Source organism: Mobula birostris, chromosome 5, assembly GCF_030028105.1.
Source record: "Mobula birostris isolate sMobBir1 chromosome 5, sMobBir1.hap1, whole genome shotgun sequence".
In the NCBI taxonomy this organism is placed as follows: Eukaryota; Metazoa; Chordata; class Chondrichthyes; order Myliobatiformes; family Myliobatidae; genus Mobula; species Mobula birostris.
Window position 1 is genome coordinate 115,703,929 of NC_092374.1, and position 288,358 is coordinate 115,992,286.

General features: G+C 41.0%; 1 protein-coding gene and 1 long non-coding RNA gene across 9 annotated transcripts; one reads left to right on the plus strand and one right to left on the minus strand.

Moving 5' to 3' along the window:
- The first annotated feature begins 41,155 nt into the window (after positions 1-41,155).
- spopla (speckle type BTB/POZ protein like a) lies at positions 41,156-225,824 on the plus strand. 7 transcript variants are annotated; one of them, XM_072258597.1, is made up of 13 exons: positions 41,156-41,270; positions 54,924-55,055; positions 158,548-158,671; positions 185,331-185,464; positions 198,356-198,477; positions 210,124-210,275; positions 214,906-215,033; positions 220,335-220,512; positions 220,602-220,657; positions 220,875-220,997; positions 221,883-222,025; positions 222,127-222,180; positions 223,780-225,824. In XM_072258597.1, exons 4-13 carry the CDS (start codon positions 185,387-185,389, stop codon positions 223,922-223,924), a joined length of 1,179 nt encoding a protein of 392 aa, XP_072114698.1. In that variant the 5' UTR covers positions 41,156-41,270; positions 54,924-55,055; positions 158,548-158,671; positions 185,331-185,386; the 3' UTR covers positions 223,925-225,824. The 7 variants fall into 7 exon arrangements, with proteins under 7 accessions (XP_072114698.1, XP_072114705.1, XP_072114704.1 ...); XM_072258599.1 differs by lacking the exon at positions 41,156-41,270 and adding an exon at positions 41,333-41,430; XM_072258604.1 differs by lacking the exon at positions 222,127-222,180.
- Positions 58,374-68,256, minus strand: LOC140197949 (uncharacterized). Of its 2 annotated transcripts, XR_011886068.1 has the most exons (4): positions 68,155-68,256; positions 67,951-68,058; positions 66,592-66,697; positions 58,374-59,896 (listed from the first exon to the last, which is right to left on the minus strand). It is a non-coding gene; the product is annotated as an uncharacterized lncRNA (long non-coding RNA). The 2 variants fall into 2 exon arrangements; XR_011886067.1 differs by having other exon boundaries at positions 67,951-68,256.
- Positions 225,825-288,358: the final 62,534 nt, after the last annotated feature.

The following is a 288,358-nucleotide window of genomic DNA, read 5'->3' on the forward strand; positions in this document are numbered from 1 at the left end:
TTACCACCCAGCAATGAATGGGTTAGCTGAAAGGTTTATCCAAACCTTCAAGAAGTCTATTGAAGCGATGGACATTTCTCTACAGTACAAGATGGCCAGTTTCCTTTTTGTGTATCAGAACTCTGAATATGCAATGACAAATCAAACACCTACAATGCTGTTCATAAGCAGGAATCTGAGATCTCGAATAGACCTTCTGAAACCAGATCTACAGAGGGAATAAACAGTTCAGCCAGCTTCCAAGTGAAGCAGCAAGGAGCTCCAAGATTGGATAGGAAGTCCTAGAGCGTGATTACCTGGTAGGATAGCGACAAGAACTGGACCACTGATGTACTCAGTGGATGTTGGAGATCAGACATGGAGATGTCACGTGGACTAGATACTGGATGCTCAAATAAAGAACACACCTGAGTTGATTGCATCCAGAAAGATGGGCACAATACAGTCGCTGGACTTACCTCACTAATGACCATGACAGCAACATGAAACTGGAAACCCAGAGCATTGTCTTAGACAAGACACCTGCCAAACCTGATGTCACTCCACAGGTCCAGAGGCAATATCCTGAAAGAAACAGAGCTCCACCCAAAAAACTGAACTTTTAGAACTGTGAAGTTGCTATGGACTGTTATTGTGAAAGCATGTTTATTTGGAATACAGGTTTGTGAAAGCAAAATTGAATGTTTAGTTCATATACAGTGTTATAGTGCATTAATCTAAAGGGCAAGTGTAATATATAGATCTATTTCTTTTAGAGCAATGACCCCCCCCCCTTAGCACTACATATTGATCTGTTGTTTGTGCATGCACAGTTGTATACGTATGCACACTGTGCTCTCTCTCTCTCTCTCTCTCTCTTCCTTCCTTCCTCCCTCCATCCAATGTGGACACACCAGTCACCAGTTAAAACCATCTTCCACCTGTGTGCTTTTATTTAATGATATGCAGTTCTGCATAGACATAACATGGTGACCCTATTTTGGGGAAGAGAGGGAGAAGAATGAAAGGAGAAGATGGTAACATTTATTTTAGCCCTTTGGAGTCTTTCAGAGCAAGATTGGATGCAAACGTGAAGAGGCCTTCCAGTTGCTGACGGAGCCTCTGACTAAAGCACCTGGGTTGGCCTTTGCAAACCCCCAATTGCTGTATGTACGACATACAGATGCCAGCTGAGAGGGTTTAGGGGGAGTTCTGTATCAGGACTAGGGCACAGGGTTGAAACCTGTCGCTTTTGTCAGCTGGAGTCTGTCACCCTCCAAGCAAAAGTAAACCATGCACAAACTGGAGATTCTGGCATTGAACTAGGCTGTGGTGGATAAGTTAAGTGACTATCTTTGTGGTGCCAAGTTCAAGGCGAGGACTGACAACAATCCACTGACTTGTATCCTGACCTCGGCAAAGCTGGATGCCGCAGGCCCTCATTGGTTGGTGGTGTTGACTGCCTATGATTTCAGTCTGAAGTATCAACCTGGGAGCCAGAATGTTGATGCAAATCCATTGCCCCAATGTTCGCACAAGGGTCTGGAAATGTACAGAGAGTAGAAGAGTGTTCCTGCCTCTGAAGGTAAAGCAATGTGCCAAGTTTCCGCCACAGAGAAATCAGAGACAGGGCTATGACAGGATTGAGCTTCTGGTTGTGCCATTCCACAAGCTTACCGCAAAGTTTTAATAAGGAATTTAGGCTACCAGGAAAGCATAAACTGTCAGACTGCTGGGTGGCTACACCTTACGTAGTGGAGAGTCAGATGCTATTGGTGCCAGTTTTCCAGTTGAAGCCAGAAGATGGGAATGGGCCTGTCAAAATTCCCCATCAGAATCACCTTGTATCTCTAGGGCAGGGGGTACATGTTGATCCAAAGCCTGGCATGGGCTCTACACCTAGTAGAAAGCTGTGCAGAAGGGAGAGAACAGAAAGGCAATCAGCAGAGAGACCTGATAGGGACCAAAACACTGAATGTTGTATGGATTCAGAGGATGCGGAAATGGGGGTGTGGTATATGTTACCTTCTGTAAACTCCCCAATAATTGATGAAGAGATTCCTGAACCTCCTCACGCTGACTCAGATGTAGCAGGGGGTACTAGCAGTGGACAGGCAGACTGGATACTAGAATAAGAAGAGAAGCTGGGCTCCAGTGTAATGGGGGATGAAGCTGAGCTCAGTCATTTGACAGAGTGTTCTGAGCTACTGGTGAGCACAACTAATGGACGGGGGTGAGGGCATCCCATGCAGAGAGGAAAGGTCCCAAGGAGGGCTTGAGGCTGAAGAAGCTGAAGATGTGATAAGGATGTCTCAGTGAGTCAGGAAACTCCCAGATAGGCTGGCATATAACACACCAGGGAAATAGATGCAACACTCCCACCAGGGAAATAGATTGGAAGTCCTGACATCACAAAGTTTCTTTGAAAACTGTGTTCTTAATGATGGGTTGATAAATTACAAAATCAGAAAAAAGAAAAATACTATTTTGGTTTGGGGGGGGAAGGGTGGAGGGAGACTGTAATGCCCTGGTTACGATTTTACTGCTAATGCTGTAGGGCATTGCATTTAATGGTTTTCTGTAGATGCAGTGTGCTCTGCTGATAGTGTTTGGGTTTCAGTTAAAGGTGAGGGGTCGTGATGTTCAACAGAGGAATGTTGGGTCAGCCAATCAGGACGGTGGAATTAGGAGAAAGTTCCAGGGAATGTGGGAGGAGAGGTTTCATGAATGACACTGGTGGGGGTTGAGGTCTTTTTTTGGTGGAAAATAGAGAGAGAAGGAGGTTGAGCGAACTGGCCATAGGATTCGATTCAACTGGAATACGTAATTCGCTGGAGTCCAAGATGGTAAGTTCTCATAGTCATAGTCATAGGCATACTTTATTGATCCCCGGGGAAAATGGTTTTCGTTACAGTTGCACCATAAATAATAAATGGTAATAGAACCATAAGTAGTTAAATAGTAATATGTAAATTATGCCAGTAAATTATGAAATAAATCCAGGACCAGCCTATTAGCTCAGGATGTCTGATCCTCCAGGGGAGGAGTTGTAAAGTTTGATGGCCACAGGCAGGAATGACTTCCTATGACGCTCTGTGCTGCATCTCGGTGGAATGAGTCTCTGGCTGAATGTACTCCTGTGCCCACCCAGTACATTATGTAGTGGATGGGAGACATTGACCAAGATGGCATGCAACTTAGACAGCATCCTCTTTTCAGACACGACCGTGAAAGAGTCCAGATCTATCCCCACAACATGACTGGCCTTACGAATGAGTTTGTTGATTCTGTTGGTGTCTGCTACCCTCAGCCTGCTGCCCCAGCACACAACAACAAACATGATAGCACTGGCCGCCACAGACTCATAGAACATCCTCAGCATCATCCGGCAGATGTTAAAGGACCTCAGTCTCCTCAGGAAATAGAGATGGCTCTGACTCTTCTTGTAGACAGCCTCAGTGTTCTTTGACCAGTCCAGTTTATTGTCAACTCGTGTCCCCAGGTATTTGTAATCCTCCACCATGTCCACACTGACCCCCTGGATGGAAACAGGGGTCACCGGTACATACGCTCTCCTCAGGTCTACCACCAGCTCTTTAGTCTTTTTCACATTAAGCTGCAGATAATTCTGCTCACACCATGTGACAAAGTTTCCTACCGTAGCCCTGTACTCAGCCTCATCTCCCTTGCTGATGCATCCAACTATGGCAGAGTCATCTGAAAACTTCTGAAGATGACAAGACTCCGTGCAGTAGTTGAAGTCCGAGGTGTAAATGGTGAAGAGAAGGGGAGACAAGACGGTCCCCTGTGGAGCCCCAGTGCTGCTGATCACTCTGTCGGAAACACAGTGTTGCAAGCACACGTACTGTGGTCTGCCAGTCAGGTAATCAAGAATCCATGACACCAGGGAAGCATCCACCTGCATCGCTGTCAGCTTCTCCCCCAGCAGAGCAGGGCGGATGGTGTTGAACGCACTGGAGAAGTCAAAAAACATGACCCTCACAGTGCTCGCCGGCTTGTCCAGGTGGGCGTAGACATGGTTCAGCAGGTAGATGTTGGCATCCTCAACTCCTAGTCGGGACTGGTAAGGAAACTGGAGGGGATCTAAGCGTGGCCTAACCATAGGCCGGAGCAGCTCCAGAACAAGTCTCTCCAGGGTCTTCATGATGTGGGAGGTCAATGCCACCGGTCTGTAGTCATTGAGGCCGCTGGGGCACGGCGTCTTCGGCACAGGGACGAGGCAGGACGTCTTCCACAGTACAGGAACCCTCCGGAGACTCAGGCTCAGGTTGAATACATGGCGAAGTACTCCATATAGCTGAGGGGCACAGGCTTTGAGCACCCTGGTACTGACACCATCCGGTCCCGCAGCCTTGCTTGGGTTGTGAACTTTCAGCTGTCTTCTTACCTGTTCAGCCGTGAAGCCCACCGTGGTGGTTTCGTGTGGGAAAGGGGTACAGTCATGAGAGCAGGGTGGGGGACTGTGAGGAGGGGTAGGAGAGTGGAATATGTGTTGGTTGGGAGCCGACAACAGATGGCTCATGTGGGGGATGGGCAGGGGCCACAATGTCAAATCTGTTAAAGAACAGATTAAGTTCATTGGCCCTGTCCACACTGCCTTCCGCTCCTCTGTTGCTAGTTTGCTGGAACACAGTGATGGTTCTCATCCCCCTCCAGACCTCTCTCATGTTGTTCTGCTGGAGTTTCCACTCAAGCTTCCTCCTGTACCTGTCTTCAGCCTCCCTGATCCTGGCTTTCAGGTCCCTCTGTATTGCCCTCAGCTCCTCCCTATTTCCATCTCTAAACACCCTCTTTTTTAGCGTTCAGGATGTCCTTAATGTCCTTTGTTAATGGCTTGTTATTTGAATAGCAAAGGACAGTTCTTGTCAGAACATTGCAGTACACACAGAAGTTGATGTAATCAGTGATGCATTCTGTGAGCCCATCAATATCCTCTCCATGTGGCTCACAGAGTGACTGCCAGTCTGTCACCTCAAAACAACCCTGCAGCACCTCATAAGCCTCCTCCGACCATTTTCTCACTGTCCTCGAGGTTACAGGTTTACTCTTCACCAGAGGCATGTAGCAGGGTTTTAGATGCACCAGGTTGTGATCTAACCTTCCCAATGGGGGGAGGGGAGAGGAGCTGTATGCATCGTTAACGTTAGCGTACATCAAATCCAGAGTCCTCTCCCCTCTGGTTGTACAGCTCACGTACTGCATGAAGTTGGGCAGTGTTCTAGCCATGGTAACCTGGTTGAAATCACCTGAGATGGTAATGAGGGCACTCGGGTGCTGGGTTTGTAATCTGGCTATGACAGTGTAAATGATGTTACACGCCGACGTCGGGTTGGCAGAGGGAGGGATGTACACAACAACCACAATTGCATGCGAGATTTCCCTTGGCAAATAATATGGCCGGAGTCCAACAGCAAAATGTTCAATATCCGGGCTACAGACACGTTCCTTGATCGTAATCTGCCCAGGATTGCACCATCTGTTATTTACCAGAACCGCCAGCCCCCCTCCTTTACGCTTACCGGTCTCAGTGCAATTCCAGTCAGCTCGAACGGTCTGGAAGCCTTCTATGGAAACGCTTTGATCGGGTATGTCCTCATGCAGCCACGTCTCAGTGAAGCACATGACACTGCTCTCCCGAAATGTTCTCTGACTCCTGACAAGCGCCGTCAGTTCGTCCATTTTATTCCCCAGCGATCTCACATTTCCTATCATGAGAGAGGGGAGACACGGCTCATAACTTCTCTTCTCCATAAGCCTCTGTTGTCTCAACCTGGTCCTCTTCCCCCACCTTTTTGATCCCCCTCTGCATCCTCTGTGTGTTTTCCTCCAGATTTCAGCTGGGATGTCCACTGCTCTGTTCGCTAAGCCGGCCGGCATGAGCACAATCAATTGGTCCCTGGAATACACAATGTGGCCATCCTACTGCCACGCTGACGAGACGTGTCCGAAAGTAACTAATTCCAGCGCTAAAAAAACAAATAAAACTCTCTCCACCAGCATGTTAGAGAGGGTGCAGCTTCAACGTGTTACCGTGAGAAAAAAAAACAACAAATAACTAAGTTAAAAAGTTTAAAAGTAAGACACTACGGAGCAACTGTAACAGGCTGCATGTACGACTGGCGCATGCACACTACCTCCTGGGGATAGGTAAGTAAAAGTGGGCACCATGAGAAAAAAGACACATCCAGCTTTTGGACGATATGATCTTCAACGTTGTACATATTTGAACATAGAACATAGAATAGTACAGCACAGTACAGGCCCTTTGGCCCACAAATGTTGCACCGATGCTTTTTGACTGGTTTAATTATAATGGGCCCTTTTATTTTTTTAATTTTTTTTTTAATTTCTTCTTTAATAACTGATTAAGCCAACATTCATAAATACACCTTCTTTATAATTGTATGCCATGTACGATCTGTTATTTAAGCTGACAGATAATTGCAAGTGGTCAGTAATTACACAATATTCACTCAGATCAAGGTTCGTGTGGTCAAAACATCCCAACCTCCTTTTTTTGGTGGGACTCAAGTCATACAAATCCTTGACATACAGAGTTCGAAAAAGGTGGTTTTCTCACCACTGAGTCCAGTGGCCATTCGTGAGGGGCTAACAAGCCAGGTCTTTAGAGACGCCCGTTTAAAATTTTATACCTAGTCCTATATCATCCAAGTAGGATGTTCCTGAATCACTGAGTGTGTGCCTTCAGGCCTCTGTACCTCCTTCCTGATGGTAACAATAAGAAGAGGGCATGCCCTGGGTGGTGGGTGGGTCCTTAATATTGGTGGTCGCCTTTCTGAGGCAGTGCTCCTTGAAGATGTCCTGGATACTACAGAGGCTAGCACCCAAGATTGGAGCTGACTAATTTTACAACTTTCTGTAGCTTACCCCTGAAGTAGCCCCCTCCCACCTGCCCCCATACCAGACAGTGATGCAGCCTGTCAGAATGCTTTCCATGGTGCATCAATGGAAGATATTGAGTGTTTTAGTTGACAAACCAAATCTCTTCAGACTCCAAATGAAAAATAGCTGTTGTCTTGCCTTCTACATAGCTGCACCAAATTGTTTGGATCAGGTTAGAACCCCGGAGATCCTGGCACCCAGGAATTTGAAATTACTTACTCTCTCCACTTCTGATGCCTCTATGAGAATTGGTTTGTGTTCCCTCACCTTACCCTTCCTGAAGTCCACAATCAGCCTCACTGACGTTGAGTACAAGGTTGTTGCTGTGGCACCACTCCACTAGTTGGTATACCTCGCTCCTGTACACTCTGTCATCTCCATCTGAGATTCTACCAACAATGGTCGTATCTTCAGCAAACTTACCATTGGTATTTGAGCTGTGCCTAGCCACACAGTCATAGGTATAGAGAGAGTAGCGCAGTGTGCTAGTGTTGAACAACAGCTAGGAGGAGATATCATCACCAATTTGCACAGATTGTGGTCTTCTGGTTAGGAAGCTGAGGATCCAATTGCAGAGGGTGGTACAGAGGCCCAGGTTCTTTAACTTATCAGTCAGGACTGTGGGAACAATGGTGTTAAATGTTGAGCTATGGTCAACAAACAGCACCCTGACATAGGTGTTTGTATTGTCCAGGTGATTTAAGACCATGTGAAGAGCCATTCAGATTGCATCCACTGTAGACCTATTGTAGCGACAGGCAAACTGCAACGAGTCCAGGTCCTTGCTGAGGCAGGAGTTCATTCTAGCCATGGCCAACCTCTCAAATTATTTCATCAACGTAGATGTGATTGCAACTGGGCAATAGTGATTAGGGCAGCTCACACTGCTCTTCTTTGGCACTGGTATAACTGTTGCATTTTTGAAACAGGTGAGAGCTTCCAACCATAGCGGTCAGAGGTTGAAAGTATCCATGAATACTCCCGTCAGTTGGTTGGCACAAGTTTTCCGAGCCTTACCAGGTATTCCAAGGTACTTGAAGGCCTCTCCTTATAAAGTAAAAGACATACAAACTCCTTTCCTACATTACAAAGGTGACTACATTTTAAAAGGTCCTATTGACACTTTTGACATCTTGAGAGTGTGATAGATGCTTTATAAATGCAAATCATTCTGGCTTCCCTCTTTCTTGAATTGAGATTGAGGTTTTGAATAGATATCAGACTTCCCCTCGGTGCATGGTGCCATTAACATCAGATATATATATGTACATTGGTTTGAATTCTGCTTGGCTGGACTGAGTCACTTCCATCATCCAAAGATGATTGCATTTCCAGACTATGTAGCTTTTGTGTAATCACAGGCCAGTGAACACTCATTATCTTGGCAACATCCATGAATCTCCTGGGTCATTTCCTCTGTTTCAATTATTTCAGTTTGACTTATTGTCATAGATTGTGGTTTCAGTTACCAAATTCCACACTCTGAAATTCACTCAAGAAACTCCATTGCCACTGCAACTTCCTCCCTCCATTAACTCTTCTTAAAAATCACCTCTCTGCTCAAACTGAAATTGGCTTTCCAAACGTCTCCTCCATCAGTTCAAAGTCAACTTTCTCCTCCTTAAAATTCTGTAAAATTCCCTGCAGCATTTTCTATTTTAAAGATAGGCTATTGTTATCTGTAATGCATCCACTTTTAAATAACATTAGTTGCGAGTGTTTGTGTTTAAAAAAGCAGTGATTTTTGTCACTGATAGTTGGCGGGAAATAAGCAATGAGACAATTCAGAATTGTTTTGCTCACTGCGGTTTCAAGCACTCAGGCTTGGACAGCTGAGACTGAAAATGAAATGGTTTCACAACTTCAACAATTTAGGATTTATGAAGAATTTGAAGGTATTGATAATCATTTTGAATGTTCCAATGAACACGAAGAATTGGAGGATGTAATCGTCAAAAGCATTGTATGAAGGCAGCCCACTATCTGCACTAGATGTCTGCACTAATTTTGTTTATTTGCTGTCAATCAAAAGAACATGGCAAGATACACTGGATGAATTCCTCTATCAATAACTATTAGGAACTAATTCACAGTTTTACAATATTGGTAGTGTTATAATTTTTTCTGTATTTCATTTAAGTACATCATTTGTCCCTCAGTTAAATGGTAGTTTGACTTTTTTAAATATCCTTTTAACTATTTCCATGAAACTTCGGATATTTGGGGCAGCTGTATATTTGGGTCATAATGTACTGTACCCAGTGTGTCCCAAACCAATTGTACCATATACCATAAAACAGTAAATTTGATTCAGTTCTTCTGTAGGTTAACAAGCTTTTGAGGTTAATGTTACAATGTCTAATCTGTTCTCCACTTCCATATTCAGAAGAAACAGTTCCACATCTGAACATCTGAATCATCAACAGATTCTTCCTCTGCTGTCTGAACAGATGTCACTGCAGGTATTGGGCTCGCTAATAACTTTTCTGTGGTTACAGTTGATGTTGTTGAAAGCTCTGATGAATGTTAATGTGTCAAGACACTGCTGTAGATTCAACTCTAGTTGATTGTAATCTTGATTTTGTCAGCAAGCTGAATGAGGGACTATTTGGAATTACGAGGAGCATCAACAACTATAATTCCCTATTTTTTTAACTTTTGTGTCACTAAAGGGATTCAAAACTGAGACTTAATCATCGATGCAAAATCTTCTTTCTTTTCTAAGAATCTTGTTTCTATTCCATTCTGTTAGTATGATTATTTTGTGTTAAGCTCAATCTTATTTACAACATTCATTTCCTGAGTACTGCAGGCATATACTTTGTAGTGTGGGTTGCAATAATCTGATATTTCAATCAATGTTGCACATAAAAAGCAGAAAATCCTTAAAGGACTTGCTTTTACCAGTGTCTTTGACAATTATTTTGTATGCCAATTAATAGTGATACTAAACAAGAAAAAATCTGCAGATACGGGAAATCCAAGCAACACACACAAAATACTGGAGGAATTCAGTGGGTCAGGCAGCATCTATGGAGAAGAGTAAATAGTCAACGTTTCGGGCTGAGACACTTCTTCCATCCTCAGTCCTGAAGAAGGGTCTCGGCCGAAACATTGACTGGTTACTCTTCTCCATTGATGCTCTCTGACCTGCTGAGTTCCTCCAGCATTTTGTGTGTGTTATTGGTAATAATGCTGATTGCAGCAACTTGCCATCTTCTTACTTTTCTTTCCTGCAGGTCTACCATTGCCACAAAAATCAATACTTTTGCAGTTTAATTGTCTCTGAACATGATGGTTTTATCACTCTGCAAAAGAAACATTGAGTGTTTTATTGGGGAGAGGGTTTTTGTTTGAGTGTTTCATATCTGTGGTCCAATTGCAACTGAAAGAATCTCTTTTTTTCTCCTACAGTTTTACCCTATTCTCCTAGCCTATTTGTCATGTCTTTTGTAGTTTATGTAATACTAACATAAATAGGTGAATACTTCCAGTAGGATGGTAACATGCTCAGATGCAGTGCAACTTGGGGTCAAATCAAAAGTGAGTTTGTTCACCTTGTAAATCCTTTTTAATAACCTCAAATCTCTGCTGGATACGAAGAATATCAAGTACTGTAGGACTATTCCACCAGCAAGTTGTTTAATAGTGATGGAACTGATTATGTATGGTTGTTGTGTTGCTGTCTGGACGTGTACCATTGTGGTGAGATGATGAGCGATGCAGCTAATGGAACAAGTGATTACTGTACCATGAGCGTTTATATTGGGATCGCAAGACTCTGTTGGACAATGATAACGTAGAATTCTGCAAATCTGGTTCTCTGTTTCATTGGTAAGACCGACGGTGGGGAAGCTGTGTTGCCTTGGTTGTGGCAAGAACTAGGCCATGGCCGTGGAGGTATCTTGAATGTAGCCACCCAGTGGAGAGATCAGGGGCCTCTGCTGGGTATGCTCAAGTCATGCTGCGTTGGGGGCTGACCCCTCCTAGTAGTGCTGACCTCCACTGTTCGCTCGGTGCTTCCCTGCAGTATTCAATGGTGCTGCCCTCCAGTGTTCAGTCAGTGGAAGAACAAGCTGGTCCAGAGTAATCTACAGCAGGGGCTCCCAACTTGTTTTATGCCATGGACCCCTAACATTAACTGAGGGGTCTGTGGACCCCAGGTTGGGAATCCTTGATCTACAGACATGTCACTCAGGGATTTGGGCTATATTCAATTTTTTTCTTTGTGAATGTATGTTTTTTTTCTGAAATCGTAACCATGTATGCTATTTGTGCTATGCGTTTTGCGCAGTGTGCTGTGTGCTGTTGGCAATGTGTTGTGCACCTTGGCCCCAGAGGAATACTGTTTCAGTTAGCTATATTCATGTATGGCTGAATGATAATTAAACTTGAATTTGACCTTGAATACAATGATGTAGAAGAACAATACTGGTTGATTAGAAATCTGAATGCTCAATACTTGAACTCCATACAGTACATTTTACTATTACAAGCTCTGAATCTATTGTTACTGTTCTGAAATAGAGGTATTACATTATTCTTTCATCCAACTAAAATACAGTAAGTTGACATGTGGAAATCCATTTTATTACTCTATATGTCTCACTACTTACTAAAAAGTAAATGTACAGAAATATCCTGGAGAAAAAAAAGTTTGGGATTTGCTTGTTTCCTCAATCTGTTTGCAGTTTGGTTGAACTGGTGTTGAAACTTATATCCATAAGATCAGTGGAGAGACAAGGGACTACAGATTCTGAAACCTGGAGCAAATGACAACCTGCTGGAGGAACTCAGTGGGCTGAGCAACATCTGTTGGGGAGTGCGGGGGGTGGGGGGGTGGTTGTGAAGAAATTGTCCACCTCTTGGATTCACCCAAAACACTGACAGCTGTATTCTCCCTATAGATGCTGCAGCATCTGCAGTCCTCTTTGTGGTTTTATTAATATGGATTGCAAAACAGTTTCTGCCACGGGGAATTCTACAACGCAGCAAGAATTGTAGGTGGGAGGCAGAGCAAAGTTAAGATGGCGCTAAATGGCGACTCCTTTGCTTGCGTCTTCGGAAACAGCTCTATTTCTATCTTTAATATTTTTATTTTCCCATTTCAGGGTACTTTTGAAGACCCTGAACTGGAGTTACATGCTGACTTCGGTTCTTTGCGGGAATGGGACCCATTCTCAATTCTCAGGACAGGCCGCTTTTCGGCATACCAAGTGTTTGGACTGAAAGTCCGGCTCGAATACGGAAACCCAAACTCTCGGGGGTCTGGAGATGGGGGGATCGAGGGTCGGTGTCACGTTAGGAGACCTGTGTGTCATCAGGGGGGTTGGGATATCTGCTACACTATGGGGCCAAAGATCGGGGATCCTTGCAATGTTCAGGCACAGAGCTCGAAAAAAAAGACATAACGGACTTCTAACATCGTAACTCAGCGAGTTGTTTGTTATGTCTCCGCGCTCGCTGGGGGAAAGAATGGAGACTCCTCCTTCTCCCTTATTAGGGAGAGAGAGAATCTGGGGCATGTCAAATGCCGGATGAAACGCGAAGTCTTTGGGGTAAATGCAAGACTGTGTCTTGACTGTTGCTTTGCTCACACTGAGAGCTCGGTGGTGGTACTGATACTTGGTTTTATTTTGTTGGGGGGGTGGGGGGGATTGTTGCTCACTGCTGCTTACGCGTGGGAGCGAGGGGAGCTGGGGGGGACTTTGGAGTTCTTATGTTTATCTGTCGTTCATTCTTTGGAGCACTTATCTGTTTTCATGGATGTTTGTGAAGAAAAAAGTATTTCAGGATGTATATTGTATACATTTCTCTGACATTAAATTGGACCTTTGGACCTTTGAACCTTTGAACCTTTGAATTTGCTAAAATACCCCAGCATCAACTTTGGCTAATCTTCTTTCCAATATCATGCCACGTTTAAAATAGTGCAGAATCTGTGAACCCATTCTTTCTAATGGAGATTGTGCTGCAGAGAAAAGTAAGATAAGACATGTCTTTTATTTTAAATTATTCTTTCTGTTTGCTATATTTTAAATTTCTAGGCTATATTTTAGACAAATAATTTCAAATGTACTTTCATTATTTCATTTTATATAGTTTTTTGTAAGGTCTTGAATCTCATTAAATACTCGTAACAACATTGGTAAACAATAAATATGGTAGTTTACCTTTGGCAAGTATGAAAGGCTTCCAGAGATGTTTCATGGATGAAGGGTATTATAGGCCATAACAGCACTGGATTACATTACATAGTGCTTTGGCATCTGCTAGGATTATGATGAGCTGGTCCATGATCATCCTGACAAGGAGACCATAAGACAAAGGAGTAGAATTAGGCCATCTGGCCCATTGAGTCTGCTCCGCCATTCAATCATGGCTGACTTTTTTTCGCTATCTCCTCCTTAACCCCAGTTCCCGGCTTCTCCCTGATGCCATATCCAATCAAGAACTTATCAATCTCTGCCTTAAATACATCCAACGACCTGGCCTCCACAGCTACACGTGGCAACAAATGCCACAAATTCACCGCTCTTTGGCTAAAGAAATTTCTCCACATCTCTGTTTTGAAAGGGCGCCCGTCTATCATGAGGCTCTTGTCCTAGACTCTCCCACCATGGGAAAATATTTTCCACATCTACCCTGTCTAGGCCTTCCAACATTCGAAAGATTTCAATGAGATTCTCCCCTCATCCTTCTGAATTTGAGCGAGTACAGACCCCAAGCCATCAAACGTTCCTCATATGATAACCCTTTCTTTCTTGAAATCTTCTGGACCTCCTCCAATGCCAGTAAAACTTTTCTAAGCTGAGGAGCCCAAAACTGTTCACAATACTCAAGGTGAGGCCTTACTAGTGCCTTATAAATTCTCAGCATCACATCCTTGCTCTTGTATTCTAGACCTCTTGAAATGAATGCTAACACGGCATTTGGTCTATAATTTCTTTAAAATTATTTGTCTATAATATAACTTCCTTTCTACTGCCTTCCTCCTTTCTTAAGGAGTGGAGTAACATTTGCAATTTTCCAGTCCTCTGCCACCATGCCAGAGTCCAATAATTTTTGAAAGATCATTTTTAATGCCACCACAATCTCTAACGTTACCACTTTCAGAACCCTAGGGTGCAGTTCACCTGGACCGGGTGACTTAAGTACCTCTGGGCCTTTCAGCTCTTTGAGCACCTTCTCTCTTGTAATAGTATCTGCACCCACTTCTCTTCCCTCACACACTACAACATCAGGCATATTGCTAATGTCTTCCACAGTGAAGACTGATGCAAAATACTCATTTAGTTCATCAGCCATTTCCTTGTCCCCCATTATTATTTTTCCTGCCTCATTTTTTAGCGGTCCTATATCCACTCTCATTTCTCTTTTATTTTTAACATACTTGAAACAACTTTTACCATTCACTTTGAGATTATTTGCCAGCTTGCTTTCATATTTCATCTTTTCCTTCTAATTTTTTTTAGTTGATTTCTGTAGGTTTTAAAAACTTCCCAATCCTCTATCTTCCCACTAATTTTTGCTTTGTTGTATGGCTGTTCTTTTGCTTTTACAATGACTTTGACTTCCCTTGTCAACCATGGTTGTACTATTTTACTATTAGAGTATTTCTTCATTTTTGGAATACACATGTCCTGCACCTTCCTCATTTTTCCTAGAAACACACATCATTGCTGCTCTGCTGACATCCCTGCCAGCAGCTCCTTCCAATTTACTTTAGCCAACTCCTCTCTCATACCACTGCAATTTCCCTTACTCCACTGAAATACTGCTGCATAAGACTTTACTTTCTCCCTATCAAATTTCAAGTTGAACACAATCATATTGTGATCACTGGCTCCTAAGGGTTCTTTTACCTTAAGCTCCCTAATCACCTCCAGTTCATTACATAGCACCCAATCCAGGATAGCTGATCCCTTAGTAGGCTGAACGACAAACAGCTCTAAAAAGCTATTTCTTAGGTATTCAACAAACTCACTCTCTTGAGATCTATTACCAATCTGATTCTCTCAATCGACCTGCATCTTAAAATCTCCCATGACCACCATAACGTTGCCCTTTTGAGTCGCCTTTTCTGTTTCCTGATGTAACCTGTGGTCCATCTCCCAGCCACTGTTAGGAGGCCTGTATATAACTGCCATCAACGTCCTCTTACCCTTGCAGTTTCTTAACTCAACCCACAAGGATTCAACATCTTCCGATCCTATGTCACATCTTTCTACTGATTTGATGCCATTCTTTACCAGTAGAACCACACCATCCCCTCTGCCTACCTTCCTATCCCTCCTATATAATATGTAACCTTGGACATTCAGCTCTCAACTACAACCATCCTTCAGCCACGATTCAGTGATGGCCACAACATGATACCTGGCAATCCCTAACATTGCAACAAGATCATCCACCTTATTTCTTATACTACATGCACCTTGAGTACCATCTATACTGTCCTTTCTTACTCTGCATCCCTAATGATTTGATACTCAGCCTGCTGGCTGCAACTAAGTCCCATCACCTGCCTGCCCTTCCTGACAATATGACTGCACGCTATCTTTACATTTTTACCATTCATTCTTTCCTGAGTACCTTCACTCTGGTTCCCAACCCCCTGCCAAATTAGTTTAAACCCTCCCCAACAGCTCTAACAAACCTGCCCGCGAGAATATTGGTCTCCCTCGTGTTCAGGTGCAACCCATCACTTTTGAACAGGTCATACCTTCCCCAGAAGAAATTCCAATTATCCAAGAATCTGAAGCCCTCCCCCTGCACCAATTTCTCAGCCATGCATTTATCACAAAATCATCCTGTTTCTACCCTCACTGGCACGTGGCACAGGCAGCAATCTAAAAATTATTACCCGGGAGGTCCTGCTTCTCAACTTTCTATCGAGCTCTCTAAATTCTCTTTTCAGGACCTCATTGCTTTTCCTTCCTATGTCATCAGTACCAATATGTACCAAGACATCTGGCTGCTCCCCGCTTCTCTCCAAAATTTTGTGGACACGATCTGAGACGTCCCTGACCCTGACACCTAGGAGGCAACATACCATCCAGGTGTCCCGTTCACGGTCACAGAATCTCTTGTCTATTCCCCTCACTATTGAATCCCCTATCACTTCCGCTTCCTTCTTCTCTCCCTTTCCTTTTTGCACCATGGACCCATGCTTGGTGCCTGTAACCCGGTCACCGTGACATTCTCCCAGGAAGTTATCACCCACAGAAGTATCCTAAGTGGTATACTTGTTTTTGAGGGAATGGTCACGGGGATGCTCTGCTCTAATGCCTATTTCCATTTCTCCTGACGGTCACCCAGCTACTCGCTTCCTGCAACTTCGGTGTGCCTGCTTCCTTTAAACTTGGATCAATTATATTCTCACTCTCCTGTACATCCTGTTGCTGCTCCAGATTCAAAGCAGTTTGGCTTTAGAGATTGGAACAGCTAATTGAGTAGTCAGTGCAGTCTCTAAGCTCCATTCTGAAAATCCTGGGCTCAATATTCCTGGCCAAAGGGTGAAACCAACTCTTGGAATTCGACTGATGCATTTCCATTGCTTTTCAGTGCCACACACTTGCAAAAATAAAAATATCAGTATTCCAAAATCAAGGTGGTTGCTAGGCTGCTGGATACAGGGAACATCATCTACTCAACAATACAATACTTCTTATCTCTAGATAGTTTTTGCATCTACTGATTATGGTTTCCCTTCAATATACACAAACCTTTTGTACGCCACATTCTCACTCAGAGGTCCTGTGAACCTACATCAAATCATGACTACATTCAGAATCAGAAGCAGAATCGGGTTTAGTATCACTGACATATGATGAGCAATGTGTTGTTTTGCAGCAGCAGTATAGTGCAATTGATAAAATCATTATAAGTTATTAGAATATATATCTATAATTAAGTAAGTAATACAAAAGGAGAACTAAAATAATGAGGTGGTGTTCATGAGTTCATTGCCTTTTCAGAAATTGCCAAACTAGATAGATGGATACATCAGGTGGATGAACAGAAATCGTTACAACAGGATTCCAGCAGTCTTGGAGAACACTGATCTCATATAAGTATAGTGGCTCTCAATTTGGAAGTTACCTTATCAATCAAACACAATTCAGGGGGCAATGATTCATATGACTATCGTTGCCCCAAGTCAATTTTTTCCAGTCAGCCCACAATCTCCATTTCAAAATCTGAAACACATTTTTTTCACAGAAACCACTCTCGATCCTGTCAAAGGGCAGAATTTAATACTCACCACATATTTTGTAAATTATCATGGAAAAAAATACACCTTAGCATTTAATTCAGCTTCATACTTCTTTGTCATACATTGTGTTGCCCTTACCCATCTTACATGACAAAATTCCCTCCCAATTCAAAAAAAACCTGAGTCAAATGAAAATACTCTTTGCTCCTAGAACCTGTCTCATGCATGAACAGCTAAAGACCTGTTGCTTTTAGATATTCATCGATGAAGTTGTAAAAGTTTCTGTTTTCATACACAAGGCACCAATCGTGCAATTGATATGTCAAAGTTCTAAAAATAGTTCCACATTACTGACATTCACTGTGGTAGTCTAGAAGGAATCAGTAAAAAATCAATGCAATTTGGTGAGTACATCGACCTTCTTCCTTTATCTATTGTGTTGCTAAGAAAGTTAAATAGTATAGGATTCCCAGAGGAATGGCCACAAAGGAAAAGGATGATTAATTTCTGACAATGGGTATCCAAATATCCCCAATATAAACCACATCTAAAAGGATCGTAAGGTAATGACAAAATTATTGTTTAGGGTCTGTTGGACTTATCTTTCTTTGAAGGTTAATGTTATACACAATCATTTGCAAAATCAGATCTTTATCAAGACATTGCAACTCTACTGAACGAAATTCTTGCCAAACTTGGACATCATTTTTCCTTTGATTGCTGCATACTAAACAAACCACTAATATATCATAATAAGATAAAAATGAACAAATCTGACTGTTCGGTAATCTTTCTGATCTTCATCTAAATCATTATAATAGTTTTATTACTCCCCATATCCTGTGGAGATACCTTGCCTTAAGCACTTTAAGGTAATACATGGCTTACCTCCTCATGTTCCCTTGAAAACTATTTTAACTTATTGTGTGCTGGTTCCACTGATTGATATTGTGATAACTTGGTAGAGCCACATTGCTGTCCCCATTGTTGTCAAGTTTCTGGATTCTTTTCTATTGGTTCAGAAAATCTGGCCTGGAACCTCTTGTCAGTGACAAGCTCTCCGTGTACTGGATCTGTATTACACTGAGGTTTCAGATATATCAGTCAGATCTGAGCACCTCTCAATACACCAAATGAACCAGACTGCTGACTTGGAGAGGGCAAAAGGTGGGGGTTAAATTCTTTGTGGTGCTTGGACACTGCAGTCTTGTCACATTCTTGTTCAACTGACCTGGAAATCTAACGATTAAGTGCCAGTCACAAAATGCTGGAGGAACTCAGCAGGCCACAAGAGTACAGTGGACATTTTGGGCTGAGACCCTTCAGCAAGACTGGAGGAAAAAAGATGAGGAGTCAGAGTTAGAATGGAGGGGAGGAAAAAACTCAAGGTAATAGGTGAAACTGGGAGGGGGAAAGGTGAAGTAAAGAGCTGGGAAGTTGATTGGTGAAAGAGATACGGCGGGGGGAGAAGGAGGAATTTAATAGGAGAGGACAGAAGGCTATGGAAGAAAGAAAATGGGGGAGGAGCACCAGAGAGAGGCATTGGGCGGGCATGGAGATAAGGTGAGAGAGGGGCAAGGGGATGACCGGAATTTCCAGAAATTGATATTCATGCCGCCATGTTGGAGGCAACCTGGATGTAATATAAGATGTTGTTCCTCCAACCTGAGTGTGGGCTCATCGTGACAGTAGAGGAGGCCGTGGATTGACATGTCAGAATGGGAAAGGGAAGTGGAATTAAAATGGGTGGTCACTGGGAGATCCCACTTCTTCTGGCGAACAGAGCATTGGTGCTCGGTGAAGTGATTTCCCAATCAGCGTCGGGTCTCACCTATAAACAAGAGGCCACACCCGGAGCACCAGATACAATATATGAACCCAAAAGCCTCATAGGTGATGTGTTGCCTCACCTGGAAGGACTGTTTGGGGCCCTGAATGATACTGAGGGAGGAGGTGTAGGGGGAGGTGCAGCACTTGTTCCACTTGTCAGGATAAGTGCCAGGAGGGAGATCAGAGGGGAGAGAGGAATGGACAAGGGAGTCACACAGGGACTGATCCCTGCGGAACGCTGAAAGTGCAGCGAAGGGGGTAGTGGGAAAGATGTGTTTGGTGGTTGGATCCCTCTGGAGATGACAGAAGTTGTGGAGGATTATGTGCTGGATGTAGAGGATGTAGGTGAGGACAAGTGGAACCCTATCCCTGGTGGGGTGGTGATAAGATGGGGTGAGAGCAGACGTATGCAAAATGGAAGAGGTGCAGTTGAGGATAGTGGAGGAAGGGTAGCTGCTTTCTTTGAAGAAGGCATTCTGAAATGAAAAGCCTCATCCTGAGAGCATATGCGACAGTAATGGAAGAACTCAGAGAAGGAGATGGCAGTTTTACAAGTAACAGAGTGGAAAGAGGTATTGTCCAGGTAGCTGTGAGAATCAGTGGGTTTGTAATAGACATCAGTGGATAAGCTGTCTCCAGAGATAGAGACAGAGAGATCGAGAAAGGGGAGGGGGTGTCAGAAATGGAGCAGGTAACTTTGAGGGCAGGGTGGAAGATGGAGACAAAGTTGATGAAGTCAATGAGCTCCACGTGCAGGAAGCAGCACCAATGCAGTTGTCCGTGTAGCATGGGAAAAGTGGGCCACTAGCTCTTGGGCCCTCAGAGTCTCCATCTTCCACTCACCCCACCTTTCCTGAATGCCCCAACACTCCCCCAACCTCTGACACCACCAACCCCCTCCCCTCCTCCAATCCCAACTCTCATCCATGCTGGGTCTTCACCATCCCCTCCGACCTTCCCCTCTCTGAGGCAGAACGTTCTGTCCTCAGTACGGGCCTCACCTTTATCTTCCAGTGCCCACACCTCAGTGAGTTCCATGCCCACCATGACGCTGAGTTCTTCTTCTGCTGCGTCTATCTCCGAGCCTATTTCTTTGGCAAGGACTCTCCAACCCGCACTGATGAACATTTTTCCTGTCTTCAACCCTCCTCCTCTTCCTGAACACCCTGTTCTGGTCTTCTGCCTGTTCTGGATCTTTTAATTGCCAAATGCCAACGGGACATCAGCCGTCTCAATTCAACGCCCCTCTCCCCAATTCCAACCTCACTCCTTCCAAACGCACTGTTTCTTCCTCCCCCTCCTTGCTAACTCTGACTCCTCTTCTTTTTTCCTCCAGTCCTGCTAAAGAGTTTCGGCCCAAAATGTTGACTGTATTCTTATCCATAGATGCTGCCTAGCCTGCTGAGTTCCTCTGGCACTTGTGTGTGTTGCTTGGATTTCCAGCATCTGCAGATTTTCTCTTGTTATTGATTAAGTGCCGACTGTCTTACTTACGAAGATGGTTTTCCTCTGTGATCCTGACTGCAGTTTAAATACCACCAAAGGCCGATGTTAAGCAAGTACTCACAGTATTGAGTTCAGCTATCAGAAAACAAGAAACAGTCTACCACGCCTTTTATGGTAGACTGTTGGGGATTATTGGGGACTTCAGTGAGACTTCTTTAAAGAAATCACTGCCCAATTATTATCAATACGTCATGAAGCTTCTAGGAAAGGACATGTGCTTGCATGCCTTCTTCAGGATTGCGTTCTGCATTTATATATCTAGACTTGATTCACTCCTACCGTACAAGCATAGAACATAGAACACAAAACAGTACATCTGAACCCGATGGTTGTAGGAAAATAGCTGTTCGCAAACCTGGTGGTGTGGGACTTCAGGCTTCTCTAACTCCTGCCTGATGATGGCATGGTGGGATCCTTGAGGTAGTGCCTCCTGTAGATGCTATCAATGCTGAGGGGGGCTGTGCCCGTGATGGTCCAGGCTGTGCTGACAGCTGATTGTGGCCGATTGTGTTCTTGCGCATTGGAATTGTTGTACCAGGCTGTGATGCAACCAAACAGGATACTTTCAACTGTGAACCTGTGGAAATTAGTGAGAATAATTGGTGACATGCCAAATCTCCTCAAGCTTCTAAGAAAGCAAATGCGCTGGTGCACCTTCTTCAGGACGGCTTTACGCATTTAAATATTCACTCCTACCCCACAAGGACAGAATATGAAGTATAGAATAGTACAGTACAGCACAGGAACAGGTCGTTTATACCACAATTCTGTGTCAAACTAATTAACCTAATCCTCCCATCTGCACATAGTCCATATCCCTCCATTGTTTGGATATTAAGAGCCCTTTATTGTATTTGCTTCCACTACTAACATGGCAGCATATTCCAGGCTTGCACCACTCTGTAAAAACATGCCCTGAAAAATTCTAAAATACTGAAAAATTCTTTGCAGATGTCTAAAATACACTACAATGTTAACTAGTTGTTCAAAACTAACAAATGGTGAGAAATTTATACATATCTTTGGATTCAGAAGAAGATTTCATAATCACACATTTGAAAAAATGCACAGGATCCTGCCACCAAGCATATCTTTCCCTCGCCCCCACTTTCTGTTTTCCACAGGGATCACTCAGTATGCAACTCCCTTGTCCATTCCTCTCTCCCCTCTGATCTCCCTCCTGGCACTTATCCTTGCAAGCGGAACAAGTGCTACCCCTGCCCCTACACCTCCTCGCTCACTACCATTCAGGGTCCTAAACGGTCCTTCAAGGTGAGGCGACGCTTCACTTGTGAGTCTGTTGGAATCATTTACTGTGTTTCGTGTTCCCGGTGTGGCCTCCTGTGTATCGGTGAGACCCGACGTAGTTTGGGAGACCGCTTTGCAGAGCGCCTACGCTCCGTCCGCCAGAAGTGGGATCTTCCAGTGGCCACCCGTTTTAACTCCACCTCCCATTCCCATTCCGATATGTCCATGCATGGCCTCCTCCACTGTCGTGATGAAGCCGCCATTAGGTTGGAGGAGCAACACTTTATATTCCGTTTGGGTAGCCTCCAACCTGACGACATGAACATTGATTTTTTGAACTCCGTTAATGTCCCCCACCCCCCACCTCTCATTCACCATTTCCCATCCCCTTTTCCCTCTTTCACCTTATCTCCTTGCCCACTCATCGCCTCACTCTGGTGCTTCCCCTCCCTTTTCTTCTGTGTCTTTCACCTATTTACATCCCAGCTCTCTTTTTCACCCACTCCCCCTTCAAGTTTCACTTATCGCCTTGTGTCTCTCTCTTCACCCCTCCCCACCATTTAAATCTACTCCTCAGCTTTTTTTTTTCCCAGTCATGCCAAAGGGTTTCAGCCCAAAACGTCGACCGTACTCTTTTCCTAGATGCTGCCTGGCCTGCTGAGTTCCTCTAGCATTTTATGTGTGTTGTAAAAATTAATTTATAAGTTTTCAAATCCAAATGAATTAAAACGCTTAAAACAAGTAATACTCAATTAGCACACACAAATTACCTCTAACTTAGCTCTCTCGTTCGCTGTCATTCTTCCCCATTGCATTGCATAGAATCATTGAATCTACCCCAGGTTTACCGCAGCATGTGTTACCCCACATAACCTGTGATTCAGGAAGTTGGAGTTCAATTGCTAGGCTCCATGAGCCCTACAAGATCTGTATTCAATCAGGAAATTGTCAGCAAGCATCTTCAGGTATTCAGAAATAAATGCACGAGTGCTCACTGGAGCATGGGTTTTCTATACTGGGTATCATCAGTACTTCCAGGCAAAACTGCTCAGATTTCGCACAAAGTTCTGAGTCATCGTCATAGTCAGATAACAACAGAATTAAAAAGTGTCATTACATATAAAATCATGCTAAGTATTAATCACTTCATTACTGTAAAATATAGAACATGTGTATAGAGATACTATTTCCATTGTGCAACCAGTTTTCAGGTAAAACTGTCACAGAAACTGGATATAATTTATAGCCTCCGGTTTCTGCAGGAATAGAATACAAAAACTATCATTGTGATCCTTGTGAAATTGTGATAATTTTTCCTGAAAAGATGCTTTAGAAGAAGATTTCTGCCTAACCATATGATATCACTCAAGACGAAGTCCAATCTATTCCACTCTACAGCGGTTCCAAGAGAGTTTTTCCAAATGCATTGTATAAATCAATCTTCCAATACTCTTACATTTCCCTTTATATTAAATTATACCATTGCCTGACAATAACCTTTTTCATTTTGTCTGTTCTTTGCAAATGTCAAGATGCTTGGAATATTTAATTCCCTTCCTTGGTCACCATGTCTCAATAATGACGAATATATCAAATGTGTTTATCTAGATTTATGCCATTTATCTATGTTGGTATGAATATTTAGGGCATTTCTTTGATTTTAAAACTTCACCACCACTTTTTGTTTAATTCAGCTTTACATTAAACTCTTAACCATGTAAAGATCCGCCCATTTTGAATGCAGATCAGGTAGCTGTTAGTTTGACTCTGGAACTGAAGACCTTCTTCACTTGCAAATTCTGAAGTCATCCCAGAACAGAATGTTTAAGAACATTCAGTTTTCATCACTGGCATAACCAGCATGTATTGTTCATTCCTTACTGGCTTTGAGAAGGAGGTGGTGGACTGCTTTCTGCTCATATGCAAATAAGGACAATATTGCCTCGATGAGACAGGCAACTCCTCCTGTGTTGTGATGTACTAAATTTTGTAAATTATTGGATGAAAGTCTGAACAACTCCAAATGACACTTTAACACCTTGTGAGCTTGCAGCATATAAGGTGTCAAGGTGTCTGTACAAGTCAAACACTGTAGGTTTAACGTTTAATGTTTGCAGATAGTGGCTAGAGTCTTCCTTGGCCTCAGGCACTAGTGGCATGAGAACAAACCAGTAAAGAGATTAACTGTCTCTGCATGTCACTCAATGTTTGTGAAACTCCTAAAGGAACCATACTATCAAATAGTTTGTCTACCTCTGTGTGTCTCGCTATCCTTATGGATTGAAACCCTGTTTATTGAGGCACCCTTCCGACGTTACGTAGACTGAGGAATCACCTAGACCTAAAATGGACCCAGGGTGATTTCATGAGTCAGAATTCAGAGCTCCCCTTACAATGGTGACAATCAAGTCCTCTGACAACAATCATGTGGGAACCAAGAATCATGAACCCTGAAATCTTTGTGGAAATCTTTGTAACTTATTACTTCGTATTTTGTGATGTGTATTTGTGCTTTCCATTTATGAGAAGAAATTAGGCTTAAGTTACTTTGTTGTTGTCAGTACCTCCAGTTGAACTCTGTCTTTTTGTGTGCTTTCCCCCTAGCTGTCAGTCTGTGGTTTTGTATTGCCATGTGCTCCTGCTCTACTCCAGCCCTTGTATTACTAAATACTCTGTCTCTCATCTGTTTCTCACTATTACCTGTATTGCTACTACTTGTGTCTCATTGTGCTCCACCTATCATCTGCCTCTCTGTTTATCGCTCAGTGTATTTCAATCCTGTGTTTTCAACTGTTTGTTGCCAGATTGTGCCAGTGAGTTTTCCTGAGCCTTTCTAGCATTCATATCTGTACTCTGTCTGTCTGAATATCGACTCTGCCTGTTTCCCGATTCTGGCTTTTGGATTTCTCTGAATGTTTTAATCCCTGCCTGAACTTTGATGCCAACTTTGTTTGCAGCTCAGGATTTGTTACTCAATTAATATCACTGTGTGCACAGTACTGGTTCTGTGATTGGTTCCCTGCTCCAGTGTCCTGACAGTACAATCTGGCCAGCATAGATCCAGCAGACCCTGATTGTCTGAGAGCTGCCCTGGAACAACAGGGAGCGATGCTGGGGAGACACCAGAACCAGCTGGACTCTATGTTCAGGGCAGTAGAGTCACTTTCTGCCAATGTAGCTGATCGTGTGGCCCAGAATCAGTCACTCCAACTGTCCCAGAGCGCCCATCAACATTCTGCAACTGCATCTTCTGCTCTGGCATGCACATTCTTGCTCACTCCTGTCCAAGAGCCCTGTCTGCCTCCTCCAGAAAGTACTCAGGTAAGCCCAGTACTTGCTGCTCTTTACTTTCCCAGTGTACCCTCATTTTTGAATTGCAACCAACATTTCTGACTGATCGAGCTAAGGCAGCCTACATCATCTCCCAACTGTCTGGTTGGGTGAGGGAATGGGGGACAGCCGTCTGGGAGGCAGGCTCCCCTTACTGCAGTAGTTTTCAGTTATTTTCTGAGGAGATGAGAAAAGTGTTTGATCGCTCCAAACATGGGAGAGAGGCTACCTGTGAAATGCTGCACATGCACCAGGGGTGCAGATCTGTGTCAGGTTACACCACAGAGTTCCAGACCCTACCCACTTCCAGCAGCTGGAACTCGGAGGCACAGTGCGACATCTTCCAGAAGACACCAAAGATGAGCTGGTCACCCAGGGCCTTCCTGCCACCTTTGAAACCCTGGTGGATTTGGCCATCCATATTGATATTCACTTCAGCAGTGCCGCAGAGGGAGGGGTTCCAGAGGGTCCCTGGGGGCACTGGGTGAGTTCCAAGCTCTTCATCAGTCTACATTGCCCTGCTGTTTGCCCCCACCTACAATTCCCGTTCCAGAGCCCGAGGCTATGCATGTTGACCGTACCCGCCTGACGCCAGCTGAAAGACAAAAGGAAATCAGCACCTGCTCCTGTCAGTACTGTGGCCAACCAGGCCACTTCATCTCCGCCTGCCCAGTAAAAGCTAAGTGCTCACCAGTAGGATGAGGAGTACTGGTGAGCATGACTCCTGTCCGGCCCTCCTCATCACCACTCACTTTTATACCTGTTTCTCTGGAGTGGGGCGTCCAACGGCGAGCAGTCTCCGTCTCAGTCGATTCTGGTGCAAAGGGGTGGTTTATTGATTCCGGCTTGGCTGCCCAGTGGGGATTACCCACATTTGCTCTCCAGTCACCATTGATGGCCAACGCCTTGAATGGTCAGAGACTGGCTAACATCACCCATGTCACGGCCCCGGTGAGTCTCAGTTTATCCAGCAACCACCATGAACAGTTAACCCTTTATGTTATTGACTATCCTCAAGCTCCCATTGGTCCCTGGTTAGTCAGACACAACCACCACATTGACTGGCTCAGTCGTAAGATTGTAGACTGGAGCCCATTCTGTCACTCCCACTGCCTCCACCATGCTCCGATCCCCTTGTCTCGAAGCCCAGATCCCCAGAGGAATTTCCAGACCTTAGTGCCATCCCTCCTGAATACATGGACCTCAAGGCTGTGTTCAGCAAGTCCCAAGCCACTTCTCTGCCACCTCATCATCGATATGATTGTGCCATTGACCTCTTGCCTGGCACATCTCCCCTAAGGGGCCGCCTATATTCCCTATCCGTACCTGAAACAGAAGCCATGAATAAGTACATTCAAGACTGTCTGGCTGCAGGCATCATCCGGCCGTCTTCCTCCCCTGCTGGGGCTGTTTTTTTTCTCTCTTTGTTGAAAAGAAGGACGGCTCCTTGCGTCCATGCATTGATTACCGGGGACTGAATGAAGTCACTGTTGAGAACCGTTACCCTCTTCTGTTCATGACCCTGGCATTTGAACTACTACAAAGAGCCTCAGTTTTCACCAAGCTACCATCTTGGCCGCATCCACGAAGAGGACGAGTGGAAGACTGCCTTCAACACCACCTCAGGCCATTATAAGTATCTGTTCATGCCATTCGGTCTCACCATGCCCCTGCCATCTTCCAAGCCCTGATAAATGATGTTCTCGGGGACATGCTGAACCAATTTGTTTTTGTGTATCTCAATGACATTTTGATTTTTTTTTTCTAAGTCCCTTGCTGAACACACAGGTCACATCTGCAGAGTTCTCCAGCACCTTCTGGAGAACCAGCTCTTTGAAGACTGAGAAATGTGAGTTTCATCGCAATACAGTCTCCTTCCTGGGGTATGTAATTTCAGGCGGGTCCATTCAGATGGACCGACAGAAGGTCAAGGCAGTGGTCGAATGGCCCAACCCTCGACTCATCGGGAGTTGCAACGATCCTTGGCCTTCGCTAACTTCTATCGCCGCTTCATCAGAAATTACAGTACACTGTTGCACCACTCACTGCTCTTGTCTCATCAGCTGTCAGATTCTCCTGGTCCCTTGCTGCTGAAAAAGCATCCTCTGACCAGAAGGAACATTTCACCTCTGCCCCCATCCGGATTCAACCCGACACCGACCGGCAGTTCATTGTGGAGGTGGATGCATCTGACATTGGTATAGCAGCTGTTCTCTCTCAGCGCTCTGCCAAGGATGAGAAGGTATGCCCCCGCGCTTTCTCTCACCGCCTCACTCCCGTGGAGTAGAATTACGATGTCAGAAACCAGGAGCTGCTGGCTGTGAAGCTAGCTCTGGATGAGTGGAGGCATTGGCTGGAGAAAGCAAATTCTTGGTCTGGACTGATCACAAGAATCTGGAATATATCCGGCCAAGTGCCTCAACTCCGAACAGGCTCGTTGGTCCCTGTTTTTCCTCAAGATTCAATTATATTCTGTCCTTCTGCCCTAGTTCCAAGAAAGGAAAACCTGATGCCCTCTCCCAAAGATTTCTTCCTCTGAGACCCCTGAGGTACCCGATGTCATCCTCCCTGCTCACTGTCTCGTGGGTGCAGCGCAATGGGACATTGAAGCCATGGTGCAAGCTGCTCAACAGAGCGAGGCAGCCCCTAGTCAATACCCCACTAACCGTGTTTATGTTCCCAGCTCTGTCTGCTCACAGTTATTGCAGTGGGGTCATTCTTCCCGGTTATCCTGTCACCCTGGAACCAAGTGTACTCAGGCCTTTATCAGTTGGCAGTTCTGATGGCCCTCCATGGGAGATGACATCTGCAACTTTGTCTCAGCCTGCTCGTTCTGTGCTCAAGGCAAGAACTCTAACCGGTCACCTGCTGGTCTGTTACAACCCTTGTCTATCCCCAAGAGACTCTGGTCCCACATTGCCCAGGATTTTGTCACTGGTCATCCCCCATCAGATGGTAACACTGCACCACCATTCTCACAATAGTTGATCATTTCTCCAAGTCTGTACACTTCATTCCTTCACCTAAACTCCCCTCGGCCAAAGAAACAGCCAAATTACTAGTACTGCATGTTTTTTAATTACATGGTTTACCTGTAGATGTTCTGTCAGACAGGGGCTCTCAATTCACATTCAACTTCTGGAGGGCATTCTGTAATCTTCTGGGTGCCTCCGTGAGTCTGTCTTCAGGATTCCGCCCACAGACCAATGACCAGACTGAGCGAGCCAACCAACAGCTAGAGACGGTATTGTGGTGTCTGGTCTTCCAGAACCCCTCTGCACGGAGTCAGCAGCTACCCTGGGCCGAGCACACCATAAACTCTCATCCATCCTCATCCACCGGTCTGTCCCCCTTCGAGTGCTGCCTTGGCTACCAACCTCCACTATTTCCTGCCAAGGAGGAGAAGGTTGGTGTTCCATCTGCCAAGGCATTCATCCGCCATTGTCAGCAGACATGGAGGCCCACTCGCTCTGCCCTTCTCCGTACCTCTGTGAGGATCAAGCGTCCAGCTGACTGCCATTGCTCCAAAGCCCCACATTACCACCAGGAACAACATGTGTGGCTTTCAACCCAGGACCTGCCCCTCAAGGTGGATTTCTGCAAGCTCGCCCCCTGCTTCATCAGCCCTTTTCCCATTGCTAAAGTCATCAGCCCTGCTGTCGTCCATCTCAAGCTCCCCTCCACTCTCTGCTGCATTCATCCCACCTTCCATGTGTCTCGCATCAAGCCTTTCATGAGCCATTTCCCACCCTTCACCCCTCCCTCCCACCACAGCTCATCAATGGGTGAGAGTCCTTCACGGTGCTTTGACTGCTGGACGTTCATCGTCGGAGCCGTGGCCTCCAGTACCTTGTGGACTGGGAGGGCTACGGTCCTGAGGAGAGGTGCTGGGTCCCTGCCTGTAACATCCTGGACCACTCTCTCATCAGGGACTTCCATTGCCAGCACCGAGCTCTACCTGCTGTGACATCAGGGGGCATCTGTAGAGGGGAGAGGTACTGTCAGTATCTCCAGTTGAACTGCCTTTTTGTGTGTTTTCCCCTAGCTGTCAGCCTGTGGTTTTGTATTGCCATGTGCTCCTGTCCCCGCTCCTGCTCTACTCTGGCCCTGAGTTACTGAATACTCTGTCTCTCATCTGTTTCTCATTGTTTCCTGTATTGCTCCACCTGTGTCTCATTGTGCTCCACCTATCATCTGCCTCTGTTTATTGCTCAGTGTATTTCAGTCCTGTGTTTTCACCTGTTTGTTGCCAGATTGTGCCAGTGAGTTTTCCTGAGCCTTTCTAGCATTCATATCTGTACTCTGTCTGTCTGAATATCGACTCTGCCTGTTTCCTGATTCTGGTTTTTGGATTTCTCTGGATGTTTTGATCTTTACCTGAACTTTGACATCGACTTTGTTTGTACCTCAAGATTTGTTACTCAATTAGTATCACTGTGTGCACAGTACTGGGTCTGCGATTGGATCCCTGCTCCAGTGTCGTGATAGTCGTGCTTGTATGCCTATTTTCACATCTCCTGACACTCGAATTAGTTTGGGTCTGATCAACCCAGCCCATTACAGCTCTCCTTTCAGGAGGTTAGCCATCCTCTCATCAATGCCCTAATGTCAAGATATCAATCCTGATGTTGAGAGTATCCACAATGTTCTGAAGCTTAACATTAAATCAATAAAAAAGCCTTTTTAAACTTGGGTAAAGTACAATATTTATATTGATTGAAATTCCATAAGAATTTACGTGTGATTAAGGTTAATGTTATGTTTATATAGAACATAAAGAAAGAAGCGCAGAAGATCGTGAACACAGCTCAGCACATCACACAAACCAGTCTTCCGTCCTTGGACTCATTTTACACCACACGCTGTTGGAGCAGTGCTGCCAGAATAATCAAGGACATGACCCACCCAGCCAGCACACTTTTCATCCCTCTTCCCTCCGGGAGAAGGCTCAGGAGCTTGAAGACTCGTACAGCCAGATTTGGGAACAGCTTCTTTCCAACTGTGATAAGACTGCTGAACGGATCCTGACCCGGATCTGGGCTGTACCCTCCAAGTGTCTGGACCTGCCTCTCGTTTCTTTTTTTTGCATTACCTTACTTTCCAGTTTTCTATTTTCTATTTATGATTTATAATTTAATATTTTTAATAATTACTAATTTTTACTATTTTTAATATTTGTAATCCAGGGAGTGGGAAGCGCAGAATCAAATATCGCTGTGATGATTGTAGGTTCTAGTATCAATTGTTTGGCGACAATAAAGTATAAAGTATTCAATAGCAATGTGGTTCTATAATGAAATTAATGGATAACTTATTAAGAAGCCTGGACAAAAGATCTGAAGACATGAACTCAGGTGCCAGAGTGGCAACTGTGAGGTATTTAAGTTAACTTAATTAAATAATCTAGAATTGAAATATCAATAATAAGGAACATGGAACTATCAGATTGTTGGAAAAACTCACATGGTAAATAATCATTTTTGGGGAAGGAAATCTGCAATACAGATGTGACTCCTTGTCCAATAAACTGCTTTGTGAAATAACTATCAGTTGGTACAAATTATTCACAACATAGACTGCAACAGTTTATATGGATTTACTGCATATTCTTGGGAGCATTTGGGATAGGTATTAATATTTTAAAAATCCATTAAGATAGTACGAAGCTTCTTATCAATCCAGAGGCAGTGCAAGTCTGCCCTTAACTCCCCAACACATATTTTCACAAGTGACCAGAATAGCTTTTAATTTGCAAAGTGGGAACTTATAATGTGTTTCAGATATTGAAAATAATTTTAAAACAGAAATGGCCACGTATATGACATCCCTTTTAGATGGCTATCAGTAGAATCAGAGGCCCAAGAAAATTAAGGTTCAAATTATTTTTTTGGGATCAAAAAGAATGGAGGCAGCCCATCATCAAACTAGATGTTCATAACTGCATCTCACAACATGCCTTCTCATGGCAAACAGCCAGTAAGGTGTCCGATGGTGCATCAGCTTCAGTCCAACAAAACGCATCAGGCTACTTTAAGGAATAGTTAGCCTGATAGTTACAGCATATTTAAATGAGGCACAGTCCTCAAAGTGGCTCCAGTTTCTTCAGTGCCACAATATGTAGGTTGATGATCGACCCAAAACATTTTTAAATTTGTTTTTGATAAATGAGTGTAGTTAGGAAGTTGAGCTAAAGAAGTGCTGGCGAGTTACTGAATTATATTCTGCTGATTGTAAGCAGGAAGGAAGATACAACAGTACAGGCCCTTCAGTACATGATGTTGTGTTGGCCTATTAACCTATTCCAATTTCAATCTGACTCTTTCCTCCCACGTAGCTCTCCTTTTTACTTTTATCCATGTGCCAACCTAAGAGCCTCTTAAATCTCCTTAATGTATCAATCTCTACCACTGTGCCTGACAGCATATTCCACGCACCTACCACTCTAAAAAAACACCTACTTCTGACTCCACGCCCCCCCTCCCCCTATACTTTCCTCTAATCAACACAAAATTATGCTCTTTGCCACACTGGCTGTCCACCCTATGCCTCTTAGCACCATGTGTCGGTTGTCCATCGTTTCTGACAATGACGTAAGCTGTGTGGGAGGCGCTTTACAGTGAAAAAGCTGTTGCACTGAGGCAGTTCCATTCCCTCTGCCTCAAAAATCTTGGTCCAATGGTATGAAAAATCGTCATGACTGGAAACTATCTTGGCTGCAGTGGACAGCTGTAATGCCTTCTGTGTCTTGTCATGCCCTTCACTCTTCATGAAGCATTGCAGCTCTGCCTTCTTGGCCATTGGATCTTGTAGTTGATCTCATCCACCCAGTCTGCCGGAACTGGCTTCACAGGCTGGGGTAGGCATGTCCCTATTTCACCAGGGTTGGAGGTTCCTGGCTACCCTCACCTGCTTTAGCCTGCCTGTTGAAGTGCTGTGCCAGGGTGTGGCTACTGTCGCATTCAAACAGTTACATGGAGCCACAGGAGAGAGCTGGGTGGCAGGGTGGATGAGCTGCCCCTGGGTGGATCACAACAAGGTCATCTCCAGAGGTACTACCCCTCCCTGGAGGCCCCATACAGCCTCATCTTGTACACCTCTATCATGTCATCTCTCACCTTTCTTTACTCCAAGGAGAAAACTCCTAGCTTGCTCAACCTTTCCTCATGACATGCTATCTAATCCAGGCAGCATCCTAATAAATCTCTTCAGCATCCTGGTGAAAGCTTCCATATCTTTCCTATAATAAGATGACCAGAAATTAATGCAATACTGCAAATGATATCTAAGCAACATCACCTTACGGCTCTTGAACTTAATCTCCTGACTAATGAAGGCCAACACACGATAAGCCTATCAGTTTGCATGGCTATTTTGAGGGATCTATAGATGTGTAACACAAGGTCCCTCTGTTCCACCACTCTGCTAGGAATCCTGCCATTAACCTTGTTCTCTGTCTTCAAGTTCCAAAGTGTATCACCTCACACTTTTCCGAATTGAACTCTGTCTGCCCAATTCTCAGGACCACTCTTGCATCCTATCAATGTCTCATTGCAACCCACGACAACCTTCTACACTATCTACAACACCACCAAATTTTGGTGTTATCTGCAAACATACAACTCTCCCTTTTACTTCTACATCTACTGCATGCCATTTTTCCCTAAAGGTTTTCTTGCAGTTTGAGTTATTGCTGAGGAAGGTAAACACAATGTTAGCATTCATTTCAACAGAACTAGAATCTAAAAGTAAGGAAGTATTATTAAGGCTTTATAAGGCATTGGTCGGACCTCACTTGGAGTACTGTGAGCAGTTTTCGAAAGTTTCCTTATCTAAGAAAAGATGTGCTAACGTTGGAGAGTGTCCAGAGGAGGTTCAGGAGAATGATCCTGGGAACAAAAGGGCTAATGTATAAGGAGCTTATGATGGCTCTGGGCTTGTACTCGCTTGTCTTTAGAAGAATGACGGAGATCTTATTGAAACCTGTCAAATACTGAAAGGTCTGAAAAGAATGGATTTAGGGAGGATATTTCCTGTAGTGAATGAGTCCAGGTCAGATGGTACAGCCTCAGACTAGTATGACATCCATCTAGAACCTAGCAGGAATTTCTTTAGCCAGAGAGTTGAGAATCTTTGCAATTCATTGTTATAGCTGGCTGTGGAGGCCAAGTCATTGAGTATCTTTAAAGCAGAGGTTAATAGGTTCTTGATTAGTCAGAGCATCAAAGGTTATGGGAAGAAGGCAGGAGAATGAGTTCAAGAGGAATAAAAAAAATCAGTCATGATGGAATGGTGGTGCAGACCCAATGACAGAATAGCCTAAACCTGCTCCTATGTCTTATGATCTTACACCACGTCTTCTCAAACTAATGATGAAATACAGCTGCTATAGTGCCATTTCAGCAGTGAAATCTAAGACGCAAGCAATGTTGGGGCATTTATAATTCTTTCAATCCTTCTAACAACTCTACTTCTGAAGACTAATGCTTCTTAGATTTGTTGAGTTTAGCATTTCCCCATACAAAGGATTTAGGTAGAACGATTTTAAAAATGCAGAGATAGGGTAATTTTACCAATGGATATTACACAACTATGGATCATTAGCGACATCAATTCCAAAGATTGTTCTGCTTTTCTTCCATTGTCATTTCCTTCAGAGCTAATTGTTTTGATGGTATAATTGGAGTTGGGTGCAGATCTCATGCTTTTATAGTATTCTCTACAGAATGTCAAGTTGCTTGTCACCTCCCCCTCATATCATTAACATACAGAATTGTAACTGTCACACACTTGTGGATCTACCATACATATCACATAGCAGCAATGAGGCACATGAATCATCAACTCAGGCAGCAGCCATACGATGTTGTGGGTGATAAAGCTTAGCATAAACAGATTAAATAAGATAAGATGTTGCTATGAAAATGAGGTGAATATCAGCAACACTGTAAGTATGGTATTTTCTAACAGAATAGAGAATCAACTTCATTTTTGAATAGAAAATAACACATTTTTGTTAAAGTTGCCTGAAATCTACAAGCCACCAACCAACCTAGCATCTGTTCCCACGTACCCCACCCCTTGAACTTTTGTTTATCCAAACAGCAAATATTTTTCAGTACAGGGGGAAATTGAAGAAAAATGAATGTTCTTTGACTTATTTCTTAGATTTTCATAATCCCAGCTCTCTGCAGAAAACTTAGAGTGGATAATTAGAAGTTTTCATTCCTGTCGTAGACAGTCTGTTCCAGGTATGACTGGTATTGGTTCAGCATATGAAGAATAGTAGTAATAGTGAAATCATTTGAATCAAGTATGATGCTCTCCCAAGGGGTTATTCCTTTAATCAAGAAAGTGTATGCGTGAATATGTTTAACATGGGGAGGCTGAGGCACGGGCGGCCACTACACAGTCCTTTGTCAATTGGGGTTAGGACCCAGTACCATAGCCTCAAGATGACTAGGACCCTTCATTGTTCTAGCCTTCCTCTGCTTTCACTGTCATTGTGATCATCTTCTGCCAGTTCTACTGTTGAGGTCTTGGTTAGATCGTTCCTTGTTTGGAACCTCCCCCTTGACCTTAGCACCACAGGTGACTCTACCAGGAGCCAACCTACAGATGGCATCACTCGCAGGATCTAAGGAACTCACAGACCTCTCCTCCATGACAAGGTGACGATCCTCAGAGAAGAGTTGAAGAATAAAAGGTCACTTCACTTTGCCCAAAACATTTCTCAGATGTTAATTTGATTTCTCATAATCACAGAATTAAAATTACTGGAGACTATGTGTTTGATCTGTCGTAACTTCTCAATTTTACTTAGAGTTTATGTTGGTTATGGAAGCAGGACCTTACCTTTCCATTATCCTGCATTCTCTCTATCTCACTATTTCTACTTCTATTTGAGGTAAGTATTTGGAAGAAACAATTAGGTTGGGAGCTGTGTTGAATGACTTCATGCTCTCATGGCATTATTTAAAATGCCAGCCCACTTATGTCTGACTGCCACCTCCCCCACACATCATCAATATGCAGAATTGCTGTCACCCACTGGACCTAAACCCAAATCCAACAATTGAAAGAGGGTTATACAATCCATCACATTGTTAATCTCTTCAAGAAAGAAACATTTGAAGTCTAGGTTTGTTTTCAATTAAGTACGTAGATGTTATTTTGGGTAAAGTCTGAAAGCAGATGCTAAGTGTCTGCAGAGCTAATGGAATGATCTCTTTGGAAGTCTGGATCTCACAAATAATGTTGCTTACCATTACTCGTCTAGAGGTGTTAAGACAACCACCTGCCAATCTAGTACTAAAGTACTGACGAGATGCAGTTTTCATGGAGCAGTAAGTATAGATGCACGTCTACAGAAAGTGACAGTGCAGGGGGGTAGTGGAGGGGCGGGGAAGAGTGGTGAAATGCTCTTGCTAAAACTTGGCAACATGCAGAAAAGCTGACCAGTGACCAAGAATGTAGTTACAAGAGACTGCAGATGCTAGAATCATGACCAAAAAGTCTCAAGCTCATGAAACTTCAGTGTTTTACCCGCCTGCAAGAAGGATGCCATCTCACACCTTTAATCAAAACCAACCCTGGGAATGTCTATGACCGTTTTTCATGAAGACTCTGAAAAACTGCTATTTGAACAATTATATGAAGATATCATTGATTTCTGCATTAAATGTTAACAAACTATACTTGAAAATCTCCTGATTGTTACGCAGAAATCCTCTGCCATATTTCAACAAAGTAAATAGAAACTGTAGATATCCCTTTATGTATCAGTATGATTCAAAATAAAGGCGGTGTATGCTTCCAAATAACTGTTTGTACTTAGGAAAGGATATTAGGTCAAGCTACTAAAGTACTGTGTAAACTTTTTAAATGGTTGCAAGCTGGCACAAGAAGAATTATTTAGGGCTTATGCACATCTTTTCCAATGATTGTCACTTTGTTGTGGTTGAGAGGCTCGTTAAGACAAACAATGTTTCAATTAGCTGTATACATGTGTATGGTCGAATGACAATAAACTTGAGAGGCTTGTTAAGACAAACAATGTTTCAATTAGCTGTATACATGTGTATGGTCGAATGACAATAAACTTGAACTTGACTGGAGTTCCTTTGATGCCAAGAGTAATGCTATCTGGAGCTTAGCTCCTGGTAGGGTCACTCATGCTGGTAGGTTCCAGTCAAAGACCTCAGCAGTGGAGTTGGTGAAAGACGATTGCATATCACAACGGCAGTGAAGGTGAAGAAAGGCTGCAGCAGTGAATGGTCTCCAATCGTTTTGTATTCAATGCTACATACAGGCATTCTCCATTAGGGGAATGCATCCCAACACCCTGGATTAAGTCCCATGGTGATCCTGGATTGGCCTGTACAGCCACCTGAAGACCCACTAATAGACATCCCTTAGGCCAACATCATACTTGACTCGAGTGATTGCACTACTACTTATGTATGGTATGACCATTATGAGACTTTAGTGGCCTTATCCAGTGTTGGCTTTGTTAGAGTGACTTTTGGGTGTAGGTCATTTACACTTAGCAAGTGGCTTTGGCTACCAGTCTTCCGTTCCTTGAAAATGTATTCTGGATTTAATTTGGAACAATGCATTCCTAAAAGCTGTGAATCCCAATCTGGCGTCTGTGGGATTGATGCGAATCAGAAGGTGTGAAGTTTGTAGGTAGCTTCAAAAGAAAGCATTGTCTGTACTTTGTAAATATGGAATTGTCCTTTGTGTCTAGCAGATAAATATTGTGCCCCATGTTGGGCCAGCAGACCTTTCCACCGAAAGCGTCTCCATATGATGCCTGCTGCATGTACCTTGTTTTTTCAAGTAAAGAAGCTGCTTTGTATCCACCAGTAATTCTCTCTGGCGATTTCATTCACGCAACAACAGGCTTCAACAGTGATACCAAGATTGCACATTTTGTTTATTGAACTATTCAGGTCAATTTGCCATCTGAATCATTGGTACTTGAATAGACTCTCTGAACACAAAATTCACCTGTAATAATAAAAAATTTTAGCATCTGATTGTAAAATTGGCAAATCACCCACCAGTTACAGAAACCCACTCAATTTATTTTAACGTTAAATCTGAAAATGACCTACAGATAGTCAATAGGCAGCAAGCTAAAAATCTACCCCCGCTGTTCCTGTTTTAATTTTTTTTCTTTAGGATGTGGGGCAACATTTATTACCCATATCGAATTATTCTTGTGGAGGTGACAAGTTGCCTTCTACAACCACTGTACTCCTCTCAGTGAGAGTACTCCCACAGTACTGCTGAATAGGAAGTAACAGAATTTAAAAACAAGCAAGGGAACAGCAGAAATACAAAATCAAATAAGTTTGTAATGTTGAATAATTGAAGGAGAATAGAGTTGAGAAGTTAAGGCTCTTGATGCTAACTGCATTTTTATGTACTGCTGTAATTTATTTTAGGTTTAGGTACAACGGCAAGATGTTCCCAATTAAGTTTGTTCCAATCCATTCAAGAAAACTCACGATCATTGACCTTTGATTTCCCGGACAGTCAAAAAGATTGGAATGATAATTTAAATACCTGTATATGTTTACGTTAAAGGCAAAATTACCTATAAGCAATATAATTTTGCAAACAGTAACAACGTAAATAATTGTACATCTTGATATTTATTGTAATGCAGAGGCTATCTTTGTAAAAAGAAACTGATCTTGATTATTAATGTATATTCATACCGCCTGAAATGCTTCAAAATTGCGAATAAGTAATGACTTGATGGTACTTTCTGTATTACTGATCTCTCAATTGTTGCCTGGAGTAAAGTATTAATGATGGAAAGGTTCAGTAACTCCCTGTAGTTTTGCATAGATTGACAGAACAGAGTCTTGAAATTCAGTGCCCTTGGGCCATTCAGTTTTCCCACATAGAGAAGTAAGTTACTTGATGCAGTTAGTTTATAACCCTGAGCATCAAGACTTTCATTGGACATGCAGTGCTGCTCTTACTACTTTAAAGCTAAGCATTAGTAAATAAAAAACAACATTTTTAACACATAAGCTGTTCTGATCATAAATTGTGTGTCGTATATATTATCCTGTGATCCACATCTGTAATTCATTCAGTTGAGGGGACTATGGTGATTTGCTCCTGCTGCCTCAATGTCTGTATCTAGCTATCGGTTTTCATGAAAGAAATTAAAATGACAGCTCAGATTCATGAAGGAGTCAAACTGGACATATTGGAGGCTATGGTAGAATAAAGAACCCTACAAGAAATTCCTGGCAATTCTGGACAATGTTTCTCACCCTTGACTGAACAGAGGAGCACTTTTAGTAATAGACTAAGACAACTGCGCTGCGCCAAAGAGTGCTACAGGAGATCATTCTTACCCTTGGCCATTAGGCTCTATAATGAGTCAATCTACAGCCAGGGAAGTGATGACCCCCTCCTGTTAGACTGTTTAGGTTAACTTATTTGTTATTCTTTCTTACTTTTCTTCTAATATTTGTATATCAGCGCACTTGTAATGTTACTGTGACACTGTAATTTCCTTTGGGATCAATAAGACATCTATCTACCTACATAGAAAAACACAGATCATGATATACTCCAAATTGGCATACTTATTAGTGTCCAGCATGTGTGACATAAGTTGGTGACTTTTAAATATTGTGCATTGATAAGTCTACCAATTTGTAAATTGCTCCATTAGTGGCCAAATAAACACATTAATATGAAATACTATTTTATTATGTTCAAAATGTACTATTATTTGTTTCAATTTGTCATGTGGAAGTGTCCACATTGATTTTCAAAAACATATCATCTTCTTGAACCTTGACAGTTTTTAACAGTAGTTGGATACAACTTGGTGGCCTGCAGGTAATGACACAAAACACACTGGGGAAATTCAGTGGGTCATGCAGCATCTACAGAGGGAAAAGGAGTTACTCCCCAGCATCTGCAGTCTGTTATGTCTCCAGCCTGCTTTTCAATTGCCTCAGGGTCCATAAAGAAGTTTAGTGCATTGGCTTGTGAGTGGACATACAGATCAGATCAGTTATAATTAGCAGGATTTCTTCTCTAAATAAGATAAATGAGCACTCAAGCGTTTCATGACATTCATTGCAACATGTTTTTGCTGAACTTTTAAAATTAATTTAAAATTGGACTTTAAATTTGCTGAAATACCAATCCATAATCAGCAATTAAAACATTTGTTTTTGTTTCCCATTTTTTTTTCTGCAAATGATGGCAGACTGTTTTAGCAGCGTGACAATTTCTTAGCTCCTGGAGTTGCTGCCACGTGATTGGTTGATTAGATATTTGCATTAACAAGCAGGTTACAGGTATGCCTAATAAAGAGGCCACTGAGTGTAGAATTCTTCTAGTATCATCTAGGAATGCAGGAACATACTGGACCCTTCAATGCAATGATGTAGTCTTTTTAGTGCTAATGTTGAAACCTAAAATGTTTCGCTTGAAAATGACCTTGGCTTGAAATGTCAGAGAATGCCTTATGTGTATTCCAATGAAATTTTCTTTTGAAATTTTTAGAAATCTACTAGGATTAAAATGGAAAGAAACATGTTTTCTTTCTCTCATCTGAAATATTAATTGTCATTTAAAATGATCCAAATAACAATTAAAATTCTCTTTTGATACCTTAATATTTTGGTACCGGCCCAATTGTTGGCAACTCATTGCTGTGCATTTTTGAAAAATGCAAATGTTTGATTGTAAAAACAAAATATTGCCAATGTAGTAACTATAATTACAATAAAGAGCAAGGCAAAGGCATATGCTAATTAGGATGTAACACACATCAAAGTTGCTGGTGAACGCAGCAGGCCAGGCAGCATCTGTAGGAAGAGGTGCAGTCGACGGTTCAGGCCAAGACCCTTCGTCAGGACTAACTGAAGGAAGAGTGAGTAAGGGATTTGAAAGTTGGAGGGGGAGGGGGAGATACAAAATGATAGGAGAAGACAGGAGGGGGAGGGATAGAGCCAAGAGCTGGACAGGTGATAGGCAAAAGGGGATACGAGAGGATCATGGGACAGGAGGTCCAGGAAGAAAGATAAGGAGGGGAGGGGACCCAGAGGATGGGCAAGAGGTATATTCAGAGGGACAGAGGGAGAAAAAGGAGAGTGAGAGAAAGAATGTGTGCATAAAAATAAGTAACAGATGGGGTACGAGGGGGAGGTGGGGCCTTAGCGGAATTTAGAGAAGTCGATGTTCATGCCATCAGGTTGGAGGCTACCCAGACGGAATATAAGGTGTTGTTCCTCCAACCTGAGTGTGGCTCCATCTTTACAGTAGAGGAGGCCGTGGATAGGCATGTCAGAATGGGAATGGGATGTGGAATTAAAATGTGTGGCCACTGGGAGATCCTGCTTTCTCTGGGGGACAGAGCGTAGATGTTCAGCAAAGCGGTCTCCCAGTCTGCGTTGGGTCTCGCCAATATATAAAAGGCCACATCCGGAGCACTGGACGCAGTTTTTTTCTCTAATTAGGATGTAACTATCTTTATTCCTTCTTCTTTTCTGCCAGCCTCTATTGGTAAATTCGTACAAGCCAGCAATACTACAACTCAAAGCCAGAGAGAAGAACTATCCTTAAGTAAAGTCCATGATTTGTACACCCAGCTGCAAAATAGTGTTCTTTGTCCAATGTTAAAAAGCCAATGACAGTGTTCCTGTTTAAGAGTTCATCAGCACATCATTACTGGATTAAAACATAAAATACCAAAATACTCTGCTGGTGAGGCAGCGTCTGTGGAAGGAGAAAGAGGATTAATATTTTAAGATGATGGCCAGATTGTTTAATGCAATCACAGGTCATGTTCTGATGGAAGGGTAATAATTCAGCATCCATAGTTTTGTAATCCTTATTTACAACATTACTATGCAGGTTAATTATAGAAAGGGCACCTGAGGCTGCAAGCTGCAGAAAAAGAACACGCAAAACATAACGCATCCTTCCTTCTGTAACAATATGAAAAAAAATCCCTTGACCGTACTTCCTGTAACGTCTGAATTTGCTTCCAGGAAGGCTGGTCTATTTGATTGACAGTTCGCTCATAAACAGAGAGGCAGCGGCTTCCGGAAAGGGCCGGAAATTACCGAGATGTGACGAAGGTAGCCGAACAGCGGCCGACCGCCCCAAACAGTTGAAAGCCTGAACTTGTGTGGCGGCCGCGGACGTTAGGAGCCCTCGGTGCCTGTGTGGCTCCGGGCCGAGGACTGTAAGTAGCCTGTTGGGCTCTTCCCTTTTTACTTTGATTGATATTGGTTGATTTTGGAAAAGCAAATGATACTTAAGTGTTTTAATTGGGCCGAAGCAGGCGCTCGCAACCCGGCGGTCCCCGAATAAATGGGAGTGGGGGAAACTTCACAAAGCAGCAGGTAATGATGGACACCGAGCTCCGGCCCTCCTGGGCTTATCTGAAACCAGCGACACACGCTTTTATTATCCTAAAATAATCCTTGCTCATTGGGAGGATGGACCTCTACTGGATTAGGGAAAAAAAATTGTAAAACATTCGAGATTATTGACTGTTATTTGACTGACAGAAAATTAATATGTGGATCCTGTGATGAGGATGTGCCAGAGCTTGTACTAGTCATTTGTGGCAGCTAAAACGCGCCGCGTATTATCGCTCCTCGGTCGCATATGAACCTTTCCGTCAGGGCTTCCTGAGGCGATTGGTTAGCGACGAACAAAGAGATTGTCCCTTTCTTCCACCACCACCCCGACTCCCACTCCCCTCCCCCTCCGTTCTCACCCTTTGGCCCAGCTGAGTTGTATAATCGAGCAAATGAAATAAGAATGTTGTCTTCGCTACCTAATTACTTCTCTCCCGCAGACACACAAAATCTTTTGGAAAGTTGCATCTCGTTAGACATATTTAAACTCTTGTTGTTTCTGACCCACGTAGGGGTTTGTAATGACAGTTTGATATAGCATGAAAAAAGGTGATAAAGCCTTTTACGTTATTTCATCATCTGTTATTTATAAACTTACCTAATGGTAATTTAGATGACTAAACTAATGTTGTACCTGATAGCTAACTTGTTGGGCTAGGTTTTAATTTACATCAGGAATTGAATAGTAAGGACAAAAGTGCAGTTGGCTAATTGGATCTTTTGAATCTTTGAAGGTGGTTCTTTATAGCAGGTAAAGCTGATGTGGGGAGCATAGCTAAGAGTGGCTGAAGAACTTGTTTTTTTGTTCTTGGTATCTCATTTGCATGTCATACAGCATACTCTAATCCATAGTAGCTGTCAGTCTTTGTATTGTGCTAATTTGTTACTTGATGTTCTAAGAAATAACAAATTGCAGCACCAAATAAACTTTCTGGGCAAACATTTTTTTGTATACAAAGTTGCTTAACATGAAAATCTGATGGACATCAAATAATCCATTACCTTTAGGAAAGAAAGCCCAGTCTAGTTTCATGTAATGCCAGTGTGAATAACTTTCAAATAACTCATTGGACTGTAGTTGTTTGTTTTCAATTGGTCTGGTTTTATAAACAACTAGATTACTTAGACATCTAAGCAACTAAAGATGGGTTCTAAGAACAGGCCATGTGTATAAATTAAAAGAAATATGAATATGATTGGTACGATAATGGTTATCATTGAATTTGCATCCTGAGGCCTAGACTATTCATGTGGAGAGTTTTTTCAACTCTACTTAATGGTTTGGGGATTTTAAATTTATCTAAATCTGAAATCAGTTATAATTATAGTTGCTAGATTGTTGTATAAGACCCATCCTTTACTAAGTTCCTCCAGGAAAGGAAATTTGCCGTTCTTATCTGGTTGGCCTATATGTACATCCAGGCATATTATGGAGGTCTCTAAACTCTTCTGAAAAATGGCAATGAGGATGAGTGTGAAATAACAATTGCCTGTTTTACTTGTGAATTTAAAAAAAAGACTTCAGTAGGAAAAGCATGGACTTGGAGTGTTTTGAAACATACAGCTGGGTTACTTAATTTCAATCCTGTATTTTAAATCAGTTTTTAAATGTGGAGAAAGGTTGATTAATTGTACAAAAGTTTATACTCAGAATATCAGAATTGATGCATATTGTAAAGATGATTTTCAGATCTGTTGCTGGGTTTACCTACTTTTCTCTCCAAAAACATTGCAGTTTGAAATGTGTTGAATTTGGTTAAATTATGTAAATATCTTAATTGTAAAACGAGCTGGTGCCAGTTAGTGAACAGTAACAGGTTACAGTTAACCCACCTCTGTAGTCTTGGGGCCTTGATGAATGTATGTATGCAAACTTTAATATATTTCACAAACTAAATTGCTTGAACACATGGTAGCATAGTGGTTAGCGTAATGTTATTACAACACCAGCGACTGGCGTTCAAATCCTGCTGCTGTCTGTAAAGTGTTTTACCTTTTCCCCTTGACTGCTTGGATTTCCTCTGAGTGCTCTGGCTTCTGTCCACATTCCAAAGATGTACAGGTTTAGTAGGTTGAGTGTCATTGGGCAGTGTGGGCTTGTTGGGCCAGAAGGGCCTTTTCCCATGCTGGATCTCTAAATAAAGTTAAAATATTTTGGTCTTGTGATTCGGATTTGGACATTCATTAGACAGTGTCAGAAATTGGTATCTAGTGATGTGACAGAATCTGAATATATTTTGAAGTTGATTTTGCTTCTGTTATGTTCTGTGAATTTCAGATTCCCAGATCAGCTTTTTGTATGTATTTAAAAATGGGTAACTTAAACCCTGCTGCATTGTTCTCTTTGTATATTATGGAACAGCTTATTTCCTTCCCTCCATCTACCAGTGAAGAGGCAAGGACACTGGGATCACCACAGGGCTTCTAAGTAGATAGGCCTCTGTTCAAGCCTGCCTAATGTCATTGAAGGAAACAGAGGAAGATGCAGAAAGATAAGGAAAGCCACCAACCATGAGAAGAATTGTTTTCTTTGATAAAGGAAAATATTTAAATCAACAAAAATTTCTGCGTGATTTTAGCAACTGATTGTTTTGATTCCTTTGGAATTGATATTGAAATCCATAAATTATGTTCCTGTAAAGGCAGCTAAATGAAAGGTATGCTGAAGTACCCAGGCAGTAGTGTAACTGCATTACTAAACGCAGTTCATTCAGTAGGGTACTTGGGATTGAAAACTATAGTACGTTGTGGTGGAATTGTCCAGTCAATCTGCTGTTTGGAGACTGCTTTGAGAAGGCATTGGGTCATCTGTTAATTATGTTTCACGTCGCCATTCAAAACAAAGTGCTACAGAAGCTGGGCCTCTGAAATGAAAGCAGAAAATGCTGGAAATGTTCAGCAGATCATAGTCTGTAAAGTGGGAGAAAAAAAGGAGGTCCATGAATGTTCATCGGGTCATCAGTGTGAATTACTAATCGTTAATATTCCTTCGCAGTTACTTGACCTGCTAAGCATTTTGTTTGCTTCCCATCAGTTATAACTTTAACATTGTACGTGTTCAACTCCAAATTTTCTGAATGTGCTTCCTCAAAAGTCCTGCAGGAATTTCTGTCTTTAGCTTTAAATTTTAAAGCATATTTCACCGGCATATTTCATAAGACATAGGAGCAGAATTAGGCCATTATCATCAATAGCATAACCTGTTCAACCACGTAGGTTTTATGGCCAAGAACTGGACTGGTGCCTCTACTTCCGCAGGAGGCTCCTATCTGAATACAACACAGCTTGTTATGGCAACTGCTGTGTCTGGGACTACAATAATCTAGAGTGTGTACATAGTTTAGCACATCATGGAAAAGAGCCTTGCCTCTGTGGTCTTAGTAAAGAGCTGCATAATCAAAGACCCCACCCACCCCAGACGTTCTTTCTTCTTCCTCCTGTCAAGACAGACAATGCAAAAATCTGAAAATATGTTCCACCAGACACCAGGGCTATTGACTGTCAATCCCACTGTTATAAGACTATTGAATGGTCCCCTTTTATTAGATAAAATATTGACCTCATAAGCTACCTCATCAGGGCCTTGCATCTTATTGTCTATCTGCACTACAGTTTCTCTGTAACCGTAACACTTTATTCTGCATTTTGTTATTGCGTTTTGTACTACCTCAGTGTACTGATGTGATAACATGATTGTATGAAAGGCATGTAAAACAGCTTTTCACTGTGGCTCAGTGCATGTGACAATAATAAACTAACTTGTCACACTTTTGGAACTGTCTGAGATGGTTTAGACTTTTTAATCATTACTGATCTGTCTTTCATGAATGTAAGTTGTGGGAGATGAGAAGGAAATAAAATGCTGAGACTGAGAGATGCAGGTCACAGCAGTTGCTGGAAATGTGAAATAAAAGCAGATGCTTAATAAATACTTGGGCAGTCAGATTGGTTCAGTGGAGAGTGGGGAGAGGAGGAGGGTGCAACATCTGACTAGCAGTTTCATGTCCTTGTGTTAGATCTGGCCAGTTCTGACACAAACAGGAAAGACTGGCCACTGACATGTTGGTTTTAATATTATGCTGGTGCTGCAACATAGTTAAACAAGATGAGGTACAATTAATGAACTTGAATTGGACTTTGTGGAAGGTAAAATGGTAATTGGGTAACTGCTTTGCGGGACATTTCTGATTCTGCCTGGGTGCCTTTGATCTTCCAGTTGCCTATCACTTAACTATTAATTTCATTCCCACTCTGAAGTCTTTTTGATTTCCAATACTGTTCTATTTAAGGCCTGAATGCATTTAGAACAGAGATTATCTTCTGCGTAGGTACATTGCAATCGTAGAACTCTAACGTTAGATAGCCTTCCTCTTCGGTTATCAAACTGCAACTCAATTTTATTTCTTTCTACAGAAACCTGCAGAATATTTCCTGGATTCTTTTTCTGATTTCTAGTACCTTCTAGGTGCTGCATCTCACAGTTCGAGTACCCCCCCCCCCCCAGCCTTTTTTGTCCGCATCCCCCTCCATTTACTACTCCACTTGACTGGTCAGCAGTGGTTAGCCTTCAACACCTTCCAGTGGCATTTCTCACATGGATTCTTTGTCTCCTCTTTCAGAGATTCTTTGCTCTCCCCGTTCCTCCCTTGCTTCATCCCCACCCCTTCCCAGTGATTTAAGATGTGCTTGTCCTCACTTTTTTTTCTTGTTTTGATGAGGGATGAGCAATCTAAAATTTGAACTGTTTTTTTCCTTCCCAAATCAAAGTTTATTGCCATATGCACAAGTATGTGTATCAACCAATGCAATGAAAAACTTGCAACAGGAATACAGGCATATAGCATCAGATAAGCAGCATTTCCAAGGAAAACATAGGTTGTACACTTTTTTTGCTTAGACAGAACCCAATTAGAATAAGGAAAAGTAAGTCCTTTATAGTGCAAAGTGGTCCAAGTGTTGTCATACTGAGGTGGTAATTGGGGTTATGCAGATTGGTTCAAGAAACAGAATGGTTGAAGATAAATAGCTTTTCTTGAATTTGCTGGTTGTGGGGACTTTAGGCTGCTCTGCCTCCTGCTTGATGGTAAATGTGAGAAAATGGTAAGGCCCACATGGGGATATTTGATAGATGTTTCCTTGAGGCATTGCCACATGTAGATCATATTAATGATGGGAAGGGATAGAATCAGAGCAAGGAAAAGGGCCTTTGGCCCAACTGGTCCATACTGACTAAGATGTCCATCCAAGCTAGTCCCATTTCCCAGTATTTGGTCCTTAACCCCATAACACTTCACGGCAGCTGATTCCTCATAGATACCATCCTTTGTGTAAAAATGAAGTTCACTTTAACAATTTTTCCTTTCCCCTTAAACCTATGCCTTGAGCAAGTTCTTGATCTAGTCCTTGGTATTCCAGCTCTGGGGATAAAAAGACTTGAGTGCATTTACCCTAGCTATGCCTCTCATGATTTTATGAACCTCAATAAGATCACGTTTGTCTCCTACAGTCTAAGGAATAAAGTCCTACCTTGTTCAACTTCTCCCTATAACTCCTCAAGTCCTGGCAGCATCTTTGTAAATCTTTGCTGTACTCTTTTCCCAGTGTAATAGATGTTTTTCTATAGCGGGGTAACCATATCTGAGCATGATACTCCAAGTGTGGTCTACGAGCATCTTGTACATCTGCACCATGACCTCCAACTTTTATGCTTAGTGCCCTGATTTATGAAGGCCAGTGTGCTAAAAATATTCTTCACCATCATGTGTACTGGTGCCTCCACTTTCAGAAAACTATGGACTTGTACTCAAAATCCCTTTGTTCCTACTTGAATATGACTTTCCAAAATACAACACCTCCCACTACTTTGTTGATAATTTACAGTGTCCACTATATGACCAATTTTAGTATCATCTGCAAATTTACAAACCATGCCTTATACAATCTTATCCAAATTTTGATATAGATAACAAACAATAATAGACCCAATACCAAGCCCTGAGGCACACCACCATTCACGGGGCTCTATTCTGAGAAAGCTGCCTTCCATCACCATCTGCTTTGTATTATTAGGCCAATTGTGTATGTAGTTAGCCAGTTCTTCCTGGATTCCATGTGATTCAACCTTCCAGAGCAGCCTTTCATGTGGAACCTTAGCAACAGCTTTACTGAAGTCCATGTAGACCACGTTTACTGCCATGCCCTCATCAGCATTCTTGGTCTCCTCAATAAAAAAAATAGGTTTGTAAGACATGATCTCACATGCACAAAACCATGTTAACTACCTAATATATATACATTTCATCCCTCAGAATAGAAAATAAGGAAGCTTGTATATTGTTTCCTTGTGCATGTGGGTTTCTTCTGGGTGCTCTGGTTTTCTCCTGCAGTCCAAAGATGCACCCGTTAATTGGCCATTATAAATTGTCCTGTGGTTAAGTTAGGATTAAATAGGTGGGTTACTGGGTGGTGCAGCTTGGTGGTCGGGAAAGGGCCTGTTCAACATTATGTCTGAATTAAAAATAATAGAATCCTCTTCAGTAACTTGCCACAGATATTAGACTTACTGGTCTATAGATCACAAGCTTTTCTCTGCCACCCTTCTTAAAAGCACAATGTTAGCTATGTTCCTCAATCTTGAGGTTAATAATGGTGCAAATATCTCAGTTGGTTGAGTGGTATCGCAACAACAACTTTATAGTCCTGTGGACTTCAGGAAGGGGAAGTCGAGGGAACACACACATCCTCATCGTGGGATCAGTAGTGGAAAGAGTGAGCTGTTTCAAATTCTTGGGTGTCAGCATCTCTGAGGATCTATTCTGGGCCCAACATATTGATGGAAATACAAAGAAGGCACGATAGTGGCTGTAATTCATTAGGAATTTGAGGAGATTTGGTAGGTCACTAAGGACACTCACAAAATTCTACAGAGGTATGTGGAGAGGATTCTAACTGGTGGCATCGTGATCTGGTATGGAGGGGCCAATGCACAGGATCAGAAAAAGCTGCAGAAAGTTGTAAACTCGGCCAACTCCATCATGGGCACAAGTCTCCTCAGTATTCAGGACACTTTCAAAATATGATATCTCATAAAAATGGCATCTATTATTAAGGACCCCCATCACCCACCACATGCCCTCTTCTCATTCCTGTAATCAAGAGGGAGCCTGAAGACACACACTTAACGTTTAAGAACAGCTTCTTCCCCTTCACCATTGGATTTCTGAATGGACAATGACCCCATGAAAACTACCTTACGACATTTTTCCCCTTTCTTTTCGCACTATATATACAATATATTTGTATTATTATTAAAATTTAGTTTTCATTGTGTATTGCTAAGTATTGCTGCCTCAAAACGATAAATTTCTCGACATGTAGTGTAAGTGGTTAGCGCGATGCTATTAAAGCTAATGGTATCGGAGTTTGTAGTTCAATTCCAGCACCCTCTGTAAGGAATCTGAACGTCATCCTTGTGGAATGTGTATGTTTTTTTTCCTGGGGCTCTGGTTTCGTCCCATATTCCCAAGATTTGCTAATTCCTAGGTTAATTGGTGATTGTAAATTGATTAGGTTAGGGTTAAATGGAGGGTTGTCTGGGTTTGTTGGGCGGTGTGGTTGGGTCTATTCCACGCTATATCTCTAAGTAAATAAATATACCAGTAATCTTAAACTTTATTCTGATTCATAGTGTGTCATGTTTACATATTCAGAGTGTCATTAGGTCTCATTGTTCTATTTGTAAACCCAATGCTGCTCATTGTCTCTGAACAATATACCCTTCTAATATTTGCATTGTTGTTACACAGACTCAGCCCCTCAGTGTCCACTTGCAGCAGGACCTTGGACTGCAGTGCTCTTGCATAATGCCATTGCATTGACTGCATAAACCTTCAGTGCATCCTTTGGCATGTATTTCTGCAGTGTGGAATGTGCCAGGTAGCATTCTTCCATTGGAAGATCAAATGTTTTGGGCAGACCAAAATGCAGTCTTTCGTCATCTTCCACTAGCATGTTTGTTCTGATAAATATTTCTGGGAACAACTTGTAGAACAGAATACTGTTACATGGCTGCTTGCATTGAAGCTTGTCAATGATTCTAGCATCCTATTTCAAACCTTTACAAATTCACAATTCAGAGTGGGTGATTATCTAATCCTCTTTGTAGTTATCTCAAGGGCAACGTGCAAGAAGGTGTACGTTGCCCTGTGAAGGAGTAGTCTGACATGGGGTGTCATTGCCTGTCTCACTGGCAGCCAAGCAAGGTTTTACCGTTTATCAGAGAATTCTGCCGATGAGGCATTCTGCCGTATGTTTTCATATTAGCTTCGGAAACTGTCCCTTGGAATTTATTATGTCATTCTGCAGGGTCTGCAGACCACTGCCTGTGGGTTTGTGGTCTTAAGTAAAGTTTTGTATTCAAAAACTTTTTTGGGAGGAAAGGTAGTGTGGCAAAGCCGAAGTAAACAGAACCTAATACGGTGACAAGCCCAGGCCCATCCTTTGCAACTATAAAATCCATTATAATTGGTTTGTATTAATTGTTTAACAAAAGCCTGTGTTTTGTTGCCAGTTTAATGGAGGCTAGTCAGGTGTAACTATTGGAATTATCACATGTTCTGAGATACAGTGAAAGCTTGTCTTGCATACCGTTCTTATAGATCAAGTCATTACAGTTCATTGATGGACAAGGAGAAACAATGCAGAATAATGTAACAGCAGTGCAGGTAAACAATAAGATCACAAAGAGGTAGATTGTGAGATTGAGACCATTTTATCATACTAGGGAAACATCTAGTAATCTTTTGAGAGGGGAGAAGCTGCTCTTGAGTCTGGAGGTATGTGCTTGCAGATTACTGTATCCCCTGGAAGACAGGACTGTCGGGAATGTCTGGGATGAGTTGGTTCTTTGATTATGCTGACTGCTTTAATGAGGTATGAGAAGTATAGTAAGAGGCCATGGAGGGGAGGCTGGTTTCAATTACGTGTTGACCCGAGTCCACAACACTTTGCAGTTTCCTGCGGTCATGTGCAGTTGCTATATCAAACCATCACGTATCCAGATGGGATACTTTCTATGGTGCAGTGATTTTTTTTTACATTGATAAAGGTCTGCAAGGACCTGCCAAATTCTTTTAACCTCTTGTGGAGATAGAGGCATTAGTGAGCTTTCTTGGTTGTGGATCACTTCGGGCTATTGGTGATATTCAGTTATAGGAACTTGAAACTCAACCTCAGCTATGTTGTCAATATCAGTTATGTGATATCATGGACTTGCAATTTTCATGCACCCCATCCCTTTGTCCAAGAAAATGGTATGACAGCAAGTATATTTTAATGTTAAAAGATAGCAACACTAATTAAAACTAGTCAGAAACTTGGAACCAAGAGAATTAATAATGCTTACAGTCCTATCTGATTTATTTAAAGTCTAAAGGATTGTCTAAAGAATTAGATTGGCATTCATAAAGATTTTGAGTACCCTATATTTGTCTTTATGATGGCCCACTTCATTGAATTTTCAGAAATCTGATTAACACAATTAATTTACACTGTATATAACAGTTCATAAATGGAATGTTGCAATATTGGAGTGATACTTAAGTTAAAATGTTAGCCAGGATGAGTTTGCACTCATTGTTTCTATCATTAGTAACAGGAGAGGTTTCACAACATTTTTGTGCCTCAAAACGTTCTACAGTTAATGAATGTACCTTTTGTCTCATCATTTATGGCAACAGCTTTCACCAGCTTGGCCTAAGAACACTACCAACAGAAGCATTGTTCAAGAAGCTCAGTGTGGAAGTCCTCAAAAGCCCACAAACATAGCTGTTTGGCAGTGCTTTACAGGTAAACTTTCTACACTGCCCTGTAGGACCCAGTTTATGGGCGACTCTGAAGTCGTTCGTAATTGGCATCTATGAATAGAAACTTAATTACCAGGAAGAGCCAAAACTGGTTTGAGAATGAACACAAAATTGAGGAGCTAATTAATCTCAAGGCTTTTCTGGGTTGGAAACTTCACCATCCCTCAAGGGGAAGGAAAAAAAAAACTGTAGTCACCTGAAAGCAGAAGACCTGTGACCTATAGAACAGGTGGTAGATGGAGAGAGAAGGGTTCTTCAGTGCTGATATGGCCATCTGCAGCCCAGGCAAGCATCAGAGGCCCATGGACTTGTTGAACTTGCCACAAAAAGTCAGTGTATGCAGAAGGGAACACATTGTGGAATTCCATGGCCGTGATCCTTGTCTTGACATGAGTACCCTTGACTTCATCGCACAACAACCAATTTGGTCCATTCCATCCCCATTGTCAAGATGTTAGAAAAGGCCTTATGCTAACTTGAAAACATTGTGAGAAGTGTTAATGTCATAACTTTGTGGTGAGGACTTTCAGTTGTAAATCTACAATCTCATTAAAAGAGTCTTGGAAGAGAAGAATATATTATTAGATGCTGTAGTTAGAACTGTCATCAATAAGGGTAACTGCAGGGGGTCCCAAGGGTCGTACATGGTTGCCTTTCCCAATGTGGCTAGAGAGCTGCTCCTCAAATTCGAATCCATGCATCCAGATGCACAGTAGATGTGATCTTCATCACATGACTGTTACAAGAAAAACATAAGGAGCCCTATTGAATATGCGTACTCAATTTAGCTGAATACAGAAATTGCCGCTATTTCATTTTTGCTTCCTGATGACAAACAAACCATGATCCTAGCCAGTGGATCTAAATCTGTCCTATATCCTTGGTGAAGATGTGTACCAAACAAAGGTGTGATGTTGCCCTAAGACTTCTGACGATCTTTCTCATTACTGTGTTGCATCAGAGCTAAAGTAACTCAAATATTTCTGGTTAAGCTGTAGTAAAAAGTTAACTTGGGTTGACTCTTGATGGAATACTGAGCTCCATGACATCTTTCACTGTATGACTGAAATGTATGAGAGGCTGGACTTAGCACTCAAAATCTGCAAGGCATATTACCTTTCCCATACTCCCATCCATATTTTAGAGCAACACTTCTTGACAAAGGTGGACATCATTGTTAAAATTCACTAGTACTTTCAATGTTTCAGCAAAGCTGCTTTAAAGAAAATATGTTTGAACATCAAGAACTCAGGCCTGGCACGAGCATGTCTGCTGGATAGTAGTAATTGCTGTCCTTCAATATTCTTATGAGACATGGGCATGAGACAGGCAACTCAGTACATTTGATACCAGCAACCCTGTCTCTGCAAAATTGTTCCAACATGTTGGATGATTAGACAAAGTAATGTTGATGTCCTCCCTGGGCTAATAGCCCCAGTGTTGAGGATATAATTGTATTTGTTTGGTCCCTTAAAGATACCAGTTGGGAAAAGAAGAATGTGCTTAATAATCCCCTGTTGTGGGGGGAAACTGCATCATCCCTAAGAATGTTTGGGAGTTGCTTGCCTATGATTGCACAGTGAAGAAATATGTTGGACATTAAGGACTTTGAATTCGGAGCACACAAAAGCTTCACATAAACAACAAAACGAGTGCATCATCTGCAACCTCAGAAAATACCTACTTGATCTCTCCTTCAAGCACCACTAGCCCTTTCTGTAGAGGAGTTTGTGTTCCCACATCAATCACCTCTTAACAATAAAACCATAGTGCAAGCAAATCATCTTTAATCCTGTAGATGTGCCGAAGGAGGACAGATGAAACGTATGAAACGGTGGCAGATAATTTGCATGCAGCACTGGGCACCTGTGTGTTTGCTTTTGGTTTGTGTGAATTGGGTTATTGAGTGAGGAGCATGAAACATCACTCTTTAATGGAGAATACAGGGCAAGTGCAAAATTATTTTTTTTCTTGTGGTGTTCTTAATTTGAAATTTACCTCCTTGGGATGGTGAGCACAAGGATTGTATGGAAGGGATATGTTGTGTTTTTAAGATACTGTTTGCACCTTCAGAACAGCACAACCATCTCAAGCTCCTAGGTTGCATACCATTTCAACTACCCTCCCCATTGCCACTCCAACCTGCCCATCTCTGCTTTCTCCACTGCCAGCCTGAGGTCTGTTGTAAACTAGAGGGATAGCCCTTGTATTTTGCTGTGGTAGGACTAGGGTAATAACTCAGTGAAATAAACTTTGAATTTTCCTGTTTTGGGTAACCCCTTCCTAGCTTTTTTTTTTCCCCTCTCTCTATATATACATGAATTCATATGCAAACACTTGCCCTTCTCTGGCTCTTTCTAAGCCACCTCTGGTTCTCCCATTTTGTCTTATCTGTCCAAACCACTCCACCCCACCCCCGATTTTCCCCCCCACAAATTCCATCAACCTATCACATCATACATTGTCCACATCTTCCCCCACCCCCTCTACCTGGTTCTATCTGTGCATTTGTCTACTTCTCCCCTGATGGTGTCTTCATTCTTGCCTTCTTCACTTAAGATTCCAGTCCTGGTGCACTTCCTATCATCCTCCCTTACCCCCACGTGACTTTTTTTTTGCCTGTCTTCACTTAAGGGGATATGGGCTGCAGGCAGGAAATAGGGACTAGCTGGGTGGACACTGGTTGGCGTTGACTATTTAGTCCAAAGAGCCTGCATCTGTGTTATAATACTCTGCTCTCCACTTCCAGCTCCACGCCTCCACCTCCCCTGCCTGGTTTCACCAGCACTTGAACCATGGTCCTCTAATCTGCTACTGGCTTCTGTCTCGCCACTCTCCCTTCTATCTTCCCTCTTCATTCTCAGTCCTGATGCGGGGTTTCAATTTAAATCCTTGACAATTGTCCCTTCCTTCCTCCCCAATAGATTTAGCATAAACTGAGTTCCTCCAGCATATCATCTGCTGCTCCGCATTTCAGCATCTGCAGTCTCTTGTCTCTTCATAATGAATGTTTTATTGGGATGTAAATGCAGGAATTTTACTTGTGTATTAATGTGGAATTAACTGTATTGAAGCAGGCCAGTTAATTTCTCTGGTCGATACTGTTTATGTATCGTTTGAGTTTCTTCACTCCCCTTCATTTGAGCCTGTCTTTATAAACGTCTGTTTCCTTCCCTGTATGTTTATCCTCATAAATTTTCTCCTTAAATATGCCTTTATTATTTACTGCAATTACTCCTGTGTCAAAGCACAAGTTCAAGATTAAATGGTAACTAGCATTGTTAATTTGGCAGATAATTAAGGAATAGGAGTGCAGAAGTTTATTATCTATTCTAAATGCAAGTTATGAAGATTGATGTTCAGAGTATGAAATTTTGACCCTTGTTGTCTTTGTTTGCACTGAAATGAAGATGTATTATTAAATATTAACTGATGTATCATTTATGATGCTAATAATTAAAGGAGGCAAATGATTGTAGAGAGAAATTGGCAATAAAATGCTGAAACTGTACACTTGATATTGGGAAGAAAAATATAGTTTATTTAAATTTATGCACAATAGCATGCCTAAGATATTATACTATATCTTAGAACCATTCTGTTTTCCAGGAAATTCTCTAGACTGGGTAATTGAATGGCTGTTGTCAACAAATTACTAGAGGCAATAAGTAAAGATAACATGACTGGACACCTTGGAAATTTGCAGCAGATCGGGAAAAGCTAGTGTGGATTTCCGTAGAGGTAGGTCAAGTTTTTAAGAAGTGACTGATTTGGAATGTTTTTTCTTGAGTAATGGGTAAGGGTTTGTTTGTGGATAATATTGATATGTATGTCTGCAACATATTTACTACACTTAAACTAAGATGAATGCTTCTGGGGTTTAACAAAAAAATAAATTTTATCAGAGTTAAGATATTTGCCGAGATAGTGGCAATAAAGCTGTGATTATAGAGTGGATGTAGGATCTGATGTTTAACATTCGACAGGTACTTAAAAATACTGAAAATGCTAAATATACTCAGCAGGGCAGGCATGTATGTGTGTGAGTGTGGCAGACAGACTCAGTGACCTTTCGTCAGGAAAGGATCTGGCAGACAGACTCAATAACCTTTTCATCAGGATGGAATCTGGCACACAGACTCAATGATTTTTCATCAGGATGGGATCTGTGTGATATTATTTAGTGTTTTTAACAACACAGAGAAAGAAAGCAGAAGGAGGAGCCACGTAACAAGTTTATCACTCTCATAAAATTGTTAAAAATGTAGATGGATGAATAAAATTCCAATTTACTGAACTAACAATCTGGAGCCTGAGTTCAGATCACACCCTGACAGTTGAGAATTTAAGTAAAATCATTTAAATTCTGTTATAAAAAGCTATTACCAGGACACAACCTCTCCCTATAACTCAAGTCCTCGAGTCCCGACAGCATCCTCCTTTCCCCACGGATCTCCCACCCAGCACTTATCCCTGTAAGTGTAAGTGCTACACCTGTCACTACACCTCCTCTCTTGCCATCATTCAGGGCCCCAAACAGTCCTTCCAGGTGAGGCAACACTTCACTTGTGAGTCTGTTGGGGTCATCTATTGCATCCGGTGCTCCCGGTGCGGCCTCCTCTACATCAGTGAAACCCGACGCAGATTGGGGGACCGCTTTGTCGAGCACCTCCGCTCCTTCTGCCACAACAGACAGGATCTCCTGGTTGCCACCCACTTCAACTCTGCTTTACATTCCCATTCGGTTATGTCCATACATGGTCTCCTCTACTGCCACGATGAGGCTAAACTCAGGTTGGCGGAGCAACACCTCATATACTGTCTAGGTAGTTCCAGGCATTTGGTATGAACACAGAATTCTCCAATTTCCGGTAATTCCCCCCCACCCTTCCCCTGTCCCTATTTCACTCTGCCCCCCTCCCCCAGCTGCCTATCACCTCCCTCATGGTTCCGCCTCCTCCTACTACCCATTGTGTTTTCCCCTATTCCTTCTTCACCTTTCCTGCCTATCACCTCCCTGCTTCCCCTCCCCCACCCCTTTATCTTTCCCCTTACTGGTTTTTCATCTGGCACCTACCAGCCTTCTCCTTCCCACCCTCCTCTCACCTTCTTTATAGGGCCTCTGCCCCTTCCCCCTTCAGTCCTGATGAAGGGTTCCGCCCGAAACGTTGACTGATCGTTTCCACAGATGCTGCCCGACCTGCTGAGTTCTTCCAGCGTGTTGTGAGTCCAGCATCCTCCTCCTCTTGTGTGATTGTGGGAGTTGCAACACCTGTTTATTTACTTGCACTCATTGCTATTTCGAACCCCAGATATTCTGGAGATTTGTAAGGTAAGGAGAAAATGCTCAAGGTGGAGCAGAATCTATGGAAAAATCAATAAAATTTGCATTGACTTTGACAAAGCTGTGGAAGAATATTTTTCCTTTTCCAGTTCTGATGAGGTGTCTTTCACTTGGAACATTAATTCTGTTTCTCTTCACACACATGCTGCCTGACCTGCTGTCCATTTCCACTGTTTTTCTAATTTAACCCAAAACATTCTTGTTGAATGAAAGCAAGTTAATTTATCTCAGGCTGGGATATTGAATTTAAATCTTACTTTCTAAACTTTTTGACAGCACAGGATTTGTTCTATGTATGTACAAATGTCATCTAGGGCGACTGTGTTATGGCTTATGCTTGTTCACCATAATCTTGATGGCCATGGCCTCGTGGTGAATCTAAACTTGAACAGCGGCAGGCTATTTTTCTCTAAGGACTTTACAGTGCTGTGGCATTGATATTGATTTTAAATAACTTACTTTCCATGGAAGTCATTGATGTTGCAGTAGAATGCATTGGTGTTTCATGTTGTTGTATATGGAAGGGAAAGGATGTGAGAGCAATGCATTTGGGTCCTCTGAATGCTGCTGCACTTTAGTAGTTTTTGCTCATCTTATCTCCTTTCATTTTTCAGCTCCTCACAGTCTCATGTTTGTCCATTATTACTTGTAAGGTTTCAATCTCTACATTAAAATTGAACTATCTTTTTTCCATTGAAGCACATTGCAAGTTGTTTGTCATAGTACATGGTAACTTTTTGTTTCTCCTTTATTCTCTATTCTATATAAATGCTTTTATTGCTTTGTTATTTTTTCCTTTTTGAGGGATCTGAAGGGAACTCCTTGTTCCCCTACTGGTGGAAAAGCCAAGTGCTTCCAGTAATTTCTTCTGACCTTTTTCTCTTTTAAATATGAATACATTAAAAATAAATGAAATATAATGCAGTTAAACTCTGCAAATTTTTCACTCTTCCATTACACATACTTTGTTTCATTGTGACAGACCATATACTTAATTTCATGAAATTATCTTTTACGGTTGTGAGGCCATTGAGCATTTGTATCATTGTATATAGACCACTGAAAGTTAATGTGCATACATACTGAGCAATTAGGAGCATTAACATATATTGCAAAAACATTGATCTACAAAAGTAGAGGTGTATTTTGTCAGTTACACGGAACCCTGTTAAGACATCTGAAATACTGCGTATGGGTCTAAGTTCCTTGCACATGGAAGGGCATCCTTGTGATAAAAGAAGCACGGTAAAGATTCACCAGAGTGTGTTGTATGAGCGGTTAAGTTGACTGGGTTTGCACTTAGGAGAATGAGAGATGATCTTACCGCAGTGACAACATTCTTACACGTGTCTTGCATGAGGGAAGTGAGTCTCATTGTAGAATCAGAGGTAAACCATTTAGGATGGAAGTAAGAAGTTTGTTCACTTAAAATTCGGTTGTAGAGAGTATGCATGAGGGGTTGATGAAGTTCTAGGTATTAGAGGAATTCAAGGGATATAGGATTAGTGCAGGTGGTGGTGCTAGAGTAGAAGCCCACAGCACTATCAGTTTTACATTTCTCTTATCTCTCTTTCTACCCCGCTCCCCCCACCAGGTTCTACATCATCCCTCTTCATACTGCCAGCTCCCCCTCCCTTCGCCATGAAACCTCTACCTCCATTACCCAACCCTACCCTCGCCCTTCCCTCCACACCCCCACAAGTTGGTGCACGACCCCCAAATCATATCATTCATTCCTGTTTTATAAACGCTCTAACACTAAGCATGAGTAATAACACCACAACCTTAACGTACTGGTAACTTAAACTTTAAAATGGTTTTAACGAGGAGAAAGGTCCCACGAAAGGCAAGAGGGGGTCCTGGATATTAAGTGGCAGGTTGAAGTGATGCTACATCTCCAGTATGATATCTACAAACTCTCGAGGAATATTTTCCCACTGCCCGCATGATCGTATCAACCATAGTATTGAATGGTAGAAGAGTCCCAAATGGCTGCCTCCTATTTATATTTGTGTTCTATCAGTGCTTTGGTTATACGTCACATTTCTGCTATTTTAGTATTAGCCATTGTTTCTCCATTCTTATTGTTTTAAACCTGTTTTGTGGTAGTCCAGCACTGCATAGTTTCTAAATTAAGTGGTGCTATGGTGTTTTTTAAGATGTCCCTTAAAGTAGTCTTGTATGGATCATCCCTTTTTGTTTCTTTGGTACTCTGATTTTGTTTTATCATGCACACTTGGAGACCTTGAAGTTTTACTGTGTAGAAGATATTATGCAGGTGTTACTATTGGTACTTTTCATCTGTGCCAGTGATAGATTGAGACTCTACCACTATGTGTAGCGTTTAAAAATGTCAAAGATTTTGCACTTATGAATTTAATGTTTTATGTGAACGGTATTAACGGTAAATTGAAAGGAGTACCATTTAATGCTGGATTTCTGTTTTGCTTGGCTAATCAGATTGTGCTTCACATACTTATTAAAATCAAATCAATACTTTTTGTAGCATTTCATTATAATTTTAAAGTGACTTAAAAGTTTTTATTTCCATGTGAGAAAACAAAATGGTTATTATGAATACTTTTTGAGCTGCAAGGGAAATCTAGGTTAGATTAAGCCTTGTAGTGGAATAACACTTTAAAATCAAAATTAGGCCATGTTGAACATTTAATTTGTTTGATTGTAAAATGCCCCTTATGTTTCAAACTACGATCTTCATCCCAAATTATTTCATCTATTTGAATTGAGTTCTGAAAGGTTAAGCCCTTGGAAATCTTAGTTTTACTTAAGGTTCATTTAAGTCATATATGAATTTGTACTTATTATGAGGGCATAGGGTTAGGTGCCAAGTCAGTAGAAATCTATAATTGTTTTTTTGTTCACTACTTGAATATTTTGATTTTTCACAGGGCTTTCCTGTTTTGCATTTTTTTTTTAACAAAGTATTTGAAGAGGGAGACTGCTAGGAGAAATACTAATGTATCTAACAATCTATCCGTTAATTGGAATAATCTGCAAAATGCCCCTGTCAAACTTTGCTGCTTGCACAAATTCCTCCTTGCATTTGCTTCATGATAGTTTGCAAATACATGGAACCAATGAGAGGAGAGCACCATTACACAATTATCATCCCATCATGATATGCCTGTTCCATGTATCATCAAGTCTATAGATTCTTCATTTGTTCTGCAGACTCTGAGGTAACAGAAGGCAGAGTCGAAGCAAATTATTTCCAAACCTGAGAAATAAAAGAAGACTGCATTTATCGGAATCAGGTTCTTAAGGTGCTTTTATGATGTGAAATTCGTATTGTGACAGTAGTACAGTGCAAAGGCATAAAATTACTATAAATAATAAAAAAAAAAGGAATAATGCGGTGATGTTCATGGTCCATTGAGGATCTGTGGGACAATAACCTGGTTTTCCTTATGGGGTAAGACCATAGGACATAGGAGCAAAATTAGGCCCATCAAATCTGCTCCACCATTATATCATGGCTGATCCAATTTTCCTCTCGGCTCCAATCTCCTGCCTTTTCCATTCTTGCCGTGACCAATCAAGAATCTATTTATCTCTGCCTTAAATATATTTAAGACTTGGCCTCCACAACTGTCTGTGGCAAAGAATTCCACCAATTCACCATTCTCTGGCTAAAGAAATTTCTCCTCATCTCCATTCTAAATGGACGCCCCTCTATTCTGAGGCTGTCCACTGGTCTTAGACTCTCCCACTATAGGAAACATCCTCCCCATATACACTCTGTCAAGGCCTTTCACCATTCCATAGGTTTCAATGAGGTTATTCCTCATTCTTCTGAATTCTAGTGAATACAGGCCCAGAGCCATCAAATACTCTTCATATGAAAATCCATTCAATCCTGGAATCATTTTTGTGAACCTTCTTCGAACAGTCTCCAGTTTCAGTGCATCCTCCCTATAATAAAGGGCCCAAAACTCCTCTTAGTACTTGAAGTGAGGCCTCAGTGCTTTTTAAAGACTTGACATTACATTCTTGCTTTTATATTCTAGTCCTTTTGAAAGGAATGCTAATGTTGCATTTGCCTTCCTCTCCAGAGACTCAACCTACAAATTCACCTTTAGGGAATCGTGCACAGGGACTCCTAAGTCTACCATAAACGCTGCCTGGGCAGGGCAAAAAGCGTTATCAAGGATGCATCTCACCCTAACCATGGACTTTTTACTCTCCTTCCATCCAGTTGGCGCTACAGGAGCCTCCGCTCCCGCACCAGCAGGCACAGGAAGAGCTTCTTCCCTGAGGCTGTGACCCTGCTGAACCTCACATCACAGCGCTAAGCAGTATTGCATCCGTATTGTACTGTCTCAGTACTTCTATTTTTGTGTGCTGTAGCACTTACTTTCTATTCGCAGTTATTTTGTAAATAACACTATTCTTTGCATTTCTGGTCAGATGCTAACTGCAATTCATTGGCTTTGTATCTGTACTTGGCACAATGACAATAAAGTTGAATCTAATCTAATCTTTGTACTTTTTTTTGTGTTTTCTCTCTGATTATAAAATAGTCGACCCTTTCATTTCTCCTACCAAAGTACATGATCATACACTTACTGACGCTGTATTCCATCTGCCATTTCTTTGCCCTCTCTCCTAATCTGTCTAAGACATTCTGTAAGGAGAGAAAAGATGAAATATGAATGCAAGATAAATCTCAGGGTTGTGTGCGGTATACATACCTTGATTTTCAACTTTGTTAGCCAATAGCATGAAAGGATACCAAAAGGTTTTTAAATATATAAAGAGTAAACGAGAGGTAAGAATGGACTTTGGACCACTGGAGAGGTAGTAATGGGGAACAGATAACTGGCAGACGAAGTATTTTGTGTCAGTTTTCACTGTGGAAGATGTCAGCAGAATGCCAGAAATTCAAGAGTGTCAAGGGGTGGAAGTGAATGTAGTCACTATTACTAAAGATATGTTTGGGAAGCTGAAAGGTTTCAAGGTAGATGGGCCAGGTGGACTGCACCTTGGGTTTTTGAAAATAGTTGAAGAGATTGTGGAGGTCATCTTCGAATTAATCATTTGTGGAATGGTTCTAAAGTATTGGAAAATTGCAAATATTACTCTACTCTTTAAGAAGAGAGAGATGGGCAAAAGAAAATAAACTATAGGCCAGTTAGCCTGACTTCTGTAGTTAGCAAGATGTTCGTCCATTAAAGACCAGGTTTCAGGGTACTTTCTGGTACACATAATAAAATAAGAGGAGTTCATCATGGTTTTCTTAAGGGGAAATCTTGCTTAACAAATCTCTTGGAATTATATAAGGAAATAACAGACAATGTTAACTATTTTGTTCCACGGGGTTTGGTGTTTGGTCTGCTATTTTTACATTATATGTTAATGATCTGTATGACAGAATTGTTTGCTTTTTGACTAAGTTTGTGGGTGGTACAAAGATAGTTGGTATTGAGGAAGCAAGGACTCTGCAGAAGGCCTTGGACAGATTAGGAGAATGAGCCAAGTAAGGGCAGATGAAATACAGCATAGGTAAGTGCAGGGCAGTCACTACAGTAGAAAGAATAAAGGTGTAGACAATTTTCTAAATGGTAAGCAAATTCAGAAATTAGAGTTGCAAAGGGACTTTGGAGTCCTCGTGCAAGATTCCTTAAAGGTTAACTTGCAGGTTGAGTCAGTTTTAAGGATGGCTAATGCAATGTTGGCATTCATTTGAAAGCGACTAGTATATAAAGGCAAAGATGTAATTCTGATGCTTCATAAGGCATTGGTCAGACCACATTTGGAATATTGTGTGCAGTTTTGGGCCCCTTATCTAGAAAAGGATGTGCTGGCATTGGAGAGAGTCCAGAGGAAATTTACGAGAATGATCCTGGAAATAAAAACGTAAACGTATCAGGAGTGTTTGATACTTCTGGGCTTCTACTCACTATGGTTTAGAAGAATGTGGCGGGATCTCATTTAAACTGTAGAATATGCAGAATCTTGAGGGTTATTGACTGTATACATCCATAGAGGGTGCTGAAGAAATATGTCATTAGCAAGGCATATAGAGGTCATGGTATGAATTTAAACCTTTAGTTAGGCCACAGCTGGATGTGTGCTGCTTTAGCTAACGCACTATGGGAAGACTGTGAATGCATTGGAGAAGATGCAGAGGATATTACCAGGATGGAATGTTTTGTCTATAGGGAAAGAGTATAGGATATTGAGATGGATTCTGATAAAACTGTACGAAATTGAGGGGCATAGATAGTGTGGATGGCGAGGTTTTTCCCCACAGTGGTCATATCTAAAACATAAGAGCATTGGGAAATTATTGTTTTGTGTACTAAGTTAAGGTGGAAAAACTTGTGTTTCATCCATCAATATCATTGCACTGATGTAATGAGGCACTGAGGTATGTTACAGTTGCAGAGAAAGTGGAGTGCAGGCAAACAATAGGATTATGATTGTTAGAAAGACGTTTTTTCCCCCCACCAGGGAATGGTGGTAATTTAAAATACTGAATGGAAAAGGGGTGAATGCTGATATTTTGTATAATTTAAGTATATAGATTAATATTTGAATTACCAAGGCTCAGTAAGCTTTGGACTAAGTGTTGGTAAATTGAATTGGTGTGGATGGGCTCTTGATGCCTACCGGGCCTATTTTTGTGCTACATGAGTTTGGTTTTAGCGTGGGCTGTTCTGTAGGTATAGTAAAAAGATAAAGCGTGCTAGTCTTTGAAGGAGAATGTTATTTATTCACTTATTTAGCATATTCAAATAGCAGATTTTGTAGATGTCTCCCTCCCCCCTGACAGTCGGGGGTTGGTTAATAAATTTTTTTTAGGGAGAAGTAATTAATATTTAAACCACTGAAATGCGATCTTTTTTATATACGCTATAGTTAAATATACTGAAGATTGCAGCTGCATTTTCAATTCTGTTGGAAGGATCTGAAACATAAATGGGAAAGCCTATTCACCTTATTTTGCTCATGCCATGGAGGAAAATAACAATACTTAATACTGATTTTACTATAATGTTCAATAATTAATTTATTGCATTACTTGAATGCTATTATTCAGATGTCTCTGGAATCTGCTGAGTGAAGAAACGTTTCTATTTTTACATGGATTTGCGTGTGGGATGGCTTGATGGTAGGGATATATAACTTGAGTAGGCCTCTATTTCAGAGAACTTGACCACAAGGAGACTGATCTGTGTGAGGAGTCCAAAGCTGGAAGAAAACAATGGGTCTTCTAAAGTTCAGCAGTTTTACCCCCCTGGGGTCTGTCTGCCTGGCTGGCTGTAGGATTTAAGGATTTTTTTTTGATTAGTGATTCAATTAGATGTACAGGTATGTATGCTGGTGAATTTTAGGGGTGGGCGGGAGGGGATAAGATTTATCTTGGAATTCACCAGTAGCCATTGGCATGAATAAGCTGCTGAGGCTGAGTGGTACAAGGATTAAATTGCAATACGTTGTATGGACCTGAATTGTTTATCTTGTGTTTTTTGTTAATTGTTATTTCATTTGTCTGCTTGATTGTGAAATAGTTTTATCTGTATACATGTTGATTTTGTGATTCTCTGATCTTAAGGATGATTGTAATGTACCATGGTGAAGTTTCTGATTTTCTGTAATTGAAGATTTGGAAAGATGACGGTGGAATTTGAACCAGCAGAGATGAATGATGTGAGCTTGTGCTGAAAATTAGCAAACCCCAAAAGCTGTTGACACTGAAATCGTTATAACACTACATTTTTTTTTACTGCAGAATTAATTTTGTTATCATGTTGGTGTTTTGTGTGTGTAGATGGGCTCACAAAGGGCATCCATTAAGCATGGGAAATTATTTGTGTATAAGGCCTAGTCAGCTCCAAGAAAGTTTTTGAGAAGCACTGCAGTGAAAATTTGTTTTAAAAATGCATGGTGAGTCATCATAATTCAAAAAAAGTTAGTTTAGAACTGAAAGATTGGCAAACATTTTCAACTGAGTATATCTTATTCAGATTCAAATTTAGCAGTAATGATTTAATGTGTCTTTGTTTTCATGATCCAGGGTCATTCTTGAATAATCTGATTTGGTGCCAGAATAGTTACTACACAGGAGGTGGCCATTCAGCCCATCTTCACTGTGCTAACTACCTAGTTTTACCAATTGGTCCTTTCTTAGCGATCTTGCAAATTTTTCTCTTCACTATGTAGGTTCCATAGTAAATTGTACTGCATCTGTATGGTGTTAACCAGAATCCAGCTACACACTGGATAAAAGAGAAGAGGTTTTACTTTCTGTTGTTTGTTAATTTTCTTTTGTAGTTTATACCTGTGACTTCTAGTGTCTGACTTCAGCACCGAAGTGAGTTATCCACTCTAACCAGTCCTCCCTTCATTTAATGTACTAAATTTTGCCTTCAGTCTCCTCTTCAAAGAAAATAATTCTGAATCAGTCCTTACTGTAGTCCTCCATTCTAGAAAATGTTATTTTGAGTTTTTCCTTTTTTGTGTCCTCACTAAAGTATTGATATGGAGATTAGAATATACCGACACAAACACCAACATAAAAATCAAGTTTTGACAGAATTGAAAGGGTACATATTTTGTAAAGGGTTGGCATCATTTATCTGCTTTTACACTGTACCTCTGCCTGTATTGACAATGCCCGAAATTGTACATGCATTATTGCCTGTAAAACTCTGATTATTTGTTATCTAGCTCTTCCGAAATGCCAGTGATTCAGCATCTAACTAACCAGTTCTGGCACTTTCTACCTGCTCACTGATTCAACTTCTGTGTATAACATCTTAAAATGAAAGTCCCAAATGTGCTTGCTCACTTAACAGTTTTATTATAATTTTCTTGGCCTGATGTGTGCTCCCATCGCCCCATCTATGTTCCTGCTGTCTCATTCTATAATGGCCTTCCTTGTTCTTCTTGCCAAAATGCATCATCTACCTTTTCTGTGCATTAAATTTTGTCTGCCATCCATCTGCCCATTTATCAGTCGGGTTGAGATCATGCTAAAATTGTAACAATCCTTGCTGTTCATTGTAGTGCCATATTTTGCCTTTATAGCTATATTCTCATCTATGCTATCAATATCTCTCTTGTATAATCTCTTATAGCTTTACTTTTAAAACTTGTTATAGTACCTTTGTCAAAAACCATCTGGAAGACTTGTATGTCACATCGACCCCAACACCCTCTGCAACTTTTTTTTGTTATTTTACTAAACAATTCTATCATATTGGTTGAACACTATTTTCCCCTAATAAAACTCTGCTAGCTTGCCTTTATTGATTTTTATCCAGTTAATGCTTTTATCCTGTCCTCGATCAATGGTGCTACTGCTAATTAAACTGGCTCTTGCTGGTCTTCCTCTTCATTACCTTGTTTGAACATTTGCCTCTCTACGTTTGTGGGGCATCATCCACATTTTCCAGAAACAGTGGAGGATGATGGTCTGTGTCCCGTGATTTCCTTGTACTTCCCTCAAAAATCATATCTGGTCTAGGTGACTTACCTACCTTTAAGCTCAATCAAGTTTCTTAAACTCTCTCCAATACTATCAATTTTTAATGTGTCTAGTACCTCATCTTCCTTCGTTTTTTAACATTTGGAAGCAGCCTCTGCTTTGTTGATGGAATGTTTGAAGTACTCATTTAGTACATTTATAATACCTTGTGCATTACTGTGAAAGTTTCACATACTTCCAGTTACTACCTCTTTAATATTTTAATGGTGATCGATTACTCCTGAATTCCATTTGTACTGACAGCATTTTTGCTTTCTTTCCATGTTAATATTTCAACCAGGAAGTTCTGGATTTTGTTCCTTTTGACCCTCCATAAGAATGTACCTCATCCATACCCAAACGTCTCAGAAAGACAGTCCATTGTGCTGTTGCACCTCTTGTCCGTTTGTAGTTAGTATATACCTAGTTCAGAGTCTCACCTCATTGTATTGAATTTAATCCTAGTGAACTTTTAACTCTGCTCCTCTTCCTTCCCAATGAAGTTACGATCACCATCTCCCACATATTTCCCTACTGCGTCATTTCCTAAAATGAGATCCAGTAAAGTTTCGTCCTTGAACCAGAAGCATACAGGTATAGAAATTTACTCTGGATATATTTCTACAAAATTTCATACTCTGCACTTAAAATATCTCAGTCTAAACAAGGATAATGATAGTCTTCTGTCCTCCATTAGAGCTACCTTGTATTTTTTTTGTACCTATTTATAATTTCTCTCCATATTTACTTATTGATGACCTATGCACTCAGTAGTGTGATGGCTACTCTTTTTAACCTTTGTGACATCCCCTTCACTTCTACATTTTTGACATCCCTTTTCTCCTGTACTGTAATAATTATTTATCATCAATATCACCCTCCATTCTTTCCTTGCTAATCTCTCTCTTCTGAACACTTTGGCTTTATCCCTTTTTTGAGACATGTTTATTTTATCATATTCCATCATGGCTGTTACTGTAGGTCACTGTCCTTATATGGCATACATTTTGCATTTACATTCAGCTTCGGTCATTTGTTTGTTCCAAATGAAGAAGTGTACAAAATTTAATCCTTTCTGCTGGGACTTTTGACATTAATCAATTTGTATCTTGTATTATTTTGAAGAGGCCAAAGTTAAATAAATAACCTTTTTGTGGCATGATGAAACCACCACTTCAGTCCTGATTCCAAGTGGGATTAGTGGGATCCGCTACCTTTCAGAGTTGAGTGTTATTTCTTCAACTTCATCTGTTAAGTTATTCTCCAAAGAAACAAATGGGATATATAATAGTTGGAAGGTTTGTATTCTCTGCTTGGTCTATGATCTAGTGAGATTGCACAGTTAAAAATTCTGTTGCTGTCCACTGTTAACGATTTTTCTATCCTTAAACCTTCAGAATCAGGTTTATTGTCATTGCCATATATTGTGAAATTAGTTTTGTGGGAGGAGTACAGTGTGATACAAAAAGAATCTTGCTGTAAAGGTTACAATAAGAAATATAAAAACTAATACTTGAATAGTTCAACAAGAGAGTAAAATAGTGAGATATGTTCATGCACCGTTCAGAAAGCACATAGTGGAGGGGAAGAAGCTGTTCTGAAAATGTGTGCATATTTGTCACGGCCTGGTTTAATCAGACGCCAATCTATTCTAGTGTCCAGGAGATGTGGTAATAAGTGTACAAGCACAACAAAGAAACTTAAGCTTAATTTATTATATAAAATAGAAAGCCCAAATAAGCCATACGAAATACTACATAGCAATTCATAAAGACTTGCACAAAGATTGGAAGACTCACTGTTCTTGGTCACTGCTTGATTGTTGCTGTTGTCACAGGATCTCTGAATTCTGAATTGCTTGTGGAGCTGCCCTTTTGGTCACAGGCACCGATCCTGTTCCGGTTCCACTTGAAGTCCAAAAAAACAGGGAAAGGCAGCCCAATAAATACGAGTTTCACAAGCGCGCAAAGCAACCATAAGACAGACAAACTCTTTGTTCTTACATTAGCTCAGACTGGTTGCTTTCATCCAAGCAACATGTGTCCATCAACAGTGTTGAGCATACCCTCATAAATCAATCAGACACTTTAATGGTCACTCCTCATTATTTCACAGCACACAACATTCCTTTGGACTTGAAAACGAACATTAATGTTTATACATAAGCATTAAGCTTGAATGCAGACGCTAAGAAGAATCCATCAGCCTACCTCAGTGACCAACAGACATTTAGTCATTAACAGATATTAACAGACCTACAGTGTTTACCTTGTACAGATACTTCACAAACATTGCCCCCTAACTGACCCCACATGCTGGAGATCAGGAAGAGCTAAATAGTCATTTTACTCTCTCTCTCCCCCCCCGCCCCCCAAGTCATTCATCCAATGTCTTACAAATTTAATATAATACAATATTCAAGCTCCTGTACCTCCTCCCTTATGGTAGTAATGAGAAGAGGGCATGTTCTGGATGGTGAGGATTTCTTAATGATTGAAGCACTGCTCTTTGAAAGTGTTCTTTAAGGTAGAGAGGCTAGTGCCCATTTTGTAACTGTCTGAGTCGACAACCCTTTGTAGCTTTTTTTCGATTCTGTGCATCGGAACTTCCATACCAGGCGTAGATCATTGTTTGAGACAAAGTAATTAAACCAACAAAAACAAGTAAGTCAATTATGTAAAAGCTCAAAAGTTTTGGCCATTAACAGAATATACTGAAAATAGAAACGAAGTTTGTCAACTGTAACAGAGTTCTGAATGTAACCTTCATTAGAATTGAATATATGCTTCTTTGTATTAGACATGCATGAGTTGCTAGCTAAGAATTGAGAGAAAAATAATGAAGGAAATAGATTCAACTGAGCTTTGGACGAATGGTGGGCTTTGGTGCCTTTGCATTTTGAAGTTGTGAATATTTTTCTCATCATTAATACCCTGGTATGAATGGTTTTGCTTCAAAAACTCCATCTGGAGGAAGCCATTTTCTAATGGTAGGATTATCAGAAGTTATACATAACCTAATAACTGCATAATATGGTTTCAAACTCTTGTAGGTCTGGAATTTATTACAGTTGTTTTGAGCACAAAATTATTTGATTTGCTTTATGATTAAATACCAGTTAGATAAGCTTACCTGCTTTTGTGAAGTGCCTTTGCTCTGTCTGCAACAGGCAGGAATTCCTGGTGGACAACCATTTAATTCCATTCCCCATTCCCATTCTGATATGTCAGTCGATGGTCTGCTCTGCTGCCATGATGAGGTCATTCTCAGGTTGGAGGAGCATTTTGTCTGACATGATGGCATGAACATCGATTTCTTTAACTTCCGGTAATTTCTTGTCCCCTTTCCTTCTCATCTCCTTTCCCCTTCTCTCTTTTTCCATTCCCTATTCTTACACTTGCCCCTTCTCACTTGGCTGTCACCTTCTGGTGCTCCTCCTCCTCCTCCTCTCTCTCTCATGGTCTACTCTTCTCCATTATATTTCTCCTTCAGCCCTTTACCTTTTCCACCTATCACCTCCCAGCTTCTCACTTCATCCCCCTTCCCTCTCACCTGGCTTCACCTGTTACCCTCCAGCCTGTATTTCTTTCCCTCCCCCACCCACCTTATTCTGGCTTCTTTGCCTTTCCTTTCCAGTGCTGATGAAGAGTCTCAACCTGAATTGCCAACTTTTTATTCCTCTCCATTGATGCTGCCTGACCTGCTGAGTTCCTTCAGCATTTTGTGTCTGTTAATAAGACAACGCAACAAATGTCTTGCTCTGTGTGACTAAAGGAAGTGAATATATTTAGGATCACACAAAATGCTGGATGCAGGCAGCATCAGTGGGAAGTAGTATAGTCGATGTTACGGGCTGATGAGCTTCAGCAGGACTGCAGAAAAAAAGATGAGTGGTTTTAAAAGGTGGGGAGAGGGGAGAGAGAAACACAAACTGATGCGTGAAACCGGGAGGGGGAGGGATGATGTTAAGGAGCTAGGATATTGATTAGTGAAAGAAATACAGGGCTGGAGAAGGGCGAATCTAATAGACAGAAGGCCATGGAAGAAAGAAAAGGGTGGGGGGAGGGGGAGGAGCACCAGAGAGACCCCTCCAAAGTGCTGATTATGCAATCTCCAACTCCGACTCCAGTCTTGACCTCCAGGCTGGGTCTTCACGCACTGCTGCTGGAACCCCTGTTTCCCCTTCCCCCACAACCACTCTGCAATCCTGTCTCTTCAGGTCCCACTGCCAGCTCTTGGGTCATGGGAGGCTCCATCTTCTTCTCACTGCACCATCCTTGAACACCAAAAACCTTGCTTTTCTTCCCCCTTCTGATCCCAGCTCTCATCTGTGCCGGGTCTTCACCGTTCCCTTTGACCTTCCCCTCTTTGAGGCAGAACATTTTGTCCCTAGTAAGGATCTCACTTTTGTCCCCCTGCATCCACACCTCAGTGATTTCCATGCCCGCCATGACACTGAGCTTTTCTTCCTCCGCCTCTGAGCCTACTTCTTTCATAAGTACTCTCCACCCTGCACCAGTGAGCCATTTTCAACCCTCCACCTCTTCCTGCACTCCCCTACCTGGTTTTCTGTCTGCTCTGGACCTTTCATTGCCAACTGCCGATGTCCTGTCAACCATCTTGACTTCAACACTCCAAACTCCAATTCCATCCTCATGCCTTCCAAATGCTCTGCCCTCCACTCCCTCCGCACTAATCCTGACCTCATCAGCGAACCTACAGATAAGGGAGGTGCAGTAGTAGTCTGGCGGACTGACTTCTACCGTGTTGAGGCCCAGTGACAACTCTCAGGCACCTCTTCTTACTTGCTCCTTGAACAGGACCTCTCTGAGGAGCACTAGTTCATTGTCTCCCACGCCATCACCGACCTTATTAAGTCTGGGGATCTTCCATCTACTGCCACCAACCTCATAGTTCCCTCACCTTGCACATTCTGTTTCCCCAAGATCTACAAACCCACTTGTCCAGGTAGACCCAGTATTTTAGCTTGTTCCTGCCCCACTGAACTCATACCTGCGTACTTTGACTCTGTTTTATCCCGCCTAGTTCAGTCCCTTCCTACCTACGTTTGAGACACTTCACATGTTCTGAATCTTTTCAATGATTTCAAAGTCCTTGGCCCGCATCATCTTATTTTCTCTGGATGTCCAGTCCCTACACACCTCCATCTCCCACCAGGAAGGCCTCCAAGCTCTGTTTCTTTCTGGACACCAGATCCAACCAGTTCCCCTCCACCACCACTCCCCTCTGTCTAGTGGAACGTGTCCTCACTCTAAATAATTTCTGCTTTGGCTCCTCCCACTTCCTTCAGACAGAAGATGTAGCCATGGGCACTCGCATGGATCCCAGCTATTCCTGCCTTTTGTCGGCTACATGCAGCAGTCTGTGCTGCAAGCCTACACCCGTGTCTGTTCCTCACTTTTCTTCCACTGCATTGATGATGCTGAGCTCGTCGAATTCATCAACTTTGCCTCCAACTTCCATCCTGCCCTCAAATTTACCTGGTTCATTTCTGACACATCCCTCCTCTTTCTCGATCTGTCTGTGAAGACAGCGTATCTACTGATGTCTAAACCCATGGATTGTCACAACTACTGGACTACACCTCTTCCCACCCTGTTACATGTAAAAACTCCATCCTCTTCTCTCAATTCCTCTGTCTCCACCACATCTGCTCTCACGATAAGGCTTTTCATGTGGACATATCCTCCTTTTTCAAAGAAAGGGGCTTCCCTTCCTCTACCATTAATGCTGCAGTCAACCACATCTCTTCCATTTCACGCATGTCTGCTCTTACCCCATCCTCTCACCACCCTACCAGGGATAGGGTTCCTGTTGTCCTCACTTAACACCCCACCAGCCTCCGCGTCCAGCACGTAATTCTCCAGAACTTCTGCCATCTCCAACAGGATCTCACCACCAAGAGCATCGTTCCCTTCCTCCCACTTTCTGCTTTCCACATGGATTGCTCCATTCTTGTCCATTCGTCCCTCGCCATTGTCTCCCTGCTGGCACTTATACTTGCAAGTGGAGCGAGTGCTATACCTGCCCCTACACCACCTCCCTCACTACCATTCAGGGTCCCAAACAGACCTTCCAGGTGAGGTGACACTTCACCTGTGGATCATATTTACTGTGGGTAGCTTCCATTATATCAGTGAGACCCAACACAGATTGGGAGACCTCTTCGCCTAGTACCTATGCTTCTTCCATCAGAAAAAATGGGATTTCCCAGTGGACACCAGATTTAATTCCACTTCCCATTCCTATTCTGATATGTCAATCCGTGGTGTCCTCTACTGCCATGATGAGACCACACTAGGTTGGGGAACAGCACCATCCAGGTAGCCTCCAACCTGATGGCACGAACATCAATTTCTCGAAATTTTGATAAATCACCACTTTCCTTACCGTTCCCCATCCTCCTTTTCCCCTCTCACCTTGACTCCTTGCCTGCCTATCACCTCCCACTGGTGCACCTCAGGGGTGTGTGCTTAGCCCACTGCTCTACTGTCCCTATACCCATGACTGTGTGGCTAGGCATAGCTCAAGTACCATCTGTAAATTTGCTGTTAGTAGAATCTCAGATGGTGACGAGTGGGCGTACAGGAGTAAGATATGCCAGCTAGTGGAGTGGTGTCACAGCAACAACCTGGCACTTAATGTCAGTAAGACAAAAGAGCTGATTGTGGACTTCAGGAACGGTAAGACAAAGGAACACATACCAATCCTCATAGAGGGATCAGAAGTGGAGAAAATGAACAGTTTCAAGCTCCTGGGTATCAAGGTCTCTGAGGATCTAACCTGGTCCCAACGTATTGATGTAGTTATAAAGAAGGCAAGACAGCGACTGTACTTCATTAGGAGTTTGAAGAGATTTAGTATGTCAACAAATACACTCAAAAACTTCTATAGATGTACCGTGGAGAGCATTCTGACAGGTTGCATCACTGTCTGGTATGGAGGGGGTGCGGTTACTGTACAGGACCGAAAGAAGCTGCCGAGAATTGTAAATTATCCAGTTCCATTCTTGGGTACCAGCCTACAAAGTACCCAAGACATCTACAAGGAACGGTGTCTCAGAAAGACGGCGTCCATTAGCAAGGACCTGTAGCACCCAGGGCATGCTCTTTTCTCACTGTTACCTTTTAAGTCAGAGGTATAGAAGCCTGAAGGCACACATATATTTGGGATATTGTGTTTACATATCAATAGTTAAATTTCTGCATTCAGTTGTGTATCTGTTTGTTGCCATTTTTTTCAGTTAATGTCAGAGAATATAACAATTTTTTTCACTTATGGATTGGTCCAATGTGATTGCTTTTTATTTTTGTTCCCTTTTATCTCCATAATGTTATCAATATGAAATGTTTGCTGGCTAACTTGTGTATGGCTTTCAGAAAACCATCTGTATTTTATGTTATTTTGGCTTTTAGTGATTTGACAAAATACAAATGGATAATTTTACACACCACCTTCAATTTATTTGCATGGCTAGTGTCAGAATATTATCAATCTTATTGCTATAGATTTAATGTTTTAGCAGTGGTCCTTTTTTCTTCTCTATTTACTCACCACTTCCAACCAGCAACACTTCAAACACTGTTTATTATCTAGTTTGCTTTTTCCTTGTTTTCCTGCACTGATTTAACATGAAGATTGGCTCAAGTAACAGGCTTTCACCTCTTGACTTAGATGTTTAATAGTTTTAAGATCATTAGTACTTGCAGTATATTCTGGTTAATACTACTTGCAATCTTAATTTTCACATAAGAATGTTAGAAACTAGAGCAAGACTCAGCTGTTTAGCTTCTTTTAGAGCTTTCTTTGTACTCAATGAGACCATCTGAATTGAATCTTTAATTCCACATTCTTGGGCTGTTTCGATACTTCTAGGTTGTATTAATGCTCAAAGCTCTCTGCTTGCTGAAATCTATGTAATAACAGAGAACCTGCTTTATCACCATCAGAACACATTTCACCTCGTCTCTACAAGAAATGAGTAACCTTATTGTAATTCTTTCCAGTCATTGGAAATTTCCCTGCAGCTGTCTCTTTTAAGCTTCCTATAAATTTTAACATTTCTGGAGATTTCATTCTTCGGAACATGAGGGAATATTGACCTATTTAACAATATCTCTTGACGGAAAATCCCTTTTCATTGGCGTTAGTCCAACCTACAACTGTAGCAAGAATAAAACTATAGCTATGCAGATCCCTGCAGCACCCGGTGACTCTGTGATCTCTGTCTCAGAGGCTGACATCAGCTTTCTTTCAAGAGGGTAAACCCTTGCAAGGTGATGGGCCCTGATGGAGTAGCTGGTAGGGCTCTGGAAACCTGTGCCAACCATCTGGTGGGGTGTTCAAAGACACTCTCAATCAATCAGTGCTGCAGTCGGAAGTTCCCACCTGCATCAAAAGGACAACAATTATACCAGTACCCAAGAAGCAGGGTGAGCTGTCTCAGTGACTATCGTCCAGTAGCTCTTACAGCTATGGTGATGAAGTGCTTTGACAGGTTGATAATGACTGGAATTAACATGTCTCAGCAAAGATCTGGACTGACTGCAATTTGCCTATTGCCACAGTAGGTCTACGACAGATGCAATCTCATTGGCACTTCGTGCGGCTTTGGATCACCTGGACAATACAAGTACCTATGTCAGGATGCTGTTTGTTGATTACAGCTTGGGGTTTAACACAGTCATTCCTATAGTTCTGATTGAAAAGCTTCAGTATCTGGGCCTCTGTAACTCCCTCTGCAACTAGACCCTTGACTTCCTTACTAGTAGACTACAATCTGTGTGGATTGGAAATAACATCTCCACCTCGCGGACAGTCAGCACTGGTGCAGCTCAGGGATGTGTGCTTAGCCCACTCTCTCTGCATCATGACCATGTGGCTAGGCACAGCTCAAATGCCAACTATAAATTTGCTGATGATACAACCATTATTGGCAGTATTCCAGATAGTGAGGAGAGCGCATACAGGAGCAAGATGTATCAGCTGGTGGAGTGGTGTCGCAGCAACAACCTTGAACTCAACATCAGTAAGACCAGAGAACTTGTTGACTTCAGAAAGGGTAAGATGAGGGAGCACTCACCAGTCCTCATAGAAGGATCAAAAGTGGAAAGACTGAGCAACTTCAAGTTCCTGGGTGTCAATATCTGAAGATTTAACTTGGACCCAACATATCAATGCAGCTACAAAGAAGACATGGCGGCAGCTGTATTTCATTAGGAGTTTGAAGATTTGGTATGCCACCAAAAATGCTTGCACTTTTCTACAGATGTGTGGTGAAGAGCATTCTAACTGGCTACTTCACTGTCTGGTGGGGGTGGTGGGAGGTGGTGGTGGGGTGACTGCACAGGATCGAAGCAAACTGCAGAGTTATAACTTAGTCAGCTCCATCATGAGAGCTAGCCTTCCAAGACATCTTCAATGAGCAATGCCTCAAAAAGGCAGATTTCATCGTTAAGGACCCCTATCACCTTGGTCATGCCTCGTTCATATTGCTACCATCAGGAAGAAGGTATAGAAGCATGAAGGCACACACTCAATGATTCAGGAACAGCTTCTTCCTCTCTACTGTCTGATTTCTGAATGGACATTGAACCCATGAACACTGCCTCACTACTTTTTTATTTCTATTTTTGCATCACTTATTTAACTTAACTATTTATATATGTATGTATACGTATGTACACGTGTGTGTGTGTGTGTGTGTGTGTGTGTGTATATACACACACACACATATATATATATATCTGACTATATGTGTATGTATATATTATATTCTCTTTGGGGAAAGAATTATTTGAATATGAAGCCCCAATTGTCGTTTCATTAAGACTTAATCATTAAACTCACGTGCATAAATATTTGGTGATCTGTATACAAGTGCATATTCCTTCCAAGCCATCTGCTGGAGGAACTCAACAGATTGAGGAACATTTTTAAGGTGGGCTGGTGTGAGGAGGAAGCATTGTTGACATTGTTTAAGGTTGAAAACTGAAGTAAGACCATCCATCTTATTGACAAAGCTATGGAAGATGTAGATAAGGTGGATGCTAAGTCATTTCCCTCAGCTAGAAAAGACTAAATCTAAGGGGCATAGCTATAGAGAAAGATTTAAAAAGAAACCTTGGGGCCAATTTTTCATATAGAGCGTGATGAATATATGCAATTTTGCTGCCATAGGAAGTCAATGAGGTAGGTACAATAATATTTAAGAAGCACTTGGACAGGTATTATAGAGGAGCAAGGCTCAGAGAGATAGTCTGAATGCAGAAACTTAGGACTATCTTGGTGGGAGCCGTCATCTGCATGGACTAGTTTAGGCCAAAGGGCCTGTATCATGCTGTTTTGCTGTACAACTATGGTTAATGTGCTGATGCAAAGATTTTGACCAAAATGTCAACAGTTCCTTCTCTCCCTATGTGTACTGTTTGTGCCACTGAGTTCCTAAAGCTGATGTTTTTCCCCAGGTTCCAGTCTCTGCAATCCCTTGTTTACATAATGGCTCCATCTGATTAATGATTCTCATTGTATTGTTATTTCAAATAGTATAATTCTGCATTTCTGTATTCTTTCAAATGGGGAAGCTTCACATTTCCCAGTATATCAAAAACATTGCTTTGCCCATCAGCTGAACCTGCCTATTTTCTTCTGCGGTACTTTACATGGTCTTTCATTTTGCAACCTAGTCATAGGTTGTGTGAGTGTAAGCTCTAATAGTGTGGTTTCCTGTTGGTACATTCTGCTGATGAAAATGACCCATCTTTTGTTCATTAAAATAGATTTGTAATTGGATAATATATAATACTTCTAATGTTATGTGTTTGATGAATTTGTTGCCACAATACTCGAATGTCAGAGGACATGAAGGCTAGAAAACCAATAGGATCTAAGGGACTGGCTTCAAAGAACCAGTGGCAGTTAGAATGGTCAATCTAAGCAGGCAATTAGTGCTTGAAGAGCTTCCATAGCAATATCCTTGAGCTTTAATTTTGTCCATTAACAGTCAGTGTGAAGCCTTGTTCGATTTTCTTGAAAATCCAATATATACTAAATTCATTCACTGGCACCCTTTTATCTAGTCTGGCAAAAAATATTTATGATTTGCTTCTGACATTATAAAATAGATTGCAAAATAATTTTTCCACTGCTGATGTTTAATACCCCTACCTAATCATTCTCATTTTTCTTGTGTTTTCTTTCCTTTTGTATGAATTATATTTGAAGCCTAATACATAGGGAATATTTCTAAAGCCTTGACAGTTTAGAAAATTTAAATGCAATCGATTTATGTGCATCTATTTTTGTTTTAAGCGTTATTATGCATATCTTCCCATAGAATGTTGGCATCTCCCTTTAATTTATCCAGTATTATTTCTTTACCAATTTCTTCAGGTTTTTGTTTCACCTCTGGTTACTCTCCTCTTCCTTTTAATATGTTTTGTTAGATACAAAACATTCATTCTCTCTCTGGCATTCACTTTTCCTTGATTCCTCATATGGGAGAATTAATAACTTTTGAATTTTGTATAATTGTGTTGCAATTTATTGATCAGATTTTTGTCCACATAGCTGAATTCTAAAGTGCTGCTTGTCTATTTGTTTATGTTGTCTACCATCTTCATGTATTCGGCCAGTTTGCTCTTCCATTTCTTGAAGAATGAAGGCATTAACAGAGGAAGGAGAGTAGCTGTTTGAAGAGTTCGCTAAAATTCAAAGAGTTTCACTACTTAGTGGAGTTCTTAGAAATTAACACCTGCCTAACTTCTAAAACTTGAGCAGAGTTTGCGCGTATACATGAACAGTTATTTGCCACACTTTGGAATTGACTCATTGTCGCTGAAAAGTACTTTCAGAAGTTTCATTTGAGTCAAGGTGCCATACAAGAATAAATTAACTAAACATTTCAAACTATGTAAATATAACTGAATTAGAAACAGCTTTTAATTTTGCTTTTAACTATTGAAGAGTCTGAAATATTAGGTATTTTGAGATTGCTGTCTACTTGGGACTTATTTAAAGCAAGTGTATATCTGAAATTTGTATATTAAAGTATGAAATGAACAAAATGTGAACAAATTCTGTTTCAGTTGCAATCTACCAAGCAAAGTGCTAATTCAATTTATTAATAGTTTCTATCAATGATGGATTACATAGTTTTAATGGAGGACAATTAAATATGTAGTGGGAAGAGACTCCAAAGTCATCCCAAAACTCGGATCGAGCATTTAAGTGTTAAAATAATGTTTGGCCAGAAATTCCAAATGAATGCTATATTTTCGTTTCTCGGAGATCCTTGTAGAAGGCAGACTTCGATCACAATGCTTTATTCCATGATTTCAAGGAACAGATTATTGGATATCTTAAAGGCAGTGAGGCCAGAGTCTCATCTGTAGTATTGAAGAATTGTCTTAAAAACTGTTCTTCTAGCCGTAGGAATCCAGTACAGTTACAAAACTAGCGCATGCCTCACTGTATAGAAAACTGCTCAGTTCAAAAATGGGACAAATCGAATTTGATTTATGCCTGAACAATCTACATTCATTCATGAGCAAATTGATAGGTATTATTGGCAGTGCTGTCAAGTATGACTTAGTTAACAATAATCTGTTTCTTAGTAGTTCACTAAGGTTATCCTGGGACCAGTCTGCCTCAAGCTTGTGTGTAATTGCCTTGGTCCACACATTGACCTAAGAGTTAAATCCAGGAGGTGAGTTGAGAATGACTGGCTTTGACATCAAGTCTGAGCTCTTTCTTTTTTAAAAAAAAACAACTTTTAATGTTTCAGTGTGATTTCTTGGTGTTCTAAACTAAATGATCTGGGTGCTCTGTTGTACAAAAACTGGAATATTGCATCAAAATCGCACAGCGTCAAAGGAAGCTATATGGCTTTAAGTTCACGCTGAATGTCGAATGTCCAGTTGCATAAATTCTATTTATTCTTCCCTTGTTGTATAATTCTTTTTATTATTCCCTCATTTCATTTGACTCTCCCAGATTGTATTCCTTTCTTATATATTAGAGACAATTTACACTTACTTACCTGCAGTTGCTTGAGACATTAGAGGAAACTAGAAGAAACACATACAGTAACGGAGAATCTGCAAACTCATTACAGACTGCACTCTAGGTCAAGATTGAATCCAATTCACCAGAGCTCTGAGGCAGCAGTGTTTCTAGCTATACTACTGTTATCTAGGAAGTATGTGAAGGTCATAGGGAGGTTGTACAAAAGACTTGGTAGAATAGTTCCAGGATAAATCATACCGGCTTAATTAAAGAGGCTGAGTTTATTCTAATTGGAGCAAAGATTTGTTAGTGGGTCATGACTAATTTAAATAGTATAAATTTTGACAAGATATGCGGGAGAAAATGTAAGAAAACAGTTTATCTAAATAACGTGCTATAATCAAAAGCTTGTTGCTTAAAAGGGTAGCGGAAAAATTCAGAATATTGAGGGAAAAAGTTTGAGGCTGTGGGGAAAGAAACTGGGCCAATAACATAATGAAGGATCCCTCCCACCCTGCTCATGGACTGTTTGTCCTATTCCCATTGTGATAGTTTTGGGTTTGCTGACCACAAAGTTTTGAACTCAAAGATCTTAAACCCTAGCTGATATAAATAGCCATGGACACTCTTATTAAAGAGAGATTATACTGTAACTACCCAGTCTTCAAAGACTAGTTTACAACTCTTTTTATTTTCCATAGTGAGTTTAGCTGCCAATACCCACTAGTTAAGCAGTGGTTCCCTCTCCATACCAATTCGAAGATGCTTACAGATGACAAAGTAGTTTAAAACACAGTTTATTTTCAGTGATAAACTTTTAACTCCATCCAACACTCTTAAAGCATACTTAAAGCTCAGAGGATTTCTACCTCAAACATTTCCAAATTACAAACCATTTCTAATAGACAATCATTAAGCACAAAGAATGAACCATTTCTAAAACACAAAGGATTTCTCATACAAAGGTTTTCTAAAAAATAGAGCATATCTAAAACTCGAAGGATTTCCAAAGCGCAGGTACAATTCCTATAAACTAAAATGATGTAACAATGAGTGTAGACAAATGAATCATCTGTTGCAGAAACTGAAGCTGGAGGTATGGATTCTCTTCCCTCCCTCCATCCCTCCCTTCCTTCATGTTTCCCGATGTTCTTTACCCTAATAAGCCTGAACTGCTTTCTACATTTATACTCTACTCTCATCTGGTGACTTCACAAGCATATGAAGCTGTAAGTCATTATGGATAAAGTAGATCGCCAGCCCTCTCTTCTGCACAGATACTGTTGCTGCCCAGGTAGGACCCAGCCGGATTTAAACTTGGCACCATCCGCCTTGAAGTCCAGTGCTGATGCTATAACACCACCGGCCGGCACAAGCATATGATTCTTCCCCAGGTATCCCTTACCACGAAGAGTCCAAAAGCAATTTTTTGAGATGTAGACCAGTTCACAACTAATGCTATAAAGCTTACATAAAACTCCCAACTGTAAATGTTTGTTATTGATCTGCTGAATGATGATATCTGTCGTTCTGCAAGCTTCCCTGAACTAGGCAACTTAGAGTCAGTTTGTCTGTTTGAAACGACACGAATTGAATAACCCTTTGTCTTATACTGTACTCATCAACAGAAAGTCAGGATGTTGTGAGCTGTCATCTGCTTTTAGTGTCTGCAAAATACAGAGTTTGTTTGCAAAGTTGTGTTTTAACTTGAAGTTGATTATTGCTTCCCATTTACTTATTAAGAACTGAAGACTGACTTCCTTTTATGACCAGAAGTTAAATAAACTGTTAGTTGGAAGTTTGCTACAATTGTTTGTGATCTTTTGAATGTAGTTGCGATTTAGAAAGCAAGTTTGGCAAAAAACATCAAGAAAGAAAGTGAAAACCTATCACATTATCAGGGAGGAAGCTATATAGCATTCATGCTAAGACGACCATTCTCAAAAGCAGTTACTTTCCGCAAACAAGAAGGCTGATCAACACCTCCACCCAATAACTCCACCACTACTTTATTATTTCCCATCAGTCACCTTGTATACAGCCTAGTGTCGCTCTATGGACATACAATCAATCTATGTATGTAAGCTATCTTGTGTATTTATATTTATTGTTTAAAATTATTATTGTGTTCTTTATCTTTTGTTATTTTTATGCTGCATAGCATCTGAAGTAACAATTATTTTGTTGTCTGTTACACTTGTGTACAGGAAATGGTATTAAACACTCTTGAGCCTGAAGCCAGCACAAATGGTCTTTGCTGTAGCCATTCCGTGACTCAGTGATTTATCACAATGCTTGAATGATGTCTATTACTAGATGAACAAAAATTGCCTCTAAAATAATGGGAAGCCTGAAGCGAGTACATTTGGTCAATATTGCAAAAATCCTTTCTCTGTCTACTGACTCCATCCCTCTCCCTGGCAGCTAGCTGTGAAGCTGAACCAGATAATTTATGACAGTGGCATCATACTGGCTGAACTTCTGACCCCAGAAGTTCAGCAGCACAACTGCTTATATTTGTCATTCATTTTGTGTCAAGTTGGAGGCTTTTGAAAGTAAGATGGGAAGAACTTTGGGTCTGCACTGGAAAGATTAAGGACCTTGGTTGATGACACATATTGAGGGTCTGGTCAGAAAAGGGGCATATGTCTCTTGAGTCCCTTGAGTATAAGGGATGTAGGAATACACTGAAGGGAATTCAAAGGGCAGAGATGGACCAGGAGATATCTCCAACAGAAAAGATGAAAGTAAATACGAACATATTAAGTGTGTGTGAGAGAGAGAGAGAAGGTCCCCTAAGGGTCACTGAGGTAATCTACAGTAGAGTAGGTGCAGAGCTGTGGAAATAGAGGTCTTAAATTAATACTTCTGGCTGTATTTACTGTATTGACGGACATGGAAGAGAGTGAGTTTAGGTGAAAGAACAGTAATTTCCTGCAACACACATCAAAGTTGCTGGTGAACGCAGCAGGCCAAGCAGCATCTGTAGGAAGAGGTGCAGTCGACGTTTCAGGCCGAGACCCTTTGTCAGGACTAACTGAAGGAAGAGTGAGTAAGGGATTTGAAAGTGTGGGGGGGGGGGGGAGATCCAAAATGATAGGAGAAGACAGGAGGGGGAGGGATGGAGCCAAGAGCTGGACAGGTGATTGGCAAAGGGGATATGAGAGGATCATGGGACAGGAGGTCCGGGGAGAAAGACGGGGGGGGGGGGACCCAGAGGATGGGCAAGAGGTATATTCAGAGGGACAGAGGGAGAAAAAGGAGAGTGAGAGAAAGAATGTGTGCATAAAAAGATGGGGTACGAGGGGGAGGTGGGGCCTTAGTGGAAGTTAGAGAAGTCGATGTTCATGCCATCAGGTTGGAGGCTACCCAGACGGAATATAAGGTGTTGTTCCTCCAACCTCAGTGTGGCTTCATCTTTACGGTAGAGGAGGCCGTGGATAGACATGTCAGAATGGGAATGGGATGTGGAATTAAAATGTGTGCCCACTGGAAGATCCTGCTTTCTCTGGCGGACAGAGCGTAGATGTTCAGCAAAACGGTCTCCCAGTCTGCGTCAGGTCTCGCCAATATATAAAAGGCCACATTGGGAGCACCGGACGCAGTATATCACCCCAGTCGACTCACAGGTGAAGTGTTGCCTCACCTGAAAGGACTGTTTGGGGCCCTGAATGGTGGTAAGGGAGGAAGTGTTAGGGCATGTGTAGCACTTGTTCCGCTTACAGGGATAAGTGCCAGGAGGGAGATCAGTGGGGAGGGATGGGGGGGACAAATGGACAAGGGAGTTGTGTAGGGAGCGATCCCTGCGGAATGCAGGGGGGGGGGGAGGGAAAGATGTGCTTAGTGGTGGGATCCCGTTGGAGGTGGCGGAAGTTACGGAGAATAATATGTTGGACCCGGAGGTCCGTTGGAGGTGGTGGAAGTTACGGAGAATAATATGTTGGACCCGGAGTAATTTCCTGGATTATTTCAAAGGATGTGGTCTAGGAAGTCTTGAAACAAAGGTACAGGTGTCCCCCGCTTTTTGAACGTTCGCTTTATGACACCTCGCTGTTAGGAAAAACCTACATTAGTTACCTGTTTTCGCTAACAGAAGGTGTTTTCACCGTTACGAAAAAAGGCAGTGTGCGCCCCAAGCAGCCAAGCTCCTGCCCTGGAACTGCATTCTAGCCGGCATTGCTTAAACATGTGCCTGTGAGCATCTGTGCTTTATGTCGTTTTATTTTGAGCAAGATGAGTTCTAAGGTATTGGAAAAACCTAAAAGAGCTCGTAAGGGTGTTACACTTAGCGTAGAACTAGACATAATTAAGCGTTTTGATCATGAACGAAGTAAGGAAGAAGTGAATTTGGCTTATGGAAGTTGATGAAGATGATGTTGAAGAGGTTTTGGCATCCCATGACCAAGAACTGATAGATGAAGAGCTGATGCAATTGGAAGAGGAAAGGATGACAGTCAAAACCAAATGCAGTAGCGAACGGACCGAAAGTGAAGTCGTCCAGGAACTGAAGGTGAAGCAGCTGCGTGAGATTTTCACTGCAATGATAGAAAAAGCTTTTTCTATCCACTTTTATATTGATTGTTGTCTGCTTTCATATTTCATCTTTCTCCTCCTAAAGATTCTTTTCATTTTTTTTCCTATAGGTTTTCAAAAGCTTCCCAATCTTTTCTCTTCCTGCTAATTTTTGTTCTGTTGTCTGCCCTCTCTTTTGCTTTTTACATTAGCTTTGACTTCCTTTGTCAGCCACAGTTGTGCTAATTTGTCATTTGAATTTTTTTTTCTGGAATACATCTAACCTGCACCTTCCTCATTTCTCCCAGACACTCAAGGCATTGTTGCTTTACTGTCATCCCTGCCAGTATCTCCTTCCAATTTACTTCTGCCAACTCCTCACTCATACCACTGTAATTTCCTTTACCCCACTGAAATATGGCTACTTCAGATTTTAGTTTCTTCCTATCAAATTTCAAGTTGAACCCAATCATATTGTGAGGATTCCTTTATTTTAAGCTCCCTAACGACCGGATTATTACATAACACCCAATCCAGTATACCTGATCCCCTAGTAGGCTCACGACAAACTGCTCTAAAAAGCCATCTTATAGGCATTCAACAAATTCACTCTCTTGAGGTCCATTACCAACTTGTATGTTAAAATCTCTCATGACTATCATAACATTGCCCTTTTGACATGCCTTTTCTAATTCCTGTTGTAATCTGTAGTCTACATCCCAGCAACTGTTTGGAGTCCTGTTTCTTAACTCGACCCACAAGTGTTCGACATCTTTTGATCCTATGTCACATCTTTCTAATGATTTGATGCCATTCTTTACCACGTCACCCTTCTGCCTACCTTGCTGTTCCTCCTATACAATGTGTAAATTTAGACGTTCAGCTTCCAACGACAACCTATCCTTCGGCCACGATTCAGTGATTCAAGAGGGTTGATTTTTTTGTGAAAATCTTAGCAATCAGGGAAAAGGAGCCTTCTGTGTCTTTTATTTATGTGACCAATGTGTCCTTTCGTATATTGAAGATGAATATGATAGCAAGGCTAAGGTCAGGTTTGCAGAATGTTGTAGAAATTGAAGCTGGGAATTTGTGCAGGGAAGTTGGTGGCTTGAAAATTTGCCTGCCTACTGTCTTTTTATTTTATAGAATGCCAGCAGTTATTTGGGATGTCCCAGTTATTTGGGATGTTTCTTTTTAAATATTTACCCCATTTTAAATTTGCAAGCAGAAGTCATTGTGAATTGCAGTTCCTCATAAGGTGTCACCTTGTGATTGTAATGATATTTTTCTTTGGAAGAGTTAGTCTTCTAATCACTGAAGTAGATAGATGATTATGTTGTGAAAATGGAGAGACAACCATGATGACATCTGTTTTCAAAAAATAACAAGTTGTTGGAGGAACTCAGCAGAATCTGTGAAGGCAAAGGGATAATCAACATTTAGGGTTGAGATCCTGCATCAGGATTATGTTAATTGTCCAATTCCTAATTCTCCATTTATATTTGTTTTGCATGCTGTTGATTGTATTGTGGGTTATGTCTATGGAATATGTCTGAAATCTTTGTTATCTGTCCAGAATGGGCAGATTTTGTGTGGGTACCATCTAGAAGTTAATACTAAGGTTTTGTCCTTTACAATCATTAGATGCCCAAATAATTGTGCCTTAAAATGTTTTCAAGCATTAATACACTTTAATAAAATAATTGAAATGTTTGAATACCTGCAAAGAAATGATGTTAACAAGCTTGTTTCATTGAAACCTTCAGGCAGTAATTGATTTTGAAATGAAAGTAAAACTGTTTAAACAAAACCCCTACCTTATTAGAAATGTGCATGGAAATAAACCTCTTGCTATAAGTGGTCTGGACACAGATGACTGTAGTTATACAGATAGATTCGTTCGGAAACACTTACATAGAAAATAGGTGCAGGAGTAGGCCATTCGGCCCTTCGAGCCTGCACCACCATTTATTATGATCATGGCTGATCATCTAACTCAGAACCCCACCCCAGCCTTCCCTCCATACCCCCTGATCCCCGTAGCCACAAGGGCCATATCTAACTCCCTCTTAAATATAGCCAATGAACTGGCCTCAACTGCTTCCTGTGGCAGAGAATTCCACAGATTCACCACTCTCTGTGTGAAGAAGTTTTTCCTAATCTTGGTCCAAAAAGGCTCCACCTTTATCCTCAAACTGTGACCCCTTGTTCTGGGCTTCCCCAACATCGGGAACAATCTTCCTGCATCTAGCCTGTCCAATCCCTTTAGGATTTTATACGTTTCAATCAGATCCCCCCTCAATCTTCTAAATTCCGACGAATACAAGCCCAGTTCATCCATTCTTTCTGCATATGAGAGGCCTGCCATCCCAGGAATCAATCTGGTGAACCTTCTTTGTACCCCCTCTGTGGCAAGGATGTCTTTCCTTAGATTAGGGGACCAAAACTGCACACAATACTCCAGGTGTGGTCTCACCAAGGCCTTGTACAACTGCAGTAGTACCTCCCTGCTCCTGTACTCGAATTTTCTCGCTATAAATGCCAGCATACCATTCGCCATTTTCACCGCCTGCTGTACCTGCATGCCCACTTTCAATGACTGGTGTATAATGACAGCCAGGTCTCGTTGCACCTCCCCTTTTCCTAATCGGCCACCATTCAGATAATAATCTGTTTTCCTATTTTTGCCACCAAAGTGGATAACTTCACATTTATCCACATTAAATTGCATCTGCCATGAATTTGCCCACTCACCCAACCTATCCAAGTCACTCTGCATCCTCTTAGCATCCTCCTCACAGCTAACACTGCCACCCAGCTTCGTGTCATCCGCAAACTTAGAGATGCTGCATTTAATTCCCTCATCCAAGTCATTAATATATATTGTAAACAACTGGGGTCCCAGCACTGAGCCTTGCGGTACCCCACTAGTCACTGCCTGCCATTCTGAAAAGGTCCCGTTTATTCCCACTCTTTGCTTCCTGTCTGCTAACCAATTCTCCATCCACATCAATACTTTACCCCCAATACCGTGTGCTTTAAGTTTGCACACTAATCTCCTGTGTGGGACCTTGTCAAAAGCCTTTTGAAAATCCAAATATACCACATCCACTGGTTCTCCCCTATCCACTCTACTAGTTACATCCTCAAAAAATTCTATGAGATTCGTCAGACATGATTTTCCTTTCACAAATCCATGCTGACTTTGTCCGATGATTTCCCCGCTTTCCAAATGTGCTGTTATCACATCTTTGATAACTGACTCCAGCAGTTTCCCCAGCACCGACGTTAGGCTAACCGATCTATAATTCCCCGGTTTCTTTCTCCCTCCTTTTTTAAAAAGTGGGGTTACATTAGCCACCCTCCAATCCTCAGGAACTACTCCAGAATCTAAAGAGTTTTGAAAAATTATCACTAATGCATCCACTATTTCTTGGGCTACTTCCTTAAGCACTCTAGGATGCAGACCATCTGGCCCTGGGGATTTATCTGCTTCAATCCCTTCAATTTACCTAACACCACTTCCCTACTAACATGTATTTCGCTCAGTTCCTCCATCTCACTGGACCCTCTGTCCCCTACTATTTCTGGAAGATTATTTATGTCCTCCTTAGTGAAGACAGAACCAAAGTAATTATTCAATTGGTCTGCCATGTCCTTGCTCCCCATAATCAATTCACCTGTTTCTGTCTGTAGGGGACCTACATTTGTCTTTACCAGGCTTTTCCTTTTTACATATCTATAAAAGCTTTTACAGTCAGTTTTTATGTTCCCTGCCAGTTTTTTCTCATAATCTTTTTTCCCCTTCCTAATTAAGCCCTTTGTCCTCCTCTGCTGAACTTTGATTGGGTCTTGGGCAATGTTCCCTCTAATTTTTAGTAGTCATTGTGTGCAAAAATCTATAGCCTGATTTATACTTCTGTGTTAACTCGACGCCGTAACCTACGCAAGTGACTTGAGCGCGTTGAGAGCATTTATACTTGTGTGTTGGTGTGTCTGCATCGCTCTGCAATTCACGCACGTCACATACGCACACATTTGCCTGTGCAAGACTTCATGGTCATGATAGTCTTTCTCGGGGTAAACAAGTTTAAAGTGAACATCTTTTTTTGTGAAAGCGGAATGTGTCCTCCATAACTTCGGAGGTCTGTAAAGCTGAGTTCCTTCCCTGCCCGTCAGTTGCCCAATGGGAAGCTATTGCAGTGTAGGTTGAAATGCGATGCTACCAAATGGACCAATCACGGCTGTTGCGTTCTGCGTTGCCGCGACGCGCAGTTACATTTTGGGAGAGGTGCACGTCGCAGCAATGCAGGCTCTGGCGTAGGGATCCGCACTGGCTTTGCATAGGGTTTGTGGCGACGCAGTAATTATGGCGTTGCGTTGACACAGAAGTATAAATCAGTCTTTATGTTGTGCAAATGTTTTTCCTGAGACAAAAGTATGTGCGCACTGAATGCACACATGGCATAGTTTATGTGGGTTTACAAAATATTTGACATAAAACTGCACAGAATAACAACAAAATAACATACATATTTAAATCACTGTTTATTTTTTCTCTCCCCTGTCTTTGGCACTGACCCATTCTTTGTAAACTATATCTAGATTAATTGATAGTGTTTGATTCTCATTAACATATCCAAATGACATTCACCTAAGCGGTTTCTCAGCTTGTTCTTGAGTTGATTTATTAGGCTAAAACCTCGCTCATAGTCCACACTAGACGCAAGAAAGGTTCCCCCACTGTCCATCAACTGTGCAAGGTCGCAAAATGTTCATTTTGAAGTACAAATGCCACCATATGAGTTAAGTTTGAAATCAGTTTGGATTTAATTTTTTCTTGCATGGAAAATTTGAAATCATTAAACTGTCTAACTATTGCAGTATTTTCAGCCAGAAAATCATGATATTTTAGACTTAAGGCATTAACTTGTTCATCGCCAAATGTGAAGTCACAATCTGCAATTGTGGAGAAATCAAAAGCTGACCATTCTTGTACCTCATCTTCAGGAAACCTTTCTTCTAAATGAACACAAAGACTATTTATAAAAGTCAACAGCGAACTTGTATCCACTGTGACGTTTTCTTCACGTTGTTGGCTTAGCAAAACTTTACCTTTGTCACTCCACGAAACATTGTCTCCCAGATACTGCTTTCTTGTTAATTTTGCCTCGCGCAAAATGAAGTAAATCAATCGGTGTCAGGCCACTCTTTTGCAGAATCTTGCACAGTGCAGCCAGTTCATCAAAGACATCACTTAAAACCTGTAAAGCTACTTTGTATGTGATGTTCATCAATTTCTTGTGACAGTATGTAACCACAGGGTAACTTGACTGATCTTTTTCAATAAAAACTTAGTAAGCTATATACAGGATTTGAAACAGATCTTTGTAAACTTTACGATATGAACACTGTCTGCCAAAGATGGCTGCTGCTGTGATGCGGCTGTACAAACTGGAACAGGAAAGGTGAGGTGACGTAAATTAGTGACATGCATTGCGGTATTTGAAAACCCGACTAACTAGTTAACAGAAACATTTAGCTGAAAGATTATTTTCAGTAAGTATAATTATTAATTACTACATTATTTTAAGTAACTAGCCTTTTGTGTGCACATTAATTTCCTTTGTGCGCTGGTTGAAAAACATTTGTGCGTGCACACACGCGCACAGCTTAGAGGGAACATAGGTATTGGGCCATCCTCTCAAATACACAGATCCATGGATAGCAAATTGGTGGATATGAAGGACCGAGCATTTTTTTTTCTAAGAGATGTGTTCCCTTTCTCTCATTGGATTGAAAACATTTCTGGGCATGACAGGAGCTGCAGTGGAAACTGCTGGAAGAATATACCTGCAGACTTAGCAAAAGTGCAATGTGTTTGCTGTTTAAAGAGTTCCATTTTTGTTGCTTAGTTCTGTCTCCCTGGAGTGAAAGCTTTTTGTTGTGGAGTGAGGAGAACACAATAGAGTCGTTTACAGCGTCTTTTTGTTATGTAAGCATAGGAAACAAGTCATTCCGCCCACCAAATCCATGTTGATCATAAAGCACTTATTCAGATTTTCACACTTCCACATTAAAAACAATTTACAATGGCCAATTAAGTTATCATCTTGCACATCTTTTGAATTTGCGAGGAAACAGGTGCACTCAGAGCAAACGAAGGGTATGGTAACTGTGGGTATTGCTGGAACTCTCTGGTTCCGTCAGCGTACTACCCTTTTAGTGAGTGTTTTTTTTATATATGCTACCTTTGAAGAGTTGCACCTGTATGGCTCAGCACGGCTCCAATGCCATATTCAAGTTGGCTGATGACACCACTGTCGTAGGCTGAATCAAAGGTGGTGATGAATCAGCATATAGGAGGGAGATTGAAAGTATGGAGGAGTTGTGCCGTAAAAACAACCTCTTGTTCAATGTCACCAAGACCAAGGAGCAGATTATAAATTTCAGGAGAACCATGGAACCATAGAAACTACAGGACAGAAACAGGCCTTTTGGCCCTTCTTGGCTGTTCCGAACTATTTTCTGCCGAGTTCCACTGACCTGCACACGGACCATATCCCTCCATACACCTCCAATCCATGTATCTGTCCAATTCGTTCTAAGATGTTAAAAAAGAACCCGCATTTACCACCTCATCTGGCAGCTCATTCTATACTCCCACCACTCTCTGTGTGAAGAAGCCCCCCCTAATGTTCCCTTTAAACTTTTCCCCCCTCACCCTTAACCCATGTCCTCTGGTTTTTTTCTCCCCTTGCCTCAGTGGAAAAAGCCTGCTTGCATTCACTCTATCTATACCCATCATAATTTTACATACCTCTATCAAATCTCCCCTCATTCTTCTACGCTCCAGGGAATAAAGTCCTAACCTATTCAACCTTTCTCTGTAACTAAGTTTCTCAAGTCCCGGCAACATCCTTGTAAACCTTCTGTGCACTCTTTCAACCTTATTTATATCCTTCCTGTAATTTGGTGACCAAAACTGAACACAATACTCCAGATTCGGCCTCACCAATGCCTTATACAACCTCATCATAACATTCCAGCTCTTATACTCAATACTTTGATTAATAAAGGCCAATGTACCAAAAACTCTCTTTACAACCCTATCTACTTGTGACACCACTTTTAGGGAATTTTGTATCTGTATTCCCAGATCCCTCTGTTCTACTGCACTCCTCAGTGCCTTACCATTAACCCTGTATGTTCTACCTTGGTTTGTCCTTCCAACATGCAATACCTCACACTTGTCTGTATTAAACTCCACCTGCCATTTTTCAGCCCATTTTTCCAACTAGTCCAAGTTCCTCTGCAGGCTCTGAAAACCTTCCTCACTGTCTACTACACCTCCAATCTTTGTATCATCAGCAAATTTGCTGATCCAATTTACCACATTATCATCCAGATCATTGATATAGATGACAAATAACAATGGACCCAACACTGATCCCTGTGGCACACCACTAGTCACAGGCCTCCACTCAGAGAAGCAATTCTCTACCACCACTCTTTGGCTTCTTCCATTGAGCCAATATCTAATCCAATTTACCACCTCTCCATGTATACCTAGCGACTGAATTTTCCGAACTAACCTCCCATGCGGGACCTTGTCAAAGGCCTTACTGAAATCCATGTAGACAATATCCAGTGCCTTCCCTTCATCCACTTTCCTAGTAACCTCGAAAAACTCCAATAGGTTGGTCAAACATGACCTACCATGCACAAAGCCATGTTGACTCTCCCTAATAAGTCCCTGTCTATCCAAATGCTTGTAGATTCTGTCTCTTAGTACTCCCTCCAATAACTTACCTACTACCGACGTTAAACTCACCGGCCTATAATTTCCCGGATTACTTTTTGATCCTTTTTTAAACAACGGAACAATATGAGCCACTCTACAATCCTCCGGCACCTCACCTGTAGACAGCGACATTTTAAATATTTCTGCCAGGGCCCCTGCAATTTCAACACTAGTCTCCAAGGTCCGAGGGAACACTCTGTCAGGTCCCGGGGATTTATCCACTTTAATTTTCCTCAAGACAGCAAGCACCTCCTCCTTTTCAATCTGTACAGTTTCCATGATCTCACTACTTGATTCCCTCAATTCCATAGACTTCATGCCAGTTTCCTTAGTAAATACAGATGCAAAAAACCTATTTAAGATCTGCCCCATTTCCTTTGGTTCCGCACATAGCCGACCACTCTGATCTTCAAGAGGACCAATTTTATCCCTTACAATCCTTTTGCTCTTAATATACCTGTAAAAGCTCTTTGGATTATCCTTCACTTTGACTGCCAAGGCAACCTCATGTCTTCTTTTAGCCCTCCTGATTACTTTAAGTATTTTCTTGCACTTCTTATACTCCTCAAGCACCTGATTTACTCCCTGTTTCCTATACATTTCATACAACTCCCTCTTCTTCTTTATCAGAGTTGCAATATCCCTTGAGAACCAAGATTCCTTACTCCTATTCAATTTGCCTTTAATCCTGACAGGAACATACAAACTCTGCACTCAAAATTTCCCCTTTGAGGGCTCCCCACCTACCAATCACATCTTTGCCGGAGAACAACCTGTCCCAATCCACGCTTTTTAGATCCTTTCTCATTTCTTCAAATTTGGCCGCCTTCCAGTTCAGAACCTCAACCCTAGGACCAGATCTATTCTTGTCCATGATCAAATTGAAACTAATGGTGTTATGATCACTGGAACCAAAGTGCTCCCCTACACAGACTTCTGTCACTTGTCCTAACTCATTTCCTAACAGGAGATCCAATATTGCATCCCCTCTAGTTGGTCCCTCTATATATTGATTTAGAAAACTTTCCTGAACACATTTTACAAACTCTAAACCATCTACACCCCTAACAGTATGGGAGTCCCAATCAATGTATGGAAAATTGAAATCCCTTACCACCACAACTTTATGTTTCCTGCAGTTGCCTGCTATCTGTCTGCAGATTTGCTCTTCCAAGTCTTGTTGTCTATTGGGTGGTCTGTAATACAATCCCACTAATGTGGCCATACCTTTCCTGTTTCTCAGCTCCACCCATAAGGACTCAGTAGACAAGCCCTCTAATCTGTCCTGCCTGAGCACTGCTGTAATATTTTCCCTAACAAGCAATGCTACTCCCCCACCTTTCATTCCTCTGCCTCGATCACATCTGAAACATCGGAACCCTGGAATATTAAGCTGCCAGTCCTGCCCCTCCTGTAGCCAAGTTTCACTAATTGCTATAACGTCATAATTCCACGTGTCAATCCACGCCCTGAACTCATCCGCCTTCCCCGCAATACTCCTAGCATTGAAATACATACACCTCAGAAGATTTTTACCACCACTCACAACCTTTCTATCAGCAGATTTGCTTGAACTTTCAACATCATTTATTTTCACCCCAGCCACACTGTCAGCTCTGGCACTCTGGTTCCCATCCCCCTGCAAATCTAGTTTAAAGCCTGCCCAATAGCACTAACAAGCACTAACAAACCAAAGAATCAGAGGTGGAGAGGGTTAGCAAATTTAAATTCCTAGTTGTTATTATTTTGGAGGACCTGTCCTGGGCCCAGCATGTAAGTGCAATTATGAAGAAAGCACAACAGTACCTCCACTTCCTTCGGAGGGTGCACAGATTCAGCATGACATTTAAAACTTGGAGAGACTTCTATAGATGTGTAGTGGAGGGTGTAATGAATAGCCGCATCACAGCCTGGTATGGAAACACCTATGCTTTGAGTGGAAAATGCTACAAAAAGTAGTGGATATGGCCCAGTCCATCATGGGTACAGCCCTCCCAACAATTGAGCACATCTCCATGAAGTGCTGTTGCAGGAAAGCAGCATCCATCATTTGGGACCCCACCACCTAGGACATGCTCTCTTCTCACTGCTGCTATCAGGAAGAAGGTGCAGGAGCCTCAGGACTCTCACCACCAGGTTCAGAAACAGTTTCTGCCCCTCAACCATCAGGCTCCTGAACCAGAGAATAATTTCACTCAACTTCATTTGCCCCATCGTTGAAATGTTCCCATAACCAATGGACTCACTTTCAAGGGCTCTTCATCTCGTGTTCTCGACATTTATTGCTTATTATGTCTTGTATTTGCAGTTTATTGTCTTCTGCACTCTATTCTATAGATATATTGCATATGCGTGCAAAAAAGTTAATTGAAGTTGTATATGGTGACATATATGTACTTTGATAATAAATTTACTTTGAATTTTGAACTTCAAAATGAGTTAGTCTTACAGCATTGAAACATGCCCTTTTCATCCATGCCAAACATGCTGTTTTCCTGGACTAGTCCTGTTTGCCCCAAATCCCTCAATCTTTCCTCTCTATGGACCTGTGCAAATGTCTTAAACGTTGTAATTGTACCTGCTTTTCCACTTTCTCTGGCAGATCATTATGTATACCTGCCATCCTCTGGAGGGGAAAAACTTGGTTTTCAGATGCCCCTTAAATTTTCCTCCTCTTACTTTAAAATTATGCATTGTAGTTTTAGACTGCTCTTCCCTGGCGTAAAAAAAGATTGCAGCAGTGCATCTTGTATATGTTCCACATGTTTTCATAATCTTCTATCTGAGGTCATCCTTCCGACTCCTTTGTTCTGTTAAAAATAGTCCCAATCTAGTGAGTCTTCCTAATATTCAAACTCTCTTTTCCCATTGTTATCCTTGTGAATTTTATCTCTGTACCTTCTAAAGCTGTTACATCCATCCTTTAGTATGGTACCAGATCTGCATTAACTGGTAGATGGTTGTAGAAAGCTAACTAGTTCTGTTTTTGTATCTGCTTTGGGTTGATATACAAGGGCAGCAGACTGGATATTCTTACTCCAAAGTAGCTTCATTAAAGCTGTTTTTTTATTACTAAATTAAACTAGGTAAAATTAATTTTGAAGTGAGAATTTTCAAAGAATTCAAGTTCAGATTTACACTTGCATCAAAACATACAGTGAAATGTCTCATTTGTCTGCAAGTGTCGCCACATATTGCTTCTGAGTTGGGATTTAGTCACAAAATGTACTGATTGATTTTTGTGTAGTTGGTACTGAAAATTCTTGTTATTAAATCTTTTCTGTTTTCAGGGAGAACTGGCATAAGTTGAATATTTATTATTTTCAACCATGATACTTTCCATATCTATTGATGTTCTTAATTGCTAGCCTTAGCATCTGAATATGCAAGTGCAATATTGGCTCACTTTCAAGGATTCTTCATCTCATGTTCGCCATATTTATTGCTTGTTTATTTATTATTTGATTTTTATTACTTTTGTATTTGCACGGTTTGTTTTTGCACATGGGTTGTTTGTCTTCTGTGCAGTTTTTCATTGATTATATTGTACTTTATATTTACTGTGAATGCCTGCAAGATAATAAATCTCAGGGTAGTATAAGGTGAAATATATGTACCTTATAATTTACTGTGAGTACTGGAAATACTTTTGAAGGGAGTTTGATTTTTTTTTGTCAGCAGTGTACATTATGTTAAATTGATAGATGGAAATGTACTTAAATATTCAGTCTTTATTAGAAATATTGGACTTTTTAATATCCTTGCCTGCCAATTGCTTGTATTTTGAGAATAAGAAAAAATATTTTTTAAATGGTAAACGCATTTGTTTAGTGTTGAAGAGTGTAAAGTACGGGGGGGGGGAGGGGTAGTGTTTCAACATTTTAACCTCAGAACACCAAGGTACTTCACAATTATCTGAAGCATTTGAAGGTGAGGATTGTGAAAAATGTGGCTGGCAATTTGATACTGTCAGTTGGAGCATGACAGTTTGTGTACAGCAACATGGTAATGAGCATGCGCCAGATTTCAATGATATTGGTTGGAAAAATAAATATTTGCAAGGACACATGATGAGTTTTATTGGTCTCTCTTGAATTGTGTTCAGAGTCAGTTTGTTGAAGATGATGAGCATTAATGAAAAGATCACAAGGATTTGGCAGATGGTTAGAGAGAAATGAAGTGGGATTATTGATAAGATGAAAAGGATGACTCAGTATGGAGTGAGAACTGATATGGGAGTGAGTCCTGGAGGAAAACTATAACAATGGGAAAAGTAGAGAAAGCGTAGCATTTGGTTTCCTTGAGGGGTAACTCGGATTGGTTTATTACTGTCACATGTGCCAGGATACAATGAAACACCATCCAGACAGATTATTCCGAACATGCATGTTGAAGTAGTACAGGGGAAAAACAATAGCAATTCAGAATAGTGGTACAGTTCCAGAGAAAGTGCGGGCAGGTTGATACGTATGGTGCAAAAAAGCATTCATTTTTATTGTACAAGAGTTCCATTCAAGAGTCTTATAACAGTGAAATGGAAGCTGTTTTTGAGCTGATGGTTGAATTTCAAGCTTTTCCATCTGCTGCCTTATTGAGGGAGAATGGAAGATGACTAGAGTGGGAAGGATCTTTTATTATAGCCAGGTTTGGCAGGAGAGTGAATAGTTGCCAGGCCTTGGTGAAAGGGAAGTAGATGAGCTGTGGGAACTTGAGGAGAGCTGCTGGCCAGGGAGGTCGAAGACAGTTCAGTAACAGAGGCGGGGAGATAGAGGACTGAAAGGAATAAACATGAAGGCATAATCTTGCGTTTGGCCAGAAAGTGTGTGTGAAAATGTCGCAAAACTTGGTTCAAATTTGTTTGAGATTTAGAGATTATGATTAAAAATGTTTATGCACAACATCTTTCAATTCTTAAAGCTGGAGAGGTGAAAGAATGTTATCCGTAATCCTTTGAGATTGGAATCCAAGCAGCACACACAAAATGCTGGAAGAATTTAGCAGGCCAGGCAGCATCTATGGAAAAAAGTACAGTTGACATTTCGTGCCCCCTTTGACAGGATTCACCCAAAACATTGACTGTACTTTTTTCTATAGATGCTGCCTGACCTGCTGAGTCCTTCCAGCATTTTGTGTGTGTTGCTTGGACTTCCAGCATCTGCAGATTTTCTCTTGAGATTGGAACCTATCTAGGGCAATTTGAAGTACATCTGGGAACATTGGTATACATTTTGGACACCACGGAAGCGTAGCATTTGGCATGGCTCTATTACAGTTCGGGGCATTGGAGTTTGGAGTTCAATCTCGGCGTCCTCTGTAAGGAGTTTGTTTGTCCATCCCATGGAATGCATGGGTTTCTCTGGTTTCCTGCCACAGTCTGAAGATGTACAGGTTAATAAGTTAATTGTTCATTGTAAACTGCCCTGTGATTAGGCTAGGGTTTAAATCAGGTGTTGCTGGGTGGCAAGTCTCGTGTCTCGGCGTGCTGTATCTGTAAACAAAATAAGTAAGTTTTAATCTGTTCATGACATTTTAATATGCCAATTGGCTATCTCTCAAATTAGATGTGGGTTCAGACAAATTTTTGATATCTCTGTTAGGAGGAAAGACAGTGCCCTCCTCTTTCCACTCTCAGAGGTCATCCACAAAGTCTAAGTTGACCTAGATCTTGCCAAAGAGACTCTAGAGTTCACTCCAGCTATTGTGCTGTGCAACTATCAATATTCACACCCATGGACAAGTTTACATGGTGTTCATGTTGGCAGAGTTACCCCACATCTCATTTATCTCACATGTCCTGTACCCTTTGGCAGCTCTCAAGAAAGGTTGGTATGCCAGGTTTGAAGTCCCACAGACCAGTGCTCATAAGCAGCACAAATATTACTTTACAATAGTTACTCCTATAATAATGCATTTAGCCCATTGTTTTTTAGCTAATTCTGAATCAATAAAATTGTTTCTTATGAACAACCTAGTCAAAGGCATAACTGCTCCATGTTCAAGATAGTCTTTTGTAAAGACTGCAACATTTGAGTGTTTTACATTTTTAATATTTTGTAGTACATCAGATTAGGTGGTTGCATGTACAAACCCCATTTCCAGAAAAGTTGGGATATTTTCCAAAATGCAATAAAAACTAAAATCTGTGATATATTAATTCACATGAACCTTTATTTAACTGACAAAAGTACAAAGAAAAGATTTTCAATAGTTTTATTGACCAACTTAATTGTATTTTGTAAATATACACAAATTTAGAATTTGATGGCTGCAACACACTCAACGAAAGTTGGGATAGAGGTGAAATCAGATTGAAAAGTGCACAGAATACTGTGGCAATTATAGCCACCTGGGCTCAGGAGTGCTTCGGAAAACCATTGTCACTCAACACAGTCCATCGCTGCATCCAGAAATGCAACTTGAAACTGTATTACGCAAGGAGGAAGCCATACATCAACTCTATGCAGAAACGCCGGCAAGTTCTCTGGGCCCGAGCTCATCTCAGATGGACCGAAAGACTGTAGAACCGTGTGCCGTGGTCAGATGAGTCCACATTTCAGCAAGTTTTCGGGAAAAACGGGCGGCGAGTTCTCCATGCCAAAGATGAAAACGACCATCCAGATTGTTATCGGCAAAAGGTGCAAAAGCCAGCATCTGTGATGGTATGGGGGTGCATCGGTGCCCACGGCATGGGTGAGTTGCATGTATGTGAAGGTACCATTGACTCTGAGGCGTATATTAGGATTTTAGAGAGACATATGTTGCCATCAAGGCGACGTCTCTTCCCGGGACATCCATGCTTATTTCAGCAGGACAATGCCAGACCACATTCTGCACGGGCTACAACAGCGTGGCTTTGTAGACACAGAGTGTGTGTGCTTGACTGGCCTGCTGCCAGTCCAGATCTATCTCCTATTGAAAATGTTTCGCGCATTATGAAGAAGAGAATCAGACAACGGAGACCACGGACTGTTGAGCAGCTGAAGTCTTATATCAAGCAAGAATGGACAAAATTTCCAATTGCAAATCTACTACAGTTAGTTTCCTCAGTTCCAAAACGATTAAAAAGTGTTATTAAAAGGAAAGGTGATGTAACACAATGGTAAACACGCCTCTGTCCCAACTTTTGTTGAGTGTGTTGCAGCCATCAAATTCTAAATTTGTGTATATTTACAAAATACAATTAAGTTGGTCAGTAAAACTATTGAAAGTCTTTGTACTTTTGTCAGTTAAATAAAGGTTCACTTGAATTAACATATCACAGCTTTTTGTTTTTATTGCGTTTTGGAAAATATCCCAACTTTTCTGGAAATGGGGTTTGTGTATCCACTAATTAGATGTTTATAATTTGTCCTGTCACTCAAAGCTCAATTTCAATCTTTTGTGGGTATTTTGCTGCTGACAATCATGATATTGTGTCTAGCCCTTAAACTCACATATAAGCATTACATAATTTGTTAAATACTTGGCAACTTGTAGCTTGATGTAGAGAACAAAAAGTCCTAGGAAATAAATTGTAATGGTCTGTGATTTTTGGTTTGGGACGTCTTGTCCGTATTTAGGGCCGATGTACTGATAAGCTCAGCTGCTAAACAGTATGAATGCCAGTTGATAAAAGATTACTCTAAAACACACCAAGGTTATAACAACAGTTTATAAGCACAGGTAGTTCCTCATTTTGAAGTTAAAGTTTAATTATCATTCAGACATACATAAATACAGCTCAATGAAACAGCGTTCCTCCATTTTGAACTGATGTGACATAAATTTTTTTGAAATGCCTATAAATGTTGATGGTCAAACATATAATTAAGAGTAATACCAACTTGGACACTTACTAAAGTGGTTTGTGCTTTGTTACTTGTTTTAAAAAAAATCATGCTGGGATTATTACCTTTCACCATTATGGGGTATATTTGACAATAACTTCTGGCATCTGTATCTGCAGTTAAATGTGCAAATCTGAAAGTTGCTGCTTGAACTGATCTTGGCTGCTTAAATTTTATTGCATTGTTCCAGAGAGACTCCATTATTACATTAGTGGGGTGGAGTTAATCTATGTTCCTGCTATGTGTCTGTGCGCTGTAGAAATTGTTATTTTTTCCTTGAATGTGAGTAAATTTTTAATTTGGTCTGACCTTTAATGGTGCTGGGAAGTTGTATACATACTGTCTCATTTCAGATATTACTTACTGTTGGTGAATTATTTTTCTAAATTTCTTTTTCATGTCTCCTGTGTAAAACTATAATGCTAAGGGGTCTTCTGTCAAGGAAACAGGATTCCTTAGTGTTGCACTGTCAGGGATTATGAACATATTTCTTAATTAGTGCTTAATTTGTAACTTTTGAATTGCAACACTTGCATCTGTTTGCACCTAACTGATGTTGCCTACTACAGCTTCTGTCTCAGCCAGTCTTTTGAAGTGTTTATCAGTCTCATTATTACTTCTAGACTTGCCTTTTAATACATTCTAGGCCGGCCTTTTCTGATCCAAGATACCTCCAACTTGGGATCCATTCAATAGTGCTGTAGTAACAGAATAGAAGCTGCCCTTGAGCCTGGTAGTACGTGCTCTCAGGGTTTGTACCTGCTGTCTGATATGAGGAGGAGGAAAGAATATCCAGGGTGGAAGGGGTTTTTGATTATGCTGGCTATTTTCCTGAGGCGGTGAGAAATGTAAACAGTATACGAGGGACAAACAACAGCAAACAACAGGAACGAGGGAGGTTGGTTTCTGTGATGTAATGTGCTGAGCTTAAGTTCACAACTGCAGCTTTTTGCAGTCATAGGCAGAACAGTTGCTATACCAAGCCATGATGCATCCACGTGGGATGCTTTCAAGGGTCAAAGGGGACATTTGCCAAACCTTTGCAGCCTCCTGAGGAAGTGAAAATGCCAGTGTGCATTCTTGGCCATAGTGTCAACTTGGTTGAGCTGGGACAGGCTACTGATAATGTTGAGTCCTGGAATTTGAAGCTCTGAACCCTGTTGACCTCAAGATGTAAAAGGAGTATTTTTCCCTCTTTCTCTCCCCCCCCCCCAATTCCCCCATTCCTGAAGTCAATGACCAGCTGTTTTGATTTGCTGACATTGAGGGAAAGGTAGTTGTCATGACACCATGTCACTGAACTCTATCATCTCGTAATCTGACTCATTATTAACAGAGATACGGTCCACTCCAATGGTGTCACCTGCAAACATGTAGATGAAGTTAAAAGGTGAATGTGGTCACGCAGTAGTGAGTATATAGGGTGTAGAATAGAGGGCTGAGGGCACAGCTTTGTGGGGTACCAGTACTGAAAATAGTAGTGCTGGTATTGCAGAGAACCTTTCTTGATTATGGTCTGTTGGTGAGGAAGTTTAGGATCCAGTTGCAAAAAGTGGTGTTGAGGCAGTTCCAGTCTAGACACGGTAATCAATTAAAAAAAAGAATGCTTTATTGTCCAAGTCCTTCAGAGATGAGTGTAGGGCCAGAAAGATGGTGGAGTCCTCTTTTGGCAAGAGGTAGATACGTGGGTCAAAGTTGTCTGGGACATGAGTTAATGTGTGCTATGACCAGCTGCTTGAAGCACTTCATGATGGTGGATGTTAGAGCCACTGGGCTGTAGTCATTACAATATATTACTTTTGTTTTTTGTGGGTATCGTGTTGAGCAGCTGGGAATGTCTGAACCAAGGGGAGGTTACAATCGTGTGCAAATACCTAGCCAGCTGACCTGTACAGGATGTAAAGGGGTGACGTGGGACACTATCTGGTTCGGATGTTTTCCACAGGTTCATTTCCTGCACGACTGCACTTGTGCCTGTAGCAGTGAATTTAGGTTCAGGTGCATTGGAGGCTGTTGGGAGGGTGGTGATATTCCAAACCCCTTCTTTTCAAAGTGCGCATAGGATGCCTTAGCCTCATTAGGAATGGATGGACTGAAGCTGGTAATGCTGCTTGACTTTGTTTTGTAGCTCATTCATTCCATGTAAGCCATGCTGCAGCTGACAGTCTACATACAATTTTGGACTGGAATGGCATTTTGCCATCCCCAATAGCTTTTAGAGAGATTGTATCTTAGTTTCTTGTATAGGTCAGGGTCACCTAATTTGAAAGCTGCAGTCTTGGACTTAAGGAGCAATTGGATCTCCTGGTTCATCTATGTTTTTTGATTTATGAACACACTGATTATCCTCATTGGGACAGTCTTCTGCACGTGTGCTGCTAATATTCATGATGCAGGGGACATGCTGTCTAGGCTAGCTGCTTAGTCTTTAAACGTGGGCCAGTTTACCGATTCAGAACAGTCTCTTAGAAACTCATTTATTTCCTCAGACCCATATAGTATGACTCTCTGTGCATTAGATCTTCACGTTTCAGCTTCTGTTTGTATGCAGGGAGAAGGAGCACAACCTGTTGGTCTGATCTACTAAACTGTGGCTAGGGATAGCGGCTCAGTAGGCATCTATAGTTTTGCGGTAGTATCAAGGTTGTTTGGGTTCCTGGTGGGACAAGAGACAGGCTGGTAGCATTTTGGCAACACACTCTTAGAGTTGGCCTGGTTGAAGTTTGTATTCCTGGTTAAAGAAACTGCAAGTTCTGCCCAACTTGTGAGCACTTTACTTCTGTACAGACAAGCAAACATGTAGGAGACAAGCAGGATGGATTTGCTGGCTGCTGCAGGGTTGCAGGCATCTCCTGTATGAGGAAACTTCGTTTGTGGCTGTACTTCCAAGTTGTAAACTGTTTGGGTACAAACAGTTCTCGGGAATGAAATGCTGTTAAGACAGGATGAGGGCCTATACTCTGTAGACTTCAACTGTATTAATGTTTTGTATTAGTGTTTTGAAGCAGGGTTGGAAACCAATCAATTATTCAGATAGTTTTTAACTTGTGTCATTCAAGGTGCATAAACAAATACCCAAATATGTTTTAAATCATTAAGTTCTAGTGAGTATAATTTTAATAGGTTTTATTGACTAAACCTATTATGTTAAAAGAGGAATTGAGATCATAGATATTTAACGGAGGGGGAGACAAGAAGTGGATGCCAGAAGTGGGGGAAAAATACTGTAAACTACTGTTAAGATTGATCTATTTAATTATTTTCAATATACCCTGCTATACAGTGTCATTGAACACAACAGCACAGAAACAAAACCCTTCAGCCCATTTAATATGTGCCTAACTGTTAATTTGCCTGGGTCCCATCAGCCTGCGCCTGGACTGTAGCCCTCCCTCCTCTCCCATCTATGTACCTATCCAAATTTCTCTTAAACGTTGAAGTTGTCAGTGCACTCACCACTTACACTGGTGGCACATTCCACACTCTCAGCATCCTCTGAAGAAGGTTCCCCTTAAACATTTCACCTTTCACCCTTAACTCATGACCTCTAATTGTAGTCTTGTCCAACCTCAGTGGAAAAAGCATGTTTGCATTTCCACTATCTATGCTTCTGATAATTTTGTATACCTCTATCAAATCTACCCCCATTCTTCTACACTCTAGGCAGCCTTTCTCAACTTTTTTACCCTGGAGGAACCTTTGAAATAATATTCAGGTTTCGGAACCCTTGCATAAAAATTATGTCTACAACTCACAGTGTGTTAGTGTAATCAGTAAGTTGTGGATGTAATAATCTAAAATTAATGGTCAATGCTCTTGAATGGAGAATGAATTTTTAGCCAACCTTGGGGGGGGGAAAAGAACAGGTAGTTAAGCTTAGCTTGCCTTTCTTGAAATAAATGTCTTTCTTTTCCTTTCATAAATTTTAATAACCCATAAGTCAAACATGATACATTTCTGTTAAATAACTGGTTTAAGCTCAAATGGAATTTAATTTTTCTAAAGGTAGGCTTGGTAGATTTAATTTAAATACAGGTTGTAAGTTGATTTTAATTAAAAGCTTTATTGTTTGTTTTGAGGTTCTAATAGCTGTTTAAAATAATCAGCACTTTTACGTGTCATGTGGCTGTGATTTTTAGTTAAGTTTCTTCAATTTTGCTGGAGCCATTGCTGCATTTGTAAGTTGTTTGCCATAGACCAGGCACAATGAAATAGGGGTTAATAAAATACTTTTTTAAAAAAAACGGCAAAACAAATAACTAGCAAAAAACTGTAAAAAGAAAATACGAAAACTTCACAATACAATTCACTTCTAACCTACACAATCCACCTTTTGCAATGTTCACAACAACAGCAAAGCGGTAGGCCAGCAGCTGAGTCGCAGTGTGTAAAGTCACAAGAAATTATTTAGAATGAAAATTTCCCTCCCAATTTTCTACTACTCCAGCAGAGTTTGTTCACTCCCATGAGTCAGTTGGTGGTGCGCAAGAGGAAGATGGAAGAGGTAATTCAGGAGGGAGAGGCTGATATCACAGACCTAGATGGGTGATTCCATTCAATGCTCAGAAAATGCACTTCATGCTCCTCACCAGCCTACTGTCCTCCCCTCCATACAATACAGCGCACAGCATCAGCCTACCGTCCTCCCCTTCATGCAATACAATGCTCACAATCTGCCTACCATCCTCCCCTCCGAACAATACAGCTTACACCATCGGCCTACTGTCCTCCCCTTCATGCAATACAGTGCTCATGATCGGCCTACCGTCCTCTCCTCCATGCAATACAGCGCTCATCAATTATCAATGGCCTCCCCTACCTCACATCAAAAACTGAGAATAAACATGGTTCTACAGCACACTGCCACACTGGACTGAGAGACCTCCAGCGAGATAGTGAACGACGCTGCTCAGTCACTGTCCACCACTGCGAGCGCTAGCATCGCGCATTGAGTGAATTTCAAAAAAAGATTTTAATTTTTTTCAGTCACAACCTCTCACAGAGCCACTAGCGACTTTTCATAGAACCTTGGTTGAAAAATCCTGCTGTAGGGAGTAAAGTCCTAACCTATCGAACCTTTCCCTATAATACAGGTCCTCAAGTTCTGGCAACATCCTTGTAAATTTTCTCTGCACTCTTTCAATCTTATTTACATCTTTCCTGTAGGAAGGTGACCAAAACTGCACACACTACTCCAAATTAGACCTCACTAACGCCTTATACAATTTCAACATCTCAACTTAATACATTGATTTATGAAGGTTAATGTGCCAAAAGTTTCTTTACCACCCTACCTACCTGTGACAATCATTTGGAGTTTTGACGTAACTATTGGATTAAATGGTGTATTTGTTAATAAGGAGAAGCTGGATTTATATTCTCTGGAGTTGAAAAGGAATTCTTGAGGCTTGGCAAGATAGATATGAAGCTGATGATAGATATAATAGATATACTTCCATGCAGGGAATTAACGTTTCAAATTAGAGAGTCACCTATTAAAGAACGACAAGAGGAATTTTGTCTTTTGAATGTGAGGATCTTTCAGAATTCTCTCCCTGCGAAGGCTATGGAGTCTTTTGAGTATTCTCACGATGGATCAACAGATGTTTAGCTATTAAGGGAATTCAGGATAGGAGGTTAGTTTAGAGAAATGGCACTGGGGTGAAAGATCAACCATGTTTTATTGATTGGGCATTTGAATATTCTACCATGTTAACGACTCTGCTATAAATTGTTGTGAATTCTCATCTAAAATACACAACAGTTGATCTTCTGAAGTGCTAGCATAGCAGTTAGCACAGTGCTTCGACAGCTAGGAATGTTGGAGTTTGGAGTTCAATTCTGGTGTCCTCTGTAAGAGGTTCATGTCCCTGTCTTGTGAGTGCGTGAGTTTTCTCCAGGTGCACTGGTTTCCTCCCACAGTCCAAAGATGTACCAGTTGAAGGTTAATTGGTCACTGTAAATTGTCCTGTGATTAGGCTATGGTTTAAAGGATTGCTGGACAGTATGGCGCATTGGGCTGCAAGGGCCTGTTTCGTGCTGTATCTCTAAATAAAATAAAATGTCTATGGAGGTATGTGCAAAAATTACTTTCATAGTGGTTATTAGTTTCACCTGTAGTTGAAATGTTTGGTACTTTGCGTTCAGTCTCCAGAGAGTTACCTTGCTACTTGTGGGCAGAGACCATCAACACTGTATTGGGAAACATACTTAAGGCAGTCCTAAAATTTATAATGGTTTTCTCTGACAAAATTAAAGAATAAGTTGTCTCCTGAATTTTGATTTATGACTTTGAGGATTATACCAGCAACCTGTAGCACATGATGCTGATACAGCAGGTGTGTTTGACTGACTAAATATATATTATGCTATAAGCAAATATTAACCTTGGTATTTTGCATAGTAATAAAGGAGACAGACAACTGCAGTTTAAAATAATATGATAATTTAGGTGGTCTTGTCATTATTGTAATTTCAGGGCCATTTAAATTGTTGACTTGAATCCCATTTGTTGATGGTATTGTACCTTAAGGGAGCAGTTACCTTGCCTGTATTTGAAAGAGAACAGCTGCTAATACTTCTAGCCACAAACTGAAGCAGAAACAGCTGTAAATAGTTGAACATTTTCTGCTACAAACAAAGAGGAACTGAAATAGTTTGAAATTTGTTACTGATTTTATTACAGGGCTTGCTCTGCCTATGCTACTCAAAATTGGTCACATCTGATTAAGGATCCACCAGTCATAAGTTATCTTATCCAAAAAGTCTAATCTCAAAACATTTAATTTTTGAAATGCATATGGTATGTTTCCAGCATTGAGTTTACTCTTGTTCCTGATAAATTGTTGAATGGTTTTTGCCTTGCAAGTTTGAGATGCCGCTGTTGTGCGTGTGCTGACAGTATTGTAAAAGTAGGTGTGTTGAGTTCTATTTTTGGTATGTATAGGTGAGTATGAACATGCATAAGAGGCAGGAGCAGGCCATATGACCCTTCAATGCTGCTTCATCATTTGCAAAAATCATTGCTTATTTTTTACCTCATCATCATTTCCCTGCTCTATTCCCATTTCTCTTGATTCTTCTAAAATTCAAAAAAAATCCCAAAATCAGTGTCTCTACAGCCCTCCAGGATAGAGAAATATACAAAGATTCAACACCTTTTGAATGAAGAAATTTCACTTTATTTCAGTACTAAATAGATTACCTCTTATTTTGAGACTGTAATATGTCCCAACCATCACTGACTTCAAGACCTGCATGGCTGTGTGCCTCTGAGAATCTACTGCATTTTCCCAAACCAGTGGAGATGAGACCAAAACAAGAGGTCAAAGGCTTATGGTTAAAGATGAAATACTTACGGGGAACCTGAGAGAGAACTACTTCCTTCAGAGGTTGTTGCATTATTGAAGCGAGCTCCCAATGGAAGCAGCGGGTATGGATTCAGTTGCAAAATTTAAAAGAAGTTTGGATAGGAACATGGATGGGGCTAGGAGTGCCCCACTCTGAATATGGTGTGGACTGCATGGGCTGAAGGGCCCGCTTCTGTGATTCTCATTACTGAGGTCTGTGATTTCCATCTGTTTCAGAAGGGCAACGTTAATAGCAGTGCTCAGGAACAGCAGGGTGAGCTGCCCTCGGACTGATGCCTAATAACAATTATGCCCACTGTAAAGAAGTGCTTAGAGAGGCTGGTTATGCCTAGAATTAACTCTTGCCTGAGCGAGGACCTGGATCACTGGCTACAGTGATGACAGGTCCCCAGTGGACACAGTCTTAATGGCTCTCCACTCTGCTTTGGAGCACTTAAACAACAGCAAAACATATCAAGCTGATGTTTATGGATTGTGGCTTGGTGTTAAACGCCATCACCCCTCAATATTAATCAAGCGTCAAAACATGGGCTTCTGTAACTCCCACTGCGATTGGTTTCTTGACTTCCCCATCAGGAGACCACATTGAGTACAGATTGGTAATGACATTTCCTCCCTACTCGCAGTCAGCACAGGAGCACCTTAAGAACATATGCTTTACTCACTGCTGTAATCTCTCTATGCTGTTGACTGTGTGGCAAAGTACAGCTCAAACAGCATGTACAAATTTGCAGATGACACCAATCTCAGGAGTCATGTAGATTGGCTATTTCACAATAGCTTCGCTCTCAACGTCAGCAAGACCAAGGAATTGATTGTGGACTTCAGGAAAGCGAAGTCAGAACATGCACCAGTCCTTATTGAGGGGTCAGCAGTGGAAATGGTGAGCAGCTTTGTTCCTTGGTGTCAATTCGCAGAGGATATTGACACCCTATGCATTGGTGCAATAACAAAGAAGACACACCAGCAGCTCTGCTTGGGTAGAGTCGGCATGGTATGTAACCAAAGACTTACAAATTTCCATAGAACTACAGTGTAGAACATTCTGACAGGTAGAATCACAGCCTGATATGGGGGCTTTAATGTACGGGATTGCAAGATGCTGCGAAACATTATACAAGGGCCATATTTTTTAAGGTGGTTGGAGGATAGTGAAAGGAAGATGTCAGAGTGATTTTTTTTTTACACAGTGATAGGTGCGCGGAACGTTCTGCCAGAGGTAGTGCTAGAGGCAGATCCATTATGGACATTTAAGAGACTCTGAGTTACATGGATCCAGAAAAAAAAAAATGGACGGCTATGTGGGAGAGAAGGGTTAGATTGATTTTAGAGTATATTTAAAGGCCTGCAAAATATCGTGGGCCCAAGGGCCTGCAAAATTCTGTAATTTTTTGTTGTAGACTTGGGCATCTCCATCATGGGCACAACCTTCTCCACCATTAAAACATCTTCAAGAGGTGGTGCCTCAAGAAGGTGGCATCTGTCACTTGGGACCCCCACTGTGTGGGAGAAGCTGTCTTCTCATTTACTACTATCCGGTTGTGATACAGGAGCTCCAACGCCCACATCCTAGAGATAAGAAACAGCTTTTCCCCCCTTGTCGTCAGATTTCTGAGCTCATGAACACTATCTCATTAAGTTTTTGCACTATCTAAAATTTACAGTAATTTGGTATCTTGGCACTGGACTGCTCTACAAAACAATAAATTTTACATCTTATCAGTCAGTGATGATAAACTTGATTCTAATTATAATGACTAGTTTAAGATAGAGGAAATATCCTCCCACATGTACGCTTTCAAGCCTTAGAAGAATCTTGTTATGTTTCAATGAGATTACCTGATTATTCTTTTAAACTCTAAAGAGAATAAACCTATTTGATCTCTTCTCATGACAGAAATGCTTTGTCAAGAGCAGGCCTGTTGAGTCTTTGTGGCACTCCTTCCAATATTCCTTTTCGGTAAAGGGATCAATATTGTACAGGGTATTCCAGCTGAGATCTCGCCTTGTATAGTCCTGCAGCAATAAGTTGTATTCCTATTTGCTTGCTGCATTTGCATGTCAGTTTTAGTGACTTTTGTACAGGGATGTACATTTTAACACCTTCCCAGTCTTGTACCATATAAAAAAAAGACACTTGTTTCCCCTATGACAGTGGATAACTTCATGTCTGTTTTACAGATTGTGTTCCATTTGCCACATTGCTGGCCACTCACTGTTTATTTGTATCAACTTGAAACTGTTTTTGTGTCTCCATCGCTGCTCTCATTTCTGCTTGGTTTTGTTTCATCAGCAGAATTGGGAGTGTTACATGGGTCATATAAGCCAAATTGATGTGAATTGAGAATAATTGGGACCTGAATGCTAATCCTGCAGTGTCCCACCATCACTGTCTACTGATATGCGAAGGATCTGTTTAGCTCTAATTCATTTTCTATCAGTAAAACGGCTCTGAAGGTACTATTGTGAATATACCCCAGTTACACAACCTTCAGCTTTGTTCAGCAACCTTCTTTGAGATCATATTTGTAAGCTTTCTGAATATCCAAATGTGCAACAACCACTGGTTCCCCCTTGTACTGGATGCATGCTTTGGGAACCCGATTAGATTAATCAAATATAAATGTACAGTGGTGCTTAAAAGTTTGTGAACCCGGTACAATTTTCTCTATTTCTGCATAAATATGACCTAAAATGTGATCAGATCTTCATGCAAGTCCTAAAACTAGATAAAGAGAATCCAATTAAAAAATAACACAAAACATTACACTTGTCCATTTATTATTTGAGAAAAATGATCCAATATTACATATATATGTTGGAAAAGATATGTGAACCTCAGGGGTCATGATTTCTACGAAAGCTATTTGGAGTCGGGTATGATTGGAGGGGTGTGATTTGTAGAGGTGCCCTGCCCTGCTCTTCTGCCATGCCTTGATCAAGACAAATTTCAGAGGACCATAGTAGAAGAAGAAGGGTTGTCGAGATGCATCAAGCTGGAAAAGGCTATGATGCTGCTTCTACCTTGCTTCACAATTGAGATGAGGTTTTGGTACTAGTGTGTATCGCCTTTTTCCCTCCAAACATAGCAATGTGCATTTCTGCCAAAAAGTTCAACTTTTCTCTTATCTGTCCACAGAACATTGTCACAGAAGCATTGTGGAACATCCAGGCAGTTTTTTGCAAACTTGAGATGTGCAACACATTTTTTTGGAGAGCAGTGGTTTCCTCTGTGGTGCCCTCCCACAAACACCATTACTATTCAGTTTTTCTTGTAGGGGACACATGAACAGAGACTAGCAAGGTTCTGGAAATTTCTGCAGGTCTTTTGCTGTTCCCCTTGGGTTCTTTTTCACCTCCTGCAGCATTGCATGTTGTGCTCTGTGTGATGTTTGCAGGATGCCCACTCCTAGGGAGCGTAGCAACAGTACTGAGTTTCCTCTATTTGTAGGCAATTTCTCTTGCTGTGGATTGATGAACACTCGGGTCTTTAGAAATGCTTTTGTAGCCTTTTCCCGCTTGATCTGTTATGGTGCACATAAACAGAGCTTTTTTGAGGAGAGCAGCGTCTGTCAGTAACCTGACTTTTTATTCTTTTTATAGAGTAGGATACATCTGCAACCCACAGCTCCAATCTCACCTGACTCCAAATAGCTTTTGTAGAAGGTATTGACCTCACAGGCTCACATACTTTTTCCAACATATACATGTAATATTGGATCATTTTTCTCCAATGATAAATGAACAAGTATAATGGCTTTTTGTGTTAATTATTTAATTTGGTTCTCTTTATCTAGTTTTAGGACTTGCGTGAAGATCTGGTCACATTTATGCAGAAATAGAGAAAATTTTACAAGGTTCACAAACTTTCTAGTGCCACTGTATATATATATTATGTACCCGCCCTTGTTGTGAGACAAAGACCAAAGTGACAAATAGTCATAGCATTGAATTTCCTGGAGAGGTGGTTGAAGGTTGGGTGAGAGCAAGGGTGAAATTCAACATTATTTCCTAAATGGCTGTTAGTCTTGTTGTGTACAGGAGACTTGAAGACACACTCAACGTTTCTGGAACAGCTTCTTCACCTCCGCCATCAGATTTCTGAATGGACAGTGAACCCATGAACACTTACTCAGTATTCTTTTCCCTCTTTTTGCACTACTTATTAAATTTATATTTTTAGATATACTTATTGTAATTTATAGCTTTTATTACTATGTATTGCAATGTGCTGCTGTTGCAAAACAACAAATTTCATGACATATGCCAGTGATATTAACTTGATGCCGGTGTAGATTGTTGCAGATGTTCTCCATTCTTCATTCCCTCCTTTAATTCTGCATAATTATCAATGACTGTATCTTTTTTATCCTTAGCTCTTTCTCTTGGTAAGCAAGGGGTTGAAAAATTGAGCAGGTTGATGGGAATGTTGAGGTGAGGTTGCAAATTGATTAGCCATGGTTTTAAGTGCAGCTCCTGTTATCCTTGTTCAGCTTATAGCCCGTTGTTGTTCAACATCGCTAATGTTCATATTCTTTAATGTTGTGATTCAATCATGGTCATAATTAATCCTTGTCCTATTGGTTAAAACTTATTAAAAAACATCAATTGTAGTTTTAGTTACTGTTCCCTTAATTCAAATAAGGTGACTGGGACGCATGCCTCCTGCTGCTGAATTTTGATAATTGATTTTTATCTTCTGTGGGTGTTGTTGATTTCATTTCCTCAGACAACTTTCTGATTTTTGATATCAGAAAATCTCCTTATGTGTGCAATTTTATTTTAAGATTGTGTAATCTCATACGCCAACTTCACTCTTTTTTTATCTGAAACTTGAGTCGCTACTAATTTGAAATAGGAGTTGCAGTAAATTAATCGATTTACTGGATAAGCAGCCAGTGTTCTGGACCATTAATCCAAGTGCACGACTTCAAATCCTATTGTAGTAACTGGGGACTTTAAATTATTCTACTATTTAACTAAATCTGGGAAAACTAAAGAAAAATCTTATTACAATAATGGTCACAATAGCATCTACAGGATGCTGTAAAAACCCATCTGGCTCACATATATCCTTGAGGGAAGTGACTCTTAAATCAGTTTTGTTACAACAGTCAGCAGTGGAGGCCAGGCCGTTGAGGTATTTAAGGCAGAGATTGATAGGTTTTTGGACATGCCATCAAAGGTTACAGGGAGAAAGTTTGGGAGTGGGGCTGAGGAGAGGAAAAAAAGATCAGCGATGAACTGAGTGACAGAGCAGACTCGATGGGCCAAATAGCCTAATTCTGCTCCTATGTCTTATGGTCTTAGTTCTGGACTTTTTTTTTGTAACTTACTCACTACTGTGGTTGACTCTTAACCATTTTCTGAGTCGCAGGTAATTGAAGATGAATGAAAATTTCTGACATTGCCAGTAATCTCAATATCCTGCTAAAGTATTTTAAAAATGTAGTTGAGATTCCTTCGAATTGGAATTTGTGTTGTATAATGGCAATGACCAATGCTGAGCAAGAGTTTTGGCTCTGTAGTTTCTAAAATAAAATCCAACATGTCCCCCACACCCCTTCACAATTCATATGAATATCACATGCTCTGAAGGCCTTTAAAGATGCAAGGCCAATTAAAATAACAAGCCGTGTGTACTAATGAACGTTGTACAGTAATTCTTTAAACAAAACAGTTGTGGTTCAGCTAATGTTTTCACCAGTGCTGTTCATAAGTACAGAAGAAATGGGAGTAGAAGTAGGCCATTTGTGATTTTTGAAACTGCTTTTCCATTCATCAAAATCATGGCTGATTTTCTTTTTTTTATATAATTTTCCTGCGCTGTGCCTAAAAGAAGGCCGTTTGCTCCTTTTATCCATTGTTATACTGGACGTTTGAAGTTCCATTTCCTATCTACCGATTTTCTTCCCATCCTTGAAACTGGAGCTGTTAATTTATTGTGCCTCAATTTTTGTGGTTAACCTTGTCACTGGATAATTTGTCTTGACAGTCTTGACCACTTCCATTGCATGCCCTCAATGGCAACTATATATATGTAGTTATATAACGGTAACGCTACGAATCTGTGCACAGTACTCCCAAGTGCGGTGTCAACAAGGCTCCATAACATTGCACAAAGCTGTCTGTATTCTTGTACTTGAATCAGTTTTTACCATTTGCCTTCCTAACTGCTGGCTGCATGTATATAATGGTTTTCAATGGTTTATGAATGAGGAAATTCCTTTTGAGTATCAACTTTATCCTGTCTGTCATCGCACAGCACAGTCCCTGTCCTTGCCCTATGACTCATCATCTCTGATCTGCTCTACATTATTTTCCCCCACTCTCAGTCTCACTTAGTTTGTATCATCTAACATGCACTGTTCTACATAGCCAACAAAAAGGAAGGCATAGTGGGGCCTATGCTGGTGCGCATGGCTACTCTGGAGAAGGTAGGAGGAGTGAAAGGAGAAATTGCTGAGGGTGAGGACCAGTTCTGCCAGATGGAGGAGGGTGGTGGTGATGGAGTGGAACTGGTTGGGTCCTTTGTTGAGAACGAAGCATCGAATGTTAAGGCCTTCTTGATGGAAGTGAATTGGGACTGAACATCTGTAGTGAAAATGAGGCAGTTAGGGAATTGAACTTTGTTGAGGAGGTCGGGAGCATGAGCAGTGTTATGGATGTAGGTAGGAACAGACTGAACTAAGGGCGAATACTGTAGAATGGAGTCACTGTATGTGGACTTAAGTTCAATGAGGCGGGAGCAGGCAGAGATGATGGGCCTGCCTAGACAGTCAGATTTGTGTATCTTGGGTAGGAGGTAGAAACAAGTAGTGTAGGGTTAGGGAACTGAATTTGGTGGCAGTGGATGGGAGTTTTCCAGAGTTGATGAAGTCTCATTCCCTATCTACTGACTTCCTTCCATCGTTGAACCTGGAGCTGTTAATTTACTTTGTTTCAAGTTCTGATGATCTGGAATGGGGTCCTTTTCAAAGGGTAGGTAAGAGGAGGTGTTTGAGAGTTGCTGCTTGGCCTCCGCAAGGTAAAGTTCACTACACTACAGCAGCACCTCTTATGTCTGCAGAAGATAGGAAGGTTGGGATTGACATGTAGGGCAGTACGTTCAGAGGGGGTAAGGTTCGAGGAGGAGTGCTGAAGTTGAGCCAGTTTAGAGATGAAAAAAACCTGAGAACTAGAGAGGGGTGTCCCAAGAACAGGAGGAGTGTTGGGAGTGGAAGAAGGGGTCATTGGTGTGGGCTGAGAAATTCTTGCTAAAAAATTAGCTTGGGAACCGAGGTGACGGAAGAAAGAATAACTTGGTGTCATGGCGGGTGTGGAATTCACTGAGGTGTGGGCGAAGGCAGCCAAAGGTATGGCCTTTGCTGAGGATAGAGTGTTCCACCTCAGAGAGGAAGGTCAGGAGGAATGGTGAAAACATGGCAGGGATTAGAGATGGGATCAGAGGGGGCAGGAGAGTTGGTAGTGTCAGGAGTGGACGGGGTTGGGGTGTTCAGGGAAAGTGGGGTAGGGGGAAGATGGAGACTCTGAAGACCCAAGAGATGGTGGTGGACCCTGAAAGTCCGAGTTTGGAGAGTGTTGGTGGGGGAGTGGGAGTCTAGAGGTCCAGCAGCAGCGAGGAAGTTCTCGGCTTGGAGGTATTGGTGGCCGATGATCAGGCTGGAGCCAGAGCTAGAGCCCACATAATTTATGGTCTGAAGGCACCCAGGTTCATTGGGAACTGGAGTTGGTAATTGTTGTATCCCTGGTCCAGAAGCAGCTGATCAAATTGAGGTCTGAGCGGGAAACAGCAAAGATTGCAGTCTGGAACTTTCAGGGCATCGAAACTGGAGTTGAGGTTAGCAGGATCTGCTGTCTGAAGATGGACGATCTTCCTATTCTGGATGTGAGAAAGGCAAAGAACTGGCAGTTAAAGAGTGGATCTGGTAGAGGATGAAATGTCAGAGGGGTCCATGGCAGGCGGAGGAGAGGTTGGCCTGGTGCTGAGGCAGAGAATGAGAGAGGGCCTGCAGGTATCTCCACATAGTGGAGAGGGTGGCATATAGAATTTGGAGGGAGAAGTAGTTAATGGAATATAAGTATCTGGGATTCTCGGTGGGTCCAGACTGGGAGGTCTGAAAATGGAGCTGGAAGTCATACGGAACAAGATTGTGGTGAAGACAATTTCCCAGGAAGGATATGTGGCTATGTGTTGAGTTTAGGTGAGTACATGGGCGAAGAGTTGCAGGGCAGCAGATATCACTGAGGGGGGATAGCCAGCTCTTCAAGAGCTAGAATGTAGATTGTGAGGTCATTGTAATTTGTCAGCCTTGGGTCACGTCAACTGTTGAGTACTATTTGTATTCTAATACTTATTATTTCAGTTCTTGTTATTAGACCCTTGGCTTTCTTATATTTTGAAGTATATTTTGGTCCAGAGTCTAGTTTCCTTCATTCCTATTCCATTCATGAATTCTTAGAGAAATTGAGTTCAAAGGTTCATCTCCTGCTTCCTTTGAACAATGTTATTTTCTATTCAAGTTCTCTTCCAGGTCTTCATGCTAGAGAGCAATATAAATAGATGTATTACTTCCTTAGCTTTGTGGGCAATTCAGACTCTTCACTGGTTTATGCTATATGGAAATAAGCATATAAACAGTTGCAAGAAAAAGTTTTGTGAACCCTTTGCAATTATCTATTTTTCTATATTAATTATTCATAAAATGTGGTCTGATCTTCATTTAAGTCACAATAATAAACAAACACAATCTGCCTAAGCTAATAACACGCAAACAATTGTACTTTTCATGAACTTTTATCGAGCACATTGTTTAACCATTCATGGTCCAGGCTGGAAAAAGTATGCGAACGCTTGTATTTATTAACTGGTATAACCTTTAGCAGCAATAACCTCCACTAAACATGTCCTGTAGCTATTGAGCAGACTTGCACAACTGTGAGGAGGAATTTTAGACCATTCCTCCGTATAAAACTTTTGGGATACCTTGCACGAACAGCCCTCTTCAGGTCATGCCGCAGCATCTGAATTGGGTTAAGTCTGGACTCTGACTTAGCCATTCAAAAACACAATTTTTTTTCTTTTTAAACCATTCTGTTGCTGATTTACTCTTGTGTTTTGGATCATTGTTTTGTTGCATCATCCAATTTCTATTAAGCTTCAGGTGATAGATCACCACCTTGACATTTCCTGTAAAACGTCTTGATACAATTTTGAATTCATTGTTCCCTCAACTATTTGCAAGCTAGCCAGGCCCTGGGGCAACAAAGCAGCCCCGAACCATGATGCTCCTTCCATTATGCTTCACAGTTGGGATGAGGTTTTGGTGTTGGTGTGCATTGCCCTTTTTCCTCCAAACATAGCGGAGGGCATTTCTGCCAAAAAGTTCAACTTTTGTCTCAGCTGTCCACAGAACATTGTCACAGAAGCATTGTGGAACATCCAAGCGGTCTTTTGCAAACTTGAGATGTGCAGCAATTGTTTTTTTTAGAGAGAGCCATTGTTTCCTCTGTAGTGTCCTTCCATGAACACCATTCTTAATGGGTGTTTTTCTTATAGTGGACACATGAACAGAAACCATAGTCTGTTCTAACGATTTCTGCAGGTCTTTTGCTGTTACCTTTGGGTTCTTTTTCACCTCTTTCAGCTTTGCACATTGTGCTCTTGGTGTGATATTTCCAGGATGCCAACCCCTAGGAAGGGTAGCACCAATACTGAGTTTCCTCCATTTGTAGACAACATCCCTTACTGTGGACTGATGAGCTTTCAGGTCTTTAGAAATGTTTTTGCAGCCTTTTCCAGCTTGATGCATCTCTACCAAGGACCTCTGGAAGTTGCTTTGATCGAGACATGATGTATGTAAACAGATCTTTCTTGAGAAGAACAGGGTCTGTCAGTAATCTGACTTTGTGTGTCTTTTCTTAGTAGGGCAGTGCATCTCTACAACCCACATCTCCAATCTCATCTCATTGATTGGAACACCTGACTCCAAATAGCTTTTGTAGAAGGCATTACCTCAGAGGTTCACATACTTTTTAAACCTAGACTGTGATTGTTTAAATATTGTACTCAGTATTGATGAGAAGTAGTAATGTGTGTTTGTGTTTGTTATTGTGACTTAGATGATCAGATCACATTTTATGAGTAATTAATGCAGAAAACCAGGTATTTGCAAATGGTTCACAAACTTTTCCTTGCAACTGTAGCTGTGTCTAAAAAAAAAACCTACAAAATTTGGTATCAGATGTTCAGAAATATCAACATTAATTATGTATATTATAATACTTAATGCTAACTGTGGATGTGCACTAAAGTACCTTTCTCATTGCAACAAGTATGTAGTCTCTGCTTCTAGGTAAAAAGCTGACTTTGCAGGCAACTGTTGTGTTGTCAAGCTGTTGTCAAACTTGGTTTCTGAATTATTGTAAGTTTGCTGACAACACCACTGAAGTTGGCCAAATCAAAGGTCGTGACGAATCAGCAGCACCAGTGATGATTTGGTATGTCATATAAAAGAGGATGAATATGTTTGCGGTCAATTATTTTGTGTTTTATATTTGTAGTTAATTTAGATCACTTTGTAGTGATCTGTTTTCACTTTGATACAAAGAGCCTCTGCCAATCAGTGTCAAAAAAGACCAAATTAAATCAACTGTGATTCAATGTTGTAAAACAATAAAACCTGTAAACTTCCAAGGGGGTGAATACTTTTTATAGCACTGTATGGTGACATATAGGTATCTGGATAATAAATTTACCATGAACTTTGCATGATTGTCCCAATGTTACTAAAGGGTGTGGGGGGGGGGGGGGGATGTAGGGATGGACCTTATAAACTTTCCTGAAAGTCAATCTCTTTCCCACACTTAAAATAGTGTATTGACGTACTAAGAAGGCATCCATCGATCCATTGTTTTTTGCATTTCGGTTGAAATTACTATTTGGAAATGAATCTGTTTGAGAAAATGGATAGAAATGAATCCTCATTTATTATAATGTTTGCAAAGTGGGTATGGTATTACTATGATGAAGAGACATAGGATAGTTCATAAACATTGCATAGTCAGTAAACTTAAATGCATTGTACCATCTGTTTGTGTGAGAAGGTCACAGGTGCACTGAATGTGTTCAAAGCGTGTTTTGTGCATTAATTGTATACTGCACATGGGGCTAATACCAAATAAGAAGTCACAGATAATTGTGAAATTAAAGCAAGGCTGACTTATGGAGATTTAGACTCCTTAAGGTGTAAAGTCTTAACCTGAACAAATCAGAAGAAACTTTACTATAAGTAGCTGCCACATAATTTACGATTTACTACTGGGAGAGGGACAGCAAGGGGAAGAACTATACTTAGTGTTAAAACCAAACTTTGAAATCATAGGCAGTTCACTCCTTGTTTTGTAATGTGTTAATTATTAAGTGTTGTAGGTTGAAACATGTAGATTTAATTTCTGTCATTAATTAAAATGAATTATGTACATCAATGACATCAACACATGTAGGAAATTTAACCAGTAAATTTGTTAGCCCTAATTGATTTCCAGATTTGTAGGTCTACTTCCCTAATGAGAACAGCTTCTGCAGGAATTGAGCATGGAGACTTCAAAACAGAAGATTTTTAATTTGAAGATTTTAGAAAAAAGATTTGCTAATGGATTCAATTTCAAGGCAATAATGTATTTAAAAGGCATAAGGGCAAGTTAACTGAGTGGCCAGAAAGTAAAAGGTAGATGGAATTTGCTGAGGGGTCTGTGAGTTAGCAATTTGATAATGTGAAAAGAAAGCCAGTGCATTATTTAAATTGTGTGAACATATTTCCATTCACTATTTGTTATAAAAGAAATTCATGATACCTTGCTCTCATCCTAAAGAGGGATCTACAAACTGAAGCTTGTGCTGTAAACTTTCCCCCGGGCATTAGAAGATTCACATCACAGGAGAAAACTGAAATGACATTAATATCAGAGCATTAAGGTTTAAATTGTTATCATAGTTATCAACTATGTATATTGTACGTAATAGTCTATGTCTACACATCACCAATGATCTCACATGGTCTGTATATACCATGGTCTGTATGTTGAAAAAGCACAACAATGCCTCTTCCACCTCAGATGGTTGAAGAAGTTTGGTATGGGCCCCCAAGTCCTAAGGACTTTCTATAGGGGCACAATTGTGAGCATCTTGACTGGCTGCATCACTGCCTGGTATGGGAACTGTACTTCCATCAATCACAGGGCTCTGCAGAGAATGGTGTGGACAGCCTAGCATATTTGTAGATGTGAACTTCCCACTATTCAGGACATTTACCGAGACAGGTGCATAAAAAGGGCCCAAAGGATCATTGGGGAACTGAGTAACCCAACCACAAACTGTTCCAGCTGCTACCATCTGGGAAACAGTACCACAGCATGAAAGCCAAGACCGACAGGCTCTGGGACAGCTTCTTCCATCAGGCCATCAGACTGATTAATTCACACTGATACAATTGTATTTCCATGCTATATTGACTGTCCTGTTGTACATACTATTTATTACAAATTACTATTAATTGCACATTTAGAGGGAGATGTAATGTAAAGATTTTTACTCATGTATGTGAAAAATCTGTAAGTAATAAAGTCAAGTCAATTCAATTCAATTCAATAGGTTAGGTTCATGAACACCAGGGTAGAAAATTGGCTACTCTGACTTATGTTCTTCCAATGATTTTGTTTTACTCCATGGCTATGTGAATAAGACATATTAAAGTATTTTAGTCATACATTTGTTAATTAATATCCACATTATTATATTTCCTTTCTGAAACTTTTGGCCATTATTTGTCCATAATGAATAGTCCTAGGAAGTTGCAAAATGATAGCAAAATTGAATTTTTGCATCCCTGAAAGCTGGAGGGCATATAGCCAAACAAATATAGCTATGGTGGTGCTAGCAATCTTTTTTTTATCTGCTTCATATTCTATCAATTTTACTTCCTGAGCCTGACATTTGAGAGCTTTCTGATATTTATGCTGGTAAATCCATTTTCCATAACTGGATGACAGGTTGATATGTCACATTTAAATTAACAGCATTACTGTTGATACCTACTCAATATTGTCAAGCTCAGACTCTTAACAGTGGTTTAATCACTGCCAAGTTAATGATTAAGAGCAAGTGAAGAAAAACAAATGGATTTAAATAAAGTTGGGTCAATTAGTTATGGTCAATTGTTTAAAATTACATATAAACTGAATCTGTAATAATTTGACTTCATTTTGTAAATGACATTGTGTGAAATTTTATTGGTTTAATTTTGCATATGTGCAAATATAATACATTTCACATCTTTACTCATGCTTTCTCAACTATCTGTATATATGATACTGACCTTTTTAAAGGAGAATAATAACATCAGGTTGGAAAAACATTACATCATACTGGTTAATTAATAACTATCTACAGACAAAAATCTGGTTGTGGGGAGTGACAAAAGCATCTGCATCATGTACGAATTTGGTTACAACCTGCACTATAAATGTTGCAGCATAGCAACACACTAGTCAACCTTTCTGATTTGGACCATTAGCTATCTCCATGCTTAATGTAATCCAACCCTTTTGTTCACTCCCTTTTATTCATTTTTCTGAGGAATGATGAACCTTAATGATTTGCCAGGCCTCAGTCCTTTGTGTAAAACTTTGATAATGTATGTCAAGTTTTACTTTTTTTTTGGGGGGGGATGGAATAGAATTTATCTTCTAATTCCAAGTCAGAGTCAGTGCTGTTAAGAACTAAATTATCTAGAGAAACTTTCCATAAGTTATTGCAACTGATGAGAATAATTTTATAACACCAGGAAGAGAACTTGTGGCAAGAACAAAATATTTCCTAGCAGTTTCAGTCTCACAGGTCATGCATCTGAGCTGCTTTGACAGTTTTTAATGGTCTGTTTGTATCATGGAGAAGGGAGATATTGCTCACCATTTCCACTATTCCTTTATTACTAAAGTTGTGTACCAGCTTAAAACTTTCATAGGGCTCTTTCAATGTAATGAAATACTTTCGTTATGTCATTTTTTTGCAGTGTAGGAAATATATAATTGTGTTCTTTAATTTTAGATGGTAATTCAGTCACTACATATTGTTTGTAACCGGAACCATTTTATTATCATAAATTCGTGTCGAGGGCTTAAGTGCTGTGATGTTGTTCCATTTAGCTCATAACAAAAATATCATGTCAGACAGTTTACTAATCTATGATAACAGTGATACTTTGAAAATGTACTAGGGCCCCTGATTGGCTTAAGCCTTATTGCTCTGCCAGCCTGGTGCTCAGTGTCTACAGCTGTTACGCATTTCAGTTTTCTGTTTTACTCTGACCAGGAGGAAGGATTTAAAGCACAAGCCTCAGTTTATAGATTCCTCTTAGGATGGAAATATATTCACACCGTTTAAATAATGCTCTGTTTTTCTTTAATCAAATTGGGTAACTCACAGACCCCCTCATTAAATTCCATCTACTGTTATTTTTAATCGGTCTTTCATTTAACTTGCCCCTATCATTTTATAGACATCCATGTCTTAAAATTGAATCCAATAGCACATCCTTTTCTGAAATTGATAGAAAAATTTCCTGTTTTCAAAGGTTCAAAGGTATAATTTAATGTCAGAGAAATGTATACAATATACATCCCGAAAGCAAGGGTCCGACTGGTCGAAGTAGGCTGCAGAGGATTTGTAGCCACATCAACATCAAGGCTACCCCGGGAGTTGGGAGGGCGAGGGAAGACACCAACAAGCAGTCAAAGACCTCTCTAGAGCTGCTGAAAAGGGTAGTCAGTGGCTCTGGATGAAGAGAAAGGATTCCATCTGGGCCCCCAAGTGAGTGAAAGGCTTCTCGGGGGTGAGCTCAGGATGCCAGGATTCACTGCTGAACCCTGCGGAGGTGTCATGGACCAATCAGTGAAACACTGAGGAAAGAGGGTGACCACTTGATAACCCAGTAGGTGCCACCACTCACTTGGCCACCCCACAGAGTCCAGGCAGCACGTCTCAGGAGTGCAAATAAGGGATATTAACATCTAGTCTTCTGTAACATATCAGAAATGCTTTTTCTTCACAACCATCCACGAAAACAGAGGAGTGCTCCGGAGAATGAACAACAGTTAAATGTTAGAACCCCAAAGTCCCCCCCCAGCTCCACCCTCCCGTGTGTAACAAGCAGCAAGCAACGATCCCCCTTCCCCCCCATCGACAAAAAAAAGCATCGGCACCGCCACCGAGCACAAAGCTATAGCAAAGAGACAGACTTGCAGTTACCCCAAAGGCTTCGCGTTTCACCTGGTATTTGACATACCACAGGTTCTCTCTCTCTCCCTAATAAGGGAGAAAGAGGTATCTCCGTTTTCCAGTGAGCGGGAGACATAACAAACAACTCGCTAGTTTACGATATTAAAAGTCCATTAAGTCACTTTTATCGAGCTCTGTGCCTGAAGTTTGCAAAGACCTCAAGTCTCCAAGCACACAACTGTAGATATTTTGACTCCCCGGATGACACACGGGTTTCCTATTGTAACACCAACCCTCGATCCGCCCGTCTCCAGAGCCCCGAGATCCTAGGCTTCTGAATCTAAGCCGGACTCTTAAGCTGAGCCTTTGGCTGCTGAACAACAGCCAGTTATGAAACCCCGAGAGCAGGTCCCATTCCCGCAAGGAACCAAAGTCAGTTTTACTCCAGGTCAGGGTCTTCAAAAGAACCCTGAAAGTGAAAAAAATAGAGATATTAAAGATGGAAATAGAGCTGTTTCTGCAGATGCAAGCAAAGGAAGTCACCGTTAGGTGCCATTAACCCTCCTAAGCTCCGCCTTCCTGAAGTATCTGTTGTCATTTCCTGTGGAAGTCTTTCTCGTTGGAGAAGTGGATTAACAAATTGGGATATAACACATTTACCGGTTAAGTTTCCTATATGTGATGATATCATTGTGCATGATTCATTTTAATTAATTAATGATGGAAATTGAATCCATAGGTTTCAAACTACGACACTTAGTAATTAACACATTTTAAAATGACTAGTACATCACGCAAAGTAGTGAACTAGCTATCTGCCATTTGAAAGTTTTTCCATTAAATGTCTATCTTCCCCTGACTTCCTTCCCTATTTAACACCTGTTTTAAGTCTTTCTACGTGCCTGTCCCTCTCCCATTAGTATGTTGTAGTGGGAGCTGCAGCAGCTTGTGATGAAGTTGTATCTGACTTGTGCAGGTGTAGGTTAATGGAGGGTAAGCCTGCATAACTGTCATCCTTGCTTTATTTTCTGTGACTACTGTTTTGGCATTAGCCCTATGTGCAGTATCCATTTAATACATGAAACGCCCTTCAACTCCTTCAGGGTCTTTGTGACCATCTCACAAAATCAGATAGAATAATGCATTCAAGTTTAGTAACTATGCAATTTATTTTCCTATGTCATCGTAGTCATTAATATAAACTGTAATTTGCTGATATCTCTGCATTGATTGAAAATGCCCCACTTATTACAGCTTGAAACTGATCTGCTTATCCCTATTTTACGTAGTTTCCCACACCACCAGGTTCAGGAATAGTTATTATCACTCGGCCAACAGGTTCTTAAATCAGAGGACATAACTTCACTCACCCTAACACCGAAGTTCCCACAACCTTATAGGCTCACTTTCAAGGACTTTTCATCTTGAAGTTCAGAGTAAATTTGTTATCAAAAGTACATATACATCACCATATACAACCTGGAGATTTATTTTCTTGCGGGTATACTCAATCAATCCAATAACCATAGTAGAGTCAATAAAAGACTGCACCAGTAGAATGGAGAACCAGTGTGCAAAAGGTAACAAGCTGAAAATACAAAAAGAAAGAAAACAGTAATAAATGAGTAATAAATATCGAGAACATGAGATGAAGAGTTCTGAAAGAGAGTCCATAGGTTGTGGGAACAGTTCAGTGATGGAGCACGTGAAGTTATCCTCTCAGGTTCAGTAGTAGTAACCTGATAGTTTAGGGGTAATAACTGTTCCTGAACCTGGTGATGAGAGCCATGAGGCTCCTGGACCACCTTTCTGATGGCAGCAGCATGCGCTGGGTGGTGGGGCTCCCTGATGATGAATGCTGCTTTCCTGTGACCATGCTCTGTGTTGATATGCCCAATGGTGATAGACTGGGCCTTATCCACTACTCTTTGAAGGACTTTCCGTTCAAGATCATTGCTGTTTCCATAGCAAACTGTGATGCAGCTAGTCAGTATACTCTCCACCACACATCTATATAAGTTAGTCTAAGTTATCGATATCATGCCAAATCTAAGGAAGTATAGGCGTTGCCGTGCTTTCTTTGTAATTGCACTTGGGTCTTGGGTCCAGGACAAGTCCTCTGGAATGAAAACACCGAGGAATTTAAAGTTGCTGACTCTCTCCACATCTGATTCTCAATGAGGACTTTTCAGTTCATCAACCTCCAGTTTCTTCCTCCTGGTCAATAATCATCTCCTCGGAACAATACACACAAAATGTTGGAGGAGCTCAGCAGGCCAGGCAGCATCTATGGAAAAAAGTACAGTCGACGTTTTGGGCTGAAACGTTGACTGTTCTTTTTTCCGTAGATGCTGCCAGGCTTACTGGGTTCCTCCAGCATTTTGTGTGATGCTTGGATTTCCAGCATCTGCAGACTTTCTCACGTTTTTAATCATCTCAGTCTTGCTGACACAGAGCGTTAGATTGTTGTGGCGCCATCCAGCCAGATTTTCAATTTCCCTCTTGTATGCTGATTCGTCACCACCTTTGATTTCACATTTCACAGTGGTGTTGTCAAGCAAGTTTAAATATGGCATTGGAATTATGCTTAGCCACACAGTCATAAGTATAAAGTAAGGATAGCAGGGGGAAGCGCACAACCTTGTGGTGCACCTGTGCTAATGGAGATCGTGGAAGAGATGTTGCCAGTCCGAGCTGACTGGAGTCTGCAAGGCAGGAAATCAAAGTTTCAATTGCACAAGGAAGTATTGAGGCCAAGGTCTTGACACTTACTGATTAGCTTTGAGGGGATGATAGTATTAAATGCTGAGCTTTAGTTAATAAAGAGCATCCTTTGCTGTCCAGATGTTCCAGGATTCAGTGAAGAGCCGATGAAACAGCATCTGCTGTGGACCTGTTGTGCCGGTAGGCAAATTGGAGCGGATCCAAGTCACCTCTCATGCAGGAGTTGGTATGTTTCATCACCAACCTCTCAAAACACTTCATCATGGTGGATGCAAGTGCCACTGGATGGATAGTCATTGAGGCAAGTTACCACGCTCTTAGGCACCGGAATAATAGAGGCCTGCTTAAAGCTAGTGTGTGCCTCAGGCTGCAGAAGCAAGAGGTTAAGGGCATCTGTGAACACTCCAGTCAGTTGATAAGCACTCAGCATCCAGCCCAGAGGGGCTACCTGGCAGAGTATTATGTGAGGATTCACCCTCTTGGAAAATGCTCGCACATTGGTCTCAGATCCTGAAACCACAGGATCACTGGTGGCCATGGGAGTTCTTGATGGTTCCTCCATGTTTTGATGGTCAAAGCGAGCATAAAAGGCATTGAGCTCATCTGGAAGTCAAGGCCTGTTGTTACCTATGTTGTTTGATTTCACTTTGTAAGAGGTGATGGCGTTCAAGCCCTGCTGCATCTGTCAAGCATCCTTCATGGATTCAAGTTAGTCTGGAATTGCCACTTCACCCATGAGATGGCTTTACGGAGATTGTACCTGGACCTCTTTTAACTTTCTTGGTTACCGGAGATGAATGCCTCCGACATAACCCTCAGCAGATTGCAGATACCGTGGTTTCTGGGGCTTCTGGTTGGAGAAGACACTGAATAATTTTGTGTGGACACACTCATCTGCAGCTGTTTTAATAAAGTCTGTGACAACCATCGCCAATTCATTCAGATCCACAGTTGAGTCCTTGAACCCAGTCCACTGACTTAAAGGAATCCCAGAGCTGTTCCTTTGCCTCCCGCAACCATCGTTTTTATTGTCCTAATCTCTTGAGCTTTACTGTTTAGCCTCTGCCTGTATGCAGGTAGGAGAAGGACAGCCAAGTGATCAGATTTACTGAAATGTGGTCTGGGCATTGAATGGTAGGCGTTCCTTATAGTATAACAGTGGTCTAGTGTTTTGGGACCTCTGGTGCTGTAGGTTGTATAATGATGGTAATTGTGCAGGGTTTCTTCAAACAGGCCGGTTGAAGTCCCCAACTATGATATGAAATGCGACGGGATGGACTGTTCCATGTTTGGAGATGACATTGTGCAGGATCTCAAGCACTCAATTATAGTCGACCACTGGTGGTATGTAAACTGCATTCAGGATTACAGAGGAGAGCTCTCTTGGTAAATAAAGGTTGGCATTTGATATAGCAATAGTAGTATTACTATTACTATTTATTATTTATGGTGCAACTGTAATGAAAACCAATTTCCCCCGGGATCAATAAAGTATGACTATGACTTCAGTGCTCAAGGTCGGGGGGAACAAGTGTACGACAAAACCACACAGTTTACCTTAAAACACACACTTCTACCTTTTGCCTTTTCTGAATATGTAGTTGGATACATCTTGTGTATCAAGAAATCTTCTGGTCTCATCGGCATACCTTTCATACTCTGAGTAAGCCACATCTCGGTAAGATACAGGACACAATTTCTCATTTTTCTTCGATATAGCATTCCTGCCCGCAGGAGTTCTCTAGCAATTACACATTTGCTAGCATGATACTTGGTAGAGAGGCCTTCATCCTTCTGCATTTCAGCAGTGCTTGGAGTTGTTCCTCACCCTTCCTGCCTCACTTCTGACCATGGTGATGAGCCTTCATCCACTTAAGGTTCTGTACCTACTTGCTTGAAAGTTAGGTCCGCCGAGTCCTTCAGAAGACCATAAAATCTGTAGTTTATTAAGATTTAAAAGTACATTGCTTAAAGGAAATTACTTGCTAAAGATTGCAGTGAGAGTAATTCAAAAGAGGTACATTTAGAAGTATTGTATGTGGTCGTGGGACGTTGCCATTGTTTATTGGTGATATCTTGGCAATCTAATATTCCTGATAATTATTGGTTATTTATTATTTTCTTTGTATTTGCACTGTTGTCTTTTGCAGGTGGATTGTTCTGTCTTGTTTACAGTTTTTCATTAATTTTATGGTTTTTTTGTATTTACTGTGAATGCCTGCAAGGAAATGAATCTCAGGGTTGTATATGGTGACGTATATGTACTTTGATAATTTACTTTGAAATTTGAAGTTTAATATAGTTTTGCTTAATCATATTAGGCATTTCTAAGTGTCATGTTATCACTTGATAATAAAATCCAAAAGTTTTGTGACAACTAATGTAAACATATTGTTTTCTTCTTTTCATAGTGCTGTTTCTGTTCTCTAGTCTGCTGGGACTTTTTCAGAACCTAGAGAACTTTAAAAGACAACAAGTGAATCTGCTAATGTTTAGGAGCTTTTGCTCTTAGACCTACTAATTTACTTAACAGATATTTCTTGCTCTTTTGCTCTTACTTTACCATCTTATCATCTGTTGTAATTTGTCTAAATAACTAGAGCAATATCAGCATTCGTACAAGATTGAAATGAAAATTTCTTTCAACATTTTCTCTACCTCTACATTCTCGGATTAGGCATTTGCAATTAACTTATTTTGCTCATTTAGTACACATTGCATAATGAGTACTCAGTTCAAACAAGTTGAGCTTATTCATATTAGCATCATGTGCATGTTTTATGTTTCTGTTCTGCCCCCAGAAACAGGTTAAATTGACTCTGCCCTGTTACATTCCACGTTTAAACTAAGCTACTAATTTTGCCCTAGCATTCATAAATTTAATCATTATAACTCTAGATCAGGGGTAGGCAACCTACGGCCCACAGGCCAAATCCGGCCGCGAAGGTATTTTGACCAGCTTGCGAGCAAATATTGGGATACTATGCTTATCCAGCCCGTGAGTCATTTTTTCCCCCCCTTAATCTGAGTGTTTTATGCGACCACACTGATGGACATCCATGGTGTCTTGTTACACTGGCCCCAGGTTCCGTTTTGTTCCTAACCAAACACTGGTATATACGATTGACGGGAAGGCAGACTACCTTATTAATATGTATTAGATACTCTCCATGCACATGCAGGTTTTCAGATGGGATTGTTCAAATTTGTAAACAAAAACAGCGTCACTGTGTTTTAACAAGAAATCCACGCTAAATATCCAGGTACAGGTTTCCCCCGCCATCCAAAGGTAGAGCATACCTATGAAACAGTTCGTAAGCCGGAATGTCGTAAAGTGAAGAAGCAATTACCTGTTATTTATATGGGAAAAATTTGTGAGCATTTGCAGACCCAGAAAATGACTTACCAAATCATACCAAATAACACATAAAACCTAAAATAACAGTAACATATAGTAAAAGCAGGAATGATATGATAAATACACAGCCTATATAAAGTAGAAATACTTTTCTGCAATCATTGCCGCACTGTTCTCCGTAGCGAAAATCTCACACAAGCGCTGTTGGCAGAAACACTCTGTCCAGTAACCTTTAAGCTATGAAGCTGCCAAATCATACCAAATAACACATAAAAATACACAGCCTATATAAAGTAGAAATAATGTATGCACAGTGTTGTATCACTTACCGGAATTGGGAAGAGAGTGCCGAGCACGCTGATGGTGGTGTGTTAGGCTGAGTCGCCGGAGGTTGGGGTGGTACAGTGGTCCTCAACCTCCAGGTAGCGAACCGATACTGATCTGCAGAGAATGCAGCGGTAGCCGGGTTGCACCCTGCACATCTTTAAGAAAAAAGCCGAAATAAACAAGCTAATTAATTATGTGCAGGGTGGCACCTAATTAATTAGCTTCTTTATTTTGGTTTTTTTCTTAAAGATGTGTTGGGTGTGCCTCGGCTACCGCTGCATTCTCTGCAGCAGTGTATCGGTCCGGGTGTCGGGGTGGTGGGACACTAGGGTGTCATCTCATCGTCGTCTGTTTCCATCAAGACGGGCAGGTCACCTTCTATCTCTGCCTGCCTCAATGTCGAAGGTCGAGGTTCGTCGTCTGCTGTGGCTGATGTGGAAGGCTTGAAAAACGACAGTATGCTTGACTGCTTATCCTCGTACATTTTTCTATCATCTCATGCAGTTGCTTCACGTTCAGTTCCTGGAGGACTTCACTTTCGGTCCATTCGCTACTGCATTCGGTTTCGATGGTTATCCTTTCCTCTTCCAATTGCATCAGCTCTTCATCTATCAGTTCTTGGTCATGGGATACCAAAACCTCTTCAACATCATCTTTGTCAACTTCCACAAGCCAAACTCACTTTGTCCTTACTTCGTTCACCACGATCAAAACGCTTAATTATGTCTAGTTTTACGCTAAGTGTAACACCCTTACGAGGTCTTTTGGGCTTTTCCGATACCGTAGAACTCATCTGGCTAATGGCTGCTCACAGGCATGAATGCCGGCTAGAATGCAGTTCCGGGGAGGAGCTTGGCTGCTCGGAGCACGTGCTACTTTTATCGCGCGCTGCCTTTTTGCGTAACAGTGAAAACACCTTCTGTTAGCGAAAACACGTAACTAATGTAGGTCTTTCGTAACAGCAAGGTTTCATAAAGCGAACGTTCGAAAAGCAGGGGACACCTGTATCTACATGTGCTACGATACTAGTTGAACAACTCATGTTTCGAAATAAAATTGAAGAAAAAAGTTCCAACGGCAATGAATGCAAAAGGCAAGAAGGTAGACACTGAGTGCCAAAATTTCCAGGACACTTGGACACTAGATTATTTCTTCATCAAGCAAACTGGGAAACAAGTTTGTCTCATTTGCCTTAAAAATGAGACAAAGGTCCAAGAATTGAGAAAAGAGTTTTCATCTCGTTTTGCTGATTTTTGCTTGCATGCAAATGAGTTCAAGCTATTTGCTACTCCTTTTGATGTGGAAGTGGACACTGCATCAGAAATTTTTCAAATGGAATTGATTGAGATGCAGTGTGACGACATATTGAGATTGAAATTTCATTCTGAAGATGTGTCAGTGCTTGACTTCTGTAGAAAATATATTCATCCAAGTGCAAAGTACCCTAACTTAGTGGACTATGCAAAATAGATGGCATCGTTGTTTGGCAGCACTTTTCTGTGTGAGCAATTACTTTCAAAAATGAAGCACACCAAGAACCATTTGAGAACAAGATTGACTGATGCCCATCTTGGCATCAACAAGTCTGACACCCAATATTGAGAAGCTTTCAAGCAACAAACAGCATCAAGTTTCACATTGATTTATCAACTGTTTGCATTTAAATTTTCTTTTTTATTATACTTAATTTACCACCGTTCAATGCATCATGTTCATATGTTTTATGTTTAAAGATTCTTTGTGTCCTTTTAATAGATTCAAAAGATGCCTTGATTGAAATAAATTGCAACTATACTGAGTTCTTTGATTACTAATTGGCATCCTTGGTTAAGCACAAATGATTTTCTAGCATGCTTTATTCATTAATTTGAGGCAAAACATAACTCGATGTATTTAAATGGATAATTCCGATATTTCAAGTTTTTTATGGCATTTATCTGGCCCACCATCTGCTCATTAATATGCGATCTGGCCCACAGAGGCAAAAAGGTTGCCGACCCCTGCTCTAGATCATCAATTTTCTATTCATTGTGCATCAGCATGTTAAAGCACTGCTTTGTAATTATCCTGAATAACTATTATTTAAGATGCACTGTATATTTTATTGTGAATATATATTTTTTTAATCTCTAGTCGCTTTTACTGGATCCTTATTGTTGTTATAGCCATGGTGGTAGCGGAGATTAGCTTGCGCTATCTATTAAATGCTCCCAGTGGTGTGTGCCTCAAATAGCCTCTGACAACCAGTCAAACTCCTGGCCTTCACATGCAGCTTGGCTACTGAACGTGGTGGAACAGTTTCTTCTGACAGGAAAAGGGGCAAAGTTGGGTTACTGGCTCCTTAAAACCAGCCGTTTTGGGCAGATGGAGCTCATCGGCTGTGATTGGCAGCTCATGTAGGAGAAGGAAAACTGATGTCAACGACCTTTGGCTTGTAGCTATACGCACTCATGGGGAAGACTTGGGACGTAAACACAAGGAAAAGTTCAGAGCTGGAGTCCCTGAGACAGTCCTACATTGAGTTCAGTGCTGACTGGGAACTCCTGTGACACTGCTGGTAAGCTGTATCCGTCTCTGCCATTCCTTTCTATTCATCAACTGCATGCAGAGGAGGAGCCTGCAACATGGGCAACAGCTTACTTTCCTTGTCGTACTGCCCTGCCATTAGGTTCTAGAATGAGGCAACCTATACTCAGGGAAGTGATGACCCCCTCCTGTTAGACTGTTTCAGGTAACTTATTTTTTATCCTTTCTTCTCTAATATTTGTATAGAGAAAGGGAACTGATTTTAAACCTCTGCTGCCTTGCGGCCATACCTACCCATGGGATAGGCTTCAGAAGTAAACCCCGAGGAAGAAATCCAGAGCTGGGGTCCCTAAGGCAGCTTGATGTTGTTTACAGCTTCATTTTGGCTACCCCTGTGACGACACTGGTGCTGAACTGTACCAGTGCTTGCCCTTCCCTTGGACTAAATCAGTGACGTAGAGAGGGGGAACCCGCTGCATGGGTAACAGCCGGTTCTTCAAATCTTCCCACCTAGGCTTGCACTCTGGAGAGGACACGGTCCATCAGAGGTGCAAATCCATATCTCCTGGGATTGATGGCTGCCTACTACCTATATTTGTATATCTGTGCACTTGTAATGCTACTGTGGCTCTGTAATTTCCTTTGGAATCAATAAAATATCTATCTGTCACACACAGTTGGTATGCATCATCTGTGTTTGATCCCGATCAACAGAGGGCCTCAAAAACAAAGTCTTTACTGCTTGCTAAATTATGGAGACTGCCTTTTTGAATAATGCTCCAAAGAACCCATCTGCTTTCTGAGAAAAGTGAATTTTATTTAGTTTCTATGTAATGCTGATATAAGTGCAGCTTAACTAATGTTTCGTATGACATGATGGCACGGTTGGGCGCCGTGGTAGCACTGGGGTTAGCTTGACGCTATTACATCTCGGGATGTCAGTGTTCGGAGTTCAATCCCAGCATCCTCTCAGAAGTCTCTGTATGTCCTTCCCATGGAATGGGTGGGTTTTCACCAGGTCCTCAAATTTTCTCCCACAGTCCAAAGATGTACCAGGTGGGTTGGTCATTGTGAATTGTCCTGTGATTAGGTTAGGGTTCAATCGGGGTTCCTGGGTGGCGCAGCTCGAAGGGCTGGAAGGGCCTATTCCATGTTTATGTTTAAATGTCCCAACTATTGTTCTCATTGCCTCAGCCTATGAAGGCAAATGTACTATGTTGTCTTTGCTGTCCTGACTACCTGTGATGCCACTTTCAGGATCCTGTGTGCTGGTACTCCTTGTTCACTGTTCAGCAACATTTTCCAGAACCCTACCATTCATTCTTTCACCTCAAACAACAGGAATTCTGCAGATGCTGGAAATTCAAGCAACACACATCAAAGTTGCTGGTGAACGCAGCAGGCCAGGCAGCATCTGTAGGAAGATGTGCAGTCGACGTTTCAGGCCGAGACCCTTCGTCAGGACTAACTAAAGGAAGAGTGAGTAAGGGATTTGAAAGTTGGAGGGGGAGGGGGAGATCCAAAATGATAGGAGAAGACAGGAGGGGGAGGGATAGAGCCAAGAGCTGGACAGGTGATTGGCAAAAGGGGATACGAGAGGATCATGGGACAGGAGGTCCGGGAAGAAAGACAAGGAGTGGGGGGGAGGTGGACCCAGAGGATGGGCAAGAGGTATATTCAGAGGGACAGAGGGAGAAAAAGGAGAGTGAGAGAAAGAATGTGTGCATAAAAATGAGTAACAGATGGGATACGAAGGGGAGGTGGGGCATTAGCAGAAGTTAGAGAAGTCAATGTTCATGCCATCAGGTTGGAGGCTACCCAGACGGAATATAAGGTGTTGTTCCTCCAACCTGAGTGTGGCTTCATCTTTACAGTAGAGGAGGCCGTGGATGGACATGTCAGAATGGGATGTGGAATTAAAATGTGTGGCCACTGGGAGATCCTGCTTTCTCTGGCGGACAGAGCGTAGATGTTCAGCAAAGCGGTCTTCCAGTCTGCGTCGGGTCTCGCCAATATATAAAAGGCCACATCGGGAGCACCGGACGCAGTATATCACCCCAGTCGACTCACAGGTGAAGTGTTGCCTCACCTGGAAGGACTGTTTGGGGCCCTGAATGGTGGTAAGGAAGGAAGTGTAAGGGCATGTGTAGCACTTGTTCCGCTTACACGGATAAGTGCCAGGAGGGAGATCAATGGGGAGGGATGGGGCGGACGAATGGACAAGGGAGTTGTGTAGGGAGCGATCCCTGCGGAATGCAGGGGGGGGGGGAGGGAAAGATGTGCTTAGTGGTGGGATCCCGTTGGAGGTGGCGGAAGTTACGGAGAATAATATGTTGGACCCGGAGGCTGGTGGGGTGGTAGGTGAGGACCAGGGGAACCCTATTCCTAGTGGGGTGGCGAGAGGATGGAGTGAGAGCAGATGTACGTGAAATGGGGGAGATGCGTTTAAGAGCAGAGTTGATAGTGGAGGAAGGGAAGCCCCTTTCTTTAAAAAAGGAAGACATCTCCCTCGTCCTAGAACGAAAAGCCTCATCCTGAGAGCAGATGCGGCAGAGACGGAGGAATTGCGAGAAGGGGATGGCGTTTTTGCAAGAGACAGGGTGAGAATTCTTTCACCTGCTTTGCCCTGGTTTATCCAAAATTTCTGAGTTCAATCATATGTGCTATCCTTTGCCCTCTTTTCCAATTGATGTAGGTTCTACTTAACCACCCCACCATTTTTATTTAACGATACTGTGTGGAACAGGCCCTTCTGGTCCAATGAGCTGTGCCACACAGCAGTCTTCCTATTTAATCCCATTCTAATCACAGGACAATTTACAATGACCAGTTATTACCTACCAGCTGGTAAGTATTTGGACTGTAGGAGGAAATGGCATTGTGCTAACTGCTAGGCTGCCCTGGTGCCCCTAAAGTTTGGTGTTTTCTGCAAACTAGTCAATCATGCCTACAACATTCTCATCCAAATTATCTGACTGCAGACGTAGAACTATTTTCAATTTGTACCTCCTCTGACAGGTCCAAAAATTTCACATAGGGAAACAAATAAAATGTTCAGGACAGCTGCTACAATAAAAATAGGTTAAGGGTTGTGACAGAGATCAAGGCTTGTATCATGAGCTTAAATAAGAGGTAGAGATATATTTTTGAATGATTTTAGTACAATGTTTTAAGCTTTCAGCCATCACCTTAAAGTACAAAGCTATCTAACAAAGGTCGTGAAAGTGTGAATCACTGATTGTGGTCATGTTATGCTGCCATCAAGTGGCTAAATCCTAAAAATAACCTTTATTTTCAACATTATTTTAAAAATAGCATGAAGATACATAGTTAGGTGACTTAAAACTTAATTGTCATGCAGTACTGTAATCACATTTGCAAATACTATATATAAGTACTATCACATTTTTGTAATGAATTTTGCAATAGAAATTGCAACATTTTAAAACCTTATTTTATCCTTTCCTATACCTCTTTATACTTTAGAGTTGACAGTGCCTGACAGACATTTTTTTTTTGCAAACAGGTTTTTCATTTCTTGCCTCTAAAGGGCCCTAATTTGATTTTTATTTATTTTCTATTCCCATCTTCTACCCCGGGGGGAAAAAAAACATAATTTAGTGCATGCAAATTCCCATACGACTTCATTTTGTCCTGTTGATTAATGTTCCAGCTGCTAATATAGGGATGCAGATATAGTGTAGTTAATTGCATTTCTTAGCAAAAAAATTTCTTAGCACCCAATCCTGGTAATCTTGTTCAAATAATATGTGGACATCTCCTTGAACCTTGTTCATTAATGACACAGTAAAGAGAAAAATTGTAATGTGTAGTGTTTGGTTGTCCTCAACTTCTGAGGTCACTGGGGTGATACTACTTCATATAAATGGGTTTGCTGTATTTGCTACTGAAATGATGCTGATACAGCTGCAACTATTTGGTCAACAATTACTGGACAATGCAGTTATAATATGTCATAATATTGAAGTGATGTCATAATATCCTCTGCTCAAGGTAATTGTTCTGCTCAGAAGAGTTTATGATTTGAAAATACATCTTGTCAGTGAAGTTCAATTGACGTAAACAGTTGGATGTTAAACAGTGAATCATTCCGTTCTCAACTAGTGTCATAACTTTTGGTTTTAGTCACAAATCATTGTCATTTATAGGTTATATTAACTGTCAAGATAAAGTGTATTGTTTTATTTTGAGAGGACATCAACCATCCAAAGGAAATTTTTACCTGCATAGTCTGGAGGCAAGTTTCATGTTTCTATCTGATTACCATTTCTTTTGAATTTTGTATGTGTCGCGTGCTGTTTTGTATAATGATCTACATTTAAGTACAGGCAGTCCCCGGGTTACGAATGAGTTCTGTTCCTAAGTCCATCTTTAAGTCGGATTTGTATGTAAGTTGGAACGGGTACATCCAGTATTTAGTGTCAGTTAGTCAAGTATTTTACCTTTCTATGCATATAAAACACTTAAGCGTATGTACAGTATTTCAATAATTAAACCACTGCGTTGCTCAGTAATAATTGTAGCTTTCATCAGGGCAGGGCCTTTCACATGCTCCATTATTCTCACTTTATCCTTTAAAATTGTTCCAATCGTTGACCGACTGTAGCCTAATGCTTTTCCAATGACTGAAGGCGTTTCACCTCTTTCTGATTGCTTTATTATTTCCACTTTATTTTCAATTGTGATTGTTTTCCATCAACGGAACAGAAACACTGCGGATTCAGGAGCAGCCGCGGGCGGTGGGTCCTGAGCTTCCCTGGGTCCTAAAGTCCACCCGCACGGAGATAGGTTAAATGGGACAAGTGGGGGCAGTGCTGACTGGAAAGTAGGGGGAGGTCAGGGTGAATTTTGCTAAGAAAAATTTAAGCCAAATACAAAGTTACACACTCAACACAGTGATAACGGCAATGTGATCCGACTTAAAATGGTGGATGGCGTTCTCCTTCCTTGAGCCAACAAATTTTTTAATGTAATATGCTTTATGGCAGGCCATTCATAAATACGAGTTGTTCGTAAGTTGGACGTTTGTAACTCGGGGAATAACTGTAGTCTTCAAAACTGTAAAACTAGATCGAGATGGTGCAATTTTCAGCATCAGTACCGGTGGTAACTCTTGGTGCCCTTTCAGATACCTGCTTATAGCCTTGCTGAGGAAGACACTGGACAATGAAAATGACTGATATCTAGTAGATGCCGATGCTGAGTTATTGTCAGGGCTGTCTCTCACTTAAGCTACTTTGCCTCCAACTGCTGAACGTCATGTTAGTACAGATAAGGCAATAATGTTGATGTCTGCCTTTCCTGTAGGAAGTTGTCCACATTATCATGTGCAGCTGAACAGTTGGCTCAAGAGCATTATTTTCTATAATTGAAAGTTGACCATGATTAGTTGGGACATGGCCTCCAGAAATGCACATCATTAGTGTTGTCTGTATCCTACATTTGAAGTGACTCTACTTCTGGTCTGGAGATGAAGGTTAAGCAGTTTTCTGTTGTTATGTACATTAACTTTACTCTGGTTGGAAGCTCATTGGAAATGGGGTGCAGCATCTTGTTAAGGTAGATTGAGACACGAGTTAGAGCAATGAAGATGAAGCTTTGTTTGATTGCAATGTAAATTTGAAAATTTCTAACTAGCTGCTATACCCTTGACGATTTATCATCTTAAATAAAACTGGTAATGATGCAGTGTCTAAACACATTTCAATATTATCAACACTGTATTGTAGACAACCTTTGAGTAAATTGCTGCCATCACTCCAGTTTTGCTTGGTGTCTAATTCTGCTGTTAATTGATACCGATGGTATTTGCAATCATAGATGCTACTGGGCCTGCTGAGTTCCTCTAGCATTTTGTGTGTGTGTTGCCTGGATTTCCAGCATCTGCAGATTTTCTCATTCGCAGTTTTGACTTGTATCTGCTTTTTTGAATATATGATGTTTTAAATCTCATATGGTTTGGTCGCCAGCCGCACGACCATGGTTTTCGGTTGGGCACCGGATACTTGGAAAGATTTGGCAGGGGGCGGGCGCCTGGCACTCGGCCAGGGGCTGTGGTCGAGTGGTCGGCGACTTGGGCCGGCTCCCCCATCAGACTTAGTCTGGTGAGGAGGATGCGAGGACACCCAGCAGGACTTTTTTAAAAAAAAACCTGACAAAGGGCAGATGAGCTCCTTGTGAGCCAACGGCCATCTTCTGTGGAAGAGATTAAAGCCTTGCCACATATCTACGAATCGTTATGCTATGCACCTAGTTAGAAGAGACATGATGAACTTGGGCACTACACCGTGTGCCTGGACCTGCCCAAGGCCTCGGCCTAAGGAAGGGCCAAGTTCGAAGAAGCGGCTGGAGGCCATCACGGCCTCGGGCTCGAGTTCGACGGGGGTGGTGGCGGGCGGTGCCAAGGAGAGACTGTACTCAGTGCTATCGCAAGGTGGAAGAAGATGGAGGTGCGTTGCCGCCATCCCCGGATTCGGGACGGCACCCACTGACTAAATAGTGATCATATTTTTTTTTGCATACCATACAGAAAAGTTCTAAAATATCACTCTCTCTTCAAAGTACTTGTTGGTTGGAAAATAACTTAAGAATTAATAGTTGGCTAAATTATTTCAAATATGTGGGTAACTTAATTATAGCAGGGCTTAACTTTGTAAGTAGGAATGTTAATATGTGGTCCATGGTGGTAAGTGTATAAAAACATATTCAAAGTATATTACAACTTTATTTTACAATATGAGACCATAAGATATAGGAGCAGAATTAGGCCATTTGGCCTATCAAGTCTGCTCCACCATTCAATCATGGCTGATCCGTTTCTTTTTCTCCTCCTCAACCCCATTTCCCGGTCTTCTCCCTGTAACATTTGATGCTATGGCCAATCAAAAGCTTATCAGTCTGCCTTAAGTACACCCAGTGACCTGCCCTCCACAGCTGCATGTGGTACCAAATTCCACAAATTCACCACCCTCTGGCTAAAGAAATTTTTCCTCATCTCTGTTTTACATGGATGTCCCTCTATCCTGAGGCTGTGCTCTCTTGTCCTAGGCTCCCCTCCCACCCCCATGGGAAACATTGAACATTCTATCTACACCTACTATGTCTAGACCTTTCAACATTTGAAAGGTTTCGATGAGCTCCTCTCTCATCTTTCTAAATTTCAGCGAGTACAAACCCAGAGTCATCAAACATTCCTCATATGATAAACCTTTCATTCCCAGAATTCCCAGACCTTTAGGGTGTTCTGCACAAGGACTCCCAAGTTCCTTTGCATCTCAGAGTTTAGGTTTTCCTCTGTTCAGAAAATAATCTGCACATTTATAGCTACTACCAAAGTGCATGACCATGCATTTTCCAACTTTGAATTTCATTTGCCACTTTTTTGCCCATTCTCCTAATCTGTCTAAGTCCTTCTACAATCTACCTGTTTCCTCAACACTATCTGCCCCTCCACCAATCTTCATATCATCTGCAAACTTGAAAACAAATCCATCTATTCCATCATCTAAACCATTGATATACAGCATAAAAAGAAGCGGTCCCAACAACGACCCCTATGGAACACTATTAGTCACTGGCAGCCAACCAGAAAAGGATCCTTTTATTCCCACTCACTGCCCCTACCAATCAGTCAATGGAACAGCAGGCCCGAAATGTCGACTGTACTTTTTTTCCATAGATACTACCTGGCCTATTGAATTCCTTCAGCATTTTGTGTGTTGCTCAGATTTCCAGCATCTGCAGATTTTCTCTTGATAATGCTCTTACCATGTTGGTAACTTTCCTGTAGAGTCATGAGCTCTTAACTTGGTAAGCAGCCTTAGGTGTGGCACCCTGTCAAAGGCCTTCTGAAAATCCAAAGGTACAACGTCCACTTTATCTATCCTATTTGTAATCTCCTCAAAGAATTCCAACAGGTTTGTCAGGCAAGATTTTCCTTTAAGGAAACCGTGCTGACTTTGTCCTATCTTGTCCTGTGTCACCAAGTACTCCATAACCTCATCCTTAACAATTGACTCTAATATCTTCCCACCCACTGAGGTCAGGCTAACTGGTCTTTAATTTCCTTTCTTCTGCCTTCCTCCTTTCTAAAAGAGTGGAGTGACATTTGCAATTTTCTAGTCCTCTGGCATCAGTGTTTTTTGAAAGATCATTGCTAATGCCTCCTTAGCCTCTTAACGCTACCTCTTTCAGAACCCTAGGGTGCAATTCATCTGGTCCAAGTGATTTTCAGATCTTTGAGCACCTTCTCCTGTGTAATAGTAACTGCACTCACTTCTCTTCCTTCACACATTAACAATATCTGGCACACTGCTAGTGTCTTCCACAGTGAAGACTGATGCAAAATATTCATTTATTTCATCTGCCATCTCCTTGGCCCCTGTTCTTATTCTTTCAGCCTCATTTTCTAGCAGTCGGATATGCACTTTCATCTCTCTTATTTTTACATACTTGAAAAAGCTTTTACTATCCACTTTGATTATGTTTGCCTGCTTGCTTTCATATTTCATCTTTTCCATTCTAATGATTCCTTTAGTTGCTCTCTGTAGATTTTTGAAAGCTTCCCAGTCTCTATCTTCCCGCTAATTTTTGCTTTGTTGTATACACTCTCTTTTGTTTTGACATTAGTTTTGACTTTGTTTGTCAGCCACGGTTATACTATTTTGCCGTTTTGAGTATTTCTTCGTTTTTGGAATACATCTGTCCTGCACCTTCCTCATTTTTTCCAGAAGCTCTTGCCATTGCTGCTCTGTTGGTATCCCTGCAGCAGCTCCTTGCAATTTACTTTCATTATTTTGAATTGGATAGGTTACTTTGAGGTCAATGTAATTTTAAAGAGTCTGAACCAAGATCTGTATGGGATTACCAGATCACCATTGAATCTAGTAAAAGTATAACTCTTAGTCTAGTAATTCTGAGTACTGTGCTAGCAATGCTTGTGTGGAGGAATCTATATTTGTAAGTTTTTATTATTATCAGCAGTTTATTTGATAGTGTTGAAAAGTTCATGTAGATGTGTTCTAAATTGTACTGTCTTCAGTGCTTAAGTTCCTGCTTTATAATGTGAATTTGTTAGGTTTTGCTATAGGGATACTACCTGATCCAGGGACCTTGCTGTTTTTAGCTGGCATGTGTCCTTGGCTGGATGTCAGGTGTGCTGGTTGGGCGAGACATTTGGGAGGTGGAGTTCAGGGCATCCTGCTTGCACACTAATTCCACAGGAACTGTGTATATGAGCTCTCAGCTGCAATTTAAGAAACCTTTTTGAAGTACATAATCAAATCATAATATGTTGTGAAATCAGTGTGATCTTTTTATTCCTAACTGGACAACCATAATTTTATAGCTGTAGCTCAAATTTGGATGTGGGAGTAAAAAAAAAATCATTTTCTTACACTTGTGTGAAGAGCATGAGGATAAGAAGTGAGAGAATAGGACCAATCAATTGTGACAGTGGAAAAGTGTGTATGGAACCAGAGGAGACAGCAGAGGTACTTAATGAGTACTTTGTTTCAGTATTCACTATGGAAAAGGATCTTGGCAATTGTAGGGATGACTTAAAGCAGACTGAAAAGTTTGCGCGTGTAGATATTAAGAAAGAGAACCTGTTGGAGCTTTTGGAAAACATCAAGTTGGATAAGTCGCCGGGACCGGACAAGATGTACCCCAGGCTACTGTAGGAGGCGAGGGAGGAGATTTGGCAATGATCTTTGCATCATCAATGGGGACGGGAGAGGTTCCAGAGGATTGGAGGGTTGCAGATGTTGTTCCCTTATTCAAGAAAGGGAATAGAGATAGTCCAGGAAATTTATAGACCGAGTGAGTCTTACTTCAGTGGTTGATGGAGAAGATCCTGAGGGGCAGAATTTATGAACATTTCGAGAGGCATAATATGATTAGGAATAGTCAGTATGGCTTTGTCAAAGGCAGGTCGTGTCTTAAAAGTCTGAGTGAATTTTTTTGAGGATGTGACTAAACATTGATGAAGTAAGAGCAGTAGATGTACTGTATATGGATTTCAGCAAGGCATTTGACAAGGTACCCCATGCAAGGCTTCCTGAGAAAGTAAGGAGGCATGGGATCCAAGGGGATATTGCTTTGTAGATCCAGAACTGGCTTGCCCACAGAAGGCAAAGAGAAGCTGTAGACAGGTCACATTCTGCATGGAGTTTGGTGACCAGTGGTGTGCCTCAGTGATCTGTTCTGGGACCCCTTCTCTTCATGATTTTTATAAATGACCTGGATGAAGAAGTAGAGGGTTGGGTTAGTAAATTTGCTGATGACAAAGGTTGGGGGTGTTGTGGGTCGTGTGTAGGGCTGTCAGAGGTTACAGTGGGACATTGATAGGATGCAAAACTGGACAGAGAAGTGGCAGATGGAGTTCAACCCAGATAAGTGTGAGGTGGTTCATTTTGGTAGGTCAAATATGATGGCAGAATATAGTATTAATGGTAAGACTCTTGGCAGTGTGGCGGATCAGAGGGATCTTGGGGTCTGAGTCCATGGGACACTCAAAGCTGCTGCGCAGTTGACTCTGGTTAAGAAAGCATATGGTGCATTGGCCTTCATCAATCGCGGGATTGAGTTTAAGAGCCGAAGGTAATGTTGCAGTTCTATAGGACCCTGGTCAGACCCCACTTGGAGTAATGTGCTCAGTTCTGGTCGCCTCACAGGGTGCAGAGGAGATTTACAAGGATGTTGCCTAGATTGGGGAGCATGCCTTATGATAATAGATAGTGTGACAAGAATACACATAGATTAAGATGTTAGCTGTCCTGTGCTGGCACCAGTGGGATCAGCAGTTGGTCTGCCACCTGTCTTCAGGAGAGAGAGAGATAAAGAAAACAATGGAGCAGCATTTGGAGATGTTAATGAAGGGACGGGAGAGAGTAACGGAAGGAGAGCTGTCAAGATCGGCTCCCCCTTTGAACCCTGAACTGTTTGAAGTGATGGACAGGCGATACCCCAGCAGGGGGATAAAAAGGGACAGGTTCGCTAAGGCAGGACACACACAACACCCCGAGGTAACGAGACCCTGGAAGCAGTGCGTCTTCCACAAGTCGGTGGGAAGTTTTTGGACGGCTGGTCGCGGGACAAGCCATAGACGCACAGGGTGGAAAGGCATGATTGGCGGGAACCTGGTGTGTGTCCACCCTTGTCTGGGTGCCGGGTTCACCGCAGAGAAACGATCGTATCTGGAAACGGAGGGGTCATGGTCGGTGACCTCAGATGACATCATAAAGGGCTCGCACGAAAGCTGACTGCGAAGGTCTGTGTGTGGAAGCCGTTTGAATATTCATTCGTTTTGCTCTCTCCCTCCTTCCCCCCCACTGTCTGCGAACTGAACTGAACTAAATTGAACAGAACTTTGTGTCACTTTGAAACTGGTCATTTACCCCAGACAACGATAGAGCTTGATTGATCCTGTTATCTTAATTCTGTGTACATGTGTGTTTATCATTGCTGAACTGTTGCATTTATTATCCTTTTGATTAGAGTACTGTGTTGCTTGTTTCTTTAATAAAACTTTCTTAGTTCTAGTAATCCAGACTCCAACTGAGTGATCCATTTCTGCTGGTTTGGCAACCCAGTTACGGGGTACGTAACAATAGTGTGAACTTGGCCTTTTCTTCTTGGAGTGACAGAGGATGAGAGGGGACCTGATAGAGGTGTATAAGTTGATGAGAGGCATTGATCGTGTGGATAGTCAGAGGCTTTATCCCAGGGCTGACATGGCTAGCATGAGAGGGCACAGCTTTAAGGTGTTTGGAAGTAGGTACAGAGGAGATTCAGGGGTAAGTTCTTTATGCAGAGAGTGTTGAGTGTGTGGAATGGGATGCCAGCGACGCTGGTGGAGGCAGATAAGATGGGGTCTTTTAAGAGACTCCTGGACACATACATGGAGCTTAGGAAAATAGAGGGCTACGGGTAACCCTAGGTAATTTGTAAGATAAGGAAATGTTCGGCAGAGCTTTCTGGGCCGAAGGGCCTGTATTGTGCTGTAGGTTTTCTGTGTTTCTAACTCAGCAGGTCAGATAGCACCTATGGAAAAAATAAAGTTCAGTTGGCATCTTGGCCTGAAACGTCAACTGTACTTTTTTACCGCAGATGGTTCCTGGCCTGCTGAGTTCCTCTGGTATTTTGTATGTGTTGCTTGGATTTTCAGCATTTACAGATTTTCTTTTGTTTGTGATAATCAAAAAACCTGGTACTGTTAACACCTGCTATGCTCTATTGAAGTTCATCTTACCTTTCCTTAGGAACTTGCATACTTCCTAAAGCCAAGTTGAGCTCAAAAAAGTTTAGATTTGTTCACATAACATTTGGTGGCAGAGATTGCATTTGCTATTTTTCAGCTCTGGACCATTCCAGAGTAACACTCCAATGATTTGGCACCTTTGGGACTCAATGCTGGTTCAGCAAATTTTTGCCAACTTTCCAAAAATATTCCTAATTATATTGCATTATATTTGTATTGCAATTTTACCTATTATTACACGGTAATATCATTCATTTTCTAGTGAACCTCTTCTTTCTTAAAGTAGAAACAAGCATGCACTGCAAACCTACCCATGCTTCTGACTGCTGGTGTTCTGAAGTCCATTCACATTTCTAGCTGCCCATCTGGTCTACAGTCCAGGCTCGGGCTGTACACTCTTCATATTCTGGTCACCTGGCCCAAACCTAGTGGATGAGCAAGCTGTTAAAATTTCCAAGTAATGGATGTCAGATTATCGGAGTTTTACTGCATTTTGTATTGCATTGTGCCGTTATTATTTCCTCAACTTGCAAGTTAGAAATTTTTCAAACATTTTGTTTTAATTTCAGATTTCTGGAATCCAATTTTTTGCATGTCATTGAAAGGTATTTTAATAAGAATTTGTGATATTAGTAATATCTCAAGAGATACTCTTTTTGAACAAAAGGGAACTACTCTTAATGCAAAATTCAATTTAATAAGTAGATCTTGTGTCTCAGGTAAAGGTCTGTCTAGTATTTTCCATGACTCATGGAATGTTGTGTCAGTGCTTCGTGACTTTTTCACCTTGTGCAATGAAACAATTTTGAGATGCTACTAGAGAAACAGATTTGGAAACATAATGCTTGCTAATGCTTGTCTGCATGTGTATTGTGTATACTATTAAATGTCTTTGTTAACTGGTAGAAATGTATGCAAGGCAGGATAACAGGGTTGTTTTCCCTGCTGTGAAATATTGAGTCAGTTTTCACAACACTACAATAGTTTATTTTGTTATAGTGGATGATTTGGAAGTAACATTTTATAACATAGCCATGTACTTGCTATGTAGGAATTTTCATTGTCCTCAACCTCTGATATTGTTTAAAAATTTTTCTGTATTTGCTGCTGAAATGCTAATACGGCTGCAATTATTTGGTCAACAGTGCAGTTATAATACATCATAATGTTGAAATGATGTCATAATATCCTCTGTGCTCATGGTAACTGTTCTCAGAACAGTTTATGATTTGAAAATTTTGTCAGTGAAGTTCAATTCACATAAACAGTTGGTGAAAATCATAGAGGCAGTGAATTATTACGTTCTCAATTAGTGTCAAAACTTTTGGTATTAGTCACAAATCATTTGTAATTTATAGGTTATATTAACTGACAAGATAAAGTATATTGTTTTATTTTGAGAGGAAATCAACCATCTAAAGCAATTACAAATGAAGCTTTTACCTGCGTAGTCTGGAGGCAAGTTTCATGCTTCTATCTGATGCCATTTTTCTTGAATTCTGTGTATATCATGTAATCTTTTTGCGTAATAGTCTACATTTGTGTAGTCTTCAAAACTGTAAAGCTAGATTGAGATGGTGCAATTTTCAGCATCAGTACTGGTGGTAACTCTCGGTGCCCTTTCAGATACCTGCTTATAGCCTTGCTGTGGAGGACACTGGACAATGAAAGTGACTGATAGCTCATAGATGCTGATGTTGAGTTATTGTCAGGGTTATCTCACACTTAAGCAACTTTGCCCCCAACAGCTGAATATCATGTTAGTACAGATAAGGCAATAATGTTGGTGTCTACCTTTCCTGTGGGAGGTTGTCCACATTTATCATGGACTCAATATAAACTTTTTTTGTCAAAGGATGTTGTGCAGCTGAACAATTGGCTCAAGTGCATTATTTTCTATGTTTTATTGAACGTTGTCCACGATTACTTGGGGCTTGGCCTCCAGATATGTGCATCATTAGCATCGTAGGTACCATGCAGTTGAAGTGACTATGCTTCTGGTCTGGAGATGAAGGTTAAGTGGCTTCCCGTTATCCTATAGGTTAACTTTACTCTGGCTAGAAGCTCATTGGAAATGAGATGCAGCATCTTGCTAACATAGACTGAGACACAAGTTGGAGCAATGAAACTTCCTTTCTTGACGCCATGGATGAAGTCAAGCTTTGTTAAATTTTGCAAAACATAAATGTTTTTCTGTATGCGTACTGTGTATACTTTTAAATGTCTTGGTTAAGTGCAGCTGACAGAAATGTAGGATTACAAGGCTGTTTTCCCTTCTGTAAAGTATTGAGTCAGCTTTCATAACTCCAGAAATGGAAATATATAATTGAGTTTATTTTCTTATAGTTGCTGTTTTGCAAGTAAAATTTTACAACATAGTCAGTACTTGGCTAAAACCAACCTGCTTTTCCATGTAATAGCTGTAGGGCATTCATTATTTGTAACAGATTGATTCTTTCATTTTATAAATGGGGTGAAGGAACAATATGTAGTAACTGCTCCTGGAATATAAAATCCATGAGCATTACATTGAAACTCCCTTATGTGCACTATAAGATCTGTACGTGAAGCTTAAATTTCAACAGAACTTTGCCTGGTACTAGTTCAATGCTAAATTCTTTATAGTAGTTAGGAGTAATTAAAAAGTATGTTGGCATCTCATTTTTGCTTTCTTGGCAAGGCAGTTTTTGAAATTGATGTTTGTATAGGGGAACTCTTTGCATCTAGATGGAGACCTTCAACGGCTTTTTTACATTTGTATTTACTCAGGAATTGGACACAGTCGTTAGAAGTCAGGTAATACAGCAGCGACTTAATGAACCCTATACCAATTACAGAGAGGACGTATTTGTTGTCTTGAGGCAAATTAGGGTGGACAAATCCCCAGGGCCTGACAGTGTTCTCCTGAATCCTGTGGGAGCCAAGTGCAGAAGTTACAGCGGCCCTAGCAGAGATTGATTTATTTATTGAGATGCAGTGTGGAATAGGCCTCTCGAGTTAAACTGCCCTGCAATGCTCCAATTTAATCTAATTTGGCCTAATCATGGGACAGTTTACGATGACCATTTAACCTACCAACTAGTACGACTTTGGACTGTGGGAGGAAATGAGAACACCTGGAGGAAACCCATGCTGTCACAGGGAGAACATACAAACTCCTTACAGGCAGCAGCAAGAATTGAACCCTGGTCACCTGCACTATAAAGCAGTGTGCTTAACCACTATGCTACTGTGTTGCTCCAGATGATATTTAAATCGTCCTTAGTGACAGGTAAATTACTGGAGGATTGCTAATGCTGTTCCGCTGTTTAAGAAAGGTCTCTGAGCTTAACATCAGTAGTAGGAAAGTTATTGGAAGGTGTTCTGACGGACCAATTAGAGCATAAGACCATAAGATATAAGACCATAAGTAGGCTATTCGGCCCATTGAGACTGCTCCGCCATTCAATCATGGACTGATCCAATTCTTCCAGTCATCCCCATTCCCCTGCCTTCTCTCCATACCCTTTGATGTCCTGGTTAATCAAGAACCTATCTCTCTCTGCCTTAAATACACCCAATCTCTTGGCCTCCACAGCCACTCGTGGCAACAAATTCCACAGATATACCACCCTGTGACTGAAGTAATTTCTCTGCATCTCTGTTCTAAGTGGACATCCTTCAAACCTGAGATTGTGCCCTCTCGTCCTAGACTCCCCTACCATGGGAAGTACCTTTGCCATATCTAATCTGTTCAGGCCTTTTAACATTTGGAATGTTTCTATGTGATTTCTGCCCCCCCTCCCCCCCCCCATTCTCCTGAACTCCAGGGAATACAGCCCAAGAGCTGCCAGACTTTCCTCATAAGGTAACCTTTTCATTCCTGGAATCATTCTCGTGAATCTTCTCTGAACCCTCTCCAATGTCTGTACATCCTTTCTAAAATAAGGAGCCCAACACTGCACACAATACTCCAGGTGTAGTCTCATGAGTGCCTTATAGAGCCTCAATATCATATCCCTGCTCTTATATTCTATATATCTAGAAATTTATACCAACATTGCATTCACCGCCTTCATCGCTGACTGAGCCTGGAGGTTGACCTTCAGGGTATCCTGCACAAGGACTCCCAAATCCCTTTGCATCTCTGCATTTTGAATTCTCTCCCCATCTAAATAATAGTCTGCCTGTTTATTTCTTCCACCAAAGTGCTTTACCATACACTTTCCAACATTGTACTTCATTTGCCACTTATTTGCCCATTCCCCTGAACTATCTAAGACTCTCTACAGGCTCTTTTCCTCTACCCATTCCTCCACCTATCTTTGTATCATTGCAAATTTAGCCACAAATCCATTAATCCCATAGTCCAAATCATTGACATGCATCGTAAAAAGAGCAGCGCTCCCAACACTGACCCCTGTGGAACTCCATTGGTAACCAGCAGCCAGCCAGAATAGGATCCCTTTATTCCCACTCTCTGTTTGCTGCCAATCTGCCATTGCTCCATTGATGCTAGTAACTTCCCTGTAATTCCATGGGCTCTTATCTTGCTAAGCAGCCTCATGTGCAGCACTTTGTCAAAGGCCTTCTGAAAATCCAAGTAGACCATATCTACTGCATCTGCTTTGTCTACCCTTCTTGTAATTTCCTCAAAAAATTGCAGTAGGTTTGTCGGGCAGGATTTTCCTTTTGGAAAACCATGCTGGCTTTGGCCTATCTTGTCATGTGCTGCCAGGTACTCCATAATCTCATCCCTAACAATCGATTCCAACAACTCCCCAACTACTGATGTCAGGCTAACAGATCTATAGTTTCCTTTTTGCTGCCTCCCACCTTTCTTGAATAGTGGAGTAACATTTGCAATTTTCCAATCATCCAGTACAATGCCAGAATCTATCGATTTTTGAAAGATCATTATTAATGCCTCCGCAATCTCTCCAGCTACTTCCTGTAGAACCCGGGGGTGCATTTCATCAGGTCCAGGAGATTTATCCACCCTCAGACCATTAAGCAGCCTGAGCACCTTTTCAGTCATAATTTTCACTGCACATCCTTCACTTCCTTGACACTCTTGAATGTCCGGTATACTGCAGATGTCTTCCACTGTGAAGACTGATGTAAAATACGCATTCAGTTCCTCTGCCATCTCTGCATCTTTCATTACAATATCTCCAGCGTCATTTTCTATTGGTCCTAAATCTACCCTCAATTCTCTTTTACCCTTTATATACTTAAAAAAAAGCTTTTAGCATCTTCTTTGAACATATGAATATAGAATATAGAAATCTACAGCACATCACAGGCCCTATGGCCCACAATGTTGTGCTGATCATGTAACCTACTCTAGAAACTGCCTAGAATTTCCCTAATGGATAGTCTTCTATTTGTCTAAGCTCCATGTACCTATCTAAGGGTCTCTTAAAAGACCCTATTGTATCCACTTCCACCACTGCCACCGGCTGTGCATTCTAAGCACCCACCACTCTGTGTGGAAAAACTTAACCCTGACATCCCCTTGATACCTATTTCCAAGCATCTTAAAACTATGCCCCTTTGTGTTAACCATTTCAGCCCTGGGGAAAAAGCCTCTGGTTATCTGCATGATCAGTGCTCCTCATCTTAACCACCTCTATCAGGTCGCCTCTCATCCTCCATCGCTCCAAAGAGAAAAGGCCAAGTTCATTCAACCTATTCTCATAAGGTACACCCTTCAATCCAGGCATCATCCTTGTAGGTCTTATACAGTTGAACATTATTGCACTGAGGAGTATGACAGAAGAAAAGGTTCTGGGAATAGAGGTCCCTAATTCTTTGAAAGTTGCGGCACAGGTAAATGGGGTCATAAAGCTTTTGGCATATTTTCCTTCATAAATCAAAGTATTGACTTGAAGAGGTGGGATGTTATGTTGAAGTTGTATAAGATTTTGGTGAGGCCTAATTTGGAGTATTGTATCCAGTTTTTGTCACCTACGTACAGGAAAGATGTAAATAAGATTGAAAGAGTACAGAGAAAATTTACACGGATGTTGCCAGAATTAGAGAACCTGAGTGTGAAGGAAAGATTGAATATGTTAGACCTTTATTCCTCTAATTACTTGTACTACTGTTCTTGTTAGAGGGGGAGAAAACATGAGCTCCTGTGAATGGTACTCTATAATCAACCTTTTTGTGGTGGTTTCCTCTTGCCTTCAACAATTTCCTTTTCACTGCTTGTTTTTCCTTCTTCCATTGTATAGTTTTCTTTATGTACATCTTTTCTGAATCTGGGTCATTTACAAGGGAAGTTTAGGGCTACCTCCAGACTTGGTTGAAATTGCTTAAGAATATTTCACTGTAAAGCCACGGTAAATGGAAGTGAAATATTTGGGTCATATCAGTCTAGGTTCTTGAAAATTAGAATCATAGTCCAGTTTATGATCACTGACGTACTCAGTGTGATTAGTGAGCATAAGCTATTCTTGGAGTGCAAGAACCAAGTTTATCTGATTGTTTCCTTTATGCTATTGAAACTGGTTAGCTAGTTTCAGTAACTACACTCATCAACAACATAAAAGGATTAACTTCAAAATAATTCTAGTTTGAAAATAAAATACAAATCTGTGTCTTATTGTGGTTCTGGAGGGGAGTGAGTTCCTTTTCACCTTGCTTAGTACAGGCATTCTAAGATTTTCAAGCTTTCATGATAGTTCTTTGACTATTTTAGGCACACGCTTTTAAATCTGCGCATCTGTTGATTAACCGCCAACTCATTACCACAAGGATCCACTGACGGTAAATATCCATGATGCATTTGCCCAACCTTTTGGATTTACAAAATTACACTTAAATTATCTCCAGGAGAGCATTTGTTTTGTAAATCAAGTGGTTCTGTGGTATAACATGCTCTTTATATTATGGAGCTTTTTGGTAAACTTTTAAAATAGTTGAAGTATTCTTGCGAAGTGTCAGTACTTGATATAAATTCGACTGAGGGCCTTAATATTGTATTTTTAAAACCAAATCTACACATCAGTTCCACTTGTACAGAGTATTGAAGATTATATTCTTGATCGTAACTGTAATTACATAGGAGACTTCAGAATAGGCTTTGTCATTAATGATATCCAATGTGAAAAATGCCAGAATAGAATATAGGTCAGCTTAAAACAAAAGACTTTGACAAGTTTTGAATCAAAGTACCATTTACTAGTTCTTGTTTATTACATTATTAATGTACTTACTGCTGTTAGGGGAAAACACGATGGCATCCCTTGTCACCTGTGGATGAACTTGCCCAACCATATAACAAGTATAAACCTGAAGTGACTTGCCCAGGCAGAATGAAAAGCAACTTCAGTTGTTGAACAAGAGATTTGTTTACTGTAGGGAGTTGATCTTGTTTTTGCTGTCTATGGAAACCAGACTAGAAAATGTTATTTTGCTGCTGTCTTCTAACAAAATGGTTCTGCTTGTACCTTCTGCTGAAGAACTCCAATATAAGTGAGTGCTTACATTTTTAATTAATTACCTTTATCATGAAACAAAAGTGAGTTCTACCGGATTATTATAGTAAGACACCATTCCTGAGATACTTGTGTAAACGTTCTGATTGTTGTGTTTTTAAAAGCTGTGTAATGTAGTTTTAAGTGCAAATAGACAGTGTATTAGATGGCAGCAACACACAGCAGGCAAGGCAGCATCTATGGAAAAGAGTATAGTTGACGTTTGGGGTTGAGAGCCTTCGTCAGGACTGGAGAAAAAGAGGTGAATTACAGTTGGGTGAGAGGAGAAGAGGAAGAAGTGCAAGTGATAGGTGAAACCAGGAGGGTGGGGAGAGGAGTGAAGCAAAGAGCTGGGAAATTTATTGGTGAAAGAGATACAGGGCTCAAGAAGGGGAGTCTAATAAGAGAGGACAGAAGGCCATGGAAGAAAGAAAAGGGGGAAGAGCACCAGAGGGAGGTGATGGGCAGGTAAGGAGAGGAGGTGAGAGATGGAAATGGGGAATGGTGAAGGCCGGGGGGGAGGGAGCGGGCATTGACGGCAGTTTGAGAGATTGATGTTCATGCCATCAGTTTGGAGGTTACCCAGATGGAATATAAGGTGTTGCTCCTCCAACCTGAGTGTGGCCTCATTACAACAGGCCATGAACTGACATGTTGGAATGGGAAGTGGAGTTAAAATGGCTAGCCACTGGGAGATCCTGTTTTTTCTGGCGGACGGAGCTCAGCGTAGTGGTCTCCCAATCTACGTTGGGTCTCACTGATGCACAGGAGGCCACACCAGGAGCACCATCTACAGTAGATGACCCCAACCTACTCGCAGGTGCAGTGCTGCCTTGCCTGGAAGGATTGTTTGGGGCCCTGAATGGGAGTGAGTGAGGAGGTGTAGGGGCAGGTGTAGCACTGGTTCTGCTTGCAGGGATAAATGGCAGAAGGGAAATCAGTGGGGAGAGACGAATGGGCAAGGGAGTTCTTCTTGATTCTGCTGAGTTCCTCCAGAAATTTGTGTGTGTTGCTTGGATTTCCGGTATCTGCTGATTTTCTCTTGTTTGATATCAAATGCAAGGTTTCTTTCCTCACATCGAAATTGATTAAAAAGCAGAGAAAAATAAAAAACATATTTTCTTATTTCAGAATGTTAATTATTTCTTTACAACAGCTGCCACATTATTTAGATTCTTTCATTTGTGCTCACACCTCAATACTTTGCTTGCACCTGAGCTGTCTTCAAAACCTCTTAAAATTTGACTTCCATTTTCCTCGATTTTATTCTTTTCTAATTCTAAATAATTTTGACCTGAATAATTTTAAGAATTAGATAAGAATAAAATCAAGGGAAATGATAGAAGTAAAGGACATTAAATGACAAACTTGAAGGTGGTAATAGTGAGGGAAGAAAAGTCTGGAGGAGCAGCTGTATGTTGAGGCTGCAGATTTAGTAGATGAGAAAACTGTTGGAATGAAAATGTGAAATGAAAATGTTTGAAATTCAGACTACCTGAAATCTGTTAATCACTGAATCACTGAAATCATTGCATCAGATAGCAGCAAGCATACTGTGGTCTATAGGACACAGAGAAATAGACAATAGGTGTAGGAGTAGGCCATTCGGCCCTTCAATCCAGCACTGCCATTCACTGTGATCATGGCTGATCATCCACTATCAGTATCCAGTTCCTGCCTTATCCCCATAACCTTTGATTCCACTATCTTTAAGAGTTCTATCCATCTCCTCTTTGAAAGCATCCAGAGGCTTTGCATCCACAGCCTTCTGGGGCAAAGCATTCCATATATCCACCACTCTCTGGCTGAAAAAGTTTTTCCTCAACTCCGTTCTAAGTGGCCTACTCCTAATTCTTAAACTATGATATTATGGTCTTTAAAACACTGAGTTAGTTTAACAGATTTCAGGTACTTTGCATCTCTCACATTTTTGTTACACATATGGATGAAGAACAGAATTTGACATCTAATAATTTATCCATCTCAAAAGATTTCTTTTATTCTTCATTGCATCATTCACCTGCTATTGAGTTTTTTTTGTACAGATATTTGCTGTATTTGTAAGTCCATTGATCATTCATTGTGAAGTATTTCTTCCCATCTATAATTTATCTTTTTCAATGTTGCATTACCTTACCCATTCACTTCCCATCCCTTAACAATCTTGTTTCCTTCTAAGTTAATTTTGAAACCTATTCATCTCTTATGACTCAGCAAGTTAGATTTGGGTCAGGCGCTGAATGCGTTCTGTCTGCAGCATTTTCATCACTTGAAATGTCATGTGACCAGTCACCTGTTCAAGTCTCAACAAAATATTGTATAAATCAGAATTAGGTTTATTATCAATGCAATGCATAATAGAGAAGAAAAACTAAATTACACTAAATTTATATTAATAATAGTTAAATTAAATAGTGCAAAAAAAAAAGAAATAAAAAATGTAGTAAGTAAGTGTTCTTGGGTTCAATGTCTATTCTGAAATCAGATGACTGGAAGAAGTTCTTCCTGAATTGTTGAGAGTGTGCCTCTGGGTTCAGGTTCTGGAGCTTCTTGATTAGAACCGTAGGAGTATTGGTGTTTAATGCTAAGCTATAGTCAATAAATAGCATCCTGACAAAGGTATTTGTATTGCCAAGGTGATCCAAGGCCACGTGGAGAGCCAATGAGATCGTGCCCATCATAGACCTATTGTGGTGTTAGGGAAATTGCAGTGGATCCAAGTCCTTGTTGAGGCAGGAGTTGATCCTAGCCATAACCAACCTCTCAAAGCACTTATCACTGTAGATGTGAGTGCTACTGGTGATGGTCATTAAGGCAGCTCACCCTGCTCCTCTTGGGCACTGATATAATTGTTGTCCTTTTGAAGCAGGTGGAGACTTCCAACTAACAGTGAGATTGAAAATGTCTTTCAATACTCCCGTCAGTTGGCTGGCACAGGTTTTCAGAGCCTTTCCGGTACACCAGCGGAGCCTGTCGCCTTGCGAGGGTAGATCCTCTAGAAAAAAAAAACAACCTGACATCGGCCACCAAGAGAGATCACCGGGTCACCAGGTGCTGCAGGGATCCTCACAGCTGTAGTTCTATTCTCTCTTTCAAAGGTATTAAGCTTGTCTGGGAGTGAAGCATCATTGCCGTTCATGATGCATGCTCTATGCTGTACAATTAATAAAAACCTGTGGTATTGATATCCTTGTAGGCAGTAATATCCATGGAAGTGAATTACTGAGTAAAGTTGAGCAAGGGTCACGATTAATATTCATTTGAATTAACAGAAAACTTTTTTTTTTGAAAAATTCTCTTATTATTGCCGGTGGCAAATGCTGACAAACAGGAAAGTGAATTGTTAAGAATTGTACTAAAGTCAAAAGCTGGACATCAAATTAGAGACCAAGAAACCTGAATAAAGGAAAATGTGATGGAAATTTTTTGGAGATGGGCAGCTAAATAGTGAACCTTAACTGTAAATATTTTGTCTGTATTATTTGTATTGTGCATCCTTGGTTGATTTTGATCCAGTGATGGGATCTTTTCTAGAATTTCTAGTAACTTTATAATCTACTAACATAAACAATGAAATCAGATTGTTTTAGTTTAACAAAATTGATTGAATTTCTTTGTGTATGAATTGAGCAGTAAATAATATGGTGTTCATCATAATATGCATTGAACTAATTTCCAATTCTTTTGAAAATAGTTTATTCATAGTATAGAGAGTAAGTATAGTTGTCATGACATTTTCTTGATTCACTGTACCAAGTAATTTCTAGTCAAACAACAAATTCCAGAAATCCTCTGTCCAATTATTTGTAATTCCCTAATAGTTTTGCATCTGGTAGTTTATCACGCATCCTCCTGACTGACTTGTGGGCAAGATCCCATTAATCCATTTTGACTCATTAGGGCGCTTACAAAAGTACTGTAAAACTGTAACCTGTTAAAATGATTTAAAATGTTTTGGAAATAAAGTGTACCATCCAATATAGTGAAAACTCTGCAAGTCTAGACTATCATACTCCTGAGTATCAGATTATTGGAGTTTCACTGTAATGGGTTCCCTAGGATATGTCAGTGTTACTAACCCTATAATGACAGGACTCTAGAATGTGGTCTGTTCTCACAGACGCTTTGTGGCTGGATCAAGGTTCAGTGTGTCCATCATTCACTTGTGGATTATTCCTTGCACTGAAGGGCCAACATACTTTGCCTGGGCTAAAGATAGTCTAACAGTCCATAGTCTGTGTTCTAAGGACTGTCCAAATGGAACAGTCCATAGAGCAGAGTTCTTGGAATGAACATCCTCTGGAACCAATGCCTTCAATGTGGCAAATATGTTGAAATATGTTATTCTGTGCATAGCATTTGTTATTGACTTATGGTTGGAGTAGTGTTCTATTTTATGGCTCATTAAATATGGTTAGAATTGATGCTTTTGTGGTATAACACATCAATGAACAGCTCCATTATATAAAGTGATAATAATAGTGGGTTTTGCCCTAGCAGAACAATGAATATGGCCTGAATATGCACAGTGCAAGACCTTGGAGACCAGAACAAGGCTAATTGAGGTTCAGGGCTAAGTGTTTTAAGTAGTCACTGCTGGGGATGTAAAAGAAATTTAAGCATTTGGATTCTTGACTCACCAGTGACTACATGAAGCACTTATCCCTGAATCTCAGTTAGTCTTGTATACCTGATTGTTTGCTGTGATACATAGGAATGAAAGTGGGCCATTCACTTGGGAGTTATAACTGATCTTTGACTGTAAAGCATTGATCAAAGCCACACTTAGATTATTGTGAGCTGTTTTAGGCCCTTGATCTTTGAAAGGATGTGCTAGCATTGAAGAGGGTCCAGAGGAGGTTCAGGCGAATGATCCCAGGAATAAAAGGGTTAACATACGAAGAGCGTTTGATAGCTTTGCGCCTGTACTCTCTGGGGTTTAGAAGAATGGGCATAGAAGGGGAGGGATTCTAATTGAAACCTATTGTGTAGTGAAAGGCTTAGATAGAGTGAACATAGGTTGTTTCCTGTAGTGGGGCACAGCATCAGAATTGAGAGAAGTCCACTTAGAACAGAGATGAGGAATTTCTTTAGCTGGAGGGTGGTGAATCTGTGGAATTCAGTGCCACAGGTGGCTATGGAAGCCAAGTTGTTGGATATATTTAAAAGGGAGGTTAAGTTCTTGATTAGTAAGGGGTCAAAAGTTACGGGAAGAAGGCAGAAGAATAGGGTTGAGAGGGCGAATAAATGAAATGATGGAGTGGTAGAGCAGATTTCGTGGGCCAAATGGCATAATTCTGCTCCTATGTCTTATGGAGAATGAAAGAAGATCAAATTTTGCTTGATACCAACTATAAGCAGGTTTTGCTGTACAATGTTTGTTCTAATTTCTGATCCCTCTTGTTCAGAATTCTTGCAGTTGGAGGAAAATGTTTTTGTATTTCCCCCATTAAATTTGGGGTAACGTCTTGACTGTCTTTTGATCTCTTAAGCTCGAAGTATAAATCAAGTTTATGCTATTTGTTATCTCATTAAATGTATAAGTCTTGGGATCATTCTGGTGAATCTGCACAATACTCCTTCCAAGGCCAGTGTATCTTTCACGAACTTCAGTGTATGAAACCAAATGCAAGCTAGTACTTTGTGAATAGCTAAAACATCTCTTCACCTTCCTATCCCAATCCTGTTGAGATAAGTAATTCAAAATACAGTATATATAGAATATTTTTTAACAATATGCACTAGCTTATTGGTGATTTTCAGCTAGAAGCTAGAGAAGTAGAGAATAGATAATTAATCCTCAGTAATTGTAGAGGCTATATTGTTGCACTTCTATAAAGTGCCATGATGTGACATTGGGGACACTTTCATATTGGCTCTAGTGATTGAAAGAAGCAAAAAATTTGAAGAGAGGGTCTGGAAGTATAGTTTGTTTTGTTTAACATACAGATGTCCCCCGCTTTTCGAACATTCGCTTTACGAAACCTCACTGTTACGAAAGACCTACATTAGTACCCTGTGTTCGCTTTCAGAAGGTGTTTTCACTATTACGAAGAAAGGCAGCGTGCGCCCCGAGCAGCCGCTCTCCCCCGGATTCGGAATGGCATTGCTTTAACACGTGCCTGTGAGCAGCTGTTAGCAAGATGAGTTCTAAGGTGTCGGAAAAGCCTGAAAGAGCTCGTAAGGGTGTTACATTTAGCGTAAAACTAAACATAATTAAGCGTTTCAATCGTGGTGAACGAAGCAAGGACAAAGTGAGTTTGGCTTGTGGAAGCTGATGAAGATGATGTTTTGGCATCTCATGACCAAGAACTGATAGATGAAGAGCTGATGCAATTGGAAGAGGAAAGGATAACAATCGAAACCGAATGCAGTAGCGAAAGTGAAGCAACTGCGTGAGATTTTTGCTGCAATGATAAAGTACGACTTTAATTTTGAAAGGGTACGTAGGTTTAGGGGATATTTGCAGGATGGTTTGAGTCCTTATAAAGAACTGTATGATAGAAAAATGCGCGAGGCTCAGCAGTCAAGCAAGCCTTCCACATCAGCTACAGCAGAGGACGAACCTCGACCTTCGGCATCGAGGTGGGCAGTCATAGGAGAGGATGAGCTGCCCATCCTGATCGACGATGAGATGACACCCCTCTGTCCCACCACCCCAACCCCCGGGCCCCGGACAGATACTGTACCGATTCGCAGAGAATGCAGCGGTAGCCGGAAGGCACACAGCACATCTTTAAGAAAAAAGCCGAAATAAACATGCTAATTAATTAGGTGCCGCCTAGTACGTAATTGTCGGCCCAGATCAGAGGCGATGCAATCTACTTCATATCATTCCTGCTTTTACTATATGTTACTGTTATTTTAGTTTTTATGTGTTATTTGGCATGATTTGGTAGGTTATTTTTGGGTCTGCGAGCGCTCACAAAATTTTCCCATATAAATAAATGGTAATTGCTTCTTTGCTTTACGACATTCCAGCTTGCGAACCGTTTCATAGGAACGCTCTACCTTTGGATGGCGGGGGAAACCTGTATTGCTGTAGGCCTTTTGGGCAAAAAAGTCTGTTACAATTAATTTGCAAAATCTGAAACATTCATTCTGCTCCAGATTCATAGGAATTTAGATACAATTTATGATTGCGTTTGGTATGTTGTGCAATCTACTAAGGTGAAGTTGGGGACATGTTGCAAATATTTCACTGATTTTCTTCTCCCATTTATTTTAAGTAATTGTTTTCACTCACTGATCATGTTTATAAATGATTTATTTGCCCTTTATTGCTTTCACTATTAAATGATCATGGCTGCCAGTTTTGTTCTCCAGAGACTCCTCTGGAACTTGAACTCTTAGCTTCTTGAATTGCTAACACTTACAGAAGGCTCTTCGTCACATTTATTGTAATGTGTGGCAGCTTTGTTAGAAAAATTCCATTTGATCAAAGCACTTGAAGTAAACCGATCACAATGGAATTTAATGAGTGCAATAAATTATTTTGAATTAAGTATGTCAGGTTGTAGGCACTTTTTATTAATACTGTTTGCTTGCTGCATTTTGATATACATTCATTTGTAGTACTGGCATTAGGAAGTGAGAGATACATCCATGCAAATTCTGTTTGGCCAATGATTTTGTGATATTTCAACTTCTGTATGAGTCTACCAAACAACTTTCATTGTAGCCTCCTGTTTTGCATGAGTCTTTACACATGGGAAATATTTTTACAAATTCTCCACATATCACTTTTCATTAAATGAACTTCAATTGCTTAATAAAATGGACCTCATTGAGAACAGTATGTTTACAATTTTGGCAGTTCACAGTAATGAGCCATGCAATGATATTTTTTATATAAAAGTTAAAGAGCTACTTCTTTTAAAAAAGAAAATCTTTTCTTTTGTAGGCATCAGTTTCCTGGCAATGACTCCATTCTAGCAAGTATACAATATTCCCGAGTGAAGGTAACATTCCCCAGATAATTGGGATTTGCAGATTGAAAAGGGCAACCACAGAGTTATTGCTATTAGGTGAGTACGCTGTATCTAAATTTTGCCTTTCAAGTTTAAGATGTGTGTATGACAATGTCAGTGTTACCAGATTCTTTAATAGAGATTTTAAAAAAAAATCTTCAAACCTTTCAGATAGTCTTCCGATCTTCCTTCTATCTCATGATGACATTGACATCATACTAATTGATTAATAGTTACAGGGTAACAATCACTCTGAGCACCGGTGCCCCACAAGGCTGTGTACTCAACCCCATGCTGTGTACACCCATGGTTGTGTAGCCAAGTTTCCATCGAACTCAATATATAAGTTTGCTGATGACACATCAATTGTAGGCCGTATCTCGGGTAATGATGAGTTTGAGTACAGAGAGGAAATTAAGAATCTGGTGGCGTGGTGTGAAGACAATAACCAATTCCTCAACGTCAGCAAGACGAAGGAATTGGTTGTTGACTTCAGTAGGAGTAGTGGACCTCACAACCCAATTTACATCGGCGGAGCGCAAGTGGAACAGGTCAAAAGCTTTAAGTTCCTCGGGGTCAATATCGCAAATGACCTGACTTGGTCCAATCAAGCAGAGTTCAATGCCAAGAAGACCCACCAGTGCCTTTACTTCCTGAGAAAACTAAAGAAAATTGGCCTGTCCCCTAAAGCCCTCACTAATTTTTATAGATGCACCATAGAAAGCATTCTTCTAGGGTGCATCACAACCTGGCATGGAAGTTGTCTTGTCCAAGACCGAAAGAAGCTGCAGAAGATTGTGAACATGGCGCAGCACATCACACAAACCAATCTTCCGTGCGTGGACTCACTTTACACCGCATGCTGTCGGAGCAGTGCTGCCAGGATAACCAAGGACATGACCCACCCAGCCAACAGACTTTTCATCCCTCTTCCCTCCGGGAAAAGGTTCAGGAGCCTGAAGACTTGTACAGCCAGATTTGGTAACAGCTTCTTTCCAACTGTAATAAGACTGCTGAACAGATCCTGACCTGGATCTGGACTGTACCCTCCAAATATCCGGAGCTGTCTGTTTTTTTACACTACCTTATTTTCCATTTTTCTATTTTCAATTTATGAATTATAATTTAAATTTTTAATATTTACTAATTTTTAATATTTTTAATATTTAACATTTATAATCCAGAGAGTGGGAGGCACAGAATCAAATATTGCTGTGATGATTGTACGTTCTAGTATCAATTCTTTGGCGACAATGAAGTATAAAGTATGGTTTCTCTATTCTTTATAATATCATCGTCATTTGTTTGTATTTAATTTAGTGTTCAGACTTTCATTGTGAAAGTGTAGTTAGGATTGGTTAAGCCTCAGCCATTGTCTATATACTCTAGCAAGTGCCAATGATTGCAGTTAACAGAATTTTATTTTGGATGTATGTCAAATACAGCATGAAAATAGCTTCTTGCATAGGTGCTGGTATGGAATTATTGTCCCAGTAAAGGTCTCAGTCCAAAAAAAAATCAACTGTTTATCCCCCTCTATGGATGCTGCCTGACTTACTGAGTTCCTCCAGTATTTTGTGTGTTGTTTAGAATTGCTTAACATTATCTCTGAAGGCTGTTTCTATACAATAGCTGACACAGAAAATTTCAGCATGTTGTCACTCTTAATATGAATGCAACATATTTAAAATGATTAAAAGTACATTTATTCTCAAAGTATCTGTGTAGTGTACAACCCTGAGAGTCATCTTCCCACAGCCTCGAAACAACAAAACCCTATGGAGCAACACACATCAAAGTTGCTGGTGAGCACGGCAGGCCAGGCAGCATCTCTAGGAAGAGGTACAGTCGACGTTTCAGGCCGAGACCCTTCGTCAGGACTAACTGAAGGAAGAGCTAGTAAGAGATTTGAAGGTGGGAGGGGGAGGGGAGATCCAAAATGATAGGAGAAGACAGGAGGGGGAGGGATGGAGCCAAGAGCTGGACAGGTGATTGGCAAAAGGGGTATGAGAGGATCATGGGACAGGAGGCCCAGGGAGAAGGAAAGGGGGGAGGGGGCGAAAGCCCAGAGGATGGTCAAGGGGTATAGTCAGAGGGACAGAGGGAGAAAAAGGAGAGTGAGAGAAAGAATGTGTGTATATAAATAACGGATGGGGTGTGAGGGGGAGGTGGGGCATTAGCAGAAGTTAGAGAAGTCAATGTTCATGCCATCAGGTTGGAGGCTACCCAGACGGAATATAAGGTGTTGTTCCTCCAACCTGAGTGTGGCTTCATCTTTACAGTAGAGAAGGCTGTGGATAGACATATCAGAATGGGAATGGGACATGGAATTAAAATGTGTGCCCACTGGGAGATCCTGCTTTCTCTGGCGGACAGAGCGTAGGTGTTCAGCAAAATGATCTCCCAGTCTGCGTCGGGTCTCGCCAATATATAGAAGGCCACATCGGGAGCACCAGATGCAGTATATCACCCCAGCCGACTCACAGGTGAAGTGTCGCCTCACCTGGAAGGACTGTCTGGGGCCCTGAACGGAGGTAAGGGAAGGAGTGTAAGGGCATGTGTAGCACTTGTTCCGCTTACAAGGATAAGTGTCAGGAGGGAGATCAGTGGGGAGGGATGGGGGGGAAGAATGGACAAGGGAGTCACGTAGGGAGCGATCCTTGCGGAAAGCAGAGTGGAGGGGGTGAAAATGTGCTTAGTGGTGAGATCCCGTTGGAGGTGGCGGAAGTTACGGAGAATAATATGTTGAACCTGGAGGCTGGTGGGGTGGAAGGTGAGGACCAGAGGAACCCTATTCTTAGTGGGGTGGCGGGAGGATGGAGTGAGAGCAGATGTGTGTGAAATGGGGCAGATGCTTTTGAGAGCAGAGTTGATGGTGGAGGAAGGGAAGCCCCTTTCTTTAAAAAAGGAGGACATCTCCCTCATCCTGGAATGAAAAGCCTCATCCTGAGAGCAGATGCGGTGGAGACAGAGGAATTGCGAGAAGGGGATGGTATTTTTGCAAGAGACAGGGTGAGAAGAGGAATAGTCCAGATAGCTGTGAGAGTCAGTAGGCTTATGGTAGACATCAGTAGATAAGATCTTCCCCCATCTTTCCTGGGAGACTGGGAGATCGTTTTGCTGAACACCTATTCTCTGTCCGCCAGAGAAAGCAGGATCTCCCAGTGGCCACACATTTTAATTCCACATCCCATTCCCATTCTGACATGTCTATCCACGGCCTTCTCTACTGTAAAGATGAAGCCACACACAGGTTGGAGGAACAACACCTTATATTCCGTCTGGGTAGCCTCCAACCTGATGGCCAGAACATTGACTTCTCTAACTTCCGCTAATGTCCCACCTCCCCCTCGCACCCCAACCGTTATTTATATACACACATTCTTTCTCTCACTCTCCTTTTTCTCCCTCTGACTATACTCCTTGCCCATCCTCTGGGCTACCCCCCCCCCCACCTTTTCCTTCTCCCTGGGCTTCCTGTCCCATGATCCTCTCATACCCCTTTTGCCAATCACCTGTCCAGCTCTTGGCTCCATCCCTCCCCCTCCTGTCTTCTCCTATCATTTTGGATCTCCCCCTCCCCCTCCCCCTCCCCCTCCCACTTTCAAATCTCTTTCTAGCTCTTTCTTCAGTTAGTCCTGACGGAGGGTCTCAGCCTGAAACATCAACTGTACCTCGTCCTAGAGATGCTGCCTGACCTGCTGCGCTCACCAGCAACTTTGATGTGTGTTGCTTGAATTTCCAGCATCTGCAGAATTCTTCGTGTTTGCGTTTTTAAAACCCTATGGAATCCATTCAAAGAAAACGTGAAACACCCAACATGCAAAAAAAAGAATACATTGCACAAGCAGCAAAAAAAAGCTAAAAAGACACAATATAAAACATCAATCCAGAGTCATTGAAACAGTCCAGGAATGTTCAGTTTAGTTCAGTTCAGTTCACTGTTGCACGTTGACTGCAGAGCCGATCGGCCCCGGTCAAAATTGCACAAAGCAGGAATAAAAAAAAACTGTGTCGATTAAACCTTGTCGAAAACTCTGGCACCATCCACCAGCAGCAGTGAGGAACTGGGAGAGACTGGTCAAAAGCAGACACCTTCTTCTCGCAGCGGAGAACAAGAGATAGAGACCAGTGAAATGTAGGCAGGTGGCATTGGACAGCTGCTTGCCTTCCACTAGCGTCTTGGTTGATTTCAGTCTTGAATGCCACTGAGATTGGTGAGAAATGGGCTCGTGCCCCACCCCCAGGAAATCACCAAACTCCCTCGGCAAAGTGCCAGAGCGCTCAATCAGCACGAAAACAGACCATCAAAATGTAAATTGCAGGTTCCATTTGCACGCTGTGTAGTAGCTGAATCATATTTGAAAGAAGGTGTTTTAAAAAAAATTTTGTGAACTGTCTGAGGATGTCTCCATTGCTGGTGTTGTTCGCTGGCACCATTTCAGAGAATTAATGTTGTATTCAATACATTAAAACGTTGTTTTGAGGTGGTTATGAGCAAGGATAAGATTAGCTCTTGCAGAAAGGTAAATGCAAGTAATCCTGCAGATGCTGGAAATCACAAAATGCTGCTGGAAGTCAGCAGATCAAGCAGTATCTATGGAAATAAGATCATATGACAGAGGAGCAGAATTAGGCCATTCAACTCTGCTCCGCCATTCAATCATGGCTGGTCCTCCCTCCTTAGCCCCACTCCCTGGCCTTCTCCCCATAACCTTTGATGCCGTAGCCAATAAAGAGGTTATCAATCTCTGCCTTAAATACACATAACGATCTAGCCTCCACAGCTGCCTGGGGTAACAAATTCCACAAATTCACCATCCTCTGCCTATAGAAATTTCTCCACATCTCTGTTTTAAATGAACGCCCCTCCTCTGCCTAAAGAAATTTCTCTGCATCTCTCTTTTAAGTGGACACACCTTGATCCTGAGGCTGGGACCTTTTGTCCTGGAATCCCCCACAGTGGGAAACATCCTTTCCACATCTACTTTGTCTAGGCCTACCAACATTCGAAAGGTTTCAGTGAGATTTCCCCCTTTATGCTTCTAAATTCCAGCGAGTGCAGACCTAGAGCCATTAAATGTTCATCATATGATGGCCCTTTTATTCTTGGAATCATCCTTGTGAACCTCCTAAATTTCTTCCAGCACATCTTTTCTCAGATAAGGAGCCCAAAACTGTTCACAAATCTCAAGGTGAGGCCTTAGCAGTGTCTTAAAGCCTCAGCATCACATCTCTGCTCTTATATTCTAGACTTCTTCAAATGAATGCTAACATTGCATGTGCCTTTCTCACCACCAGGTCGTTCTGCAAGTTAACCTTTAGGGTGTTTTGCATAAGATCTCCCAAGTCCCTTTGCATCTCAGTTATTTGGATTTTCTCCCTGTTTAGAAAATAGTCTGCACACTTATTTCTACTACCAAAGTACATGACCATACATTTTCCAATGTTATATTTAATTTGCCACTTGCCCATTTTCCTAATCTGTCTCCTTCTGCAACCTGCCTGTTTCCTCAACACTACCTTGCCCGCCCCCCTCACCAATCTTCGTATCATCTACAAACTTGATAACAAAGCCATCTATTCCATCATCTAAATTATTAATACACAGCATAAAAAGAAGCGGTCCTAACAACAACACCTACGGAACATCACCTATCACTGGCAGCCAACCAGTAAAGGATCTTTTGTTCCCACTCACTGCCTCCTACGAGCAGCCTATGGTCTAACCATGCTACTAACTTTCCTGTAATACCATGGGGTCTTAACTTAGTAAGCAGTCTCATGTGTGGCACCTTGTCAAAGGCCTTCTGAAAATCCAAATATACAACATCCACTGTATCCCCTTTATCTATCTTACTTGTAATCTCCTCAAAGAATTCCAACAAGTTCTTCAGTGAAGATTTTCCCTTAAGGAAACCATGCTGACTTTGTCCTATCTTATCCTGTTTCACCAAGCACTCCATAACCTCATCCTTAACAATTGACCCCGGCATCTTCCCAACCCCTGAGGTTAGGCTAACTGGTCTGTCATTTCCTTTCTGCTGCCTCCCTCCTTTCTTAGACTGGAGTGACATTTGCAATTTTCCATTCCTCTGGAGCCATGCCAGAGTCCAGTGATTCTTGAAAGATCATTACTGATGCCTCCACAATCTCTACCACTATCTCTTTGAAAACCCCAGGGTGCAATTAATCTGGTCTAGGTGACTTGTGTATCTTTTAGATCTTTCAGCTTTTTGAGCACCTTCTCCCTTGTAATTGTATCTTCTCTTCTCTCACACCCTTCACCACCTGGCACACTGCTAGTGTCTTCCACAGTGAAGAGTGATGCAAAATACTCATATTGTTCATCTGCCTTCTCCTTGTCCTCCGTTATTATTCCACAGGCCTCATTTTCTAGCAGTCCTGTTTCTACTTTCATCTCTTAATTTTTATATACTTGAAAATCCACCTTGGTATTGTTTGCTAGCTTGCTTTCATATTTCACGTAACCCCACTTTTTAAAAAAGAAGGGAGAGAGAAACCAGGGAATTAAAGACCGGTTAGCCTAACATCGGTGGTGGGGAAACTGCTAGAGTCAGTTATCAAAGATGTGATAACAGCACATTTGGAAAGTGATGAAATCATCGGACAAAGTCAGCATGGATTTGTGAAAGGAAAATCATGTCTGACGAATCTCATAGAATTTTTTGAGGATGTAACTAGTAGAGTGGATAGGGGAGAACCAGTGAATGTGGTATATTTGGACTTTCAAAAGACTTTTGACAAGGTCCCACACAGGAGATTAGTGTGCAAACTTAAAGCACACGGTATTGGGGGTAAGGTATTAATGTGGATAGAGAGTTGGTTGGCAGACAGGAAGCAAAGAGGGGAATAAACGGGACCTTTTCAGAATGGCAGGCAGTGACTAGTGGGGTACCACAAGTCTCAGTGCTGAAACCCTAGTTGTTTACAATATATATTAATGACTTGGATGAGGGAATTAAATGCAGCATCTCCAAGTTTGCGGATGACACGAAGCTGGGCGGCAGTGTTAGCTGTGAGGAGGATGCTAAGAGGATGCAGGGTGACTTGGATAGGTTAGGTGAGTGGGCAAATTCATGGCAGATGCAATTTAATGTGGATAAATGTGAAGTTATCCACTTTGGTGGCTAAAACAGGAAAACAGATTATTATCTGAATGGTGGCCGATTAGGAAAAGGGGAGGTGCAACGAGACCTGGGTGTCATTATACACCAGTCATTGAAAGTGGGCATGCAGGTACAGCAGGTGGTGAAAAAGGCGAATGGTATGCTGGCAATTATAGCAAGAGGATTCGAGTACAGGAGCAGGGAGGTACTACTGTAGTTGTACAAGGCCTTGGTGAGACCACACCTGGAGTATTGTGTGCAGTTTTGGTCCCCTAATCTGAGGAAAGACATCCTTGCCATAGAGAGAGTACAAAGAAGGTTCACCAGATTGATTCCTGGATGGCAGGACTTTCATATGATGAAAGACTGGATGAACTAGGCTTATACTCGTTGGAATTTAGAAGATTGAGGGGGGATCTGATTGAAACGTATAAAATCCTAAAGGGATTGGACAGGCTAGATGCAGGAAGATTGTTCTCGATGTTGGGGAAGTCCAGAACGAGGGGTCACAGTTTGAGGAAAAAGGGGAAGCCTTTTAGGACCGAGATTAGGAAAAACTTCTTCACACAGAGAGTGGTGAATCTGTGAAATTCTCTGCCACAGGAAACAGTTGAGGCCAGTTCATTGGCTATATTTAAGAGGGAGTTAGATATGGCCCTTGTGGCTAAAGGGATCAGGGGGTATGGAGGGAAGGCTGGTACAGGGTTCTGAGTTGGATGATCAGCCATGATCATACTGAATGGCGGTGCAGGCTCGAAGGGCCGAATGGCCTACTCCACCTTTTTTCTATGTTTCTATGTTTCATCTTTCCCCTAATGATTCTTTTAGTTGCTTTCTGTCGGTTTTTAAAAGGTTCCCAATCCTCTTCCTGCTAATTTTTGCTTTGTTATATGCCCTCATTTGCTTTTAGATTAGATTTGACTCCTCTTGTCAGCCAAGGTTGTACTGCTTTACCATTTGAGTATTTTTGTTTTGGGATACATCTACCCTGCACCTTCCTCATTTTCCCCAGAAACTTAAGCCATTTCTGCCGGTATCTCCTTCTAATTTACTTTGGCCAACTCCTCCCTCATACCACTTTAATTTCCTTTACACTACTGAAATACTACTATGTCAGACCTTACTTTCATCCTATCTAATTTCAAGTTGAACTCAATCATATTGTGATCACTGCCTCCTAAGGGTTACCTTAATCTCGCCAATCACCTCCGGTTCATTTCATAACACCCGCTCTGGTGTAGCTGATCCCCTAGTAGCTCAACGACAAACTGCTGTAAAATGCCATCTTGTAGGTATTCAAGATTCAACATTGTAAAAGTGCAACAAGATCATCCACCTTATTTCTTATACTGAATATTGTATTTGCTACCCTTTTTGATTCTGCATCCCTAATGCACTGATACTCACCTCGCTGGCTGCAATTTTGTCCTATCACCCGCCTGCCTTTCCTGACAGTCCGCTGCATGCTGACTTTGCTTTTTTTTTAACCATCCATCCTATCCTGAGTCCCTTCACTCCGGTTCCTGTCCCCCTGCTAAGTTAATTTAAACCCATCCTAACAGCTGTAACAAATCTGCCTACAAGAATATTGGTCCCCAATAAACAGTTGATGTCTTGGGCCGAGGTCCTTCATTAGGACTAGAAGGGAAGTGAGAAGAAGCCAGAATAAGAAGGGGAGGACAAGCTATGTGATAGGTGAAGTCGGGTGGGTAGGGGAGGGGGGATGAAGTAAGAAGCTGGTAGGTGATCGGTGGAAAAGGCAAAGGTCTGGAAAAGGAGGAACCTTTTCTCCAGGGTAGAAGTGTCAAACACCAGAGAACATGGTTTTAAGGTTGGGGAGGAGTTTAAAGCTGATGTGTGGGGCGAGTTTATTACATAGATAATGGTAGGTGCCTGGAAGAGGTTTCTGGGGATTGTAGTGGAATCAGGCAGTTCGGTGGTGTTTAAGAGGCTTTTAGGTGGATGTATGAATATGAAGAGAATGGCGTGATTATAAATGAAGCACATGAAGAGGGCATTCAGTATAAATTGGCATCACAATCAGTGTAACATTGTGGGCTGAATGGCTGAATATGTGTACTTGTTTTTTTTAATCTTGATTTGAATGGAAGTGGTGCTTTGTTACTCTGATCCATTTGCTGTTAATGACACTGCATGACACTACCCACAAGATTCAGTGTAGGCTTCTGTTTGTCATGTATATTAATAATTTAGACGAGAATATAAAATGACTCCACTGTTGTTGGTAGAATCTCAGATGCTGATGAGCAAGGGTAGCTGGTTGAATGATTTTTTTTTTGTAATAGCAAACTCGCACACATCAGCACTACCAAGGAGCTAATTGTGGACTTTAAGAAGGGGATGTCAGGAAGACACACATCAGTCCTCATTCAGAGGTCAGCAGTGGAAATAGTGAGCAGCTTCATGTTCCTGGGTGTCAGCATCTCAGTGGATCTGTTCTAGGCTCATCACATTGATGCAATCCCAAAGAAAGCATGCCCGAATCGCAGCTTCATTAGGATTTTATAAAAGTATGGTCTGTCACCAAAGATTCTTAGAAATTTCTCTTGATGTGCAGTGGAGAGCATTCTGACTGGTTACATCACAGCTTGGTATGGAGACTAAAATATGAAGGGTTGCAGAAGGTTATGGACTCAGCCAATTCTATTGATTTAGTGGCAGCTTCTACCCTTCTGTCATCAGCTTTCTGAATGTCCTATGAATACTGCCTTATTATTAACATTTTTTTGCTCCACTTATTTTCTGTAATTTATAAATTTTTATGCCTTTGCACTGTATTACTGTTGCAAAACAGCACATTTAACATTTTGTATCAGTGATAATTCTGATTCTGAGGTGGCATGATTAGTAAATTTGCAGGGGACACCAAAGTTGGCGGTATAGTGGCCAGTGGGTGTCTATAGTTACGAAATATATGTTGTCTAAATTTACAAGAGGATCTATATTAACTAGGAAAGTGGGTAAAGGAAAGGCAGTTGGAAATTGAGTCTAACAAGTGCAAAGTAAGACATTTGAAACGGAAGATAGTGAATGACAGGAAACTAGGGAGTGTTGTAGAACAGCTTCTTGGGGTACAACAGTGAATGACTAAATGCTTCAAGGAGTTTCACTATCACTTCAAGAAATGGCAAAAAAAAAGCTTCCAAAATGGGAGAAGGGGACAGCAGGCAAACAGAAAGCGTATTTGAAGCCAATCAGTAAAAAGTGGGGAAAATGAGTAACAATTTTATATTTGAAGCTTGATGTTTTAACTTTGAACAGTCTATTGTGTGGTGAAACTGGTTTCTGAAACAGTTAGCTATTAATTTAATGTGATGACAAAACAAACATGTGTGCTAATTTCTTATGTTTATAGAATTAATTTTAGATTGGCATCGAAGTAACACAAAATCAATAACTTAAAAGAAGAATTCCCAAGATGAAGGTTCCACCTTGTTTTTCTTTATTTACTGCTTGACAAATTCATTTGTGAGCATAGCAAACCCAGGCTCCATTTTTCTACTATATCTCTTGACAACTTAATCAATAAACTACAGTTTTGGATAATTGTCATTAACTCTTAGATTTCCAATTGCTTCCTGATGAGTATTAAGAAGATTGAAACTATTATGTTTAGCTATCATCAAAAATATTTTCTTATAATGCCATCAACATTTTCAACTTCTAAGATTGAATGAAACCATCTACTAGTATAGTGTAAGTCCTTACCCACCATGCAAAGACATACGTTTTGTTTTCTTGTGCCTCTGCAATATCTTCATTCCAATTTTGGATGTGTTGTTAAAAACCTTGATTTAATCAGATGTAGTGTGTAGCCACCCTGGAACACCCAGAAACTTGTCAATGACACAGCAGCCAACATCTGATACACTAAGCACAATCCAATTATTGCTACCAGTCTCATTAACCTACATTGCCCAGTGCATTTCATTTAGATTTCCTGGTAACGTTAAATCTTTTGATTATCATGCATTTCTTTTCAAGTTCTCTTGCCTTCAGACCCAAGATTTTTTTTCAGGACTTAACTCTGACTCCTTGTGTCCATGTGTTTTCTGTGTGGGGAGCACATCCTCTGCTTGTTATGGATCTATTTGCCACTGGTCCAAGAACCTGCTTTGTCAAATCTCTTTTGGCCAGATTGCACCAGCCACCCATGGTAAACAAACCAAATGCGGGTGTCTTCTACTCTGTATAATTGGCATGGAAACAAGTCACCCCTCTCTTCAAAAGCAATGTAAGAAGAAATGTCCAACAACAGATTGTGCAGAATGTGGTGTATTGCCACCACTTGCATTTTAGGCACACCAAAGAATCATGAGGAAAACCTATTTTTATGCATACAAAACTTTGCTCCCCACGCAATAGATTTCTGTTTGTGCCTGGAGTTGCATATTAAGATGGCTTTTATCAATCACCTTCCTTCCTATTGCCAGTGAGGGTGTACTTCGGGCAGCATGACCTAGATGTCCAGATTGTGTAATTTGTATAATTATATACTTGTTCTGCACAATTTTATACTTAATGCAATTGCCTCTATATTTGTTGCAGTTAGAGGACAAACAAAAGAATGGAATAATGCTGCTTGAGGCTTCATGTTAATTGTGATTATGCAACTAGCAATAGTTTTTGTCCAAATTTTAGTTGTTAGAATTCCTAAAAGTTGGAAATACTTGGTAACAGATGGCAAGTCTTTTTCCCCAGAGTGGATGAGACATACACTAAGAGGCATAGATTTAGATAAGCGGGATAAGATTTAAAAGTGAGCTGAGGGGCAACTTTTACTCTCACAGGATGGTGAGTACATGGAATAAGCTATCGGAAGAAGTGGTTGGAGCAGGTACATTAGCATCATTTAAGAACACGTGGATAGGTACATGTAGTGGTGGAGCTTAGAGGCCGAATACTGGGTGAGCACTGTGGTTGCCATAGACTCATTGGGCTGAAGGACCCATATCTATGACTCTTGACTGTGTATCTCATGACAATATCTAATTAAATATAGCTAGTTCGGAAATGAAACAAATGCAGGGTTTGACTAATGTATTCCTGAAACTCAAAGCCTGGGTAATGAACAGTGAAGTTTTAGAGTAGACTGTAAACAAATAATTACGAGCATTAAGCAACCTGATGATTAAATTTGCAACAATAATTTTACATAGCATTTACCTATGCTAATCAGCTATTTACTGATATCTTAAACATCTCACTTTGGCAGTCAGGTACTTACCTACTTCTATCAGGTTTCAGTCATACCGGTAAATACCTGGGTATTTACCTGGGGATTACAAATACCTGGGGATACGAATTGATAATAAACTGGACTGGTCAAAGAACACTGAGCCTGTCTACAGAAGGGTCAGAGCTGTCTCTATTTCCTGTGGAGACTGAGGTCCTTTAACATCTGCCGGACGATGCTGAGGATGTTCTACGGGTCTGTGGTGGCCAGTGCTATCGTGTTTGCTGTTGTGTGCTGGGGCAGCAGGCTGAGGGTAGCAGACCCCAACAGAATCAACAAACTCAATCGTAAGGCCAGTGATATTGTGGGGATGGAACTGGACTCTCTCATGGTGGTGTCTGAAAAGAGGATGCTGTCTAAGTTGCATGCCATCTTGGTCAATGTCTCCCATCCACTACATAATGTACTGGGTGGGCATAGGAGTACATTCAGCCAGAGACTCATTCCACCGAGATCCAACACAGAGTGTCATAGGAAGTCATTCCTGCCTGTGGCCATCAAACTTTACAATTCCTCCCTTGGAGGGTCAGACACCCTGAGCCAATAGGCTGGTCCTGAACTTATTTTATAATTTACTGGCATAATTTACATATTACTATTTAACTATTTATGGTTCTATTACTACTTATTATTTATGGTGCAACTGTAACAAAAAACAATTTCCCCCGGGATCAGTAAAGTATGACTATGACTAACCCAGAAGAACATGGTAACCTGCCTGAATAACTATCGCCCAGTAGCACATGCTGTACATCCATTGTGATGACATGCTTTGAGACGTTGGTCATGAATCACATCAACTCCTCCCTGAGGAGTGACTTGGATCCAATCCAGTTTGCTTACCTTCACAACAGGTCGACAACAAATACCATTTCATTGGCTCTCTACTCAACTTAGGAACATCTGGACAGTGAAAATGCATACATCAGCAAACTCTTCACTGACTACAGCTCTGCATTGAACACTGTCATCCCTCAAAACTAATCAATAAGCTCCAGGACCTAGGCTTCGTTTATCTTGATCCTCTATTTCTTCACTTGCAAACCCCAGAGAGTACAGATTGGCAACAACATCTCAACAATCACCATCAGCACAAGTACACCACAAGGCTGTGTGCTTATCTTCCTACTTGCTTTACACTTAAGACTGTGAGGTGAAGTGCAGCTCAAACATCATAGGTAGTTACAATTTGGCATATTGGAGGGAGATTGAAAATTTGGTTGAGTGGTGCCACCACAACAACTTCTCACTTGACAGCAACAAAACCAAGGAGCTGATTATTGACTTCAGGAGGAAGAAATTTGCAGTCCATGAGCCAGTGCTCATTAGGGCATGAGATGGAGAGGCTTAGTAACTGTAAATTTCTTGGCATAATCATATCAGAGCATCTGTCTTGGGACCAGCAGGTAAATGCCATTTCAAAGAAAGCTCTTCAAAGTTTGTCCAAGTTTGGCATCATCCGGAAGTTTGATAAACTTCTGTGGGGCACAGTGGAGAGTTTCCTGATTGATGTTGTATCACAGAATGTTATGGAATCACCAGTGCCGAGGAACAGAAAAGCCAACAAAAAGTGGTGGGTACAGCCCGGTTCATCATTAAGCACATCTACAAAGAGTGCTGCCACAAGAAAGCAGCATCAGTCATCAAGGATCCCACCATCCAGGACATTCTCTCTTCCTGCTGCTACCGTCAAGGAGGTGGTCCAGGAACCTTGGATTCCATTCCACCCAAGGAACAGATATTGCCTTTCAACTGTCAGACTCCTGATCCAGCGTGGATTTCTTCCCTCACCACAACACTGCACTGAACATGGAATGCAATCTCCATCTCACTTTCAAGTTCATCTCATGTTCTCAGTTATTGTTTTTGTATTTACAGTTTGTCAGTCAATGTAGTTTCTCATTGATTTTATTGTACTTTTTTGTTCTACTGTGAATGCCTATTGAAAAATGACAGATGGAATTTAATGCAGGTAAACGTCAGGTGTTGCACTTTAGGAGGAAAGTGAGCGGTAGGGCACTGAAGAGTGGGGTAGAACACGGATATGGGAATACTGATTTATAATTCCTTGAAGGTGGTGTCACAGGTAGAGAGGGTTGTAACAAAAGCTTTAGGCACATTGGTCTTCATTGGGGCAGGGGTCAGTTTGGCACCATTTCTTTTTACATTATACCAATAATTCGGATGACAGATTGATGGCTTTGTGGCCAAGTTTGTGGATGATATGAAGATAAGTGGAGGGGCAGGTAACGTGGAAGCAGAAAGTCTGCAGATGGACTTGGACAGATTAGAAGAATGGGGAAAGAATTGGCAGATGGAATATAGCGTAGGAATATAGGGTCCTGCACACAGCCTTGTGGTGTACTTGTGCTGATGGTGATTGTTGAGATGTTGTTGCCAATCTGTACCCTCTGGGGTATGCAAGTGAAGAAATAGAGGATCAAGATAAACAAGGCCTAGGTCCTGGAATATAGGGTCATGCACTTTGGTAGAAGGAATAAAAGTCGTGCAGGATTCCCTGAAGGTTAACTTTTAGATTGAGTCAGTGGTAAGGAAGGCAAATGCAATGTTAGCATTCATTTCGAGAGGACTAGAATGTAAGAGCAAGGATGTGATGTTGAGGCTTTATAAGGCATTGGTCAGGTCACACTAGGAGTATTGTGAGAAGTTTTGTATTCTTATCTAAGAAGAAATGTGCTGCCTTTGGAGAGGGTCCAGAGGAGGTGCAGGAGAACAATTCCAGGAATGAAAGGGTTAATGTATGAGGAACATTCAGTGGCTGTGAGTTACACACGCTGGAGTTCAGAAAAATGGGGGGAGAGGAATCACGTTGAAACCTATCAAATGCCAGACAGCCTAGGTCAAGTGGATTTGGAGAGAATGTTTCCTATAGTGGTTGAGTTTATAACCAGGGTCACAGCCTCAGAATAGAAGGATGTCTTTAGAACAGAGATGAGGAGGAATTTTTTTAGGCAGAGGGTAGTGAATCTGTGGAATTCATTGCCAAGGGTGGCCATGGAGGCTAAGTCATATAAAGTGAAGGTTGGTAGATCTTTGGTTCGTCAGTGCATCCAAAAGTCACGGGGAGAAGGCAGGAGAATGGGGACAAGGGGATAATAAATCAGTCATGCTGCAATGGCAGAGCAGACCCAATGGGCTGAATGGCCTTAGTACAGTCTTATAAATGAAAGTAATGAGTACAGGAGTTTGGATGTTATGTTGAATTTGTGTATGATATTATTAAGGCCTAATTTGGTGTATTGTGTGCAATTTTTGTTACCTACTTGCAGGAAAGACGCGGCCAAGTGGCTAAGGTGTTGGTCTAGTGATCTGAAAGTCGCTAGTTCGAGCCTCAGCTGAGGCAGCATGTTGTTCCCTTGAGCAAGGCACTTAACCACACATTGCTCCGTGATGACACCGGTGCCAAGCTGTATCAGCCCTAGTGCCTTTCCCTTGGACAGCATCTGTGGCATGGAGAGGGGACACTTGCAGCATGGGCAACTGCCGGTCTGCCATACAACCTTGCCCAGGCCTGCACCCTGGAAACCTTCCAAGGCATAAATCCATGGTCTCATGAGACTAACAGGTGCCTAAGACTTGCAGGAAAGATGTCAATATGATTGAAAGAGTACAGAAAAAAATTACAAGGATGTTGCCGGCGGGATTTGAGAACTGAGTTATAGAGAATGGTTGAATAGGTTTAGACTTTATTCCCTAGAACTCAGGTGAATTTGACAGAGGTATACAAAACTGAGGTGTATAGGTTGGGCAAATGCAAGCAGGCTTTTTCCACTGAAGTTGGATGAAACTAGAACTAGAGGTCATGGGATAAGGGTGAAAAATGAAATGTTTAAGGGGATCATGAGGGGAAACTATTTCACTCAGAGGGTGGTGGGAGTGTGGGATGAGTTGCCAGTGCAAGTGGAGGATGCAGGGTCAATTTCACCATTTAAGAGAAATTTTAGATGGGTAAATGGTTGAGAAAGATATGGAAGGCAATCCTCCAGATACAGGTCTATGGGACTTGACAGGTTAATAGCTTGGTACGGACCAGATAGGCTGAAGGGCCTGTTTCTATGCTGCAGTGTTCTACGAGTTAACCTCAGTAGTATTTCGTGACATACATGTACTTTGATATTTTACGTTGAACTCTGATAACGTACAGTCATAAATATGAAATATAGTGGATTCTGGCTAATAGATCCAGTGGTTAATCAGGACAGTCACTTCTTTGGGACAACTCAGAGCAAGTGCTAATGAGAATATAGTTGGGATTCCCTTTGTTTATTTGGGACAGTATGTAGCTTAATTGGGGCAGGAGACTTTTGAAATAATTTCTAACATGCTGCGGGCATGTGCACTTGTGTGCCCGTCAGACACTACAACATGCTTAGGGTGAACACATTTTAAATTGCATCAGTTGTGTGTGCTTTATTCAAAAAGCAGTGATTTTTTTTCACTGATAAGCAGTAAGACAATCCAAAACTGTTTTGCTTGCTGTTTTACTCATCTCCAAGCATTCAAGCTTAGAGATGCCAAAAATGGCTGGGAGTGAAAATGAAATGATTTCGCTACTTCAACAAGTTAGGACCTATGAAGAATTTGAGGATACCAACATTCATCTTAAGAGCATTGTATGAAAGCAATCCATTATCTGTACTAATTTTGTTCATTTACAGTCAATGAAAAGAAACATGGCAGTGTATTCGTTGTCCGTCCTATCCAAAGATGACAACGAAACCTGTACGGAGAGGTTTTAAAGTGGAAAAGCTGTTGCACTGAAACAGTTTGCTCTCTCAGTTTCGAAAGTCTGGGTCTTGTGTACAAGTAGCCTTCACAAACTGGGGTCTTCCGGTTGCAGCGGATATCCATGACTACTACTCTGCCTTGTCATGCCCTTTGCTCTCTACGAAGTGTTGTAGAATTACTCTCTTGGCCATTTGATCTCATTTTCGAAGTCATCTGCTTAGTCTTCCAGAGCTGACGTCACATGCTATGACAGACATGCCCTATTTCACCGGGGTGTGGCCGCTGTCACATGCAAACAGCAAGTTGGAGCCACAGCTGAGAGCTGGTGAACGGTGGAGAACAAATGTGAATGAGCTGCCCTAGAATGGACATGGCAAGTCCCTTCACTGTTGATGTTACCCTCCCTGAATACTCCATACATGGCAGCATTCACTGGGTAAATTCCTCCAGCAATAACTGTTAGGAACTAATACGGTTTTATAGTACTGTAATAGCATTGGTAATGTTCTAATTTGTTCTGTATTTCATTTAAGTACATAATTTGTTACTTAGTTAAAGGGTGGTTTGTTATTTTTATACCTTTGAAATTATTTCCATGAAACTTCAACTAATTGGGGGCAGGCACTTAATTGGAGCAAATGTTCTGGTCCCACTGTGTCCCAATTAACCTGAATCCACTGCATTATTTCATAGTTATCAATGTAGAATAGAAAGCTATGTACATAATCCACTGTGTTGAGAAGCTATAGAGCTAGTTAAACAGTTCTGTATTTTCCATATTCCTATCACAACATAGGGTCATTAATAGATTCCTTAACATAGGATAGATGAAGAGAGATGAGCCTGCTAGTCCAGTTAGCATTGCAAATCTAGAGAAAAGGATACACAGAGAGTATTCGCCAATGATTGTATTGAAAATAACGAAGCAATTTTAGATTAATTGACATGAAGGTATTACCATTGAAGTTTTGTGTTGCATCTTTTATTAGGTTTTTAGTTGTATTATCAAGCTTCGATTTCCGTGGGATCAAATTAACGTGTCAAGCCAAAGTGCATTGTTTGCGTCAATGACTAACACAGTCTGAGGATGTACTTGGAGCAGACTGCAATTGTCACCATGCTTTTGGTGACAGCATTGCTTTGCCACAGCTTACTAACCTGTTTACCTTTGGAATATGAGACCTGGAGGAAATCCAAATAGTCATGGGGAGAACGTGCAAATTCCTAACAGACGATGGCGGGAATTAAATCTATGTCTCTGGCACTGTAAAAGGTTACATGAACTGCTACACTACCATGCCCCTCTGCATGTTAAAATGGAATAATACTGCATGTTATTGAGAGCAAAATTAGGAGTGGAGAATTGGTTAAGCAAGTTGACAGTTGAAAAACATAGCCTAGTAAAGTACTTGAGAATTTTTATATTTATAAGGGAATGGCAGTCCAGAAATATCTGGCACATTTTTTAGCATCAGAGGTTTTTTTTTTAGCAATAACTGTGGTTTAGTGCACCCTTAAAATCCATTCAATAAGGTGCAACGTTATTGTGGACTATGAATAAAGTTGGATTCAAATTTTGTCAAATGTAGACCGGAGGTGATTGTATTGAAATAGATAAAGATTTGAAGGGGAAATGACAGGTAGAAATTGAGTTACTTCCAATTGTAGTTTGCAGGAACTTTTAGAACTCTCTACCTAAGTTTGTAGGGAATTGAGGCTTGGGGCAAATCAGCCATGATCATATTGGATATCAGAGGAGAAATGAGAGGACTGATAATTTACTATGTCCTTGAGATCTTACCACACCATTTGGGAATGAGGAAATTCCTGCCTTTAATTTGCTGAGGCTGAGCTCGATTTGCCAAGGTCTTCCAGTATTCTTGGTGCATCTGTGAAGAACCCTGATCCTGAATCTGGGTGTGTCTGGAACTTGGTTGTTGGATGGGAGAGGGAATAAAGAACATCTTCAAAATCTGCATTAATCTTTGAATAATGACATAAATGTTTAGTAAATATAATCTGTTTCAAATTACAAGATAATTATGTGAGGAATAAGAGCATGGCAATATAACAAAAAGATATATACTTTTCTGAGATTGTTGCAAACAAAACCTTATGTAATTACCTGTATTTTTCAGCTATCGAAACAAAAACCTAAAGCAATATGTTGCAATATTTCTACCACGATTTTCCTTTTAATTTGTTTGGTTCTTTTTGTGTTGACTAGTTATTCAGATTGCATACAGCCAAGTGAAACAAAATGCTGTGTTCAGTATCCTAGTAGTTACAATAGAATATTTATTCAAAACATCTCAGTTCATAATTTTTCCCTGGGCATTACCTTAGGGTTGAAGATGACTGACTCCTGCTCTGTTTATTGAGTTCTATGTGTTAATCAAATAGTGACCAATAGGATGGCTGGGTGAGTAGTTAGATGTTATGCTTCATTTCTTCACTTCTCAACCCAAGCAAGGCCGCAGGACCGGATGGTGTCAGTACCAGGGTGCTCAAAGCCTGTGCCCCTCAGCTATGTGGAGTACTTCGCCATGTATTCAACATGAGCCGGAGGGTTCCTGTACTGTGGAAGATGTCCTGCCTCGTCCCTGTGCCAAAGACGCCGCGCCCCAGCGGCCTCAATGACTACAGACCAGTGGCATTAACCTTCCACATCATGAAGACCCTGCAGAGACTTGTTCTGGAGCTGCTCCGGCCTATGGTCAGGCCACACTTAGATCCCCTCCAGTTCGCCTACCAGCCCCGACTAGGAGTTGAGGATGCCATCGTCTCCCTGCTGAACCGTGTCTATGCCCACCTGGACAAGCCAGCGAGCACTGTGAGGGTCATGTTTTTTGACTTCTCCAGTGCGTTCAACAACATCCGCCCTGCTCTGCTGGGGGAGAAGCTGACAGCGATGCAGGTGGATGCTTCCCTGGTATCATGGATTCTTGATTACCTGACTGGCAGACCACAGTACGTGTGCATGCAACACTGTGTGTCCGACAGAGTGATCAGCAGCACTGGGGCTCCACAGGGGACTGTCTTGTCTCCCTTTCTCTTCACCATTTACACCTCGGACTTCAACTACTGCACAGAGTCTTGTCATCTTCAGAATTTTTCGGATGACTCTGCCATAGTTGGATGCATCAGCAAGGGAGATGAGGTTGAGTACAGGGCTACGGTAGGAAACTTTGTCACATGGTGTGAGCAGAATTATCTGCAGCTTAATGTGAAAAAGACTAAGGAGCTGGTGGTAGACCTGAGGAGAGCGAAGGTACCGGTGACCCCTGTTTCCATCCAGGGGGTCAGTGTGGACATGGTGGAGGATTACAAATACCTGGGGATACGAATGGACAATAAACTGGACTGGTCTAAGAACACTGAGGCTGTCTACAAGAAGGGTCAGAGCCGTCTCTATTTCCTGAGGAGACTGAGGTCCTTTAACATCTGTCGGATTATGCTGAGGATGTTCTACAAGTCTGTGGTGGCCAGTGCTATCATGTTTGCTGTTGTGTACTGGGGCAGCAGGCTGAGGGTAGCAGGCACCAACAGAATCAACAAACTCATTCGTAAGGCCAGTGATGTTGTGGGGATGGAACTGGACTCTCTCACGGTGGTGTCTGAAAAGAGGATGCTGTCTAAGTTGCATGCCATCTTGGTCAATGTCTCCCATCCACTACATAATGCACTGGTTGGGCACAGGAGTACATTCAGCCAGAGTCTCATCCCTCCGAGATGCAGCATAGAGCGTCATAGGAAGTCATTCCTGCCTGTGGCCATCAAACTTTACAACTCCTCCCTTGGAGGGTCAGACACCCTGAGCCAATAGGCTGGTCCTGGACTTATTTCATAATTTACTGGCATAATTTACATATTACTATTTAACTATTTATGGTTCTATTACTATTTATTATTTATGATGCAACTGTAACGAAAACCAGTTGCTCCCGGGATCAATAAAGTATGATTATGACTATGATTCCCACCTACACCACCTACACAGGGATTCTGAATGAATCGTCTTAGTTATTAAATGCTATCCTAATTGTTCCTCCTCATTTTAGCAATCATGGACCAGAGATTCAGTGGAGTTTGGGAATGTTGCATTTTCAGAGGTCCTGAGCACAATCTTATTTTTTTCTCTTGTCCATCTGGTAATCTCTTCTAGTAACAGATGCTCTGTTCTGAGCACAGTTTGAGGAACATAGTGCCAGACAAGTGAACAACATGGACTACCCAATACAGTTAACTAACTACAACTTGGGCCTCAATGCTGAAGATATTAGCCCAGGACTAAATGCTGGCGTTGCTTTATTTGCCCTGCTGGTAGTGAATTTTGATCTTGCAGCTACGGCGTTGGTACCTGTCTGTTGTATGTGTCAAAACATCTCAGAGCCATATGAAATACTGCCATCTGGAAGACCATGAAGTTTGTGCTGGGGTGATGTTAGTGATCTTCAGGAACCCTTCTCAAGTGACAGTAGCTCTTGTCTGGAATTGCTGTTGCAGATCAGCTGTCACAGGTTTCGATCCAGTGGCAAATGGGCCTAAGCTAATTGCAGACCAATTCTGCTGCATAGCTAACAACAGAAATACTGCAGATGCTGGAAATTCAAGCAGCACACATCAAAGTTGCTGGTGAATGCCGCAGGCCAGGCAGCATCTCTAGGAAGAGGTACAGTCGACGTTTCAGGCCAAGACCCTTCGTCAGGACTAACTGAAGGAAGAGTTAGTAAGAGATTTGAAAGTGGGGGGGGGGGAGATCCAAAATGATAGGAGAAGACAGGAGGGGGAGGAATGGAGCCAAGAGCTGGACAGGTGATTGGCAAAGGGGATATGAGAGGATCGTGGGACAGGAGGTCCGGGGAGAAAGACGGGGGGGGGGGGCGGCGGGGGAACCAGAGGATCGGCGAGGGGTATAGTCAGAGGGACAGAGGGAGAAAAAGGAGAGTGAGGGAAAGAATGTGTGTATAAAGATAAATAATGGATGGGGTACGAGGGGGAGGTGGGGCATTAGCAGAAGTTAGAGAAGTCAATGTTCATGCCATCAGGTTGGAGGCTACCCAGACGGAATATAAGTGAGAAAGATGCCTAAAGGGCAGTTTGTCAACACTAAGTTATGGGTGACTCTGAAACATGCAACACACATCTTTTTAAGTTGTATCTAACTTTAAATGAAAGGCTGATGTATTTTTAAAATTATTTTAGCTCCAGTTTATCTCTCTTTACTTAAGTGATATGACAAAGGATCTGAAACAAAGAAAAATTTACAACACAATACAGGCCCTAGGCCCACAATGCTGTGCCAAGCATGTACTTACTTTAGAAATTATCTCGGGTTACCCATAGCCCTCTATTTTTCTAAGCTTCATGTACCTGTTCCGGAGTCTCTTAAAAGACCCTATTGTATCCTCCTCCACCACTGTCCATTCCACGCACTCACCACTCTCTGCGTTTTTTTTAAAAGGAACTTACCCCTGACATCTAACAACAGGAATTCTGCAGATGCTGGAAATTCACGCAACACACATAAAAGTTGCTGGTGAACGCAGCAGGCCAGGCAGCATCTCTAGGAAGAGGTGCAGTCGATGTTTCAGGCCGAGACCCTTCGTCAGGACTGACGAAGGGTCTCGGCCTGAAACGTCGACTGCACCTCTTCCTAGAGATGCTGCCTGGCCTGCTGCGTTCACCAGCGGCTTTGGTGTGTGTTACCCCTGACATCTCCTCTGTACCTACTTCCAAGCACTTTAAAAGTGTGCCCTATCGTGCTAGCCATTTCAACCCTGAGAAAAAGCCTCTGACTACCCACACGATCAATGCCTCATCATCGTATACACCTCTATCAGGTCACCTCTCATCCTCCATCACTCCAAGCAGAAAAGGCCAAGTTCACTCAACCTATTCTCATAAGACATACTCCTCAATCCAGGCAACACCCTTGTAAATCTTCTCTGCACTGTTTCTATAGTTTTCACATCGTTCCTGTAGTGAGGCGACCAGAACTGAGCACAGTACCCCAAGTGGGGCCTGACCAGGGTCCTATATAGTTGCAACATTACCTCTCGGCTCTTGAACTCAATCCCACGGTAGATGAAGGCCAATACACCATATGCCGCCTTAATCACACAGTCAACTGGCACAGCAGCTTATACTTTTGTGGTATTATCAAGTAAATCAAGTTCTGCATGTAATAATTTTACCAAATGTCAGCAGTCATTGCACAATTGAGTCTCTGAATAAATCGCAATAATACATTGATTGGTAATTCAGCTTTTAATTTAAAACAATCAAATTTTCTAAAAATGGAATGAATTTTGTTATTATTATATAAAACATGCATGAAATGTTATCCAAGATTGACAGTAATTTCACACCTGGCTGTAAATAGTAAAGGACCGAGCACTAAACTCTATGCTCAGTACTTAACCTTTCTCGTATGGCAGAGCAAATAAAGAATTAAAAATTACAAGGTTTTGTTAATTGAGGTAGAGAATTTCTAAAGGTTTAAGTAGAACTCTGGCAAGAAATCTCTCGACAGTTTTAAAAAATCCATAATGTTAAATATTTTTTTAAATAATTTTGGTAATGTTGATGATAAATGCCCACAAACTGATCTTGAGTGTTGGTAGTAATGCTTGTATTTCTACAGGCTGGTGAATTGAACTGTTGTGGGTGTTAGCCGCCAGCAGACTGGTCAAATTGAAAAAAACGTTTTTGAAAGATGTATTTTTTTAAATACTGATTTTTTTTTCTTTTAGAAGACCTAAAGTCTGTGACATGAATACACATACTGTATATGCTCAGTAGGTTGTGTAGTATAGTGGATTCCAGTTAATTGGGCCATTGGTTAATTGTGGCAGCCACTTATTTGGGACAACTATTTTAAAAAAACAAATTGAGAAAATTGCTCGGATTCCCTGCATTTATTGGGATACTGTATGCTTAATTTTGGCAAGACACTTGCTAAACAGGTACTAACGAGCATCAGTGTGTGCACTTGTATGACACTACATAATGCTTAAAGTGAACAGTTTTTAAATGACATCAGTTGCACACATTTGTGTTCAAAAAGAGTGATTTTTGTCACTGATAGTTGGCGAGAAATAAGCTGTAAGACTATTCCAAACTTTTGCTCACTGTGGTTTCAAGCATTCACTACTTCACCAAGAACTATGAACTTGAAGGTATCGACAGTTATCTTGAATATTACAATGAAAGTGAAGATTTGGAGGATGTATGATAGCATTGTATGAAGGCAGCCCATTAACTGCAATAGGTGTCAGCACTGATTTTGTTCATTATGTATACTAGATGAATTCCTCTGATAACTATTAGGGACTTGTACAGTTTTATAATACTGTAGTACTATTGGTAGTGTTAGTTTGTTCTATATTTCATTTGAATACATAATTTGTTACTCAGTTTGTCCTCTTTATACTTTTTTAACTATTTCCTTGAAATTTTGGCTAATTGGTGCAGCTGCTTATTTACATACTGGTCTCGATGTGTCCTAATTAATCAGAATTCACTGTATTTGTCAATGGAGCAGTGTTAACGTTTTGTCTTCATCACCTTTTTATCTGGTCGCATTTTGAAATATAGTTTCTCTTTTTATAGAAGCTTATTGACGGTATATTTCTGGAATTGCGGTGAATTGTCTTTGTAATTCTGTCAAGCGTCTTCAGACAAGGGTTTGTTGATTGATGAACGTTGCAATCATTTTGTACAGGAAGCTACTGCATATTGGGTAGCTTTATTGCCTCAAGTTACTCCAGTGGTACAATGATGAATGCTGTGCAGTTTACTGTTAGTGCACCAGCCGAATGCTGGCCAAAACCTTGCTATGCCAGTTCAAGGAGGACATCAGTATAGCTTTCATTATCACTTGTAGAGAAAATTTTCAAAATTATAATAGTGGTTTCTAGTGTGAATCTTCATGTGAGATTGAACAGTAATTGTTCCATCACCTCAATAAATAAGGCTTCCTTAATCTGCAGAGTTCATCCTCTTTGCACTTGATTCTGTTACCACTTTGGTGCTGTGTATACAGTGGTGAGAGAGATTGCAGTTTCTACTGTTAAATCTTTTTTTTAAAGTACATAGTTAATTGGTATTTCTCATAAACCCATAAACTTAAACAGCTTAATAGTTTTAAGAGATGTGCCATTTTGCATTTGAGAAACTTAAAGCAAACCAATGTGAAAACCATTAAAGGATTTCACTCTGGGCGCATTCTATCTGCAACCAAAAAAGGCTTTGTGTCTTGCATATACAAGGACCTGAACAAAACTGAAGTATAGAAATGCTGAAAATGTCGAAAACTCAGCCAGTCAAGTAGCATTTGTGAGAGAAGGAAATAAGCAATGTCTTAGGTGAGTTCCCCCTTCCCCAGAATGGCGAAGAGTGGAGGGTATACCATTTTCAAAGTAGGAGTGGTGGAAGGAATGAGTTGTCAAATAAATTACTAAATTTGTTTCATGGAAGTTACTATAAAAAAGTAAGTCAAGTTAGGTTCTTTGCTTAAGTGTCATATGTGATTATCTGGTTACCCACTCCTTATGGGTAGTGGCTCCATATGTCACTACTACAGGGTGTGACGTCCCTGCCTTACACGAATCCTGGACTCAGCTGGCTCCGGCTGACAGTACCCAGTATGGGCCCCTATCCAGGGTTACAGATCCCACTGCCTTGTGGGTATCTTTGGGAGAAGAGAAGGCTAAGGAGTAAACCCTACACAAATCCAGAGTGGAGCCCCTAAGGCGGTTGGATGATGTATCACGTCACCTCCAGGCAGCTCCTGCAGCCAAGCTGATGCCAAATATACTGCTTTGCATTCCTTTGGAACACATCCGCGAGGCCGAGAGGGGGATCTTGATGTCTGGGCAGCCCAGGATCTCCATATTCATCACCCAGGTCTGCGCCCTGGAACCAGCCACATCCATTGTCTACTTAGACAGAGCCATGGCTCCTTATTGGATTCTGCACCTCACATTCTGTCTTAGTAGTAATTTTAGTTCTTTAATCAGTCTATTTTATCTTCACTCTTTAATGCTGATGTGCAGATCAAAATGAACCTGTATTTTGGAAAGCCTTATTGCTTAAACTAAAACTACTGAAATGGACATGTAAGTGTGCAAATAATTTTTTTGTCAGTCATTTGTATATTAAAGATGCCATTGTTAACAAAATTAGTTAACAATAAATCACTCTTTTATTAGATTACCCCCACCCCCATTAATCTGCGTGAATCCCACTAAATAATTTTGTAATGCACAGGGGATGTTGGCTTGAGAGGATGTATCGATGTGAAAATGCTTGACTCATTGTCCTGTATTCTATTTCTGCAGCACTGAACGTTATGGATATTATAAGCGGAATTAAAAGAGCAGTATATTTTACGTAGTTGTTTATGTGAGAGAAAACTAATGCACATGATATTTTTTCACTAAATGCAAATTCTTGCAATTTGGAATTATCTAAGAGATTTAGTAATTCAATTGCTTTGGAATTTCTTTTAAACATGATTTTGTACCACACAATATGTGTATTTAGCGGTTAATAATTTAACTTTGTTTCATTGCAGGAGAAGCCCTGAAATTTGCTGTGGTGTATAGGTTCAAAACGGTGGACAAGCTGGCAATGTCAAGGGTGCCAACACCCCCTCCGCCTGGAGAAATGTCTAGTGGACCTGTGGCAGAGAGTTGGTGTTACACCCAGGTACAGTACACCCCAGAGCTTCTGTGATTGATTACAAAGTCATGACAGTGGAATCTAGATTTTCAGTGGAAAAGAAGAACAGCAAATTTAAATGTTGTGACATTCACCTGACTTTAGATTGGAATTGTTTTACTTCATAGTTAGGCATGAACAGAGGACAACTTTTGTGAAACTTTTGTGTAATCAAGGATTCCCAAATGGACACAAGTAAATATAGTTCATTTAGTAATTACGTATTACTTGAGGCATACACTCATGATTCATTGTATATGTAGTGCGATATCTGTTGGAAAAGCAGGGCAAAATGCAGAACGAAAGTGAGAGAGATGATTAAGGACTGACTGGAATTTGCTGAAGGAAAAACTGAGCTGTTTCACTTTCCAGTTTTCTATTCTGTCTTCAGGCAGCCTTTTATTTTGGCATTAATTCTTAATATCTCTGAAGATTATTTTTTAAACAATCCAAGATTGTTGTATTGATAATTCACATAATGCTGCTTTTCATTTTTGTTTCTGATTATATCATTTCATATTGAATTTTCTGTTATTGAATTTTACATACTTAATTACTGGAAATTTCATAATGAAGTTTAATCTCCGACTAATGAAACTAAGCTACAGAACTGAAATGAGTAATCTCTATCAGGTTGTAAATCTTTTTTAAACTACCTATTTGAAGTCTGTAGGCTGGATTAGAAGAGTAGACTACGTGGTAGTGCCAGATAGATGCTGAAGGAGCAGAGCTATGATTGTAAAATGAGAGCAAATTATTGTTTTTGCAAAAGGGATTAGTATAGTTCAGCATTTAATTGTTTAATTAGTTCAACATTATGCCTTGTCCAAAGGGCCTGTTATATATTACAAAAGGAGGAAATGGTTCTGAACCCTCTTGCATTCTAGGTACAAAAGATCCCAGGACACTAAGTGGGAAAATAGCTGAGAGATTTATTGTCTAGTCAATAATACTAAAGTAAATAATTTGGTCATTATTGAATTATCTTTGCCGTTTCCTGTTATATAACAGTGGCACTTCACATAGCATTTTATTGATTCTAAAGTGTCCTGGGATGTCCTTGCATTTATACACTGTTTCCTGAATGTTATATTTTTTAAAAATCATGTTGAAGTTTATATTTAGCCAGGGAATGTTACTGTGCCCCTTTCACAATACTGTGAAGGATTTTGAATCACGTGGCATTGGTTGAGCCCTAACTCAGCATCAGTGATTGTTATTAATGAATTAAGTGATACCAAAGCACCTATCAAGACAGGTGCAGCTAATTGGATGGTTTTGTTTTCTCCTGTTTTGTAGAGGTATGTTATTCTCAAGCAAATTTCACCCACTGTCAATGTCAGTGCTGGAATTTTACTGGGATGACTTGGCTAGAAGAGTAACTTCAATTCAATACCTGTACTTTTAATAACGGATGGTAGGTGATTTTGAAATAAGGGCCTGGGAAGGACTGAAACAATGAGCAGCAATTAGTGTCCCCTCATGTAGGCACCCAAATGTGTAGGATGAATGTATCAGATGTATGACAGGTGGTTTCCTCAATCAGTTTGTTCAGAAACAATGAGGGAACAAGCTGTTTTTGATCTAGTATTGTGTACTGAGAAAGCTTTTATGAATACACATATATAAAAAGACAAAGATGAATGTGCTTCCCCTGTAGACTGAGACAGGTGAAAGTATGCAGTGTAATAAAGAAATGGCAGAGAAATTAAATAGATACTTTATTTCTGACTTGAAATGAATACAAAACTCCACTGTACTGAATCGTGTATCTAGAGTAAATAAGTTCAAATAAATTCACATTTGGGGAAAAATGGAGAAAACTAATGGGTCTGAAAGCAAACCCCTTAACCTACAGGCTGGCATCTTAAGATTTAAAGGAAACTAGACAACGGGATGACCCATTGGGGCACCCTTTGAGAGAAGGGTAGTACAGTCTGATATGACCAGAATGAACATTAAATTTTCCTGAATGCTATTGGTATTGCTTTGCTTTGGAAACTGAAGAAAACCTCAGTTTATTAAGAAGAATGGCACGTAGCAAAGCAAATATAGCTGTTCATTTAATGTAGGACACTGTTGATGGCATTATTTCTGGTTAATCTGCCACCCTTGTGCCGCTCTTTGTCATTCTGGAGACGTGCAGCGCTTTCATCCCCTGTCTCTTCAGCTCTTCTGTTTGTTTTGTTTGTCTCTGACCCTGGAGACGTGCATGCCTCTCCTCCTCTGTCTCTTCTTCTCTCATCTTTTTTTTGTCCTGACTCTTTGATCCTGGAGTCGTGCGGCCCTGGCTTCATCGATTCTTGTCTTCTCCTTCTCCTTCTTGCCGCTTCCCAGTGACGTTTGGCATCATCTCTTGACCATAAATGTCCCCCTTCCCTTTCCACGCAGCATAATTAGGGTATTAGGGTGACCTTTTTTTTTTACCCTAATGCTGGATAGAAGATACGAAGCAGCAACACCAAAGGATGCTGATTATCCTTGATGATATGGTTGGCGCTCTCCTAAATGGACTTGATATAGTCACCGCTCTCCTTTGACTGCTGCAGAGGGTTTTATGGGTGTCTCAAAGAACGTCATTACAATCAGATTTAATTATCTCTTGTGGATGGGTGGCAGTTAGATCTGTCCCAATCTTGCACATGCTGATGGTGATTAGCAGAATGTGACCCTTGAAATAGAGCTGCCCTGCCCTTTTGCTCTGGTAGGTGCCGCTGCTGAGGCTGACCGTGCGCATGCTTTGGGCTGTCACATCCCGATTTCCATGATGGTAGATCTGCTCTCGGGTTAAAAGGGAGCCTGTTGATTTTTGGCGAATGAGCAATGTTATACGAATGTATAACCCTGAACTTTGCCTGCATTCTGTAAGTTAACGCATTTTAATTCGATTTAGCCAAAAAAAGTGCCGCTGTAATGCACCATTTGCGCTAATTGGAGGTCACAAGCAGACAGAGCATGAGAGTTTTAGTAGTATATAGATAGATGATAATGAAGGTAGAACATAATAGCGGACATTTTCAAAATTCCAGGTTCTAGAACTGCTTTTGTAATTTGGAAGGTAACAATGTAATCCTATTGTTTAAGAAAGAAGGGAACAAGAAAATGAGAAGTTATAGGCTGCGTCCACACTGGACCTGATAATTTTGAAAACGCCGGTTTCGAGTAAAAACGACAGGCGTCCACACCAAGTGTTTTTCAAAATATCTCCGTCCACATTAGAACGGATATTTGGGCGAATCTTCTACTGGGCATGCGCAGGACACAGAAAACAAGCGAAGAGGAAACGGTATACTTGGTGCACGTTTGTCCAGTTACAGACTAGAAAAACTTTAAAGGAATTGCTGTTGGCTCTCACGCAGGAGGACTTAAAACTAAAAAGCAATAAATACTGGAGCGTATGGAGGCAACCGACAGGGAGCTCACGGGCAGTATGACCCAGCTAACAACGAACATTGAAAAACTGACTAACTGTTGCATTAATAAAGCAACTTGTTAAGTGTATAAAACATGTCTGCATCAGTGTTATCTTGTATTTCTACACAATGTTATATTAGGCTGTTAGACACCTATTGTCAGAGAAGTACTTACAAAAATAGGTAAACCACCTTCATATAAGCAAGGACAGAAAACAGGGCAAAGTGAGTATACTTATTTATTCAGTAAGCTATGGGTCAAAGTACTTGGTGAGTACATTTCTAACTCTTCTGGCTTAAGTCTCGTTGCTGTCTGTTCTGAAATTGTTAGGTTGTGTGGGGGGGTTGCGTTCAAGAAAACAATGAAATTCCGCACTGCCGCCATCTGTTGCAGCACGTCATGACAGCGTTTTTAAATAGTCAAAAAAGCTCACTTTACAATTTAACTCCCACGCTGTTCACACCAACTGCGCGTTATAACAGCTGTCCGGCAGTGCTTGTGCAGTACCAAGCAGAAGCTGAAAAAGCATTGTTGTTGTGTTGTCATGACAGCGTTTTAAAATCTCTCCGTTTACCCCGTCCACACTACAGTGTGCAACAGTCGTTTTCAGATTTATACACTCTGGGGAGTGTTTTAGAAAAGCTCCATTTTCGGGAGATGAAAACGCCGTTTCAATGTGGACAGAGGGATAGTCTGACTACCTATAGTGGGGACAAGGCTATAATGAAGGATGTGTTGGAGCATTTGGATAATAAATTAGTTGTAGGTGACTGAAAATATGAAAAGGAATGAGCATTTGGTAAATCTGTTATTGAGGGCAAATTATTTGAGATACTTAGATTTTTAGGAGGTTCCAAAGGAGCAGAATTAGACCATTTCACCCATCGAGTCTGCTCCCCATTCCTTCATGGCTGATTTATTATCTTTCTCAACCCTATTCTCCCCATAACCTTTGACACCTTGACTAATCAAGAACCTGTCAGCCTTTGCTTTAAATATGCTCAATGACTTGGTACTCTTAGCCATTCATGGCAAGGAATTCCACAGATTCACCTCTCTTGAGTGAAAGAAATTTCTCCTTATCTCTGTTCTAAATGGTTGTCCCTCTATTCCGAGGCTGTGCCTGATGATCTTAGACTCCCGCTCTATAGAAAGCATTCTCTGCACATCCACTCTATCTAGACCTTTCAATATTTGATAGGTTTCAATGAGAACCCCTCTCATTCTTCTAATCTCCATTGACTACTGCAGGCCCAGAGCCATCAAATGCTTCACATACATTAACCCTTTCATTCCTGGGATAATTTTCATGAACTTTCTCTGGACCATCTCCAGTGACAACACATCTTGTATGAAGGGCCAAAAATTGATCACAATACTCCAAGTGTGGTCTGATAAATGGCTTATAAAGCCTCAGCATTACATCCTTCCTTTAATATTCTAGACTTCTTGAAATGAATGCTAATATTGCATTTGCTTTCCTTGCCATCGACTCAACCTGCAGGTTGACCTTTAGAAACTCTCAAATGCCTTTCTACCTTTTGATTTTTGAATTTTTTCCCTGTTTAGAAAATAGTCTGTGCTTATATTTCTGCTACCAAAATGCATAACCACACACTTCCCTATGCTATATTCCATCTGCTACTTTGACCATTCTTCCTATCTGTCTGTCCTTTGGCCGACTCACTGCTTTCTCAACGCTACTTACCCCTCCATCTATCTTTGTGTTGTCTGCACACTTGACTACAAAGCGTCATTTCCATCGTCTAATTGACATATAACATGAAATGAAACGATCTGAACACCAACCCCTGCGGAACATCACTAATCACCATCAGACAAGCAGAAAAGGTCCCCATTTTTCACAGTATTGAGATTGTGTACAGCAGCGGTCCCCAACCATCGGGCCACGGACCGGTGCTGGGCTGCAAAGCATATGCTACCGGGCTGCGAGGAAACGATATGATTTGGCGATATGAGTCAGCTGCACCTTTCCTCATTCCCTGTCACACCCACTGTTGAGCTGGAACGCACGCGAGGTCATGACCCGCGCGTCATCCATGTCAGCGCAGGAAGGAGATCAACTCCTCGAGCTTGCAGATGATGGCGGGCTGAAAAGTATGTTTGACATAGCATCTCTGCCGGCATTCTGGATCAAAGTCAAGACTAAATATCCTGCAATAGCCACGAGAGCACTGAAAACGTTGTTTCCATTTCCAACATTTTTCTGCGAAGCGGAGTTTTCTGCAATGAATGCAACGAAAACTAAATTGTGGAATAGACTGGACATAAGGAACGTTCGAGTATCGCTGTCTCCCATCACACCTTGTTGCAGGAAAACAAGCCCAGGGCTCCCACTGATTCAGCGATATTGGTGTGTTGCAATGATTTTATATGTTCATACGGGGAAAATATGTGCTGTGTGTTTAATATCCAAACGTTACTTAAAATGTTATGATGCTATTGACTTATAAGTGACTTATATAACCATACAACAATTACAGCATGGAAACAGGCGATCTCGGCCCTTCTAGTCCGTGCCAAATGCTACTCTCACCTAGTCCCACCGACCTGCATTCGGCCCATAACCCTCTATTCCTTTCCTGTCCATATACCTATCCAATTTTTTCTTAAATGATAATATCGAACCTGCCTCTACCACTTCTACTGAAGGTTCGTTCAACACTAACTTCAAGCTCCCCTGTCCTCCCTGATAATTGACTTATCACTATATTCATGCGAGGAAAATATGCACTGTGTGTTTAATATTAAATTCATAAGATAAGTCCTTTTAGGAACAAAATTGAGTGTATTAGCCACTTATCACCTATATTCCGGTCAAGATTAACACCCCCCCCCCCACCCTGAACAGAATTGCCAGAAGCGATTTATAGAGAAAAATCGGCACGTACACGCATGTGTACTGGTGCCCGCGCAAAGCTTCATGGTCATTGTAGTCTTTTTTGGGTACACACAACGTATTTGACTGCTACTCTTGTCCGTTGGCAACCCTACCCTCCGGGGTTGGCCGGTCAGCAAGAATATTGTCAATATTAAACCGGTCCGCGGTGCAAAAAACGTTGGGGACCCCTGGTGTACAGGAATTGATTGGAGGGAAAACAAAAGAAAAGAATAAATGCAACATTTTTGAATGCGCTGAATCCTCATCATTTACCTAAAATGAAAGTTGAATTAATGAATTGTATAATTGCCAGATCAAGATACGATGTTCAAAACTAGATGGTAATGTTGTTTGCAAGGAAGATCCAGAGCAGCTCAAGAATATAAATAGGCTAAGTGAATTGATAAACATTTGGAAGATTGAATGTCAAGTGGAAAAGATGAGAGCATCAACTTTGGTTAAAAAAAAGATTGATGAGAAGATTTTTTAATCCCTGGGAAATGAAACCTTTTGTTCAGAGGGATGTGGATTTAGCAGGTCATTAGGAAGGTAAATAATGATACTTGTTGCAGGATTACTGGGGTTCCTGTGTAAACATGTCTTGCTCCAATTAATTAGGGCCCACTTTGAGAATATTGTGCTTAGTTCTGGATATGCTTATACAGGCAGTTCAGCAGAAGATTACTGGAGCAAATGTTGGAAACAGAGATAAGTATAGAAGGAGAGAATTAACAGGCTAGCCCTGTACTCCTGAATAGGAGAATGAGAGGTAATCTCATTAAAATACACACATTTCTTCTGGAGCTTGATACAGAGTTGATGTTTCTTTTGGTGAAATATCTAGTACCAGGGATCAATGCTTCAAAATAAGTTGTTGACTATTCAGGTCAGTAGTTGAGGAATTTTTGAAACTAATTAGCTAGGAGGGATGTGGAGGCTCACTTATTGACTATATTTGAAGCAGTGATCAATGAATTAGGGGGATCGAAGGATAATTTAGATGGGAAAATGGAGCTGAAGTAACGATCCACCACTGAACAGCAGAGCAAGACTGAGCTGACTGGCTATTTCAAGAAGTACCAGGCACAGCCATTCAGCTCACTTAGGAAAAATGATACAACACTGCCAGGGCAGTGAATAAAGTGGCAGATGGAATACAGTGTTGGAGATAATGGAGGCAATTGCAATTTTTGTATGTTTCCATATTCTAGAATATTTCTCACTGATTGGAAGGTATCAAAAGTAATCCCAATATTTAGGAAAGGGAAGAGGAAAAAATCAGAACTACATATCAGCCTAACATCAGTAGCAGGGAAATCGTAGAACACATTTTCTCAACCTTTTTTTTTACCCTGGCGGAACCCCTGAAATAATCTTCAGGTCTCGGGGAACCCCTGTGTAAAAATAATTTATCAAACCTACAGCTCACGATACGTTAGCAAGTTGTAGATATTATGACACAAAATTAATTGTCACTGCTCTTTTGAGTAGGGAATGAATTTTTAGCCAATCTTTCTTGAAAGAAGCAGGTACTTAAGCTTAGCTTAACTTTCTTGAAGTTGATCTCTTTCTTTACCTTTCATGAATTTTAAAAACTTTTAAGGAAAATATAATAAATTTCTGTTAAATAACTGGCTTAAGCCAAATGGGATTTAATTTTTCTAAAGGTGAGTTCGGTAGACTTAATTTAAATAAAGTTTGTAAAATGATTTTAATGTTATTTACAACATGAAAATTAGTTGAACAGTGAAATTACTAAAAAATGTAATCCAAAGCAATATGAATAAAAATATAAGCTAAGACACAATTTTAATCAAGGCTTTGAAAAAACATTTTCTTACTAAGTGACATGATCAGGCTCAAATATAGGCCTAGCATGTGAAACCTGTGCTTGTTTTTTTTTTGCTGCACAAATACTCAGTTCTGAGTTGAACTTGAAGAAAGCACACACGGGTTTCATCTTCAACTAAAATGAGATGATTTCTGTCCTTGCTCTTGATGCTTATTAAACAAGAAAAAGCTTGCTCACACATGTAAGAAGTTTAAAAACTGCAGCAAAATATACAGGATACTCTCACAGAAATCCTGAATTTGTCCAGTGGCAGGTCTAAATCTCATCTTAAGCGTACAATCTCAAAATTGGTCGTCTTCTCTCAAAGTCAAGTTCTCAGGTTGAGCAGAAGATTCAGAGAAAGGGTCCCTCACCCAGTCATACACTTGTGTTAAAGGGGTGGAAAAACACTGTTCAATTTTGTTCTGCAGTTCTTTCAAGTGGCTTTCAATAGGACTCGAAACCTTCTGATATTCTTCCTCACTCTCAAGCCCAAGCAGCCCTGGAAACATTTCAAGATTTCCTTTTTGCAACAAAATTTTTCCAAAGATTGTTTCCTTTTAAATCTAAGAATCTTGTCACTTAACTCAAAACATTTTCTCCAGGACCTTGCAAAGACTTGTTCAACTGGTTCATATGATGAAAAATGTCTGTTAAGTAGGCTAGTTTTTGCAGCCATTCTTCATCTTCAAAGCACTCAGCAAAATCTGGGCTCCTGTTTTTTTTGAATGTACTCCTTCAATTCACCTTTCAGCTCAAGCACCCTGTTGAGGACACTTCCTCGGCTGAGCCACTGGATTTCTGTATGTAGTAGGAGATTGGTATGCTCTTTGTCCAGGTGTTGACACAGTTTTTTAAACATTCTTGAGTGAACTGGTCTTTATTTAATAAAGCTAACCCTTTTTGTAGCATCATCCAGAACTTCTTTTCATTTCATCTCCAAGAGTTTTTGACATCACGCATTTTTGTGAAGAAAGAAGGGTGTTGTGACAATGTCAACATGTTTTTTAACAAGACAAACGGAACCTCTCATGGAGGCAATCATCGATAGGTCACCATCAGTACAGATGACAACACAGTTCCTCCAAGACAGACCTTTTGTTTCCAGATACAAAGACAAACCATTAAATATAACTTGGCTTTTGCTAGCTTCAGGCAGCTCTTTGCAATAGAAAAAGCTTTGTTGTATTTCACTATTATTTACAAGTCATACAAATTTGGATCACCAGTCAATGTAAAACCCATTGATAAGTTGCTTTCATTATAAAGACAGACATTTTTTTGTGTGTCTGTTGTTGCACTAGTACAGTGAAATGACTCGAACTATAATTCTTCATCGTTTGCCTATCAGAATTGTTCATAGGCCTAGGCCTAGAATCCTGCTCCTTCCATCTCACACCACCTCTTTAAAAATTGCCATATTTGACTGTCTTTAGAATGAAAATTTCCCTCCGATTTTCTACTGTACCTGTAGTTTGTTTATTCCCATAAGTCAGTCGGTGGTGCGTAAGGGGAAGTTGAGGGATGTAATTTGGAGAGTAGAGGCTGATGTCAGCCCAATTTGGGCAAATCCATTCAATGCTCGGAAAAAGCACTTCATACTTCTCATCAGCCTACCATCCTCCCCTCCAAGCAATACAGCACTCCTCATCGGCCTACCGGCCATTCCTCCATGTAATACAGCATTCCTCATCAACCTGCCATCCTCCCCTCCATGCAATACAGTGATCACCAATTATCAACGGCCTCCACTATCTTACATCAAAAACTGAGAATGAACTCAACCAAATAAACCCAGTCCTACTGCGCACTGCCATACTAGACTGAGACCTCTAACGAGATTGCTAACGGGGCTGCTTGGTCACTGCCCACTACTGCGAGCACTAGCATCGGCATCGTGTGAAATTCAAAAAACATTTATTTTTCTAAATCATGATCTCTCACGGAACCCCTAGCGACCTCTCTTGGAACTGCGGTTGAGAAATCCTGTCCTAGAATATAATGCTGAAGCTGTAACAGACAGTTGGAAAATAGTTACAAAGATTGGACAAAGTTGACAATGGATTTATGAAAGACAAATCATGTTTGACAAATCTTTTAGAATAGTTCAGGAGAACTGGTAGATTTGGTGTAGTTGGGTTTTCGCAAAACTCTTTGATAAGGTTATGCTAAAGGTTATTAGATTAACATGAGTTTTGAATACTATACTCTTATGATATGCCAGTATTTGAGTATAGGATGAGGGGTATCCAACTGTAGTTACACAGGAGGTCTGTGTGACCGCAGCTGGTATATTGTGTCGCGTTTCAGTCTCCTTTCATTAAAGCAAACTGATATGCTTGCACAGAGTGTAGTGAAGATTCACTAGACTGCTTTCAGTGATTGTGAGCTTGCCATTGAATAGACAGAGGAGTATTCTCCAGTCTTCAGATCTCATTAAAGCACAAGTCCCAACAGAGTGGATGTAAAGAGGATGTTTCCCCAGGCTGAGGAGTTGCCATCACAGAATGAGGGGTAGGAAATTTAATGACTAGGCTGAGAAGTATCTTAACACAGAAGAGAGTTGAAATTTTATACCCTAAAGTGCAGAGGGAGCATGGGAACAAAGGCTTTGACAAAAGGGAACACAGTAAACATTATCTCGGACCGATACCAAACTATTGGGGTTTCTAAGTGGTTGGAGAGTGGATTATCAAAATTTTACTTAAGACAGTACAGAAAAATGATGTTGATGTATAAGATCTTGATATTGAGGAGCAGAGAAGGTTTTACGGACCAAATGGTTCATGTCTCCTTTTTTTTATGTTGAATGTAACGTGGAGGATTGCGTTACTTGAAAGAGTGTGATTTTAGGAATAAGTGATTAATGAATGTTTAAAGTGCATTTTCTTTTTCCTTTCAACTTGTATTACTTATTTCTTTGGCTATTTGGCCTTTAACCTGAGCTGCTTCTAGGATCTTCTGTTATCATTTGGGGTTTGCTGTTGCCATATCCCACCATAGTAAGTTGTGGGAATTGCCCAAATTTGTTTGTCCAGAGTCCAATAAATCTTCCACTAATCTGGAGGCAGTTCTAAGGACAGCAAATTTCCTTTCCCAAAGGGTGTTGAAGAGCAAAGTAGCTGCAGCTGATGTTCTTATTTCTAGCTGCTGTGTATTGATATTGTTATAATGGAAATATACAGTCACCAGAGAGCAGTACACAAAAGCATGGCAAAAGCTGTAAGGACTTGCTCAAACAAGTTCTAATTTCCAAAGGAAGAACAGATGCGCATTATAGGTGCCCTGATTCTGTCACAAACAAGACAAAATCTGCAGATGCTGGAAATCTGAGCAATGCACACAAAATGCTGGAGGAACTCAGCAGGCCAGGCAGCATCTAAGACACCATTCGGGCCGAAACCTCAACTGTACTTTTTTCCATAGAGGCTGCCTGGCCTGTTGAGTTCCTCCAGTATTCTGTGTCTGTGCCACCTCTGTACTTGGGACTGGCTTGCTGACCAGCCAATGATTATAAGACGTAAATTGCAAAAAAAAATCAATATTTTTAGATTTTGTTTAGTTTTGAGAAGATTAATCTATGAAATAAAAGCAAGATATTCTTTGTTCAAGTTCCCAATGTCTGGGATCTGCAAATACTTATTGTCTTCAGATGCTGCCCATTTATCTGTAACTAAGCTTCCTTTAATAGTGTGACACCTCAAAGAATTGCACGTTCATTGCCTGCTATATGTAAAATTGCTACATCGAAAATTAATTTAGTAGTTATGCATACATGGAACAACTTGTTACCCTGATATGCACTAGAAAATTTTCAGCACTATTTTTTGAACAGGAAGCACAATGAAGTGTTTTTGGATGATACAAAACTTGACATTTTTTAATAAATGATTCATTGACTGTGAGACACTGGGATATGTGTAAGATGGAGTGAAAAACTTTTTAGGTTTTGACCAAATTCAACGTATCGCATGTGTAACTGCTATGTTGTATAATGCTGTACAGATAATTTTTTCAATATTCATTTTATGGAATGATGGGTTGTTGCAAAGCCTTTTTGCTTTTGAAGAAGATAATGTGAACTTTGAAGATATTACTACCACAGTGTTGTTAGGTGGAGGAATCCGGCTTTTGGACCAGTAATGATGAGGGAATAGCAATCCTCGCAAGTTTCCCCTTCATTGTTTTGCTGACTATGATGTGCTTCTATAACTTCTTCACCAAAGCTTAATAACTCCTTTTGTTTACTCCTGTTTGACATCAAAGGAAGTTTTACGTGTGTGTGTGCGCTTAAAAAATAGTGTGAAAAGTCTTGATTCTACTTTTGAATGAGATTATCACTGTTCAGTGGGCACGTGGCCAAGTGGTTAAGGCATTCAAGTAGCAATCTGAAGGTCATGAGTACGAGGCAGCATGTTGTGTCTTTGAGCACAGTGCTGTGCGAGGACACTGGTGCCAAGCTGTATCGGCCCTTGCCCTTCCCCTTCCCTTGGACAACATCGGTGTCGTGGAGAGGGGAGACTTGCAGCATGGGCAACTGCTGGTCTTCTATACAACCTTGCCCAGGCCTGCACCCTGGAGAGTGAAGACTTTCCAGGCGCAGATCCATGGTCTCGCAAGACCAACGGATGCCTTTAATTAATCACTGTTCAATGCTTGGTAATATACTTAACCATTTTACTGCTATATTTTTATGGTTGCTTTCAAATACTTTCTTTTGATTAATATTTAGGTAAAAGTGGTGAAGTTCTCCTACATGTGGACCATCAATAACTTTAGCTTTTGTCGAGAGGAAATGGGTGAAGTTCTAAAGAGCTCAACTTTCTCATCCGGCCCAAATGATAAAATGAAGTGGTAAGTTTTATTTCTATCTATTGAAACAGTATAAAACACATGTACTCTGGTCATCTTATCAAAAAAACTATAGGAATAGAATATAGATAATATTTCAATAGAGTTGACTACATTTACATTTGTCTGTGTACTCTTGTGCAGATGTAATCTGGATACCTAGAAAAGGCTTCAAAGACTCCATTATTTGAAAGCTATATATACTTTTGGCAGCAAATAAAATTATTTGTAAATCACTGTGAAGTAGCTGATTTTATTTCTCAGCCCTCTTTCCTGATATTTGTAATCACAAATTATTGTGTGTAACTGTATGCATATTTAGTGTGCTGTTTTGGGTAGAAAGGATGGTGTTGAAAAATCCTGATGTGTCGTCTTTGTGATTGGTTCTGCTCTCAACTTTAGAGAGCAGATTGACCTTCTCCTGACTGCCACCTCATCTTGTTTATTTGGGATCCATAATAATATGCATTTGATATGCAGTTCTCTCTCCTCCACCTGTTCTTTTATATGTATATGTAATACATGGTCAGCTTGCAACAAAACTTTATTTTGCTTTCAGTGAATTTTGGTGAGTGATGATTCATTGTGTATTTGGTGATGGATAGAAAAATACATAGCATTCAACTGCTTCAAATTTGGGCTATATTGTAAGCTGCAGCCAAATCAGTTGCCTTTTTTCTGGATATGGCCATATAGCAGGAAGTAATTTTGGGAATGATTATACTGTTGGCAGTAAGAAGAGTTTATTGGCTCTCAATGCTTTTAAGGTTCAAGGTACATTTATTATCAAAGTATGTGTGTAATATACAACCCTAAGACGCGTCTTCTCTAGGCGGCCATGAAACGAAGAAAACCATAGAAGCCATTCAAAAGAAAAACATCAAACATCAAACCCCCATGCACAAAACAGACAAATCCTGCAAACAACTAGAACATCAAAGCCCCCCCGCCCCCCGCATGCGCAAAAAAACTACAAATGCTTTTAAGATTATCCAGATAAATTCCTTTGATTTTCTTAGTTCAGTCAATCTTTAACAAGAAAAGTTCCAATCAACTGACCTCACCAGGATGAGTGCTTGTGAAATATTTTATACAAAGTAATTTTTAGTTTTTTTTTCAAACTGTAAGAATCCAAGCTTGATGTTCTAATAGTTCTTAGAAAAAGTAAGTAACCAACATACAACTAATAGATGTTTATTCTTATTTTCCCAAACTTAATGTTGTTGCATGAATGAAATTGCCGGAGAGAGTTACTGGTAGATGCAAAGCAGCTTCTTTATTCGACAAAACGAGGTACCAGGCATCATACGGAGATGCTTTTGGTGGAAAGGTTTGCTAGCCTAATGTGGGGCTCGCTATTTATTTGCTGAACACAAAGGACGATTCCATGTTTACAAAGTATAGCCAATGCTTTTGAAGCTACATACAAACTTCACACTTTCTGATTGGCATGTATCCCAAAGGCACCAGCAGCGTCTGGACTGGGATCCACAGGTTTTATGAAATGCATTGTTCCAAATTAAACCCATAATACATTATCAAGGAACAGAAGACTGGTAGCCAAAGCCATTTGCTAAATGTAAATGACCTAAACCCAAAAATCACTCTTAACACTTAAATCTAGAATTTATGGCTTTGCAAGTTGAAAATTATACCTAGATAAACGTGCTGTGGATTTTGCATAAATTTGTGTCTAGCTTAGTCATTGTTCTAATATATACAGAACATTGCATGAGGTCATTTTTTAAATTCTTTTACAACACACCTGGAAGAAGATGGTGCTGGCAAGACACAGTGATGCTTTGCAGGCATCTAACCAAACTACTAACAATTCTACTAAATATGCTTTGTCAGGACTGTGATCATTGCAGTCTGCAGCCTTTAATTTCCCGTTGGGAGGTGTGCTTTTGAGCCATCTGTAGAACCTGGTGTTTTTGTGCCGTTCACCAAAAGCCTGATCATGGGTATTTAAGAAAGGGGAAATGCAGAGTGAGGAAGATGCTGGCAGCCGAAAAGCATGGTTGCTATTGGTGATTGTATTACAGTTGGGAATGATTCATTGAAGATATCTTGAAGTGACTGGAAAAGGTTGTTCAGATGTTGAATAGAGACACATAGGAAACCTAAACCAAGGATGGGAATTTTAAAATTGAGGCTGTGAGCCAATGGAGGAGGACAATATAGAAATTATGGAAGAAACAAGGCAAGTGTCGAGGTAGAGCTGTCAGCTACCACATCAAAAGTTACTAAGGGTATGTATGAACTATGTATGTCAACTTAAGAAGATCATTTGCAATTCATCTTGTAGTATTTTCCAGTTCTTAAATAATATACTGCGTCATCATGCACTTTACGTGATTTGGGTCACTTGTCTACGCAAAATCACTTTGGCATACAATAGTAGAATTCAGAGTTGAGCAGATCAAACATATATTTTTTATGGAGATAAGACTCCAAAGCTGGAATCGAGAACAAAAAGAACTCCTGGAAGAACTCAGCAGATCAAGAAGTACCTGTGAGGGCACAGGGAAGGTTAATGCTTTGGGTCAAAACATTGCATCAAGACAGAGTGTAAAGAGAAGACTGCCAGTATGTAGAAGTGAGTGGGAGGGATGGGACTCAGGCAGGTAAGTAATTGGTGGAATTGGATGAAACGGGGGGAGGGAGGAGTGTTGAGACAAAGGTGAGTAGGTGATAGGTGGAAATATAAATGAAAAAGAATAAGTCAGATGGAGCCAAATGGGAGTCAGAAGGGTTAAAGGTAGAGATAGGTTATAGGTAGAACCAGTTAAGAGAAGGATGATAAATAGATGGGGCCAGGTTGTTGGGGTGGTGGGTGGAGGTGGGGAAAGAACCAAGGGAGAATAAACACAGATAGATCAGGATGTGGATGATAGGCATATAGATTCGGGAGGATGTACTGGCTGTCTCCCTCACCGTGTTTGATCCTGATGAAGGGTGTTGACAGGAAATGTCAACTGTCCTTGGCCTCCACAGTTGCAGTTTGACCCACTGAATTCTTGCAGCAGTTTATTTCTTTTATATATTGTTATGGAATCTGTTCATGCAAGGAAAAAGTGGCACGGACTCAATTCCTTTAAAACAAGAATCAAAATTTAAGCCACAGTGTTAAGATGCCATCATTCTTTAATTGTTTTGGTAAGATGTAATCCAACTTGTTTTGATGATCTGATAATGGTGAAAAGTAGAGCGTTTCAAAATATTCTCTTGAAATTTCAAAATTACGGGTAGTAGTGAAAGAATAGGTAACTGGTTCTATATTTTGATTTGAATGAACTTGAAGAAGACTTTATTGCTTGTTGCATTACTCCTTTTGTTATGTTGTATGGAGGATATGCAATCAATGTTTAAAAAATACTGTAATCAATTTCATAAATATATACTCCAGGTCTAGTGTACCAGGAATAGAGTGGGTGATGGTCATTGGATAAATGACTCTCCATAGTGCTGACTTTCTTGAAATCAAGTTTACTGTCATCTGACTGTACATACATAGAACCAAATGAAACAAAGTTCCTCCAGACCACACTGCACCTACACATGTATCATCCACAGCATATAAACCAAAATATTAGACTATAATAAATTAATAAAACGTAATTCAGAATGCACGTAGTAAAGCGCAGCTCAGGTAAACTACGGTAAACAGCTTGCTGCCCTAGTGATGAGACCTCCGTGGTGGCAGGTTATTCATTAGTCTCATAGCTTGAGGGAAAAAAGCTGTTACCCTGTCTGGCAGTCCCAGTTCTGATGCTTCTGTACCTCCTTTCTGACAGTAGTGGGTCAAGGAGATTGTGGGATAGGTGGTGGGAATCCTCAACAAAGCTTTGGGCCCTTTGTCTGCAACACTCCCAGTAAATATCACAAATAGAGGGATGGAGAGACCTCGATGATCCTCTCAGCAGTTTTCCCTGTTCTCTCTAGGGTTTTGAGGTCTGATGCTTTGCAGCACACAATGATGCAGCCAGACAGAATACACTCAATGATACTTCTGTAGATTGTTGTTAGAATGTGTGCAGGGAGACTTGCAAACCTCAATCTCTTCAAAGTGTAGAGGCTGCTATGCCTTCTTGACTATTAAAGAGGTAATCCCAGTCCAGGTTAGATTGTCCATTATGTGTACACCAAGGAACTTTGTAGATTTCACTCTCTCCATGGCAGAGCTATTAACGTGCAATGGAGAGTGGTCGACCTGTGCCTTCCTGAAGTCCACAGTCAACTCTCTTGCCTTGACCATGTTGAGACTCGGGTTGTTACTCTCGCACCATTTGACAAGCCTCTCTACTTCCTCTCTGTATGCCACCTTGTTGCTGCTGAGGGCAACTGCTGTGGTACCGTCAGTGAACCTGATGATGTGGTTTGAGCTGAATCCGGCAGTATAGTTATGTGTCAGCAGCAAGCTAAGCACGTAGCCCTGGAGGGCACAAACACTCAGTGTGAAGAGTTTTGAGATGTTGCTGCCAACCCAAACTGACTGGAGTCTTTCCGTAAAGAAGTCCAAGACCCAGTTACAGAGAGGGTTGTTGAGTCCCAGTGAGGACAGTTTAACATGAGCCTCTGAGGGATGATCATGTTAAACACCGAGCTGAAATCAATGAACAACATCCCGATGTACCAGGCATAGTTTCTCAGGTGGGACAAGATGCAATAAAGGGCCGAGGCTTTGGCATCATCAGTGGACCGGTTTGAGCAGAAGGCAAACTGAGAAGGGTCCAATTTAGCTGGAAGGTGGGGTTTTATATGATCCATTACCAGCCACTCAAAACACTTCATGGTTGAAGTCAGTGCCACTGGGTAGTAATCATTTAGGCCAGTTACCATTGCTCTCGGGCATTGGAATGATGCTGGCTGCCTTGAAGTCTGCAGGGATGGGGGACTGTTTCAGAGAAGTATTAATCTGTTAGTGGGCTGCATAGTCCCTCAGCACCTGACCAGGTATGTTGTTTGGCTGCTGCCTGTTCCCCAGGAAGAGAAGAGGCTTTCCTCAATCTCACATTTAATTGGTTCAAATCATGTATAAAAAGCATTCAGCCTATCAGGAAGGGAGGCATCGTAGACGTTGATGCATAGGGTGTACTTGTAACTGGTGGCAAGGTATACAGACCATAATGTGTGCTGTATGTCCCTGGTGTCACAAAGGTGTCTGTGGATTTTCTGTGCATATTCATGCTTTACCTTCCTGGTGGCACAGGAGAGAGCTGCTCTTGTTGATCTTAGAGTTGTTCTCTTCCCCGATCCCTAAGCAGTGCCTTGGCAGTGTAATGTTTGATCAGTGGTTCAATGGTTCCACTAGTAACCCTATCACCGGGCTCATATGCAAACTCTGCTTGTTAGCTAGCTCTGCAAACAGCCACGTGACACAGTGGTGAGAAGGCCACCTTTTATAAACAATATACTTCTAAGGTTGATAGGATTTAGGGTTCAACCAAACAGAAACGTCATAATGTTACAATTAAAGAAACCTCGATTTGAGGCGAATGCTGTGTAAATACAGCCCATACACAATTATCAATCAGCAAAAAAATAGCAGATCGTACCCTGCATGAAATTATAAGGAAATTATATTGACCAAATTCAGCTTTATTAAAAGAAAGAAAAAGAACCCATTACAGTTAAACTAGTCTAAATGTGCACATGAGTGTTGGAGCTAGTATAACCATTACTCACAGTGCTGAACCCATGGTCTGCGTGAAAGCAACAGCCACAGTCCGAACTTCCCTTGAGATCTATCTCGAGCAAACTGGCTCTCTATCAGGAGTATTGACCCATAGAAACCATAGAAACTACAGCACAGAAACAGGCCTTTTGGCCCTTCTTGGCTGTGCCGAACCATTTTCTGCCTAGTCCCATTGACCTGCACACGGACCATATCCCTCCATACACCTCCTATCCATGTATCTGTCCAATTTATTCTTAAATGTTCAAAAAGATCCCGCATTTACCACCTTGTCTGGCAGCTCATTCCATACTCCCACCACTCTCTGTGCGAAGAAGCCCCCCCCCCAATGTTCCCTTAAAACTTTCCCCCCCTCACCCTTAACCCATGTCCTCTGGTTTTTTTCTCCCCTTGCCTCAGTGGAAAAAGCCATCATAATTTTATATACCTCTATCAAATCTCCCCTCGTTCTTCTATGCTCCAGGGAATAAAGTCCTAACCTATTCAACCTTTCTCTGTAACTGAGTTTCTCAAGTCCCGGCAACATCCTTGTAAACCTTCTCTGCACTCTTTCAGCCTTATTTATATCCTTCCTGTAATTTGGTGACCAAAACTGAACACAATACTCCAGATTCGGCCTCACCAGTGCCTTATACAACCTCATCATAACATTCCAGCTCTTATACTCAATACTTTGATTAATAAAGGCCAATGTACCAAAAGCTCTCTTTATGACCTTATCTGCCTGTGACGCTACTTTTAGGGAATTTTGCATCTGTATTCCCAGATCCCTCTGTTCCACTGCACTCCTCAGTGCCTTACCATTAACCCTATATGTTCTACCTTGGTTTGTCCTTCCAACGTGCAATACCTCACACTTGTCTGTATTAAACTCCATCTGCCATTTTTCAACCCATTTTTCCAGCTGGTCCAAGTCCCTCTGCAGGCTCTGAAAACCTTCTTCACTGTCTACTACACCTCCAATCTTTGTATCATCAACAAATTTGCTGATCCAATTTACCACATTATCATCCAGATCATTGATATAGATGACAAATAACAATGGACCCAGCACTGATCCCTGTGGCGCACCACTAGTCACAGGCCTCCACTCAGAGAAGCAATTCTCTACTACCACTCTTTGGCTTCTTCCATTGAGCCAAAGTCTAATCCAATTTACCACCTCTCTATGTATACCTAGCGACTGAATTTTCCTAACTAACCTCCCATGCGGGACCTTGTCAAAGGCCTTACAGAAGTCCATGTAGACAATATCCAGTGCCTTCCCTTCATCCACTTTCCTGGTAACCTCCTCGAAAAACTCCAATAGATTGGTCAAACATGACCTACCACGCACAAAGCCATGTTGACTCTCCCTAATAAGTCCCTGTCTATCCAAATGCTTGTAGATTCTGTCTCTTAGTACTCCCTCCAATAACTTACCTACTACCGACATTAAACTTACTGGCCTATCATTTCCCGGATTACTTTTCGATCCTTTTTTAAACAACGGAACAACATGAGCCACTCTCCAATCCTCCAGCACCTCACCTGTAGACAGTGACATTTTAAATATTTCTGCCAGGGCCCTTGCAATTTCAACACTAGTCTCCTTCAAGGTCCGAGGGAACACCCTGTCAGGTCCCAGGGATTTATCCACTTTAATTTTCCTCAAGACAGCAAGGACCTCCTCCTTTTCGATCTGTACAGTTTCCATGATCTCACTACTTGTTTCCCTAAATTCCATAGACTTCATGCCAGTTTCCTTAGTAAATACAGATGCAAAAAACCTATTTAAGATCTCCCCCATTTCCTTTGGTTCCGCACATAGCCGACCACTCTGATCTTCAAGAGGACCAATTTTATCCCTTACAATCTTTTTGCTCTTAATATACCTGTAAAAGCTCTTTGGATTATCCTTCACTTTGACTGCCAAGGCAACCTCATGCCTTCTTTTAGCCCTCCTGATTTCTTTCTTAAGTATTTTCTTGCACTTCTTATATTCCTCAAGCTCCTTATTTACTCCCTGCTTCCTATACATGTCACACAACTCCCTCTTCTTCTTTATCAGAGTTGCAATATCCTTTGAGAACCAAGGTTCCTTATTCCTATTCACTTTGCCTTTAATCCTGACAGGAACATACAAATTCTGCACTCTCAAAATTTCTCCTTTGAAGGCTTCCCACTGGAGCCTCCTCCTTGGAGCCATTCATCTGCACAGAGCACTTCTTGCATTGAGGACTCTGCCTCCCACGGTATTCTGCAGCATCTTCCCTCTGTCCTGCTCCGCAGCTCCCACCAAAAAGACCCCAAACCAGACTACTGTCTGCCACAAATCTCTCTCCACCCCGCTCTCTGGAACTTTCTCCAGATCGCACCATCCTGATTGACTGACACAACATTCCTAAGTTGAACAACAGCGCAACAGAACAACATTCTACTAGCAGGCCACATTGCTTTTGCAGAAATTTGCTAAAATGAAATCCCTACCGCATTGTAGTAGAAATTGGAACCACTGGGGCGAGTGACTTTGAGGTTGCAGATTGCACCATAGAGCTCCTGCAGCGCTTCCCCAGCCGTAGCCTGGGTGGGAGGGAAAGTAAACAGCTATAATCACAATTACAGTAAACTCGCTCGGTAAGTGGAAAGGCCTGTATTTCATTAAAAACTGTCTGTGGTGAGCAGTGAGCTATTACTACCTAGGCGTTCACATTTCATTCTTATTGAGGTAGACACATACCTCTTCCATGGGTCTTGCTAGAGTTCACCGCATTTCTGTCTGCCTGAAAAGAGATTAGGCATCCTAGCTGAAGGGCTGAGTCTGGAATGGTATCTTGAAGTCATTTTTCTAGATTGATTGTTGTATTGCAGCTCTTGTGCAAACAAATTATTTGTGTCTGCATGCCAGTGCTCTGAGCACTCATGCTTTGCCCTGCTGTTGAAATTATTGCTATGGCCAAGTTAATTCAGCTTTTGGCTAGAACAATGGAGGACTTGGACACCATCAAAAACAAACACCAGCTTAGAGTTGGCTGTTACATTTTGGCTTAATTATCTGATATTCTAAAATACTTGTTGTTGAGGTCGTAATGTAGCTGACATGGGAAAAATGCATTAGAATTGTGGGGAGAAAAGAGTTGGATTAGTGAACCAAGTCCTGAGCTTGTGATGGAAGAATGGCCAATGATGAATCAATTGAGGATGATTCTGAGTTATTCTCTACTACGTCCTGATACCAGAAATAAACAATGATATCCATTTTCCTTTGTCAAGTATATCCTTAGCCACTGTTTTTGTTTTCCTTTTGACCTCTATGGACACCTCTTTTATTTGGGACACTTGATGTCGCTCTTAAATTGAATGCTACTTTGATGCAAGAGGGTACTGTTCTCTACTGTTGTTCTGCTCTTGTTTCCATGTCTGAATCAATGAAAGTAATTGCCATGGAACAGTAACACAGCATGCGGTAGCTCATTATCAATTAGTTGGTGTTATATTTATTGATAAGAGTTTGATGATGCTGAGACTTGATTTGATCTGTTTCTTGTAAATTAAATATGCCTAGCAGTTTTCCACATTGAAGGATAGTTGCAATTGAAAGCTTAGCTAAAGGAGCAGCCAGTATTTAACGCTCCCACCTGGATTATTGCAAGGTCCATTTTTTCCTTTCAAGTATTTAATTGTTAACCTCAAGCCTCTGAGTTCATCCAGAGAAGATGGACATTGAGATTGAGACATTGGGAGGATGCCACTTACTGCCCGATATAGCAGTAATAGTTCCGTGTTACTATATGGTGACCACTGTCCTCACATGTGGCAACTGATATTATCTTCAAAGTTTTCATTTGCCAGTGTTAAGGGGTTTCTTTGCTCGCTTTTTTAATGGGCTGACCAGTGAAGGAATTTGATCTTCATTTGACTATAACTCAAAAGGCTTCATTGGCAGGGTTGGTATCAACAGTTCGTCCCACTAACAATCATTCTGCATCTATTTCTGCTATGCCGCTAGTCGCAAAGGATATAATTAGGGATGTTGATCAAGTTTTATTTGCAAATGGACGAAGTTACGTGGTGGGAAGGAATTTGTGGAATTGATGGGAAGAGCTTGCTATATAGTTTATTTTAAGTAAACTTTTTTTAAAAATTAGACTAATTTGATTTTCTGAAATTTAGTAGAAAATATTTACTAAGCTATTTTTTAAAAAGTTTTAAAAAAAATTAGCTGGATTGTGTAAGATGAGATTCAGATTTAAATGGGTGCCACGGTAGCGAAGCAGTTAGTGCAACCTATTGCAACTTGAGGCACTGGAGTTCAATTCCGACTTCTTTTCAGTTTGTATGCTTTTCACAGGTGTGCACAGGTTTCCTCTGGCTGCGTCAGTTTCTTCCCACAGTCCAAAGATGTCCCTATTAGTAGGTTAATTGGTCATTGTAAATCATCCTGTGATTAGGGTGGGGTTGAATTGGTGGGTTGCTGGGAGATGTGGCTCAGTGGGCTGGAAGGGCCTTTGCACACTGTATCTCTAAATAAAATAAAACTCTTCCAGATCAGATCTGTAAGCTTGCTTTCTTGAATTGGTCTTTTTTTCTGACCTTTCTCCAAATTATCCACAGCTGAAAAGACATGTTGGCTTAGTACCGCCTTGAAAATAATAACAATTGCTAGTCTAATACCATAACCTGTAAGCCACAGTACTCTCTTGGTCACTGTTGATTTATAGGGAGTATGTATAAAATTTACTGTTGCATTGATTTACATAATACTTGTATAAAGTGTTTAAAAGTACAAGCCAAGAAAACTTGTGACAAAAGCCAGCTGCATCACCTGAATGCTATGCAGACTAGTTGACACCAGATAAGCAGAATTTCCAACAACCAAATATCAGGACAATTAAAGCCATGGCTTTGATTTCTGGAGAAAACTTCCTTTGCTAACGACCGACTCCGCCAGGCCTTCTTTGAGTTGTCCAAAACCAAACTGTTCATATGACACATTTGACTTCAAGATGCACATCATACTGCTTGCCACACCATACCAAAGCTGCTTGTTTCTAACTTCTGCAATGTTGCCCAATTTATCTGATCTAACGTTAAATTTCTTGTCTATTTTAGCTAGCTTTTACTTTCTTTCCTCACTGCCTTGTAAGCAATTCAGATCAGCACAAGAGATAATTTTCTAGGCATCCTGACCTTCATTAAGTCATGGAGTGCTAGATCTCACCTTTCTTATGCCCTCTTTATCACGAACATCATCTTCACCCTGTAACTGTCTGAGGTATTTGCTCTCTAATATGATTTCTTGAAGATTCAACAGATTTTAATTGCTGTCAATTATGGTTCAAAGGTCAGGAATTATTCTGCTGCAATTCGCAATGCACCCCTAAAGGAGCTGCATTTACAATTCTAAAACATTCATTATACTCTTTGCAGAACTTTTTGACTAAGCCATTGACAATTTTGTATCTTGATGACTGTTGTAGAATTTTATTTAATATCACCTCAGTTCCATGCAGTGTCTTGAGACGTTTTAAAGTGCTGAAGATGCTATGCAAATAGTTGTTGTCCTAAAAGATTTTGATTTTGGAAATGATTTAATGGTAAACTACTTTAATGGTAGATTGTCACTGTTGAGATCCTTCCTCTAGCCATGGTTCAAGGTAGTCCCTTGATGAACGACACACTGCTGTGGCCTGATTTATAGCCATGTTAATAATCATGCTCCTAGAAGTTCTGCATAGCAGAAAATGTTAAATGGACTGTTAACTATTTAGTCATTGATGACAGATTTCTGTCTCTTACAGGTTGTAAATGTTCAATTCTGGAAAACAAGGTTCATTATACACAGAACTCGGAGTATTTTAATGAATATATGAGTGCTAACAGCTATTGTTAATTATTTGTGTTGCACTTAATAAGGAAAGTACTTAATTGTTTCAGTTAACTGTTACTTTTTTTCAATGCATATATTACAGGTGCCTCAGAGTAAACCCAAAGGGTTTAGATGAAGAAAGCAAAGACTACCTTTCCTTATATTTGCTTTTAGTTAGTTGTCCAAAAAGTGAAGTTCGAGCAAAATTTAAATTTTCTTTATTGAATGCAAAAAGAGAAGAAACAAAAGCCATGGGTAAGTACTTGCACAAATTTTTATTTGAAGATCATTTCTAGTGATTGTTTTTGCCAAACAGTTTGAAAACGTAATTTGTAATATTTTGCATGTGTAATAAGATTTAATTATTTATTGGCATTGTTTTATTGGAGGGTGGAATTTAAACATTCATGGGCAAGGACATTCCTCCTCTTAGGTAATCAGAAAGTCATGAGCTCAAATCCCATTATGGACACCTGAACAATAAGAACTTTAGAACTGAAACTTTGCTTCACTGTTGAAACAACTATATTTCATTACTGATAACTGTCCTCAGTGTGGCCACAAAATGTACCAAAACATTATTTGAATTGGAAAACGTTTTCCATTATTGCTTCTGACATTTAATCCTCAACATCTCAACAGCTGGTTGGCTTTATTATTATGTACAGTTACCATTGTTTCCCTCCTTTATTACGATAGTTGAATTGTGAAGATTCACATATCAATGCATGTCAATTTATATTTTTTACCAATTTCAACAATTTGCAAACTATTGGTGATAATTTGTGGGAATACATTGTTACTTATCTGTTCCTGAACTGGCATGCATTCTGAGTTTAGCCCAGTTTTTTGAAAGCTTGAAACCTTAACTCTATTGAACTAACTGCAATGAATCATAACAATTTGAATTTATGCAAGTCCTTTAATGTGGAGTAATGTATCAGCAAACATAACTGTAAGCAGAATAAAATATTTCCTTCTTTTTCACCTTCTTCCCCGATTTTATTTTTAAATGAATAAATCTGCATTATAAAATTCCTTTTTTAACATCAGGATACCTCAGAGCTTCAATGCAAGGAAATGTGGCAGTCCTTTAGTGATGCAGTTGACAAATTGTGGCAAGGTACATGAAATATAAGGTTTACATGAGGTACATAACAAACATGGAGAATTAAATGCAGAAGATAAGACGATGGTTTGCATCATTTCTTTGAGATCTGTTTTCATCTGAGGCTAGGAATGAATTAAATGTCAGCTTATACAACAATTATTAACAGTCATTCATAGCATGGGTTTTCAAGCATGTATGAGGTTATGGCCCTCTCTTATCTAAGAACAAAGTTTAAAGACCTCAGTCTGAATGTTATGCAACACAACATAGCTGCTTTTGAACCTTGTCTAATTAGTGTGTACAATTCAGCATTATTGTCAGGGTGATGAACTTGTATTATCAAATGTTTGTGTGTGTGCTGAATTCTGACAGTCACTGGTCCCAGGAAATCTATTCAATTGAGAAGTGGTTTTACTCTAATTTCTCAGCTATACTTCAGAAGTGCAGGAAACCCTCCTTTGATTTGCTCTATTATCTTTCTATAGCCTTCCAGTATGAATCTATTTATTGGCTCAACTTTGCTTTTTTTCGTTTTAGGATCTTGTATTTTAGTACTAGTTAGTTTTTATGGTTCAGTTCTTTTGACTAAACTTCCTGCTGCTGCTTCCTAATATTTTAATGTCTTATTCTTGATATGATTTCTTCAGATTAAGACACAAGCATCATGATTGTAGAAATAGTGCTTAATAATCCAGATTCAAGGAATGACTCTGTGACTCTATACGTTGTGTATAATTAAGCACATGTGATTTTGTTAGTGACTTCCTGTAGAACAGGGGCCCAATCTTCAAGGATGCAGCATTAGAAATTGCCAGAGACCTGCTAAGGTTATTCTCTTTGTGTGCTTTAAAGCAAATAATTTAACAATATAAGAACATTTTATTGCCTTGTTCATCATTTGTTTTCCATTGAATATTCAATGAATATTCTGTGCATTAATTGGTCGCAATTATTTGTTTTGGTCATTTTCTGTTTCTGGATGAAAATATGGTAACAATTTTGGAATGACTCTAGAATTTAACAGCCATGTGATTCCCAAAAAAAGCCATAAAAGATTATTAATATTAATATTCAGTCCATTGTCTGCACCTCCTAGGTATTGTCACTAGAATTCAGGAGCCTACCTCTTGCTGGTTCATAATCAACACATGCTGGACCTGGCAATCAAGTTCCCCTATGTTGCAGAAATAAGGTTAAGAATCAGGTTTAATTTCATTGGCATATGTGGTGAAATTTATTGTTTTGCAGTAGCAGTACATAGTAATAAAAATTACAATAGGCACATATAAAAGGTAAATAAGTAGTGCAAAAAGAGAGGGAAAATATTGAGGGTTCATGGGTTCATCGTCCATTCAGAAATCTGATAAATTATACGATGCACCATGAGACAGGAATTGTCAGTGAGAGTAATCTGAAGGTTCTCTCAGTAATGGAAAAACAGATCATGGTATAAATCAGAGGATCAGAGATATGTGTCACAATGATAATGTAGTATAATCATCATGGGGAACTTTAGTCTACCTATAGACTGGGCAAACAAAGAGCAGTAATATACAGAGGATGAATTTGTGGTGTGTAAACAAGAGTTTCCTACACCTTTATGTGAGGAATCAACTTAAACAGCTTATGTTAGATTTAGTTTCCTACAATGAGTAAGAGCTAATTAATATAGCCTGCAACCTCATGACATGAACATGAATTTCTCTAACTTCAAGATAATGCTCTATTCCTCTGCCCACTCCTGGTTTACAACCTGTGAATGGTGTAAACACTCATCTTTTTCAGTTCCTGCATTGACTAACTATTCACTCCTACCCCTGCTTATTTTGTTTTAATTTCTCATCCTCTTATCCAACCTCGGCCACATCTTTAGCAGCCAAATGGCCTCCTTCCTCTATTTCTTATATGCTCCTAAGCGTGCATATTTTCAAGCACAGTCTTTGTGGAAGTGGTGCCCAATCTCACTTCTACACACACGTGAGCCCCACTGGTGCAGTACGTGGTGGCTGATGCTGCAGGTTACATTGCAAGCAGTAGCCATCTGCTGCTGGTGCTACAATGGATCCTCTAATTGTTGTCTCTCCAGGTCAGCTTTCTTCCATGGTGGTGTCAGAGTGAGTGTATGTTGCAACAGTCATTGGCTTGTCATGTCACTCATCAGTCCATTAATTTAAACAATGTAATAAGAATGTGTAACTCCCATGCTTGAGAATTGACAATAACACTCTAGGCCACTATTCTCTTTAATTTATCAGGTTGACAGTGTTCAGTGTTCTGTCTCTTGCTGGTATCCTTATTTTCCTTCTCAGTCAAAGCAGCCTCAGAGCTACCAAACTGATGGCTCAAAATTGTTGGAAAACATTTTCCACTGTACCTGCATTTCTCTCTAAGAGTTGGTGGTCTTCTACAGCTTTAAAATATTTTAAGAATTTTTATATGTATGTTTATTTGAACAGCTTTTAGGTCATCCTTAATGATCAGAAGCATTTCAAATCCAGTTTCAAATGTTTTTGATGGCAGTTAAGTGTCAAGGTTGTCAGGTATTTCAATCGTTAGTCTTCAAAATCCTTGCCTAAGGTCTTTCTACAGAACATACTTCAACTCTTGGATTAGATCTCATGTATAAAGTCTCAGCTTGACTGTTCATTCATATCCAGAATATGTTAGTGCAGGCAGGCAGTGTGGTGGTGAATCCAGGCAGCTGACTGAATCCAAAGCAATTCTGCACATTGGGAATGTGCTAGATTCCAGTTCTGTCCAGTATTCAGACCAGGATACATACAAAGAGTTTTTAACTTAAGCTGTCCACCGTCAGATCAAACGTTACAAAGTAGTGCAGAGTTCATTGTTCTGAGCACTAGTGTCAAGAGCAGTAAATATAGTGGATTCCTGATAATTGAGCCATCAGTTAATTGGAGTACCCGCTTATTTGAGGTAACTGTTAAAGAACAAAACTAATCGAGAAAATAGCTGGGATTCCCTGCTCACTGCGGTTTCAAGCATTCAGGCTTGGAGATTCAGGAAACGGTTGGGAATGAAATTAAGACAACTTCACTACGGCAATTTAGGAACTACAAGGAAGTTGAAGGTATTGACAATCATCTTGAATGTTACAATGAAATGAAGATTTAGAGGGTGCAATCATTAAAAGCATTGTATGTAGGATGTCCATTATCAGTGCTAGGTGTCTGCTGTGATTTTGTTCATTTACGCTCTATCAATAGAACATGGCAGCATATGTTCACTGGATGAATTCCTCTGTCGAAAACGATTAGGAACTAGTACACAGTGTTGCTTTTAAGTTCTGTATTTCATATATAATGTGTTACTCATTTTAAATTAGTTTGTGTTTTTATACCCTTCTAACTATTTCCATGAAACTTTGGGCTAAAATGAACTGTTTCCAATGTGTCCCAATTACTCGGAATCCACTACATTGTAGTGTCATGCAATCTTTTCTTGAGAGCTGTATTCAATGTTAATTCTATCAACTATAAAGAGAGCACATATTTTAATTAATTATGAGTAAACTAATCTGTCTTAGGAGTTAGACCAAAGCAAAATATGTCATAGGTCTATTTTTCGTAGAATGAATTAAATTGATTTTTTTTCTGTACAAAAGGAGGTAAGATTTCCTCTTCATTATTTTCATTAAAAATAGGTTTTGCCAGAAACAGTGAACATTGGAAACCTATTCTGATACTTGTCTAATATAGTCATGTGATTGCTGCTTGTTTTTTTTTAAATACCCCTTTCTCAATTTATTTCTAATAGAAAGTCAAAGGGCATATCGATTTGTCCAAGGCAAGGACTGGGGTTTCAAAAAGTTTATCCGTAGAGACTTCCTTCTAGATGAAGCAAATGGTCTTCTTCCAGATGATAAACTTACACTGTTTTGTGAAGTAGGTGAATGTTTTAAATCACAAATGGTTAGGTAAATGTATTTTAATGTAGTGTTTATTTTAATGTATCAGTTTATTTTATTTAAGACACTCACTCCAAGTTTACTTGACCATTGTAAGTCTTGAACTTGTTCAATTTTTGCTTTGTGCATTATACAATCAGAAGTTATAAGGCCTAAATGGAAATTTTGCCATCATTCCTGGCAAATGATAGTACATAACACCTTGATAATTCACTCTCCTATTGTTCACAAATCCTGATGGTTCGGTATCTTGCTCAACACGATCTATTTCCTGTACTCCTTTCAAGCTAATCAGGACGCAGGTTTTCTGTGCTTGCTTTAAACTCAGGGGCCTTGTTTCTCTCATTCCTGTTTAAAAATACCAGGGCTCTGTATTTGCATTCCTGTTGAACATACAGAATGCTTTACTGTGGTTGATGTATTACTTAAAATAATTTCCAGTCATCCAGGAAATCTACCTGTCCAGTGTACACTGGTCATGAAGCTGCTGGATTATTGGGATTTTACTGTATTTCTTTAGCAATATCTGTCATCATTCAAAATTCATTTCTTGCGAGCTTTTCTTGTTTTCCTTTTCTCCTATTTGTTTTGAGACTTCCCATTTTAAAATGAAAAATATATATTCTTTTTAAACCTCATTCAACTTGCAGTGCACTAACTTTAGAATTTAGTGTTTTGTGAAATTAGTACAGGTAGTTGTTACTTATAAAGTAAAAGGGAAACAACAGGAATTCTGCAGATGCTGGAAATTCAAGCAACACACATAAAAGTTGCTGGTGAACGCAGCAAGCCAGGCAGCATCTCTAGGAAGAGGTGCAGTCGACGTTTCAGAGGGTCTCGGCCTGAAACGTCGACTGCACCTCTTCCTAGAGATGCTGCCTGGCCTGCTGCGTTCACCAGCAACTTTTATGTGTGTTGGTTAAGTAAAAGGGAAATCACTTGTGAAAGGTAATCATCAAAATTTCACTTAATCTGCTTAACCGGCTTTGTGGATGGCAATCTGAAATGAAAACTCTTGACGCAAACACGAGGAAATCTGCAGAAACGTTGACTGTACCTCTTCCTGAAAACTCTTAACACTTGGTTTCCAAATGTGCAACTCTTCTGAATAATTTTATTCTTCTTCAACTAGTTCTAGATTTGAATTATAAGCTAGTTTTAGTGTCAAACTAGTATTGTGTTCACTAGTTTTTATATATCTAATGTGAACTTCCAAGCGCCCTCCAGAAAGTATTTATTTAGTCAATGGCATACTTCTATGAGCTAGCTTAATGCATACTTATAATGTTACATAATTACATGAGCAGACATGGTGAGATAACATATCTACAGGTAAAATGAAATTGTAGGTAAAGTGAAATTGTTTGAACACAGTTGTCATCTTTAGTGTGTTGAACCTCTATGGTACAAAGATTAGAATTATACTAAAGATAGATTGTCAGGTTATTACTGAAACAGCTGACTGATTAGCAGGTTTCAAGAATACCAGATCATTGCATCATTTCAATTTGATCCTGGTACTTACAGTTCATGTGAGAAACTTCATTGTTGTAGTCATAGTCATACTTTATTGATCCTGAGGGAAATTGATTTTTGTTACAGTTGCACCATAAATAAATAAATAGTAATAAACCATAAATAATTAAATAGGAATATGTAAATTATGCCAGGAAATAAGTCCAGGACCAGCCTATTGGCTCCGGGTGCCTGACCCTCCAAGAGAGGAGTTGTAAAGTTTGATGGCCACAGGCAGGAATGACTTCCTGTGATGCTCAGTGTTGCATCTCGGTGGAATGAGTCTCTGGCTGAATGTACTCCTGTGCCCAGTCAGTCCATTATGTAGTGGATGGGAGACATTGTCCAAGATGGCATGCAAGTTGGACAGCATCCTCTTTTCAGACACCACCATCAGGGAGTCTAGTTCCATCCCCACAACATCACTGGCCTTACGAATGAGTTTGTTGATTCTGTTGGTGTCTGCTACCCTCAGCGTGCTGCCCCAGCACATAACAGCAAACATGATAGCACTGGCCACCACAGACTTGTAGAACATCCTCAGCATCGTCTGACAGATGTTAAAGGACCTCAGTCTCTTCAGGGAATAGAGACGGATCTGACCCTTCTTGTAGACAGCCTCAGTGTTCTTTGACCAGTCCAGTTTATTGTCAATTCGTATCCCCAGGTATTTGTAATCCTCCACCATATCCACACTGACCCCCTGGATGGAAACAGGGGTCACCCTGCTTAACTTGCTCATCTTGCTATTTCATATTACTTTGCGAAAAGAATAATTGAAATGTGGTATATGGGAGTATTTACAGTGACTCCAATGTATCTTATTTTCCCTTGGTCAGAAGTTAAATATATAATACGTATTTGCTATAAGTATAATTTAGTTGATAAAGATTACAAGAAGTGTCAGAAGATTTGCTAAATGTCATCTGTTGCTAATTTTTAGATGACTGTAATTTTAGTAATATACATTTCTGGATGTATTGTGATCCATGAAGTTAAAGTCATTGTTACACTGTTAAAAATTGTAGTGCACATAGACATTTCCACCTAGGTTCTAGTTTTTGAATACTTATTTGTTTTATAAATCTCTCAAATCCTACTGCATTCTTTCAACTAACAATCCAGTCATTTGTTCAGATGGCTGTTAAACAATATGACAGTGGGTGCAAAACCATTCAGCTGGTAAATAAGGTCAAGTGAAGCACATTATTGTTAATAATAACAGTTAATGCATTCTTTTCCCAATTCAAATTTTTAAAAAAAATAATGTGGAAAAATATGCGACTCAATTGCATTGGGAGAAACCTTCCTTATTGTGATACTTTTCTAGAATAGTTACTTTTTTGAAGGAGGGCTATTCAGCTTATGTTCCTGCCAGCTCCATCAGAATCACTCAATAATTCCACCAATCGCCACCCTCCCCCAATCCCTTGGCTTGTTTTCTGAATCCTGGTGAATGTTTGATCACTAAGTATGTGTTATAGTTCCTTTAAAGGCCACAGTGTGCCTACATCACACCTGCAAACAGTGCATTTCATATCCCAGTTACACAGTATGCTTTTTTTTAAAAGAAAAAGGTTTTTCTTCATGTCAATCTTAATTCTCTGGTTATCTCACAACTGTGACAACTGGTCCTTGACACAATTTACCAAAGAGAAGAGCTTCCTGTAATTCATTCTCTTCAAATCCTCATTATCTTGTATACTTCTATCAAATCTCCCCTCAACCTTCTCCTCAAACAAAGTAATCCCAACCCCTCTAATCTATCCTATCAACCATCCCTCATCCCTGCAGCCACATGTAGAACACTGAACATAAAACACTTTAGCACAGTACAGGCCCATTAGCCCACAATGTTGTGCTGCCTGTTTAACCTACTCATAAGATTAATCTAACCCTTCCCTCTTACATAGCCCTCCTGTTATTCTATCATGGTGTGCCTATCTAAGATTTTCTTAAATGCCCCTAATGTACTTGCCTTCACCACCACCCCTGGCAGGGTGCTCCACACACTCGCACTCCTTTTTTTATAAAAAAAAACTTCCCTGACATCCATTCCCCGTCCCCCAATACTTTCCTCCAATCATTTTAAAATTATGCTGCCTGTTATTAATCATTTTCGCAACACTACCTCACGGCTCTTGAATTCAATCCTTGACTAACGAAGGCCAACATACCATACACCTTCTTGACAACCCTATCAATTTGTGTAGCAACTTTAATGGATCTATTGATGCGGAATCCAAAATCGCTTTGTTCTTCCACACTGCAAAGAATCATGCCATTACCCCATAGTCTGCCTTCAAATCGGCTTTTCAAAGTGAAACACTTCACACTTCTCTGGGTTGAACTCCATCTGCCACTTAGCCCAGCTGTGTATCCTGTCAATGTTCCATTATAAAACTTCCATAACCTTCTACAGATTCTGCAGGTCCACCAACCTTCATGTCATTGAAAACTTACCCAATTCTTCATCCTAGTTTTTTATAGAAATCACAAAGAGCAGGGATCCCAGAACCGATCCCTGTGGAACAGCACTGGTCACAGACCTCCAGGCAGAATACGCTTCATTTCCAGCTATCCTCTGCCTTCTATGAACAGGCCATTTCTGAATCAACACAGCTGTGATTCCCTGGATCCTATGCTTCCTGACTTTCTAAATGAGCCTACCATCTGCAACCTTATCAAGTGACCTACTGAAATCCATATACCCTGCATCCACTGCTCTACGTTCATCATAGTGCTTTATCACATCCTCAGAGAATTTGATCAGGCTCATGAGGCATGCCTTTGTCCCTCAAGGAAGCTGTGCTGACTATCCCTAATCGGAATATGCTTCTCCAAGTTCTCAAATCCAACCTCTAATTCTTCTCCAATAATTTGCCCACCAATGAAGTAAGATTCGCTAGGGTATAATTCTCAGTATTATTCCTACTCCCTTGCTTAAACAAAAGCAATAACACTCCAATTATCTGGTACTTCTCCTCTGGTCAGTGAGGATGCAAAGATTATCACCAAAGGCACAGAAATCTTTCCACACTTCCCATTGTAACCTGGGGTATATCCCATCTAGCCCTGGGGACTTATTGACCCTAATGTTGTCTTAAATCTTAAGTGAACTTGACAAGCTGTTCCCTAACTCCTGTCAACCATGATTCTTTCATCCTACCATACTTTCCTTGGCTCAATGAAACAGATCTATCTGGAACCCCGTGCAAATGCTCCTTAGACAATGTCCATCTTTCCATTATTCATTTCCCTGAGTGTTTTGGTTGCTGTCTCCAACACCCAAATATCTTGCCACCTAGACAAGACATTTAAGGCTGTTGTTGTCCTAAATATAATCTGAAAGGCAAATAAGTAATTCCCTAGCAACACTCATAAAAGTTGCTGGTGAACGCAGCAGGCCAGGCAGCACCCTAGGAAGAGGTACAGTCGATGTTTCAGGCCGAGACCCTTTGTCAGGACTAACTGAAAGAAGAGCTAGTAAGAGATTTGAAAGTGGGAGGGGGAGGGGGACAAACGAAATTTCGAGATCTCGACTATACCTCTTCCTAGAGATGCTGCCTGGCCTGCTGCGTTCACCAGCAACTTTTATGTTTGTTGCTTGGAATTCTAGCATCTGTAGATTTCCTCGTGTTTGTGTTTTTAAATTCCCTAGCAAGCTATTTATTAATATTTTTTTCAGCTGAATTAATTACTATTTTTTTTAAACCTAATGTTTATTGGTTTTGAAACTTGTGTTCTTTCTGCTCTGGTTTAGGTGAGTGTAGTTCAAGATTCTGTTAATATATCCGGCCAATCAAATATGAATACATTAAAAGTTCCAGAATGTCGTCTAGCAGATGATTTGGGGAATCTATTGGAAAGTTCTAGATTCACAGATTGCTCCCTTTATGTAGGAGGGCAAGAATTTAAAGCTCACAAATCAATTTTAGCAGGTAGGTAAGCTTGGATGTCAAGTTACATGTATCTTATTAGCAAAAAGAAATCCTGATTTTTATACTCTTTTTTCCTTTCTACTTGACAGCTCGTTCTCCTGTTTTTAATGCTATGTTTGAACATGAAATGAAAGAAAGTAAGAGGGTAAGAATTCTTGTTATTTTCAAGTTTAAGTCTTGATCATGAAATTGATTTTACAGTTTGATTCTAGTTTTGATCATAATGTGATTAAGTGTATCTTCATAAAAATAATTATTGTAGGAGAAATACAATTGCTAAATTGGAATATTAACAAAGCTATCCAGTTTTAAACTCTGTTCAGTTATACTCATTTATTTTTCTTTTCAATTTTTCCTAACAGAATAGAGTAGAAATTAATGATGTAGATCCAGAAGTTTTTAAAGAAATGATGAGATTTATCTACACAGGAAAAGCACCAAATCTTGATAAAATGGCTGACAACCTGTTAGCAGCTGCAGACAAAGTAAGTAATGAATATTCTGAAGCACGTGTCCAGAAAAATGTAGATATAATGTGCATCTCAAGTCATCTAGATGCTTGGAAGTACTTATGGCACTGAAAGATAATGTCATGCAAGAATATTTTTGAAGGCAAATGACTGTTGTCTTGCATATGACAAATTGCCACAGCAAATGAGATTGGATTATCTAGATTTGAAAGTGTTAGGATAAGAAATATCACTATAAATATTGTACACTTTGAGCTCATCAGATACCGTAAAATACTCAATGTTCTTTTGAATGTGGAAGCAGTGCCTTAGTTGAATGATCTAACACCAGCATGTTCAAGAGGGCATCACTCCCTCAAGTTGCTCAGACATGTTGCCAATAATTAGCTCCCCCCCCCCCCACCCCATGTTGTTGCCTGGCAGTACACATTCTCTCCAAAGTTCCCCATCAGCATTCTCCCATGATCGTACATTCCTCACGATGTTGTATTTCCCCTAAAGTATCACTTGAAGCACTTTGGATTGTACCAAAGCAGATGGGGGTGATCCATCTGGCACTTCTGTGCCCAACTGACCACATTTTTCTGCTTGGAAATTTGGGCCATAAAATAAGTAGCTAAAATAAATAATCTTTGTAATCTTTGAAATTGGTAAGATATTGGTTTTTTAGTGTGCTATTTGTGAATTTTAAGCTTTGGTTTGTATATTGTTAACGTTTTATTGCATTCTTCGAAAGATTTTTTGAAAGGGGCTTATATCAGCTGCTTTGGAAAAATGGAAGCTGCTATCAGAAGTGATGGTCATTTTGATCTAGATTAAATCTTCAGTTAGTAAATTGCATTTCTAGTTGTCATTTCCCATCATGGTCAGGTAATGGATTTTTTTTCTATCTCCTTACAGTATGCACTAGATCGACTAAAGGTCATGTGTGAAGAAACTTTGTGTAGTAACCTCTCAGTTGAAAATGTTGCAGAAATTCTCATTCTTGCAGATTTGCACAGCGCAGAGCAACTGAAAGCACAAGCAATAGACTTCATTAACAGGCAAGTGTCATTGCTTTCTGTCATGTGTTATCTAGATTGCCAAATATTTATTTTAAATGTCTGATGTTATTTATTCTTTTCCTTACGGTTTTTCCTAATAGGTGCAGTGTTCTCCGACAACTTGGGTGTAAGGATGGGAAAAACTGGAGTAACAAGTCAGTAATGTGATGGAATATTTAATTTTGGGTTTATCACTGTGCATCATTTGTGACTTTTTTGCACTAAAGTAGTCCATTTTTGATTTTGGACCTTTTTATCCATTTTTGATTTAACATAGAAGAGCACCTACAGTATAGTCAAGACAAGCATTCCACAAAAAACTATCCAAAGAATAAAATGAGACTTGAAAGGTTTGCCATCTAGGACTAGAAAGTTTTAAAACATTCTGTGAAATACTGTGAAGAAATTTTTATGGGCTTTATCTATTTCACATGCCTTTTTATGATTTGCTTGTGAATTTGGTAATAGATACTTTCAATCAGATCTCTCTAATGTAACAATTTGTTCTTATCTGAAAATTGTTAACGATCAAACCTGCTGGTAAGGTAGTGAGAGTCAGCTTATAAATATCTCTTGAATTTAAAGACATTCTTAAAAGCTTGAAGATTTGCACAGCACAGAGCAACTGAAATTCTTGTGAAGTCCTTTTGTAAATTGAGAAAAGTACAGGTCTTACAAAATATAATATTCTTATTGTGAAATGTCCCTTTTCAGCTATATACCATTTCCTGACAGCATATGAGAGTGCAATGGCCTAAATCGGGGCTTCCCAACCCAGGGTCCACAGACCCTCCAGTTAATGGTAGGGAACAATGGCATAAAAATGGTTGGGTACCCCTGGCCTAAATAGTGCGAAGTTGGGTAAAGTACAACTGTCAGTTTTTTCATTTGTTTTTTATTAATTCAGCATTTAAGAGGAAGAGCTGAGCTTCAGTTAGAGTAGAGGGAAGAGAAGCCCTTAGAAATCAAAAGGTGGAATGGAAGAGAGCACAAAGTGGTACAGCAAAGGGGTGAAGGAATAAAATGAGTGTGAGTAAGAAGGGAAAACTAAAAAGCAAAGATTTGCAAAGCAAAAGTATCTTTCCCCATCGGCAGCTAGTTGGATCAGTCCAGTGAAACCTGGTTTTATCCTCCAGGGAAGATCAGATTCAGGTTTGTTATTACCGATGTATGTCATGAAATGTATTGTTTTGCAGCAGCAGTACAGTGCAAATATTTTTATTTAAAAACTAAGTTATAAAATGGTGAAAATAATGTGGTAGTGTTTGTGGGTTCGTGTACTGTTCAGAGATCTGATGGTGGAGGAGAAGAAGCTGTTCTTCAAACATTAAGTCTGGGTCTTCAGGCCCCTGTACCTTCTCCTCGATGATAGTAACATGAAGAGGGCATATCTTGCCTGGATGGTGTGGGTCTTTATTGATGGGTGTTGACTTCTTGAGACACCATCTGCTGAAGATAACGTTGATGTCTGCAAACCACTTCAACCTATTGAGATCCTGTGCAGTGGAAGTTCTATAAAAGGCTGTGATGCAACTAGTCAGAATGCTCTTCACTGTAGATTCTATAGGAATTTGCAAGAGTTCCTAATATGCAGTAATTTGGTAAAGAAAGCTTCATTGTCTAAAGCAGATCCCTCATTAATAAGACGTTATTCTCCAGATCTTTAAACAACACATTAATAATTGTGTGCTAATTATTTACAAATACTGTGCTGATTTTCTGATAGGTTTTTCACCAATTTTTCTCAATTGCAGCCATGCCACTGATGTAATGGAGACAGAAGGCTGGAAATCGATGATCCACTCCCACCCTCATTTAGTTGCAGAGGCCTTCCGAGCACTAGCAACGGCACAGTGCCCTACTTTTGGTATTCCACGCAAACGATTAAAACAGTCGTAATTATGCTAGAGGACTTTAGGTACTGATCTTGCTACTGACTTTCTGTTGAGGTATTTCTACCTTGCACCCATGCAGGATGAAGACTTCGTCAGTTGCATACACAGGACACAACCTGAACTTTAACCGTCTTTTAATTGCTCTGCTGAAGGATGTGTTCAAGTATGGTCTTCAGCTTTAAATTAGTTTACATGCTTTTCTCTCAGCCACTTAAACAGCCTTAAATAATTTTCATCCTTCTAGTTCAGTTTAAATATTTTTTATGTTTCCTTTTTTTTAAATTAATGTGTGCCTTGTCAAAAGACTAGGCTATGCAGAATTGCATCAGAAACCAAAATGCAGAACCATCCATTGAATAGTTGAGAAGGCAAATGTACCCTCTAACACTTTTCTAAGTGTTTGCTCTTTCACACAAAAGTATAATTAATAATTAACTTCCCTACAAATCTATCTATTAACCTTAATTAGCCAACAATTGGAGCAGTTAGCTATAACCACTCTCCTTTCAATATTAGTTTTCAATTGTGATTTTCCTCAATACACATTTGCATTATGGATACTGTTAAAATTCTGCATGACAGCCTGAAAGGGATGTACCATTCAATAGCACATGTCCTTATTGGGCCAGTGGTATATGAAGTACGTGGTTGGTTTGTGAACCACCATTTTCTTTTCAGTGTTTGTAAACTTTGTTTACAGTTTGGAATTTCTACTGTACAGATTTTTTTTGAAGATTAAATTCACAATTTTGGCAGAAATGTTAAAGACCTTTGTTACAATTGTGTGAAAATGGTTTGTAATGTTCAGCAACCTTCTAGAACTTGAGATTGCAACATAACTGAAGTAGAAACACTATAATTTGTGATACTGATATACCAAAACATTGGAATGATTCAATTAAATATATTTAACTTGAATAATGAAAGAGCATTTCTGAAGACTACCCCTTTAAAATTCGCAAAAACAATGTTAAGACACTGAAGATCACCTGATCAAATTAATTTTTCCAGAATATGTTTATGATATTTCTATCCCTTTAACTTCACAAGAATTTTCTGTTCACCTTATTTTCCTTGAGGTGCTGATTCTTTTGGATCTAGATCCATGGGTGCTGGCCGCCCACCACCATCCAGTATCTCACCCAAGTGGCTGTTGCTCAAGTGTGACTTTCATATGGCTATTTAACCACTGGGGGATAGTCAAGCATATTGCAGTACTCACCCAGCATGCAGTTTGGATGGCAATCAGAAATGAGAACCCTGGATAATTTCCCATTTTACCCAAGTGGGTTTATAGCCCACTAGAGCAGCTCTGCTGCTAGTTCAGCTAAACCATCTAGCTCAGCACAGCTTAGCATTCGAAACAGATCTTCCTGGTACATGTGGCTCAATGACTCACTGGATAAACTTATTGAGCCGCTGAGGAAAATTCCATTTTTAGATTGAACAGGTATTGTAATCAAGTCATTTGTCTGAGACACTGCTAAGGTAACACTGTAAATTTTGTAGAAAACTCCACATTTCAGAACAATGATTTTTGCAATGCCTCAAATTGACGTACATGGCAATTGATTTGCTTATGTTTTGCTATTTTATTTATTATGCATCAATATATTTCATAAAAAAGACTTGTGTTAGGTTAAAGAAACTTTGTAAAACTTTATAAATGCAATTGAATGCACTAATTTGTATCAGCTGTAGGCTAATTTGTTCATTCTGTAGGCTATTGTTTCGTGAAAATCATTTTTTGTTAGAGTGCTCAAATATTTTTTAAAAAATTGGAAGTTCAAGAAGCCAATGGGTTTAATTTGTCAATGTATCTGTTTACTGTCATATCACAAATTCAAAGTATGGTTGCATGAACTACACACCATGAAAATTTGAATAAAACATCTTTAAAATGAGTATTGAAATGCTTGTTCAAAAATAATGCTTAGTACTTCCACTGAGGAGTTTGAATATGAATAGTTTGTTTTCATTTTAATAATTTTATTTATTTGTGAATTGATTGTTTTAGCCTGGGCAATACCATGTTGTATAATCTTATTCATTTAACCATTTCCTCTTCCCAGAATTAGGGAAGATAAGAATATGGATTAGCCTTTGGTTGACAGTGAAATGTCATAGTCGAAAAGCAGTTTGTCCTTTTTATATTATTATTTCTCTGCTTCTGATTTAGTTTCTTATTCATAGTCCAAATAGAATATCCTCTGTGTGATTGGGAGGAGTGGTGACAAACACCTTTGAGCATATTTCAGTGTCAGTTGAAATGGGGTCCCTTGTTTTAAATGTGGGGCAGTTTGAAAAGAGTAGACTTGTTGAACTTAAAAACCAGATTTCACTTATCTAATTAGGTTTTGCTTAATAATGAGAAGAACTGGAATAGACAGTTCTCCCTTTGAATATTCCATCATTTAGTGAGATGGCTGATATATAGTCTGATTTCATATTTATTTATCCTAATATCCTGAAATGTCTTTGGTTAATAATAATCTATTACTATAGATATATAAGCCAAATTGTGGATAATGACGCAGAAGAGTTCCAAACTTCTATCAGCGTCCAGATGTATAAGTATCTCCCAACCATTACATAGAACATTGAATACAGTACTGGCCCTTCAGCCTATGATGTAGTGATGGCTTTCTAACCCCTCCCACATAGCCCACTGTTTTACTGTCATCATTTGCCTATCTAAGAGTTTCTGAAGTGTCCCCAGGGTATCTGGGTATCTGCCTCTACCACTATCCCAGGCAGGGTGTGCCATGGACACACCATTCTTAAAGAATTAACTCTGACATCCTCCCCGTGCCCCCCCCCCACCCACCCCAGTACTTACCTCCAATCATAAGACCATAAGACATAGGAGCAGAATTAAGTCACTTGGCCTATTGAATCTTCTCCGTTATTCCACCATGGCTGATTTATTATCCATTTCACCCCATTCTCCTGCCTTTTCCCCATAACTTTCCATGCCCTGACTAAACAAGAAACTATCAACCTCTGCTTTAAATATGCTTAATGACTTAGCCTTCACACCCATCTGTGGCAATGAATTATACAGATCCACCAACCTCTGGCTGAAGAAGTTCCTTCTCATCTCTGTCCTTCTGTCCTCTAGTCCTAGACTCACCCACTTTGGGGAAACATCTTCTCCATATCCAGTCTGTCTAGGCATTTCAATAGTCAATAGGTTTCAATGAGATCCACTCCCCCACCCCCCGCACCCCCATTCTTCTAAACTCCAGTGAGTACAGGCCCAAAGCCATTTAACCTCATGAACCTCCTTTGAACTATCTCCAATGTCAGCACATCCTTAGATAAGGGGCCCAGAACTGCTCACAAGTGTGGTCTGACCAATACCTTATAAAGCCTCAGCATCACATCCTAGCTTTTATATTTTAGTCCCTCAATGAATGTTAACATTACATCTGCCCTCCTTACCACTGCCTCAACCTGCAAATTAACCTTTAAGAGAATTCTACACAAGGACTCCCACATCCCAAGCAATGTAGTGTACAGGATCGCCTGCGGAGACTGCAGCAAGAACTACATAGACCAGACAGGATGTAAACGCTCAACTCATTTACGGGAACACAAATGGACGGTACGAAGACACGATCCATTATTGCTGATATCAATACATGAAGAGCAAGAAGGACACCACTTTAAACTGGGACACCACGGAAATTCTGGCACAGATAAAAGTGAGAATTTTTAGAAGCATGGCTCTCTTCTGAAAACTCTACACAAACATATCAAAATCAATACCACTACAAGCCCTTAAGAGCCATGGAATTCAAAGCTCAACTGAAGGGTTAGCCAATCAGGACTGGGGCAAGAGAACGGGGAGTGGTGCTATATAAACGTGGGCACTCCCAGAGAGAAGCACCAACAACTATGCACTTGAAGATATCACCTTGACTGGTGATGAAACATCTGCAAGCTAATTGCCAAGCTCAGCGAACCCTGCAACATACAGTTCTGATTTTTAACTTTTCTATGCGTTTAGAAAAAAGTCTATGCCTTTATTTCTTCTACTGAAGTGCATGATGATACACTACCTGGAAAAAATGCCTGCCCCTCCACCTATCATTGTGTCATCTGCAAACCTGGCCACAAAGCTGTTAATTTCATCATCCAAATCATTGTCCTATAATGTGAAAAGAAACTGTCCCAATACCCGCAGAATACCACTTTGTCACCAGCTGCGAACCAGAATAGGACCCCTTATTCAGATACATTTCCTCCTGCCCATCTTCTATCCATGCTAGTATCATTCCTATAAAACCATGGGCATTTGCTAAGCAGCCTCATGTTCAGCACCTTGTCAAAGGCCTTCTGAAAAATCTAAGTAAACAATATCCACTGTCTCCCCATTTACATTTTCCCTTAAGGAAACCATGCTGACTTTGACCTACTTTAGAATGTACCTCCAAGTAGCCCCAAATCTTATCTTTAATAATGGACTCCACCATCTTCCCAACCACTGAAATCAGGCTAACTGTCCTGTAGTTTCCTTTCTTCTGCCTCCCCCCCACTTCTCAGAGTGGAGTGACAGTTGCAATTTTCCAGTTCTCTGGAACTATTTCAGAATCTCCTTAGTAATAGCAACTACACTCACTTCTGTGCACTGACACTCTTGAATTTCTGGTATACTGCTAGTATCTTCCACAGTGAAGATTGACACAAAATACTTGAGTTCACCTACCATTTCTTCTACATTACTACCTTTCCAGTGTCATTTTCTAGGGGTTGACTATCCATTCTTCTTGTCTTACTCTTTATATATCTGGAAAAAAAACTTTTGGTATCCTGTTTTATATTTTTGGCTAGCTTGCTTTTTGTCTCCTTATGATTTTTTTAGTTGCCTTCCACTGGGTTTTAAAAACTTCCCAATTCTCTAACTTCCCACTAATTTTTACTATATGCTCTCTCTTTTTGCTTTTATGCTGCCTTTGACTTCCTTGTCACCCACAGTTGCATCATCCTCCCTTTAAAATACTTCTTCATCTTTGGGATGTATCTATCCTGCACCTTCTGAATTGCCCACAGAAACTCCAGCAATTGCTGTTCTGGCATCACCCCCCTGCTACTGTCCCCTTCCAATCAACTTTGCCCAACTCTTTTTACATGCCTCTGTAATTCCATTAACTCCACTGTAATATTGATACATCTGACTTATCTTCTCTCAAGATGCAGAGTGAATTCGATCATATTATGATCACTTAATCCCAAGGGTTCCTTTATCTTGGTTTCCCTAATCAAATTTGGTTCATTACACAATACCCAATCCCAAATTGCCATTTCCCCTATTGGGCTTGTCCACAAGCTGTTCTAAAAAGCTCTTTCATAGACATTCTACAAATTTCCTCTCTTGATATCCAGCATCAACATGACTTTCCTAATCTACATGCATATTCAGAATCAAATTTAATGTCACCAGCATATGTTATGAAATTTGTTAACTTTATGGCAGCAGTACAAGGAAATACATGATAAATACATATAGAAGAAAAAAACTGAGTTATATTAAGTATATGTGTATTTATTATATACTTAAATAAGTAGTGAGATAGTGTTCATGGGTTCAATGTCCATTTAGAAATCAGATGGCAGGGGAAGAAGCTGTTCCTGAGTGTGTGCCTTCAAGCTTCTGTACATCCTTCCCAATAGTAACAGTGTGAAAAGGGCATGTCTTGGTGGTGGGATCCTTAAAGGTGGACCCAGCCCTCTTAAGGCACAGCTCCTTGAAGATGTCTTGGGTACCATGGAGGCTGGTACCCACGATAAAGCTGACTAAATTTTACAAGTTTCTGCAAATTATTTTGATTTTGTGCAGCAGTACCACCCCCATACTAGACAGTGGTGCAGTAATTGGGGGTGGGGGGGGGAATACTGAAATCCCCCATGACTATCGCAATATTGTTTTTAATTACATGCCTTTTCTATTTCCCGTCAAAACTTGCATCCCATACCCTGGCTACTGTTTGGGGGCCTATGTAGAACTCTCTTCAGTTACTCTTGTAGTTTCTTAACTCTACCCACAATGATTCTACATCTTCCAATCCTATATCACCTCTTTCTAAGGATCTGATTTCATTTTTTACCAGAAGAGCCACTCCACCCCTTTTGCCAACCTGCTTGTGCTTTTGATACAATATGTTTCCTTGGATGTTAAGCTGCTAACTATGATCTTCATTCAGTCACAACTCAGTGATGCCCATGTCATATCTGCCAATATTTAACTGTTCTACAAAATCATCTACCTTATTCTGTATGCGGCGTATATTTAAATAACACCTTCAGTCCTTTATTCATCACTTTTAGATTTTGTCCCCGTGTTAAACTTCACTTCATCCTGCAGTTCTGCCCTATCATCTGCTTCTCCATCCTCACAGTCTCACTACACGCTGTATCTACTTGTATACCAACTCCCCATCTTCAGCCCTGTCACTCAGTTTCCCATTCCCCTGCCAAATGAGTTTAAACTCTGTCCAATTGCTCTAGCAAATCTGCCCGCAAGGATGTTGGTCTTCCTCAGGTTCAGGTGTAACCCATACTTTTTGTACAGGCCATACCTTCCCCAGAAGAGATCGCAATGATATAGAAATCTGAAAACCTGCCTCCTGCACCACTTCCTCAGCCACTCATTCATCTGTACCATCATCCTAGTCCTGCCTTGACTAGCACATGGCACTAAGTAATCCAGAGATTACTAACTTGGAGACCCTGCTCTTCAGCCTCTTCCCTTAACCTTTATATTCACTGTGCAGGATCTTTACCTCCTTTCTACAAAAGTCATTAATGGCAATGTGTGCCACGACCTCTGTCTGCTGGCTGTCCCTCTTCAGAATCTTCCACAGCTGCTCTGCGACATTCTGGACCCTAGCACCTGGGAGGCAGCACACCACCATGGCTTCTCTTTCACAGCCGTAGAGTTTCCTGTTTATCCCCCTTATGATCGAGTTTCATATCACTGCCACTCTGCCTGATTTTACCCTTCCTTGCTCCCTGTTGAGTCTCAGATCTGGCCAGTGCAACTGTCTTGTTTGCAACTGCTTCTGATGGGCCCTGATAGGTCCCACCCCCACCGCAGTATCTAAAGAGGTAGGCTTGTTGCAATCACCTTCAAACTATACTCCCTTCTACTCGCCATTTCTGGGGGAAAGTCTGGATATATTTCTATCAATGCTTCTTATCTTGTATACCTGTATAATCAGGTCACCTCTCATCCTCATTGCTCCAAAGAGAAAAGCCTGATCTCACTCAACCTGATCCATATAAGATATGTCCTTTAGTTCAGGCATCATTCTGGTAAGTCTCTGCACCCTCTCTAAAGCCATGGTCATAGTCATACTTTATTGATCCCGAGGGAAATTGGTTTTTGTTGCAGTTGCACCATGAATAATTAAATAGTAATATGTAAATTATGCCAGGAAATAAGTCCAGGACCAGCCTATTGGCTCAGAGTGTCTGACAAGGGAGGCAACCAGAAGTACTTGTAATATTCCAAGTGTGGTCGAACAGGATTTTATAAGACTGCAACAAGCAAGGAAACCAGAACAGATCCCTGTAGAACACAACTGCTCATTGACCTACAGACAGAACACTCCAATTACTTACCGCTCCCCCCATCCCTTGCATTTTCTGCCTTCTGCAGGGACCACTCTTCCTGTGGTTCCCTGGTTCACTCATCTCTTCCCATCCCCAACACTTTCCCCTGCGTCCATTGCACCCCCTTCTGCTTTGCCCATTGCACTTAGTGTTTGTGATATCACCTTCTCTACATCGATGAGACCAGGTGTAAAATATGTGACTGCTTGGCTGCACACTTCCACTCTTACCTTCAGTGGCCATCTCAGGCTCCCAGTTGCATGTCATTTTAGTTTCCCATCCCAAAATGACCTGTCTCCCTAGCCAGGATGTGGTACTATAGTTAATATTCCACTTGAGTAGCCTGCAAACCAATGTTAAGAACCAGTTCCATCTGCTCATCATTCCTCTCATGTCAGGTTCTGTTTATCACCTTCCTTATTTGATTCCAGAATCTGCAACCCTTCATCTCCACCTTCCAGATTCTCTCTCTCTACCTTCATCCCTGTGTAAATGTCATAGTGTATTTTCTTCATGTTAGGCACAAAATGTACAGTAAGTGTAATTTGTATAATTTACTTTAGGTCTCAATAAGTGGTCATCTATTTCCTAGATCACTAATCTTTAAAATATTACAGCAGCATCTTCCTGCCTTTGAATTATTGAAGTTCCCTCTGTAAGCACAATCATAAAAATTGCCTTATGTTTAGAACCCCAAACTGGAAAGAATTAAATTTAATTTCCACATACCACTCTCTCCTGAGGAAGTAGAGAGCTAGCATTTCCTGCACTAGATTTTTACCCTATGCTTTCCTTTGTTTAGGTTTCTAGTGATCTTTTGCTGGTGTTCTGGTCTGCAAATATTTGTATGTGATTAGCTTTTTTTCTTTCTTTTTAAGATGGGAGCATGTCCTGTGATTACTAATTGCATTTAAACCTATAACCTATTCTCCCTATCTTGTGCATTATTAAAAGATGTGCAAGATGAATGAGAACATTTAAATCCAGTGGATTCTGGTTAATATATAAGCAATTTACGTATTTAAATGAAATACATTACAAATTTGAACACAGCAATATAACTACAGTACTAGAAAACTGTATTAATTCCTAACAGTTATCAATGGAGGAATTCATCCAGTGTACGCAATGAAGAAAATCAGCGCATACTTCTGGTGTAGATAAAGGGCTGTCTTCTTACATTTACGCTCTCAGCTGTTTTTGGCATCACCAAGTCTGAATGCTGAGCAAGACAGTTTGGAATTGTCTTACTGTTTATTTCTTGCCAACGATCAGTGACAAAATTTACTGTTTTTTTTTAACACAATCATACACAACTGATGCTATGGGAAAAACTCTCTGCACTAAACACAGTGTAGCGTCTAATGACCACACAAGTGCGCCCGACTGATACTAGTTAGAACCTGTTCAGCAAGTCTCCTACTCCAATTAAGCAGCATAGTGTCCCAAATAAATGAAGGGCAATTTTTCTTGATTAGATTTTGTTCTTTAAGAGTTGTCCCAAATAACCAGCTGCCCTAATTATCTGATTGTCTAATTAAGCAAAATCCACTGTACTTATGGTCTTGTATTAAAACAACCCTGATGGCCAATCAGCAATTTCTTCCCTCTTTATTTTAAGCAGAGAATTTTTACTTTGGGAAGGGATAAAGTGTTGGTAGTTAAAAAGAATTGTCTATTGGTCTCTTTCTGTGTCTTTGAAATAAATATGAAAACTCTGGTACAAAATTAGTTTTCTAGAAGAAAAATATGCAATTAAAATTATTTTGAGGATAATGTTGCTGTTAATGGAATTCTGTGTCTTCCTTTGATATAAATGATTTAACTTAATTCATCATGCCTCAAAAGTTTCTAATGTTGCTACTGGCAAAACATCTTCTAGGATATGACTGAAGTCTTTTGATGCAAAAGGGAAAACACCCAATAATAGTCCCTTGCAGCTATTTCTGAGGAGTGTGTCAGATTGAAACCAAGTGGAAGCAATTTGTTTTCATGATTATGAAGAAATAAAAAGTATTTAAAGTTGAAGTAATTCATGCTGACTAAACATTCTACTGAAATATTTCCTCGCACAAAGAAAGAGAATCAGAAGGAGAAACTGAATCATGCAGTTTCTAGTATCACTGGATCTTTCTTTTTCGCATGTGTGCACAATATGAATGATATGGTGCTTGAACTTTCCAATTCACAGAATCGCAAATCTTCAACTCAAAAAGAGACTATTTGGCTCATATCAATACTTGGTTCAATGATGATGAGAGTTTCCACATCTACCACTCCTCTGCACAATGGGTCCCTGTCGTTACCCTTATTGATTTCCATATCTCCCCGTTAATCCTTTTACCAAATACTTTAAATCTGTGTCCATTGGTTTTTGACCTCTCCCCATTATTGGGTGGAAGGGTGTAAAAAGTCTTTCCTATTTACTCTATCCAGCCCCTCCATTGATCTTTCCTTCTGCTTCTTAGGTAACATAATCAGCGTTTCCTCAAAGGTATTATTTTGACAAGTTTCCTGTAAATCATTTCTTGAACTTCCCAAATCAGTCATATCTACCCTGTTGTGTGGTGATCAGAACAATATGCAATATACAAGCCATAGCCCAGTGGTGTTTACTTTTCTAGTAGAATCTCGCTACTGTATCTACTCAGCTAAGAAGGAATAGCATTGTCTGTTTTTAAACTTTGTTATTGACCTACCCTGCTACCCCAAGGATTTGTGTATGCACACTTAAAGATTCTTCTGTTCCTCCACACCATTTTGTATCCTCCCATTTATTGTACACTCAGTGACTACTTTATTAGCTTGTTAATCCAAATATCTAATTAGCCATGTGGCAGCATAAAAGCATGCAGACATTGTCAAGAGGTTCAGTTATTCAGACCAAACATCAGAATGGGGAAGAAATGTAAACTAAGTGACTGTTGGTGCCAGATGGGGTGGTTGGAGTACCTTAGAAACTGCTGATCTCCTAGGATTTTCATGCACTACAGCTTCTAGAGTTTACAGAGAATTGTGCAAAAAGAGAAAAAAAATCCAGTGAGTGGCAGTTCTCTGGGTGAAAATGCCTATGAGAGGTCAGAGGAGAATTGCCTGACTGTTCAAGCTGACAGGAAGGCAGAAGAGGACCTCTGAATGCACATCACATTGAACATTGAAGTGGATGAGCTACAGCAGAAGACTGCCACCAACATGCATTCAGTGGCCACTTTATTAGGTACAGCAGGCATTGAGGATATGTTCCTTTTCCGATGCAGCTTCCTGATTGCATTACCTCATGTTTCTATTTGCTGTTTTGCTGTCTAGCTGATCAGGCTGGCAGTATGTTCCTGCAATCTAATAAAAATTATCATTGGCCGAACTATCAGCAAACATTCAATCATGCACCAAACCTTTTGATCTTATTTCTTCCTTTCTTGATTATTTCCTACAAGATGAAACCTAACATGAGTTCCTTTAAAAGGGAAGCTAACGTGAAATCTAATATGACAGCCTTTAAAAGGGAAACTAATACTACACCTGTGTGAATCCCTGCAGACCCTGCAATCTCTGTCTCGGAGGGTGACATCAGAACATCTTTCAAGATGATGGTCCCTGTAAAGCATCATGCTCTGATGGTGAACCTGGTAGGGAACTGTAAATCTGTGGCAATCAACTAACAGGAGTGTTCAAGGATGCCGTCAATCTCTCACCACAGTTGGAGGTTCCCACCTGCTTCACAAGAACAACAATCATGCCCAAGAAGACCAAGGTGAGCTGCCTCAATGACAAATGTGATGAAGTGCTTTGAGAGTTTGGTCATGGCCAGAATCAACTGCCTAAGCAAGGACTGGACCTGCTGTAAAGTGCCTATCACCACAATAGGTCTACAATGGATGAATCTCACTGGCTCTCCATTCAGCCTTGGACCACTTAGACAATAGTAGTACCTATGTGTGGTTGCTGTTTATTGATTTCAGCTCAGTGTTCAATGCCATCGTATCCTCAGTACTAATCAGCAAGCTCCAAAACCTGGGCTTCTGTACCTCCCTCTCCAACCAGATCCTTGATTTCCTGGTTGAGTCCACAGTCAGTGCAGATCGGAAATAACGTCTCCTCCTGGCTGACAACACAGGTGCACCTCAAGGATGCATGCTTAGCCCACTGCTCTACTTTCTCTGCACACATGACTGTGTGGCAAGGCACAGTTCAATTGCCATCTATATGCCAATGAAACAACTATTGTTGGCAGAATTTCAGATGGTGACAAGGTGTTCAGGAGTGGAATAGATTAGCTTGCTGAGTGGTGTTGCAAAAACAACATTCCACTCAACACCATTGATTGTGGATGTTAGGAAGAGAAAGTCAAGGGAACATATGTCAGTTATTGAGGGACCAGCAGTGGATAGGGTTGCGGTTTCAAGTTCCTAGATGTCTGAAGATCAATCCTGGGCCCAACATATTGATCCATTACAATGAAGGCATAACAGCAACTATAATTATTTATGAGTTTGAGTAAATTTGGTATGTCACCAAAGACTTGCAAATTTCTACCAAAATATGTACAGTGGAGAGCATTCCAACTAGCTGCATCATTGTCTGATATGGAGGGGCCACTGCACAGGTTCGGAGAAAGGCGCAAACAGCCAGCTCCATCAAAGACATTAGCTTCCTCAGCATCGAGGACAACTTCAAAATACAATGCCTCAATAAAGTAGGCATTCATCGCTCAGGATATGCCTTCCTTTCATTGCTACCGTCAAAGAGGTGGTACAAGAACCGGAAGACATACTGTATACTGCACATTTTAGAAATAGCTTCTCCTCCTCCGTCAGATTTCAGAAAGGACAATGAACTTGTACACTGCTTTACTTTTATTTGCTCTCTCTTTGCACTAATTAGTTTAATTTTATATATTCTGTATTGTAATTTGTAGTATTTTTTATTATGTGTAGCACTGTACTGCTGCCACAAAACAACTAATTTCATGACATATGCCTGTGCTACTAAACCTGGTTCTTTTTAAAATTTTGTCTTGATTATTAGCATAATAAAACCAAAGGCTAAGTCCTGTGGCAATAGCCTTTCAGCTACGAAAATATCACTGTTATTTCTTTGCTTTCTGAAATGTAAACAATTTAGTATCCAATGGCTGATGGAATTTAACCCAGCCTAATGTACAATGCTACACTTTGATAAGTTGTATATAAAGATGCTGTTAAGGGCAAGACCCTCAACAGTATTGATGAATAGAGGGATCTTGGGGGTCCAAATTCATAGCTTCTTGAAAGTGGCTAAGCAGGTTGATAGGGTGGTTAAGAAGGCATATGTCATGTTTGCCTTCATTAGTTGAGGTATTTAGTTCAAAAGTGAAGAAATTATGGTGCAACTTTATAGATCTCTTGTTAGGCTACATCAGGAATATTGCACACAGTTCTGGTTACTCCATTATACAAAGGATGTCAAGGCTTTAGAGAGGGTGGAGAAGAGATTTACCAGGATCCTGTCTGGATTAGAGGCCATGTGCTATAACGAGAGATTGGTCAAACTTGGGTTCTTTTCTGTGGAGCCGCAGAGGCTGAGGGGAGATCTGATAGAGGCTTATATCATTATGATAGCCATAGATAGAGTAAACAATCAGTATCTTTTTCTCAGTGTTAAAATGTCTAATACCAGAGGGTGTGCATTGAAGATGAGAAGGAAGAATTTCAAAGGAGATATGAGGAGTAAAGTTTTTGCATGGAGAGTGATGGATACCTGGGATGGGCTGGTTACAGATACATTAGGGACTTTTAAGAAACATTTAGATGAGCACATGAATGTGAGGAATATAGAAGAAAGTAGACATTGTGTAGATAGAAGAGAATAGTTTAGTTAAAAGATGAAAAAACCTGCAGATCTGAAAATCCAAGTAACACACACAAAATGCTGGAGAAGCTCAGCAGGCCGGGCAGCCTCTATGGAAAACATGAAACAGTCAACATTTCAGCCCGATACCATCCATCAGGATTGGGAAAAAACAATGAGCAGTTAGAGCAGAAGGTGGGGGACGGGAGGAAGAAGTACAAGGTCGTAGGTGATAGGTGAAACCAGGAGAGGTGAAACCGAGATCTGGGAAGCTGATAGGTGAAAGAGATACAGGGCTGGAGAAGGTAGAACCTGATAGGAGAGGATAGAAGAAAAGGAACGGGGAGGAGCACCAGAGGGAGGTGATGGGCAGGCAAGGAGATGAGGTGAAGGAAGGAAATGGGAATGCTAAAGTGGGGGGGGGGGGAGGCTATTACCAGAAGTTCGAGAAATCGATGTTCATGCCATCAGTTTGGAGGCTACCCACACAGAATATTATGTGTTACTCCTCCAACCTGAGTGTGGCCTCATTGCAGCAGTAGAGCAGGCCATAGACTGGCTTGTTGGAATGGGAAGTAGAATTGAAGTGGGTGGCCATTGGGAGACCCCACTTTTTCTGGTGTTTAGTAGTCCAGTTGGCCATTTGATTACCAATTTGATTGGTTTGGCACAACATTATGGGCCAAAGGATCTGTTCCTGTGCTGTATTGTTCAATGTTCTACTTGTATTTAATTTTACACTCATCCTTGGGTCCCTTGGACTTTTTGATCAGCTTGTCATTATGACCTTAGTTCAACACCCTTCTGAAATCCAGACAGATAACATCAAATACAATTTCCTCACTAATTTTGCAGCTAGATTTTTAAAAAATTCTTTATTTTTACCCTGATTTTCAAACACTTTGATTTTCTACTTCCAGTTCTGCTTCTTCCTGAATCTGGGCTCAGCTTCCACCATCCACCACCTACCCCCCCACCCACCATCATGAGCAAATCTGCTTGCAGAGGCAATGGTTCCAGTGCTGAGTGCAGCTTGCCAGACCTGTAGAGGTCTCGTCCTCCCTGAACCACCCGTGACTCCACAAGATCTGCTTTGATTTTATCTACTGCTATTAGTGGGACATGTAGTTGCTGTAATGAATTTTGTCAGCCATCCAGATGAGGAGAATTTGATAAAATCACATGATAATTAGATTCAAGCTATCACAGCAACCAGGACCATTCTGAAATAAACATTGCAGACGTAGATAAGATTATTTGATCCTACTGCTGGAATTGTTGATCTATGGGTGATAAAGCAAGTCTATTTTATGTACTACACTGATGACAGGATTGATTTTACTCAAAGGCAGATTTGATGTGCAAAATACATTTTTGTTGATTGAACTAGGATATCAGCTTCTGAAGAGAAGTGGGAACAACAAAATAAAATCTTCTAGTATTGCTGGATAGGCTTTTTCCTCACATAGGCATGAAGATACTCCAGTATCTTATGGCACTAATACAGTAGTACACAAAAGTGCTGTAGATTCTGAGATAAGAACAGCCAGCACAAATGTGATATTCACAATATCTAAACAGGAACATAACTGCCATAGATTTATCCTTTAGGTCTTCAGTACAAAGCACATGGGTAATGGTGAAATATTCAAACAATTGTGGCATTACAAGCAATGATGGACTACATTTTGCATTTCTTTATGTAGGAGTGTTTGGTAGTTTTAGGTCATTGGAAGCTTAATTACTTGGATATTTATGTAAATATTTTACTGGTGAGTCAATCAATCAATCAATGGAGTCTCTTGTGTATTTAAGGCGTCCCTAACTTTTTGTAATGTTGGTAAACACAGCCCAGATCACATAATTGCTTTCAGAAAAATATGTAAAAAGATAGTCTGCACATCTAACTGATGATAAAATTTTAGAATGTTGTGCCAATTTATAAAAAATGGAATCCAGCAAGAAAATATATACAAAATACTATACTATTTTACCAGCTATAATATTTATAAGAGCAAACAAGAAAAACCTGCAGATGCTGGAAATCCCATCAACACACACAAAATGCTGGAGGAACTCAGCAGACCAAGCACCCCCTATGGAAAAGAGTAAGGAGGTGACATTTCGGACCGAGACCCTTCATCAGAACAGTTCATTTGTCAGTGCTAATAAATTCTACACCTCCATTCAGAACATTCCAGAGACGACAATTTTGCATCACTGGTATGGAATTTTAGATTTTGAAGATACAAAAAGTGAAGGAGTAGATGAAGAGAGAAATAGCAAATATTTCAATTACCCTTTCTCAGAACAAGTAGAGGAGAAAAGGAGTCATTTAATTGCAGAAGTGGAGGGATGGAGTGAGCAAAGGGAACGTCTGATGGGTAGGAAACCACGAACATTTGTTAATTGGAGTGGATCAGTCTAGAGCACAGTAAATATAGGAAGATGAATGAGGCTGTAGAGAAGGAAAAATACAATGCAAGCTATGCGATCAAAACACAGTAGCTGTGGAAATCTGTAACTTAAAAAAAAAACCTGTAAGTTCTCCCCAAATTAGATAGTTACTGTGGAAAGAGGGAGAATCAAAATATTATTGAATTTATATAAACTGCTATTCTCCAGAAAGGTCACCCAATCTGCATTTGTTTTTTTTAAAACAATGTAGATCATGTTAGAAAAAAATGAAAAAAAATATTTACTGCCTTATTTGGAAGTACTGCTCAGGTTTCTGTAGGGTAAAAAGGGAAAAAGTGTAAGGGCGGGTATTGTATCTTTTTCAGCTGCATCAGTAAAGCGCTGTGGGTAAAGAGGGAGGTGAGTGGAGATGGAACAGGGAAGCAGGAATCCCTGGACAGGGCTGTGTCTTGAGTGCGAGAAGTGGAAGAGAAGGTGCATTTAATGGTGAAATCTGATCAAAGCTGTGGAAATTACAAATAATGGTCCGGCAGCCTCCACATACAATGAAAGATGCTATCCTTGTTCTGAATGGAGTAGGGGGAGTGAGGGAGAGTACAGGAAATAATGGTAAGTTGGCTTATTATTGTCATGTGTCCTAAATGATATACGGATCTATTCAACAGTGCATTCAGGTAGTATAAGGTAGAACAGTAACAGAATATAGGACAAAGTGTTACAGAGAAAGTGCACTGCAGGTAGACAAGGTGCAAGGTCATAGCAAGGTAGACTGACCAAGAGTCTATCTTATTGCACTAGCGAACCATACAGCAATCTTCTAACAGTGGGTTAAAAGCTGTCCTTGAGCCTGATGTACTGTGCTCTTGGCATTTTGTATCTTCTGCTCAATGAGATGGTGTGGGGTGGGGGGGGGGGGACAGAAGTATCAATATCTGGGGGGATGGAGTCTTTGATTATGTTGGGACTGCTTCAACTGAGGCAGAAAGAAGTTCATGGAGAGGAGGCTAGATTCTGTGCTGTGCTGCACTGGGCCCACAGCTTCGCAGTTTCTTGTTGTCATGAGCAGAGCAGCTGCTATATGAAGCCACAATGCATTCTGATTGGATGCTTTCGATGGTGCATCAATAAAACTTGGTAAGGGTTGACGGGAAAATGCCAGAATTTTTTCGCCTCCTGAGGAAGTAGGAGTGTTGATGAGCATTCATGGCTGTGGCATCAGTGTGGCTGGACCAGGATGGTGATGTTCGCACTTAGGAATTTAAAGCTCTCAACCCTTTTGATTGACATAAACAGGTATGAGCACGGCACCAATTCCTGAAGACAATGATCAGCTCTCTTGCTGACATGAATGTTGTCATGATACCCTGTCCCTAGGTCTGTCTCCTTCCTGTACTGCAACTCATCATTATCTGAGATAAAGCACACTACAGTGGTATTTACCTGCAAACTTGGAGTGGAGCAGAATCTGGCCGCGCAGTTATCAGCGTACAGAGAGTAGTGTAGAGGGCTGAGGACGCAACTTTGTGGGGCACCAGTGTCAAGAAGACTTTGTGGCAAAGGTGGTGCTGCCTAACCTTACTGATTGTGGTCTGTTCAGGAAGCTGAGGGTCCCATTGCAAGTTGGGTCCCCAGGTCTAAGAATCTGGTGATGAGTTTGCTTGGAATTATAGGATTGAAGGTGGATCAATAGTCATAAACAATAGTCTATCGTAGATTTTCTACTGTCCGGATACTCCAGAGATGAGCATAAGGTCAGGAAGAAAGGTATTTGCCATAGACCTGTTTGAGCAATAAGTGAACTGTGGTGGGTCATAGTTGTCAGGGAGATGGGAGTGAATATGCACCTCTCTCCTCTTTCTCAGCCATCTCTTACACCTCTCTTCCTTTTCTTGATCTCTCTGTTTCCATCACCGGAGACAAACTATCTACCAATATCTTTTATAAACCTACCAGCTCCCATGGCTATGTTGACTATACTTTTTCCAACCATCTCCTGTAAAAAAATACATTCCTTTTTCCCTGTTCCTTTGTCTCCACCACATCTGTTCCCAGGATGAGGCTTTCCTTTCCAGGAAAACAGAGATGCCTTCCTTCTTCAAAGAATGTGTTTTCCCTTCCTCCACCTTTGATGACACCCTCACCCGAATCTCCTCCATTTCCCGGACATCCACACTCAACCCATCTTCCTGCCAATCTTAACACGGATAGAGCTCCTCTTGTACTTACCTACCAACCCAGGAGACTCGCCATCCAACACGTCATTCTGCACAACTACCACCATCTTCAATAAGACCTTACCACAAACACCTCTTTATCTCCCTTCCCCACACTTTCTGCCTTCCACAGAGATTGTTCCCTGCAAGGTTCCTTTGTCCATTCATCCCACCCCACTATCTCCCTCCTGGCCTTTAACCCTGCAAGTGGCCTAAAGGCTGATTTATACTTGTGCGTACTAGCTTACACCGTACCCTACACAAGTGGGCTACGCCGTTGTGAGCATTTGTACTTGTGCATTGGTGTGTCTGCGTCACTCTGCAATTTACCGCCAAAACGCTAGTTGGCAGTGGGCTTTCTCTGCCACTGTGTTGAGTTTCTTTGTGTTGAAACTCAACAGGAAGAAACTCAAACTTCAAACAATGGCGACTGAAACTGAAGGAGAGTGAATTTTCTGTGCTTGTCCGGCCACTGAGCGACATGTATAGCCCCCCTGGCCACGCTCAGGGTCGCTCGGCTCGCTGTCGTCTAGGGAAACAGTCCTCGGCCCCGCCAAGCTGGGTAATTAGTTTGTGTGGATGCTATGTGATGTACCCCACCCCGCCCAATAACAGACAATACACCAGATATGATTAAGTGATGTACAGTTTATAGATATTACTGGAACTATATAACTAATAGAGAATAAAATATAAAGGGAAAATAAAAGGCGCCACACTTATCAAAGTTCAATCTCTTCGTGCACAAAACAGTTGGAGCTCAGGACCCTTCTTCTTCACCCTGCGACCCCCTCGGACCACCTCGACCGGCTGCCTGGGATCAACAACGGTGGTCGACCAGACGCTCCACACGAGTCCGTCTCCATCTCCTTGCCGATTGCCCTCCTCGGGGTCCGACCCCATTAGCGGACATCATAGCACCTGGTGCATTCTCTGTCTTGCTCTCCCGCCTTCTGCCCCAAAACCCCGCACAAACAGTATCTTCAAATACACCAAAAACATAACAACTATCCCAATTGGTTCATTCGTCCTCATATCAATAGATAAAACAAAACAAACTGCTAGCGGGAAGGACTTTCTTAGCGTTTAACATAACAAAGAAGCATTTCCAAGTATAACATAACGAAGAAGCCATTTTAATTAGCCTACACAGTAACATAAGAGACCAAACCCCCTTACACATGGATGAGGAAATGCATTTCAAATATTTTCGGATGTCGGCAGGTAGATTTGACGATTTGGTTCATTGCCTCCAACCATTTATTTTGCATCAGTGTACGCATAGTATACTCTGAGACTGGCAATCACCATTCGAGTTTTAGCTTCAGATGGAAGTCAACAGGCTGTAGCAGCTAGCTGCAAACCGGCATCAAGCACAGGGTCCTCCATAATTTTGGAGGTCTGTAAAGGTTTACGGAAAGCATTGCAGCCAGAGTTCCTTCCCTGCCCTTCAGTCGTCCAATGGCAAGCTATTGCAGCGTAGGAAGAAATGTGATGCTACCAAGCAGACCAATCACAGCTGTTGCGGGCTGCGGCGCATAGTTAAGTTTTGGGAGAGGCACACGTTAGGCCACAGCGTAGGGTACGCTGCTACGCTGTACCTACGGCGTACATTTGACGCACAAGTATAAATCAGCCTTAAATGCTACACCTGTCCATACACCTTCTCCCTCACCTCCATTCAGGGACCAAATCAATCCTTCCAGGAGAGGCAACACTTCACATGTAAATATGTTGCAATCATCTACTGTACTCAGACCTCCTGGTGCGGCCCCGTCTTCATTGGTGAGACCCGGCATAGATTGGGGGACTGCTTTATTGAGCACCCCAACTCTGTAGTTCAATTGTTCAATTTGCAAAAAGTTGAATTTCCTGCTGGCCAAACATTCCAGTTCCTGTCACCATTCCCATTCCAACGATCCATGGACTTCCCTTCTGCCACAGTGAAGCCACTCCCAGGTCCAAGTAGAATACCTCATATTCGTCAAAGTAGTCTGCAACCTGATGGCATGAATATTGATTTCTTCAACTTCTAGTAATGTTTTTTCCCTTCCCCCTTCCATTTTCTTCATTTCCTGACTCTGACTTCCTACTCTTCTCCAAACCTGCCTATTGCCTCTCTCTGGCACCCCTCTTCCCTTTCTTCTATGGCCCATTTTCCTATTTCTCCTTCTTCAACCCTTTACCTTTTCCATTTCCACCATAAGATATAGGATCAGAATTTACCCATTTGGCCCATCGAGTCTGCTCTGTCATTTCATCATGGTTAGTCCAGCCCCAATCTCCTGCCTTCTCCCCACCACCACCACCACCCCGCCCCCATATCTCTTCATGTCCTGACCAATCAAGAATCTATCAAACTCTGCCTTAAATATACATAAAGACTAGGCCTGCACAGATGCCCATGGTAACAAATTCACAGATTCACCACTCTCTGTTCCAAAAGCATGCCCTCTATTCTGAGGCTGTGTCCTCTGGTTTAGACTCTCCCACCATAGGAAACATTCTCTCCATATCTACTCTTATCAAGGCCTTTCACCATTCAGTATGTTTCAATTAGGTTATCCCTCATTCTTCTGAATTCTAGTCAATACAGGTCCATCTATCACCTCCCAGTTTCTTACTTCAACCCCATCCCACCTCCTTATTCTGGCATCTTCCCCCTTCCTTTCCAGTCTTTATGAATGGTCTCAGACCAAAACATCAGCTGTTTATTCACTTCCATAGATACTGCCTGACCTGCCGAGTTCTGCCAGCATTTTGTGTGTGTTGCCTTTGAGTTAGTATGTGCCACGACCAGCCTCTCAAAGCACTTCATGATGGTCGATGTCTGAGCCACTAGGTGATGCACTTTAAGGCATGTTACCTTGTTTTTCATGGGCACTGGAATAATAGTACCCATCTTAAAGCATGTAGGAACCTCAGATTTATGCAGGGAGAGGTCAAAACATGTTTGTGAACACCCCTGACAGATGATCTGCACAGGATCTACTGACATGGTCAGGGACAGCATCCAGGCCTGATGCTTTGCTGGTTCATTCTCCAAGAGACGGATCTTGCATTTATGTGGGTTCGAGTGTACTGGAGGCTGTTGGGTTGGGGGGTAATAGAAGAAATGGTTGACCGGAAATTGGGAAGCTACATTATGAAATAACTGAAGATGATTGAGAAGCTGAAATTTATGAAAGAACTGAAGCTACTGAGTTCAAAAGTCAAGAAGTTATGATGCAACTTTATAAAATCTAGTTAGGCCACATCTGGAGTATTACATACAGTGCTGGTTGCCCCATTATGGGAAGGATGTTGAGGCTTTGGAGAGGGTGCAGAAGAGGTTTACCAGGATGCTGCCTGGTTTAGAGGGCATGTGCTGTCATGAGGGGTTCGATAAACTTGGGCTATTTTGTTTTTGGAGTGGCAGAGTCTGAGGGGAGATCTGATAGAGGTTTATAAGATTATGAGCGGCGGAGACACAGTAGACAGAGAGTATCTGTTTCCCCAGGGTAGAAATGCCTAATACCAGAGGGTATTCATGAATGTGAGAGAGGATTGGTTCAAAGGGGGTGTGAGGGCTAAGTCTTTCACTCAGAGGCTGGTGGATGCCTGGAATGTGCTGCCTGTTATGGTGGTAGAAGCAAATACATTAGAGGATTTTAAAAGATGTTTAGATATGTACATAAATGTGAGGAAGATGAAGGGATAGGGACATTTTGTAGGTAGGAGGGTGTTTTTGATTTACTTTTTATCTGGTTCAGCACAACATTGGGCCAAACAGCCTGTTCCTGTGCTGTTCTTTTCTATAGTCTATGTTCTAAGCACTGGTACTGGGAGAATGAAATGGAAATTTTATGGGAAGCAGGAATTTATGGGCAAATCACTTTTCAACATTACTCTTTCCACTACTAATAGAAAATGTGAGATTTTTGTTGCATAAATAACCTATCTATCCGAATGCATATCAGAACCCCACCTTCCTGTCGCCTTAACAGGGATAGAGATCCTCTTGTCCTTGCCTACCACCCCATGAGCCTCGGCTTCCAGCATCATTCTCCTCAACATCTGCCATCTTCAAACAGGATCCTACCACCAAACATATCTTTATCTTCCCCCCCCCCCCACAGGGATTGCTCCTTCCATGATTCCCTTGTCTATTTGTCCCTCCCTACTAATTTCCCTCTTGGCACATATCCCTGCAAGTAACAGAAATACTACATGTGCCCATTCACCTCCTCACTCACCTCTATTCAGGACCCCAAACAATTCTTTCAGGTGAAGCAACACTCTGCCTGTGAATCTGTTGAGGCCACGTATTGTATCTGGTGCTTCTGATATGGTGGTCCTCCACATTGTTGAGACCCAATGTAAATTGGGTGACTGCCTTGTCAAGCACATCTGTTCTATTTGCCAAAATTGGAATTTCCCAGAAGTCAACCATTTCCATTCCCATTCCAATGTGTCGATCCATGGCACCCTCTCGTGTCAAGATGAGGCCACCTTCAAGGTGGACGAGTAACACCTTGTCTTCCTTTTGGATGCCCTCCAAGCTGATGGCATGAATATTGATTTCACCTTCCGGTAAACAAATTCCATCCCCCTCTCCCACTTCCTTTATTCCCAACTCTGTCCTTTTACTTCTTCTTGCCTGCCTATAACCTCCTCCTGGGTCCTCTCTTCCTTCCATTTCTCCTGTGGTCCACAGTTCTCTCCTATCAGATTCCTTCTCCAGTCCTTGACCTTTTGCACCCACCTGGCTTCACCTATTACCTTCCCCTCCCTGCACTTTTTTATTCTGGCATCATCCCCCTTCCTTCTCAGTCCTGAAGAAGGGTCTCAGCCCAAAACGTTGACCATCTATTCATTTCCATAGATGCTGCCTGCCATGAGTTCCTCCTGCGTTTTTTGTGTGTTGCTCTGGTAATTATTCTGCCCTTATTGCAACTGCATGGACCTGTAGAGTTGTGGACACATCTCAGCACATCACAGAAACCAACCTCTCCCTCTATGGACTCCGGTTATACTTTTCACTGCATCAGTAAAGCAGCGGGCATAATCAAAGGCTCCACACTTCCTGGACATTCTCACCTCTCCTCCTTTCCATTGGCCAGAAGATACAAAAGCTTGAAGCACATATCACTAGTCTCAAGGACAACTTTTAACCTGCTGTTATAAGGCTATTATGTGATTCCCAAGTACAATAAGATGGACTGCTGATCTCAAAATCTACCTCTTTACGATCTTTGAACCTTAATGTTTATCTGCTCTGCACTTTCTCTGTAGCTGTTACAGTTTATTCTGCATTGTTGTTGCTTTACTTTGTTCTCTCTCAATGCACTGTATAATGATTTGATCTGTGTGAACGTTATGCAAGACGATTTTTCATGGTCTCTCGATATATGTGAATCTAATACCAATACCAGTTCGAATCTGGAGTATATCAACTCTCTTGCTGTATCTTTTAGTACTGCAGAATATTCCTTTCCAAATTTATACCCAGTTCACATTAAAATTATTGCTGAACATGTGTCTATTTTCCTCAATCATAACTTGCCCATCTCCGTAATCTTCAGTTCTTTATTTCTTATGGTAACCAATTCTTCACTTCTTTCATGCCTCTACCAGAATCGGTAATTCAAATTTTAGAAGTCTTGCTGATTTTTCAGATGTTGCTTAAAATCAGACTTTGTCCAAATATTTATTTACTTGTATTCCTTTAATTTTATGGATGTTTGCCCGGTTGGGGAGCCGATTGGATTCTCATACTGTGTTAAAGCCACCATGCATTGAAGGTGCAGGGTCTTGAACTTCCTTTTATGTGGAATAACATTTATCCTTTAAAACAATGAAGCAAAACACCGTTTCTAACTTGAGTTTGGTCTGATGGCAAGTGAAATTGACATAACTAAAACAACTTATGATTAATGTTGTCTCTTGCCTGATGCTAGTGATCTCAAAGAAACAAACCAAATATGAACAAATGAAACGCCAGAATGAAGGATTGTTGTAGCTCATTACCAACTGATTAAGCAATAAGCTATTACATACAGTTTGCTTTCCCACAGACATTCACTTCAGACTCAGTCTAGAGAATAGGCTTTGGTTTATTGTAACCTATTCTCTCATTTTATTTTATTGAGATACGGTGTGAGATAGGATCTTCTGCTCCAAGCCAATCTGTTTAGCAATCCCCCGATTCAATCCTAGCTTAATCAAGCGACAATTTACAATGACCGGTTAGCCTACCAACTGGTACATCCTTAGGACTGTGGGAGGAAACCAGAAGACGCCGAGGAAGCCACGCGGTCAAGGAGAGAGCATACAAATTCCTTGCAGCAGCAGGAATTGAGCCCAGGTCACCTGGACTGTGAAGTGTTGTGTGGAGCACTACATTACCATGCCACCCTTGGCATTATGGGAGCTGCAAAGAGAAGAACCATCCGGACCGTCACAGAGCAAGTCTCCAGATGACCATGGATTAAGAGGTGTGACACATGGACTAATGCTACTGGGTGGGTCACCTGCACAAGGGTGTCTGATGTTGAAAGACCTGAAGCACTCAATGACCCTGGGTTACATCACTGATGATGTGCCCCAGTGCATTCTGCGATGTATCTTGGCATCATAAACAGATGCAGTCAGATTGGCTAATCAGCAGTACGTACAAATGTAACAAGGGATGGTGTGTAGAAGGGAGGAGTTTGACATCCATGTTGAATCTGATAAATTATCATGCTCATCTGTAGGAAGCCACATTGACCCAGTCCACTCTTTCTCTGCTCCATACTCCCTTGCCCCCCCCCCCCCCGACTTTCAATAGAGTTTTCTATTTCCCAAGTAGTAGTCTTGTTGTCTTTTTAAAAGCAATCAGTCTGTTGATACAGTGACATTCTGTGTTAGCAGGCTCCGCATTTTAAACACACAGTCTAGCATTATTATTTCCCAATGAAGCAAATTGCTTAGTGCTTCAAAAGCTGCATGAGAGAAAGGGGGCGGGCTATGAACTATATTAAGATACCTTGTCACAATACTCCATTTGAAGCCAAGACAGAGGTCAGTCAGAATCCAGGAAATACTGGAAGTTAGGTCTTGGAGTATCTGTGAGAGTGAAACTGTTGTAAGTTTGGGTTATTTCCTCTCTATAAAAACTACCAAAACTGTCTGACCTGGATGTTTCCAACATGCAACATCTTTCTTTCAAATTTCCAGTAGCAACATTTGTATCTGCTTATCATAATATCCCTGTTTTATTTTTACATAAAGATTTTGAACAGCACATTCTGCTTGCAGTATGTTTAATTAATTACCTGGCTGTCTGTAATCATTTTTGAACAGTTCTATTTACCTGTCTATAAAGCAATTCTAAATTTCCATATGAATTTACTTTCACCAGCTTAAAACTCCCAAAATAACAATAGCTCATAATATACAGTACCGCTTCTTCACACTCATCTAAATGTAATCTGGATATCAAAATGCATCAGATAAAAACTACTCTAAGAACTTGGTGTTTGCTGTAATGATGCCAATTGCAAACAAGACTGTTACACACAGGCTTTGCGGTCGATTTGTTTCTGAACAATTGAAAGCACATCTAGACCCATTGGTCATTTCTTCCTCTGTTTTGTGTGTCAGTGGCTTGGTATTGGTTTATTATGGTCATATGTACCAAGATACAGTGAAAAGCTTGTCTTGTATATTGTTTATACAGAACAAGTCATTACACAGCTCATTGAGCTGCAATAAGATAAAACAATACCAAAGCAGAATAAACTGTAAAAGCTACTGAAAAGGCGCATTGTAAGGAAAGGATAAAGTGCAAGATTGTAATGAGGTAGATTTAAAGGTCAAGAGTTCATCTTAATTCAAGAGTTTGATGATAGTGGGATGGAAATGGTCTGAGGTCTGGTAGAATGTGCTTTTAGGCTTTTGCGTCTTCTGCCTGATGGGAAAGCAGAGAAGAGTGAATGTCTAAGATTGGTGGGGATCTTTGCTTTACTGAGGCAGCGAGAAGTATAGTCAGAGTCCATAGAAGGGAGGCTGGTTCCTGTGATGTGCTGAGCTGTGTTCAGAGCTCTAGAAAGATTGCACATTTGGAAACAACTCTGTCATCCATAGAGGGTTCATTTTAACCATGGATAACCAAGGATTTTTTAAACCAGAAATATCTTTGTATATCTTTCCACTTAAAAGCTTTTTATTATAAAGAATTGAACAAGGATATGCTGCTTATTACCCAGAAAGAAAACTGTTAAATTGAAGATTGTTTTTACATTAATAACGATAGCAGTACAGGTTTTACAGAATTCGAAGAAGGGAGCTCATTGTGCCTACAAATGTTTTTGAGACTTTTTTTTAATGCAGGCACCTCTTGCCATTTTACAGTGCAGCAGAATGGTCCACACACCCCTCTACATGACATCCAACATGCACGTGAGGATGAGCAGCAAAACCAATGTTCTTCAAGTGTTGGCACTGAAGCATCCACACTGTGGCATGTAGAATTGAAAGTGGAAACTACACAACATAAATAAAGATTGGTAACAGGATTGAAAGGAGGATAAAGCAACAGGCCAAAAACAAATGTTTTAAATCATCAAATACTAAATTTCAAATAAAAGTATTTCGTAAACCGAAAAAATTTTCAAAGCTAGATCATGGTTTGAAAAAAAATCACTTGTACATGAGCATAGCTACCGTCATAGGGGGGTAGCATTGCTTGTCAGGGAAAATATTACAGCAGTGCTCAAGCAGGACAGATTAGAGGGCTTGTCTACTGAGTCCTTATGGGTGGAGCTGAGAAACAGGAAAGGTATGGCCACATTAGTGGGATTGTATTACAGACCACCCAATAGTCAATGAGAATTGGAGGAGCAAATCTGCAGAGGGATAGCAGGCAACTGCAGGAAACATAAAGTTTGTAAGATACTAGGAAACGAGTTAGGGCAAGTGACAGAAGTCTGTGTAGGGGAGCACTTTGGTTCCATCAGTTTCAACTTGATCATGGATAAAGATAGATCTGGTCCTAGATTTGAGATTCTAAACTGGAAGAAGGCCAAATTTGAAGAAATGAGAAAGGATCTAAAAAGCTTGGATTGGGACAGGTTGTTCTCCAGCAAGGATGTGATCAGCAAGTGGGAAGCCTTCAAAGGAGAAATTTTGAGAGTGCAGAGCTTGTACGTTCCTGTCAGGATTAAAGGCAAAGTGAATAGGAATAAGGAACCTTGGTTCTCAAGGGATGTTGCAACTCTGATAAACAAGAAGAGAGAGTTGTATGACATGTATAGGAAACAGGGAGTAAATAAGGTGCTTGAGGAGTATAAGAAGTGCAAGAAAATACTTAAAAAGGAAATCAGGAGGGCTGAAAGAAGACATGAGGTTGCCTTGGCAGTCAAATTGAAGGATAATCCAAAGAGTTTTTACAGGTATATTAAGAGTAAAAGGATTGTAAGGGATAAAATTGGTCCTCTTGAAGATCAGATTAGTCGGCTATGTGCGGAACCAAAAGAAATCGGGGAAATATTAAATGGGTTTTTTTGCATCTGTATTTACTAAGGAAACTGGCATGAAGTCTATGGAATTAAGGAAAACAAGTAGTGAGATCATGAAAACTGTACAGATTGAAAAGGAGGAGGTGCTTGCCATCTTGAGGCAAATTAAAGTGGATAAGTCCCCAGGGCCTGACAGGGTATTCCCTCGGACCTTGAAGGAGACTAGTGTTGATATTGCGGGGGCCCTGGCAGAACTATTTAAAATGTCGGTGTCTACGGGTGAGGTGCCGGAGGATTGGAGAGTGGCTCATGTTGTTCCGTTGTTTAAAAAAGGATTGAAAAGTAATCCAGGAAATTATAGGCTGGTAAATTTGACGTCAGTAGTTGCTAAGTTATTGGAGGGAGTACTAAGAGACAGAATCTACAAGCATTTGGATAGACAGGGAGTTATTAGGGAGAGTCAACGTGGCTTTGTGCGTGGTAGGTCATGTTTGTCCAATCTATTGGAGCTTTTCGAGGTGGTTACCAGGAAAGTGGATGAAGGGAAGGCAGTGGATATTGTCTACATGGACTTCAGTAAGGCCTTTGACAAGGTCTCGCATGGGAGGTTAGTTAGGAAAATTCAGTCGCTAGGTATACATGGAGAGGTGGTAAATTGGATTAGACATTGGCTTAATGGAAGAAGCCAAAGAGTGGTAGTAGAGGATTGCTTCTCAGAGTGGAGGCCTGTGACTGGTGGTGTGCCACAGGGATCAGTGCTGGGTCCATTGTTATTTGTCATCTATATCAATGATCTGGATGATAATGTGGTAAATTGGATCAGCAAATTTGCTGATGATACAAAGATTGGAGGTGTAGTGGACAGTGAGGAAGGTTTTCAAAGCTTGCAGAGGGATTTGGACCAGCTGGAAAAATGGGCAGAAAAATGGCAGATGGAGTTTACTACAGACAAGTGCGAGGTATTGCATGTTGGAAGGACAAACCAAGGTAGAACATACAGGGTTAATGGTAAGGCACTGAGGAGTGCAGTGGAACAGAGGGATCTGGGAATACAGATACAAAATTCCCTAAAAATGTCATCACAGGTAGATAGGGTCGTAAAGAGAGCTTTTGGTACATTGGCCTTTATTAATCAAAGTATTGAGTATAAGAGCTGGAATGTTATGATGAGGTTGTGTAAGGCATTGGTGAGGCTGAATCTGGAGTATTGTGTTCAGTTTTGGTCACTAAATTACAGGAAGGATATTAATAAGGTTGAAATAGTGCAGAGAAAGTTTACAAGGATGTTGCCGGGACTTGAAAAACTGAGTTACAGAGAAAGGTTGAGTAGGTTAGGACTTTATTCCTTGAGCGTAGAAGAATGAGGGGAGATTTGATAGAGGTATATAAAATTATGATGGGTCTAGATAGAATGAATGCAAGCAGGCTTTTTCCACTGAGGCAAGGGGAGAAAAAAAACAGAGGACATGGGTTAAGGGTGAAGGGAGAAAAGTTTTAAGGGAACATTAGTGGGGTCTTCTTCACACAGAGAGTGGTGGGAGTATGGAATGAGCTGCCAGATGAGGTGGTAAATGCGGGTTCTTTTTTAACATTTAAGAATAAATTGGACAGATACATGGATGGGAGGTGTATGGAGGGATATGGTCCGTGTGCAGGTCAGTGGGTCTAGGCAGAAAATGATTCGGCACAGCCAAGAAAGGCCAAAAGGCCTGTTTCTGTGCTGTAGTTTTTCTATGGTTTCTATTCCTTTCGGCCGTGTTTAACAAATAACTGGTGAGCAACTATGCAACTTTCATGACTGTGCAATTATTTCAACAATCCTGGATCCATCAGCAGGCTACTATTACAGTGCAGGAGTTTGTCTTCTCATCCTTTGCACTTTCTGCATTCATACTCAAGTAATTCCTATCCAATTTAAAAATGACTAGTTGCAATATGTTTCACTGCTTACCCTCAGTAAAGTCTAAGCCAGTATTATAATATTGCTTCCAAACTAAATCTGCAGAGGTTGCACTTGAAATATTAATGGCCAGGATGTATCACCACCTTTAAACCAGAAGCAATTGTGTTCTCAAAGTCCAAGCAGTTTCGATAAACCTTCGCAGATCTCTGGATTATTTAAATAGTTTATCCCAAATATTATATTTATTGTGTTCTCCATAGTTATGTGTGTGTGAATTGACTGCCAAATTTCTCCCCTCCTTAATCAGTAATGATGCTACGAGATTGATTTAGGACATCTTGTGGTTCTGAACTAAACAAATAAAATGAAGATCTCTATTAATGAACTGATTAGCTAATAAATGGTTTCTGTTATTGCTACTGTAACTATTACATGATGCCAAATAAGTCCATGCTATGAATTGCTTTGGATCTATTCTATCAACTTATTAATTATTCTTGCAAGCCAACCCAACTCAATATGCAGATGCCAACTCTGAAATGGACTTTCTGTACTCAGTACAATTGAAATTATGAGCAGTTGCAAGACAAAGTAGAACAGACCCATGCAGAATCTAACTCAAATGTTCTTGATAATGAACATGGGATGTTCGATTCTGATCACCACAATGATTGTTTCTTTCCTGGACCTTAAAACTCTTTGAAAATGATAAATTAATGTTCTCCACAGACACCTCTTGTCAGAGAGTCTCTTCCTGATGAACAACATATTCATAGGCTGAGTTTTTCCAAGGCTGGTATCAGTGAGAGACGTCATATACTCTCATAAATAGGCTGATCTCAAAGTCACCCATGCCTCTTTCTATGTGAAAGGAAGTTTCCAAGTGGCAAATCTCAATGCGCTACTTGCTGCATTATCAGAGAGGCCAGTGTATTCATAAAGTGATTATTCCCCTGACTTTGGTTTCAGAGACGATGAAACAACAGCTTGGACTCTTGTAGCTAGCTGTCTCCCCCTAACGGCAGGCAGACATTGGCTAAACTCGTGTTCAATAAGGGCTTCCATGAAGAACCTAGACCAGACAACCCCAATAGGCGGACCGCGAGAACCAAATGTCTGGACCGCACCGACCCATTGGCACTTAGGTGAACGCACCTGTCATAACATGTAAATAAAGAGTGCACTGCTCTAATTTATTTTAACCTGATCTTACACCCGTAAACTTGACCTACGCCCCCATAGAGCGCGCAATGCTGAGTTGATTAAAACGTGTGTAATTGATCTGGTTGGCGAAGTTTTAAGTCAGGGTGAGAAAACCAAGAAAACGGTTGTGGAGCTATTAGAGATGGCACCATTGTCGGCTAACATGGCAACAAAAAGAGTTTTAGTGGAGGAGTGTTTTTCCAATCTACTCACTGATTTGGAGAAAGCAGAAGCCGTATCAGTAGCCAGAGACTCGTCCTGTGACCGAACCGATATGATGTGTTCGCAAGATTTTTTGATGGGAAGACCTTTCGGGAAGAGCTATTTTGTTTGCTTCCTCTGCCTGAGCGCACAACTGGGGAAATAATTTTTAATGAATTGGCACAGCTCTTTGAGAAGAATGGCTTGGATGTGAGCAAAATTGTGTCTGTAGTCACCGATGGGACTCCGTCGATGGTGGGACAAAACAAGGGCTTAGCAAGCAGGATTGCCGCTGTCAACCCAGCACTCTTGGCATTTCATTGCATTATTCACAAATCAGTGTTGTGCGCTGAACTGTTTGGGGAAATGAAAGAGGCGATGGATACTGTGACGAGACTGGTAAATTTTGTTCGTGAGAATTCTAGTCTGCAACATCACCTTTTCAGAGCATCGCTGGAGGAAGTATCAGCAGAACACAAAGATCTTTTGCTGCATAATAACGTTCGCTGGCTGAGCAAAGGCCGTGTGTTGGAGAAGGTGTGCGACCTGCGCGATGAGCTTGTGTCATTTTTATCCAGCCTGCAGAGCCAAAAAGGCCAAGGATTTAAGAGGTTTTTAAGTGACAACAAGGTGATGGCACGTGTTCTTTTTTTGTGTGACATCATGTCTCATCTAAATCAATTTCATCTGCAATTACAAGGCAACAACCACACTGCTGCAGACATGTACGAGGCGATTGAAACTTTCCGGTCAAAGCTGAACCTTTTGGAGAGAGACATTCACAGGCGAAAGCTGCACTTTCCACATCTGCGGGAGCATTGCGAGAAGAACGAAATGCGGGAGGATCCAGTGATGAAGAATTTCGTGATGAGCCTGGAAGAAAACTTCAGAGAACGATTTGAAAGCTCCCCTAAACTCTCAGGTGACATCCTCCTCTTCCTGAGACAGCCGTTCTCCGTTTCGGCTGACGGCCCGTGGACTGCAGAGGCCAAAAGGCTGGTGCCTTCCGTAGATGAGGCGACTCTTCAGATGGAGGTCTTGGAAATGGGAACATCTGATTTGCTCAAAGCACAACACAAGGATGTTGGGCTAATCAGTTCCCCTCCACCACTACTCTGCTCCGTATAGCAGAATTAGTCCTTACTCTTAATAATTTCTCCTTTGGCTCCTCCCACTTGCTCCAAACTAAAGGTGTAGCTATGGGCACCCGTATGGGTCCTAGCTATGCCCCCCTTTTAGTTGACTTTGTGGAACAATCTATGTTCCAAACCTATTCTGGTATCTGTACCCCATTTGCTACATCGACGACTGCATTGGCGCTGCTTCCTGCATGCATGCTGAGCTCGTTGACTTCATTAACTTTGCCTCCAACTTTCACCCTGCCCTCAAGTTTACCTGGTCCATTTCCGACACCTCCCTCCCCTTTCTAGATCTTTCTGTCTCTATCTCTGGAGACAGCTTATCTACTGATGTCTACTATAAGCCTACTGACTCTCACAGCTATCTGGACTATTCCTCTTCTCACCCTGTCTCTTGCAAAAAGCCATCTCTTTCTCGCAATTCCTCCGTCTACACTGCAACTGCTCTCAGGATGAGGCTTTTCATTCCAGGATGAGGGAGATGTCCTTTTTTAAAGAAAGGGGCTTCCCTTCCTCCACCATCAACTCTGCTCTCAAACACATCTCCCCCATTTCACGCACATCTGCTCTCACTCCATCCTCCTGTCACCCCACTAGGAATAGAGTTCCTCTGGTCCTCACCTACCACCCCACCAGCCTCCGGGTCCAACATATTATTCTCCATAACTTCTGCCACCTCCAACGGGATCCCACAACTAAGTACATCTTTCCCCCTCCCTCTCTCTCTGCTTTCTGCAGGGATCGCTCCCTACGTGACTCCCTTGTCCATTTGTACTCCCCCCATCCCTCCCCACTGATCTCCTTCCTGGCACTTATCCTTGTAAGTGGAGCAAGTGCTACACATGCCCTTACACTTCCTCCCTTACCACCATTCAGGGCCCCAGACAGTCCTTCCAGGTGAGGCAACACTTCACCTGTGAGTCAGCTGGGGTGATATACTGCGTCCGGTGCTCCCGATGTGGCCTTCTATATATTGGTGAGACCCGACGCAGACTGGGAGATCGTTTTGCTGAACACCTACACTCTGTCCGCCAGAGAAAGCAGGATCTCCCAGTGGCCACACATTTTAATTCCACATTCCATTCCCATTCTGACATGTCTATCCACAGCCTCCTCTACTGTAAAGATGAAGCCACACTCAGGTTGGAGGAACAACACCTTATATTCCGTCTGTGTTGCCTCCAACCTGATGGCATGAACACTGACTTCTGTAACTTCCGCTAATGCCCCACCTCGTACCCCGTCCGTTATTTATTTATATACACACATTCTTTCTCTCACTCTCCTTTTTCTCCCTCTGTCCGTCTGACTATACCCCTTGCCCATCCTCTGGGTTACCCCCCCTCCCCTTGTCCCTTCTCCCTGGGCTTCCTGTCCCATGATCCTCTCATATCCCTTTTGCCAATCACCTGTCCAGCTCTTGGCTCAATCCCTCCCCCTCCTGTCTTCTATCATTTTGGATCTCCCCCTCCCACTCCCACTTTCAAATCTCTTACTCACTCTTCCTTCAGTTAGTCAGAACGAAGAGTCTCGGCCCGAAACATCGACTGTACCTCTTCCTAGAGATGCTGCCTGGCCTGCTGCGTTCACCAGCAACTTTGATGTGTTTTGCTTGAATTTCCAGCATCTGCAGAATTCCTCGTGTTGATGTTGGGGTGAGTGACTTTTGGATCAACGTGGTTCCCCAAGCTCAATTCAAAAACACAAGAGCTAATGCAATGTTCCTACTCACACTGTTCCCCTCCACGTACAAACGTGAGTCATCGTTTTCTTCAATGAACTCGATCAAGAACCAGGACAGAAACAGACTCTCCAATGCACATCTCGGCCAGTGCCTCAGGATTGCCACAACAAAATACAGGCCCACATCAGAAGGAAAGCCTCATCCCGTCGCTGTCACTTCTCTCACCGATTGGTGAGTAAATCAATTTATTTTTGTCCATTTGTCAATCTTACTGTGGTATAATAATATTACAACAACAATAATACTGATGATTTCATTTATAGCTACATTTCATACTGCAAATGCTACATAGCTTAATTAAAAAGAACAAATAGATTAAATGAGGGAACAGAGACGTTGGAAAAGGCAGTACTACTAAAGCTCTTTGTGTGGAAGAGAAGTGTTCTTTGTATGGAAGCCAAGTGGCGAAGACTACCATGTTTACAGTGTGTGTGTGTGTGTGTGTGTGTGTGTGTGTGTGTGTGTGTGTGTGTGTGTGTATGTGTGTATGTATTTTAAGTCCCAGATGAGTTCTCAATGTGACAGCTGAAAGTTGTGATAGCTGGAGTCATAACTAAATGGTTGGTTTTGGATTTATTTTGTTTCAAGAGTGCATTGTTTTTTCTTGTGTGACCCACAACACAGGCTTTGAGAATCCCAGGCCTAAATTATTACTACTACTACTACTACTACTACTACTAATAATAATAATAATAATGATAATAGCAGCAACAACAACATCTGCCCATAAAACGACTTACTGGCGCAATGAAAAAAAACCCTGGACGTTTTGGCCCTTGGCTTGGCATGCTTGACATGATTCGGCCCTTGTGGAAAACTAATTGGGGAACCCTGACCCAAACTATTATTTTTCCTCAGGAACGAATTTCACTAGTCATCAATATACAGCGTAATATGAATCATTGCTAGTATTTCCTGAGGAGAAATGCCTTACTTTCAGGAAGCACATAAGACATCTCTGCTGACTGGAGTGAGATTTAATCAGGAGTCATACATGTGTCAATTTGGGATAAGACCATAAGACAAAGGAGGAGAAGTCGGCCATTCGGCCCATGGAGTCTGTTCTGCCATTTTATCATGAGCTGATCCATTCTCCCATTTAGTCCTACGCCCCTGCCTTCTCACCATAACCTTTGATGCCCTGGCAACTCAGATACCTATCAATCTCTGCCTGAAATACACCCAATGACTTGGCCTCCACTGCCACCCGTGGCAACAAATTCCATAGATTCACCACCCTCTGGCTAAAAAAATTTCTTTGCATCTCTGTTCTGAATGGGCGCCCTTCAATCCATAAGTCATACCCTCTCATACTGGACTCCCCCATCATGGGAAACAACTTTGCCACATCCACTCTGTCCATGCCTTTCAACATTCGAAATGTTTCTATGATGTCCCCCCTCATTCTTCTAAACTCCAAGGAATACAGTCCAAGAGTGGACAAACGTTCCTCATATGTTAACCCTCTCATTCCTGGAATCATTCCAGTGAATCTTCTCTGTACCCCCTCCAACATCAGCACATCCTTTCTTAAATAAGGAGACCAAAACTGCCCACAGTACTCCAAGTGAGGTCTCACCAGCACCTTATAGATCCTCAACATCACATCCCTGCTCCTATACGCTATTCCTCTAGAAATGAATGCCAACATTGCATTCACCTTCTTCACCACCACTCAACCTGGAGGTTAACCTTAAGTGTATCCTGCACGAGGATTCCCAAGTCCCATTGCATCTCAGGACTTTGAATTCTCTCCCAATTTAAATAATAGTCTGCCTGTTTATTTCTTCTGCCAAAGTGCATAATCATACACTTTCCAACATTGTATTTCATTTGCCACTTCTTTGCTCATTCTTCCAATCTATCCAAGTCTCTCTGCAGACTCTCTGTTTCTTCAGCACTACCGGCCCCTCCACCTATCTTCGTATCATCAGCAAACTTAGTCACAAAGCTATCTATTCCATAATCCAAATTGTTGATGTACAACATAAAAAGAAGCGGCCCCAACACGGACCCCTGTGGAACACCACTGGTAACCGGCAGCCAACCAGAATAGGATCCCTTTATTCCCACTCTCTGTTTCCTGCCAATCAGCCAACACCCTATTCACGTATGTAATTTTCCCATAATTCTATGGGCTCTTATCTTGTTAAGTAGCCTCATGTGTGGCACCTTGTCAAAGGCCTTCTGAAAATCCAAATATACAACATCCACTGCATCTCCCTCGTCTAGCCTACTTGTAATTTCCTCAAAAAATTGTAGTAGGTTTGTCAGGCAGGATTTTCCTTTAAGGAAACCATGCTGAGTTCTGCCTATCTTGTCATATGCCTCCAGGTGCTCCGTAACCTCATCCTTGACAATTGACTCCAACAACTTCCCAACCACCGTTGTCAAGCTAACAGGTCTATAATTTCCCTTTTGCTTCCTTGCTCCCTTCTTAAATAGCGGAGTGGCATTTGCAATCTTCCAGTCCTCCAGAACCATGCCAGAATCTATCGACTTTTGAAAGATCATCGCTAATGCCTCCGCAATCTCCACAGCTTCCTCCTTCAGAACACAACAGCTACTTCCTTCAGAACACGGATAAGTACATCTTAGAAATCTAATTTCTAGGTAAATATGACTAATATTCTCTGGCATATTAGAGTATTGTTAATTAACAGTGGAAATTACTTGGTATTTTATTAGGGTGCAGGGTGTTGAGAATTATTTTCCTTTTTTAAAACTAAGATGAAAACTGCAGGCAATGTGTACCAGACCAAAGATCTCATGTTTTCTTGTGGCGTAGAAGATGGCCTTTTGGCTCATCAAGTCTATTCTAGTTTATAGAGCAACCCGATCAATCTCATTACCCTACATATTTGTAATCCCTATAACTTTGCCATCTTTCACATGTTCATTCCTCAATTCCCCTAGTACCCACCCATGCTAGTGGCAATTTAGAGAAGACAATTCCCCCAACAACTAGCACATTTTGGGGATATAGTGGGAAACTGGAGCACCAGAAGAAACCCATGCATTTGCATGGAGAACATGCAGGCACCATGCAGACTTCACCAGAGGTCAGAATTGAGCTTGGACTTCTGGAAATGTGGGATAGTTTCACTGCAACAGAATCATTTTGCTGCCCCACTGACCTAGATTCAGTTTATCCATTTATTTCTGCCAATAAATCCAGAGCACTTGAAACTAGTCCACAGCAGTATTATACACACTTTAGACCTTATAACTGAATTTTACAGTACAATTGTCAAACACTTCTGAATGCTGTTTTCTTGGGTGGTCATCAGTCCCATCCCAGCATGTCATATGCTCAAATAAGTAAATAGCATGAGAATGGTTATTTTAACATTAGCATAGGTGTTCCTTTAAAACTAAAGGCAGCCATAATTATGCTATGGTCATCTACATGGAATGACCTAAGATTCTGAAATTACTTTTAGTCGACGTACATTTCAAGGTACTCTATTTGATTTCCACGTGCAACATTTTTTACAAAAGTAATTGCAGTTTTAATGCAGACGCAGGAAGCATGGCTTAATGTCAAGAAATGCCACTTCAAGATTCACTGAAGAATTCTGTGAAACTGCCTTGATCAAGGTTCTGTTCCTGTCACTGTCTGTAAAGGAGTTTGTGCACTCTCCCCTGTGACCCTGTATGAATGCCCCAGGGGCCCTGCCTTCCTCCTCCCTTTGATAGACATCTGGGTTCCGGTTAGTAAGTCCTGGGCAATGCTATGTCAGTGTTGGTAACAGGGCAACAGTTGCAGGTTGTCCCTAACACATCCTCGGACAGTGTTGGTCTTCGATACAAACAACCAATTTTAATGTATGTTTCCATGTTTCAATGTACATGTGACAAATAAAGCTAATCTTTATCTTACAATCTTTCTAAAGTTTAGCAAGTGAACCCAGTGTGGTTGGTAAAGGTAATTTAAGTAAATGTTTTAAAATCTGGACATATGTGACTATTGTGACCACATGAGTTTCATCTGGGTGTTGGTTTGCTCTGACATTATAAAGACACACTGGTTGGTTGGTTAATTGGTCATTGTAAATTGTCCTGTGATTAGGCCAGGATTAAATTGGGAGTTGCTGGGCAGCACAAATTGAGAGGATGAAAGGGCCTAATCCACACTCTATTTGAATGAATGAATGGGTGAATGAACAAACAAACAAACAAACAAATAAATAACCTGGAACTTATTAAAGAAACTTTTAAAACTAAGAATAGAAAACTTTCCAGGAGTCATACTTACAGAGACATAAACAAGGTTAAACTAAGGACACAAGTTCCTTCCCTGCTTTCTCGGAACTGCTGTGATATGCCTTTGCAGAATTTACAAAATGTTCACTAGATTAAGAACTCTTCAAATCACTAACTTTAGAGTTCTATTTTCACAGATAAATTGTTTTGAGGGATGACTAAGTAAATGAAGAAATTCATGGGCATACATAGTATTATTTGTCTCTATCAGTTTTCACTAACAGGTTTTTTTGTTTTAATAAAAGTTATGTTTGAGGTGTAAATAGCATCTTGCAGTTTCTTGCAAACAATAGGAATTCTGCAGATGCTGGAAATTCAAGCAACACACATCAAAGTTGCTGGTGAACGCAGCAGGCCAGGCAACATCTGTAGGAAGAGGTGCAGTCGACGTTTCAGGCCGAGACCCTTCGTCAGGACTAACTGGAGGAAGAGTGAGTAAGGGATTTGAAAGTTGGAGGGGGAGGGGGAGATCCAAAATGATAGGAGAAGACAGGAGGGGGAGGGATAGAGCCAGGAGCTGGACAGGTAATAGGCAAAAGGGATACCAGAGGATCATGGGACAGGAGGTCCGGGAAGAAAGACAAGGGGGGGGACCCAGAGGATGGGCAAGAGGTATATTCAGAGGGGCAGAGGGAGAAAAAGGAGAGTGAGAGAAAGAATGTGTGCATAAAAATAAGTAACAGATGGGGTACTAGGGGAAGTTGGGGCCTTAGCGGAAGTTAAAGAAGTCGATGTTCATGCCATCAGGTTGGAGGCTACCCAGACGGAATATAAGGTGTTGTTCCTCCAACCTGAGTGTGGCTTCATCTTTACAGTAGAGGAGGCCGTGGATAGACATGTCAGAATGGGAATGGGATGTGGAATTAAAATGTGTGGCCACTGGGAGATCCTGCTTTCTCTGGCGGACAGAGCGTAGATGTTCAGCAAAGCGGTCTCCCAGTCTGCGTCGGGTCTCGCCAATATATAAAAGGCCACATCGGGAGCACCGGACGCAGTATATCACCCCAGTCGACTCACAGGTGAAGTGTTGCCTCACCTGGAAGGACTGTTTGGGGCCCTGAATGGTGGTAAGGGAGGAAGTGTAAGGGCATGTGTAGCACTTGTTCCGCTTACACGGATAAATGTCAGGAGGGAGATCAGTGGGGAGGGATGGGGGGGATGAATGGACAAGGGAGTTGCGTGGGGAGCGATCCCTGCGGAATGCAGAGAGGGGAGGGAGGGAAAGATGTGCTTAGTGGTGGGATCCCATTGGAGGTGGCGGAAGTTACAGAGAATAATATGTTGGACCCGGAGGCTGGTGGAGTGGTAGGTGAGGACCAGGGGAACCCTATTCCTAGTGGGGTGGCGGGAGGATGGAGTGAGAGCAGATGTACGTGAAATGGGGGAGATGCGTTTAAGAGCAGAGTTGATAGTGGAGGAAGGGAAGCCCCTTTCTTTAAAAAAGGAAGACATCTCCCTCGTCCTAGAATGAAAAGCCTCATCCTGAGAGCAGATGCGGCGGAGACGGAGGAATTGCGAGAAGGGGATGGCATTTTTGCAAGAGACAGGGTGAGAAGAGGAATAGTCCAGATAGCTGTGAGAGTCAGTAGGCTTATAGTAGACATCAGTGGATAAGCTGTCTCCAGAGACAGAGACAGAAAGATCTAGAAAGGGGAGGGAGGTGTCGGAAATGGACCAGGTAAACTTGAGGGCAGGGTGAAAGTTGGAGGCAAAGTTAATAAAGTCAACGAGTTCTGCATGCGTGCAGAAAGCAGCGCCAATCCAGTCGTCGATGTAGCGAAGGAAAAGTGGGGGACAGATACCAGAATAGGCACGGAACATAGATTGTTCCACAAACCCAGCAAAAAGGCAGGCATAGCTAGGACCCATACGGGTGCCCATTGCTACACCTTTAGTTTGGAGGAAGTGGGAGGAGCCAAAGGAGAAATTATTAAGAGTAAGGACTAATTCCGTTAGACGGAGCAGAGTAGTGGTGGAGGTGAATTGATTAGGTCTGGAATCCAAAAAGAAGCGTACAGCTTTGAGACTTTCCTGATGGGGGATGGAAGTATATAGGGACTGGACATCCATGGTGAAAGTAAAGCGGTGGGGGCCAGGGAACTTAAAATCATCGAAAAGTTTAAGAGCGTGAGAAGTGTCACGAACATAGGTCGGAAGGGATTGAACAAGGGGTGATAAAACCGTGTCGAGGTATGCAGAAACGAGTTCGGTGGGGCAGGAGCAAGCTGAGACAATAGGTCTGCCAGGATAGGCAGGTTTGTGGATCTTGGGTAGGAGGTAGAAACGGGAAGTGCGGGGTGTGGGAACTATAAGGTTGGTAGCAGTGGATGGGAGATCCCCTGAGCGGATAAAGTCGGTGATGGTGTGGGAGACAAAGGCCTGGTGCTCCTTAGTGGGGTCACGATCGAGGGGTAAATAAGAGAAGGTATCTGCGAGTTGTCGCTGTGCCTCGGCAAGGTAGAGGTCAGTACGCCAGACTACAACAGCACCCCCCTTATCGGCGGTTTTAATAATAAGGTTAGGATTAGTGCGGAGGGAGTGGAGAGCAGAGCGTTTGGAAGGAGTGAGGTTGGAATGGGGACAAGGTGCGGTGAAGTCGAGACGGTTGATGTCCCGTCAGCAATTAGCGATAAAGAGATCCAGAGCAGGCAGAAGCCCAGAGCGGGGTGTCCATGAAGAAGAGGAGGGTTGAAGACGGGAGAAGGGGGCATCGGTGGGGGTGGAAGAGTCCTTGCCGAAGAAGTAGGCTCAGAGACGGAGACGGCGGAAGAAAAGTTCCGCATCATGGCGAACACGGAACTCGCTGAGGTGTGGGCGAAGGGGGACAAAGGTGAGGCCCTTACTGAGAACAGAGCGTTCTGCCTCCGACAGTTGAAGGTCGGAGGGGATGGTAAAGACCCGGCACGGATGAGAGCTGGGATCAGAGGGGGGAGGGGGGAGGCTGGGGGTTTCAGTGGAGAGGGGAGGGTTGGGGTGAGAGGAAGATGGAGCCTCTGAGTACCCAGGAGCTGACGGTGGGATCTGAAGGAGACGGGATTGCAGAGTATTGGTGGGGGAAGGGGAAATGGGAGTTTATCTTGCAGTTTCTTGCCTGCATTTAAGAAGGAAGATGGAACATAGGTTAGAAACAGCCAATTTAACATCAGTGTAGGAAAAAAAATGGAATCCCCAAAGGATAAATTCAGAACTATCTAGGGACCAAATCTATAATTAAAGCTAATCAATGCATTTCAGAAAGCAAGTCTCACTTGATCAGAAGCAAAAGAAAATCTACAGTTGTTGGAAATCCAAGCAACACACACACAATGCTGGGGGACCTCAGCAGACAGGCAGAATCTATGGAAAAGAGTACAGTCAACGTTTCAGGCAGGACTGGAGAGAAAAAGCTGAGTAGATTTAAAAGGAGAGGAGAGAGAAACACAAGGTGATAGTGAAACCTGAAGGGGGAGGGATGAAGTAAAGAGCTGGGAGGTTGATTGGTGAAAGAGATAGAGGGCTGGAGAAGTGGGAGTCTGATAGAAGAGGACAGAAGGTCATGGACAAGGGAAAAAGGGTGGGGGGAGCACCAGAGGGAGGCAATAGGTGGACAAGGAGATAAGGTAAGAGAGGGAAAAGGGATGGGGAATGGTGAAGGGGAGGGGCATTACCGGAAGTTCGAGAAATCGATGTTCATGCCACCAGGTTGGAATATAAGGTGTTGTCCCTCCAACCTGAGTGTGGCCTCATCAGGACAGTGGGGGAGGTCATGGACAGACAAGAATAGGACTGCGAAGTGGAACTGATCAGTCTCATTTATCTCAATTTCTGAAGTTCATAGCCTACTGCATAATGGAGATATGAGAAAATTGAGTCAGTGATCGAGTTACAAAAAGGGGCAGCAGAGCTTTGCTGTTTACAATTTAATCTTTGGAATCAAAAACATAATTTTAAAAATTTTTAGATAGCGCTGTGAAAGTGTGCATGTATTGCTTAGTTAATTAAGTATCCCTATTTAAGAAGAGTGAGAAATTTGTGTGTCTGTTTGTAACAAGCCTGCATTATTGGCATGTAACCAGCAAGCAAATTTAAATACACAAGAAAAACATACAGAAATGTATGATTTGGGTGTGTAAAACCTTGCAAGAGCAGGATTTATTTTCATTTGAAAAGAAGCAACCGAGTAATCTGTTACGGAACTTTTACAAGGATTCGATAGACTGGACATCCAAAAAGTTCTCATAAGAATGCCACCAACACGCTCCAGTGAGAAACCTCATTATGCAGGGAGGTGGGAGTGTGGAAATGGCTCTTCCATCAGACACCACACGTCCCTTCTGTAGAAGAATCTTTGATTCCCAAAATGCCTTATTAGATGTCTCAGAGTCAACAAAATTGAAGTGGAAATAAGTCATCCTTAATCCAGCAGATGCGTGTAAGGAGAAAAAGCAGATGCTGTAGTTAATAGTTGAAAACAATGCTAAAGATGTACTCAAGGGAGCTTAGATAAGTAAGGAAAGAGGGAATAGCTAATGTTGCGATCATCTGATATATGAAATGATAGGAGGAAGCACAAACTGGGCATAAACTCTGGCATAGACTAAATGTTATTACAGTACATATTCTATGTAATTTTATATTGTCAGTGACTTGTGTAGAAAATAGATCAGTTTGAATTGAACAAAAATGTCCAGGTTCTATATGCATTCAACCAATCATAGAAACCCAGAAGTTGCTCTCAAAGATTATTTGTTCATCTGCAGGATTATCTGTTGTCCTCCTCACAAATAAATTTGGTGACAAAGTCTGTTTTCTTTCTGAATTTTGTAGTATGAGATGGGTTTAATCACTAACTAGTTATGTGCCAAACCTTTTCACGAGTTTAATTCCCTGAAAGAAAAACAATTATATATATATATATTTAATTAAGCACTTCTATCACTCATTCAACCTGCCACTTCTACCCTTTCCAGCTCCATCATGGCACTAATCACCCACCATCGAGGACATCTTCAAAAGGCAGTGCCTGAAGGAACTGACATCCATCCTGAAGGACCTTCACCATTGGGACATGCCCTCTTTTTGTTACTACCATCAGGGAGGTGGTAGAGGAGCCTGAAGAGGCACACTTGATATTTTAGGAACAGCCATCAGATTTCTGAATGGCCCATGAACACTACCTCACTGTATTGCACTCTTGTTGTACTATTTATTTATTTATATATTTCTTATTCTAGCCTATTGTATATTATAGCACTGTATTGCATGGTACTGACGCAGAAAAACAAATTTCACCACACACTATGTCAGTGATAATAAACATGATTCTGATTTGCTCTTCATGCTTTCTTGATTTCCCAGTCTGTTTTACTTCCTATAGATCATATTTCCTGTTTCACTTTCTGTCTCTAGTCTGGCTTGAGTTCTTGTCTTTCCTATCTTGGTATTAGACACCGCAGGTTTTCCCTGGACCTCTGGAATGTGCCACTCCCTGTGTCAGTAGATGGCCGGCAGGGAGCTAACCTGCTATCATCCATGTTGGACCTATCTCCAGGTGATTTTATTGAGGTATGGCACAGAGTAGACACTTCCTTCCTTTGAGCCCAGCAGTCCCTTGATTTAACCCTAGTTTAATCACGGGACAATTTACAACAACCAATTAACCTACCAACCGGTATGTCTTTGGACTCTTGGAGGAAACTGGAGCACCTGGAGGAAACTTCCGCGGATACAGGGAGAACATACAAACTCCTTTCAGGCAGCAGTGGGAATATGTATGCTGAACTTCCGAAATGTGCATTGATATTCCTGCTGAGCAAATCAAGAATTTGTTTTTTGCAAATATTATTCCTAAATTTAGCTATTATTTATATAGATAGATAGATAGTCTAAATACTTTAACTATTTTTTTCTATATTTATCATGTATTGCCCTGTACTGCTGCTGCTAGGTTAACAAATTTCATGATATTAAACCTGATTCTGATCTCCAGACAAAAGTCTGTGAGGGACTATAAAACTGAACAATAATCCTGGCCATGCTTTCATTATAACAACCGATGTTGTCATCTGCTGTCTTGACAGTTCTGTTCCTTTGGCATTTATATTTCTGTGATTATAAATGGATGTATGGACTCATCAGGGTACTGCATTTTATTTCTAATTAATCATCGAGGGTCAGAATCACTATGGATTTGTTTAAATGGCCAGTGCTATTAATCATCATTGTCTTCATAAATATCATCGAACATATTGTGTTTGGCCGCCTTATTTAATAAGAATAACGTATGTGGCAATCTGTATGTATTCTGCAAAGCCTATTCCTGATGAAAAATCTTGTGGTAATTAAAAATACAAGATTTTAATCAAGCATGAGTCCAACCTTCATTTGTATTAGACCTTTTGCTCCATGAACACTTTACTTATTGCTGCTCTGTCTCACAGAATAATAAAGTGGTGCACATTAATGGGTTTGAAACTTACAAAATCAAGACATTCTGCTTTCTTCCTGAATTTTGAACAATCAACTTGCAGTAGAATTAGCCCTGCAAGTTGCAAATTGTGTTGCCTTTTAAATAATCTTAAGTGTGCAGAGAAAACTGAGCTTCTCATAAACCAAATGCAAATGTACGTTTTGGTCACAATTATAAAGTAAGATAATTTATAATTCTGCATACTTAGGGAATAGAGTGGCAAACTGCTAAACTTACTCTGAGTAAAGACAATACCTTTGGTGTATAGAATGAAAGGTTAGAATGATCTGATTTATTTATTTTATTTTATTTTTTTAATCCTTTATTCTCTTTGTAAAGTTATGTAGGTGCATATCACATCCTATGCTGAAAATGCTATTAATATTGCATGATAGCAGGTAGTGAAACTTGTGTTAATTAAGACTTGACTTGGCGAGGCTATAGACTTTTCACCATTCCAGCAATCTTTTAGGCTATGGGCTTAATATTTCAAAATCAGATTTAATAACACTAGCATATGTCATGAAATTTGTTGTGTGGCAGCAGTACACTGCAATACATAATAAAAACTGTTAAATGCAGTAAGAAGAGGAGAAGATGGCGGTGCGATGGCAGCGTGCGCAGCCTCTCCGGTGATGAATATCTGTTATCTGTCAAGTAGGGAACCATGCACAATCCTGATTTGATGGAGACGAATGTGAGAGTATGGAAGAACATCTGGAAAACTTCTGAAATGCCCGTTTCGCTGCCGCTGCTACAGTCTGGTAACCGGAATCTCCGGAGCAGAAGGCCCCAAATCCTTGGCTTTGTTTGTTTCAGCGGCCAGGGCTAGGTCGGAGGCGCTCGGCAGAGGGTGGTACTCGGGAGGCTGTATTGGAGAGGCTGGTCAGAAGCTCGAAGTTTTCGGACGGATGGACTCAGTGTTGGCTGTGGTCAGCTGCTTCCAAGGCATCGGCAAGTTGACGGTGCCTGGAGGCTTACGGCAGGGAGTTTCTCACTTTTGCCGCCTGCTATCGGGGACTCCAGAGTCGATCGACTTGGCGACTTTTGAGACTTTTTTACCATGCCCATGGTTTGTTCTTCATCAAATTATGGTATTGCTTTGCACTGCTGTAACTATATGTTAGAATTATATGGTTCTGTCAGTGTTAGTCTTTGGTTTGTCCTGTTTTCTGTGATATCACTCCGGAGAAACATTACATCATTTCTTAATGCATGTATGCATTTCTAAATGAGAATGAGAGAGGACTGAGTGTTCTCATAATCTAAAAAAAAGAAGTGTATATATATATATTTTAAAAAGTTAAATTAGGTGAGTAGTGCAAAAAGAAAAAAAAAGTGGTGAGGTAGTGTTCATGTGTTCAACGTCCATTCAAAGATCTGATGACAGAGAGGAAGAAGTTGTTCCTGAATTGTTGAGTGTGTGCCTTTAGGTTCCTTCACCTCTTCTCTGATGGTAGCAAAGAAAAGAGGGCATTTCCTAGGTAATGGGGGTCCTGAATGATGGTGGCATCTTTTTGAAGCATCACTCCTTGAAGATGTCCTGGTTGCTGGGGAGGCTAGTGCCCATGATGGAGCTGACTGAGTTCACAACTTTCTGCAGCTTATTGCAATCCTGTGTCGTGGTCCCCTCATACCAGACAACGATACAGCCAGTGAGAATGCTCTCCATGGTACATCTGTAGAAATTTGTGAGTGTATTTGGTGTCATACCAAATCTCCTCAAACTCCTAACGAAACATGCCTTCTTTTTAGCTGCATCGATATCTTGGGCCCAGGATAGATCCTCAGAGATGTTGACACCCAGGAATTTGAAATTGATCACCCTTTCCACTTCTGATCCCTTGAAGAGGATTGATATGTGTACCCTCATCTTACCCTTTCTGAAGTCCATAATCAATTCTTTGGTCTTACTGACACTGAGTGCAAGGTTGATGCTGCGACATCACTCAACCATCTAAACTGATCTTGCTCCTGAATGCCTTCACATCACCATCTGAAATTCTGCTGTCGGCAGCAAATTTATAGTTGAGCTGTGCCTAGTCATGCAATCGTGGGTTTAACAATGCATTGCTAAACTTTTCCTCCCATCGACTGATACTCACTTTGTTCTTTGAAAGACTGGTCTCATGTGCTCAATGCTGATTGTAGTATCTCCAATTGGATTTATGCATCATAATTAAACAATATTAGGAGGAAATTGGCATAGGTTGCTGAGTGTTAGTTTACTACTTGATCCTCATATGTTGAAGCATTTGTGAATCTCGATCCAGCTGAAGCTGCAGATGACTCATTTGGCTTCATATTGATTGAAGTTGAATGGCATTGTTATCTCTATCAGTTTAGGACCACACATGGATGGCAGACATCAGGCAGCAGGTATACTGAGTAAATGCTGAAGGGTCGTGACGGCGTCAGGGAAAATGCAAATACAGTGTTTGTACTTATAGTATTTACTCATGGACTGTGAAATTTCTATGCGCTGCTATTATTTTCACTACATCTCAATAGTGATATCCCCAACAATAACACCTTTTTAGAATACTTCTGCGTAAGCAATATGACCTTGTCAGATTTCTCCCTTAAGGCTGCAAACAGGAATTTAGATCTGTTGGCTTCTGGTGGTGCACATGCATGCTTCCTTGGTTTAATGGGGCAAGAATGTATGTGCATGCATTCATATCCTGAAGTTTTACTTGATGCTTTTGGATAATTCTGAACCTACACTCCCCAAGGTGGTGATTTGAAAACGGATAGTCAGAATCAGAATCAGAATTGGGTTTATTATCACTGACATATGTTGTGAAATTTGTTATTTCGTGGCTATAGCACAGTGCAGTATTAAGTATATTATATCCTGTAAGTAACAGAATTTATTCATGATAACGACACTGAACTTTTGCTACCTTCTTCAGTTAAACCCAATACATTGTCCTGCCCATTGTTAATCTATCTTGCACTCAACCAAAAATCATTGCATGTCTGCCTGAATAAGACTTGTACTATTGAAATTTATAACTTCGACAAATACAATTTCTTCAAGTAAATGTGAATGAGTGACTTATCATAAAGCAAGTGAATACACAAATTTGATGTCACTACTGTACAAACACCTTTACGCCATCAATCAGTTTAGCATTCTAAAGGGGGGAGGATGAGCAGCCGGAAGTCATGCTGCACAATGGTACCAATGACATAGTTAGAAGAGGGAGGAGGTGCTGAAGAGTGAATTTAGTGAGTTGGACAAAAAGCTGAAAAGTGGACTTCAAGGATAGTAATCTCTGGATTGTTGCCTTTGTCATGCACCAGTGAGGGTAATAGGATGATATGGCTGAGGAATTGGTCCAGGGGGCAAGGTTTCAGATTTCTGGATCATTGGGATTTCTTCTGGGGAAGGTATGACCTGTACAAAAAGGGTGAATTATACCTGAACTGGAGGGACACTAATATCATTGTGGGCAGGTTTGCTAGAGCTGTTGGAGAGGGGTTGAGTTAATTTGGCAAGGGGATAGGAACTGAGTGATAGGGCTGAGGATGAGGAGTTGGTATACAAGTAGATGCAGTGTGTAGTGAGAATGTGAGGATGGACAGGCAGATGATAGGACAAAATTAGAGTCAGTGGGATGAGTTGAAAAGGGTGATGAAAACAGGACTAAAAGGGTTATGTTTGAATGCAGGCAGCATACAGAATAAGGTAGATCATCTTGGAGCATAATTAGAGATTGGCTGGTATGACTTTGTGGGCATAATTGAGTCGTGGCTGAAAGAATATCACAGTTGGAAGCTTAACATTCAAAGATACATATTGTATTAAAAGGACAGATAGGTAGGCAGAGGGGGTGGTGTGGGGTGGCTCTGTTAGTAAAAATGAAATCAAATCCTTGGAAAGATACAGAGTCCTTGTGTGTAGTATTAAGAAACTGAGAGGGTAAAAATACCTTGATGGGAATTATATACAGTACCAATACCTCTGAACAGTACCAGGGTGTGGGATACAAATTACGCCAGAATATAGAAAAGGCATGTAAAAAGCGCAATGTTACGATTGTCATGGGGATTTCAATATGCAGGTGGTTTGGGAAAATCAGGTTAGTGCTGGATCTGAGAAGAGGGGATTTGTAGAGCAGCTTGTGTTTGAGCCCTCTAGGGAAAATGCAATTTTGGGTTGGGTGTTGTGTAATGAACCAAATTTGATTAGGGAGATCGAGATAAAGAAACACTTTGAAGGAACTGATCATAATATGACAGAATTCACCCAGCAGCTTGAGAGGGAGAAGCTATAATCAGATGTATCAATATTACAGTGGAGCTAATGGAATTACAGAGGCATGAGAGAGGAACTGGCCAAAGTTGATTGGAAGGGGATGATAGAAGGGATGGCGGCAGAACAGCAATGGCTGGAGTTTCTGGAAGCAAAGGTGACGCAACTGTGACTGACAAGAAAAGTCAAAAACAGCATAAAAGCAAAAGGGAGAGCATATAGTATAGTAAAAATTAGTGAGAAGTTGCAGGATTGTGAAGCTTTTAAAAACCATAAGGGGTGATAAACTTAAATGTGAAGAAAAACTAGCCAAAAATATAAAAGAAGATACATTATATAAAGAGTAAAAGGCAGGTGGGAGTGGATATTGAACAGCTGGAAAATGACATTGTAGAAGTAGTAATGGGGAGAAAGAAATGGCCGACGTACTTAATAAGTATTTTGCATCACAGTGGAAGACATTAACAGTATGCCAGAAATTTGAGAGTGTTAGGGGGCAGAAGTAAATGTGGTTGCTATTGCTAAGGAGAAGGTACCAGGAAGCTGAAAGATCTGAAGGTAGATAAGTCACCTGGACCAGATGGATTACACCCCAGTGTTCTGACAGAGGTGGCTGAAGAGATTGTAAAGGCATTAGTAAGATCCTTCAAGCATCACTAGATTCTGGAATGGTTCCAGAGAACCGGAAAATGGCAAATGTCACTCAACTCTTTAAGAAGGGAGGGGGGCAGAACAAAGGAAATTATAGGCCAGTTAGCCTGATTTCAGTGGTTGGGAAAACTTTGGAGTCCATTAATAAGGATAGGGTTTCAAAGTACTTGGAGGCATGTCATAAAATAGATGGATGTCATCATTGTTTCCTTCAGGGGAAATCATCCCTGACAAATGTGTTGGAATACTTGGAGGAATTAACATGTGAGATGAACAAACTGAAGTCAGTAGATCTTGTTTAATGTTATGTTTTATAACTTCAAAACATTAAACTAATTCAAAGGCAGACGCAGGAATCCGAAAATACAGGTCTGTCTTCGTGTTTACTTTAAACGAGGCATGCACGTATCACATGGCAGCATGATGACATAACTGCTGATTAACATAACAAACTCTCTCAGATATGTCGCCTTCAAAAACTGCTGTAGTTGGACCACTACTTTAGACATTTCATGATTCCTTTGAGTAGCATGGTCTTTCCTCTGTTCAATATGCTTTCCAGCCAGAGGAACAGAGGTTTGTATCAACACCTGTTTGTCCTCTATTTGGCAATTGTTCCTTGTGTCCAGAATAGAGACAGTTAGAGCATCATGCAATATTTTTCTTAAGTTGCTTTCAGTTGGCTTTATTTCAGGGGATGTAACATGCTATTGTGAATGGACTTCCAGTGAAGTTGTAGTTGTTTCAGTCACTCATCTCCCCACAATGCTGGTCCTGCTTTTATCAGATGCAGGCTCAATGTGGCTTGCTGGTTGTTGTATTTCACTCTTACAGATGTCATTCCCATAGAAATGATGTTTTCTCCATAATAAGTTCTTAGTTGGATATCTGCAGGCTTTAATATAGTACATTTGAAATGCCATTCAAATTCATTTTGTGGAATGACTGAAACAGCTGAACCAGTGTCTAATTCCATTTTAATTAATTTGGCGGTCACTTCTGTCGTAAATCATATTGCTTGTGTATTGTTAATTTTCACACTGTAAATAAACTGAAGGCTACCCACTCCTGTGTCACTGTCAGTATTACTAGGTTTTTCATGAACAGTTTGCAGATTAGTGTTCTTCTTGAAACTGCAACTTAACTTCCTATCTTTTTCTCTTCCTTGAGCAGTCCACTTATTTTTGCCTGCCCTGTGTCCTACTTTGTTGCATTTTCTGCAAGTTTCACCTTTAACTCTGTATTTGTTTGGTATATGTGAGCCCCTGCCACAATGGTAACACAATTTGCTCAGCCAGGCCATTTGCTGTTTCGACATTGCAATTTTGTTTACATTCACCTAAGTTCTTCTGCAATCAGCAGTGGCTTTGGTTCTAAATATTGCTACATTACTTTGACAATATCAGCAAAGCTTATTTGTGGTGCTCTGGCTGGCGGAGTCAAACTTTGAAACAAGCTGTATGCCTTTAAACACAATGAACTCAGTAAAATTGCTACTCATTTCTCATTAGCTATTTTATTTGCTTCAAAATACTGTTGAATTAGCTCAGTATACATGAACCTGTTATCCACTGAGCAATCAAATGTGTCAATCTTTCTGATGTAGATAACTGTTTCTGCTCTTTTTATTTATGATTATTATCTCCCTGCACTCACACTTTATAAACTCATGAATTCTTCCATTTTCTGACTTTAAAAAAAAACTCAATCATATCTTTGGTTCTGAAGAACACGTACTATGTTGTTTTTTTAAAAAAGTTGTCAGTCTCTGCACGTGCTGGGCTGTTTTTTTTAAATACCACCGTTCCCCACTTTTTTTTTAGTTCAAACGTCTTGCTGTGCTTCTATTGGTCAGAAGTAGTCTCGTTTAAAAATATCTCATCACCAATGTTATGTTTTGTGATTTCAAAACTTTAAACTAATTCAAAGGAAGAAACGGGAGTCCGAAAATGCAGATCTAACTTTGAGTTTATTTTAAGCGAAGTGTAACGTATCAAGTGGTAGAGATACATATAACCTGTAATGAATTATTTAAATGAACAAGAATGCTTCATCAACCAATATATAAGATTACTCAAATATTATTGAAATATCAAATACACAACAATTTACTTGGATTTTCAGAAGTGCCAAAATGACAAAGTGCCACACATGAGCTGCTCAACAAGGTAAGAGTCCATGGTATTACAGGAAAGGTACTAGCATGGATAGAAGACTAGCCGATTGGTAGAATGCAGATTGGGAATAAAGGGGGTCATTTCTCACTGGCTCATGGTGAATAGAGGTGCTCTGGAGGGGTTGGTTTTGGGTCCACTTTTTCATGTATGTTAATGATTTGGATGACAGAATTGATGGCTTTGTGAACGATACAGAGATAGGTGGAACGGCAAGTAGTTTTCAGGAAGCAGGGAGTCTGCAGAAGGACATAGACAGATTGGAAGAATGGACAGATAAGTGGCAGGTGAATAGAGTGTAGAGAAGTGTATGGTCATGCACTTTGGTAGAGGGTGTGAAGGCATAGACTATTTTCTAAATGGGGAGGAAGTTCAAAGATCAGAGGTGCAAAGGGACTTGAGAGACCTCGTTCTGCATTCCCTAAAGGTTATCTTGTAGTTGAGTCAGTGGTAAGGAAGGAAAATGCAATGTTAGATTTCATTTTGAGAGGGCTAGAGTACAAAATTAAAGACGTAATGCTGAGGATTTATAAGCCATTAGAGCACACTTGGAGTATTGTGAGTAGTTTTGGCCTCTTTATCTAAGAAAAGATGTGCTGGCATTGAAGATGATCCAAAGGAGGTGCATGAGAATGATTCCAGGAATGAATGGGTTAACATGAGAAGTATTCGATGGCTCTGGGCCTGTACACCTGCATTCCAGAGTGGGGGGGGGGGGGATCTCATTGAAGTCTGTTGAATGTTGAAAGGCCAAGAAACAGTACATGTGGAAAGGATGTTTCCTATAATGGGGACATCCATTTAGAAGAGAGATGAGGAGAAATTCCTTTAGTCATAGTGTGATGAATTCATGGAATTCATTGCCACAGGCAGCTTGGAGGCCAAGTCATTGGTTATATTTAAAGTGGAGGTTGATAGTTCCTTTATTAGACAGGGTGACAAATAGTGGGAGAATGCAGGACGATGAGGTTGAGAAGGATAATAAATCATAGAAACACAGAAACATAGAAAATAGGTGCAGGAGTAGGCCATTCGGCCCTTCGAGCCTGCACCGCCATTCAGTACGATCATGGCTGATCATCCAACTCAGAATCCTGTAACAGCCTTCCCTCCATACCCCCTGATCCCTTTAGCCACAAGGGCCATATTTAACTCCCTCTTAAATATAGCCAATGAACTGGCCTCAACTATTTCCTGTGGCAGAGAATTCCACAGATTCACCACTCTCTGTGTGAAGAAGTTTTTCCTCATCTCGTTCCTAAAAGGCTTCCCCTTTATCCTTAAACTGTGACCCCTTGTTCTGGACTTCCCCAACATCGGGAACAATCTTCCTGCATATAGCCTGTCCAATCCCTTTAGGATTTTATATGTTTCAATAAGATCCCCCCTCAATCTTCTAAATTCCAGAGAGTATAAGCCTAGTTGATCCAGTCTTTCATCATATGAAAGTCCTGCCATCCCAGGAATCAATCTGGTGAACCTTCTTTGTACTCCCTCTATGGCAAGGATGTCTTTCCTCAGGTTAGGGGACCAAAACTGCATACAGTACTCCAACTGTGGTCTCACCAAGGCCTTGTACAACTGCAGTAGTACCTCCCTGCTCCTGTACTCGAATCCTCTTGCTTTGAATGCCAGCATACCATTCGCCTTTTTCACCGCCTGCTGTACATGCATGCCCACTTTCAATGACTGGTGTACAATGACACCCAGGTCTTGTTGCACCTCCCCTTTTCCTAATCGGTCACCATTCAGATAATAATCTGTTTTCCTGTTTTTGCCACCAAAGTGGATAACCTCACATTTATCCATATTAATTTGCATCTGCCATGAATTTGCCCACTCACCTAACCTATCCAAGTCACCCTGCATCCTCTTAGCATCATCCTCACAGCTAACGCTGCTGCCCAGCTTCGTGTCATCTGCAAACTTGGAGATGCTGCATTTAATTCCCTCATCCAAGTCATCAATATATATTGTAAACAACTGGGGTCCCAGCACTGAGCCTTACGGTACCCCACTAGTCACTGCCTTCCATTCTGAAAAGGTCCTGTTTATTCCCACTCTTTGCTTCCTGTCTGCCAACCAATTCTCTACCCACATTAATACCTTACCCCCAATACCGTGTGCTTTAAGTTTGCACACTAATCTCCTGTGTGGGACTTTGTCAAAAGCCTTTTGAAAATTCAAATATACCACATCCACTGGTTCTCCCCTATCCACTCTACTAGTTACATCCTCAAAAAATTCTGTGAGATTCGTCAGACATGATTTTCCTTTCACAAATCCATGCTGACTTTGTCCGATGATTTCACCACTTTCCGAATGTGCTGTTATCACATCTTTGATAACTGACTCTAGCATTTTCCCCACCACCGATGTTAGGCTAACCGGTCTATAATTCCCCGGTTTCTCTCTCCTCCTTTTTTAAAAAGTGGGGTTACATTAGCCACCCTCCAATCCTCAGGAACTAGTCCAGAATCTAAAGAGTTTGGAAAAATTATCACCAATGCATCCACTATTTCTTGGGCTACTTCCTTAAGCACTCTGAGATGCAGACCATCTGGCCCTGGGGATTTATCTGCCTTTAATCTCTTCAATTTACCTAACACCACCTCCCTACCAACATGTATTTCCTTCAGTTCCTCCATCACACTGGACCCTCTGTCCCCAACTATTTCCGGATGATTATTTATGTCTTCCTTAGTGAAGACAGAACCAAAGTAGTTATTCAATTGGTCTGCCATGTCCTTGCTCTCCATAATCAATTCACCTGTTTCTGTCTGTAGGGGACCTACATTTGTCTTAACCAATCTTTTTCTTTTCACATATCTATAAAAGCTTTTACAGTCAGTTTTTATGTTCCCTGCCAGTTTTCTCTCATAATCTTTTTACCCCTTCCTAATTAAGCCCTTTGTCCTCCTCTGCTGGACTCTGAATTTCTCCCAGTCCTCAGGTGAGCCACTTTCTCTGGCTAATTTGTATGTTTCTTCTTTGGATTTGATACTATCCCTAATTTCCATTGTCAGCCACGGGTGCACTACCTTCCTTGATTTATTCTTTTGCCAAACTGGGATGAACAATTGTTGTAGTTTATCCATGTGATCTTTAAATGCTTGCCATTGCATATCCACCATCAACCCTTTAAATGTCATTTGCCAGTCTACCTTAGCTAATTCACGTCTCATACCCTCAAAGTTACCCTTCATTAAGTTCAGAACCTTTGTTTCTGAATTAACTATGTCACTCTCCACCTTAATGAAGAATTTCACCATATTATGGTCACTCTTACCCAAGGGATTGTTATTAATGATTATGATATAGTTGGGATCACAGAGACATGACTCCAGGGTGACCAAGGATGGGAGCTCAATGTTCAGGGATATTCAATATTCAGGAGGGATAGACATGAAAGAAAAGGAGGTGGGATGGCGTTGCTGGTTAAAGAGGAGATTAACGCAATAGAAAGGAAGGACATAAACCGGGATGATGTGGAATTGATATGGGTAGAGCTGCATAACACTAAGGGGCAGAAAACGCTGGTGGGAGTTGTGTACAAGCCACCTAACAGTAGTAGTGAGGTCGGAGATGGTATTAAACAGGAAATTAGAAATGTGTGCAATAAAGGAACAGCAGTTATAATGGGTGACTTCAATCTACATGTAGATTAGGTGAACCAAATTGGTAAAGGTGCTGAGGAAGAGGATTTCTTGGAATGTATGCGGGATGGTTTTTTAAACCAACATGTCGAGGAACCAACTAGAAAGCAGGCTATTCTGGACTGGGTTTTGAGCAATGAGGAAGGGTTAATTAGCAATCTTGTCATGAGAGGCCCCTTGGGTAAGAGTGACCATAATATGGTGGAATTCTTCATTAAGATGGAGAGTGACATAGTTAATTCAGAAACAAAGGTTCTGAACTTAAAGAAGGGTAACTTTGAAGGTATGAGACGTGAATTAGCTAAGATAGACTGGCAAATGACACTTAAAGGATTGACAGTGGATATGCAATGGCAAGCATTTAAAGATTGCATGGATGAACTACAACAATTGTTCATCCCAGTTTGACAAAAGAATAAATCAAGGAAGGTAGTGCACCCGTGACTGACAAGAGAAATTAGGGATAGTATCAATTCCAAAGAAGAAGCATACAAATTAGCCAGAAAAAGTGGCTCACCTGAGGACTGGGAGAAATTCAGAGCCCAGCAGAGGAGGACTAAGGGCTTAATTAGGAAGGGGAAAAAAGATCATGAGAGAAAACTGGCAGGAAACATGAAAACTGACTGTAAAAGCTTTTATAGATATGTAAAAAGGAAAAGACTGGTAAAGACAAATGTAGGTCCCCACAGACAGAAACAGGTGAATTGATTATGGGGAGCAAGGACATGGCAGACCAATTGAATAATTACTTTGGTTCTGTCTTTACTAAGGAGGACATAAATAATCTTCCAGAAATAGTAGGGGACAGAGGGTCCAGTGAGATGGAGGAACTGAGCGAAATACTTGTTAGTAGGGAAGTGGTGTTAGGTAAATTGAAGGGATTAAAGGCAGATAAATCCCCAGGGCCAGATGGTCTGCATCCCAGAGTGCTTAAGGAAGTAGCCCAAGAAATAGTGGATGCATTAGTGATAATTTTTCAAAACTCATTAGATTCTGGACTAGTTCCTGAGGATTGGAGGGTGGCTAATGTAACCCCACTTTTTAAAAAAGGAGGGAGAGAGAAACCGGGGAATTATAGACCGGTTAGCCTAACGTCAGTGGTGGGGAAACTGCTGGAGTCAGTTATCAAAGATGTGATAACAGCACATTTGGAAAGCGGTGAAATCATCGGACAAAGTCAGCATGGATTTGTGAAAGGAAAATCATGTCTGACGAATCTCATAGAATTTTTTGAGGATGTAACTAGTAGAGTGGATAGGGGAGAACCAGTGGATGTGGTATATTTGAATTTTCAAAAGGCTTTTGACAAGGTCCCACACAGGAAATTAGTGTGCAAACTTAAAGCACACGGTATTGGGGGTAAGGTATTGATGTGGATAGAGAATTGGTTAGCAGACAGGAAGCAAAGAGTGGGAATAAACGGGACCTTTTCAGAATGGCAGGCAGTGATTAGTGGGGTACCGCAAGGCTCAGTGCTGGGACCCCAGTTGTTTACAATATATATTAATGACTTGGATGAGGGAATTAAATGCAGCATCTCCAAGTTTGCGGATGACACGAAGCTGGGCAGCAGTGTTAGCTGTGAGGAGGATGCTAAGAGGATGCAGAGTGACTTGGATAGGTTGGGTGAGTGGGCAAATTCATGGCAGATGCAATTTAATGTGGATAAATGTGAAGTTATCCACTTTGGTGGCAAAAACAGGAAAACAGATTATTATCTGAATGGTGACCGATTAGGAAAAGGGGAGGTGCAACGAGACCTGGGTGTCATTATACACCAGTCATTGAAAGTGGGCATGCAGGTACAGCAGGAGGTGAAAAAGGCAAATGGTATGCTGGCATTTATAGCGAGAGGATTCGAGTACAGGAGCAGGGAGGTACTACTGCAGTTGTACAAGGCCTTGGTGAGACCACACCTGGAGTATTGTGTGCAGTTTTGGTCCCCTAATCTGAGGAAAGACATCCTTGCCATAGAGGGAGTACAAAGAAGGTTCACCAGATTGATTCCTGGGATGGCAGGACTTTCATATGAAGAAAGACTGGATGAACTGGGCTTGTACTCGTTGGAATTTAGAAGATTGAAGGGGGATCTGATTGAAACATATAAAATCCTAAAGGGATTGGACAGGCTAGATGCAGGAAGCTTGTTCCCGATGTTGGGGAAATCCAGAACGAGGGGTCACAGTTTGAGGATAAAGGGGAAGCCTTTCAGGACCGAGATTAGGAAAAACTTCTTCACACAGAGAATGGTGAATCTGTGGAATTCTCTGCCACAGGAAACAGTTGAGGCCAGTTCATTGGCTATATTTAAGAGGGAGTTAGATATGGCCCTTGTGGCTATGGGGATCAGGGGGTATGGAGGGAAGTCTGGTGCAGGGTTCTGAGTTGAATGATCAGCCATGATCATAATAAATGGTGGTGCAGGCTCGAAGGGCCAAATGGCCTACTCCTGCACCTATTTTCTATGTTTCTATGTTTCTATGCAGCAGCATCAATCCTCCCCCTCCCCTTCTCCCAATTATTTCAGCAGCAGACATCAACGTCCACCAGGTGAGCAATAGCAAAGCCCCAAAAGAGAGACCGTGATTTGCAGTCCAGCAAAAATTATTGTCTACCGGACAATTTGACATGCCTCAGGCTCTCTCTCTCTCTCACTGAAGGGAACAGAAAAGTGTCACCCTTTCACAGAGAGAGGGGAGACCTCAAAACAAAACTTACGATGTTACTGTCTGCAGTATAACTTTTACTCTGAGCTTCTCCGACTCAAGAATTAGCAGCAAACTCTCCCCCACCACCGATAGAGAGAGAGGAGGGGGGGAGAGAGAAAGAGAGTGATCACCTGAGTACAGAGGCCTCCGACAGCCTCATCTGCTGTCACAATGTGATGTTCCATTCTCCTGCGGCGCCTCAGTTGGTGTCACCAGCATGGAATCAGTTCATCCTCAAGGCTGCAAGATCTCACCCCAAAGATGCACGTCTTCCAGGCCATATGCTGGGGATACTGAAAACATACAGTCAGTGAGCTCTGGAAGTGGGAACCATTGTCGTAAAGTACCACAGTTTGAGTGCGGCTGCAGATCACAGACTCCGGCAGAACCCCATCCACCTTGAAAAGCAAAAAAGCGACATTAAAGAGGAAGCTGTTTTGCAGATGAGCTTGAAGAAGCCACCCTCTGTGAACTATCTCAAAAAGGATGTGTAAACCTCTAAGAGGATTGGGCAATATGGTCAGCATGTACAATTTTGGCAAAGGATTGTTGTATCCATAAAAGCTGAGAGCTAATGTTGAAGGAGCTACACACTAGTTATCTAGGCATTGTCAAAATGAAAGCATTGGCTCAAAGTATTGTCAGGTGGCCTGAGATGGATCAACAGATTGAGTAGCTTGTCATGCACTGTTTGGGAATTAATGCAGTGACGGTTGACTCTCTGAGTACACAAGCATTTCAACGATTGATTGATTGATTACTTCTGTGACTATGTTTGATGTGCTAAGTGACAAATCAAGTCTCTTCAGGAGCTATCCTTGATCTCTATCAGAGTGATGTAAATAACTTAGCTCTAGTTCCATGTTTTGATGTAACATAATCCCATTGTTTTTCTTGATTAAACATGGTCCTGCAAAACCTCACTGCTTACTTGTTAAAAACAACTCTGCCCCCTTTGGTAAGGTCATGCTGCTGTGCCTGAAAGCTAAGGTTAGCAATAAGACTGTCAGGCCCAAAAAAGTGAATATTCATCACACCATACTTTGCCCATGCTCTATCACTTTGTCTCTGATAATAGATTCCAACAACAATGTTCATTCCAGTAACTTCCCTTAATCTTGAAAACCCTTAGACAGTCTTCCCATTGTTCTCTTGAGAGTAGCAAAACCAATTGCATGATTTTCAATTACACTACACAATTAAATTCTCACGTTATTGGTACCACTGTAATGCTCCTTCCCCAGGGTCATAATGTAGATGCTTAATATTGACCATAGCATCGTTGGTCTTGTACTCCATTTATCTCTTTATGGAGCTGAAGATTTTATTTGTTATGATCTTCTTAATTAGCAAGGCCACCTTGAATGATTTCTCTTTTTATGGCCCAAGATCAAAATTTCATTCTTCCATCATTCCTTCTTGGATTAAATTTAATTTTCTTAGTTTATTGCTGTTTTCATCATTTTCTGACTTTATTGTTGTGTCAGTATGTTAATTACATGAGGTAAGTACATGTAATAGAAATTGATGTAGTTCAAATGATGGAAGAGACCCATGTTGAATGACATATGTCTGTACTTTTTCAAGTAGTAACAAAATAATACCAACAGACAGTGGTCAATATAAACAGTGGAGACCCAAAAGATTCTACAGATGCTGGAAGTCTTGAGCAACACACACACAATGCTGAAAGAAATCAATTGGTCAAGCAGTATCTACGTAGGGAAATGATAGTCAACGTTTTGGACCGAGACTCTTCATCAGGGCTTCTAGATAGGCTAGTTTGGACAAAAATACTAAAAAATTATATTTAAAGGAAAGCAATTTTTCATGATTTTGAAGAATCTCTAAGCCTTCTGAATGAATAAACCAAAATGGACAAATAAATTCAAGCAAGAAAATCTCAAGGTTGTATAGTATCTACATTCTTTGATAATAAATGTACTTGTATCTTGAATCTTAATTCCTTATACTTATGTATTTTTTATTACAATGATCAATTGATCAGTGTAAAAAGAATTGCTAATTCTCGAAGTATGAAAAGATAAGCAGATTAAGAGACACAGATTCTGGATAGCATTTTGTGAAGGTTGCTCTGGATTTCTAGCATCTGCAGAATTTCTTGTCTTTACTATAAGCAGATCGTTTCTCCAGATATCAACATTTGTAGTCTCTGATGTCTCAACTATAACTTGTCATTGTCACTGAAGAGGCATGGGAAAAAATTCTCATTTTTAGCCTTTACTTGAATTGCGTGCGGGTGATAAATGTTCCTGTTAGTGTCCAAGTGCCCACTACTTTCTAGATTGAAAATTAACTTCTTATCAGCCAACTTTCAAGCATTAGTGGCTTGCCTTACTACTTTTTAACATGGTACCTAAAGATAAAGTTGGATTATATATATCCAACAGAGAGCAGTTATATATATACATACATACTCACACACATACATAAAACTTTGGCTAACTTGGGAAGCCACTTTTTTACAGTGGATTCCGGTTTATTGATATACATTGTTGCCTAATTAAGCGGCTGCCCAATTAGCCAAAGTTTCATGGAAATGGATAAAAGAAAACAAGACAGACCACCATCTAACTGTTTAACAACATGTATTTAAATGAAACACAGAACAAATTAGAACACTACCAATACCTCTATAGCACTATAAAACTGTGTATTAGTTCCTAATATTTATTGACAGAGGAATTCATCAACCATGTTCTGATGAATGACTGTAAATGAACAAAATCAGTGTAGACAGCTAGTGCAGACAATGGACTACCTTCTTCCAATGTATTAGAGAATTGCATCCTCCAAGTCTTCATTTTCATTGTAACATTCAAGAAGATTGTTGGTACCTTCATAATTCTCAATTTGAAGTAGTGAAATCATTTCACTTTCACTTCTGACCATTATGGCATCTTCAAGTCAGAATACATGAAACTCCAGTGAGCGAAACAGTTCTGAATTTTCTTACTGTTTATTTTTCACCAACTATCAGTAACAAAAATCACTACTTTTTGAACAGAAACAACACAACTGACACTATTTAAAAATTGATCGTTCTAAGCACAGAATAGTGTTTAACAGTAAAGCAGGTCCATACGACTGCCACTAGTTAGAAACGGTTCAACAATATTCTCTTGCCCCAATTTTTTTTAGATATCTATCTATAAAATAAAATTTATTTATGTCTTTGATATAATCATAAGTAATCATCCAGTAAGACACATTCTTCTATGGGTGAGAAAAATTATCTTCATCTTTTGTGGTGGTTTGGAGGCTTTGCTGGTTGGATTGTTTGATTTCACACAATTTGTTCCAAGTCAGCAAAATCATTATCGATTGAGGAAGCTTGAATAAATTCATTCAGATTTGATGCAATATTTTGTTTTGCTATGCTTTGAACAGTAATGATGAGTGCTGGATTCATTGACAAACCTAGCCCTACCCTCAGGTTGAATGAATCACCATGTTTCAAAGGTTTCAAAGGTACATTTAATGTCAGAGAAATGTATACAATATACACCCTGAAATTCTTTTTCTTCACAACCATCCAGAAAAACAGAGGAGTGCCCCAAAAAATGAATGACAGTTAAATGTTAGAACCCCAGAGTCCCCCCCCCAGCTCCCCTCCCTCCTGCGCGTAAGCGGCAGCGAGCAACGATCACCCCCCCCACCAGCAAAAAAAAGCATTGGCACCTGACACCGCGCACTTAAGCGTGAGCAAAAGCAACTGCAAAGACATAGACTTGCAGTACTCCAAAGACCACGCGTTCACCTGTTATTCGACCTACCACAGGTCCTCTCTCTCCCTAATAAGGGAAAAAGAGATGTCTCCGTTTCACAGTGAGAAAGGAGACATAAAAAACAACCTGCTGGTTTATGATGTTAAAAGTCCATTGCGTCACTTTTTCTGAGCTCTGTGCCGAAAGATCTCAGGTCTCTCGGCACAGAGCCAAAGATCTTCCAGCTCCCACAGCACATCGGTCCGGAACACCAACCTTTGATCCGCCCGTCTCCAGAGTCCAAAGGCAGGTCAAACTCTAAGGCCGTGCACTTGGCTTGTCGGATAACAGCCAGTCATGACACGCCGAGAGTGGGTCCCATACCTGCAAAGAATTGGTCAACGTGTAACTCCAGGTCAGGGTCTTCAAAGGAACCCTGAAAGGGAAAAATAGAGATATTAGAGATGCAAATAGATCTGTTTCTAAAGATGCAAGCAAAGGAGTTGCCGTTTAGCACCGTTGGGCTTCTGACATTTGTATTTTGCTGTGAATTTTTAAGGAAGCTGCTAAACTACAAAGGATTTAATTTATTTTTGGTCCATTTTATAAGTGGGTCACTTTAAAAGGCTTTTAAATATAAAATATTTTGATTACTTAGCAAAGAAACTATTAAGTCACTCAACACAGATTTTGAAAGGCTTAGAAATCAGGCTTATATGGTGGGTCAGACATAAACCAACATTACCAGAATATCATAAGGTATGGGAGAAAAATTCGGCCATTCAGCCAAATGAGCCTTCGCTACCATTCAAATGTGGCTGATTTATTTTTCTTTTCTCTACATCATTCTCCTGCCTTCCGTCCCCCTTACCCAAAAAGAACCTATCCATCTCTGTCATAAATACTCCCAATGTCTTGGTCTCCACAACCTTCTGTTGCATCAAATTTCACAGACTGACCACCCTTTTTCTGATGAATTTCCTCCACATATCATTTCTAAAGGGACACCCCTTTGTTCTGAGGCTATGTCCTCAGATCATAGGCTTTCCTAATAAGAGAAATATTCTTTCTATATCCACTCTATATAGGCCTTTCTGTATCAGGTAGGTTCGATGAGATTCTTCCCCTCACTACCCCTCATGCTTCTGAAGTCCTTCATGTCTCGGCCATGGGCATCAAATGTTCCCCATAAGTTAACCCTTTCATTCCTGGGGTAGATCTTGTGAACTTACTCTGGGCCCTCTTCAGGGCCAGCAAATATTTCCTAAGATACAGGGCCTAAAGTTCCTTACAATATTCCACATGCAGTCTGAACAATGCCTTACAAAACCTCAGCATTATTTCCTTTCTTTTATATTAGAGCCCTCTTGAAATAAACACTAACACTGTGTATGGCTTCCTTACTACTGACACAACCTGCAAATTAACCTTAAAGAAATCTCTTGCACTTGATAATAAACATCTTTCAGCTGTATTAATAGATCTGTATAATGTTCCAACACTTCATTATATTGTGGATCTTTTTCAATACAAAGTACTGTTCTGTGTTAGATAAAATAAAACTATATACTCAATTATAACTTAATGCTTGAATGGAAACTTGAGTGAAATTTTAATTAAGAAGACCAAGATGATTTATAACCTCTGCAATTGAAGCAGGATCTCCGCCCCACTCTGATGTTGGAATATAGAGAACTATTTCATAAGATGTCATTTATGAAAAAAAGTAAATAAAATTGGATATAACTGCACTGTAATATTGCCATTATAGCTTTTAAATTTCAAATTTCATAGAGTAACTTGGAGATAACCTTTTACATGATGTGAAATGTGTCATTTTGTGGGAGCTGCACAGTGCAAAGACATAGAATTACTATAAATATTAAAATAAATACATAGTGCAAAAAAAGGAATAATGAGGTATTGTTTATGGACGGTTGAGAAATCTGATGGTGAAGGGGAATGTACTGTTCCTGATTCACTGAGTGTGGGTCTTCAGGTTCCTGTACTACTTCCCCAGCATTAGTAATGAGAAGAGGACGTGTCCCATTTAGGTGATTATCCTTATTAAACTAAGAGGAATTAGTTTCAGAGAGATAAGTTTCTCACAACTGGATCTTGGCACAATCTTTGTGATGTAAAACAATGCCTTGTGCCTTTTTAAGGTGGCACCATTGTCTCAGTAAGTAGATACCACCAAATTCATTTAAAATCTTGGCTTTATTTGTTGGAATGTTAGCTTGGAGCTGAAAAGAAATTGAATACAAATTTTCCAAATAATTATTAAGTACCTGCTTTTATCATATATTTTTAACAGACTTAGAAACTTGCTCTGCCTGTGACCGGGTTAAACTGCAGAAAGTTGTTGACACAGCTTAGCATGTCACAGAAAACAAGTTTGTCTGCATTTCTTGCAGCCTCAGTAAAGCAGCCTGTATAGTTAAGATCTACACTGATCCTGGACATTGTCTCTTCTTCCCGCTCACACCAGGCAGAATATACTTGAAGGCAAGTCCCACCAGGTTCAAGGACAGCTTTACTATTGAATGATTCCCTAGAATGAGAAGGTAGACTCTTGACCTTGCAATCTACTTCATAACGATCTTGCATCTTATTGCCCAGTTGAACTGCACTTTCTCTGTAGCTATTATACTTTATTCTGCATTCAGTTATTGTTTTACCTTGTTCTACCTCAATACACTGTGTAATGATCTGATTTGTATGAACAGTATGCAATACAAACTCTTTACTGTATCTTAGTACATGTCAATATTATTCCAATTCTAATTGTATTACTGTC

Coding starts and splice junctions, on each gene's coding strand:
- spopla (XM_072258597.1), top strand. CDS start 185,387: ATGTCAAGGGTGCCAACACCCCCTCCGCCTGGAGAAATGTCTAGTGGA. Junction 215,034..220,334: donor AACTTACACTGTTTTGTGAA/GTAGGTGAATGT, acceptor GCTCTGGTTTAG/GTGAGTGTAGTTCAAGATTC. Junction 220,998..221,882: donor TGTTAGCAGCTGCAGACAAA/GTAAGTAATGAA, acceptor ATCTCCTTACAG/TATGCACTAGATCGACTAAA.